This window comes from Oncorhynchus masou, chromosome 11, assembly GCF_036934945.1.
Source record: "Oncorhynchus masou masou isolate Uvic2021 chromosome 11, UVic_Omas_1.1, whole genome shotgun sequence".
NCBI lineage: Eukaryota > Metazoa > Chordata > Actinopteri > Salmoniformes > Salmonidae > Oncorhynchus > Oncorhynchus masou.
Genome location: NC_088222.1, coordinates 42585112 through 42873469, shown reverse-complemented (window position 1 = coordinate 42873469; position 288358 = coordinate 42585112). Strand labels below are relative to the sequence as shown.

General features: G+C 42.7%; 2 protein-coding genes and 1 long non-coding RNA gene across 4 annotated transcripts in view; all 3 read left to right on the top strand.

Moving 5' to 3' along the window:
• The first annotated feature begins 3201 nt into the window (after positions 1-3201).
• Positions 3202-22144, top strand: LOC135547981 (uncharacterized). 2 transcript variants are annotated; one of them, XR_010456754.1, is made up of 4 exons: positions 3202-3452; positions 4092-4895; positions 21516-21605; positions 21886-22144. It is a non-coding gene; the product is annotated as an uncharacterized LOC135547981 (long non-coding RNA). The 2 variants fall into 2 exon arrangements; XR_010456753.1 differs by lacking the exon at positions 3202-3452 and having other exon boundaries at positions 3654-4895.
• A 51245-nt stretch (positions 22145-73389) lies between these two features.
• On the top strand, positions 73390-257097 carry LOC135548721 (protein turtle homolog B-like). Its single transcript, XM_064978584.1, has 21 exons — positions 73390-73659; positions 124779-124970; positions 137097-137243; positions 167831-167982; positions 182666-182783; positions 190506-190647; positions 196664-196809; positions 209471-209613; positions 210695-210835; positions 210991-211110; positions 212048-212198; positions 216824-216935; positions 227616-227791; positions 228160-228386; positions 233233-233317; positions 239359-239523; positions 239678-239723; positions 243990-244076; positions 248770-250422; positions 253678-253808; positions 254636-257097. Exons 1-21 carry the CDS (start codon positions 73596-73598, stop codon positions 254848-254850), a joined length of 4413 nt encoding a protein of 1470 aa, XP_064834656.1. The 5' UTR covers positions 73390-73595; the 3' UTR covers positions 254851-257097.
• A 14542-nt stretch (positions 257098-271639) lies between these two features.
• The window catches only part of LOC135548718 (rho GTPase-activating protein 32-like), a 226397-nt gene continuing 209678 nt past the window's right edge, over positions 271640-288358 (top strand). The window contains 1 exon segment of the mRNA XM_064978581.1: positions 271640-272108. The gene's annotated coding sequence lies outside the window, so the exon portion shown is untranslated.

Sequence of the window (288358 nt, the reverse complement as noted above, 5' to 3'; positions counted from 1 at the left end):
GAGAGAGGCCTGTCATTTTCATCATAGGTACACTTCAACTATGACAGACAAAATGAGAAAACAAAATCCAGAAAATCACATTGTAGGATTTTTAATGAATATATTTGCAAATTATGATGGACAAACACTCAAACTGGACAGTTTTATCTCAATATCATCATTCAAAGACTCAATCATGGACACTCTTACTGACAGTTGTTTCTGCTTTGCGTGATGTATTGTTGTCTCTACCTTCTTGCCCTCTGTGCTGTTGTCTGTTCCCAATCATGTTTGTACCATGTTTTGTGCTGCTACCATGTTGTGCTGGGTTGTCAGTGTTGCTGCCATGCTATCTTAGGTCTCGCTATATGTAGTCGAGTTGTTTCTCTTGTCGTGATGTGTGTTTTGTCCTATATTTATATATTTTTATTTTTAATCGCAGCCCCCGTCCCGCAGGAGGCCTTTTGCCTTTTGGCAGGCCGTCATTGTAAATAAGAATTTGTTATTAACTGACTTGCCTAGTTAAATAAAGGTTAAATAAAAATCAAATCAAATAAAAGCTGTAGTTTCACGACACAGGATGCAGATAGTACAGTTCTCAGATCATTTATTATAAACACGGGCCAGGCAAAGGGCAGGTCGAGGACAGACAGAGGTTTGTGATCAGGTTAGAGTCAGGCAGGTCCCGGATGTCAGGCAGGCTCGGAGTCAGGACAGGCAAAGGTTCATAAAGGCAAAGGTTTATTCCTCCTCCCCTAAACTTTACAATTGGCACCATGCATTCGGGAAGTTAGCGTTCTCCTGGCATCCACTAAACCCGGATTTGTGCATCGGACTGCCAGATGGTGAAGAACGTGTTTCACTCCAGCCAACGCTTGGCATTGCGCATAGTTATCTTCGGCTTGTGTGCTGCTGCTCGGCCATGGAAACACATTTCAATAAGCTCCCAATGAATAGTTATTGTGCTGACATTGCTTCCAGAGGCAGTTTGGAACTTGGTAGGGAGTGTTGCAACCGAGGACAGACAATTTTTACTCTGTGAGCTTGTGTGGCCTACAACTTCGCAGCTGAGCTGTTGTTGCTCCTTGATGTTTCCACTTCACAATAACAGCACTTACAGTTGACCGGGACTACTCTATCAGGGCAGAATTGACGCGCCACGTTGAAAAGTCACTAAGCTTTTCAGATAGACGAACATTGCCAGTAGAATGGCCTGTGGAAATTGCATGGCTGTGTGTTCGATTTTATAAACCTGTCAGCAACAGGTGTGGCTGAAATAGCCAAATCCACTTAGTGTGGTGTCCACATACTTTTGTATATATAGTGTATTTACAGTTACAGAAGTTTACGTACACTTTGGTTGGAGTCATTAAAACTGTTTTTTCAACCAATCCACACATTTCTTGTTAACAAACTATAGTTTTGGCAAGTCATTTTTCCAACAATTGTTTACAGACAGATTATTTTACGTAGAATTCACTGTATCACAATTTCAGTGGGTCAGACGTTTACATACACTAAGTTGACTGTGCCTTTAAACAGCTTGGAAAATTCCAGAAAATGATGTCATGGCTTTAGAAGCTTCTGATAGGCTAATTGACATCATTTGAGTCAATTGGAGGTGTACCTGTGGATGCATTTGAAGGCCGACCTTCAAACTCAGTGCCTCTTTGCTTGACATCATAGAACAATCTAAAGAAATCAGTCATGACCTCAGAAAAAACATTGGAGACCTCCACAAGTCTGGTCCATCCTTGGGAGGAATTTCCAAACGCCTGAAGGTACCACGTTCATCTGTACAAACAATAGTACGCAAGTATAAACACCATGGGATCACACAGCCGTCATACCGCTCAGGAAGGAGACGCGTTCTGTCTCCTAGAGATGAACGTACTTTGGTGCGAAAAGTGCAAATCAATCCCAGAACAACAGCAAAGGTTCTTGTGAAGATGCTGGAAACGGAAACAAAAGTATCTATATCCACAGTAAAGCAAGTCCTATATCGACATAACCTGAAAGGCCGCTCAGCAAGGAAGGAGCAACTGCTCCAAAACCGCCATAAAAAAGATCGACTACAGTTTCCAACTGCACATGGGGACAATGATCGTACTTTTTGGAGAAATGTCCTCTGGTCTGATGAAACAAAAATAGAACTGTTTGGCCATAATGACCATTGTCATGTTTGGATTTAAAAGGGGGAGGCTTGCAAGCTGAAGAACACCATCCCAACCGTAAAGCATGGTGGTGGCAGTATCATATTGTGGGGGTGCTTTGCTGCAGGAGGACTGGTGCAGACTGGTGCACTTCACACAATAGATGGCATCATGATGCAGGAAAATTATGTGGATATATTGAAGCAACATCTCAAGACATCAGTCAGGAAGTTAAAGCTTGGTCTCAAATGGGTCTTCCAAATGGACAATGACCCCAAGCATTCTTCCAAAGTTGTGACAAAATGGCTTAAGGACAACAAAGTCAAGGTATTGAAGTAGCCATCACAAAGACCTGACCTCAATCCCATAGAAAATGTGTTGGCAAAACTGAAACAGTGTGTGTGAGCAAGGAGGCCTACATACCTGACTCCGTTTACACCATCTTCGTCAGGAGGAATGGGTCAAAATTCACCCAACTTATTGTGGGAAGCTTGTGGAAGGCTACATTTGACCCAAGTTAAACAATTGAAAGGGAATTTTAACTTGGATTAAATGTCAGGAATTGTGAAAACTGAGTTTAAATGTGTTTGGCTAAGGTCTATGTAAACTTCCAACTTCAACTGTATACACCACATAAAAGCTTCTCAACCCATTTATAAGAAAATTCATCCTATATAAAGGGTGATATGGGCATTACATTCTTTCACATGTCCAGTCCTCTTAAATGATGTATGTACAAGTGACAACGATGCGGTGTACAGACCAGATCTAGTATGCAGGGTAGATTTGGACATAAAGTATGGACATGATAGATTGGAGACTATATCATTTGATCCGGTTCTCATGCAATATTTCATCAATTTTTTATATTCTAACTCTTTATATCAGTATGTAAAAATGAATTCAGAACCTAATAGGCCTAACATAGGTCATATTTCCTCTAAAATCTCAAAATAAATCAAAAAGAGGCTTGAGATGATATTGTTGGATAAAGCTGTTATCAAAGTTATGCTCCGCCCTGTATGACCTTCACCTATACTTCATAAACAGTGTCAGAGGATGTGTTTGGGACCACCTGTGTAGACGTACCCTTCATATACAGAACTGTGTGTAAGTCCTCTCCCCCACTCCGCTTGCTGTGGAGTCAGCAAACACGTAGAGTGAGAGGGAGGCAGAGTTTGAGTAGGGAGCTTCCCGCACAATGCAGTCACGAGCACGCTGGAAACCATGGCAACGCCGGGGAACAAACATCAGCCATTCTTCATTCTCCATGTGACGCAGCCGTACATTGACGGCGGGGCTGACCACCGTGTGCCGTAGGTAGGTGGGTGGGCAGGGCTGCCGACTGATTCACCGTTGTGGGCTTCACGATGAGTCCTTTATTCCTACACCTCCTCTGTACACAACAAGGGGGTTGAGGGAGTATGGAGGAGGGGTATAGTGACTCACTCCCTGTGGGTGGATGATAGTCCCGAGCACATTACAGTAGGAGGCTGTCTGTTTTATTATATTTCATGTAGGAACAGATGGATGCAGTGGGTGGCTCACTATAAGACGTCAGGTAGAGTAGAGTACAGTTCACAATGTAGTGTGTGGGTGGGTGGTGGGTACAACATGACGGGTTAAGGGAAGGCTCGTGCTGTAAGAGGTTTTGAAAGACAATGTCTGGCGTCGTTGTTATTCGGTGTGACTCTGATGAAAAAGGTCATTAGTCTTCATCACTCATGGTCACAGCCCACTCATCAAAATATCATCCTTTGAGTCAAGGTACGTTTCTAGCAGGCTGCTATTTCAAATGGAGGAATACAAAATGTATTCATGCCCATGTGTTTCTCTGCACTAATAATGTTAACTTTTTTTTCTTAAGTAAACAACAAATTTACCTATTCGTTAATAGATGATGTACTGTATGTATTTATGTATTTCATAATGTAAACCTATAGTATTTATCTCCTACAGGATGAAAGCCTTTACAAGATCATTCCACAGGCTCAAGATAGAAGTAATACCCAGACATGTACAACTTTTGCCAGGGAAAGAGAGCTGCAATTGGGACTTACACCATGGCTACTACACATGTATATTGTGTTACAGTATTCCCCTTCAAGAAAGAAGCCGACACTGCACCTCAAACTCGTACAAGTGCATGCTCCCCAACTTGTTGTGGAATGATCCCTCCACTGCCACCAGTGTAGCAGGAGAGAAAAAGCTGCAACAGGAACTCGAGGCAATAGTCCAATAGACTGTTCCACAAAATTCCAGGCCTCTGGGCAGAGGCAGTACAACTAATACATACTTTGTGTTACACAAGCAACTGAAAATTAAGAAAAAGAGCAAACCTGGCATGACAGAGCTCACCCTCCTTGTTAGTTTGTCTGCCCCCCAGGGCTCCATGTTCTACCACATGCCACCCTCCCAGAATATCAGAATCTGTCCCTCCTCTGAGTCCAGCGCGTTGGGGTATCCTGGAGTGTGCGTGAGTGGGCCCTCCAGCATAGGTCAAGACCATGGGCTGGGGGTGGAGGAGGCCGGTACACTCACCCAAATGACTCATGGGTATGGTGAATGGCAGTGCCTCTGCCTCCCTCTACCAACCCCACTTTCTCCCCAGTTTTGTCCTTCAGAACTCATGCTGGCTGTGGTAACCGTGTGCCGAGGGCAAGACGAGGAGGAGTAGGTAAATCAATGCTCACCTGACATTCGCTTCACTGTGGAAAATGTATAGTATCCATGTAGAGTGGCATTACCTGGAATGGAAGAGAGGTATGAATAAGAGCATCTTCTAAATACCTAAAAATGCAAATGTGTGAGGAGAAAAAAGATTAAGGAGGTGGTTTGTTGTCTAAATGAGAATTTAAAAAAAAAAATACTATGCAATATGCATAGAAGTTGGATATAAATGGATGTGCCTCACAATTATAAAATGTAAACACAGACAAGCTAGCAAAAAAAGTGTGAAAACAGTTCCTAGCTAACTGTAAACAACTTTGACTAGACAACCATTTTGTCTAACTGTGAGGTGAAGCGATTCACTTTTTTAATAAGCAGCAGCACCACCAGTCTTCGCTAGCAAATGTGATGCTAAACTGCAAGTTGTCTCCAGTAATGTTTACCTTTTGACATTTTATGACGTTGATTGTCACTCAAATGATACAATTCTCATCCAAATGTTAATCCTACCGGAATCAATGTGAAGAATTATCCCCACACCTCCAATATGTAGCTATGGTACATTCCGCTGCTAGATTATCTTCTAAAGATATTAGAATTGTTCTGCCCTCCATTATCGTAGCTGTTCCTTTAAGATCAGCTGGCAAAGGAATGAATAGTTGTAATGCAACACAAACCATGTCTGAACAGAAGTGGAAGTCATAAATTATTGCACCCTGTTTGCTTAATAACCCATTCAGACATGTTTGAGATGGATTTATTTAGATTTATTCCACCCCAACTATGCTATTTACCCAGTGTTCCAAAAAATAAATGACATGCTTCCCCCGAGACTGACACAGCACATGGTGGCTAATAGAATATGGCATTACCATAATCACTCCAAGACAGCATTACTGTACAGCACAATGCAACAACAAAAACAATTTGGCGTTCACCATCTCCCTGGTGAGTTTTCAGGCATTCAAATTAAGTGTGAAAGTTGAGTTGCATTGATCTCTGCTGTCCAAATGAAAGTTGAGTTGCATTGATCTCTGCTGTTCAAATGAAAGTTGAGTTGCATTGATCTCTGCTGTTCAAATGAAAGTTGAGTTGCATTGATCTCTGCTGTCCAAATGAAAGTTGAGTTGCATTGATCTTTGCTGTTCAAATGAAAGTTGAGTTGAATTGATCTCTGCTGTCCAAATGAAAGTTGAGTTGCATTGATCTCTGCTGTTCAAATGAAAGTTGAGTTGCATTGATCTCTGCTGTCCAAATGAAAGCAACTTTGTGTCATGTTTGCCATTTTGCCTTGTGTCCATCCAATCCAAACCACCGTAAATAAATATTTGGACATTGACCAAGTTATTATTATTTTAGCTGTCTAACACAACTTGCAGACGTTAAGCTTTAAATTAAGCTTTAAATTGTTAAGCTTTAAATTGAAGGTATTTACATCCAAATCTGGTGAACGCTGTAGGAATTACAGCACTTTTTATATGTGGTCCCATCCTTTTAAGGGACCAATTGAACAATTGGTTGCTCAGCTGTTCCATCGCCAGGTGTGTGTTATCCCCTCATTAGTTCATTTACAAGTAAGCAGATAAAAGGTCTAGAGTTGATTTCAAGTGTGGCATTTGCATTCGGAATCTGTTGCTGTTAGCCCTCAATATGAAGCCCAAAGAGCTGTCACTGCCAGTGAAGAAAGCCATCATTAGGCTGAAAAATTGAAACAAACCCATCAGAGAGGTGGCAAAAACATTAGGTGTGGCAAAATCAACTATTTGGTACATTCTTAAAAAGAAAGCACGAACTGGTGAGCTTAGAAACACCAAAACGCCTAGAAGACCACAGAAAACAACTGTGGTGGATGACAGAAGAATTCTTTCCCTGGTGAAGAAAAACCCCTTCACAACAGTTGGCCAGATCAAGAACACCCTCCAGGAGGTAGGTGTGTCTGTGTCAAAGTCAACATTCAAGATAATATTTTACCAGAGTAAATGCAGAGGGTTTACCACAAGATGTAAACCATTGGTACGCCTCAAAAACAGGAAGACCAGATTAGAGTTTGCCAAACATCTAAAAAAAAGCCTGTCCAGTTCTGGAACAACATCCTGTGGACAGATGAGACAACGATCAACTTGTACCAGAATGAAGAGAAGAGTATGGAGAAGGGAAGGAACTGCTCATGATCCGAAGCATACAACCTCATCTGTGAATCATGGTGGCGGTAGTGTTATGGCGTGGGCGTTTATGGCTGCCAATGGAACTGTTTCCCTTGTATTTATTGATGTGACTGCTGACAAAAGCAGCAGGATTAATTCTTAAGTGTTTAGGGCTATATTATCTTCTCAGATTCAGCCAAATGCTTCAAAACTTATTGGATGGCGCTTCACAGTGCAGATGGACAATGACCTGAAGAATCCTGCAAAAGCAACCCTGTACTTTTTTAAGGCAAATAAGTGGAATGTTATGCAATGTTCAAGTCAATCACCTGACCTGAATCCAATTGAGCATGCATTTCACTTGCTAAAAGCAAAACTGAAGGCAAACTCCCCAAGAACAAGCAGGAACTGAAGACAGTTGCAGTAAAGGCCTGGCAGAACATCACCAGGGAAGCAACCCAGCATCCAGTGATGTCTATGGGTTCCAGACTTCAGGCATTCATCGACTGCAAAGGATTTACAACCAAGTATTTGAACTCCCAATTTAATTTATGATTGTTAGTTTGACCAGTTACTTTTGATCCCCTAAAATTGGGGGGACCACATATAAAAAGTGCAGTAAATCCTACACCGTTCACCCGATTTGGATGTAAATGCCCTCAAATTAAAGCTGAAAGTCTTTCAACTCATCAAAGATGGTTTCCTTTCAAATCCATTGTGGTGGCGTAGAGCCAAAATAATAATAACTTGGTCAATGTCCAAATATTTCTGGACTTGCCTGTACTGTATGTATGATATGACATGCCTTCTGGCTGAAACACAAACCTAATGATTCCCTCCTGGTATCCATTCATGTTTCATTGACCATTAAGAACAATCATCCAAAATGTTAAAAATGTATGGATTGTACTCGATAAAAGTGACAGGGCGATATTATGGTCTAAAAACAGCCTGGGTGGGAAACCAGAATGGCCGTAATGTAGAGATTTTAACATGGGGCATAATCTCCTTTAAAACAGTGGAATCCCTTATTGAGGGTGTGTCTATATTTAGGGAGAAATTAGATATATTCTCTCTTAGCAAGGTCAGACTGTACACTGGCTTTCACTTAAAAAAGGAGATAATTTGGTACAGTAGGCCTAATTGAGCAGTTTGTGTGATCTGACCTATGGTCATATCATTCTTGTCAGTGTTTAATGCTCTAAGTTGGAATATGTGAACTGTAATTGAATACTTCATTGGTTGACCTGTGTAGCCAACACTAATGTAACAATCCGTTTTTATTTTGTAATTTTATTTTCATATGCAAACATTGGTGATAGGCTACACTTAATGAAATGCCTTATCTTCTTACTGGAAAAAACAATTGTGGCCCACTTCTGGCTAGTGATGCCTCCCACATTCCCTGACACTGGAGATGGTCCCAAATCGCCAGTCCCCATACTTTTCTCTTGTCTGCATTTTTATTTTCCTTCAGCTCCCATCCCCTTATGGTAATACATATGGACAGGTCTATGATTAGATTTGAAACTCTTAGCTCCAGCACCCCTACCCCTCTCCTCTTTGGTCAACCTGTTCTCAGAGCATTTAGTATTATTCTTTACGTAAATCCGAGACACTCCATTTAGTATGATATGTTACGTTTCGGATTTAAGTTTTATGTTTATGTTACGTCTAGTCTGTGAGACCAAGCTGCTGTGGTACATTTCTCAAATTCTCCCAATATAACGACATGGGAGCTGCGTCCTGTGCTGTGCCCTCCGATGCTTCCATTCCAGAGAATGACAGTGTAATATTTGCACCTGGTTTGCCTTCAAGGAGGCGCCGATGGCCTCGTTGATATTCTGAGTCTTGCCTCGGATCAGCGAAGGATCAAAGGAGATTGAGCGGCCCAACTTGAGGAAGTGACAGGCAGGAAGCGGGCTCTGCTGGGATAATGAAGATGACTGCTCTCCTTGAGTGTCTGTCCTACCCTTTACTGCCCCCGGGGAAATACGGTAACCATTTTTGTATCCCCCCCCCCCCCCCATAGTGCAGTGGTGTGTTCTGGTGTGTCCAGTTTTTCAGAGAGCTCCTATTGGAGCAGACGATGTCGACCCTCGTCCCCTGAGAAGGCCCTGAACCATGTTTGATGATGTCATGTATTACAGTTGGAGCATAGGTATCACATATAATAATTTGGTTTATATTTGTCCTATTTCACACATGTACGAGAGACGCTCAGAGAGTGGGGTCACAGCCAGGGTCTGACATTATGAACAGCGACCCTGGAGCAATTCGGGTTGAGTGCCTTGCTCAAGGGCACATCGTGGATTTGAACACTGACCACTAAGCTACCTGCCACCGCTCCTAATATCATCAAGAGTTAGCTGATGTACATCTTTACCCCTTCAAACAACCTTAAAAAGGACTGCGGAGTAGGGTGTATTTCAGTGCAGTTGGCGTTATGCATGTATTAACATCCTTTAAAATTTGGAGAGGTATCCGTCAATGTCACTATCTCAAGACTAATTGTCTTGGGAGCTTTGCACCTCCGAGTGACTTTGCAAAATTGCTTTGTTCACAAAGGATCTCTTATCATACATTTCACAACACATTGTTCTTTACAAGATGAAGACTCAGGCCAGCGTAAAGGCATGGCTACAACATTGCTGTAATGTTCAAGGTGGAATCAGTGTGATAGTCTCGTGGATATTGGGGATAGAATATTCCTACTGTTGAAGGTAGATACTTAATGCCTGCTGCACCAATCTAGGTATTTGCATTTGATAATTGCATTACTGAATAATTTATTGGACAGTCACTGTGTGATCCACGGCGTTTCGACACATTCCCGGTGTCATTACGGTGTGCACAGTTTGTAACAGGTTGAGGCTACAGACACACAGAGATGAAGTGTCTGAAAAAGAAGGATTGAGATAGTGGCTTTGATGATGGACAACCATGACCATTGTCCTTTTTAAACACGCACCATATGTCCGGCTTTTGCATTGGCAGCTCATCCGAATAGAGTTCACTCGAGTTCAGCTTTTTACAGACAATGATGAATGGGTCATCCAATTTCATACTGTACGTCTTCATTTGGGTCTGTGTGGCCGTGGTCTTTCAAAACCTAGCTGACATACTGACATACAGGATCATCCTCCATCCAGACGTTTCAACCGATAAGGTGGTTGAACTCCAGTAAGGGTACATCTGTATTCTTCCGCGTCCACAGAGAGAGCTCTGATAATATCAGTTAGGATCTATTAATGGAGAGTCCCAAAGTGCCCATATTTCATTTAGGATAAGTCACATTAGTCTTGTGGTTTGAAGATAGTGTGACTGTTTTCAGGCGATCCAGTAGTATCATCAGTCTCATCCTTATTTGTGGAGTAGTGCATTGTCGGATTCTGAAACAAAACAAACGCACATTTTTGTGGATTCACTTTCGGCTCAAGAAATTGAGGCCGATTTTCAACCTGTTCGGCTCTTTCAAGTTTGATTAACTCACACAATCTGAGAATTAATTAGCTCGCTCAATCAAAGCCATCTCCCTCTTGACATTCTTTGTTAGCACTTAAAAGACAATCGTATACTGGAGAGGGTACCCACCTCAGAACCACAACCACAAACCACTGGGCCCTATCCTACTTTGGTGATAGATTAACCTGACTGGGTGACAGTGCATAGCTACTCTAGTTTACCTTCCATTGAGATTGATGGTGTGCTGTAATAAACCGCTCCTCCACTAAAATACATAATTCCCACCCCGTAAAGGAAATGGCTTCTTCACAGCCACTCTTAGCGTTGCCATGAGAGATGAGAGGACCCAGTGGCTCTTGAATGGAGATAGAGCACGTCAATTAGTCCCCAGGTAATTACTGAAGGAGATAGCAGCGCAAGGCCACAGATCATTCACACACACACTCTAACACGCACGCACACACGCAAGCACACACACACTCACACACGCACACAATGCAACAATCCCGCTGCTGTCAAACGGTGTGTGGGGAGTTTGTGAGTAATAGAGTTTGTGGGAGTGTGGAGAGAATGTGAGTCAGCGTGTTGTGTGAATGGGTATTAGTGTTTGCATGAGGAATGCATGTGTAGCGATCGTCTGTTGAAGAAGGTGTGGTCCAACGTGCAGCGTGGTATGTGTTCATACTTGTATTTCAACTGAACACGAAATAAAAAACATCACAATGAACGAAAACCGAAACAGTCCTGTCAGGTGCAGAAGCACAAAACAGAAAATAACTACCCACCAAACCCCTGTGTGGAAAGCTACCTAAGTATGGTTCCCAATCAGAGACAACGATAGACAGTATGTGTAAATGGGTGTCATAATAATGAATGGTCTTTCTCAATACATGGCCTCTCTCAATTCATGGTCTCACTGTCTTATCAATGACTTGTGAACTTTCGAACCACTCATCTGTTGGTCTTCGCTTTAGTTTCAGCCCATGTTGCCCTTCATGCCTCACAATCCTCCTTGGTCTATACAGGATTGCTTTGCTCAAACTCATGGTGCATATACCCACTGCTCCATTGCTTCTACTGTACAGCACAATACAGTCGTGTGCGATGAAGATTGTGAGTGATCCTACCAAGAGATGAGGACTGGTCAGACTTTGACAGGGAGGAAAGAAGAGATCAGCTGCACATCCCTAACATCATTGCCTCATACCTGTTCAGAAGCCTCACTGTCAGAAGCAGCACCTTGAATTTGGGTGACAACACCGAATCATTACGATTAGCAGCTTTAAGATGAATGAAATTCAGCCTCTCTGCGATCCCGATCAGCATTTTGGCGTAGCCTCATGGTAGCAGCTGTCAACAAGGCCCGCTCATCTCTTCTCCTGCCACCTTTGTTTTGTTTCATAGAAAAAGGAGGTAGAGCTTCAAGGCGTATGGACAGGTGGCAGAAACATGTGAAGTCCAGCCGCCGATATTGATCTGTGGCTGGACGACTGTCCTTGAAGATTGCTTGTCAAGCAGATTAGACGGTGTGGTAAATCCAGTTTAGTGTTTGTCTGTGGTAAAAATCCTCATTGTAACACTCCAAAACCAGACTTCCTAGCTAGAAATAGCGTGCAAGGAGTTTTACTATAATTTCGGCAATGCATGACCAGGCGAACCAAGTCTCGGGCCCTGCAAAGGAACATTTTAAAGGCCACACCACTTGTCATCGTAGAGAAAATGTAGCAGTTTTCAAGCTAATCTCCTGCAATTCTTACATGCCTCTCTTTTTGGGGAAAAAGGGATGGGCTTGGAAAAATGTAACCACTTTCAAATTCATAGACTGCGATTTGCATGCAAGGACTGATCATCCGTGGCATCAACATTATCGTTTTGACAATGTTTTAAGGCTATATAGTGTTTGTTTACACTGTTTACAAACATTGGAGTAAAACAAATGTATATTTAGGATTCTGATGGGTACCCCAGTAGAACTAAGCAAATTTTATGACACCCTCGAAACTTATTCCACTGATTTATATTTGAGACCCCCTGCAGTACCTCCGCGGACCCCACTTTGAGAACTCCTGGACAAGAGGACAGCCTCCTTAGTCCGTAGCACATATGGACAAGAGCACAGTGTGGACTGACAGGCTAATGTTAGCCCGCTGTGTCTCAGGATCATCTTTTAAGCACTGTTGGTTTTTCTGCATAATGAAGCAGAGCGTCGCAACTGCCCGACGTTGTGGATCATGTGGAGTCAGTCTGTCAACACTCCATCTCTCACCAAACCCTTTTGCCCTCCTCTAACATTGGCCATCTGGCCCAGGGGCCATTTGTCCACTTTAGTGTGTCCACTGCCAGACTGTGGACCTTCATTAACCAACTTTTGATATTAGTTGCTGGAAATGAATGTACTTTTCTGTGCTTTTAGGCAACTATCAGAGATGACATATGTTTCCTGACTCTGACTGTCCTGGCTATACATAGACATATTGTGTGATCATCATGACCATAGGGTTTGCTTACGTGCCATAACCAAAACCCTCTCTTGGCTCTTCACTGAGCATGTCAACAATTCCGTGCATTGAGCATTTTTCAAAAGACACAACTTCCCACTTGTACGACCAGAATCACTTGAAGCCTGGCTGTGTATCACCTGCTTGTATTAGCTTGGGAAGTGCTATTAAGAATTATGATCATGTTATTAACCTACAGATACCCTGCATAAGAATATCATAACTACCCTGACATTGCCACCATAAGCTCTGGGCTTGGGACCAACGTCATTACAGGCATTACCTGTTGAAACAAGGACATGCACTCCATTCGCCCTGCTTGTGTAGAAATGCATTACCTTAGTCTGAGTAGATACAGCAGACATTATATTTACAGTGCAAACAGAATTCCCATTTAAGCCATATCATATACTATCAACTATTGGGACAGGGAGAAGCTGCCGTCCACTTTTGCGTACAATATCTTGTACTGCTAAATCTGCTAAATCCTCTTCCAGGCCTTTAGCCTGTGACGAGACAGACACTGACATATTTCTCCTCCCCTGATTACGCATCGACACTTAAGTAACTGATTCCATGCCAAGCCACTGCCAGCGATTAAGCCATAGTTCTGCCTGTCATCAGGAAGGACCAAGTTGGTTGGCTGTCTTATAACCTTGTCATGGTGGTCATCTGACTTGAGATCAGCCAAGATGATGAATGGCACCATTAGAGAATTATTCTTTTTAAACCATCAATCACATTAGAAAGTATAATGCAAGAGTACGGTGACACAACTTCCATTAGCACACTTCCTAATGTGGACACTGTATGAGAGTGAATATTCCTTTTGTGCTGATAGAAAGACTATAATTCAATACCAAATCTTTTAAACTGTTTCATGTCTTGAGATGTCTTCTGTTAAAGCTTAACGATGAGCTTAATTAACTGTATCAGTTATTTTTATGTTTTAAAGTCACTTTGTAAATCTGTATGATTTGTTGTATTCTACTTATACAGTATAATAGGATATCCTTCCTTTCAACTGTCAGTCATTTCTGTTGAAGGGACACAGTGGTAATGCTCACATTTAATAATAAGTAATTTTAAATTCTCTACTCCTCTTCACTCTGAGACAGCTCACTGTCACCAAAACATATCACGAGCAGTGTGTGTGCAAGACATATATGTATTCAAAAATAGAGCTGCTCACAGACTGTGCAAAACGAATGCACCGGAGTTGTCCAGAAATATCTAATTGTGATGACAAAATATATTCAAAAGTATGTAGACACCCCTTCAATTGAGTGAATTTGGCTATTTCAGCCACACTCATTGCTGACAGGTGTATAAAATCGAGCACACAGCTATGCAATCTCCATAGACAAACATTGGCAGTAGAATGGCATTACTGAAGAGCTCAATGACTTTCAATGTGGCACCGTCATAGGATGCCACCGTTCCAACAAGTCAGTTCGTCAGATTTCTCCCCTGCTAAAGCTGCCCTGGTCAACTGTAAGGGCTGTTATTGTGAAGTGGAAACGTCTAGAAGCAACAATGGCTCAGTCCTGAAGTGGTAGGCCACACAAGCTCACAGAACGGGACCGTCTGTCCTTAGTTGCAGCTCTCCCTACCAAGTTCCAAACTGCCTCTGGAAGCAACATCAGCACAAGAACTGTTCGTAGGGAGCTTCATGAAATGTGTTTCTATGGCCAAGCAGCTGCACACAAGCCTAAGATCACCATGCGCAATGTCAAGCGTCAGCTGGAGTGGTGTAAAGCTTGCTGCCATTGGACTCTGGAGAAGTGGAATCACATTCTCAGGAGTGATGAATCACGCTTTACCATCTGGCAGCCCGACGGACAAATCTGGGTTTGGTGGATGCCAGGAGAACGCTAACTGCCAGAATGCATAGTGCCAACTGTAATGTTTGGTGGAGGAGGAATAATGGTCTAGGGCTATTTTTCATGGTTTGGACTAGGCCCCTTAGTTCCAGTGCAGGGAAATCTTAACGCTACAGCATACAATGACATTATTGATGATTCTGTGCTTCCTACTTTGTGGCAACAGTTTGGGGAAGACTATTTCCTGTTTCAGCATGACAATGCCCCTAGGCACAAAGCGAGGTCCATACATCAATGGTTTGTCGAGATCGGTGTGGAAGAACTTGAATGGCCTGCACAGGGACCTGACCTCAACCCCATCGAACACCTTTGGGATGAATTAGAACTCCGACTGCGAGCCAGGCCTAATCGCCCGACATCAGTGCCCGACCTCACTAATGCTCTTGTGGCTGAATGGAAGCAAGTCCCCGCAGTAATGTTCCAACATCTAGTGGAAAGTCTTCCCAGGAGAGTGGAGGCTGTTATAGCAGCAAAGGGGAGACCAACTCCATATTAATGGCCATGATTTTTAAATGAGATGTTCGATGAGTAGGTGTCCACATACTCTTGGTCATGTAGTGTATGTTGCCATTTAATCTTTTCCAAACTATTTTGACTGTTCATAACTTATAGTTCAGTAGTGTTTTGTAAAATCCTAAATATACTCCATGAAGTTGTGTTATCGAGGATTTTGAAAGGACAGCCTTTAAAAATAGAACACAAAGTATTTTTTTGCCCAGTAAATAATTTCTGCTTTGTTTGTTACATTGCTTTTATCTTCCGACCCAATATCCATCCCCTTGTTCACCAGCCCCAGTCCCTCCACTCCTGTTACTATCATCACTGCGACCCTTTGGCTGTTTTGCACAGAAGTTCCCTCTCAACAAAAGGGATTTCTTAAATTAGTCAATGAAAATCTCTGGTCTGCTGCGATATCCCTCGCTATCCCTCCGATGCAAACGAGATGGCCACTCCAGCTTTCCCCACGGTAGCAATTAAGCCTAAGCACTGCCATAAAACATTCATCGTGGACGCAAAGCATTCTGGGCCCTGATTTATAGGGCTGCTCTCCATTGAGAAAATGTGAATATTTTTGTCCTGGAAGTCCCCAGCTAAGATCCTAATAGAAGGCACTCTAGGGCTCTTAGCACAATGTTGACTATGACAGAGCTCCATCTCGTATATATTGTAAAATACTGGATGTATGTCCAGGGGTTTGGCATAATATATACAGTATATAAATAATGATGTTGTTGGGTACAGAGTGATGTGTGGCTCCATTGTGCTGTGTAGGTTTTCTTTTATATTTTATTGAACCTTTATTTAACTAGTCAGTTAAGAACAAGTTCTTAGTTACAATGACTGCCTACACTGGCCAAACCTGGACGATGCTGGGCCAATTATGCACCGCCCTATGGGACTTCCAATCACAGCCAGATGTGATACAGCCTGGATTCAAACCAGGGACTGTAGTGATGCCTCTTGCACTAAGATGCAGTGCCTTAGACCGCTGCGCCACTCGGGGGCCCTGGGGGTGGTGTGCCAAGGGGTGGTGTGGGGTGTGGGTTGGGGAGGAGGGGGGTTAGGGGATGATGTGCATATAAGCACATACAATATGTATTTCTGTGGTGTACACAGTGTTCACGTATGTGCATACAAGAACACTGTGTACGCTACAGACAAACAAACTGATACTGCATTCATTCATACACATTATATGTTACCACTGGTTTATTATATTACCATGCTAACAGAATATATATGGCACAGCGATTGTAGTGATTGATTTTTATATCAAATGTCATATATTGCAATATGCAACCCTCTCACGGACCACTGACGATCGCATTTAACATTTCTGCGATATGTTACGGGTCGCCCACTGTCTTTGCCTTACTCAATTTATCTGGAAGTTGGAGAATATAGTGGAATCCAATTATGTTTTCTGGGCAGTGTATTTATTGAGGAACCTTGAACACATGCTAACTACATGTCCGATTCGGTCCTTATCGGGAGTTTGCATGTGAAATCCCATAAATCCATGAAGTGTTAGCCGAAGGGGTCTGTCATGAATCACTTTGTTGTGGACCCCCAAGGGTGGACACACACACAGCCCCTGACAGTGGAAGACAACTTAAACTGGCTGACTGGCATTCTGAGTCTGTCTGTAAGCTGCTTTGCAGTACAGGTATGCTTAGCTTGGACCTGCTAACATGGAGTTCATTCATGAATCCCCTTATCTTTGGTGTAAAGCATTGAGGCTTACACAAATCCATATCTTTCTAAGGTTTTCAGTACTTCCCCCCAGACAAAATAGCCCCTACATTGAACTAAGCCACATTTAATTATGCTGCAAAGTGCACTTTGGGCTTTACAATAGCTCAACCAAATGGTGGCTTTAGTACCTATGAGTGAAAAGTTTTGTCAGGGCCAAATAAAACACATACTACATTAAACTGTAATTATGCGCTGGAGACATTGTGATAGTGCCCTCCAATGGTAATCACTCACGGAGAGCCAATGATAAACAGGCAGACAGCGTTATCAACATTGCTGGTATCACAAGGCAGACCAACAATGGGAGAAAATGGAAGGAGTGAAGGAGAGTACTAAACAAGGGATAGGTAAAGGAGGGAGGGAGAGGTGGGATGATTTCTATGCACAGGTGTTCTTAGCTCCTACTTCTGAATTCCAAATCGACCCCTAAACCCTACCCCATAGGCACTCCTGTAGATTTGAATAGGTTTTATACAATGTGTAAATTGCTTGCCTTTGCCTTATATGGGCTGGGTGCAATTTTGTGCCGTGTTGCTTCCATCTATCCGATTGTTTTAGATGTTCCAAGATGAGTAACTGGGAGTTGGAGTAAATTTGCAATTCTGCATATCGATATCAAAGATAGATGTAGATAGAAGCTGTTAGTAATAATCCAAAGCGTTTTACTTTTCATCATTATAGGGGAATTCCAACCAAATCCCTCTAATACTGATAAACCAAAGACACCCCATAGGGTGTGCATACCTTGGTCCTAACCAAGTAACACACTTGGTTCAGAAAATTGAGATCATTGAATCATTCAGCTTATGATCCCAGCCCTTGATGAGGTGAATCAGGTGTGTTAGTTAGTTAGCTATTTATATTAGTCCCCAGGACTGAAAAACTCTATCCTCACTATCCTCAGGGCTGAGGGTTCAGCGGGTCCAGCAGAATTGAGATGTGCTGATAGTGCATCAGTAGCGGGGTGCTTGAGATTCACAGCAGCACTCGTCTGCCTCAGACACTGCCCCAAATGGCCAGCTGGGCTACGGCAGCAGACTCACGTGTGATGAGAGAACTGTAATTACAATACCAAGGGCAGGGTGCGTCGTCACTCTCTCTGCTGGTGACCACTTTTGTCAACTCAGCACAACTGGAGGGTGGAAAATAAGAGAGGGAGAGAGAGGGCTCAGTCTGTAGGCTACTGTACAGGAGCAGTCTGGTGGTGCATATATTCCATCTCACTCTCCTTGCCGAAATGACTTGAAGTGGTGAGAGTACTCACTACACACATATTGCTACCACCCTCTCCTCCTCAAACACTGATATTGTCCCCACGTGTTGATATGTGAAAAGGTAAGGTTAGAAGAAAGGTTCATAAAAAAAGTGTGGTCAGGTGTATTTGTGGGCTTAATTTTGCACTTCAATGCAGTGTTAGACTACCATACGGTTCCTGTAGGACTTGACACAGTACTGCACAGGGAAGATGAATTGATTGGCTAATTGCATCATTCCAGATGCCTTTGTTGCAAACTTGCAAGGATTATGACAAACGTTTTACCTATTGAATTTGTCAGTGTTTTGAAATGTGGCGCCCAAAACCTTACAAAATCAAACAAATGTTGGTGTCTGTCAAAAAAACATTTATTTGGTCTCAAACATTCCTCAAAATATCTTGTTTGGTTCCTGATAATAGTATTTTGACAACAGAGTTTACACTTAAATGTTTTGTTTGTTACAAGTAAGTAAGACAGACAGACCAACAAGGACAGGTTCTGTAACCTACTGTTAGTAGTGCTGCACTAGATTTAGAGTGTGTGAAGTCCCTTTCTCTAGTACTGCAATAAGAATACCTGCCTCTCCCTATGGTATTTCATCCTTGAGCTACAGTTTGGTTTGCTTTAACATGGTGGCACATCACACAAAACATCAAGTTCTGACTCTACAGGGTTACTAAAGTCACATGGCATCCAAAGCAATGTTTTTGTTTTGTTAGCAAACAACACTGTTGAGTGCCTAACTTCTCACCCGGAATATAAGGGAAAGAACAACCTTACTCGCATAACTTAATTCTTGCATTTTTAACAACATAGATAGATGTCTAATATTAGTTGTAGATTCAGCTCACACATAGTCAATTGTGTATATTAGGTAAAAAATGAAATATTTTGTTTCATCAACATACAGTGCCTTGCAAAAGTATTCGGCCCCCTTGAACTTTGCGACCTTTTGCCACATTTCAGGCTTCAACCATAAAGATATAAAACTGTATTTTTTTGTGAAGAATCAACAACAAGTGGGACACAATCATGAAGTGGATTTGTTTGATTTGTTAAAAAAGTTTGAAATATCCAATAAATGTCGTTGCACTTCATGATTGTGTCCCACTTGTTGTTGATTCTTCACAAAAAAATACAGTTTTATATCTTTATGGTTGAAGCCTGAAATGTGGCAAAAGGTCGCAAAGTTCAAGGGGGCCGAATACTTTCGCAAGGCACTGTATCATATCAGGAGACATTTAAATAAAATATAATCTGCTTCAATTCTGGGCAACTGTGACTCCAATGCAGCATGTCAGAGAGGACTATATATCCCACAAGTTCCTGCCTCAAAACAGGAATCACCAGGTGTGAACATTTAACAATCATCCTCATGCTCTGCTGCGGTCCTGTAACGGGTTTCTTCTACCTCCTTCTCTGACGAAGAGGTGGAATAAGGATCGGACCAAAATGCAGCGTGATTCGTTCGATACATCTTTAATGATGAAAAAACACGAACAATACAAAACAACAAACGTCAAAAACCGAAACAGCCCTGACTGGTGTAACAAACACAGAGACAGGAACAATCACCCACAAACACACAGTGAAACCCAGGCTACCTAAATATGGTTCCCAATCAGAGACAACGATAATCACCTGACTCTGATTGAGAACCGCCTCAGGCAGCCATAGACTAATCTATACACCCCACACAACCCCAAGACGAAACACACTACAAATAAACCCATGTCACACCCTGGCCTGACCCAATACATGAAGATAACATAATAAATATAGACCAGGGCGTGACAGGTCCACCCTGGGGAAATTGTTGAAAGAGCAAAACCTTTCTGGATCAAGAACAAGATAGTGAGAATTGTTATTTAGTAGTTGAAGCATAAATAATTCTAATTACTTAGGTTTTGCAACTAACAAACAGAGATTATGTTTTTCCGAAATATCCAAATGATGCATACTTAAGTGATAATGCCAGAGAAGCCAGTGTTATGAGGATATATTGGCATGGGTGTTGTTAGGCCCGAGACAAAGTTGAGGGCCGTCAAACCGTGCCAATATATCCTCCAAACACCGGCTTTGAGGGCATTATCACGTTTGTACAATGAGTTACCAACATCTTCATATAATGATTGACATATTTTAATTTAAAAAAAACATTATTTTGATGAATTAATTCATACTATTTCATCCTTCCACAAGATATAGTAAATCTAGGTTTGCTACCCAAGCCAGAGACACGACCCAGTCGTTCATACTTTTTGCTCTGTATCTATGGATGCGATCCAGTCGTCCATTTTAAATGTTCCATTGCCATATTGGCTGGTAATATTCTTATCCCTTGCTTGTTAGCTAGCCAACTACGGCTAACTTAGAGTCACATCTAACAGTGCAGCCAGAATAACTACGAAGTAGTTTCATTTGCATTTGTTTAAGCTGTTTTCTAGTGACATTTATTTGGATACATCCATAACAATGCTCTAATAATGTGCGATTTCACCTGGCATAGAACATGTGCTCTCGTTAGCACACTGTTGTTCAGGGGAGCTAGCCAACACAGCTAACACAATCAGTTCAAACTGAAGCTGGAAAGACTTCAAACTCGCTGCACTTAGTTTCGTTTGACCTGTTTTCTATTGATAGTTCTTTGTATATATCCATAAAAATGATGCTGATTCCTTATTTCGACTGGCTGAGAAAAGCTGCCTGCCTGTGTGTCTCATCCCGACTCCCAACACATTCATTACTATGGGACAGCTGGAGATCGAATTTGAATATTGAAACAATGTTGCAGATGTCGGAGAGACAAACAGCAAGGTTCATACAAATCTCTGCTGTTGAAAACTAAATGTTAGTTTAAAAGAAATGAGACAAGTCTAGATGCTTTTTATAGTGGAGATACAGTTTATAAATTGCCTGGCTGGTCTGATGAGGCAGTGGATTGAGCAGTCAGATGGAACAGAGTCAATAGGCATTTGGTAGTATGACAAGCTAAAGAAAATGTAAACGTTTATGAAATGTTTGTTTACTTTATGAAAAAAATAATATTAATGGACCAACAGATCTCAAAATTGATAGGTAGATGCAAAAATGTAATTTCAGCCTGTGGTGCCTGGCCTTAAAGTAACAAATCTAAGTCTCAGTGTCACTCTATTACCGTGGATTTACCCTTATTGAGACTCACACCACCGCTCTCTCTCGACGTTCACAGCTGCTGAGGAGGTGGGCAGCTGACATCCTTTCTCATGTTCCATTAGCAAGACAGTTACACCATCAGTCACCGTCACAGAATGAGTAACAGGTAAGAGTGGAGTTCGGGCAACTTATTTTCATTAGTGTCCTTAACAGTTGCATTCCATGATGTCCGTGAGCGAATAATTGCCAGTGTCATCCATCATCATTGACAGATGGCTGATATCAGAGAGCAATGTGACATTGGGAGTTTTACGTTTAAAGACTGTATTCATATCAAGCAGCACCCTTTTTGATGTAATTTATCTTTTAAACTGTATTTTAACCTTTTATTATAACCTCTTGTCATGTGAAGGTGTGCAGTATACCAATTTCATGTCCGTTTACAGGAAAATAACCACTTCAGGTCAGTTTTATTGTCATGGCCGTTGAAAGAAGAGGACCAAGGTGCAGCGTGGTGAGCGTACCTATTCCTTTTATTATTATGATGCCGACAAAAACAATAAACAATCCAAAAACCAACCGTGAAGCTAAAGGCTATAGTGCCAACAAACAAAGACAACTTCCCACAAAGAAAGGGGGGAAAAGGGCTACCTAAGTATGGTTCCCAATCAGAGACAACGATAGACAGCTGTCCCTGATTGAGAACCATACCCGGCCAAAACATAGAAATACAAAATCAAAGAAAAACAAAACATGGAATGCCCACCCCAAATCGCACCCTGACCAAACCAAATAGAGACATTAAAAGGCTCTCTAAGGTCAGGGCGTGACATTTATTCTATTCACTGTAACAGCCAATCTGAAAACAGGCGGCTCATTTGCACTGTACTGTACGTAGCCTGTGTTATAGCCGACTTCAAATGTAGCCTATGCCTCCAAAACAGTAAGACCAGTTAACTATGTCCAAAGCCAGAGGCAACAGAAGTGAACACCTTTCCCCTGGTTGTGGTTCCTCCTGGTTCATAAATGGCAGTGGATTTGTCCTAAGAACAGATATAGCCCTTGGTTCACCCCAGACTTGACTGCCCTTGACCAGCACAAAAACATCCTGTAGCGCACTGCATTAGCATCAAATCGCCCCCGCAATATGCAACTTTTCAGGGAAGTCAGGAACCAATATACACAGACAGTTAGGAAAGCTAAGGCTAGCTTGTTCAAACAGAAATTTGCATCCTGTAGCACTAATTCCAAAAGGTTTAGGGACAATGTAAAGTCCATTGAGAATAAGAGCACCTCCTCCAAGCTTCCCACTGCACTGAGGCTAGGAAACACTGTCGCCAATCTGGACCCTCTCTTTCTAAAATTATCCGCCGAAATTATTGCAACTCCTATTACTAGCCTGTTTAACCTCTCTTTCGTATCGTCTGAGATCCATATAGATTGGAAAGCTGCCACAGTCATCCCCCTCTTCAATGGGGGATATACTCTAAACCCAAACTGTTATATACCGACAGTAGTAGTCGGAAGTTTAAATACACTTTGGTTGGAGTCATTAAAACTCGTTGTTCAACCACTCCACCAATTTGCCAGTTATGGCAAGTGGGTTAGGACATCTACTTTGTGCATGACACAAGTAATTTTCCCAACAACTGTTTACAGACAGATTATTTCACCTAGAATTTACTGTATCACAATTCCGGGGAGTCAGAAGTTTACATACACTAAGTTGACTGTGCCTTTAAACAGCTAGAAAAATTCCAGGAAATTATGTTATGGCTTTAAAAGCTTCTGATAGGATTATTTGACATAATTTGAGTCAATTGGGGGTGTACCTGTGGATGTATTTCAAGACCTACCTTCAAACTCAGTGCCTCTTTGCTTGACAGCATGGGAACATCTAAAGAATTCATCCAAAACCTCAGAAAAAAATGGTAGACCTCCAATTTTGTGAGCCCTATAGGCCCTGGTCAAAAGTAGTTCACCATAATGGGAATGGGGTGCCATTTGGGACAAAACCAGTGTAGGAGATGCCTGAGAAGATTGACTTAACCCCTGATGCATTTATGAAGACAGAGGGGTATAGTACGAAGGAAGGTAGATCTACTAAGTGTTTTCTAAAGCTAGCCAGCTTCAGTTAGCTTCACATTCCAGCTCCGGCTTTATCCGTACTATGACGGTGGATATTGATTTTTCGTCTGCTGTGCAGGCTTGAAACTGCACATTCATGTTGCACATGGCTATTCTATTGCCGAAATCTTAACTGAGAAAATGCTGAAAGATCCATCCATGGGTGAGTCAGTGACACATTTTTTGCCAAAATCAAAATGAAAGAAAAATTTCATTTCACAAGTGTCGTGTTTATTTTTATTACTTATCCGTTAATGGAGTCTTTGGTATGCTTATCAATGCACAGTCACCTTTTCTTTCCATTCATTCACAAGTCATACAAACTTTTACTGTGTGTGAAGTTTTAAATGCATTCTGTCATTGGTAAATGTGTAATGTGATAAGTATTTTAACGTTGCTATTTTTTTACACAAAAAAATGGATTAATAAAATATTTATTCAGTCGTCTTCCTCAAATGAAGCGGATGAGGACCAATCTTTGCAAGAGGGTTGGATTTTCACTTCATTCAGGATAAATGGAGTTAGCCCAAAGTTAGCCTGCAGGTTAGTTCTGAAGGATTTGTTGCAATAGAAATGTACCTGGCAAAAAGGTGAGCCAATTTTGTGGTACTGGTTATCCCGAGTTGAACTCAGAGTTGACCAAGGTTACCTCGGTAACTTCTGAAACCTGATTCGTAGTATAGGGTCAATATAAGGTCATTTCCTGTGTTCACGGTAACACAAAGCGGTATCCAACCGAATGGACCACCATCGTGACGCCACAAGGGAGCTGCCAGATGACGGTGGGTGCAGTGCCAGAGTTGGCGGTACCTCTTCTAGTGGGACGGGATTGTCCTCTGTGCCCCCATAGGGCCACGAGTTGAGGAAGAAGGTACGAGCCGTCCGAAGAAGAGAGCGGGGGCGACCAACAGCCTGAACCTCCTGGGGAACCCCTGGCTCCTCCTCCAGGGATTCCCCAGGGGGTTTGGATTCCGGTGCCCCCTCCGACTCCGGATCCGTAGACCCATGCTGGTTAACCGGTTGCTTCCGCTGGTGGCCAGTTGAGGGGACAATTCGGGACAGCCCAGTGGAGGATCCGAACTTGAAAGCCGCCGCAGCCTAAGTGATAGCGGTGGATGGACAGCTACTTCCAGGGGTGAGTGACTGGCGATACCCCCATTTCCAAATCAAGAATAACCTTTTGTATCAGGTGTCACGCCAACAGGGGGAACTTCGAGAGGTATTGTTGCTGCCCTGACGATACGTGGGAACTGTTCTTCAGCTGGCCCACACCCACCTGTTGGGTACGCACCTGGGAATGGAGAAGACCCGGGAACAGATCGCCGCTCAGTTCCACTGGCCCGGGATGAGGAGGGCCGTGGAAGACTACTGTCGCAGCTGCCCGGAGTGTCAACTCAAAGCCCACTTCCAAAGTTCATTGGTCCCCCTACCGATTATCGGGGTGCCCTTTGAACACATTTCCATGGACATAGTGGGACCCCTGGTAATAACAGCACAAGGACACCGGTACATCCTGGTGATAGTAGATTATGCCACCCGGTATCCCGAGGCCATTCCCCTATGGGCAGCGGTATCCAAGGGAATCGCCCGGGAGTTGTTCCAGCTCTTTAGCCGGGTGGGCATCCTTGAACGAGATCTTGACAGACCAAGGTACGGAGATCTTGACAGACCAAGGTACGGGTATGTTCCGCCTCATGAAAGATGTTGTGTGCCCTCCTGCAGATCATGCAGATCCAGACATCCGTTTTCACCCGCAGACGGATGGGCTCGTCAAGCACTTTAATAAAACGCTCAAGCAGATGCTGCGGAAGGTCATTGAGCAGGACTGGAAGAACTGGGACCAGCTACTACCCCACCTAATGTTCTCAGTCTGAGAAGTACCCCAATCCTCCACTGGGTTTTCCCCATTCACCCCTCTACGCGAGGAGGCCACGTGACCTACTGGACCTCACAAAGGAGGTGTGGGAAGCCCAACTGTCCCCATTACGCAGCGTGATAGAGCACGTGGAGACGATGAGGGAGCAGATGACAGCCATATGGCCCGTCGTGAGGAAACATATGGAGAAGGCCCAACGCACCCAAGCCCAGGTCTACAATTGGGGAGCCCAGCCCCGAAAATTCCAGGTGGGAGACAGGGTGCTGGTCTTAATCCACACGGCCGAAAGTAAGTTCCTGGCAACATGGCACGGACTATACGAGGTGGTCGAGAAGATGGGACCTGTCAATTACCACGTACGGCAACGGGGAGACGGAAACCTCAACAGATTTACCACTTGAACCTGTTGAAGAAGTGGCACGAGAGGACAGCCTTGGCCGTGTTATGGTCGGGACCCAGGACGCCAACGGGACCAGTAGTGGTCCCGAGCTATGAAGACCTAGACCCGGCCCAGAAGCAAGAGCTCAGGGAGTGTCACGCCCTGGTCTAAGTATTTTGTGTTTTCTTCATTTATTTGGTCAGGCCAGGGTGTGGCATGGGTTTTTATATGTGGTGTGTTTTGTCTTGGGTTTTTTTTTCATAGGTATTGGGATTGTAGCTTAGTGGGGTGTTCTAGATAAGTCTATGGCTGTCTGAAGTGGTTCTCAATCAGAGGCAGGTGTTTATCGTTGTCTCTGATTGGGAACCATATTTAGGCAGCCATATTCTTTGAGTGTTTCGTGGGTGATTGTCCTTTTGTCCTTATGTCTGTTGTGTATTAGTGTATTAGGCTGTTTCGGTTTTCGTTACGTTCATTGTTTTTGTAGTGTTTGTATTTTGATTTGTGTTTCTTCAGTTCATTAAACATGGATCGCAATCTACACGCCGCATTTTGGTCCGACTCTCCGTCACACATAGAAAACCGTAACAGGGAGCTTGTAGATCGGAACACGGCAGTGTTCTCCGAGAAACGGTAAGAAAGAGGCCATATTGGATTCCAGAGGCCTGAAGGAAGGCTGTGAAGCAGGAAGTGGAGGCTATGCTGATAGGGGGTGGGGGTCATTGAAGAGTCCCACAGTGCATGGTGCAGCCCCATCGTGTTGGCGTTTTTGACACCAGACGGGTTGTATCAGTACCGGGTGCTCCCGACTGGCAGGATACTATTGCCGATTTATCCCCAACTTTGCGGCTATAGCTTCCCCCCTCACCAATCTAACCAGGGCCCGCCTCCCGAAAGCAAAGCATGGAAACGCAGATGCCCTATCGAGAAGAGAGACGTACGTCGCACTGACGACAGTCCCCTCCCCGACAGAGCTATGGGGGGTGTGGCATACAGCAGGTCAGCCACCAGGGGGAGACTCGTCGAGGCCTGGTGACAGACGGAGTATACATCATGAGGCGTTGGCTCCATCTGCTGGACGTGCCAGGTCTCGACGGGCTCTCCGACCAGGACTAATTGGGGCTGATTGGGGAGTTGGTGAGTAATCAAGGGCTGATTGCTCACCAGCTGTACAAGCCCCATAAAGCTGCTAGAAGGGCAGCACACAGGAGAGGACTGGGGAAGTAAGGGGACTTCCGTGTAGTTGGAGATGGGGGCGCGAGCAAAGACGTTTGAGTTTGTGTGCCAAACAGGATACAGCAAGACCCGGAGCCCAGAAGACGGTATCCCGGAGAGGGTCTCATGGGGAGACCTATCCTTTTCTTTTGATTTATTATTTAATAAACACCCTTGAAACCGAGCTAATCATACTCTGTCCGTGTCTGATCTGTGTAAACGTCTTGACCAAACCCCCTGGTCTGCCACAATATATATATATATATATTTTACCTTTATTTAACAAGGCAAGTCAGTTAAGAACAAAATCTTATTTTCAATGACGGCCTAGGAACTGCCTTGTTCAGGGGCAGAATGACAGATTTTTACCTTGTCAGCTCAGTGATTCGATCTTGCAACTTTTCAGTTACAAGTCCAACGCTCTAACCACTAGGCTACCGACCGCCACAGATTGCTTTGTAGGTGACATTTTTTCCTGTAGTCCTTTCGTCATTATATGCAGTAACACTTTATTTGGTTAGTCCATGTTAACTTATATTCTTTAAGTCGTGAATAGTGTTATTCTCTTGTCCTTTCCTTCATGATCGCTGATCAGAAGGGTATACTTTTACCTATGTTCCTTTCCTTGAATGACCAATCAACAGATATGGAAGTTAAAGGACAGGCTTCCATCCTTCTACTGTATCTCCATAGCTTATTGTGTAAAGTCTTGGACGTGGACACATCACGGTCCTGTCAGTAACACATAGGCCTACTGGTACACAACTCAGTCTGTCGACAGTACGTCAACGCCACACGGCCAGCTGCGACCTTTTGCTTGTTACTCATCCACCTCCAACCACCCAATCAACAGTGTGGGATCCCACCTTCTGGCTCAAACTGGCACCAAATATCAACCGTATCAACTGACATGTATCAGCACCCATGCGTTATTAAATACTACTGGATGATTTGAAATGGGAACCAAGTGCACAGTGTCCATATTAGGACAGCCTCGGGTTAACATAACGTATATAATCATCGAAGCACCATTTTAAGATTTAAAGAGAGCAATCTCCAAAATAAAGAAATGGCATGAGCGTCTCAGGTGGACGACAGTGGATTTGTCACTGACAGAAAACCAGATATTTTGACTCCTGGTGAAGAAACTTAGCTTTGGTATATAAAATACTTTACAATCGCAGTCCATTCTGGGCCACAGTATTCTCATTAGGCAACTGCGTCATGCAAGAATGATTGTCGGAATTCAGTGTCTCAGCCATCCTCAAATTAAACACAAGCTTTACCTTTGCCATGGTTTAGAAATGTCACCACTGAAACGAGACAGACCCAGATCTCTAATCTCAATAAGTTTACTCTGTTTCTCTGCGAGAGAAAACAAAAATCAACATGCAAACGAGCGGCTTGCCTGACGACAGAAGAACCGCGGCTAACACATTGAACAAACTCATTTAAAACTAATCTATTCATGTACTATGAATGCACAAATGTGCAAATTGCAGAAAGAAACAAGTTGTTGCGTACGCCTGGGGGAGGTAATCATTTCAATATCTTCAAATAACAACTGCAAGTGGGACAAAGAGGGCCACATGAAGCCTGTTTTGTTCCAAGTTAGGCCTGTGTCTGAAGAGATGGATTAAATTGGCACTGGCTATAGTCAACGTTGTGTGCTGCTCCTCTGTGATAACATGGAGTTATAGAGGAAAGACACATGTTGATAGATATTACCGTCCACTGTTGGTTTGTAAGGAAAGGATGGGGTATGAATAACACTGCAATTCCATCCAAAGAGCTCAACTCTGATGCTAGTGTATGTACTGTATTAGAAATGAAGGCTGTACTTCAAACAGTCTCTCTAAATTGCACTCAGTGGAGTCTAACAAACTACAGGAAATGTCCTCTTTTGGGTTGGCCCTAATAAGCTATGAGTCAATGAGTTTGTGTAAAACTTGAGATTTTGGCGAGTTTCAGTTCCAAAACTCAGTAACCAGGTAACTCAATATTTTATCTGAGTTTTGTTTTTCTATTAGTTTATACATTCTATCCAGTCCTCCTACTTTTCCAATGGGTTTGACACTTTGATGCTTGTTTTGAAGTTCCAAGGGTGTCTTATTCACGTTCTACTGTAAATAGGGAGCTTGGCTGATCCCTTTTAAGGAGCCTAGTTGGCTGTGTTTAGACTCCTCAAAGTCCTCTTTGGCACTCTCTCCATTGCAGAGGCCAAAAGACGGAAACAGCAGTGCTGGAATTAATCAGCAGTGGGAAAATGCTGCCACTTGACCAAGGCTGAACATTATTTCTAGTACAACTAACTGGCAACCTCATTTGGAATGGCTGGAAGTTCTCTTTCCATGCTCTGTGAATTGTCCATCCAAGAGGATTTTATGCTTGATGGTGAAGTAAATTGAGCCAGTAGCTAAGTAGTTATGTTTCCCATTTTGAGGCCCAATGACAGTGTAAGAGGTTTTCTCCAAACAGCCCCAAGTCCAGTGTGTCTTCCTGTGAGGGGACAACTACCATGTTTATTCTACTCCCTTCCATACTGAATCATGGTTTGTCACAGAGAGCTCTCCAAGGACATTGCACGTCATTACAAAACCACTCGAGAACCCGACACACTCTAGTTAAAAAGAAATTGAAGACAGGTAATCCTATGCTCAGGGGCATAGCACTGCATGGCCATTTCCAAAGAGCAGGGCCGTTGGGGAATGAATGTGTCAGCGTTATTCAAGATAAGCAACAAGGAAATGGCAATATTACATGCTTCTTCACCTGCAAGAATATACTGTAGATATTATGGTGTGAGCGGAGAAACGGCTTGACAGGGCAGAGCCTGGACCGATTGCTATGAGTAAATCCTAAAGGTGAGCGGAGAAAGTCCATCTTGGGAAAAATACCATCTAATGCCACTGCTAGCACAATGGCCGCCGATGGCAAATCCCCTTGAAATGGGCTGAGAAAAGGTATCTTATCACCACAGAGACAGACATGGACCAATGACACAAGGGGAAGGAGGGGGAATTATGTCCAGAAAATGTATTATTTATAAACTGAAAATCCACAGGAGAGGTCTCAGACCGTCTCAGACACATTGTACTGTATATATATACTGTATATTTTTTTGTGGACTGATGGCCTGCATCAGACGGGCAGTCTGAGGGGAGGGAGGTAGCAGCGGTGGGGCTGACTCTCACCTGACTAACCATCCCACCGCTCTCCCTCCATTGAGAAATGGGACACCGGCTGCATTCCAAACACTTAAAAGACACACCCTATCCCCTCACCCCTCAAATTAAATTAACTTCTGATGACGTATCATGACGTCTGACGAGTATACACTTGCAGGGCAAGGGGCAAGGGAGGAAGGAACGATTTCTAAAGGGACCTCCCTTGCCCGGATATTCATCACTCGTTCATCCCGCGATGATTGTGTTTTCAGCCACCGGTGCTTTATATGCGCTACAGTCAATTATGACTGCATGTCTACTTACATAAACTATATAATTAATAATATACGCTTACTGTATGATAGCTAGCAAATGAATTCGCTAACTGACGTTAGCCTGCCTAGCTGGAACTTCTGAAGAAGGAAAATGTTTCATTTCTACAATTTCCAAAAGCTAACCAAACAAAAACATCATTACTTTTACGAGATGTGTCTGTGCCGTCATGTACATTAGTAGCACCATTTCTTACCTTTTTACATTAGTTTTTACTTACACTTGTATGTTGACTTATCCATATTGACATGGTTTTAAGTTTCGGACGACTTTTCTTAGCGGATGTACAATCATCGCTTTCAGACCCCGAAGTGAACATAATTGTACACTCGCAAACTCGATCAAAAACGAGGGCTGAGGGGCTTATATTGCGAACTTCCCTTGTTTGGCTAATCGTTCGGACCGACATCCAAGATGGTGACGGGGATTCCCCCAAGGGTCAAGGGCATAAGGTGAGGGTAAATAGACAAGGTTGTGTCTTTTATGAGTTTGAAAACGCAGCCACCGTCTTCCAGCTGATGGTGAAACTCAAATCACACGGCATTATTTCTGCCTCATGCACCAATTTATATTGTTACTCTTATGATCAGAGAAAGTGAAATATTCCTTGATATTAAAAAAGACACGCCGCTAATAATAACAAGCTTATCGGAACACTTTGCTATACTCATTCATTGCAGGTTCAGTGCTGGTTGAAGGGGGAACGCGCATTTTATGGCTTATAAAAGTGCTGAACAAATTGTTGACAGTGCTGAATAACAACTTAAACATGAACTTACTCATAAAAACAGCAGCTATTTGCTGTATTCGTTGACTTGCTCTCTAGCCGTGGTTTTCAAAAAAATTGAAATCTCACAGTATCAACTTTGATGTGTGTTTGAGGCTTCTTTTCACAGTCTACAGCTCGAGGAAACTGTGCAAACACTGTGATCTGAACAATCTGATTGGCCAGCGGTAGGCCTATAGGTGCACTTGATTTGCTCTCTGGGCCTTCCGGGTATGCAGAGTTCTACCTTCAGATACATGAAATGGTTCAAAATGGGAACACTTTGCCTTCCCGGCACTAAGGCTACTGAACCAAGTGCACCTACAGCCAACAGCACAAAATAAAAAATAAAAATAGGAACGTTAGGCTTTATCGTTTTTTATTGAAATGTATGATGATCGACTAGGAATGCCTTGGAGATTGACCAGTAGATCAATATCGACAGGTTGGTGAACACTTCTATTGTCATTCACAGCCGATACAGATACTGTACCTATCAACATTTTGTCTAGTGGTACATGTTAGTCGTTATCCCTTCGTATGGTGTCCCATATAAGACAGTCCCCTGACATGTTTGAAGAATACACAGGGTATCAACCACAGGGTATCAAGTATTTTAGTCAGGGGACTCCATGACAAACCTTCTCTCCTGTCCTCCATCTGTAGAAAATCAAGGTAGAGTTGATACACACAGCACTGCTTACATTATCAATAGTTGTTAGATGAATTCCAAGAGAGACAAGTGATAGAATTTTGATCTATGAACAGATCAAATGTGACCAACATGAAGTGGGACTGGTGGCTGGCCACGTACTGCCTCTGCCTTCTGCTCCTGATTGTAGGGGGTCCACAATGCTGCTGAACAACAAATCCACCAGGTTTTGTAAGTATTCTGTGAATTGTAAGTATCCTGTGAACAAAAATATAAACGTAACATGTAAAATGTTGGTTCCTTGTTTCATGAGATGAAATAACAGATCACGGAATTGTTCCATACGCACAACAAAGCTTATTTCTCTCATAATTTGTCCACAGGTTTGTTTAAATCCCTGTTATTGAGCATTTATCCTTTGCCAGTATAATCCATCCACCTGACAGGTGTGGCACATCAAGAAGCTGATTAAAGAGCATGATCATTACATAGGTGCACATTGTGCTAGAAACAATAAAAGGCCACTCTAAAATGTGCAGTTTTGTCACACAACACAATCTTACAGAAGTGTTGTGTCTCAAGTTTTGAGGGAGCGTGCAATTGGTACGCCAGGGCCTGAGTTATCAAGAGCAAGTGCCAAGTAACCCAAACAACATGCCTGTTCTCATAAAAGTAGCTGACTAACAAACTTGCAAATCAGCAATAGTTATCAATGTGTCATTTCAATTTTTTCCGAGTTGAAATTAATTGGCTAGCTAGTTAACGTTAGCTCGCAGAGATTTTCTTAGCGAGCCAGTTTGAGTTAAAACATTATCGATAGCAAGCTGGGTAACGTTACATTCTATCAAACCTTCTCGTCAGGTGCAACGTTAGCGATACAAATCTTCATCTCTATGACATTCCATCTCATTACACATTAGGCAGAGGATACAGTATGTATTTATCTAGTTGCATCACAGTATCATAGTATCATAGCTAGCTAACTAGCTAGCTACTCAACACACACCAGTCACAGCCATCATGTCGTATGTTTATTGTATGTAATCCATTCCTTGCCATCGTGCACAATATTGTTGAAGCCCATTTTCACTCCTATGCCGAGCAAGTTTGCGTGCGTTGCAGACTTGACAACATGTTCACAACACATGACACCCGGGGGCAGACCACATCTTTTTCTCTGGGCATTCGTACATCATTGGCAAAGTGGGCATGTAAGTAATCCATACCCAGCCCATCCATACCCAACCCATCCATACCCAACCCATCCATACCCAACCCATCCATACCCATCGTGACACACACATACTCACTCGTTTTGGACGAGACTGACGTTATGACAGACATTATTCTATTAAACTGAGCAAAAATATACACACAACATGTAAAGTGTTGGTCCCATGTTCATGAGCTGAAATAAAAGATCCCAGAAATGTTGCAGTTTGGCGTCGTAACCGTCTTCAGTGGACAAATGCTCACCTTCGATGGCCACTGGCATGCTGGAGAAGTGTGATCTTCACAGATGAATCCTGGTTTCAACAGTACCGGGCAGAGTACCCCATGGTGGCAATGGGATTGTGATATGGGCAGGCATAAGCTACGGACAACGAACAAAGTTGCCTTTTATCGATGCCTATTTGAATGCACAGAGATACCGTGACGAGATCCTGAGGCCCATTGTCGTGCCTTTCATCCAGCAACATCACCTCATGTTTTAGCATGATAATGCACAGCCCCATGTTGCAATGATCTGTACACAATTCCTGGATGCTGAAAATGTACCTAGCCTGCATAATAACCAGGCCTGTCACCCATTGAGCATGTTTGGGATGCTCAGGATCGACGTGTATTACAGCGTGTTCCAGTTCCTGCTAATATCAAGCAACTTCGCACAGCCATTGAAAATGATTGGGACAACATTCCACAGGCCACAATCAACAGCCTGATCAAATCTTATATGAAGGAGATGAGTCTCGCTGTATGAGGCAAATGGTGGTCACACTGATCCACACCCCTAATTTTTTTTTAAGGTATTTGTGACCAACATATGCATATCTGTATTCCCAGTCATGTGAAATCCATAGATGAAGGCTTAATGAATATATTTAAATTGACTGATTTCCTTATATGAACTGTACAAACTCAGTATAATCTTTGAAATTGTTACATGTTGAGTTTATATTTTTGTTCAGTGTAGCACTTCGTAGTCACAAATTCATGTTTCTGACTCATATCAATGCCACATGGGGTGTTTATGACCAGAGAAGTTGGCTCTAGGAGGCAGTTCCCCATTGAAGGGTTCAGTTTCTCATGTATTCAATCAGTATAGAAAGTTGTAAAAGTGTCACTTATCTGATATGTAGCTGGCTTATGTGCTTTGGCAGTAAGGCCAATTCACTTTGCCTGTAAATTCAGCTTATTCTTGCACTGAAGTCCCTTGAATTCAGCCCCACTATAGGCATATTCACTCTGACCATTCCTTTGTGATGAAATCATTTGAAAGGCAATGCAGTATTTCATACATCCTCTGCTGGCACAGCCAAGCAATTACACTGCTGTAGTGATGGAGGGGAAAATACATTGGGGAATAGGAATATATACAGAGCATAGAGTGCCTTCGGAAAGTGTTCAGACCCCTTGACTTTTTCCACATTTTGTTATGTTACAGCCTTAACTCTAAAATTGATTAAATTGATTTTCTTTCTCAGCAATCTACACACAATACCTCATAATGACAAAGAGAAAACAGGTTTATAGATTATTTTTTGTTTGTTGCATTATTTACCATAAATTAGTGTGGAAGTACCCGGTCTGTCCACTAAATGACACTGTTCCTGTTACTGCTGCTACGCCGTTTTACACAGAGACACACATACACAGACACAGCCACAAGGCAGTGCACAGACATTTCAGGGGGCAGGTGCAAAGAATATATATACAAAATAAAGAGTACCCACCATTTTTGAACATAGGCCTATTTATTTCTGCAACAACACACTCATCACTGATTGTGATCTTCGATGCTCTTAAATAATAGTTTCATAATATAATATTCGGAATCTTCTAACTCATTACACAGAGCCTTCGGAAAGTATTCAGACCCCTTGACTTTTTCCCCACCAGGTTTGCCTCCGACTGGTGCTTTGGGCCTCATCAAGCAATACTTTAGAAAGACCAGAGTGAACACTTTGTCTGAGATTGCTGGTGTTGTGAAAGACAACACTGTGACAGGGGTCAACATCCCACAGCTGGTTGGACTGGAGGATGTTACGGGGCAGGTGGAAAGCTGGCAGCAACACCTGACTCCGTATTTCAGGCTGCTGCCACAGTTCAAGCAGTACCAGCACTTCAGGAGAAAATCATTTTCATTGCATTGTATGAGGGTATTCTGCTTATCTAAACTTGGGAGATGAATTGATGTTGTGCAGGGTTGTAAATGTCTTAATTGTTTGGGTTATTTCCTGTTTTACAGCGTCGATGCTCTTGAGCCTGGTTGTTGCCGCCAGGAAGCGTTCGGACTCAGTCGGGACCAAGTTTCAGCTGCTGCCCATCGCTGACATCCTTCATCCCATAGATGGTCTGCTGGTACAACAAGCACCACCTGGACTGAACACAGCTAGACAGAATTATGTTTTTGAGAAGATCAGGGAGTTTTGCGACGAAGAGGCTACGGACATCACATGCCCTGCACCAAAATCAAGGGCAGGACAGAAACAGTCTCTCCTAATATAGATTCCCTTGTTCATGCGTGCTTCAGACAGACCAGTCATCAGCACTGTCAGCAGTGCCTTTATTCAAATGACTCTCTTCTAAACACACACGCCACACATTGCTGCTACTTTTTTTTTATCCTGCTGCTCAGCTACTTTACCCCTGATTGTATGCGTATAACTACCTCATCTATCACTGACAGTGTTATTGATGTTGTTCTTGTACATGCTGTATATTATTTTATTTATAATTGACACTATCTATTTCTGATATTGCTACTATGCAAGTAATTATTTGGCGGTACCATTTTCACCTTCTGTAGAGACCCATCCACTAGGCAATATGTGAATGGTGGTCTTTCACATGACCCATCAATTTAGACAAGTGTGTCTGTTTAAGCGTCGTATTATTTATGACATATTTTTATCTGGACACTTTTTGTTTAGCTGGAATTTTTCCTTATTGTAGGCTACTACTTTTACCACTTTTAGTCTTAATCTTTACTACACTGCTCACTGTTTAGCACATGACCTCACATGTGAATCCTTAAAGAGATGGGTGGGGCTGGCTTAAGAGGGTATGAACAATGCTGAAATAGTGTAGACAAAGGAGAGCTCTCCAGTTGGTACCAAAACATTCAAAGGCGATTATCTTAAAAGTGAGTTTACAAGTTTGTCAACTTTCAAAGCAGAATTACTTTCCCATTGTTCCTTAAATGCAGTGTATGATATATCATTTTGTAGCTCTGAGTCTCTACTTTTATCCAATGTAAAAAATACAATTTCTAATTTTGGTACATAAGACCGATTTGAGCCGGTCGGTCACATTTTGTTACGTTAAAGCCTCATTCTAAAATTGATTAAATACAAAAAATTCCTCGGCAATCTACACACAATACCCCAGAATGACAAAGAGAACAAAAGTTTAGAAATGTCTGCACATTTATTAAACAGAAAAAACTAAAATACCTTATTTGCATAAGTATTCAGACACTTTGCTATGATAATCAAAATTGACACAGTGGCCTCCATCATTCTGAAATGGAACCACCAAGACTCTTCCTAGAGCTGGCCGCCCAGCCAAACTGAGCAATCGGGGGAGAAGGACCTTGGTCAGGGAGGTGACCAAGAATCCGATGGTAACTCTGACAGAGCTCTAGAGTTCCTCTGTGGAGATGGGAGAATCTTCCAGAAGGACAGCCATCTCTGCAGCACTCCACCAATCAGGACTTTATGGTAGTGGCCAGATGGAAGCCACTCCTCAGTAAAAGGCAGCCCGCTTGGAGTTTGCCAAAAGGCACATAAAGACTATCAGACCATAAACAAGATTCTCTGGTCTGATGAAACCAAGATTCAACTCTTTGGCCTGAATGCCAAGCGTCACGTCTGGAGGAAAACTGGCAAAATCTCTACAGTGGAGCATGGTGGTGGCAGCGTCATGCTGTGAGGATGTTTTTCAGCGACAGGGACTGGGAGACTAGTCAGGATCTAGGCAAAGATGAACGGAGCAAAGTACAGAGAGATCCTTGATGAAACCTGCTCCAGAGCGCTCAGGACTTCAGACTGGGGTAAAGGTATACCTTCCAACAGGATAACAACCCTAAGCACACAGCCAAGACCGCGCATGAGAGGCTTCGGGACAAGTCTCTGAATGTCCTTGAGTAGCCTAGCCAGAGCCCGGACTTGAACCCAATCGAACATCTCTGGAGAGACCTGAAAAGAGCTTGAGAGGATCTGCAGAGAAGAATGGAAGAAACTCCCCAAATACAAGTGTGCCAAGCTTGCAGCATCATACCCAAGAACACTTAATGCTGTAATCGCTGCCAAAGGTGCTTTAACAAAGTATTGAGTAAAAGGGCTGAATTCTTACGTAAATGTGATATTGACGTTTAAGTTTAATAAATTAGCCAACATTTCTACAAACCTGTTTTTGCTTTGTCATTATTTGGTATTGTGTGTAGATTAATGAGGGGAAAAAATCTATTTAATACATTTCAGAATAAGGCTGTAACGTAACATTTTTGGGAAAACGTCAAGGGGTCTGAATACACTGTATAGGTGGCATATGTACAGTGAAGAGAGAGTAGAGGACATGGTTGGATATCTGTTAACCTGTGCATATAGCATGGAGGCAGTTGAGACTCAACATAGACCTATAACAGTTTGAGGTTGCCATACATTTGTATATCCTCTCATGAGCTCCTCAAGCCAGAATGTTGAATACAATTGAATTTCAACTTACTCTACCACTTTTCTGTGCAGTTTGTCCAGTTGAATCTGAGAATAAATATCCACAGGAAAGTATTGTTAAACCGACTTCGCATGCATTCCATGTATGTATCCCCGTCTTGTGTGTGTGTGTGTGTGTGTGTTTCAGGTGATGAGAAAACAAATCATGATAGTGACACATAGAGAACCGCGTTTTGCAGAGGTTAAATCAGCTGACACCCGGTAAAGTCAGTTTAAATGGAATTTGGGGTTTTTGTCAATACAAATGAAAGTGATCATGTTGTCCAAGGGGCAATGCAGGCTTACCTCGACGTACCTATGTTATGAGCAGGTGTAACATCAAAATCATATGCATTTTATGCATTCTTTAGTTACCCCTTACGGTTACTGCGCCAATGTTTAAAAAGTATGTTGACTAGTATGGCCTTATTACAAGACATCCCTCTCTGTCAATCTCATTGACAGCTCTATTTTAAAAGTGTATTGGGGGTTGAAAACTTGAGCATTAAATACATTGTTGATACTGACACACATATTTCTAGCTGAGTGGAGAGATTTCCAATCTTCCGTGCAGATATTGGCTTTCCTCCTGTTCAAACAGGTTAGAGAGAGATATTATAAACAATTAAGAATGTGTTGCTTTCTGCACAGCAGGAGACATCACTTTGTCATCCACTTGGATAAAATGATCTAATAAAGTCCAACGACAGCTTTATATTAGGTTTATCCCTCCACCCCAAAATAGAAAGCTTAAATCCTCTTTCGGCATGTTTCAACAGCTTTTTATGATCACTGATATTTGCCAAGTGATAGATCACGACCCAGGCTTACTCATGCTAACCTCCCTACCCATGATTCCCCAGATTACTGCTTTCTAATACTCTGCAGTAAACATCAAGAAGCCCTTTAACTCTGGTGGGGGAGGTTGGGGAGGCCGTTTTTTTTTCCAGTTGTCCTTTTTGGGGAAGTGCTTGAAGCCAAAAAAGCCAGAGGCAGCCACTCTACACTGTTGTTTTGGCTTCTCTGGGCATGATGAATGAGGTAGAGATGTATTTGTTAGACTGATTCTTTGAGGGAATTACCACTGACAATAGAGTCCACCTTATTGCAATATTCATGATACTATATCCCATCCAGAGGCATCTCAACATAGTCAGAAATATTATGAGTAGCCTACAATGTTATAAATAAATAGACCTACTCTCTATAGACGGGTTGGTTGTGCGCAACTATAGGGAAAAACAGACTGGGTTGGCTAAGATTGTTGGCAACATGTAAACTATGTTTTGTCTCCAAATGTTTATTTGAAACATAAATAGATTTGCACAATGAACACTTGTCTCTCAAATACATTGTTACATTTTGTTGGATAGCTAGGTAGAACATTTTTTTTGCCTTATTAGCATATTGTGTTGGAAGTTGGATGGGGAGTGACAGTGAAGCGCAAACTTCACGTCTTTCCAAAGATTTTAAATGGGATTCAAGTCCGGCCTTTGGCTGGGCCACTCAAGGACCTTCACATTTTTGTTCTGAAGCCACGTTTGCACTGTAAAGTAGGTTTCATCAAGGATCTCTCTGTACTTTGCTCCATTCATTTTTCCCTCGATCCTGACTAGTCTCCCAGTCCCTCCATCTGAAAAACAGCATGATGCTGCCACCACCATGCTTCACCATAGGGATGGTGCCAGGTCTCCTCCAGACGTGACGCTTGGCATTCAGGCCAAAGAGTTCAATCTTGGTTTCATCAAGCCAGAGGATCTTACATTTACATTTACATTTAAGTCATTTAGCAGACGCTCTTATCCAGAGCGACTTACAAATTGGTGAATTCACCTTCTGACATCCAGTGGAACAGCCACTTTACAATAGTGCATCTAAATCATTTAAGGGGGGGGGGTGAGAAGGATTACTTTATCCTATCCTAGGTATTCCTTGAAGAGGTGGGGTTTCAGGTGTCTCCGGAAGGTGGTGATTGACTCCGCTGTCCTGGCGTCGTGAGGGAGTTTGTTCCACCATTGGGGGCCAGAGCAGCGAACAGTTTTGACTGGGCTGAGCGGGAACTGTACTTCCTCAGTGGTAGGGAGGCGAGAAGGCCAGAGGTGGATGAACGCAGTGCCCTTGTTTGGGTGTAGGGCCTGATCAGAGCCTGGAGGTACTGCGGTGCCGTTCCCCTCACAGCTCCGTAGGCAAGCACCATGGTCTTGTAGCGGATGCGAGCTTCAACTGGAAGCCAGTGGAGAGAGCGGAGGAGCGGGGTGACGTGAGAGAACTTGGGAAGGTTGAACACCAGACGGGCTGCGGCGTTCTGGATGAGTTGTAGGGTTTAATGGCACAGGCAGGAGCCCAGCCAACAGCGAGTTGCAGTAATCCAGACGGGAGATGACAAGTGCCTGGATTAGGACCTGCGCCGCTTCCTGTGTGAGGCAGGGTCGTACTCTGCGGATGTTGTAGAGCATGAACCTACAGGAACGGGCCACCTCCTTGATGTTAGTTGAGAACGACAGGGTGTTGTCAAGGATCACGCCAAGGTTCTTAGCGCTCTGGGAGGAGGACACAATGGAGTTGTCAACCGTGATGGCGAGATCATGGAACGGGCATTCCTTCCCCGGGAGGAAGAGCAGCTCCGTCTTGCCGAGGTTCAGCTTGAGGTGGTGATCCGTCATCCACACTGATATGTCTGCCAGACATGCAGAGATGCGATTCGCCACCTGGTCATCAGAAGGGGGAAAGGAGAAGATTAATTGTGTGTCGTCTGCATAGCAATGATAGGAGAGACCATGTGAGGTTATGACAGAGCCAAGTGACTTGGTGTATAGCGAGAATAGGAGAGGGCCTAGAACAGAGCCCTGGGGGACGCCAGTGGTGAGAGCGCGTGGCGAGGAGACAGATTCTCGCCACGCCACCTGGTAGGAGGGACCTGTCAGGTAGGACGCAATCCAAGCGTGGGCCGCGCCGGAGATGCCCAACTCGGAGAGTGTGGAGAGGAGGATCTGATGGTTCACAGTATCGAAGGCAGCCGATAGGTCTAGAAGGATGAGAGCAGAGGAGAGAGAGTTAGCTTTAACAGTGCGGAGCGCCTCCGTGATACAGAGAAGAGCAGTCTCAGTTGAATGACTAGTCTTGAAACCTGACTGATTAGGATCAAGAAGGTCATTCTGAGAGAGATAGCGGGAGAGCTGGCCAAGGACGGCATGTTCAAGAGTTTTGGAGAGAAAAGAAAGAAGGGATACTGGTCTGTAGTTGTTGACATCGGAGGGATCGAGTGTAGGTTTTTTCAGAAGGGGTGCAACTCTCGCTCTCTTGAAGACGGAAGGGACGTAGCCAGCGGTCAGGGATGAGTTGATGAGCGAGGTGAGGTAAGGGAGAAGGTCTCCGGAAATGGTCTGGAGAAGAGAGGAGGGGATAGGGTCAGCGGGCAGGTTGTTGGGCGGCCGGCCGTCACAAGAAGCGAGATTTCATCTGGAGAGAGAGGGGAGAAAGAGGTCAGAGCACAGGGTAGGGCAGTGTGAGCAGAACCAGCGGTGTCGTTTGACTTAGCAAACGAGGATCGGATGTCGTCGACCTTCTTTTCAAAATGGTTGACGAAGTCATCTGCAGAGAGGGAGGAGGGGGGGGAGGAGGATTCAGGAGGGAGGAGAAGGTGGCAAAGAGCTTCCTAGGGTTAGAGGCAGATGCTTGGAATTTAGAGTGGTAGAAAGTGACTTTAGCAGCAGAGACAGAGGAGGAAAATGTAGAGAGGAGGGAGTGAAAGGATGCCAGGTCCGCAGGGAGGCGAGTTTTCCTCCATTTCCGCTCGGCTGTTCTTGTTTCGGATGGTCTGAGAGTCCTTTGCCTTTTTGCAAACTCCAAGTAGGTTGTCATGTGCCCTTTACTGAGGAGAGGCTTCCGTTGGCCACTCTACGATAAAGGCCTGATTGGTGGAGTGCTGCAGAAATGGTTGTCCTTCTGGAAAGTTCTCCCATCTCCACAGAGGAACTCTGGAGCTCTGTCAGTGACCAAGGCCCTTCTCCCCCGATTGCTCAGTTTGGCCGGCAGCCAGCTCTAGGAGGAGTCTTGGTTATTCCAAACTTCTTCCATTTAAGAATGATGGAGGCCGCTGTGTTCTTGGGGAACTTCAATGCTGCAGACATTTTTTGGTACACTTCCCCAGATCTGTGCCTCAACACAATCCTGTCTCGGAGCTCTAAGGACAATTCCTTTGACCTCATTGCTTGGTTTTTGCTCTGACATGCACAGTCAACTCTGTGACCTTATATAGACAGGTGTGTGCCTTTCCAAATCATGTCCAATCAATTACATTTACCACAGGTGGACTCCATTCAAGTTGTAGAAACATCTCAAGGACTATCAATTTAAACAGGATGCACCTGAGCTCAATTTCAAGTCCCATAACAAAGTGTCTGAATACTTATGCAAATATGATATTTCCGTTTTTTACACCTGTTTTCACTTTCTCATTTGGGGGTAATGTGTGTAGATTGATGAGGGTAAAAAAATGTAATACATTTTCAAATAAGGCTGTGACAAAACAAAACGAGGAAAAAGGGAAGGCGTCTGAATACTTTCTGAATGCGTTGTACATATGACTAGTAATAATGTGACAGTAAACAGCAGCTGCAGCAAATGTGATGAGTCAAAGTTAGTGCAAAAAGGGTCAATGCAAATAGTCTGGGTTACTATTTGGTTAACTATTTAACTTACTATTTAGCAGTCTTATGGCTTGGGGGTAGAAGCTGTTCAGGGTCCTGTTGGTTCCATACTTGATGCATTGGTACCGCGTGCCGTGTGATAACAGAGAGAACAGTCTATAGATAGGTTTTTCTTCAAATTGGTGACAGATTTTTATGCAAATGTTTTAATATATGGGTAATATCTGTGCATTTTCCTACCAGAGGTGAGTTTACATTAAATTGACTTGTTGTGGATAAATGGCTGTGCGTGATGACGTAGTGCACATAGAAAGTCCTAGTGCGGTTATTCCCATCTGCTGAATTCCCATCTGCTGAATAAAAAATAGTTACAGAAAAAATAATTAGTTCAAGTTAAATGGGTTTCCATTGTATTTTCAACTATCATGATGGTTTTCTCACAAAATAAATTGCGTTATACACCTGCTCTTTCCATGACATAGACTGGCCTGTCATGTCTTGTTATGTCTGTTCCTGTCCTTTCTCTTCACTCTGTCTCTCTCTGCTGGTCTTTTTAGGTTACCTTCTCTGTCTCTCATTCTTCAGCTGTTCTACATCTCCCCTAACTAGCTCATTCACTCTTTCCCCACCTGTTCTCTCTTCCCCCTCTGATTAGGTCTCTATTTCTCTCTCTGTTCCTGCTACTTTCAGTGTCTGATTCTTGTTTGTGTTTTTGATGCCAGAAGCAAGCTGTCGTCCCGTTTGCTTCCACCTTGTCCTATCCTGTCGGAGTCTGCCTGGCAGGTGCATCCTGCATTATACTAACGTTCTTTTTGTTCCATTGACTACGTTGGAAGAGGATTTATGCCATTCCTGTTTTTCATTAAAGAACTCTGTTTTCTGTTAAAACCGCTTTTGGGTCTTCACTCAAGTACATAACAGAAGAATCAGACCAAGAATGGACCCAGCGGCTCCGGACCCTTTTCACTCCGCCGTCGAGATCAAGGGAGCGATGCTAGGCAGACACGAGGAGGAATTGTCTGCTGCTCGACATGCCGTTGAGACCCTGGCCGTCCAAGTCTCCGACCTCACAAGACAGGTTCACCAACTCCACCTCGATCCACCGCCCACTTCCAGGGTTTCCGAGTCTCCGGAGCCCAGGATCAACAACCCGCCGTGTTACTCTGGGGAGCCCACTGAGTGCCGCTCATTCCTCACTCAGTGTGATGTGGTGTTCTCTCTCCAGCCCAACACTTACTCCAGGAGCGCAGCCCGCATCGCCTACGTCATTTCTCTCCTTACCGGACGGGCGCGTGAGTGGGGCACGGCAATCTGGGAGGCGAGGGCTGAGTGTATTAACCAGTATCAGGACTTTAAGGAGGAGATGATACGGGTTTTTGACCGTTCTGTTTTTGGGGAGGAGGCTTCCAGGGCCCTGTCTTCCCTATGTCAGGGGAATCGATCCATAACGGATTATTCTATTGAGTTTCGCACTCTCGCTGCCTCTAGTGACTGGAACGAGCCGGCTTTGCTCGCTCGTTTTCTGGAGGGTCTCCTCGTCGAGGTTAAGGATGAGATCCTCTCCCGGGAGGTTCCTTCCAGTCTGGACTCCTTAATAGCTCTCGCTATTCGCATAGAGCGACGGTTTGATCTTCGTCGCCGAGCTCGTGGAAAGGAGCTCGCGTTCTCCGTTGCTCCCCTCTCCACATCACTGCCACCTGCCGCATCACTGCCACCCTCCTCCGCCGGCTCGGATGCTGAGCCTATGCAGCTGGGGGTATCCGCATCTCGGCCAAGGAGAAGGAACGGAGAATCACCAATCGCCTCTGTCTCTACTGCGGCTCCGCTGGTCATTTTGTCACCTCATGTCCAGTAAAAGCCAGAGCTCATCAGTAAGAGGAGGGCTACTGGTGAGCGCAACTACTCAGGCCTCTCCTTCTGGATCACGCACTACCTTTCCGGTCCATCTCCGCTGGCCCGGTTCATCTGCTTCCTGCAGTGCCTTGATAGACTCTGGGGCGGAGGGCTGTTTTATGGACGAGACCTGGGCTCGGGAACATGACATTCCTCTCAGACAGTTAGGGAGCCCACGGCCTTGTTCGCTTTAGATGGTAGTTCTCTCCCCAAGATTCAGCGTGAGACGCTGCCTTTAACCCTCACTGTCTCTGGTAATCATAGCGAAACCATTTCTTTTCTAATTTTTCGTTCACCTTTTACACCTGTTGTTTTGGGTCATCCCTGGCTAGTGCGCCATAACCCTTCTATTAATTGGTCTAGTAATACTATCCTATCCTGGAATGTTTCTTGTCATGTGACCTGTTTAATGTCTGCTATCCCTCCTGTTTCCTCTGTCTCTTCTTCACAGGAGGAGCCTGGCGATTTGACAGGGGTGCCGGAGGAGTATCACGATCTGCGCACGGTGTTCAGTCGTTCCAAGGCCACTTCTCTCCCTCCACACCGGTCGTATGACTGTAGTATTGATCTCCTTCCGGGAACTACTCCCCCGGGGTAGATTATACTCTCTGTCGGCTCCCGAACGTAAGGCTCTCGAGGATTATTTGTCGGTTTCGCTCGACGCCGGTACCATAGTCTCCTCCTCCTCTCCCGCCGGAGCGGGGTTTTTTTTTTGTTCAGAAGAAGGACGGGTCCCTGCGCCCATGCGTGGATTATCGAGGGCTGAATGACATAACAGTTAAGAATCGTTATCCGCTTCCTCTTATGTCTTCAGCCTTCGAGATCCTGCAGGGAGCCAGGTTTTTCACCAAATTGGACCTTCGTAACGCCTACCATCTCGTGCGCATCAGGGAGGGGACGAGTGGAAGACGGCGTTTAACACTCCGTTAGGGCACTTTGAATACCGGGTTCTTCCTTTCGGCCTCGTTAACGCTCCAGCTGTCTTTCAGGCACTAGTTAACGACGTCCTGAGAGACATGCTGAACATTTTTGTTTTCGTTTACATGGACGATATCCTGATTTTTTCACCGTCTCTCTCGATTCATGTTCAGCACGTGCGACGCGTCCTCCAGCGCCTTTTGGAGAACTGTCTTTATGTGAAGGCTGAGAAGTGCACTTTTCATGCCGCCTCTGTCCCTTTTCTCGGTTCCGTTATTTCCGCTGAGGGCATTAAGATGGATCCCGCTAAGGTCCAGGCTGTCATTGATTGGCCCGTTCCTAAGTCACGCGTCGAGCTGCAGCGCTTTCTGGGCTTCGCTAATTTCTATCGTCGTTTCATCCGTAATTTCGGTCAGGTGGCAGCTCCCCTCACAGCCCTTACTTCTGTTAAGACGTGCTTTAAGTGGTCCGTTTCCGCCCAGGGAGCTTTTGATCTTCTTAAGAATCGTTTTACATCCGCACCTATTCTTGTTACACCTGACATCTCTAGTCAGTTTGTTGTTGAGGTTGACGCGTCAGAGGTGGGCGTGGGAGCCATTCTTTCTCAGCGCTCTCTCTCTGACGGCAAGGTCCATCCTTGCGCGTTTTTCTCTCATCGCTTATCGCCGTCAGAACGTAACTATGATGTTGGTAATTGCGAACTGCTCGCCATCCGCTTAGCCCTAGGCGAATGGCGACAGTGGTTGGAGGGGGCGACCGTTCCTTTTGTCGTTTGGACTGACCATAGGAACCTTGAGTACATCCGTTCAGCCAAACGACTTAATGCGCGTCAGGCTCGTTGGGCTCTGTTTTTGCTCGTTTCGAGTTTGTTATTTCTTATCGTCCGGGCTCAAAAAACACCAAGCCTGATGCTTTATCTCGTCTCTTCAGTTCTTCTGAGGTCTCCACCGACCCCGAGGGGATTCTCCTGACGGGCGTGTTGTCGGGTTGACTGTCTGGGGAATTGAGAGGCAGGTAAAGCAAGCACTCGCTCACACTCCGTCGCCGCGAGCTTGTCCTAGGAACCTTCTGTTCGTTCCCGTTCCTACTCGTCCGGCCGTTCTTCAGTGGGCCCACTCTGCCAAGTTAGCCGGCCACCCCGGCGTTCGGGGTACGCTCGCTTCCATTCGCCAGCGTTTCTGGTGGCCCACTCGGGAACGTGACGCGCGTCGATTTGTCGCCGCTTGTTCGGTCTGCGCGCAGACTAAATCTGGGAACTCTCCTCCTGCCGGCCGTCTCAGACCGCTTCCCATTCCCTCTCGACCGTGGTCTCACATCGCTTTAGATTTTATCACCGGACTGCCTTCATCAGCGGGGAAGACAGTTATTCTTACGGTTGTCGATAGATTCTCTAAGGCGGCTCATTTCATTCCTCTCGCTAAGCTCCCTTCTGCTAAGGAGACGGCTCAGATCATTATCGAGAATGTTTTCCGAATTCATGGCCTTCCGTCTGACGTCGTTTCCGACAGAGGCCCGCAGTTCACGTCTCAATTTTGGAGGGAGTTTTGCCGTTTGATTGGGGCTTCCGTCAGTCTCTCGTCCGGCTTTCATCCCCAGTCTAACGGTCAAGCCGAACGGGCCAATCAGACTGTTGGTCGCATTTTACGCAGTCTTTCTTTTCGTAACCCTGCGTCTTGGTCAGAACAGCTCCCTGGGCAGAGTACGCCCACAACTCGCTTCCCTCGTCTGCTACCGGTCTATCTCCTTTTCAGAGTAGCCTCGGGTACCAGCCTCCGCTGTTCTCATCTCAGCTTGCCGAGTCCTGCGTCCCCTCCGCTCAGGCTTTTGTCCAGCGTTGCGAGCGCACCTGGAAGGGGGTCAGGTCGGCACTTTGCCGTAATAGGGCGCAGACTGTGAGGGCCGCTAATAGCGTAGGACCAAGAGTCCTAGATATTGTTGCGGTCAGAGAGTATGGCTCTCCACTCAGAACCTTCCCCTTAAGACAGCTTCTCGCAAGTTGGCCCCGCGGTTCATTGGTCCGTTCCGTATTTCTCAGGTCATTAATCCTGTCGCAGTGCGACTTCTTCTCCGCGCTATCTTCGTCGCGTTCACCCGGTCTTCCATGTCTCCTGTGTTAAGCCCGTTCTTCGCGCCCCGCTCGTCCCTCCCCCCATCCTTGTCGAGGGCGCACCCATCTACAGGGTTCGTAAGATTTTGGACATGCGCCCTCGGGGCCGTGGTCATCAGTACCTAGTGGATTGGGAGGGGTACGGTCCTGAGGAGAGGAGTTGGGTTCCCTCTCGGGACGTGCTGGACCGTTCGCTGATCGATGATTTCCTCCGTTGCCGCCAGGTTTCCTCCTCGAGTGCGCCAGGAGGCGCTCGGTGAGTGGGGGGGGTACTGTCATGTCTTGTTATGTCTGTTCCTGTCCTTTCTCTTCACTCTGTCTCTCTCTGCTGGTCTTTTTAGGTTACCTTCTCTGTCTCTCATTCTTCAGCTGTTCTACATCTCCCCTAACTAGCTCATTCACTCTTTCCCCACCTGTTCTCTCTTCCCCCTCTGATTAGGTCTCTATTTCTCTCTCTGTTCCTGCTACTTTCAGTGTCTGATTCTTGTTTGTGTTTTTGATGCCAGAAGCAAGCTGTCGTCCCGTTTGCTTCCACCTTGTCCTATCCTGTCGGAGTCTGCCTGGCAGGTGCATCCTGCATTATACTAACGTTCTTTTTGTTCCATTGACTACGTTGGAAGAGGATTTATGCCATTCCTGTTTTTCATTAAAGAACTCTGTTTTCTGTTAAAACCGCTTTTGGGTCTTCACTCAAGTACATAACATGGCCAGGTGAATCCAGGTGAAAGCTACGATCCCTTATTGATGTCACTTTTTAAATCCACGTTTGAGTGTGTCAAGAACTGCAAAGCTGCTGGTGTTTTCACTCTTAGCAGTTTCCCGTGTGTATCAAGAATGGTCCACCACCCGAAGGACATCCAGCCAACTTGACGCAACTGTGGGAAGCATTGGAGTCAACATGGGCCAGCATCCCTGTGTAATGCTTTTGACACCTTGTAGAGTCCATGCTCCGACGAATTGAGGCTGTTCTGAAGGCAAAAGGGAATACAACTCAATATGTTTTGTTATTTCAGTGTTTAGCGGGTGTGCCCATTCTGGTATTGGCACATGCACTCTAGCTAACAGCTCGCATATACAGTGTGGGTATAGACTACATTAGAATATTATGGACAAAAGCAAGATTATTTTATTTGTCAAATGGCAGCCAAGCATCGACGATCATGTCACCAGAATAAGACCCTCAAAATGTATTGGAAAGGAGCATCAAGCTCATCACCTTGCACTTTCACCACCCTGTGAAGTTCATCCTAACTTATTCAATCTGAAGCCTAATTGACGAGTCCTAGTTAGAGGACCACACAACATGTCATCACGTAACTCCAAGTTTACGTCAATATGATGGTTATTATACCAATATTTGCGCATAAAAGCATTTCCACTGACATTTCTTTCATAACTAATTTTACAGAAACCTAAAGATCCCACCTTATCTTGCATAATTAGTTTTGACGACATTTAGAACGTTTACAGACACATTTTCTCTTTCCATCTGGATGGAAAAATGATGGAAACCTGGTTGGTGACATTATTGTGACATCATTATTGCTAGCTATCTGACCGTTCAGAATCATAACACCACACATCCTCCTGCCTCATCGATGCACACACATCATTTTTGTGATGTTGTCAGCCAACCCAAAATACCCCACGTTAATATATGTAGCGTAAGAAACAAGGTTCATTAAATTAATAACTTGCTAGTAACAGATGGCATTCATATTCTGACTATGTCTGAAACTCCCTTAGATAATACCTTTGATGATACAGTGGTAGCAATACAAGGTTATAACATTTACAGACAAGACAGAAATGCCAATGGTGGAGGTGTTGCTGTTTATATTCGGAACCACATTCCTGTGAAGCTTAGAGAGGATCTCATGCTCAATGCAGTTGAAGTAATATGGCTACAGGTTCATCTGCCTCACCTTAAGCTCATTCTGGTGGGAAGCTGCTATATACCACCAAGTGCTAACAGTCAGTATCTGGATAACATATTTGAAATACTTGATAATGCATGTGATATCAACAGAAAGGTATATTTTCTGGGTGATTAAAATAATGACTAGCTTTCTTCAAGCTGTCCACTCAAGAAAAAGTTTCAAACTGTAGTGCTAGCAACCAGTGCCTGCAACCTGGTTCAGGTTATCAGTCGACCTACCAGGGAAGTTAAAACCAGCACAGGAATTAAATCATCAGCATGTATTGTTCACATCTTTACTAATGCTGCAGAAATTTGCTTGAAAGCAGTATCCAGATCCATTGGATGTAGTGATCACAATATAGTAGCCATACAGACACTGCACTTGGCACCTTTATAAAATTGCTTATCCCAGTTACTAATAAGCATGCACCCATTAAGAAAATTACTGAACCAACTGTTAAATCCCCGTGGATTGATGAGGTATTGAAAAATGGTATGGTTGAGAAGGATGAGGCAAAAGGAATGGAAAATAAGTTTGGCTGCACAACCAATTGGCAAATGTACTGCACATTGAGAAATCATGTGACTAAACTGAATAAAAAAGAAGAAGAAACTACACTATGAAACAAAGATAAATGACAAAGAGAGACAGTAAAAACCTTTGGAGCACCTTCAATTAAAATTTGGGTTAAAAAGGGAAACTCAGCTCCGTCATTCTTCATTGAATCATAAAAAACGTATGTGTTATGGCTTTATACACCCTGCTATATTGTGGATAAAGAGTTACCTGTCTAACAGAACACAGAGGGTGTTCTTTAATGGAAGCCTCTCCAACATATTCCATGTTGAATCAGGAATTCCCAGGGCAGCTGTCTATGCCCCTTACATTTTTCAATCTTTACTAACAACATGCCACTGGATTTGAGTAAAACCACTGTGTCTATGTATGCGGATGACTCAACACTAAACACATCAGCTACTACAGCTACTCAACACTTAACAAAGTGCTGCAGTTAGTTTCAGAATGGGTGGCAAGGAATAAGTTAGTCCTAAATATAAAAAATAAAAACATTGTATTTCGGACAAATCATTAACTAAACCCTAAACCTCAACTAAATCTTGTAATAAATAATGTGGACATTGAGAAAGGTGACTAAACTGCTTGGAGTAACCCTGGATTGTAGACTGTCATGGTCAAAACATCTAAGATGGGGAGATGTCTGTCCATAATAAAGCGCTGCTCTACCTTCTTAACAACACTATCAACAAGGCAGGTGCTACAGGCCCTAGTTTTGTTGTACCTGGACTACTGTTCAGTGGTGTGGTTAGGTGCCACAAAGAGGAACAAAGAGGAACTTTGGCTCAAAGTAGGGCAGCACGGCTGACCCTTGGATATACACAGAGAGCGAACATTAATAAAATGCATGTCTATCTCTCCTGACCTAAAGTGGAAGAGAGATTGACTTCATCACTACTTGTATTTGTGAGAGGTATTGACATGTTGAATGCACTGAGCTGTCTGTTTGAACTACTGGCACACAGCTCACCCATGCATACGCCACAAGATATGCTACCAGAGGTCTCTTCACAGTCCCCAAATCCAGAACAGACTATGGGAAGCGCACAGTACTACATAGATCCATGAATACATGGAACTCTATTCCACATCAAGAAACTGATCAAGAAACTTTTATTTAAAAAACAGATCAAATACACCTTTTGGAACAGCAGGCAACAAAAACATAGGCACAGACACATGCATACACACAAACTATAACATACGCACTATACACACACGTAAACATGGATTTTGCATTGTAGATATGTGGTAGTGGAGAAGGGGCATGAGGGCACACACTTAGTGTGTTGTGAAATCTGTTGTGAATGTATTGTAATGTTTTTAAAATTGTGTAACTGCCTTAATTTTGCCAGATTTTACATGTTTAGCAGATGGCAGTTAAATGTGCATACACCGCCACACCGTATTCAAATTACCACAAAATTAATGTCCATGTCAATGGACAATAAAGTATATTGTATCGTATTACACTTCAAATCTATCGTGGCCTCTATTCATTGGATTTATTTAGTTAACGCTGCTCCCATTGATTTTCCAACAGCCCTGCTAAAGAGCTCTCCGCTGGTGTTAAAAGAGATGAGGGGAGTGTTCACATTTCTATTTCATAGGCCTTTTTCTCCTTGGTGTGAGGTCACACGAGAGATGTTATCATGTTCTGCCCCAGATTCTGCGCTTTAGGCTCTCATGAGGTAATCGCACTGCTTTATGCTTGCCAACCCCCTTCCTCTCTCTCACTTTCTGTCTCTGTCCTCTCCCTCCCCCTCTCTCCCTCTCTCCCTCTGACTTTTCTTCCCCCTCTCTCGCTTGCTCTATATTGCAGCCTCCCACGCACGTGTGCTATGTATCTCAGCCCCCCCCTCTACTCTCTTTGTCCCGTCTCTTTCTCTCCTCTCTCTGCCCCCTCTCTGTTCCCCCTCTCTCTTTCTCTGTGTCTGACTTTTCATCCCCTTCAATGTGTCTACAGGCCCCTCTCTCTCACTTCCCCTCTTTTATGTTTCTGTGGCTCAGCATTTTTTGCGTTTAAAGATCCCTTCCTAAATAAACTCCAATTAGTGGTGCCTCCTCCAATAGATATATATAGGCCAGTGAGCTGGGAACCACCCATTAATCTTGGACTGGTGACAGCTCACTTCGTCCTGCAGCTGATTCGTAAAGTGCTCAAGCCAGGGGTGGGAGGTGTAAGTTTGGGTGGGGTGGGAAGTGTGTGTGTGTCGGTTATGGGTGGGAGTGTCAACAGTGAGACTAACGCTGCACTTCTCTAGCACGATGTCCACAAAAACAGGGGGGGACTACCTGGACTTGTCCAATAAGAAACGCACATTTTCGTTTCCTTTTGCAAAACGCTTTTAATCATTTTACATTGCTTGTCCTAATGAACATGACCCTGGTCTACTCTCCATCATGACCACTGATCTGAAAGCACCTGATGACTGACAGCTCTATGGTTATAACCTATCTGCTTCTTTCATTTAACAGTGGATTTGATATCAGTGGATTCAATGCAAGGATAGCAGGATTGTCCAGAGGAATCATTTTACATTGGGTAACAAGCTAGCTAAGAATTTGTAGGGTAAATAACAGCTTGCTTTTCCCATAAGGGACAGACTGCCGAGATATACTTTTCCAAAGGCTTCTGCCACGCAGTGTATTATTTCCATGTGAGCAGGTAAAGGAAGCCTGTGCAGAAGTGACATTGACATCCCTCCCTGTGCACTTTATCTTCTTTGAGCCATCATCTCCAGTGCCTTCAGAAAGTATTCACACCCCTTGACTTTTTACACATTGTTGTTACAGCCTGAATTTAAAATTGATCAAATTTAGATTGTTTGTCACTAGCCTACACACAATACCCCATAACGTCAAAGGGGAATTATGTTTTTATAAAATGTTATAAATTATTAAAAAATAAAAGCTGAAATGTCTTGAGTCAAGTATTCAACCCCTTTGTTTTGGCAAGCCTAAATAAGTTCAAGAGTAAAACTTTGCTTAACAAGTCACGTAAGTTGCATGGACTCTGTGTGCAGTAATAGGTTTTCCAATGCTTCGCAAAGAAGGCACCTATTGGTAGATGGGCATGGTGAAGTTATTAATTACACTTTGGATGGTGTATCAATACACCCAGTCACTACAAAGATACAGGCATCCTTCATAACTCAGTTGCTGGAGAGGAAGGAAACCGCTCAGGGATTTCACCATGAGGCCAATTGTGACGTTAAAACAGTTAGAGTTTCACCTTAAGGTCTACACCTGTTGTATTCGGTGCATGTGACCAATAAAATTGTATTTGATAAGAATACAAAGCGTTATGTTTGGGGCAAATCCAACACTACACAGAGTACTACTCTTCATATATTCAAACATAGTGGAGGCTGCATCATGTTATGGCTATACTTGTAATTGTTAAGGACTGGTGAGTTTTTCAGGATAAAAAAGAAATGGAATGGAGCTAAGCATAGGCAAAATCCTAGAGGATAACCTGCTTCAGTCTGCTTTCCACCAGACACTGACATATCCACCTTTCAGCAGGACAATTACCTGAAACACAAGGCCAAATATACATCGGAGTTGCTTACCAAGACGACATTGAATGGTCCTGAGTGGCCTAGTTACTGTTTTGAATAAGTCAAGGGGTATGAATACTTTCTAAAGGCACTGTATATGGTTTGTATACTCTATGTATACTCACATACAGCTTTCTCACTCTCTCTCTCTCACACACACACGAGAGACACTCATGGCTGTTAAGCAGTTTATACTCTGTCACGATACGTGTTCCCACGCACACACACACACACACACACACACACACACACACACACACACACACACACACACACACACACACACACACACACACGCACCCAAGCAAGCATATGCGAACAGTCATGCAATACCCACTCGACAACCCTCTATTCCAGTCATCTGCTTGTACAGTAATGGCTTGGCCCACATTCTGTTGTCAGGAACTAATAGTCCTCTTTTCCCTTGTCATTGTGACTTAACACAACATGATGCAGTGATGCTTGGGAAACCTCCAGCCCACATAAAACAAACCTGGGTCAAAATACTATTCACCCCATTTCACAAGAACCAAACATTTTTACAGAATCCTTTGGGACGGTTTCCCAGACACATGGTCTAGTCCAGGACTAGGCTTAATCTCTGTCCGGGAAACCGGCCCACTGTGTCTTTCTTGTTCACTATCTGTAGCTGGCTTCTGTGCTTTAGCCAACTCCTGTGACTTTTGTGGCTAAAGCACACACGGTTCTTGGACCAGTGGTGTCGTAATAGCGCTGCCTTGGATGGTCTTTGGGGCATAATCTCTGCTCTGTCAGGTTGAGGGAGAGTGATGAGACAAGGTTGTTGTTTTTATGTCTGGACTGATGAATATAGATTTTTGTAATATCTAGACTAAGTTTCTGCTGTTCCAACCTGGTCTTTTAGCATTTCGTATTATTCTGTAAGTAAATCCGAGACACTCCATTCAGTATGATATGTTAGGTTTCATATGGTACGTATTAATTTGTGGATGTCCACCATCCATTTCGTACGATATGTTACAAATTACAATTAATATTATATGTTACGAATACGCAAAACGTACAATATCGCAAAATGTATATGTTACGAGTAAGTAACCACCTGTCTTATGTAACCATACCAAACGTAACATATATTACTAATTTGACTGTGATGGATTTACATTTACTATGTTACGTCTAGTCTATGAGACCAGGCTGGCTGTTCTATATTGTGGACTACTTTTGACTGGGCCCAAAGGGCTCTGTTCCAAAGGAGTGCACTATATAGGGGATAGAGTGCCATTTGGTATGCCGACACTGTTGTCAAAACAGACAGCAGTGTCTGTCAGAAGGGATAGGAGGCCTTTTTGACAGAACTCTGGGTTCTGTGATCACCAAGTACACGGACACTAAGATGGACACACTGTAGATCCGTTCCTTTTGTTCATCCATACATTTGCATTTGTAGGAATTCAAGCATCATTTCAAAGAGTCAGGCACGCATAGTGAGTGGACATGCATACGCAAACCGTACACGCTAGGTTTGAATATTTTCCCGGTATTTTACAAATGTCCCATCCTGATAATTAATCACTTTTCTCCCAGGTAACACAAAAGCATTATAAAGCATATAAATGTGTCCGGATGTGACGTGGAGCTTTGATCAGCATGATAATTCAAACCTGATGCTACCTGAGCCTGATGAGCCACATATTAAATACATTTTATAAGCCCTACATTAACAACATTTACTGAGACCAAGCCCAAAAAAGCCCAAATGATTGTGCCGTTATCCAATACATACATGATATAGGTTACTGCGCATTATGCACAACAGAAAAACAGAAAAGTCCATTGATAGCTACATGCTCTCTTGGGTAAATGAATGAAACTAGCTCTGGTCAGCTAATTGTTTTGAGTATGAACTGTATTACTGTACTGTATTGTATTATACTCGTTCAAACCATGATAAAGCAGAAGAGAACATGTGATTCTGATGTAGAATGTGCGGCCTGCAAAGTTACAAGTATAGGCTAGCGAATTTGATTTCAATTTTGAAATATAACACGGCTTATTGGTATAGTCTATTTAGTAGGCTGACGCATTTATCCTTTTCATAATATTTCCCCAAATGTTATTAGCCTACCTCCTCTTTCTCCTCTTGTTGCCTCATTCCTTCCAAGCTTTCAACAGTTAAATAAAATATGTTTCATTGTCCTTATCTATTAGCTAAATATAAGGCTAAATATTAGGCTAATAAGGCTAATACTGCATTGCATTTATTTTCTGAAAGAGGTAGGCGAGGACATATATACACAAGAAATAAAGGGAACACTAAAATAACACATCCTAGATCTGAATGAATGAAATATTTTTATTAAATACTTTTTCTTTACACAGTTGAATGTGCTGACAACAAAATCACACAAAAAAATATCAATGGAAATCAAATGTATCAACCCATGGAGGTCTGGATTTGGAGTCACACTCAAAATTAAAGTGGAAAACCACATTTCAGGCTGATCCAACTTTGATGTAATGTCCTTAAAACAAGTCAAAATGAGGCTCAGTAGTGTGTGTTGCCTCCACGTCCCTGTATGACCTCCCTACAACGCCTGGGCATGCTCCTGATGAGGTGGCGGATGGTCTCCTGAGGGAACTCCTCCCAGACCTGGACTAAAGCATCCACCAGCTCCTGGACAGTCCGTGGTGCAACGTGGCGTTGGTGGATGGAGCGAGACATGATGTCCCAGATGTGCTCAATTGGATTCAGGTCTGGGGAACGGGCGGGCCAGTCCATAGCATCAATGCCTTCCTCTTGCAGGAACTTCTGACACACTCTAGCCACATGAGGTCTAGCATTGTCTTGCATTAGGAGGAACCCAGGGCCAACTGCACCAGCATATGGTCTCACAAGGGGTCTGAGGATCTCATCTCGGTACCTAATGGCAGTCAGGCTACCTCTGGCGAGCACATGGAGGGCTGTGCGGCCCCCCAAAGGAATGCCACCCCACACCATGACTGACCCACCACCAAACCGGTCATGCTGGAGGATGTTGCAGGCAGCAGAACGTTCTCCACGGCATCTCCAGACTCTGTCAAGTCTGTCACGTGCTCAGTGTGAACCTGCTTTCATCTGTGAAGAGCACAGGGCACCAGTGGCGAATTTGCCAATCTTGGTGTTCTCTGGCAAATGCCAAACGTCCTGCACGGTGTTGGGCTGTAAGCACAACCCCCACCTGTGGACGTCGGGCCCTCATACCACCCTCATGGAGTCTGTTTCTGACCTTTTGAGCAGACACAGGCACATTTGTGGCCTGCAGGAGGTCATTTTGCAGGGCTCTGGCAGTGCTCCTCTTGCTCCTCCTTGCACAAAAGGCGGAGGTAGCGGTCCTGCTGCTGGGTTGTTGCCCTCCTACGGCCTCCTCCACGTCTCCTGATGTACTGGCCTGTCTTCCTGGTAGCGCCTCCATGCTCTGGACACTACGCTGACAGACACAGCAAACCTTCTTGCCACAGCTCGCATTGATGTGCCATCCTGGATGAGCTGCACTATCTGAGCCACTTGTGTGGTTTGTAGACTCTGTCTCATGCTACCACTAGAGTGAAAGCACCGCCAGCATTCAAAAGTGACCAAAACATCATCCAGGAAGCATAAGAACTGAAAGTGGTCTGTGGTCACCCCCTGCAGAACCACTCCTTTATTGAGGGTGTCTTTCTAATTGCTTATAATTTCCACCTGTTGTCTATTCCATTTGCACAACAGCATGTGAAATATATTGTCAAGCAGTGTTGCTTCCTAAGTGGACAGTTTGATTTCACAGAAGTGTGATTGACTTGGAGTTACATTGTGTTGTTTAAGCGTTCCCTTTATTTTTTTGAGCAGTGTGTGTATATGTATATACATACGCACACACACACACACATTAGGCTATATATCAATCTAGAACAGGAGTATCTATTTTGGATGCAAGTTGAAGGGAATTAATGGAGAGAGAAAGGCTGTGAGAGAGTGCTCGCATGTGCACCGATTTAAAGAAATGATATTCAAGTGATAGGCTGTTTTAAAACTCTGCAGCTGCAATTAAAAACCGAGGTGACCCCAAAAGGCCAGATGGAGATGGGTAAATTTGACACTTATTCATTTTTTATATTACTGTAGCATAGGCTGTGCTGCAGCAAATGTCTGTCACAAGAAAAAAAAGTTACCATGATGAGATGATACATTGTGAACCGCGCTCCATACTGAGATGGGCTGTCTGTCCCCACCCTGAGCAGAAGTACACCGGGAACATTTGCATTATGGACAAATTACATAGATAAGAGAAAAATAGACAAATCACCTTGAATGCTGTGGCCTTGAATGGCTGTGTCTTATTTGCTGGTGTGTTGAGTCAATTGAGTGATATCAGCAGTGTTCTGAGTGACAGCTTGTGGATTGGGAAGTGGCGTGGATCCATTTTACAGCTTTGGGCCTTTGATTGACACTATTGATTGTGTGCATTGACAAATCAATCAATTGATTGTGTGTGGTTGCACCATTGACTGAATATAGTTTGTGTCTTGTCATTTAAGTCACATAAGGAGTCATTGCACTATGAATGAGACTAAAGTGATTAATTGCCCTTCACCTTGGCTCAGCATGGCTCAGGGTATAAAGTAGTTCAAAATGTGCAAATGATTATAAGATCCAGGATGTTATTGATCTTGGCCATTGGTAGCACTTTATAACTCTGCAATATTATCAGATGCCATAATCAACGAATACTAGTTAATTACAACAGAGTTCAGCTTGTGAGTTAGCTGACCTTCTAGCTATGAACTAGCTTGCCAACTGCTGAATTTGACCATATCAGTGTTAGTAGTCCATTTGACCTATGCTGACACGGTTATGATATAACATGTGTTTTCTCTGTAAGCTTATGACCGCATAAATAAGGCACTTTGACAAACGATTCAAACCAAGTGAACAGCCTTTTTTAATATGGTAGGTGGAGGATAGAGAGAAGTTCCCCTTTGGCATGGTGCCTGTCTGAAAGCCCAGTGGCTTAGATGTCTGGAGCTCAGTGAGACTGAAGGAGAGTGATAGATGGAGAAAGAGGCCAATGTTTGGTTCTTGTATTTGTTGCTCTTTCACTCCAACTTTATTTAGTTCTGTCTTTGTTTCTTGTTCTCTTTAAAAAAATATTTTCTTAAACTATTCAGTTGTTCTCCTCTCTCCTCACATCTCTCTCTCTCTCTCTCTCCCTCAGTGTCTCCTCTGTCTGAAACAATGCAGCACGAGACGCATCAGTCAGCCAAGAAACAGCCAAGACTAGGAACTAACCGACACGTCAAAACATGGCATGTCAAATGTTGACAGAGAAATAAGAGCTTTAAATGTAGCTTTGCACCCCAAAGTGCTCCAAGACCCTTTTGGCTCACTTCAGAGCCCAGTAGACAGACAGATAGTCATGGAGCACTGCTGAAAAACAGGACTCTCAAAGTCTCCCAACAGACATAGCCGTGTACTGTACCAAATTCCTAAATGGAGTGGCTTGGATTGTCGATTGTTGACATGTGTACTAAACCAGACTATGTGGATGTCCCAATCAATTCAGATTTGAATTAGTTGAACTGGTGAACTGAACTGATGAACTGAGTTGCACTTGTCCAATGTGCACTTATCAGGAGTGGAGTCGTTGTGCTCAAGGCACTGAATTCCCAATGTTTCCCAACAGAGTGTACTAATCCAAAAGCGTCATTGGTGGGGAGGTGGCACACACACTCACACTCACCACCCCCACACCTCTCAACCCAGGCAACCCAGAGGGGGTAGGAGTGTGAGCCTGGCCCACTCTCTATTTGACCTATTTAACTCACTCCCCCACTAAAACAATCCAGTGCCACACAATGAGTGTTTCATGCCAGTCTATCCCTGGGTACAAAGAAAAGCTGTGCCAGGCAACTGCAGAGCAAAGTCAGCCATCAGCTATGCAATTATTTGTACAGCCCCAGACTGAATGAAGGGGGATTACTCAGGCTTGGCTTGTTCGTTTGAAAAGTTTCTAAAATGTGCCCTTTGTGTTTTTGGACGGAGCAAGAGATACCGGTTGAAAAGTCACAAGGCGTGACGGTACAGCAACTGACATCCTGAGATTTTCGGATTTATGACAATAAATCTTTAAAGGGTTACATGTATTTTTACATTTTACCCCCTTTTTCTCCCCAATTCTGTGATTATGATCTTGTGTCATCGCTGCAACTCCCCAATGGGCTCGGAAGAGGAAACGGTCAAGTCATGCGTCCTCCGGAACATGACCCGCCAAGCTGCACTTCTTAACACCCGCTCGCTGACCCAGAAGTCAGCTGCACCAATGTGTCAGAGGAAACATCTTTCAACTGACGACCAAAGTCAGCCTGCAGGCGCAAGGGTTACATTTTTGCAATTAAAAAGGTTAGGTGACAGGAAATAATCTCCCCAAATGTCTCCCCTAAAAAGACGTCTTTACGTCCTTGCAAAACGTCCTTACACAACAGCTGTATACAACTAGTATATAACCAGACCACTGTGTCATAAAATAAGTCATAATGGCATCATTGCAACCAGTTTTTCCCACTTTTGCAAGGGAATAAACTTTGTTCATCGCAAACACTGCATTGAGCCTTCTTGGAATACATGTGTTTCTTGTGAGCTCCCTGCTGTGAGAAGTGGCTAGAGGAAGCAGTTTTACCATACGGCTAGAAGCAAACATTCAAAAAAAAGATCAATGTTCTTTCCCCTCCAGCAGAATTCCTCCTGCATTTTGTCAATGCGCTCCTAAAATGGTGCCAACACAGCACTCTCAAATTCCACAGCTCCTGTCTTCTCACAACGGTTTCCCCAGTAGTCCTAAATGCAAGACATTGAACTTGTGATTTTGCTGAAAGAGGTAGGTGAGGGTAAAAACATTTGAAAGCACAACTGTAATATGGCTTGGCTGTGATGCCTGTGTGGATGTTGTTTAATTAAGCAATAAGGCACAAGAGGCAGTGCTGTATCATGAAGAGCGGAGGGCCAGTCAACCCATTTGCCTGTGACTGTATTCCTGACACAAGTGCTGTTCAGAGTACAAACAATGGCACCGAGTGTAATGACTAGTTCAATAAGAGAAAGTCCTGCATCAATTACATGTTGTGTATTTAAGCCTCTGTTTCCCCTCATGTCTTTGTCTGTGATTGTTTGTTGTATGTTTTGTGTAAGTCATGTTCTGGTGTGCGACGAGTTTTGTACCCTTTTATATTGGTTTTCTGAGTTTTTTAGCATTTATTAAACTGCTCGGTTTATACCGAGTTCAATCTCCTGCGTCTGACTTCCCTGCCACCAGCACGCAGCCATTACAGAATCACTGACCCATTTATGGAGTCAGCAGGACAAGGTACCCCGGCCATAGAGGTGGAGGAGCGCGTCCAGGAGGATGCAGCAATACTTCACCATCTTGGTATCGCCATGGACCGCGTTGTCCAGAAAATGGACCACTGGGAGAGACAGGGAGTTCTTCCAGCGCCTCCAACAGCACAACCAGGGTCTCTTCTGAGCACCCCTTTTCCACCTGGTTCCAGTGGGATTCGTCTCTCCCTGCCCCAGGAGTACGATGGAGAGGCTGGGGCTGCCAGGGGTTCCTACTTCAACTGGAGCTATACCTGGCCACCGTCAACCCGGCTCCATCTGGCCGTGAGAGGATGTCCGCTCTCGTGTCATGCCTCACCGGGGAAAAAAAGCACTGGAGTGGGCCAACGCTGTGTGGAGAGAGGGAGATGCGGCGTTGGACCAGTTTGAGGAGTTCACCCGCCGTTTCCAGGCAATCTTCGACCACCCGCCCGAGGGTAGAGCGGCGGGTGAACGCATCTACCATCTGAGGCAGGAGACGAGGAGCGCCCAGGAGTTCGCACTGGAGTTTAGGACCCTGGCTGCCGGCGCGGCATAGAACAACAGAGCCCTGATCGACCATTAACACTGCAGTCTGCGCGAGGACGTCCGTTGGGAGCTGGCCTGCAGAGACATCACCCTCACGTTTGATTAGCTGGTGGACATGTCCATCCGGCTGGACAACCTGCTGGCTACTCGCGGACGTTCAGATCGGGGTCTGGTGGTTCCATCCTCTCGCACCCCCTCTCCGATACACATGGAGCTGGGTGAGGCGGTGCGCAGGGAGACTGGAGGGGGTTACCACTCGTGCACCATCGGTGGCTGCAGAGGTCACACTGCCGGTCGGTGCCGGGTTGGTTCCTCTAAGAATCGAGGCTGCAGGCAGGGCGCTCTGGCGTCACCCCAGGTGAGCCAGCACCATTCTTACCCAGAGCCCTCTGTTGCACAACTATTTGTGTTTGTCACTTTTCCCCACATTCCCAGCATAAGGCGCTCGTCGATTCAGGCGCGGCTGGGAATTTCATTAATAGAGCGTTAGCCCATAGTTTAGGGATGCCCATTGTTCCTGTGGATGTGCCTACCCCGTTCACGCCTTAGATAGTCGACCATTAGGGTCAGGGTTGATTAGGGAGGTCACCGCTCCTTTGGGCATGGTGACTCGGGGGCATCACACAGAGAGAATTAGTCTTTTCCTTATTGACTCTCCTGTGTTTCCCGTGGTGCTGGGCCTACCCTGGTTAGCTTGTCATAACCCCACTGTTTCTTGACCACAGAGGGCTCTCACGGGGTGGTCGTGAGAGTGCTCAGGTAGGTGTTTAGGGGTTTCCATTGGTGCTACTACGGTGGAGAGTCCAGACCAGGTCTCCACCGTGTGCATTCCCCCTGAATATGCTGATTTGGCTCTCGCCTTCTCCAAAAAGAAGGCGACTCAATTACCACCTCGTCGACGGGGCGATTGTGCGATAGATCTCCTGGTGGATGCTGCACTTCCCAGGAGTCATGTGTATCCCCTCTCACAGGCGGAGACGGAGGCTATGGAAACATATGTCTCTGAATCCCTGCGTCAGGGGTACATTCGGTCCCCCACTTCACCAACCTCCTCGAGTTTCATTGTTGTGAAGAAGAAGGAGGGTGGTCTGCGCTCGTGTATTGACTATCGGGGTCTGAATCAGATCACTGTGAGGAATAGTTACACGCTACCGCTCATAGGCACAGCAATAGAGTCAATGCACGGGGCGCACTTCTTCACTAAACTAGATCTCAGGAGCACTTACAACCTGGCGCGTATCCGAGAGGGAGACGAGTGGAAGACTGCTTTTAGTACCACCTCAGGGCATGGTATGAGTACCTCGTCATTCCGTACAGGATGATGAATGCGCAATCAGTCTTCCAAGCTTTTGTAGATGAGATTTTCAGGGTGTGGTGGTGTATATTGATGACACTTTGATATAGTCTTCTACACGCGCCAATCATGTGTCCCTGGTACGCAGGGTGCTTGGTTGCCTGTTGGAGCATGACCTGTACGTCAAGGCTGAGAAGTGCTTGTTCTTTCAACAGTTTGTCTCCTTCCTAGGGTATCGCATTTCCACCTCAGGGGTGGAGATGGACAGTGACCACATTTCAGCCATGCGTAATTGGCCGACTCCCACCACGGTAAAGAAGGTGCAGCGATTCTTAGGGTTTGCCAACTACTACTGGAGGTTTATCCGGGGTTTTGGTCAGGTAGCGGCTCCCATTACCTCACTGCTGAAGGGGGACCCGGTGCGCTTGCAGTGGTCAGTTGAGGCGGACAGGGCTTTTAGTCACCTGAGGGCTCTGTTTACCTCGGCTCCAGTGTTGGCCCATCCGGATCCCTCTTTGGCGTTCATAGTGGGAGTGAACATGTCCGAGGCTGGGATAGGAGCTGTACTCTCTCAGCGCTCGGGTACACAACCGAAGTTCCGCCCCTGTGCCTTCTTGTCGAAGGAGCCTAGCCCGGCAGAGCGAAACTATGATGTGGGGGACCGGGAGCTGTTGGCTGTCATCAAGGCGTTGAAGGCGTGAAGACATTGGCTTGAGGGGGCTAGACACCCTTTTCTCATCTGGACTGACCACCGCAATCTGGAGTACATCCGGGCGGCGAGGAGACTGAACCCTCGACAGACACATTGTCCCGGCTGTATGACACAGGAGCGGCCCATGGATCCCACTCCCATACTCCCTGCCTCTTGCCTGGTGGCGCGGGTAGTGGGGGAACTGGATGCGGACATTGAGTTGGCGTCACGTGCAGAGCCCGCTCCCCTCCAGTGCCCAGCTGGGCGTCTGTACGTTCCGTCTGCTGTCTGCGACCAGCTGATCTATTGGGCCCACACCTCACCCTCTGCTCATCCTGGGATTGGTCAGACAGTGCGCTGTCTTAGTGGGAAGTACTGGTGGCCCACTTTGGCTAAGGATATGAGGGTTTATGTTTCCTCCTGCTTGGTGTGCGCCCAGTGTAAGGCTCCTAGGCACCTGCCCAGAGGTTCCTGCCCTACCCGTTCCACAACGGCCGTGGTCGCACCTGTCGGTAGATTTCCTGACCGATCTTCCTCCTTCACAATGTAACACCACGATCCTGGTCGTTGTAGATAGTTTTTCTAAGTCCTGTCATCTCCTTCCTTTGCCCGGTCTCCCTACGGCCCTACAGACTACGGAGGCCCTGTTTACACATGCCTTCCAGCACTACGGGATGCCTGAGGATATCGTGTCTGATCGGAGTCCCCAGTTCACGTCAAGGGTCTGGAGGCCGTTCATGGAACGTCTGGGGGTCTCGGTCAGCCTTATCTCAGGTTTTCACCACGAGAGTAACGGGCAGGTGGAGAGAGTTAACCAGGATGTGGGTAGGTTTCTGAGGTCTTATTGCCAGGACCGGCCGGGGGAGTGGGCAGCGTTCGTGCCCTGAGCAGAGATGGCCCAGAACTCACTCCGCCACTCCTCCACTGGCCGCTCTCCCTTCCAGTGTGTAATGGGGTATCAGCCGGTTCTGGCTCCTTGGCATCAAAAGTCAGACCGAGGCTCCTGCGGTGGATGACTGGTTCCGGCACGTGGAGGAAACATGGGACGCCGCCCATGTCCATCTTCAGCGCGCCGTGCTGCGCCAGAAAGTTGGCGCAGACCGTCACCGCAGTGAGGCCCCGGTGTTCGAACTGGGGGACCGTGTCTGGTTCTCTGTCACGACTTCCGTCGAAGTTGGTCGCTCTCCTTGTTCTGCCGGTGTTAGTCGGTCGACGTCACCGACCTTCTAGCCATCGCTGATCCATTTTTAATTGGTTTTGTCTTGTCTTCCATCACACCTGGTTTCAATCCCATCAATTACATGTTGTGTATTTAACCCTCTGTTTCTCCTTATGTCTTTGTCAGTGATTGGTTGTTGTGTGTTTTGTGCAAATCATGTTCTGGTGTGTGACGGGTTTTGTACCCTTTTATATTATTTTTGTATATATTGGTTTTCGGAGTTTTTTAGCATTTATTAAACTGCTCCATTTATAACAAGTTCACACTCCTGTGCCTGACTTCCCTGCCACCAGCACGCACCCTTTACAGGCACAGGTCGGCCCTAACGGATCCCTTAGTGTGGATAAGTGACAGAGTCGTGCAAGAGACTCATTCGCTGTCCTTTTGAAATATGAAAACAGAACTTCGATCTATTGTACACGAAGAGACAAACGTTTTTCACATCTCCTCCTCCATAATTTTTTAATTGGCTCATTACCCATGGGGGCTTCGTAGATCTGTATTTGCAATGTATGTACTTATTAAAACCTTTACTTATTATATCGTAATGCTAACATGAAGGTCATCGTTTTAAGGTTTATGTTTGGAGATCTCATTTTACCAACATGGAACTTAGAGAAAATACTATGACGAAATGCCAAAGCAGTATGAATATGTTTAAGCTCCAACAGACATATAATGTTATGCAGGGTGAATATATCCAATACCTTGAAATCTCAGTGATGTATTTAATTTTTTTCAAATACAAACCTTTGTATAAATTGACCTGAAAAAGGTCTCCCATCTCAAGGGCAAAGTACTATACGTTTCTCTTCCCATGTGCGTGAAACTGTAGATTGGGGTTGAGGTGAGCAATCTGGATTGTCTGCTGGCTCTCTCCTCCTGGCCAGCCCAAAACCCAGGAGAGCAGAGGATCCAGCTGGCAAGAGGCCGTGGCGAGGTACCCCCACTCCCCTATGTCCCACTGCGGTGAGAGCACAGACTGAACAGCAGCTAACCCACACACACACAAGCACACACACAGACAGATACACAGATTCCAGGTCACACAAACACACACACACACACACAGACACACACACAGAGATTCCAGGTCACACACAAACACAACTATGGCATGGTGACACATGCCTATGACAAACACTGGGATTCATTTCCACTGAGCCTCCCTATGTGGAGAGCAAACATAAGACATGGCCTGATTTCTCATCCCCTGAACCTAGAGCCATATACAGTATATGGCTCATGGCTGACGCTTGAGTTTATGAGCAAGTACAAAACCTGGTCTGTGGATCCTGGACATTATTTATAATAAAGGGTTACATGGAGAAAATCGGACCTCTCTGAAATGAAAAAGGATGATCCTTCCTTTAGCAAAATATTTTGTTCTTAAACCCTCTTTGTACGCTTAAAAAAAGCAAGTGACCCTCCCCTATACCCAAAAGAATAATAAAACATAAAGTGGATAGCAGAGAACATGTTTACACTCACTTCTTCGACAGACCAGAGCCTTAGATATGCAGTTTTAGAAACTGTTCTTCGTCCTATAAGCATTACATGGCAACAAAGGAATGTTGATAGCATACAGGGCTGCGGGACAGAAGGTTGTGGGTTTGCAGACCACCTTGGACACATCAATATACTATATAGCCTAATAAGCAACTAATTATAAAACAGTGAGAAATATTGACATTTCATCAATTACAAATTACATGACCCTCCCTGGACTAGATAACAACAACAAAAAAACATTAAACCCTCCCCTTGAATAACATTTAAAAAGCATGACCCTCAACCATTTTCCTCCAGGTCCCCATAATGTACATTTCAATCCATCCCAAATGATGGGAGAGTATTGGTCCACACATTTGTTGTCTCCCATGTTCTGTCTCGTACGTTTACACACAAGGCTAAGCAGTCAGGCTGTAGTTACAGTCCAATTGAAAACAATGGCTCAGCTCACAGCCAAGCACTTGTAAGGAACACAATCTCCAAAGTATGACCGCTGAACTAGTGTCTGTTGAAGCGGCTCATATGTTTTGGGTCTTTTTGGCATTCCATTTTCAACACGCTTGGCTACGGCTGAATAGACTTGGATGTGAAGTTAGGACTTGAGCTGTGTTGTCCTGATGAATCGTGTCATTGTTTCAGGCTCTGTGTCTGGAGTTCTTGTTAACCATAATGTGCTGGGGGTTTGGGCTCACAGAGATTAAATTAAGGGCTGTAATATTACTGCTCTTACCTACAGGGTTGTCAGGGGAACGAGATTGTAGAGCGCCACTCAAAAAGAAAATGCTTTTTGCAAGTATTCTCCTCACTTCAACCTCATGCAGATACAATACAGAGACTTAGGCATGAGTGGAATAGCGAGAGTTGTGTTTTCATGGACTCCTCTATGTTTTTCAGGCTGTGTAACTGTACATCCTGAAGTAAAACCACCCCCAAAACAATGCTTTTTAACCTTGGCTATTGCAATACAATATTGCAATACCCCTAATGAACTGTTGGAATTGACCATCTCTCACTTTGGCAAATGCCAACCATGACCTGTGCATATGTATTATGACTATTCATATTATTATCTATGTCATCTATTTTTATAGCATATAATGATGATAAATAATGAGTATGACTGTTACTGGAGGTGGGATGCAAAAACATCAAGGGAACAGTTGAAGGCAAACTCATGACTAAAAAAAAATGTAAATTGAGGACGAGTTACAGATGTAGAATCTTAATTTGAACCCACTGTTGCAGGAGCACTTTCCTGCAATACAGGACTTTTTAAACAATTGTACAATGGTGCCAGAGGGGATGGCTGATGTTTTACGGGCTCTTAACCAACTGTGTAATTTTGTTAGTTTTTTCGCATTGTTTGTAACTTATTTTGTACATAATGTTGCTGCTACCGTCTCTTATAACCGAAAAGAGCTTCTGGACATTAGAACAGTGATTACTCACCTCGAACTGGACAAAGATTTCTTCTTTAATGAATCTGACGCAAAATATATACTGCTTTCCCGAGCAGGCACAAATCCCAGTCATTTACGCGAAGAAAAGTCAGAGATACCGGGGGGGTGCCTTCTTGGCGAGTGGGTAAACCACCACTACCCTCTGTCCTATCAGCCAACTTGCAATCACTGGAAAATAAACTGGATGATCTACGATCAAGACTATCCTACCAACGGGACATTAAAAACTGTAATATCTTATGTTTCACGAGTCATGGCTGAATGACGACACATAATATACAGAAAATAGAGCTGGCTGGGTTTTCCATGCATCAGCAGGGGGGTGGCAGCGTAGCCTAGTGGATAGACTGTTGGACTTGTAACCGGAAGGTTGCAAGCTCAAACCCCCGAGCTGACAAGGTACAAATCTGTCGCTCTGCCCCTGAACAGGCAGTTAACCCACTGTTCCTAGGCCGTCATTGAAAATAAGAATTTGTTCTGAACTGACTTGCCTGGTTAAATAAAGGTAAAATAAAATTTAAAAAAAGAGCAACTACATCTGGTAAGATGAGGGGCTGGTGTGTATTTGTCAATACAGCAGGTGCACAATGTCTAAAAAGTCTCAAGGCATTGCTCACATGAGGTAGAGTAACTCACGATAAACTGTAGACCTGTCAATCTGACACTATCGATCTGTATTATTCGTAGCTGTCTATTTACCACCACAAACCGATGCTGGCACTAGGAACGCACTCAAAGAGCTGCATAAAGCCATAAGCAAACAAGAAAATGCTTATCCAGAAGGGGTACTCCTAGTGGCCAGGGACTTTAATGCTGGCAAACTTAAATCTGTTTACCTAATTTTTTACCAGCATGTTACATGTGCAACCAGAGTGGGAAAAAACGAGTCCATATTTACTTCACACACAGAGACGCATTCCATTTGGCAAATCTGACCATAATTCCATCCTCCTGATTCCTGCTTACAAGCAAAAACTAAAGCAAGAAGTATCCGTGTCTCGCTTAATATGGAAGTGTTCAGATGACACGGATGCTACGCTACAGTCCTGTTTTGCTAGCACAGACTGGAATATGTTCCGGGATTCATCCAATGGCATTGAGGAGTATACCACCTCAGTCACTAATCCGGATGCTTATGTCCTCCAACAAACTATCAAACAGGCAAAGCATCAATACAGGACTAAGATTGAATCCTACTACACTGGCTTGTGGCAGGGCTTGCAAACTATTACAGACTACAAAGGGAAACCCAGCCGCGAGCTGTACAATGATGCGAGCCAACAAGACGAGCTAAATCCCTTTCATGCTTGCTTCAAGGCAAGCAACACTGAAGCATGCATGAGAGCACCAGCTGTTCCAGACGACTGTGTGATCACACTCTCTGTTGCCAATGTGAGCAAGACTTTTAAACAGGTCAACATTCATAAGGCTGCGGAGCCAAATGGATTACCAGGACGTGTACTCAGAGTATGCCCGACCCAACTGGCAAGTGTCTTCACTGACATTTTCAACTTCTCTCTGACCGAGTCTGTAATACCTACATGTTTCAAGCAGACCACCATAGTCCCTGTGCCCAAGAACACTAAGGTAACCTGCCTAAATGACTACCGACCCATTGCACTCACGTCAGTAGCCATGAAGTGCTTTGAAAGGCTGGTCATGGCTCACATCAACACCATCATCCCGGAAACCCTGGACCCACTCCAATTTGCATACCACCCCACCAGATCGACAGATGATGCAATCTCAATAGCACTCCACACTGCCCTTTCCCACCTGGACAAAATGAACACCTATGTGAGAATTCTGTTCATTGACTACAGCTCAGCATTTAACACCATATTGCCCATAAAGCTCATCACTAAGCGAATGACCCTGGAACTTAACACCTCCCTCTGCAACTGGATCTTGGACTTCCTGACGGGCCGCCCCCAGGTGGTAAAGGTAGGCACCAACACATCTGCCATGATGAACCTCAACACTGGGGCCCCTCAGGGGTGTGTGCTTATTCCCCTCCTGTAGTCCCTGTCCCCCCACAACTGAGTGGCCAAGCACGACTCCAACACCATCGTTATGTTTGCCTGACGACACAACAGTGGTAGGCCTGATCACCAACAACGATGAGACAGCCTATAGGGAGGTGGTCAGAGACCTGGCAGTGTGGTGCCAAGACAACAGCCTCACTCTCAATGTGAGCAAGACAAAGGAGCTGATTGTGGACTACAGGAAAAGATTAACCAAACAGGCCCCCATTAACATCGACGGGGCTGTACTGGACTGGGTCGAGAGTTTCAAGTTCCTTGGTGTCCACATCACCAACAAACTATCATGGTCCAAACACACCCGGCCAGTCGTGAAGCGGGCACGACAACACCTTTTCCCCCTTAGGAGACTGAAAAGATTTGGCATGGATCCTCAAATCCTCAAGAAGTTATATAGCTGCACCATCGAGAGCATACTGACTGGTTGCATCACCACCTGGTAAGGCAACTGCTCGGCATTCGGCCTTAAGGTGCTGTAGAGGGTAGTGTGTGCGGCCCAGTACATCACAGGACCTATATACAAGGCGGTGTCAGAGGAAGGCCCAAAAAATTCTCAGTCACCCAAGTCATGTTCTCTCTGCTACCGCATAGCATCCCAGAGCGCCAAATCTAGGTCCAAACGGCTCCATAACAGCTTCTACCCCAAAGCTATAAGACTGCTGAACAATAAATCAAATGGCCACCAGGAATATTTACATAGACACCCCCCCCCCCCCCTTTGTTTTTACACTGCTGCTACTCACCGTTTATTATCTATGCATAGTCACTTTACCCCTACTTATATGTATAAATTACTTTGAATAACCTGTACCCCTATACATTGACTCCGTATCGGTACCCCCTAAACTTAAGTTTACTTAGTCAATATTTTCTTAACTCTATTTCTTGAACTGCATTGATGGTTAAGGGCTTGTAAGTAAATACATTTTAATTTGATTAATTTGTAGTGTATTTGAGGTTTTAAAAGGCTTAATTTTCCCTTACGAAACATCTATCAACCCCTACAACAATGTCTATTAATTATAATCCGCATAATAATTCACATTTCCTGTTGTTGCAGGATTATTTTCCTGATGTGGCAAACTGGCTCAAATTAAGATCTGTCATCTGCAGACATAGCTCATTAGGCTACCAGCAGAGTATGAATCATTCCTTTAAAAGTTATGTCTTTGTATCTTGAGCTTGTTAAATTGCTTTATACTGTATAATCAATCACGGTGCGAAAATACATTTAACATTATGACATGTTTACATTTGTAACAGTACTCTGCTTGCTTTGTGTACAGTCAATCATCGACACGAACTCCAACGTGTAGCACCAGTCATGGAGATTTATTCCGATAGGAACAGCACAAAATTGCACGTCATGCAATGCACGCCTCACCATCCAACTCTGCACTCACGCACTGTACAAAATATATGAACCCCTCCCACCAGACAGAGTAAGTTGCTAGCTAGTACTGGCGGGAATTCTTTACAACAAAATGCACAACAAATATTCTCCAAAAAACGCTGCATCTTATGTGTGATGTTCGAATAACATTTACAAACAAATTCATATAAATTGTACATTTAAATCATCACTTGGGAGTATAAAAATCACTTTTGACAGACAGTGCTTTGCAACCAACAACTTACCGCTGGTTTGGTGCTTGTTCACTGGGACGTTTCTAACTGAAACATCCTTCCTCGTAAGCAAGCTACACAAACCAGCCAATAAGATGGCATGCTGAGTAGGTGAAGGCAAGACAAAACTAAAACCAAAAACCCATTGGCTTAACAATAAAGTGGCAAGGGGAATCACCATTATAACACATTGATTAGGCAACATATTTGAAAGGGCTGTAGTTGTATAGGCCAATACAAATGTGTTATATACTGTTATGCATTCAACTTTATTTGCAGAGTGCATTTTGATAACAAATAACTTTTGGGCCCAGCTCGTAGAAATAAACATTGAAGATGAGAGCTACAGTGCATTTTAAGTGTCACCTGAGTGCTGCCCAGCTGTAAAATGTCAAATAGAGGCTGGCATATGGAGCGTCAGAAAGCATTGGCAGTCCACCACTACTTCCATTAAAAACATTGGCTGAAATGGATTGCATAGCAAACCATTCCCACTGTAGGCCTCGTAGCTGTGGAAGAAAGATGCCACAATTACCACTGAAGTAATGTGTATTTAGGGATGATTTTGATTTGTTGTTTCCATAGAACTCCTTAGCAAATCATACACAAGAACCTTTCCTACTTATTGTTTTAAAAATTGTTAAATCCCAATTGTTTTTAAATGGTCTATTTTGTAGTTAAAATCCATCCATTGAACTAAACAAATATCCTTTACATGCTCTTATGATGGTATTTAAAACCTCATGAGTTAAAAAATAACAATTACTTCAGATTAGTTGGCACGTGCTAACGTTTCAAAGTGTGTTCTGCGTGTAGGCTACGTTAATGCCTTGTTCACACTGCAGGCCTTAATGCTCAAATCTGTTAGTAAACAACACGCTAATTAGCTACCACATGTTCTTGTCAAACTGTCAACAGAGTAGCTAGCAAGCAACACTTGAGGGCAAATAAATCAGATTTGACCATTCAGACACAAGTCACATAGCCAGGAATCAGATTTGTATCTGACTTTAAACCAACTACTAAGGTGGTTTGAAATGTGGCTTGAAATATCCTATTCCATGTGCTTTTTGGCTGTTCAGACTGCAGGGAAAAGAACAGATTCTAATCGGATATGCAAATAGGATTTGAGTCACTTCAAACTGCCAATGTGAACATGACTTAAAAGACTCCTGAAATATGCTGTCCACTTTGTTAACACATTAGGCTAGGTATGCATTCATAAAGCCTTTCTAACTGCCTACATAGGACATTAACCAATCGTATTGTACACACTATAGTGCCTATACATAACACTATCAAAAGCTCATCAAATACATGTTGTTATTACACCGATGGTTAATAACTTATTACAAAAGCTAATACTATGCCTGGTGGGATACATATTAATAGATATAAATAACTATCATCTTGTCAACGATGTATGGTTGGGCGCAATGACAATTCGAACAATGGAAAAGAGAACTATCCTCAGAAAACATAAACCTACGAGATCAACTATAGAGACTCTTCTTCACGGTCGTGTGGGCAGCCAGCATCGCCGGGCGTCGGTTTATTCTTTACACTAACATTAAGGCTAGATCCGGATGTTGCATTTCGTTTGATGGCAATATTACATGTGTCGGTCCATGTTGGAAATAATCAATATTCCTGAACACCAAGTATCATTAGAAACTATTTTAATTTATGGCTCGTTCAATAACGGATCACCGGTAGGTTAAATATTATAAAGTACCCTATGCAGGATCGCTCACGTACACGGGTGTATGCGCTCGCGCTCAGGTTGCACCTGCAAGATGGCTCAAAGTGTTTTTGCATAAAGTCCTGTGAAGCTAGAATACATATTTGATTATCCTAATTTGTGACTGCAATTAGGGTTTGAGATGGGTCCTTGTAACGAAGATGTCATTGCGGCTCCGATGCAACTTCACGCTCCAACTCACCTTGAAACAGGGCTTGTCTGGTTGTGCCTCCAAAGCGACAGTGGAGAAACCAATCCACGCCCCAAAGCCTCCTACACTCACCAATGAAAAGAGTGCGGAGGCGGATCTAAAATCTAAATTGTCATGCCTGGTTTCATGTTGGATTTACCATCTGACGTCGTCTGCTCTCCTCTCACTGGTGCAGGTGCTCTGTCTCAGCGAGAGAGGATGCGAAGGAGAGCAGGGGAGGGATAAAGCGAAGGGCGCCGGTGAAAAAGTGTGCAGGGCATGATTTAAAGGATATCAACCGCAGCAGATAGCGCGTTTATCGACCCGGGGACTCAGCAATGAAAGGTTTATTGAAAGGGGCACTTTGAGATATGATGAGGTTTCTTTCTGGTTGGCAATAGTACTATGATTTGGTATGTGGCCACTTTGATAGCAAGTGTATTCAGCACCCGAGGAACGGCAGCTCAAGGTGAGTTGAAGTGCAATATTTTATATTGCTTCCTGCTCAAGTTTTATTGTGGCTATGTTTACTAGGCTATATGGCTTTCGGATCATTGCTTGTTTGCCTGTTCACAAATGTCTAACAAAAGTAGGCAACATTTAGTTTATTCAATTTGGTTTATTCAATTGTGTTTGAATTGCTTGCACCTGTTTCAAAGTGTAATGATAAGACGAGCACAAATTCGGAGGAAAAGTAATAAAAATGCATTTTATTATGAAGAATATCCACCCCATGCCCTGTATCGACATTGGAATAAGGGGTGGATAATAAGACATTAAGAGCACTAATCCTGATTTACTACTGTATCTAATAATACGGGTTGGGAATGGATTGTCATGCTGCTATAAACTAATTTGAATAACCTTTAGGTAGCTGCAGAGGCGCGTGCCAAACACCATCCTGATTCTCAGTAGTGCTGTTAGCTATATTCCTGACTCGACAATAGCTTTTTGTATGTTTAAAAACGCAACTCAAATTCTTAGTGGTTTTGTAAATGGTTCGTTTGTGTTATACCTTAAGCACTTGTCGTAGAGTTTTCTTTTGACACTCTACTTTCTTGATCACGAAACGCAGGCCTACTTATATGTTTGTGCCTCCAACTATGGTTATACATAGTGTCATGCAATACAGGTGAGGTGATCAACTGATACGTTTTCATCCCAATTCACCCGTCTCATATTATGGATTCAGTTTGCCCCGTACTTCCATCTATGTCCACTGGAGGGAGTTTATTTTAATTTTATAGTATCACTGCTGCAACATATGCATAAGAATGGTCAAACATGCTCAGTTAAGTTTATACTGCATATATCCAATGATAGTGTATTTGGATTGATAATCAAGGGGTTAAGTTTACATTGATAGTTAGTTTTTTTGCTGCTATGTGCAGAATAGTTGCATGTAGCCTACAGTATATACTACAGTGTAGTACAAAAATGCTTATTTTTCCACATTCTGTTGTGTTACAGCCTGAATTTAAAATGGTTTAAATATAGATTCATTTTTACGAATGGAAAAAAATGAAAAGCTGAAATGTCTTGAGTAAATAAGTATTCAATCCCTTTGTTATGGCAAGCCTACATGCGTTCAGGTGTAAGAATTTGCTAAACAAGTCACATAAGTTTCATGGACTCACTCTGTGTGCAATAATACTGTTTTTGAGTGACATCCTCATCTCTGTACCCCACACATACAATTATCTGTAAGGTCCCTCATTTGAGCAGTGAATTTCAAACATGAATTCAACCACAAAGACCAGCGAGGTTTTCCAATGCCTCAGAAAGAAGGGCTCTTATTGGTAGACGGGTAAAAAAGCAGACATTGAACATCCCTTTGAGCATGTTGATGTTATTAATTACACTTTAGATGGTGTATCAATACACCCAGTTACTACAAAGATACATGTGTCCTTCCTAACTCATTTGCCAGAGAGGAAGGTAACCGCTCAGAGATTTCACCATGAGGCCAACAGTGACTTTAAAACAGTTAGAGTGTAATGGCTGTGGTAGGAGGTAACTGAGGATGGATCAACAACATTGTAGTTACTCCACAATACTAACCTAATTGACAGAGTGAAAAGAAGGAAGCCTGTACAGAATAACAATATTCCCAAACATGCATCCTGTTTGCAACCAGGCACTAAAGTGATACTGCAAAAATGTGACAAAGTGTTACTGATGTGAAATGGCTAGCTAGTTAGCGGTGGTGCGCGCTAATAGCACTTCAATCGGGTGACAACACTCACTCTGAGACCTGAAGTAGTTGTTCACCTTGATCTGCAAGGTGCCGTGGCTTTTGTGGCGCGATGGGTGACGATGCTTCATGGGTGTCAGTTGTTGTGTGCAGAGGGTCCCTGGTTTGAGCACGGGTCGGGGCGAGGGGACGGAAGTAAAACTGTTACATTGATGTTGTTGACCCGGATCACTGGTTAGCTATACTGTTACAAAAACAATTAACATTTTGTCCTGAATATCAAATAAAATTGTATTTGTCACATGCGCCGAATACACTGAAATGCTTACTTACAAGCCCTTAGCCAACAATGCATTTTAAGAAAAATAAGTGTTAAGTAAAAAATAGATAAGTTAAACATAACATAGTTAAAGAGCATCAGTAAAATAACAGCTTGGCTATATAAAGGGGGTACCGTTACAGAGTCAATGTGCGGGGACACAGGTTAGTTGAGGTAATATGTACATGTAGGTAGAGTTATTAAAGTGACTATGCATAGATGATAACCAGAGAGTAGCAGCAGCGTTCTGGGGTGGGGGGGGGGAATAATTAGCTGTTCAGGAGTCTTATGGCTTGGGGGTAGAAGCTGTTCAGAAGCCTTTTTGACCTAGACTTGGTGCTCCGGTACCGCTTGCCATGCGGTAGCAGAGAGAACAGTCTATGACTTGGGTGGCTGGAGTCTTTGACAATTCTTAGGGCCTTCCTCTGACAACACCTTGTATAGAGGTCCTGGATGGTAGGAAGCTTGGAGTTGAACATGGCTATGCAGTCATGGGTGAACAGGGAGTAAAGGAGGGGACAGAGCACGCACCCCTGAGGGGCCCCCTTGTGTTGAGGATCAGCGTGGCAGATGTTGTTACCTACCCTTACTACCTGGGGGCGGGCCATCAGGAAGTCTAGGATCCAGTTGCAGAGGCAGGTGTTTAGTCCCTGGGTCCGTAGCTTAGTGATGAGCTCATCTCATAAGTATACACTATTTTATACCATCTATTGCATCTTGCCTATGCCGCTCGGTATTCTATTCCTTTACTTAGATTTGTGTATTTGGTAGTTGTTGTGGAAATGTTAGATTGTTAGAATTACTTGTTAGATATTGCTGCACTGTCGGAACTAGAAGCACAAGCATTTCGCTACACTCGCAATAGCGTCTGCTAACCATGTGTATGTGACCAATAATATTTGATTTCATTTGAGCTTTGAGGGCACTATGGTGTTGAAAGCTGAGCTGTAGTCAATGAATAGCATTCTCACATAGGTGTTCCTTTTGTCCGGGTGGGAAAGGGCAGTGTGAAGTGCAATAGAGATTGCATTATATGTTTGAAACATGTTGTTATTGCAGACTCCGTCAGGGACAGGTTGAAAATGTCAGTGAAGACACTTGCCATTTGGTCAGCGCATGCTCGGAGAACACGTCCTGGTAATCCATCTGGCCCTGAGGGCTTGTGAATGTTGAACGAGCTGCAACAAACACTCACATTGGAGAGTTTTATCTCAATCTCTTCATTTGAAGACTCAATCATGAACACTTTTACTGACAGTTGTGACTGTTTTGCGTGATGTATTGTTGTCTCTGCCTTCTTGCCCTTTGTGCTGTTGTCTGTGCCTAATAATGTTTGTACCATGTTTTCTGCAGCTACCATTTTGTTGTCATGTTGTGTTGCTGCCAATGCAATGTTGTCTTAGGTCTCTCTGTATGTAGTGTTGGGTTTTGTCCAACATTTATATTTTATTTTAATCCCAGCCCCTGTCCCCGCAGGAGGCCTTTTGCCTTTGGTAGGCTGTCATTGTAAATAATAATTTGTTCCTAACTGACTTGCCTAGTTAAATAAAGGTAAAAACAATTATTTTTTGACCTGTTTAAAAGGTCTTACTTACATCGGCTACGGAGAGCGTGATCACACAGTCATCCAGAACAGCTGATGCTCTCATGCATGCTTCAGTGTTGCTTGTGTCAAAGCGAGCTTAGAAGTAATTTAGCTCGTCTGGAAGGCTCATGTGACTGGGCAGCTCGCAGCTGTGTTTCCCTTTGTAGTCTGTGATAGTTTGCAAGCCCTGCCACATCCGAAGAGTGTCGGAGCGCCCTGCTCCTTGAAAGTGGCAGCGCTACCCTTTAGCTCAGTACAGATGTTGCCTGTATCCCATGGGTTCTGGTTGGGGTATGTGCGTACAGTCATTGTGGGGATGATGTCATTGATGCACTTATTGATAAAGCCAGTGACTGATGTGGTGTACTCCTCAATGCCATCGGAAGAATCCCGGAACATATTCCAGTCTGTGCTAGCAAAACAGTCCTGTAGCTTAGCATGGTGCTTCCTGCTTTAGTTTTGCTTGTAAGCAGGAATCAGGAGGATAGAATTTTGGTCAGATTTGCCAAGTGGGGGGTGAGGGAGAGCTTTGTAAGCCTCTGTGTGTGGAGTATAGGTGGTCCAGTTTTTTTCTATCTGGTTGCACATTTAACATGCTGGTGGAAATTAGGTAAAACAGTTTCCCTGCATTAAATTCCCCGGCCACTAGGAGCGCCGCCTGAGGGGGAGCGTTTTCCTGTTTGCTTATGGCCTTATACAGAGTGCAGACTTAGTGCCAGCATCGGTTTGTGTTAGTAAATAGACAGCTTTGAAAAATGTAGATGTAACCTCTCTTGGTAAATAGTGTGGTCTACAGCTTATCATGAGATACTCCACCTCAGGCGAGCAAGACCTCAAGACTTCCTTAATATTAGATTTCGTGCACCAGTTGTTGTTTACAAATATACACAGACCGCCACCCCTTGTCTTACCGGAGGCAGCTGTTCTAACTTGCCGATGCAGCATAAAACCTGGCAGCTGTATTTTATCCATGTTGTCGTTCAGTCACGACTCTGTGAAACAAGATATTACAAAATAATGTCCCGTTGGTAGGATATTCATGATCGTAGCTCGTCTATTTTGTTATCCAATGATTGTACGTTCGCTAATAGGACTGATGGTAGATGCAGATCACCCACTCGCCGTCGGATCCTTACAAGGCACCCCGACATCCGTCCCCGATATCTCCGTCTCTTTCTCCTGCGAATGACGGGGATGTTGGCCTTGTCGGGTGTTTGTGGTAAATCCTTCGCTTCTGACTCGGTAAAGAAAAAATCTTTGTCCAGTACGAGGTGAGTAATCACTATCCTGATATTCAGAAGCTCTTTTCGGTCATAAGAGATCGTGAAATGAAACACACACAATAGCACAATTGGTTAAGAGCCCATAAAATGGCAGCCATCTCCTCTGGCACCATTCAATCAATACACTTCAATATGAAGTGTATTGGATTTGCCCCAAACATAACAACACATTACTGAGTACCATTCTCCATATTTTCAAGCATAGTGGAGGCTGCATCATGTTATGGGTATGCTTGTAATCGTTAGGGACTGGGGAGTTTTTCAGGATAAAAAAGAAACGGAATGGAGTTAAGCATAGGCAAAATCCTAGAGGAAAACCTGGTTTGGCTGTTTAGCAATGATCAACAGCCAATTTGACAGAGCTTGAAGAATTTAAAAAATAATAATGTGCAAACATTGTAGAATCCAGGTGTGCAAAGCTCTTAGCAACTTACCCAGATAGACTCACAGCTGTGATTGATGTCAAAGGTGATACTAACCTGTATTGACTCAGGGGTGTGAATGCTTATGTAAATGAGATATTTCTGTATTTTATTTTCAATAAATTTGCTAACATTTCTAAAAACATTTTCACTTTGTCAGTATGGGGTATTGTGTGTAAATTTGTGAGAAACAACAATTATTTAACCAATTTAGAATTCAGGCTGTAACACACCAAAATGTGCAATAAGTCAAGGGGTATGAATACTTTCCAAAGGCACTGTATATTCTCCTCAAAGCATGTAGTCCCATTTAGCCAGGAGGGCAGCAGACTGTTGTTATTGCTAAGGAGATGAGGACAGTACAGTGAGTGATGCTGGTGTCATATGCCTCTGGGTGACTGAGAACTGACTGTCGCCTTGCTCTGCCGCTCATGTGCTCCTCTGCATATGTTCCCCATCTCCGACGTTACGGACGGACATCACAAAGCTCTAGAGCCTATATACACACACCCACAGAGACTGCGCTGTACTCTGTTCTCTTGCCCGAATGCTGCTGTCTCAAGCTGTCAGCTGGCAAGCGCCTCGACTCTGGCCAGTGATAACCCTGGACACGAGCCAGAGTGCTCTCTGTTCTTCTCTCGGTCTCTCTCTCTCTCTCTCTTTGCTCTCCGTCTAATCTTTCTCTCTCTCTCTCCCCATCTTAACTCTCATCTTCTGTTTTTGTCTGCTCCTCTTTCTGTGTGTACATCCTCTTTATACCCTCCATCTCTCCCCAACCTTTTGTCTCAGGTCCTTTCTCTAATGTCTTGCTCGCCACACAAACTCAACACCCCCACCACCATTTAAGTTGGCCCTTAGCAATATAGGATGGCAGAGTGGGGGGCATGGGAGCATGGAGAGCGACATTAATGGAGGCCTGGAGGGGTGCGCGGCAACCGTCTGCTCCCATCCACACTCCACTTGTTATGTCCCCTCCCAGGGGAATAGTGCGTCTTTAAACATGATATGAGCATATGCCCACTAACAGGAAGGCGCTCTCCCCCTGTTAAACTGATTATGACTAAGCTGTGCGTTAAATGCCACTCTGGTGCCTGACCGTAATGCACATGGCACGGGTACAGAGTGCGCAGGTTGTGTTGAGGCAAGGGGTGGGTTTTAGCATCATTGCCCCCCCAGGATAGTTTGTCAGGACTGTGTGCGTGTCTGTGCATGTATGTGCGAGTGCATGAGTAGGCTATATGTTTTGCGTGTGTGTGTGTGTGTGTGTGTGTGTGGACCATGGAGGGAAAATAATGAAAACACCAAGGAAAATATTTAGTTAAAGGCATAGAGATTTCAATAATACTTTTTCTGCCTCAAAAAATTCTGTGTTATACATATTACAAAAGAGCAGGTTGGCGACTGTTTGATGACCACACAAAAACCTGCAGAGTAGTTACTAGCTAACCACAGATAGGAATGCTGAGACAGCCAATTCAAAGCAATCGATTTCATTGTCAAGGTTCCAAGTATTTGTGGTGTGTGCGAGAGAGAGAGCGTGAATTCTTGTATAATTAACTAAAATACATATTAGTCCAGCAGTATAGCTTCTTCCTCATTAGTATATGATATGGCAGCACAGCTCCTCACTTTGTAATATGTTGGACGGGCTAGGCTATCTTGTCTGGCCTCAATTCCATTTCTAAGCTCTCAGCACTTCAAAGACGTCTTCCTGTCTGCAATGTACTTCCTGCAGAATGCTCTCTCTAGACCTCAGACTGGTATCATTGCCAGGAGTGTGTGTGTGTGTACATGTCAGAGAGCGAGGATCCTTACTGGATATGAGGGTGGAAAATTGGGGAGGAAATGTGGCTCAGAAGTGTCCCTGTTCCCTCAGATAAAGTATTCCTCTAATACCTTCCTTCAACTGCCCTGGCTTTGAGGTCGCACTTAACAGGAGCGCTCAAAGAGTGAGATCTTGACCAGTATTTGAACCTGCATAGGTTCATAGGTTATTCAAACCTTTTATTAGTCATTTTTGCATGTGGTTCTTTATTATGCTATCTAATGGATGTATTTTCTAGTAGTTAACCAGTACACTGTTAGGAAAAAAAGGTGCAATCTAGAACCTAAAAGGGTTCTTCTGTTGCCCCCATAGGATAACCCTTTTTGGTTCCAGGTTGAACCTTTTTGGTGCCAGGTTGAACCTTTCCACAGTGTTCAATATGGACCCAAAAAGGGTTCTGCCTTGAACCAAAAATGGTGCTCCTATGGGGACAGCCAAATAACCCTTTTGTATGAGAAAGAAGTCCGTTTTGGAGAGACGTGGGTCACTGCTTATTAAGATATTCTTGATATTGTTCTTAAATAAAATGCACTAAAGCTTTAGTTTGAATCTTTCCCCTGCTTCATGGTGTGCTCGTCGGCATGGTAATTCTCTCGCCCGGGGCAAATGGCACGCTCCATAAGTCACCAACCTTCATACGTCAATCAGCTGGTATTTGGACTCGGAAGGATTGACTCAGGGGTCCATCTTTCACCAGGGCTCTGATGCGAGAGAACGCTGGTGAAAGATGCTCCAGATATACATGGATGGGGGCCTTGTGGAACATCTTCAATTATGCATTCTACTCCACAAAGCTTTAGTTTAGAAGTAAGGTCAGTGTGTTACTATTTCAGTCTTGTCAACACGGACAAATACCCAGTTCATGTTGGCAACATAGTAAATAGCTGTTTTATTCATGTTGCAGGAGTTGATACCACCCACTTTTTACCTGTCTGTTTCCTCTCGCCATGTCTGCTTAGATGTCTGGCCATTTTGAGTAGAGAATTACTAATTGATCGATCTAGTAGCAAGAGGTGATTGTTAGCATGTAATTATTGGAGGGGCAAACTCCCCCAATTTGTTTTAGATGCAGGCCACCAAAGGCACAACACTAAACAATACATGAATTGCACTATAACAGTGACAAACAGTGCCCACAAACTGTTAGGGCATACATAAAGCTGTCCCAACAGCAGTCCCAACACCTTACTACTGCTACACCTGACTATCAGTGGAGCCTTGTCAGGCAGCGAAATAGTTAATTCAGCCTCATTTACAGCTCTAGAAAGAGGCCAGAGTTCCCGACTTGGAATTCAGAGTTGGATGACCGTTCAATAAGTATTTTCCCAGTCGGAGCTAGTTTTTTTCCATAGTTCCCAGTTGTCTTGAAAGTGGCAGAAATCATGCTGGATTGACAGCATGGCCAATGTTGAATGTTTATCCTTTTAAGCTTGGAAAAGAGACCCTTAAACCCAGACTTGGGACAACACACCCGCTCCACTGAATAGCAGGCTAGTGATTGCTTTGCAATGCTTGTAGTTAAATCAAATTTTATCTGTCACATACGCCGAAAACAACAGACCTTACAGTAGACCTTACAGTGAAATGCTTACTTACAAGCCCATAACCAACAATGCTTTAAATAAGTGTTTATTAAAAAATTGAAAATAAAAGTAACATAATTCAACAGCAGCAGTAAAATAACAAGTTACGGTATATAGGCAACAACACGTCTGCCACACTGATCCTCAACACTGAGTCCCTCAGGTGTGTGTACTTAGTCCCCTCATGCACTCCCTGTTCACCCACGACTGCGTGGCCAAACACGACATCAACACCATCATTAAGTTTGCTGATGACACAACAGTGGTAGACCTGATCACCGACAACGATGAGACAGCCTATAGGGAGGACGTCAGAGAACTGTCAGTGTGGTGCCAGGACAACAACCTCTCCTTCAATGTGAGCAAGACTAAGGAGCTGATCGTGGACTACAGGAAAGGGGGCCAAACAGGCCCCCATTATCATCAATGGGGCGGTAGTGGAGTGGGTCGAGAGTTTCAAGTTCCTTGGTGTCCACTTCATCAACGAACTATCATGGTCCAAACACACCAACACAGTCGTGAAGAGGGCACGACAAAACATTTTCCTCCTCAGGATACTGAAAAGATTTGGCATTGGTCCCCAGATCCTCAAGAAGATTTATACAGCTGCACCATTGAGAGCATCCTGACCGGTTGCATCACCGCCTGGTATGGATACTGCTCGGCATCTGACCATAAGGCGCTACAGAGGGTAGTGCGTACGGCCCAGTACATCACTGGTGCCAAGCTTCCTGCCATCCAGGACCTATATAATAGGCGGTGTCAGAGGAAAGCCCATAAAATTGTCAGACACTCCAGTCACCCTAGTCATTGACGGTTTTCTCTGCTACCGCACGGCAAGCGGTACCGGAGCACCAAGTCTAGGACCAAAAGGCTCCTTAACATCTTCTACCCCCAAGCCATAAGACTGCTGACCCACCCCCTCCATTTGTTTTGTATACTCGCTGTTTATTATCTATGCATAGTCACTTCACCCCTACCTACATGTACAAATTACCTAAACTAACCTGTGCCCCTGCACGCTGACTCGGTACCGGTACCCCCTGTGTATAGCCTTTTTATTGTTACTTTTACACATTTTCTTTGGTAATTTTTTTCTTAACTCTTCTTGAACTGCACTGTTGGTTAAGAGCTTGTAAGCATTTCACAGTAAGGTCTACACTTGTTGTATTCAACACATGTGACAAAGTTTAATTTGATATACAGGGGGCACCGGTAGAGTCATTGTGGCACTATGGTGTTGAACGCTGAGCTGTTGTCAATGAATAGCATTCTCACATAGGTGTTCATTTTGTCCAGGTGGGAAAGGTCAGTATGAAGTGCAATAGAGATTGCATCATCTGTGGATCTGTTGGGGCGGTATGTAAATTGGAGTGTATCGAGGGTTTCTGCAATAATGGTGTTGATGTGAGTCATGACCAGCCTTTCAAAGCGCTTCATGGCTACAGACATGAGTGCTACGGGTCGGTAGTCATTTAGGCAGGTTAACTTAGTGTTCTTTGGAACAAGGACTATGGTGGTCTGCTTGAAACATGTTGGTATTACAGACTCCGTCAGGGACAGGTTGAAAATGTCAGTGAAGACACTTGCCAGTGGCGGTTCTAGCTTGTATGGCTCCCTGGGCAACCCCCCCCCATCCCCACCCCATTTAAAACTTTATAAATATAAAAATATATAGAAAAATAAAACTCTGAAATTTCAAAAAGAACTGACAAATGGAAACAAATTGTAGTATATAAATAGAAATAAAAGAGAATCAAATTATTACAATATTAGCCTATTGCTAACAAAAAACACAAATAAAAATAAATTGCACAAATCCTATATCACACAACTACACAAATAGAATAACGCACGTAAAGAAGAGAACCTGATTTATTACACTATTGCACTTCAAACAAGAAACACAAACTAAATTGCACAACTTATTGCATTACTAATTGTAAGAAGTCACAGAACTATTTGATTCCCCTGCTCCCCCTACCTCGGGCTTCCAGTTGTGGAGACCTGAGGTCAACCTACCCACGCCCCCCTCCCCATCTTGTCCTTCTGAGTGAGATACCTTCCCAGACAGTAGCCTGTCCAGCTCACAAACTAGAATCAGGGCGCCCACTCCGACAAGTTTAACTGACCCACAGTCCCACACGGTGACATATCATTCCCGTGATGTGTAAATGAGCAATAGAAAACTTATTGTGCAAATGTCACCATTCTGAATCGTTTGTTTTATACTGTAAAAAAAAAAATTGTGCGGGTGTCTCGTGCCACCCCCGGCAAGATGTCGCCCATGGCGGCTGCCCATATCGCCTATGCCTAAATCTGTCACTGCTCGGAGTACACATCCTGGTAATCAGTCTGGCCCTGTGGCTTTGTGAATGTTGACCTGTTTAAATGTCTTACTCACATAGGCTACGGAAAGCGTGATCACACAGTTGTCCGGAAAAGCTGGTGCTCTCATGCATGTTTCAGTGTTATTTGTCTCGAAGCGAGCTTAGAAGTAATTTAGCTCATCTGGTAGATTCGTGTCACTGGGCAGCTCATGGTTGTGCTTCCCTTTAGTCTGTAATAATTTGCAAGCCCTGCCACTTCCGACAAGCGTCGGAGCCGGTGTAGTGCGATTCGATCTTAGTCCTGTGTTGATGCTTTGCTTGTTTGATGGTTCGTCGGATGGCATAGCAGGATTTCTTATAAGCTTTCGGGTTAGAGTCCCGCTCCTTGAAAGAGGCAACTCTACCCTTTAGCTCAGTGCAGATGTTGCCTGTAATCCATGGCTTCTGTTTGGGGTGTGTACGTACGGTCACTGTGGGGACGACGTCACAGATGCACTTATTGATGAAGCCAGTGACTGATGTGGTGTACTCCTCAATGCCACCGGAAGAATCCTGAAACATATTCCAGTCTCCTAGCAAAATAGTCCTGTAGCTTAGCATCTGCTTTATCTGACCACTTCCTTATTGACCGAGTTACTGGTGTTTCCTGATTTAGTTTTTGCTTGTAAGCAGGATTAAGGAAGATAGAATTATGGTCAGATTTGCCAAATGGAGGGCGAGAGAGCTTTGTACGCTTCTCTGTGTGTGGAGACGCGTACAAAGGTCTTTTTTTATTATTATTTTTTTACTTCTGGTTGCACATTTAACATGCTGATAGAAATGAGGTAAAACTGATTTAAGTTTCCCTGCATTAAAGTCCCCGACCACTAGGTCCGCCGCCTCTGGATGAGTGTTTTCCTGTTTGCTTATGGCCGTATACAGCTCATTGAGTGCGGTCTTAGTGCCAGCATCGGTCTGTGGTGGTATATAGACGGCTACGGAAAATATAGATGTAAATGGTGTGGTCTACAGCTTATCATGAGAAACTCTACCACAGGCAAATATGCATAGGCCGGCGCCCCTTGTCTTACCAGAGGCCGCTGTTCTTTCCTGCGGAAAAAGCTTAAAACCCACCAGCTGTATGTTAATCATGTCATCATTCAGCTACGACTCGGTGAAACATAAGATATTACAGTTTTTAATGTCCCGTTGGTAGAATATATGTGCTCGGTAGTTAGTCTATTTTATTATCGATTGATTGTATGTTGGCTAATAGGACCGATGGTAAAGGATTATCCTCTCGGTGACCGATCCTAACAAGGCACCCGCACACCGTTGTCCATGATACCTCCGACTTTTCCTCCTGCGAATGACGGGGATGAGGGCCTTGTCGGGTGTCTGGACTAAATCCTTCCCATCTGACTCGTTGAAGAATAATTCCTTCAGTACGGGGTGTGTAATCACCCCGTAATTATATTATCTATAATTTCTCTTCATATGAAGGATTGAAAAGGATTTGCCAGTAGATTGTTGACTTGATTCATGACGATGAATGCTAGCTAAGATTTTGAAATTATGATGTTGACATGATCAGTCCAATCAAAACTACGGTAGATATAACGTGATTTTACGTCATTTTATCTGTGGCCAATGACATTCAGCACTTCTAATTGAACTCTGTGGCAGCACCCAAGGGGGTTGAATTTTCGAACTCTCCCCGTACATTTTGCAGTGAAGTAGTTTTTCCATGAGTGACAACTTAAGAACATTACCAACCCTTACATGTTGACCAAACCGGAAGTGCACACGTTCATTTTGTTCACCCACACCAGAAGCAAATCAGGACACGCAGGTTGAAATATCAAAACAAACTCTGAACCAAATATATTCATTTGGGGACAGGTGAAAAATTAAATAAACCTGTATGACCATTTAAATAGCTAGCTTGCTGTTGCTAGCTAATTTGTCCTGGTATATAAACATTGGGTTGTTATTTTCCCTGAAATGCACAAGGTCCTCAACTCGGACAATTAATCTACAGGTAAACCGAATACATTTGTCATCATCTCTCCTTTTTCCTTAAAGGCTTCTTTTTCTTCTTTGGACTTTATATGGCAGTTGGCAACGAACTTTACAGCATAACTACAATCTACTGGAGTGTGGACCTAAGTTCATCTTTCAATCACCCACGTGGGTACAGTATATGCTCCTTTACAACTAATGAGGAGATGGGAGAGGCCGGACTTGCAGCGCGCTGAGCGTCACTAATGGAATCAATTTTTATTTTAGCGCCTGGCCGCACAGGAGCAGTGTGGGTGCAATGATCGAATAACATGTATGTGTACATTTATTTTGCAACGTGAGTGGTGTGGTCAGCATGTTACACTCTGTATTTTCCACTGGCTGCCCTACCACCACAGAAAGCACTGAGATAGGCTGAAACACCTGCATTTTGGAGCGGTCTTACTCAAGAAAGCAAATAATAGACCATATTTGTACGTGGCCTTATGAACTAAATTATTTGTTTACAGTGTTTGCAAACTGATATGTGACACGCAGACAGACAGGAGTGCCAGGACAACTTGCCAAAATGCCTGAAGGTCAAGCAAGTGTCTTGTGTATTAAAGGACAAAGCTGTGGAATTCAATGAAACAGACGCCTCACAAGTCCTCAACTGGCAGCTTCATTAAATAGTACCCACAAAACACCCGTTTCAATGTCAACAGTGAAAAGGGGATTCTGGGATGCTGGCCTAGGCAGAGTTGCAAAGAAAAAGCCATATCTTTTGGTGTATTTATCTCACTGATCATCCCTAAAGCCAACACCTAATTTGGCCGCCTTTCGTTCCAGTTCTCTGCTGCCTGTGACTGGAACGAATTGCAAAAATCGCTGAAGTTGGAGACTTTTATCTCCCTCACCAACTTTAAACATCTGCTATCTGAGCAGCTAACTTATTGCTGCAGCTGTACATAGTCTATTGGTAAATAGCCCACCCAATTTACCTACCTCATCCCCATACTGTTTATATTTATTTACTTTTCTGCTCTTTTGCACACCAGTATCTCTACCTGTACATGACCATCTGATAATTTATCACTCCAGTGTTAATCTGCAAAATTGTAATTATTCACCTACATCCTCATGCCTTTTGCACACAATGTATATAGACTTTTTTTTCTACTGTGTTATTGACTTGTTAATTGTTTACTCCATGTGTAACTGTGTTGTCTGTTCACACTGCTATGCTTTATCTTGGCCAGGTCGCAGTTGTAAATGAGAACTTGTTCTCAACTAGCCTACCTGGTTAAATAAAGGTGAAATAAAAATATACAAAAATTACTCGACTGGCCAATTAAAAGAAAACATTAAGATGGGCAAAAGAACACAGACACGGTCTGAATCGCCATGTCTCCAGCTCGCCTAGCTACTCACTGGACCCTATGATCACTTGGCTACACATTCCTCCCCCTAATGTCAATATGCCTTTTGCAATGTGTCTGTTGCTGTTTTGGTTGGTGATTGTCTTATGTCACTGGAGAGCCTCCAACCCTGCTCAATATGCCTTAGCTAGCCCTTTTGTTCCACTCCCCACACATGTGGTGACCTCACCTGGCTTAAATGGTGCCTTTTGAGACAAAACCTCTCATCATTACTCAATGCCTATGTTTACCTCCACTGTATTCACATCCTGCCATATCCTTGTCTGTACATTATGCCTTGAATCTATTCTTCCGCGCCCAGAAATCTGCTCCTTTACTCTCTGTTCCGAATGCACGAGATGACCAGTTCTTATAGCCTTTAGCCATACCCTTATCCTACTCCTCATCTGTTCCTCTGGTGATGTAGAGATTAACTTAGGCCCTGCAGCCCCTAGCTCCACTCCCGTTCCACAGGCTCTCTCATTTGTTGACTTCTGTAACCGTAAAAGCCTTGGTTTCATGCATTGTCAACATTAGAAGCCTCCTGTCTAAGTGTATTTTATTCACTGCTTTAGCACATTCCACCAACCCGGATGTCCTAGCCGTGTCTGAATCGTGGCTTAGGAAGGCCACTAAAAATCCTGAAATTTCCATCCCTAACAATAACATTTTCCGACAAGATAGAACTGCCAAAGGGGGCGGAATTGCAGAGAGAGCCTGTAGAGTTCTGTCATACTTTACAGGTCTGTGCCCAAACAATTCGAGCTTCTACTTTTACAAATCCACCTTTCCAGAAACAAGTCTCTCACCGTTTCCGCTTGTTATAGACCCCCTTCAGCCCCCAGCTGTGCCCTGGATGCCCCCATCTATCTTAAGAGTTTGTACTGTTAGTTGACCTAAACTGGGACATGCTTAACACCACGGCCGTCATACAATCTAAGCTAGATGCCCTCATTGTCCTGTTGAAAAACAAATGATAGTCCCACGAAGCGCAAACCAGATGCGATGGCGTATCACTGCAGAATGCTGTGATAGCCATGCTGGTTGCTGGCTACAGACAGCGTCACCAGCACAGCACCCCCACACCTCCTTTTCCATGCTTCACGGTCGTAACTACACATGTGGAGAGCATCCGTTCACCTACTCTGCATTTCACAAAGACACGGCAGTTGGAACTAAAAATCGCACATTTGGACTCATCAGACCAAAGGACAGATTTCCAACGGTCTAATGTACATTGCTTGTGGTTCTTGGCTCAAGCAAGTCTCTTCTTCTTATTGGTGTCCTTTAGTAGTGGTTTCTTTGCAGCAGTTCGACCATGAAGGCCTGACTCACTCAGTCTCCTCTGAACATTTGATGTTGAGATGTGTCTGTTACTTGAGCTCTGTGAAGCATTTATTTGGGCTGCAATTTCTGAGGCTGGTAACTCTAATGAACTTATCCTCTGCAGCAGAGGTAACTCTGGGTCTTCCTTTCCTGTGGCGGTCCTCATGAGAGACAGTTTCATCATAGAGCTTGATGCTTTTTGCGACTGCACTTGAAGAAACTTTCCGTTATTGAAATTTTGCACATTGACTGACCTTCATGTCTTAAAGTAAAGATGGACTGTCGTTTCTCTCTGCTTATTTGAGCTATTCTTGCCCTATTTGGTAAAATACCATCTTCTGTATACCACCCCTTTCTTGTCAGAACACAACTTATTGGCTCAAACGCATTATGGAAAGAAATTCCACAAATTAACTTTTAACAAGGCACACATGTTAATTGAAATGCATTCTTCATGAAGCTGGTTGAGTGAATGCAAAGTGTGCAAAGCTGTCATCAAGGCAATGGGCAGCTACTTTGAAGAATCTCAAATATATTTTAATTTGTTTAACACTTTTATATAGTACCAGTCAAAAGTTTGGACTCACCTACTCATCCAAGAGACTTTATTTATTTTTACTGTTTTATACATCGTAGAAAATAGTGAAGACATCAAAACTATGAAATAACACACATGGAATCATGTAGTAACCAAAAAAGTGTTAAACAAGTCAAAATATATTTGAGATTCTTCAAAGTAGCCACCCTTTGCATTTGCCCACTGAAGTCAGTTACGATGCCGAACCTCAGTCAGGTTAAGACTGTTGAGGACAACGAGCACACAGATGAGCTTCCTTGAAGGTTTCTGACAGTTTGTGCAGAAATTCGTCAGTTGTCCACCAACTGTGGGTTTGTACATTCCTGTAGTATGCATGCCAATTGCACACTCCCTCAACTTGAGACATCAGTGGCATATTGTTGTGACAAAATGGCACCTTTTAGAGTGGCCTTTTATTGTCCCCAGCACAAGGTGCACATGTGTAAGGGTCATACTATTTAATCAGCTTCTTGATATGCCACACCTGTCAGGTGGATGGATTATCTTGGCAAAGGAGAAATGCTTACTAACAGGGATGCACACAATTTGAGAGAAATACATTTTTGTGCTTATGAAACATTTTTGGGATCCTTTATTTAATTTCGTGAAACATGGGCCTGACACTTTACATGTTCCAATTATATTTTTGTTTAGTATAGTTACCACCACAACCGAAGCCAGGAGTAAACGAAGCACACAGGCCAATTAGGTAGAGAACAGTAGCGTGAAATTCCAAACACGGCCCTTCATCACGGGCATGGAGGATAAGATGTCTTAATCTCCTTATTCAGCGTGTGGACAGCTGCCACAGAGTTGGCCCAAGCTGCCAAATACCCCCAGGCCTGGGGTACTGGTGGTGCCTGGCTGCACATACAGTGCCGTGAAAAAGTGTTTGTCTCCTTTCTGATTTTCGCATGTTATTTTACATTGAATGTTATCAGATCTTCAACCAAAACCTAATATTAGTTAATGGGAACAAATAACAAACATTGGATATTTATTTAATTGTTTTAATAAGCAACATTATGCAACACCCAATGTCCCTGTGAAAAGTAATTTCCCTCTTACACATTAACTGGTTGTGTCACCTTTCGCTGCAATGACTGCAACCAACTACTTCCTGTAGTTGTTGATCAGTCTCTCACATCACTGTGGAGGCATTTTGGCCCACACTTCTATGCAGAAGTGATTTAACTCAGTGACATTAGTTGGTGTTCGAGCATGAACTGCTTGTTTCAGGTCCTGACACAACATCTCAAATCAGGTTTAGGTCTGGACTTTGATTAGTTCATTCCTCAAACAGCGATGTTGGAAACTGATCAACAACTACAGGAAGTGTTTGGTTACAGTCATTGCAGCGAAAGGTGGTGCAAACAGTTAGTGTTACAAAACTTTGTTTCTAAAAAAAATCTAAATGGTTGTAATATTTGTTTAATCAGGTTCCCTTTATCTAATATTAGTTTTTGGTTGAAGATCTGATAACATTCAGTGTCAAAAATGGAGAAAGGGGGCAAATACTTTTTTACAGCACTGTACATACTCCCAAAAACAGGTAGTGTGTGGAAATGCATGTACAGTATGATGGCGAGTAATACATGGTTCTGGATAGAGGTGAGGCCGCTGCCAAAGAGGTGTAGATTACAGGCAGTTATTGGCCCGCTATGCTTGGGGCCCTGTATTTCTATCTGTGGCGCATATGCCAGCCTCCACAAAATGCAGCTGGAGGCTTAAAGTTGAGGCTTTCCATCGCCATGGATGCATATGAACCCTCACACATATGCTCTAAAAACACACACTTCACGAAGGCGTATGCAATACAAAACTAATCTACAACAGTCACTCCTCCACACACAAAAGCATGTACCCACTTCCGCATATACCAACACTCATGCACACATTTTTGTATGCACACGTCATAAAAACATATGCACACGCCAACAGAAACACATTGGGACAAGTGCACACACAGTCAACACATTCTTGCAATCACTGGACTGTGTCCTCCTGTATTATTCATCATATACGGCAGATCGTAGACAATGAACTTGGCTGAGGGACAGACGGACAGAATATAAAGAACTAGGCTTATCAGTTACTGGCCAGACATTTCAGCTATATTACATCCAGCTCCATTACCTAGACTATTTGCTTGTATTGAATACTTTAGTCTTAATCAGCAGATGTGGTTTTGACACTAAATGCGTCCAATTCATCCCAGCTGTTCCTGCCAGGTACTATTAATCATTTCCACCTATCTTTTTGAGTGGGTTATAGTACTGATCCGAGGCATATTGTGATTAATTTAACACATTAGATTCATTCCAACATTAAAGGGATATTTTTGGATTTTGAAAGATCTACCTCCCCAGAGTCAGATGAACTTGTGGATCCCATTGTTATGTACAGTGGGGCAAACAAGTATTTAGTCAGCCACCAATTGTGCAGGTTCTCCCACTTAAAAATATGAGAGAGGCCTGTAATTTTCATCAGAGATACACTTCAACTATGACAGACAAAATGAGAAGAACAAAAATCCAGAAAAATCACATTGTAGGATTTTTAAAATTAATTTATTAAGTATTTGGTCACTTACAAACAAGCAAGATTTCTGGCTCTCACAGACCTGTAACTTCTTTAAGAGGCTTCTCTGTCCTCCACTCGTTACCTGTATTAATGGCACCTGTTTGAACTTGTTATCAGTATAAAAGACACCTGTCCACAACCTCAAACAGTCACACTCCAAACTCCACTATGGCCAAGACCAAAGAGCTGTCAATGGACACCAGAAACAAAATTGTAGACCTGCACCAGGCTGGGAAGACTGAATCTGCAATAGGTAAGCAGCTTGGTTTGAAGAAATCAACTGTGGGAGCAATTATTAGGAAATGGAAGACATACAAGACCACTAATAATCTCCCTTGATCTGGGGCTCCACGCAAGATCTCACCCCGTGGGGTCAAAATGATCACAAGAACAAAAATCCCAGAACCACACGGGGGGACCTAGTGAATAACCTGCAGAGAGCTGGGACCAAAGTAACAAAGCCTACCATCAGTAACACACTATGCCGCCAGGGACACAAATCCTGCAGTGGCAGACGTGTCCCCCTGCTTAAGCCAGTACATGTCCAGGCCCGTCTGAAGTTTGGATGATCCAGAAGAAGATTCTCCCAATGTCATATGGTCAGATGAAACCAAAATATAACTTTTTGGTAAAAACTCAACTCGTCGTGTTTGGAGGACAAAGAATGCTGAGTTGCATCCAAAGAACACCACACCTACTGTGAAGTATGGGGGTGGAAACATCATGCTTTGGGGCTGTTTTTCTGCCAAGGGACAAGGACGACTGATCCGTGTAAAGGAAAGAATGAATGGGGCCATGTATCGTGAGATTGAGTGAAAACCTCTTTCCATCAGCAAGGGCATTGAAGATGAAACGTGGCTGGGTCTTTCAGCATGACAATGATCCCAAACACACCGCCCGGGCAATGAAGGAGTGGCTTCGTAAGAAGCATTTCAAGTTCCTGGAGTGGCCTAGCCAGTCTCCAGACCTCAGCCCCATAGAAAGTCTTTGGAGGGAATTGAAAGTCCGTGTTGCCCAGCAACAGCCCCAAAACATCACTGTTTTGGGGCTGCATGGAGGAATAGGCCAAAATACCAGCTACAGTGTGTGAAAACCTTGTGAAGACTCACAGAAAATGTTTGACCTCTGTCAATGCCAACAAAGGGTATATAACAGAGTTGAGAAACTTTTGTTATTGACCAAATACTTATTTTCCACCAGAATTTGCAAATAAATTCATTAAAAATCCTACAATGTGATTTTCTGGATTTTTTTCCTCATTTTGTCTATCATAGTTGAAGTGTACCTATGATGAACATTACAGGCCTCATCTTTTTAAGTGGGAGAACTTGCACAATTGGTGGCTGACTAAATACTTCTTTGCCCCACTGTATCTGTGTCCAGTCTGAAGGAAGTTAGAGGTAGTTTTTTTAAGACAATGCTAACTAGCGTTAGCCAATGGCTGGAAGTCAACAGATACCATAGACATCTAGTCATTGCACTAAGCACTAGATATCAACTACCTTCAAACTCAAAACTTGTACCCACGATTTCATCTGACTCTGGGGAAGTAGATAAAGGGCATTGCCAAAATTCCTAAATATCCTTTTATCAGGCCTATAAACTGTTATTTATGCCATAAAACACATTGCAGTACAGTGATAAAACTCAAGATGTGGGCTACGTTGATCTCTGCCGGAGAACATCTCAACATTTTAACCCATGCACTTCTCTGACACTCAGTTTCTGGTACTGGGTAGGCAAATGCTATTCACTTGGGTCTATGGCGCCAACAGAGACAATGAATCAATGATCACCTTTGTGAAATCGACAAGTCAGTCAGAGGAGCGGTACCTTACCAACCCGAGGGCCTGGAGAGTAATCGCATGGTTCAAATGAGTTCAAACAAATCATTACAGCATAGGCAGGATGGCCAACCACCAGCGGGCATGGCGTTTTAACCGCATCAAGCTTGTGTCCGTCAAGACAGGGCAGTTCAGCAGGAGTGGGGAGCCATCCTCACGCCATCGACAGCCAAGCTGGGAACTGAAAAGCTAGAAAAGATGTTTAGTTCAAACAGCGATTACAAAGTGATTACAAGCTTGGACAGCTCGAAGCTGACTGAGCTGTGACAAGAGGACATGCAAACATATGAGGGCACAATTGCGCCTCTAAACAACACCCTTACAGTCGACTGCGAGTTGGGTAATAGGCCGGAAGCAACCGTGGCTCAGAGTGCGATCCCTCCGCATGTATCTGTGGGCCATGCAACAGGCCGGTTGATGCGTATTAGGACAAGTATAACGTGAACACGCCAATCAATGGCTACAAACTATCAGCTCAGAGTGGCTGCAGCAGAGTAGGAAGCAGACATGTTGTTTGTACACAGGCCAAGAGACTACCCGCACACTACCGTGTCTCCCTCCACACTCAAAAACGCCAGCAAAGGGCTGGGCAATATGGCCAAATTATCATATCACAATATTTTTCACATTTTGGACGGTAGGACTGTATTTAACGGTATAAAAGTTCTAAATATGCTTTATGAGTAGTTCGTGACCCTAAGGTGGAAACACACATTTTAATTGATTTTAAAAATGGGGCTTTCACCATTCTGAATGTTTTATTTTTTTTATTTCACCTTTATTTAACCAGGTAGGCTAGTTGAGAACAAGTTCTCATTTGCAACTGCGACCTGGCCAAGATAAAGCATAGCAGTGTGAACAGACAACACAGAGTTACACATGGAGTAAACAATTAACAAGTCAATAACACAGTAGAAAAAAAGAGTCTTAATACATTGTGTGCAAAAGGCATGAGGATGTAGGTGAATAATTACAATTTTGCAGATTAACACTGGAGTGATAAATTATCAGATGGTCATGTACAGGTAGAGATACTGGTGTGCAAAAGAGCAGAGAAGTAAATAAATATAAACAGTATGGGGATGAGGTAGGTAAATTGGGTGGGCTATTTACCAATAGACTATGTACAGCTGCAGCAATAAGTTAGCTGCTCAGATAGCAGATGTTTAAAGTTGGTGAGGGAGATAAAAGTCTCCAACTTCATCGATTTTTGCAATTCGTTCCAGTCACAGGCAGCAGAGAACTGGAACGAAAGGCGGCCAAATTAGGTGTTGGCTTTAGGGATGATCAGTGAGATACACCTGCTGGAGCGTGTGCTACGGGTGGGTGTTGCCATCGTGACCAGTGAACTGAGATAAGGCGGAGCTTTACCTAGCATGGACTTGTAGATGACCTGGAACCAGTGGGTCTGGCAACGAATATGTAGCGAGGGCCAGCCGACTAGAGCATACAAGTCGCAGTGGTGGGTGGTATAAGGTGCTTTAGTGACAAAACGGATGGCACTGTGATAAACTGCATCCAGTTTGCTGAGTAGAGTGTTGGAAGCTATTTTGTAGATGACGTCGCCGAAGTCGAGGATCGGTAGGATAGTCAGTTTTACTAGGGTAAGTTTGGCGGCGTGAGTGAAGGAGGCTTTGTTGCGGAATAGAAAGCAGACTCTAGATTTGATTTTCGATTGGAGATGTTTGATATGAGTCTGGAAGGAGAGTTTACAGTCTAGCCAGACACCTAGGTGCTTATAGATGTCCACATATTCAAGGTCGGAACCATCCAGGGTGGTGATACTAGTCAGGCGTGCGGGTGCAGGCAGCGAACGGTTGAAAAGCATGCATTTGGTTTTACTAGCGCTTAAGAGCAGTTGGGGGCCACGGAAGGAGTGTTGTATGGCATTGAAGCTTGTTTGGAGGTTAGATAGCACAGTGTCCAAGGACGGGCCGGAAGTATATAGAATGGTGTCGTCTGCGTAGAGGTGGATCAGGGAATCGCCTGCAGCAGGAGCAACATCATTGATATATACAGAGAAAAGAGTCGGCCCGAGAATTTAACCCTGTGGCACCCCCATAGAGACTACCAGAGGACCGGACAGCATGCCATCCGATTTGACACACTGCAGTCTGTCTGCAAAGTAGTTGGTGAACCAGCCAAGGCAGTCATCAGAAAAACCAAGGCTAATGAGTCTGCCGATAAGAATATGGTGATTGACAGAGTCAAAAGCCTTGGCAAGGTCGATGAAGACGGCTGCACAGTACTGTCTTTTATCGATGGCTGTTATGATATCGTTTAGTACCTTGAGTGTGGCTGAGGTGCACCCGTGACCGGCTCGGAAACCAGATTGCACAGCGGAGAAGGTACGGTGTGATTCGAGATGGTTAGTGACCTGTTTGTTGACTTGGCTTTCGAAGACCTTAGATAGGCAGGGCAGGATGGATATAGGTCTGTAACAGTTTGGGTCCAGGGTGTCCCCCCCTTTGAAGAGGGGGATGACTGCGGCAGCTTTCCAATCCTTGGAGATCTCAGACGATATACTGTTCAATCCAACTTAATTTTCAGCATTTTCATAAATTTCTGCGTTTCCACAATGTGCCTCAGAGCTACATTACATGGGCAAAATATCTAGGCCCAGGTAATTGGTGAACTGTTGGAATCATGGAAATAGAATGATTCATATAATTTTATAGTTAGAATATAGTGGCCATTTTTAAAAAAAAAATCAGTTATTTTACCAGGTAAGTTGACTGAGAACACATTCTCAGGCATCACCTGGAATATATTGAGTATGCACAGGTGCACAGGAATAATTCAACTTTAAACTTATTGTGGCAGTAGGCAGATTACGCAATAGTCATTTAAACACCTTTCTCTGCTTATCTTAATCGGCGTCAGGTCAAAATCGAACTAAGCATACGCCGATTAAAACACCTGATTTTTCTGAGAAGTCTTTAGAATTATTGGGACATGTAAGCACCTTAAAACGGCGTTCCAGCGGTGTATTTGATTTGCACATGTACTACCACCAGCCGAGGGGGTCTCCTTCTTTTCAGCACGCGAAGTGAGTTTCGGAACAACTGAATGTATGCATCTTCAAAGTAGTTTTCACATACAAACTTTTTATGTCCGAAGTAAGAATCAGATATATGCTTACCAAAAATAACATGGTCACTGTGGAAGAATGTTTATTTTGATTGGAGATTTTCAGCATTCATCAAGGAGCCATCAGGTAGCCTGATTTCAGATGTGTCAATGTAAAAAGGATTATTAGGGAAATCGTTCTTGCAAAGCATGTAAATGTTTAAATCATTTTACATTAATCTGACAGAGCTGTTGCCAGAGATTTTAATGTTAATTTCTCTACCATAAGACGCCTCCAACGTCATTTTAGAGAATTTGGCAGTACGTCTAACCGGCCTCACTAATCGCAGACCATGTGTAACTATGCCAGCCCAGTACCTCCACACCTGGCTTCTTCAGCCAATCAGAATGAGTTTTTCCTCACAAAAGGGCTGTATTACAGACAGAAATACAGTTTCATCAGCTGTGAGGCCACTCGGACAGCTGATTAAACTGTATTTCTGTCTGTAATACAGCCCTTTTGTGAGGAAAAACTCATTCTGATTACCTGGGCTAGGCTCCCAAGTCTATGCCCTCCCAGGGCCACCCATAGCTGCGCTCCTGCCCAGTCATGTGAAATCCATAGATTCATTTTATATATTTCACCTTTATTTAACCAGGTAGGCAAGTTGAGAACAAGTTCTCATTTACAATTGCGACCTGGCCAAGATAAAGCAAAGCAGTTCGTCACACACAACAACAGAGTTACACATGGAGTAAAACAAACGTACAGTCAATAATACAGTAGAAAAACAAGTCTATACAATGTGAGCAAATGAGGTGAGAAGGGAGGTAAAGGCAAAAAAAAAGGCCATGGTGGCGAAGTAAATACAATATAGCAAGTAAAACACTGGAGTGGTAGATTTGCAGTGGAAGAATGTGCAAAGTAGAATAGAAATAGAAATAGAAATAATGGGGCCGAATGAATTTATTTCAGTTGACTGATTTTCCTTTATATGAACTGTAATTTTTGGGAGAACAAAACTTCCAAGGCAATCCTATTTCAGAAACAACTTGCAATGTGCTGGCTGTGCACAAACTCGTGCCAATATGATGCTGTTGGAGGGAGCTGTGTTGCACATTACAATTTTGGATTTACAGTAGGACCTGTCTCTCCTCAAACAGAAAGAAATCAGGGGCTAGAGGGCTTTGGTGTTCTGCCATTGATGACCTGTTCAATTTAAATTTCACCTGAGAACTAACTATTGATCAGTCCCTCCAGGATTTAGCAATCTGCATTTTTTTTTAATTAAGTCGTTTTAAACTATTTTATTCAGCTAAATCAACAGTTCCCGCATATTATGCGATTGGCTTGAAAATGTGTCCTATCACTGCATTAGCCCCACATAAAACAGTCAAATCATAATATAACTGTCCGATCAATACAAAAAGAGAGCTCTCAATTTTAACCAATCACCACACTTTTACAGAATAAAATGGTTCAATCAAGAACGTGTCAAGAAACGTTTCCCCAGTCATCGCAAATTGCCATGCAAAATATTGCGGCAGACAATTCAAGCGTTTTGGGCCGCAACCATCACAACAAAATGCTGCGGAATCCTGGAAGGAATGAAACTGATGTCGGATAACTACGGTATCTGATGGACCAGTCAGTAACGTCCCACAGAACACTGGTCCCGGGTGGTGCAACAGTCAAATGTACTGCACCGCAGTGCTGTAGCCCACAAACGGCCGTGACCAGCAGCCCAATAGGACGGTACACAATTGGCCCAGTGCCATCCGGGGTAGGGGAGGGTTTGGCCAGTGGGGCTTTCATTGGCTCATCGTCCTTTAACAACTACTTGTGGCAGGGCCGGGCGCCTGCAAGCTGACTCCGGTTGTCAGTCGAACAGTGTTCCCTTTGACACATTGGTGCGGCTGACATCCGGGTTAAGCGAGCAGTGTGATAAGAAATATGTAGCTAGGCAGGTCATGTTTTGGAGGGCGCATGACTCGACCTTTGCCTTTCCCGAGCCCATTGAGGAGTTTCAGAGATGAGCCAAAGGACGTATTTCGGGGAGAAAAATAGTGTAAACATTTTTTGGTGGCCATACCACCCTGAACACGCCTGGTTAGTACTGGGACGGGAGACTGCCTGGGAATACCAGGTGCCGTAAGCTAAAAAAGATAGGACACAGTTACTGGCCCATGTACAGGAGTGTTTAGAAACACTGTCATAATTATAAAAATACAATATTTTGTATTTATTTTCCAGTTTTATTGATAGGGATAGCCTAGAAAGAAATTAACTGGGAGAAAGAGGGAACATAGTGTAAAGACCAAAGGGCGGGGATCATATAAGCCTCAACCAACCTCAGGCATGACGCTGTCATGATTTTAGATGTTTGTCATTCAACACTCCAGATTGTGACTCCAGACTGTGAATCTCCTCAATGCTGAACTTTGTCAGTAGGAAGCAGACAGTTTGTTCCCCGATACACTGTGTCCTCCTTTAAAAGGTTGTAATATGCTGAAGGTTTCTGTCTCAAGCACATTTTTTGCTCAGAGGAAGCACTTTGCCCGGGTTGTCAGTGTTCTTGTTCCCATCAGACCCCTGGCCAGACACAAGGAGAGAACACTGCAACGCTGCTTGCTCTGTCATCACTCTGTGAGCCCAGCCACTGTCAGTCACTCACACAGACAGAAAGGCAGGCAGCAAAGGGCCTATGAACTGCCTTGCACTCACTCACACGCACTCCAATAAATGCTTGAATCCATTTGCAATGCACAGACTTTGGAGTGTGTGTGTGAGCCCTGAGTGTATCTGCATGTTTGCACTGTAAAGTGTCTGTGCTCGTGTGTAGCTTGCACAGTGCATTTTGGTACTGTGTCTTCCCATACGCAGAGCGTGTTCTTGCACAGAGTGCTGTGCCTCCCCCTCTGCACCTAACCCCCTTCTGGCGGGCCCACTTCCTCCCCCGTCTCATCTTACAGCCGGCCACTGATGCAGTGCAGTCAGCTTCCTCCGCGCCGGCTCCTCCAGCCCCATTAAACATTCATGGGACCCAGGCCATGTGATACTGTGGCCCATCCCAGCTGCACCGCACTCAGCCTGAGAAATTATCTCCCCTCCCTCCCATCATCAAAGTACCGGAACCAATCCACCCGTAGACACAATCTGGATTGAAAAGACGGTTCTGTGTTCCAGAAAGAGACACAATTTGACGGGCCATCGTAGAATTTGGCCCACAGGTGGTTTTTATTTAGCCCATCAAGTTTTCTGAGCCAGAAAAATCAGCTTCAATTGATTTACATTTTGGAAATGTTTTCCCACGCATAATAGAGAGACACGTGATCGTATACAAATGTAAGCAAGGTTTGAAATTGTTTTAGTCAGTGCCTCCCGGGTGGAGCAGAGGTTAAGGGCGCTCCGGGTTAGGGAGGGCTTGGTCGGTAGGGATGTCCTTGTCTCATCGCGCACCAGCAACTCCTGTGGCGGGCTGGGCGCAGTGCGCGCTAACCAAGGTTGCCAGGTGTACCCTCTGACACATTGGTGTGGCTGGCTTCCGGGTTGGATGCGCGCTGTGTTAAGAAGCAGTACGGCTGGTTGTGTATCGGAGGACGCATGACTTTAAACCTTTGTCTCTCCCAAGCCCGTGTGGGAGTTGTAGCGATGAGACAAGATAGTAGCTACTACAACAATTGGATACCATGAAATTGGGGAGAAAAAGGGGTAAAAAAAAAAAGATATAATTATTGACTAAAACAATCAATTTGTAATTATGTTCCAGCACCCCGATCATCTGCTCAAGAAAAAAACGACTCGCGGCTGAATCTACACTGAACAAAAATATATACGCAACATGTAAAGTGTTGGTCCCATGTTTCATGAGCTGAAATAAAACACCCCAGGAATGTTCCATACCTTCTAAAAGCTTATTTCTCTCCAAATTTGGTTTACATCCCTGTTAGTGAGCATTTCTTCTTTGCCAAGATAATCCATCCACCTGACAGGTGTGGCATATCAAGAAGCTGACTAAACAGCATGATCATTACACAGGGGAACCTTGTGCTGGGGACAATAAAAGGCCACTCTAAAATGTGCAGTTTTGTCACACAACACAATGCTACAGATGTCTCAAGTTTTGAGGAAGTGTGCAATTGGCATGCTGACTGCAGGAATGTCCACCAGAGCTGTTGCCAGACAATTTCATGTTAATTTCCCTACCATAAGCCACCTTCAACGTCGTTTTAGAGAATTTGGCAGTATGTCCAACTGGCCTCACAACTGCAAAGCACTTGTATGGAGCAGTTTGCTGATGTCAACGTTGTGAACACGGTGCCCCATGGTGGCGGTGGGGTTATAGTATGGGCGACGGATAACAAACACAGTTGCATTTTATCTATGGCAATTTGAATGCACAGAGATACCGTGATGAGATCCTGCAGCCCATTGTCATGCCATTCATCCGCCGCCATCACCTCATGTTTCATCATGATAATGAACGGCCCCATGCCGCAAGGATCTGTACACATTTCCTGGAAGCTGAAAATGTCCCAGTTATAGTTCTTCCATGTCCTGCATACTCAACAGATGCATATCTGTATTCCAAGTCATGTAAAATCCATAGATTAGGGCCTCATTTCTTTATTTCAATTGACTGATATCCTTAGATGAATTGTAAAATCTTTGAATGTTGCGTTTTATATTTTTGTTCAGTATATTTGTTGATCCCTGTTCTACAGTTTAGAAGCAGTAGTACAGCAGCACTTAGATTGATTCACCTTGCAGTGCATTGGTGAATTAATGCGTGCACTATTCATCCATCCGTGCTATAGGCTCAGTAGTTGAATGCAGAGCCTCCTCTGGTCCACGTGCTGAATGAGAGTGAGAGTACGCAATAACATCATCAGTCGTTCCCAGCCCCAACACCGGCCGTGACGCACTCCAGACGCTCCCGTCACTCCCAGATGGCCACCGCTGATGGATCAGCCCCTCACATCCTGTCCATCCCTCCTCTTTTTTCTCCCCCTCCCTCCCTTGTCTTTCTTTGCTTCCTCTGTCCAGTTCAATCTCTTCTCGACTTCACCATCTCTGCTCTCTGTATTGAAAGCACTACTACTGTCGTCTTTTCAGGTCCCTAACCTCTTTGGCACAGCGCTTAACTGGACATAACTGCACACACCATAGCTTTTGGACACTTCGAGCACACACACACACACACACACACACACACACATTTGGAAGTGCAGGATGGCTTTTGGATACATGAGCTACTCTATCACACTGAGATAAGTCCCAGAGCACCAACAGGAGCAGACCTCTCATTCTGTTTACACGGACCCTCAACAAGCTCACAGCCAGGGTCAGAGCCAGAGGAGTATGTGCATGTTGGGCTTGATTTTATGGATGCCATTGGACATGGCCAGTTACCGTTTTATTTCAGAGTTACTTTACTTTACCAAAATCCAGGGCAACCTTTTCACGGTAAGGTCTATTCACGGTCTTTTCACGGTAAGGTCTACACCTGTTCTATTCGGCGCGTGTGACAAATAAAATGTATTTCATTTGCTCCGGCCTTGAGTATAAGATTGTAAGGCAACATTTAGAATGATGGGCTGTCTGGTTTGTGGTGCTGATTTCGATTGTTTTAATTGGGATGCTATCCTCAGTACTGGTATCAGTTTGCCTTAATTGTTTTGATTACACTGAACCAAAAAGATCCTACGCCATATGCTCTTATGGAGATCAGAGAGATTTTGATTGGTAGAGGCAATTTGGTGGAACTTCCACTTACCCTATCAGAGAGCAAGGTGGAGTTATTACCATATTGATTGCACCTGTCAAATCCTCTCAGATCACAGGTGCATAGGGCCCCGGCTTAGGGGTGTATTTGGGATTGGGCCAAAGAGTTCCACGCCGAGTCAGAGACATCCCTTCCCCTAGCAGTAGAAGGTAAACTTAGTGGCGGCGAGCAGAAGAAAACACTGTGCCACTGAAGGTATGGGCACACCAGTACGTGCTGCTACAAGATGGCTGAAGCCAGCTCCATATCACTGAGCAGCCGCAATGGCCTAAAGGCTAAACAACAGCCGTTTGAAATAAAGATATGGAGAGAGCAAGAGAGATAATCCTTTGCCATGTTATTTAGGACTGGGAATTGCAAGGGATAACCAGATATGTATGTGCTGATACACTATGTATTGGGATTCTCAACATTCTCCATGTATTGCGATTCGATACTGCGATTGTATTGCCTTTTAACGTTCCAAACATATTGCACACTATACACTGAATGTACGAACACCATTCCAATTGCAACCCCTTTTGCCTCAGAACAGCTTCGATTTGTCAGAGCATGGACTCTACAAGGTATCAAAAGTGTTCCACGGAGATGCTTGCCTATGTTGACTCCAATGCTTCCCACAGTTGTGTCAAGTTGGCTGGATGTCCTTTGGGTGGTGGACCATTTATTGATACACATGGAAAACTGTTGTGTGTGTGTGTGTGAACACAGCAGTGTTGCCGTTCTAGACACAACCCGGTGCGCTTGGCACCGACTACCATACCCCGTTCAAAGGCACTCAAATATTTTGTCTTGCCCACTCACCCTTTGAATGGCACACACACAATCCATGTCTCAATCGTCTAGAGGTTTTAAAATCCTTCTTTAACATGTCTCCTCTCCTTCATCTACACTGATTGAAGTGGATTTAACAGGTGACATCAATAAGGGATCATGGCTTTCAACTAGATTCAGCTGGTCAGTCTGTCATGGAAAGAGCAGGTGCTCCTAATGTTTTGTACACTCAGTATACGTCTGCTGCAGAGTGACGAGAAAATATGTTTTGATCAGTCATGCAAATTAAAGTTTTTTTTTTTTATATAAGTACAGAAATATCATCCAAAATTATACCACAATATGTAACTGTCTTGATTTTCTCTCCTATCACTAATGTTAATGTAGTCCAGCCAATGCGCTTAAAGGCTATTTTAACTTCCTGGATGATTATTATATTTTGATAAACTCATGGTTAGACTGGGTGAATCAGGGTTGAACAGTAAAAAGGTGGAACTGAGGCGAACGAGGGAATAACTGTCAGTTATAAAAAGGGAGATCTATTACCTGGAAAGGAAACTGCAACTTTCGGACATATGGACTTTACTGAGAGCTTGGGTTTTTGAATCACTGCTATTTTGGATTATACAGCAGTGCTCTATCTACCAAAACCAAAGAGTGTATTACTGATGTGAAATGACACACATTCTTCACAAGTTGCTAGTACCTGATATTACATATTGTGCCACCTTGTTGCTCTAGTACTGCAGTTGGTCTGCTATATGACCGTATGAAGTGGCAGACCATCAGTAATACTTTAGATTCAAATAACACCGATAGAGGAGAGTTCGGTAAAGAAAAGGAGAGGGTTGGGGGGGTAATAGTTATGACTGGGTTCTACTTTTATTCCAGACTACCAGTAACACACCAGACTCATGATGTTCTTTTCTCTCCAGAACCCTCCTCTATCCTCTATCATTGTTTCTGTCTGTTCATCTCTGGGCGGTGTTGTCTGACCTCAGGCGTGCTGATTATGTGGTCCATGTATCTGCAGGGCCTACTGCTATTGCTGCCGAGCTAAAGTTAGAAAAGTTGTTGCCATGGGCCACGTGGGGGGAGGATTAAAAACTAGCTTCTCTTCCTCCAAGCAAAAGTTACAGACGAAGAGGATTGGACGCTCAACATTTTGAGAGCAATAATGTATTTGTGTTTTTCGTCTGACATAGATCCAATCATGTTTTATAATCTCATTTAGGAGAGCGTGTTTTATCTCTGCCGTTGTGAGGTTTGCAATCCCCTCCTCCCTTGACGCTGGCCGAGAGTGCATGCTGATGAGGCACACTTTTAGCTGTTTATGACTGGGAAGTAGGCCCGGCGTGTGCGTATCGACTGAGTTTTGACTTGAAGTGAAAGAGAGAAAGCCAGCAAGGAAGAGTCTGAAATGAACAGAGAGGGTTAGAGAACAAAATCACTCTTCAACCGGGCTGTCCATTTGGCTTCCACTGTTTCCAGACTGCCTCTCTTCCCTCGTCTCGTTCCGCCCACTGACATGACCTTCACAGAGGCGCAACAGGTACTCCATTATGGCCCAATCAACAGCCGTGACCAGCCAAGCTCATGTCCTTGAGTGGGAGACCCCTTTCGCTACCGTTACGGAGACCGCTGGCCGGTGGTGCCCCTGTTGGAGCACGGGCAGCATGATTAATATGACCAGTGTGTCCCTGCTGCCCGCTCTTGCAATGCCATGTCTTGATATACTGTCTATAGATTCTGGGCTGAACAAATACTAGTAATTTCTGAAGAGAAGGGTTGCACTTGGGTTGCCATACAGATTTATATTTTCCCTCTCCCCCTTACAGTAGAAACGCTCAGCCAGCCAATTTTGTGGTTGACCACCTAAATTTCTCAAATGGCCTGTTAGAAGGGGATTGCTGTTAAATTACAGGTTTTTGATGGTGATGTATTAGCATGGCAACCACAATTTTATGTGGTGCCCCTCTCTCTATATTGACAGTCATATGCACTTCCATGGTTAACAGTGACAGTGCAATGTTTGAAATTCCTTTTCATGTTTGTCTAAGAAAAATGATTTCCTCACTAAACTCATCTGCTAATCAGTTGTCCATTGGACATGAAAAACATGCGTACCCTTCAAAATAGTTGCACAGTAATGTTGGCCTCGTCTCTAAATTTGTTGATGACTTCATGCACAAGGCCTTGCATTACTCTTTAGTACAGTGAACTCAAGGGACTCATGTCCATTGGTTTCCAATTGCTCCGACATCAATTCAGCATCTGTTACCTCCATTCGCACAGGCCTGGTCCTTTTAATTAAGTACAGTGCAATTCACTCGTACAAGAACCACATCTGTCCCGGATGAGCTTATAGCAACTGATTGATTCTGAAAAGCAAATGACATTGCAAGAGTACTAAGAATGTTGCTGTTCTGTTCTGGATTTCTTAACTGCTAACAGCAGTTGACTCTTATCTATGATTACAGAAGGAACTGTAATTGAATTAGAGAAAGGATACACTGGGAACAGGCTCCTCTTTCTGAAAACGACTTTTCTCTTATGTAATGCAGTGTAAACCCCCTCTACTGTACATCTTTTGCATTTTTGGCACGAACATCAGGACATGTCTTTTTTGTCTCGATTGAATATCAGTTACAAGACAACAATTAAAAAGAAAATTAGACCCAGCACAAAAGCTATAAGTGAAATCCAATATTTTTGTTTCTCTCTAACATCATTCGTGAATCGAACCATTACGGCATGTGCAACGGCGCTCTACAGTACGAGTCAATAAGATTGTGGCCTGTGAAGCTGCATCTTAATCATAATACACAGTCCCCCATCTGGAGCCGAGACAGAGGCACACAACAGCTGGAGGGAAGACCGTGATGGCATTGAGATATGAAAATGTGGCTATCCAGAGCGTATAGCGATATACAGGGAATGTTTTCTTTCATCATTTCTCCATATTTTCTGTGAAGTGTACTTGCTTCAAGTTAAATGTTTTTGTCACGTGCACAAGTACAGTGAAATGTGTTTCTTGCTTGCTCTTTCCCAACAATGCAGTAATCAATATCAGTAGAACGATATCAACAATAAATAAAGTGAGGTAGAACAAAAACACATGATTCCATATGTGTTTTTTCATAGTTTTGATGTCTTCATTATTATTCTGTAATGTAGAAAATAGTAAAAATACAGAAAAACCCTTGAATGAGGTAAGTGTTCGAAAACATTTGATCGGTAGTGTATATACAGGTTCAGTTCCAGGGCCAATAACATATTTACATTGTTCAGGAATACTGGACTGATAGGGTTAGGTATTTATAGATGTAAGGTGACTACGCATCAGGATATATGATTAACAGAGTAGAATCAGTGTACAGTATTTTTTTCACCTTTATTTAACCAGGTAGGCAAGTTGAGAACAAGTTCTCATTTACAATTGCGACCTGGCCAAGATAAAGCAAAGCAGTTCGACACATACAACGACACAGAGTTACACATGGAGTAAAACAAACATACAGTCAATAATACAGTATCAACAAGTCTATATACGATGTGAGCAAATGAGGTGAGATAAGGGAGGTAAAGGCAAAAAAAGGCCATGGTGGGAAAGTAAATACAATATAGCAAGTAAAACACTGGAATGGTAGATTTGGAAGAATGTGCAAAGTAGAAATAAAAATAACGGGGTGCAAAGGAGCAAAATAAATCAATAAAATTAAATACAGTAGGGAAAGAGGTAGTTGTTTGGGCTAAAATATAAGTGGGCTATGTACAGGTGCAGTAATCTGTGAGCAGCTCTGACAGTTGGTGCTTAAAGCTAGTGCGGGAGATAAGTGTTTCCAGTTTCAGAGATTTTTGTAGTTCGTTCCAGTCATTGGCAGCAGAGAACTGGAAGGAGAGGCGGCCAAAGAAAGAATTGGTTTTGGGGGTGACTAGAGAGATATACCTGCTGGAGCGTGTGCTACATGTGGGAGATGCTATGGTGACCAGCGAGCTGAGATAAGGGGGGACTTTACCTAGCAGGGTCTTGTAGATGTCATGGAGCCAGTGGGTTTGGCGACGAGTATGAAGCGAGGGCCAGCCAACGAGAGCGTACAGGTCGCAATGGTGGGTAGTATATGGGGCTTTGGTGACAAAACGGATTGCACTGTGATAGACTGCATCCAATTTGTTGAGTAGGGTATTGGAGGCTATTTTGTAAATGACGTCGCCAAAGTCGAGGATTGGTATATGATGATCGTATGTGAATATGTGAAGGACTGTTGCCGTGACTGTATTACCTCCACACTGGCAGTCAACCAGCCTGTTTTTCCCATACTCCTGTTGCTATTCTCCTTTTGTTTTTCTAGTCCTCTCGGTTTTGACCCTTACCTGTTTCTGGACTCTGTACCTGCCTGCCTGCCACTCTGTACCTCCTGGACTCTGATCTGGTTTTGACCTTTATTAAACTAATGATTGTGCCGTTATACAACACATAACCTACCACATATTATGTACGGCAGAAAAACAACAAATAACTGATTTAAGATGTCTTTGGTACATAATTGGTCTAGCGGATACTCCAGAATTAAATTCTAGTAAACGCCTTTTGAGTGTGGACTGTACCATTATTCATACTGAGTGGACTGGTTACATTATACTACACTCCAAACATTATATCCATGAGTCTGGGAGAGAATGTTTAAGCCTAGGCAATGCTGTTGGTTCTTTGATTGTGCAGGGCGGCTAAGCCTCCAATTATAGTGAATTTGATTTTGAATAGCCGAGTAATAGGACATTTAAAAAAAGATATATATTTTCATAATTAATAGGCTGACCCTTTTTTATCTTTAGCTACAGAATATCTCACCACTGTGTGTTTCCATCTCTTTCTTCTTCATTCCTTTCTCCAGTGTGCAGAGAGAAGGGCTGTCAACAGTTTCATTAAATATGTTTGGTTGTCAAAACATGGTACTATCGATGTTCCCGAACAGATTTCACTTGGTTTCCCAAATTAAACCGGAACAGATTTGGAGAGCCCATGGCATGCAGAGTTTGGTCGGAATATCACCTGTCGCTATCCAAGTGCATACGGATGGCATGTTCCCCCCCCCCCCCTGCTCCTGTTCCTGCCCATTTGATAATGGGCCATTCTAAATCAACTAATTTGACATATTAGTAAAGACCAGATTAAATTGAGAATAATGAAAATAGGATCACTTGATGAGAGAACAGCTGTCCAGCCTGAGGCAAGGAACAAAGCGCAAGCTTTGTTTGGGACTTTCTCAAATCATCAATCGCTTAAAGTCGCATCATAAACCTCATACATGTTTTGATTTCTAAGACGTTCTAAGGTTTGTACCATTCCCAAATAACTCTAAACCTAGCGTATAGGACCTGTTTCAAATGATTTTATTCAGCTAAATTCAATTATATTCTTCTTATTATAAAATCATATAAGACAATGGAATGTAGGTGTTCCAAAGGCGTGCATCAGCGGCTTGTATGTGTGGAGGCCTGGAGATGCTACACTTATTTATGTTAATTAACGGTCAATTACCGTGAGACCGGCAATCTTTTGCATGACAATAACCGTCTGACAAAAGTTAATGATCGCCACAGCCCGTGTGTGTGTGTGTGTGCAAAATAAGTGTGTGTGTGTGCACAGAGTCAGTGCAAAAATAAAATAGAAGGGTCAATGCAGATACTCCATGTAGCCATTTTGTTAGCTATTTAGCAGTCCTATGGAATGGGGATAGAAGCTGTTCAGGAGGCCGTTGGTGTCAAACTTGATGCTCCTGGGGAACAATCTATGGGTTGGATAGCTGGAGTCTAACAATTTTCTGGGCCTTCCTTTTACACCTCCTGTTATAGAGGTTCTGGATGGCAGGGAGCTCAGCCCCGGTGATGCACTGAGCTGTCCGCATCACCCTCTGTAGCGACATGCGATCGAGAGTGGCGCAGTTGCCATAGCAAACAGTGATGCAGCCTGTCAAGATGCTCTCAATGTTGCAGCTGTATTACTTTTTGAGAATTTGCATGGCAATGCCAAAGTTGTTCAACCTCCTTGCGGGGAAGAGGACACCGAGGTACTTGAAGCTCTCGGCCCGCTCTACTGCAGTCCTGTAAATGTGGATGGCGCCGTTCTCGCCCCCATGTTTCATGTAGTCCACGATCAGCTGCTTGGTCTTACTGATGTTGAAGGAGAGGTAGTTGTTCTGGCACCACACTGCCAGGTCACTGACCTGTAGGCTTTCTCATTGTCACCACTGATCAGGCCTGTTGTGTTGTCAGCAAACATGATTATGGTACTGAGTGGCCACGAGTGGTCCTGAGTGGCCACGCAGTCGTGGGTGAACAGAGAGTATAGGAGGGGACTAAGCACACACCCCTGTGGGGCTCATGTGTTGAGGGTCAGAGTGGCGGAGGTGATGTTGCCTAATGTCAACACCTGGGGTTGGCCCGTCAGGAAGTCCAGGATCTAGTTGCAGAGGGAGACTATCAGTTCCAGGGTCCCAAGCTTGGTGACAAGCTTGGAGGGGACTATGGTGTTGAACGCTGAGCTATAGTCAATTAACAGCATTCTCACATTGGTATATCTCTTATCTAGGTGGGTGAGGGTAGTTTGCGTCGCCTATGAATCTGTTGGGGCGGTATGCAAATTGGAGTGGGTCTAGGGCAGGGGACTGCAACATTTTCTAGCATAAAAGCTACTTTTAAAAATTGAAATATGTTGTGAGCTACTCGTTTGTTTATAGCTTTCAAAGAGGCACATTCTTCTCTTGTCTCCCGTTCAACTCTCAGGTCCTTAGTGCACTACTTTATCTTGTTCACTATGTTTTCTGTCAAATTACTATATACCTATAAGCGGGCCGAAAAAAGCAGATTTTTTTTCCTCCCAAATTCTGTTTTATATTTTTCCAAATTATGTTATATTTTTCCTGGATTTAGATTTATTTAGTTTTTTACTCTCCAAATTGCAGTTGTTCCCAGAGAAACAACGAAATTGGATGTTCTGTAGATTTTTAAGTTTAATTGCCCTTTAATTGTGCATCTGAGGAAGCGAGTGAGGAATGTGCAGTCTGTGCCAGTCTAGTGATTGGTTCTATACAGATGCTGCTCATTTAATGACAAAGTTTGCAAATAATAGATACAAATGATATACTTACTCATGATATACTTCTGCCAAGTAAGCCTACTTTGCAGTTAACATTTAATTGAGAAGGTTTTGGGGAAAGTATTTGTCAACTTGTCAATTTGTTATCTCATCAACTGGCTAAAGTTAACACAAACTGAGTGATAGAAAAACACACGCAAACATATTGCTGGAAATTAATTGGCCGATATTATGTTAGGTTTGGCTTTTTAAGCCCAATAGTGGCTTATATACAGCACTCACAATAACAGCTGAAAAGTCTCCCAGGCTTTAGAAGAGTCGGCATTTGACCATCAGGTATTCCAAGATGGATAGGTTGAGACTTCCACCGCGCGTGCTACAGTCAGCACACCATTTGCTGTTGATGGAGGCATACCCCTCCACCGCTCGATTTCACTGAATCCAATGTCCTGTCTCTGTATTTTGGCAGCAATGGGCAAACTCCTTTTCCTAGGCTTACCTTTGCCATTTTTTTATGCCATACATTTGACTAGTCAGTAGAGAGGAAATAATAATCCTTTGCGTTCCTCTTCTTGTTTGTGTGTGCGGAAATCCTCTGGGCTCTCTCTCCATTGAGGGTCATGGCATGTAAGCCTTTGGTCCCATGGAGAGGTCCCAGTGATGATGCCCTTCAGAACACAATGTCCACACAGTATTAGTTACACGTACTACTCCAGGCCTGGAGAGGAAGCACCAAATTAAGTCATTTCCTCTCATTACTTTGAGTGCTAGGTCTTTAGTGTTTGTTGTTAGCATGTAATGATCAAGAAAAGCAGCATTTTGCCTTTGTAAGAGTTAAGTAAATGTAACCCAGGATGTCAGTCCTCGACATGCCAAGGGGAATACGATACGACCGTTAACCAAAATGCACTTCGTAATTGCACTCTTAGTCATTGTTATAGAGCAGTATGCAGTTAGGTCAACATTTATCTCAAGCCTTGTGTTCCAAGCCTAATACTTCAGTGAGACAGTAGATCTGTTCATTATATTTGAAGCCATTTCTTTGTTGTTAGTTACAGTTTAGAATTCATGTTTGTCCTCAGATTTTGGTCCAGATTAGGCTAACATTTTGTTGTTGAATGCTAAAATGCTAAGCTAGCTTCTTCAGAAAATAGAGTACTCTAGTCAACTGAAATCTGGTACATTTTCAAGGATTTTCCAAAGCATGCGATTGATTGCATCTGTTCTCTTTCAGTCCGAAAAGTGTGCATGCTTAATCAAATAAAGTGGATTAAGTCCCCCGCATAATAAAGCGGCTTTAAGTGGTAGACACAGACGCTAACTGGGCCTACCAGTCGCTATCCTGTGCCAAAAATCACAGGTCCATTTGAATGTAGAGACAGAAGCCTAACAATAACCGTCACAAGCCTAGTACTCCCACAGACATATTTCCAGACATAACATTCAGTATTTTACCTCTGCATGATTGAATTGAATGTAGTAGATAGTATCACTGTTTTTGGTGAAGCAAGAGATTCCTCACCACCTATTTTCGGACGTTTGTGGATTACGTTTTTCATTAAACCTCAAATACCAACAAACCATCTGGATTAGCTGTACTCACCCTAAACCCTCTGCTGTGTTGTCTTTGAAGAGAGCATATGCAGATATAGTTTCTGTTTGGCCATGGAGTTGCACTGACTGTGCTGGTTCTCCAACATTTTTCAGAAGTGTCCACTTGCACACTCATCATGGATTTAAAAGCACAGGAATTGTGCAAGCATTTTTGTAAAAAGCCATGCAAGAAAGTTTGAGTGCACACTTCGGGAGAATGGTGGAGAATCGGGACTTAGCCACTGTCCTGTGAGTATCCAACGTTAGTGGAGTAGAGGCCTGCTGATCCACCCTCCACCATCTGCCCTTAATTCTGGCCAGACACCAGGGGGTAAGAGGCTCAAAATCAGACCCAGTTTCTTTGACCTCTTCAAAGACATTCCATGGTGGGATCTTAAATGGAAGCTGGCAACCAGTTCAAATACTACTTTCTCCAAAATCTCTGCATGCAAGTTCCCTTTTGCCTCATGAATACAGTTGACTCCTGACAAGTGTATTTTCGATACAGTGCCTACAGAGAGTATTCACACCATTATATTTTTTCCACATTTTGTTGTTACAGCCTCAATTTAAAATGGATTATATTAAGATTTTTTGGTCACTGGCTTACACACAATACCCTATAAATGGAAGTATGTTTTTCAAATATTTTACAAATGAATTTAAAAATGAAATGCTGAGATGGCAATCTCCTCTTTGCTAAGGCAAGCCTAAAACAGTTCAGGAGTAAACATTTGCTTAACAAGGTACATAAGTTAGACTGATAATAGCAATAATAATAGTGTTACATTTTTTTTATAGGTCTAAGCCTACCTCATCGCTCTACCCCACACATACAACACATACAATTATCTGCAATGTCCCTCAGATTCAACCACAATGACCAGGGAGGTTTTCCAATCCCCTGGAAAGAAGAACACCTATTGGTAGTTTAGTAAAACAAACCAAAAAATCAGACATTGGATATCGCTTTGAGCATGATGAAGTTATTAATTACACTTTAGATGGTGTATCAATAAACCCAGTCACTACAAAGATACAGGCGTCCTTCCTAACTCAGTTGCCAGAGAGGATGGAAAGCGCTTAGGGATTTCACCGTGAGGCCAGTGGTGACTTTAACAGTTACAGAGTTTAATGGCTGAGATAGGCGATGACTGAGGATGGATCAACTAAATGCATTCAACTGAAATATGTCTTCCGCATTTAACCCAACCCCTCTGAATCAGAGAGGTGCAGGGAGCTGCCATAATCAACATCCACTTCTTCAGCTCCCGGGGAACAGTGGGTAAACTGCCTTGCTCAGAATAACAGATTTTTACCTTGTCAGCTCAGGGATTTCATCCAGCAACATTTCAGTTACTGGCCCAATGCTCTAACCACTAGGCTACTAACCTAATTGACAGAGTGAAAAGAAGGAAGCATGAACAAAAATATAAACACAACATGTTTTGGTCCCATGTTTCATGAGCTGAAATAAAATATCCCAGAAATGTTCCATACACACAAAAAGCTTAATTCTCTTAAATTTTGTGCACACATTTTTTTATATCTCTGTTAGTGAGCATTTCTCCTTTGCTAAGACAATCCATCCACCTGACAGATTTGGCATACCAAGAAGCTGATGAAACAGCATGATCATTACACAGGTGCACCTCGTGCTGGGGGCAATAAAAGGCCACTCTAAAATGTGCAGTTTTGTCACACAATGCCACAGATGTGTTGAGGGAGCGTGCAATTGCCATGCTGGCTGCAGGAATGTCCACCAGAGCTGTTGTCAGACAATTGAATGTTAATTTCCCTACCATAAGTTGCCTCTCACGTCGTTTTAGAGAATTTGGCAGTACGTCCAACCGGCCTCATAACCGCAGACCACGTGTATGGCATCGTGTGGGCGAGTGGTTTGCTGATGTCAATGTTGTGAGCAGAGTGCCCCATGGTGGCGGTGGGGTTATGGTAAGGGCAGTCATAAGCTACGGACAATGAACACAATATTATCTATGGCAATTTTAATGCACAGAGATATCCATAGGGACCATTGTCGTGCCATTCATCCGCCGCTGTCACCTCATGTTTCAGCATAATGCATGGGCCAATGTTGCAAGGATCTGTACACAATTCCTGGAAGCTGTAAATGTCCCAGTTCTTCCATGACCTGCGAACTCACCAGACATGTCACTGATTGAGCACGTTTGGGATGCTCTGGATTGGCAGGGTTTTCCAGTTTCTTCCAATATCAAGCAACTTTGCACAGCCATTGATGGGGAGTGGGATAACATTCCACAGGCCACAATCAATAGCCTGGTCAGCTTTCTGTGAAGGAGATATGTCATGCTGCATGAGGCAAATGGTGGTCACACTAGATACTGACTGGTTTTCTGATCCACGCCCTTAACTTTTTTTTTAAGGTACCTGTGACCAACAGATGCATATCTGTATTCACAGTCATGTGAAATCCATAGATTAGGGCCTCGTGAATTCATTTAAATTTACTGATTTCCTTATATGAACTGTAACTCAGTAAAATATTTGAAATTGTTCCATGTTGTGTTTATATTTTTGTTCAGTATAATATTGCAAAAAGAAATGTGGCAAAGCATTTCACTTTTTGTCCTCAATACAAAGTATTATGTTTGGGGCAAATCCAATACAACACATTACTGATGATCATTTTCATATTTTCAAGCATAGCAGTGGCTGCATTATGTTATGGGTATGCTTGTAATCATTAAGGACTGGGGAGTTTTTTAGGATAAAGAAGCATAATGGGGCAAAGCACAGGCAAAATGCTAGAGGAAAACCTGGTTCAGTCTGTTTTCTACTAGACACTGGGGGATTAATTCCCCTTTCATCAGGACAATAACCTGAGGGAAAAAGGAAACCGCACACTGCTCTTGATAGTATCACTGATCTTTAGTAAGCTTACGTATCGGCCTCACGGCCTTCGTCCAAGCTTTTGTGAGTTTTTTATTTATTTTTTTATTTATTTTTTTGAAAACCGAATGTAGACCTTGCTCCACCCACATACGTTCCACACATCGAAAGGGGTTGGAGGCTAAGGAAAAAAAAAAAAAAAGAGCTACCAAATATATAACAATATGCTTTTCATAAATATTAGAATAAAGTATGTAAATAAGACGCTCCACCGCCAATGTTATTTACAATATTAAATGTCGATGTGCTATGTAGGTAAAACCTCTCGTTCTCTCAAACAGAGAATCAGTGAACATAAAAGTTCAATCAGGAGAAAAGATAGGGATTATCCAGTAGCTGTACATTTCAATGACCTGAAGCATGACATTTTTACCTTTTTAGATTTTGTGGCATAGAGAAAGTTAAGATATCAGACAGGGGAGGTGATATTAACAATAAAACGTACCCAATGATTTATGAAAACTTGCTCGGTAGGTCGATGTCCTCATTGTGGTTTTACAGACGTGTTTAATACGTCTTATTTACACACTTTATTTGAATATTTATGAAATGCATATTGTTATATTTGGTAGCACTTATTTGTTTTTTCTTCACCTCCAAACCCTTTCGATGTGTGGAACGGATGTGGGTGGAGGTAGGTCTACATAAGGGTGCTAATTTTAAAATGATGAAGCCGTGAGGCCGATACGTAAGCTTGTTAAAGATCAGTGATACTATCAAGAGCAGTGTGCGGTTTCCTTTTTCCCTCATCTTGTCCAACTGTTACCATGTACCTGCAAAAAAAGATTGCTCAGATGTGCGAGTGCCCTATGAATTTTGAATCAGGACAATAACCTAAAACACATGGTCGAGTTACAGTTTTGACTTAAATTGGCTTGAAAATCTATGGCAAGACTTTGAAACGGATGTCGAGCAATGATCAACAGCCACCAGCGATTTCATACTCACAGCTGTAAATCGCTGCCAAAGGTGCTCTACAAAGTATTGACTCGGGTGTGAATGCTTATGTAATTTAGATATTTATGTATTTCATTTACAATCAATTTGCTAACATTTATAAAAACATGTTTTCAACGATGATTTGGTATTGTGCATGCCGTCTCAACTGTCCCAAGCCTTAACATTCATCTGCAGTTTATGGTATACTATTCACTGCCTGCAATTCCCAAAGCTTGATTGTGATAAATAGCACTGTATGCAAATTCGAGTGGGGAGTAAGATTACTATTTTACTGTCAAACCTTTTCAACATACTGTTTATTTCAATTAAATTCTCCTTGTTGCAGTGTTTTCTGACCCTTTCCTGAACAATTAACAACCCCTTTGTCTGACCTTAGTCCAATAACAGTTTGTTTTACTCAGTATCAACAGTGACCAAGGTCCTCTGAGAATTGTAGGCCATCATGAATCAACAGGGCAACTGCAGGCCACCATGAATCAACAGGGCAACTGCAAAGTCATGCACACCATATAAAAGCATTATAGTGGAATGAGATGGCAGGGGCGAAGTGGAGGGAAGAGGGCCAAGGAGATAGCATTAACAGAGCTGTCAGAAGCAATATCCATCATAAAGGATGCCCCTGCAGAAGTTGTGAACTGGTTAAGGTGAAGCAATCAAGCCGCACAAACGAGCAGCCGCTCATTGGGCGCTAAAATGCTAATCAACGCTGAGTGGCTGAGTTGTGCACTGGTTCCTCCTCTCCTTTGTAATTTGAGGTCCATCAACGCTAACATGCTACTCTGCGATTATTACTATGGTTATTTATAGGCGCTTATGTGAGATACGATCTGTCCACATTCGAAGAGCAAAGGAGCACTGAAAAATAGTGTTCATTTTTATTAGCGAAGTTGTTAGGGCAGAGATAATGAGCATCAATACCATCAATACCACCCTAGTCAAAGAACAGTCTATGACTAGGGTGGCTGGAATCTTTGACAATTTTTAGGGCCTTCCTCTGACACCGCCTGGTATAGAGGTCCTGGATGGCAGGAAGCTTGGCCCCAGTGATGTACTGGGCCATTCGCACTACCCTCTGTAGTGCCTTGCGGTCGGAGGCCGAGCAGTTGCCATATCAGGCAGTGATGCAACCAGTGATGGTGCAGCTGTAAAACCTGTTGAGAATCTGAGGACCCATGCCAAATCTTTTTAGTTTCCTGAGGGGGAATAGGTTTTGTCTTGCCCTCTTCACGACTGTCATGGTGTGCTTGGACCTTGTTAGTTATGCGGACACCAAGGAACTTGAAGCTCTCAACCTGCTCCACTATAGCCCCGTTGATGCATGCTCTGTCCACTTTTTCAACTTCTTTGTCTTGGTCACTTTGAGGGAGAGGTTGTTGTCCTTGCACCACACGGCCAGGTCTCTGACCTACTCGCTATAGGCTGTCTCGTTGTTGTCGGTGATCAGGCCTACCACTGTTGGGTCATCTGAAAATTGAATGATGGTGTTGGAGTTGTGCCTGGCCATGCAGTCATGAGTGAACAGGGAGTACAGGAGGGGCTGAGCACGCACCCCTGAGGGACCCCTGTGTTGAGGATCAGCGTGGCGGATGTGTTGTTACCTAACCTAACCACCTGGGGGTGGCCCGTCAGGAAGTCCAGGATCCAGTTGCAGAGGGAGGTGTTTAGTCCCTGGGTCTTTAGGTTATTGATGAGCTTTGAGGGCACAATAGTGTTAAACGCTGCGCTGTAGTCAATGAATAGCATTCTCACATAGGTGTTCCTTTTGTCCAGGTGGGAAAGGGCTGTGTGGAGTGCACCAGAGACTGCATCATCTGTGGATCTAGGGTTTCTGGGATGATGGTGTTGATGTGAGCCATGACCAGCCTTTCAAAGCACTTCATGACTATAGATGTGAGTGCTACGGTGCTAGGCTGATTACCTTAGTGTTCTTGGGCACAGGCACTATGGTGGTCTGCTTAAAACATGTTGGTATTACAGACTCGGACAGGGAGAGGTTGAAATTGTCAGTGAAGACACTTGCTAGTTGGTCAGCGCATACTTGCAGTACACGTCCTGGTAATCCGCCTGGCCCTGCGGCCTTGTGAATGTTGACCTGTCTAAAGGTCTTACTCACATGGGGTGGGGAGAGCGTGATCACACAGTCTTCCGGGTACAGCTGGTGCTCTCATGCATGTTTCAGTGTTACTTGCCTCGAAGCGAGCATAGAAGTAGTTTAGCTCATCTGGTAGGCTTGTGTCACTGGGCAGCTCTCGGCTGTGCTTCCCTTTGTAGTCTGTAATGGTTGCGGGCCCTGGCACATCCGACGAACGTAAGACCCGGTGTAGTACGACCCGATCTTAGTCCTGTATTGACACTTTGCCTGTTTGATGGTTCGTCTGAAAGCATAGCGGGATTTCTTATAAGCTTCCGGGTTAGAGTCCCGCTCCTTGAAAGCGGCAGCTCTAGCTTTTAGCTCAGTGCGGATGCTGCCTGAAATCCATGGCTTCTGGTTGGGGTATGTACGTACGGTTGCTGTGGGGACGACGTCATCAATGCACTTATTGATGAAGCCAATGACAGATGTGGTGTACTCCTCAATGCCATTCAAGGATTCCCGGAACATATTCCAGGCTGTGCTAGCGAAGCAGTCCTGTAGTTTAGCATCTGCTTCATCTGACCACATTTTTTATTGATCTAGTCACTGGTGCTTCCTGCTTAAATTTTAGCTTGTAAGCAGGAATGAGGAGGATGGAATTATGGTCAGATTTGCCAAATGGAGGGTGAGGTAGAGCTTTGTATGCATCTCTGCTTGTAGAGTATAGGTGGTCCAGAGTTCTTTTCCCTCTGGTTGCACATTTAACATGATGATAGAAATTTTTTAGGAGCGCCACCTCTGGGTGAGCGTTTTCTTGTTTGCTTATTGCTTACTTGGCCCTGTAAATGTATCTCACAGGTATCATAACTCACTGTGACGTTACAAGCAGCACATTACCATTTTCTTTAGCTATGTAGACTTGGATAGACAAATGCATAGCATGATAATATGGATATGACTACACTACAGCATTAATGGTGGAGGGATTAGATGCTCTCTGTGCATCCCAGCAGGGTCTCCTTTGAATTGAAAATGAGTGAGTGATTCTCGTTGGAGGGCATGTGAGCCGAAGTAGATCAAATCCTGCCCTTCCCGCTAAGCTTCATTAGTTTCTCAAGCCAACATAATATTTGGGTTTTTGATCGTGATCTTGTAAAAGCCAATTTATGCTTGATCCGAAAATGTGTTCAGAGGCTTCGTATGGAGGGTGTGACGTAATTGCGTTGCCTACGGAGGCATGCAGAGGCCAAATCGAGCTCCGTACCGCATCGCCATGCACCTCACAAATGTTGTAACAATGCGGAGGGCTCCGTATAACATGATTGTCATGGTAGGTGGGGGCAGTAGGTCCTGTATAAACAAACTCACTTTCTTGACAACTTCCTTCACAATAGCTCTGCTCCACTAAGCGCAAGAAGTCTGCATCTTAGTAAATGCTGTACGGAATGACCAGGCAGAGCCTTCAATTTGACAGACAGATGAGGCGCCAAGGTGAAGCAATTGCAAAAAAAAAAGTTTTAAAAGCGATGCAATTGCGTATTAAATTGCCCGGTGTCCTTCCCATTTGATGAACTGGACAAGTTGAACACCGCAAACGGACTGTTTCACGTCTGATTCCCTTTCATGGCGCCTCCCGCTGGATTCCTTGACCCCGCAAGTGATAATCGACAGTCGGGCACAATGAATCCAGTGTGCGTGGTTTTGCACATTTTCCCCTTTGAGCTAAAACTGCTTCGTGCTGTATTTGATATTCAAGTGCTCGGCCTGTAAAAAGTAGTTCTTTATTGGCTGGCATGACTCCTCTGGCAGTTTTGGGTTCGGTAATAAAGAAGCCATATTTAATAAGTTTTACTACCCTTTGGGGTATTCTAGATGAATATATTTTGACTGTGCTCCATCATCAAATTAGTTGAACATTTTTATGTTAATACATACTTAATTTTCTTTCTTTTTGAAACATCCAAACGAAAGGCTTTTCTGTAGATTGTAGAATTTACATTTCAGCTCAACTTCTCTGCCATCTACGATTTATTTCTGCTTCCTGAAATGAATCATTCTTTAGATTCAGTGAAATCTAGCTAATGGACTTTAGAATTCAACTATGGTACCGCTCAGTGAGTTGGGAAAGTCTTGCATAACAGGGTCAGGATTAAAGGGATGGGCACGGGTGTTTGCTCCATCAGCTTGTTAACCTGAAAATAACCAGACAAACATCAGTCCGAGAGCACATTCAATGCAGTAGCAACACTTCAAATGACTTACTTCTTGTAACAGGGCAATCCTGACCCTGTTACACTTGCTGCATATTTAATATATACTTCTAATCTCTCGAGGAGTGTGATTGAGGGTGCTTAAAACTTCAGGCACAGTTCAGTAACAGTTAAGAAGCTGAGCATGTGAGTTGAGTGGTTGGAAATCCCGCTCATCGCTCATGGAGTGTTCCGGTGTGCCATTCGTTCTGCAATCACAGGGAAAAAAACCTCTCACTGCAAATTCTCTCCATTAATTAAAATCGCAATTTAACCAACACCCATCTATTTTTGTGACTACCTGGACCTACCAATTTGGTTTTTAAGTATTGAAGCAAAACAATATGGATTTGAATGAAAAGTATTTGAATAAACATGAAAATGTGAATGTAAGAAGCAAACATCATTTCAAATAGGCTACATCTCATATTAAACAGCATATAAACACTCTAAGTAGGTCAGAGTATATTATTTATATTATTTCAAGGCTATAGCCTAAAACAAAATACATTGTGAAGCATTTGCAAATGCGACACAATAAGCTGGTAGGGACAAAGTGCTCAGCATTTAAAAAATGTCATTGTATTTAAATCATTATTGTTTATAAATTGCGCATATGCTGTGACTTAGAATTAAATACACATTAAACAAAACATTATTTGTTCGTGACTTTTGAATTCATTTTTTAGAATTCTTACTGCTTACTGAGGTATAGCCTACAGCAGGGGTGTGCCCTGAGCTCGTGAAGTGGGCGCTACTGGAGCGAAATTGGAGTGGGCGAGAAGGCCGACACTCCAGCCTTTGGGAATCTCGCTCCACGCTCCAGTCAAATTGGGCACACTCCGCTCACATGCTCTGTTCAGAAGTGAATGGTGTGCTGGATAAATAGTTGAGATAATGACATAATGTACTCAAAAAAATGGTTAGATGCTGATAAAGAACATTTGGGTTGGCTCATTGACTTCAAACAGAGACCCCGTTGAGTGACGGCTGTCCAAATGTCGACCTTACAGCCGAGAGTGATAGACCGTTGGAGTAACAAAAATGAGTGGCTTGTCAGTTAGATTAATAATTTTAGTGGTACATGATGCCCCAGTATTCCTTGAATTTGTCTGCTAAAGTCACTGATGATGTGCATGATTTTTTGCAGCTTTGAATGGATGATTGCAGGACTGTCTCATCTGTTCTCTCCGATCAGGTGAATATTCTTGAAGACAAGACCGCACCATGCTCAAACATTAGAGCCCCCCCTCTATATGCGGTCTGTGAACATCTTTGGAAGGATATGCAGTACTCTCCCCTCCTGCAGCTCAGAGATTAAAGCATTTAATCATTCCACTGTGTCATTCTTTGTAAAATCCTGGAGATTTTGCTTACGGAGGAGATGATTACCTCTCGTTTTCCTCCCTCTCTCCCTCTCTCTAATCAGTATAAACAGTGAAGTCATACCTTCCAGGGACCTGTTTTCGCTCTCTGGTGATGTCACCAGCAGCCAATCAACACATAGCGCTGGGCTAGGTAGAGGAGGCAGGGAGAGTCTCTTTCTAGGCCCTGGGTATATGTGTGGGGACACACTACTGGGAGCAGTGCTTTCCCTCAGCCCCCATTATTATCTGCCTCTGTTGCCGCCAAGAAATGAAGAATACACACACAGATCCATATAGCAAACCACTGTAAATATGACTGTTGTCATGTTAATAGTGTTCAATGTAAGTGCCTGATTTCTCTGTACTGTAGTACAGGGGTTTGAACATCCTCCGACTGCCCAAAATGAAGCTGTTTTGCTTTCAATGTAGAATTAGACAAATGCAACATAATTATATGATAACCATCCTCTGTTGAGTGCGAAGTGAGGTAATTAAGCCAATTAAGCTATTATTTCATGTTGACCTTCAGCCAAGGTGACTGTTGAAGCATTTCATGAGTATGAATAGGGGCTTAATATGCACTTGAAAAGCTTGTGCAGTTTTCCTTTGCTTCACACCCATGCAAATGAGCCTCTTGCTGTAAACGTGAGTTAAGTAATTGTCTCGTATATCTTTTGAGCACATATTCCTGTACCGAGTGGCCGAGTTACAATTTTGACTTAAATCTGTTTGAAAATCTATGGCATGACTTGAAAATGGTGATCTAGCATTGATCTACAACCAATTTGACAGAGCTTTAAGAATTTAAAAAATAAATAATGTACAAATATTGTACAATCCAGGTGTGCAAAGCTCTGAAAGACTAACACAACAAAGTGGAATAAGTCAAGTGGGATGAATACTTTCTGAAGGCACTGTATATACAATATATCTGGTGTTTGGATTGATTTGCCAAGAATTTCTCTTCTCAACAAGTGTCCTTCACTTAGTTTTCCTGGTTGCTGCCATTCTTTCACCCTACTGTTTGCATGCAGTAGTGCAGAATGTGATGTGTGAAGGTTTACAAGCATCACTGTCTCTGCTGCTCCCTGACGGAGATGGAAGAGGAAGTGAGACACTCCACATTTTTTTCAACGCTGAAAGGCCTGACTGAGTGAACCATCTTCATTTATCCACAATCTTTCTCTTTGATTTGTCCTAGTCACAGAGGTTCTTGCTAGGCCCCTGACTATAGGCGTACCTACTCTAGCCAGGCAGTTCATTTCCTCCCTCAAAGTAGCGGAAATTAAGAGTTGGTGAGACATTGGTCATTAAGTTACAATAACTGATCAATGATCAAGTATCAGGGCAAAAGACAAACCAGCATACAACGGCTGGAGGGCACCATGGACGTAGCACATTAATTACTATAGCAGTACACTGGCAGTGGGTCATCCTCATAAAGACCAACCCAATAATCGCAAGCATCCCTATGGGCCACAGGGGGGTGAGCAGAGCACCATTTAATTAGCTGTATTGACTGGTAAAATAAAAGCACACTTCTCTTCCGGTTGTAAAGCCAACCCAATGCGTGAATTAGTAGAGGATCAATGCTCTGGTAGAACGGATAGCCCTGTGGTCAACATGTGGACACAAAGCTTCATCGTAGTAAAACCAACAACATCACGTCCTTAGTCTGTGTTTGCAGAATGATGTATTGTCAATAAGGCAGTTGAGATATGTTCCATCCAAGTCTAGGACATGTAAGGAAAGTGCAGTAAATAAACGTACAGACTGTCTGACTCGTAGTAAAGCCTCATGTCACGGCAGCTAGGGAATATAGTGTCAAGACAAAGTGCACTGTTTTTGTTTGCTTTCCACTCAGAGTTATGACCTTTTCTTTCATTCCTCGTACTACTGGTCTTGGCTCAGGATGGAATTTGTTGTCGCCAATTTGAATAATGACACCCGTAGTTCATGATTCTTTGTCATCAAAAACAGGCTGCTCTATGTGAGAGAAAAGTAAACCAGGGCGGTGGAAGTGGAAGAGGCTACTAAAAAGGATGATATTCCAACTGAAAAGAAGCCATGGTTGAATATGGTTCCGTAATCCTTACACTGTTTTTTAGGTTGGGTCCTAAAGAAGAAGATGTTGAAGAAGAAGATGTACCACTGTGTATATCATGTTTTGTTTTGTGATTATTGTACTTCATTAACATTTTTCAAGAAGGCTTTCTAATCTTACATTTCTCTGTGGAAAACAAACAACATGTTTGTGGTTGATGCTGGCGCTCTAAGACACAATGTAGATGATATGCTAATGAAAGATGACTCTCTTGCTTCTAGGTTGCTTTCGGTTGGTTATTTCACCACAATTAAGTAACGTCCCTAGCTGTTTCCTAGATACTCACAATTCACTCCCCCTCTCCATTTCCCAGGTGCCCACGGCGTGCGAGAGGAGCCCCAGTTTGTGACGGTGCGCGCTGGAGAGAATGTCATCCTGGGATGCGATGTGGCCTACCCGCTGAATGGCCAGCCCTACGTGGTGGAGTGGTTCAAGTTTGGCGTGCCCATCCCCTTCTTCATTAACTTCCGCTTCTACCCGCCTCATGTGGGCCCGGAGTATGCCGGTAATAGGACACCTCTCCCTCTTTATTACCCCAACCATGGATGTGAAAGTCGTTTTGGCGTTGACAAAACAAATGTAATTTTGTACACCTACAGTTGAAGTCGGAAGTTTACATACACTTAGGTTGGAGTCATTAAAACTAGATTTTCAACGACTCCACAAATGTCTGGTCAACAAACTATAGTTTTGGCAAGTTGGTTAGGACATCTACTTTGTGCATGACACAGTAATTTTTCCAACAATTGTTTACAGACAGATTATTTCACTTATAATTCACTGTATCACAATTTCAGTGGGTCAGACGTTTACATACACTAAGTTGACTGTGCATTTTAAACAGCTTGGAAAATTCCAGAAAATGATGTCATGGCTTTAGAAGCTTATGATAGGCTAATTGACATCATTTGAGTCATTTGGAGGTGTACCTATGGATGTATTTCAAGGCCTACCTTCAAACTCTGTGCCTCTTTGCTTGACATCATTGTAAAATTAAAAGAAATCAGCCAAGACCTCAGAAAAAAAAATTGTAGACCTCCACAAGTCTGGTTCATCATTGGGAGCAATTTCAAAAGTCCTGAAGGTACCACGTTCATCTGTACAAACAATAGGACACAAGTATAAACACCATGGGACCACGCAGCCGTCATACCCCTCAGGAAGGAGATGCGTTCTGTCTCCCAGAGATGAACATACTTTGGTGCGAAAAGTGCAAATCAATCCCAGAACAAAAGCAAAGGACCTTGTGAAAGTGTTGGAGGACAGGTTCAAAAGTATCTATATCCACAGTAAAACCAGTCCTACAGTGCCTTTCGAAAGTATTCGGCCCCCTTGAACTTTGCGACCTTTTGCCACATTTCAGGCTTCAAACATAAAGATATAAAACTGTATTTTTTTGTGAAGAATCAACAAGTGGGACACAATCATGAAGTGGAACGACATTTATTGGATATTTCAAACTTTTTTAACAAATCAAATACTGAAAAATTGGGCGTGCAAAATTATTCAGCCCCTTTACTTTCAGTGCAGCAAACTCTCTCCAGAAGTTCAGTGAGGATCTCTGAATGATCCAACCTAAATGACTAATGATGATAAATACAATCCACCTGTGTGTAATCAAGTCTCCGTATAAATGCACCCGCATTGTGATAGTCTCAGAGGTCCGTTAAAAGCACAGAGAGCATCATGAAGAAGTTTAAAGCCGGATTTGGATACAAAAAGATTTCCCAAGCTTTAAACATCCCAAGGAGCACTGTGCAAGCGATAATATTGAAATGGAAGGAGTATCAGACCACTGCAAATCTACCAAGACCTGGCTGTCCCTCTAAACTTTCAGCTCATACAAGGAGAAGACTGATCAGAGATGCAGCCAAGAGGCCCATGATCACTCTGGATGAACTGCAGAGATCTACAGCTGAGGTGGGAGACTCTGTCCATAGGACAACAATCAGTCGTATTTTGCACAAATCTGGCCTTTATGGAAGAGTGGCAAGAAGAAAGCCATTTCTTAAAGATATCCATAAAAAGTGTCATTTAAAGTTTGCCACAAGCCACCTGGGAGACACACCAAACATGTGGAAGAAGGTGCTCTAGTCAGATGAATCCAAAATTGAACTTTTTGGCAACAATGCAAAACGTTATGTTTGGCGTAAAAGCAACACAGCTCATCACCTTGAACACACCATCCCCACTGTCAAACATGGTGGTGGCAGCATCATGGTTTGGGCCTGCTTTTCTTCAGCAGGGGCAGGGAAGATGGTTAAAATTGATGGGAAGATGGATGGAGCCAAATACAGGACCATTCTGGAAGAAAACCTGATGGAGTCAGCAAAAGACCTAAGACTGGGACGGAGATTTGTCTTCCTACAAGACAATGATCCAAAACATAAAGCAAAATCTACAATGGAATGGTTCAAAAATAAACATATCCAGGTGTTAGAATGGCCAAGTCAAAGTCCAGACCTGAATCCAATCGAGAATCTGTGGAAAGAACTGTAAACTGCTGTTCACAAATGCTCTCCATCCAACCTCACTGAGCTCGAGCTGTTTTGCAAGGAGGAATGGGAAACAATTTCAGTCTCGCGATGTGCAAAACTGATAGAGACGTACCCCAAGCGACTTACAGCTGTAATCGCAGCAAAAGGTGGTGCTACAAAGTATTAACTTAAGGGGGCTGAATAATTTTGCACGCCCAATTTTTCAGTTTTTGATTTGTTAAAAAAGTTTGAAATATCCAATAAATGTCGTTCCACTTCATGATTGTGTCCCACTTGTTGTTGATTCTTCACAAAAAAATACAGTTTTATATCTTTATGTTTGAAGCCTGAAATGTGGCAAAAGGTCGCAAAGTTCAAGGGGGCCAAATACTTTCGCAAGGCACTGTATATCGACATAACCTGAAAGGCCGCTCAGCAAGGAAGGAGCCACTGCTCCAAATCCGCCATAAAAAAGCCAGACTATGGTTTGCAACTGCACTTGGGGACAAAGGATCATGCTTTTTGGAGAAATGTCCTCTGGTCTAAAGGCAATGCTACCAAATACTAATTGATTGTATGTAAACGTCTGACCCACTGAGAATGTGATGAAAGAAATAAAAGCTGAAATAAGTAATTCTCTCTACTATTATTCTGACATTTCACACTCTTAAAATAAAGTGGCGATCCTAACTTACCTAAGACAGGGAATTTTTATTCTGATTAACTGTCAGGAATTGTGAAAACTGAGTTTAAATGTATTTGGCTAAGGTGTATGTAAACTTCCGACTTCAACTGCATGTAGCCTCTTTACTTACAGTAGTAATTGCCTAAAATCTTTTCTCTCAATTTGTGCCCAAGGCTGGTCTAACTGGTTCCGCCTCCACCTGCAACACCTGCACTATTCAGACACGCTGACTTTTATTTTACCATAAAGGCCTATTCTAAAAATGTATTAAATACATGTTTTTCCTTATCAATCCACATGCAATACCCCAAAATGACGAAGCTAAAAAATTTTGGGGAAATGTTTGCAGATTTATAAAAAATATAAAACATATATACCTTTTTTACATAAGTATTCAGAGCCTTTGCTATTAGACTTGAAATTTAGCTCAGGTGCATCTTGTTTCCATTGATCAACCTTGTTTGTACTACTTGATTGGAGTCCACCTGTGATAAATTAAATCGATTGGACTTGATTTGGAAAGGCACACACCTGTCTGTATAGGGTCCCACAGTTGACAGTGCATGTCAGAGCAAAAACCCAGCCATGAGGTCAAAGGAATTGTCCGAGGGGTCCGAGATAAGGTTGTGTCGAGGCACAGATCTGGGGAAGGGTACCAAAAATATCTGCATCATTGAAGGTCCCCAAGAACACAGTGACCTTTTTTTATTTTATTTAACCTTTATTTCACTAGGCAAGTCAGTTAAGAACAAATTATTATTTACAATGACATCTTACTGGGGAACTGTGGGTTAACTGCCTTGTTCAGGACCATAACTACAGACTTTTACCTTGTCAACTCAGGGTTTCGATCCAGCAACCTTCCGGTTACTGGCCCAAAACTCTAACCACTAGGCTACCTGCCACGCCATTCTTAAATGGAAGAGGTTTGGAACCACCAATACTCTTCTTAGAGATGGCTGGCCAAACTGAGCAATTGGGGGAGAAGGGCCTTGCTTAGGGAGATGACTAAGAACCCAATGGTCACTCTGACTGAGCTCCAGAGTTCCTCTGTGGAAATGGGAGAACCTTCCACGAATCAGATCTTTATGGAAGAGTTGTCAGACAGAAGCCAATCACCAGTAAAAGGCACATGACAGCCTGCTTGGAGTTTTCCAAAAGGCACGTAGAGGACTCTGACCATGAGGAACAAGATTCTCTGGTCTGATGAAACCAAGATTGAACTCTTTGGCCTGAATGCCAAGCACCACGTCTGGAGGATACCTGGCACCCTCCCTACCGTGAAGCATGGTGGTAGCAGCATATTGCTGTGGGGATGTTTTTCAGCGGCATGTACTGGGAGACTAGTTGGGATTGAGGGAAAGATGAACAGAGTAAAGTACAGAGACATCCTTGATGAAAAACTGCTCCAGAGCGCTCACGACCTCGGACTGGGTCGAAGGTTCACCTTCCAACAGGACAACGACCCTAAGCACACAGCCAAGCTAACGCAGGAGAGGCTGCGGGACAAGTCTCTGAATGTCCTTGAGTGGCCCAGCCAGAGCCCGGACTTGAACCCAGTTGAACATCTCTGGGGATAACTGAAAATTGCTGTGCAGCGATGCTCCCCATCCAACCTGACAGCGCTTGAGAAAATGGGGGAAAACTCCACAAATACAGGTGTGCCAAGCTTGTAGCGTTATACCCAAGAAGACTCAAAGCTCTAATCGCTGCCAAAGGTGCTTCAACAAAGTGCTGAGTAAAGGGTCTGAATACTTGTGTAAATGTGATCTTTCAGGTTTTGTTTGTTGCCAATTGTTTTTTTTTTAACTGCTTTTGCTTTGTCATTATGAGGTATTGTGTGTAAATTGATGAGGGGGAAAACAATTTAATCCAGTTTAGAATAAGGCTGTAAAATGTGGAAAAGGTGAAGGGGTCTGAATACTTTCCAAATGCACTGTAGATCTCGGCCCCACCGCTACTCTGCATTTCCCTCCCTTCCTCCCATATCATTCATATGTCAATACAAATTGACATGTGAAGTTGGGAGACCAATGTTCTTTCAGATTCACAAGGTCAAGTGTGTGTAAGGAGGGAGCACGTTTGGGATTTTCACTGCAGTCCAGGGGAGGTTGTCTCCCCCTCCCATAACACCCACAGTGGGAAACAAATGTTTGGTAAGAAATATGCCTTCAGGTGCGAGAAGTGCGATACTGCTTGTGAAACACTTAACTGGCTGCCACAGGAGGTTCAACTGTGCGACCAAGCACACTAACAGTATAATGAATGGGAATTAAATATGTTCAAATTCCTGTTGATAAAATGGATTGATGTATCATGATGGTAAAGAGATAAGGGTGTCTTCCTTTTTAAAACTGGACAATAAACAACACTAGGTGACCTCTTTAACTATAAAAAAAGTATCCTGCAATGATCACAGTACATCTTCACAGTGGATCAGAAAACAATCCGCTTCCCTTTGAGTTACAATCCTGTAGAAATGACATCGCTCCCATTCGATGCATTATACTGTTAATATGCCATATATAATTAGCGCACTATAATCCCTATTTGGTCAATAGATTAGCTGCAGTCTGCATCAGATAAACACGTTCCTGTTTAAGCGTCTTTACAATGCAGAGCCGGACTCCCACAGCAAAAGCTTTCGGATTTTGAGTTGGAGGCAGTTGCTATGAATGTCCTCTTTTCTAATGTATTATAAACAGATGATTAGGACCGATAATCCAGCGACGTAGCAGAATGGGGAATACTGTGGCCGAATAGCTAACTGAGCAGCCAAGTAGTTAGTCACTTGTGTGTGGTGTCTGTGAATCGAGACTCTTTATAATGACAGGGAACAAGAGCAGAGGAAAGGAATACATTATCATGAGAAACAAGCGAGAAACGTGTTCCCTCAAAGGCGATTTTGATTTGTCTGAATCATGTATATAAGAAAAATATTCTGTTTTGACTCATTTTATTTATTTGTATTAAGTCATTGAAACTCATCAATAGCCTTCAGACAATCACTGGCCTTTGGGAAAAGAACTGACAATCTCTCAGAATAGCGGTGCTGACTTGAATTAGCTGTGGACAATCAGTTGTGGGAGAATACCCACCCAGGTGTTATGCCATTGCACTTCAAACAGAAGCTGAAGTTGAAAGGCAACCTCCAGACCAAAGGTGCGTATCAGTAGAGGTGACGGGTCAAAAGTGCTTTGGTCTTTTTTCCCCCTTCGAAATCTGGAACATTACAGCATCGATACGGAGCGGAGACAGAAAGAGGATGTGCTCATTTTACTGAGCATGTCAGTTTAACAAAAATAACAAATAAAAAAAATGTATCAGATGTTGCCAGGGGCAGGATATGCAATTTTTATGGTCGGTCCTGACAGTGAACGTTAATTAGAGAGCGGCTGAGGATTTCTACCTCTGGCCAAAGTCAGAGCAGTTCTGTCGGTTAGGTTACATCAGCATCTACTGTACAACCGGGTACACCACACTCTGGAGACACAGCATGGATCATATGTATTGCTCCTTATTTTATTAGGTTGAAGCTGCAAACTAAATCCCCGTTTTAGAGAATCATAATCAACAAAAGTATTATTTGTTTCAAGTTTTATCAAGTTTAACGTTGTATTTGTCACATGCACAAGTACAGTGAAATGCTTAACTTGCAAGCCCTGCCGAACAGTGTATTATTCAATATAAAAAAGACATGTATTGTATTTTTTGTTACACAAGAAATAAGGCATGCAGGCAGGGATTAGGAGAAAGTGACTGGTATCATGATAAATATAATAACAGTAAACAGTATGGCAGCAGCATAAGTGTTGTGTGGATGTGTGTATTGTGGTGAGTTTGTGTGTGCAACAGTGTAAGTGTAGGCGTGATAGTTGGATATACATGTAGACAGGGCTGAAAGTTGACTGGTAGCAGGAATATATAAATACTTATGGTAATATACTAATAAACAGGAGTAATAATGTAGCAGGATAAATGGATGGATACTAATGGTAATGGGAATCAATAATCATTTTAGCAGCAGCGTAGGTGTGAGGGGGAGCAGTAGTTGTTAGTCATTTAACAGTCTTATGGCCAGGGGATAGAAGCTTTTTAAGAGTCTGTTGGTCTGAGCCTTGATCCACCGGTACTGCCTGCCAGATGGGAGCATGGAGAACAGTCCATGTCTCGGGTGGCTGAAGTCTTTGGCAATTTTTTTTATGCCTTTCTCAGACACATGCACGTCCTGGATGGCTGGCAGCTCACCCCCAGTGAAGCCCTGAGCCGTCCCCACCACCCTCTGTAGGACATTCTGGTCGAGGGCTGTGCAGTTGCCATACCAGACGATGATACAACCAGTCAGGATGCTCTCGATGGTGCAGCTGTAAAAGTTCCAAAGGATCTGAGGGGCGGTGCCAAGTTGTTTCAGCCTTCTTCACGGCTCTGCTGGCGTGAGAAGACCTGGTTAAGTCCTCAGTGATGTGGACACCGAAGAAGTTGAAGCTCTTGACCCTCTCCCCTGTGTCCCTGTCAAATGTGGTTGTGATTAAAAGCATTTTACTCGATCAAAGATTCCAATCATATGGACAGTGTTTTACTGCGCCAAGGGACAAAGAATTGAAGGTGGTAGAACCATTTTCAATCTTCTAAAATAGCTTCCAGCCTTTATCTCTAGATGGTAGGTGTCTTTTTTGTTTTGAATACCTTTCAAGGGATATATGCTGCTCCTTGAAAATCTTCCCTGGTGCTGTTTTTAGACTGCTCCTCGTACCCTGGTACAAATTACATTTGACAGTCCTCACTACCGCCAATTTCTCCCTGCTGCGCTACAGTAGCTACAGAACAGGGGCCTTTTTCAATTTGTGCTACTGCGAAGCTCTAGTCGTCGCTCGCTAACTGACAGCCACCTCCCACAGTGAGGATGGAACAGCGCCAGAACAGATTGATGGTCAGTGTCAAGGCTAGGGTTCAATACCATTTCTTATTCACACAGTGGCCTGAGTTGTGCCCGTTGTAGATTGGACTGGTGCTTTTTTTTGCCACAGTGAGCACTGAGGGGGCACTGCTTCCTCTGGTTGAGAGACTGCCCTCTGCCTGTCGTGCCAACAGAGTGTGGCTTTGTTTCGGGGTCGTGTCATAGCCACCCCAAAGCCAATGAAAAGGGTGTGTGTACTGGCAGCATGGCATTTCCACTTTGTCCAAGAGTGGAATATTAATCACTGGTGTTTGGCTTGTCCCATTAGGAGCTACAGAGTCTGTTTGTCACATGCCGTACTCTGGGCCTAAATGAGACCTCAATTCAAACACCATCGACTTGGGTCATGTCTGCATTTGACTGTCTTCATAAACAATGTGATACGCTGCCTGCCTTTGACTGCAAATGGAGTAAGATTGCTTCTGAAAGGAATTTTGTCGTTGCTGATGGTGAATGTAGCAGAAAAAAACGGATCCCCAAAATAACCCAACATATGGAATGTTCCGACCTTCATCCCCTTGCAATTCCTGAGAACTTTGCTGTCGAAGATTACACATGGTAACCTTCGAAAAACATTGACCCCGGTCTACCAGAATATCAATGGGAACCCCAAACTGATGACTTTCCTTACACTTGCCCTAATACCAAGCCAAACCTCATAGTACTGATATATCTCCCTAGACTCTCTGTTTCTGTAAAAACACACATTTTTGGATCAGGCATCTTTTGCTGAATCCAAAAGATTGTGTTACTCTTGTTTCAACCAAAAAGAGCCACAGTAACGGTTACATTTACTGTAGAAAAGAACCAAAGCAGTCCACCGAGCAGAGGGCTGTACTTACCTATACTTACTCTTCCAGCATGTCCCCCAAACTTGTTACTATCTTTAACCTAAATGTCTGTGTAGTTTCCCCTCTGTCCCCCCCCCCCCTTTATCACCCAGATAAAAAAACAGCTGAATTTTAAAGCTCTCCTTCCTTTCTAATGGCCCGGCAGGCTGTGGCCCAGTTCTCCTTCTGCAGTATCGATCTCCAGCACTGAACAAATATTTGCTACTTTGCTCAGAGGAGAGAGCCAACCCAGCAACCACAGCCACGCTTCCTTATCTACTAGAAGAATCTCCAAGTTAGGCCAATAAAAAGAGAGTGGCATCCGTATTGCCCCTCTTCCGTCAAAGTTCTTTAGCAGAGAGGCCTCCCAAGTGGCGCAGCGGTTTAAGGCACATCATCAAAGTGCTAGAGGCGTCACTACAGATCCAAGTTTGATCCTGGGTTGTCGCAGCCATTAGGTGGCGCACAATTGACCCAGCGTCGTCCGGGTTAATGGAGGGTTTGGCCAGCCGGGATGTCCATGTCCCATCGCACTCTAGCGACTCCTGTGGTGAGCCGGGCGCATGCACGCTGACACGGCCGCCAGTTGGATGATGTTTCCTCCGACACATTGGTGCGGCTGGCTTCCGGGTTAAGTGAGCAGTGTGTCAAGAAGCAGTGCAGCTCGGCAGGGTCGTGTTTCTGAGGATGCATGGCTCTCAACCTTCGACTCTCCCGAATCCGTACAGCAGTTGCAGCGATGGGACAAGGCTGTAACTACCAATTGAATATCACAAAATTGGGGAGAAAAAGGGGTAAAAAGTTTAAATGTCTGTCAAAAAAGTTATTTAGCAGAACATGTTAGGAGTCATTGGAGCTAGTGTGAATCATAGATGTCTCCTTTCACGATATCACCCCGTATGACAATCACTAGGTGTGTCACACTGCCATGCACTGACAGATGTGATGTAATGAGAGGAGAGAAGCGGGTAAGGGGGTGTAACAGCTGGACTTGTCATCATTAGCTCAGAGAAGAGGGCCCACTTGAGTGGTATTCCAGACCTGAGGCTTCATGATGCGGCCCAACTTGTACACACACACACAGTTAAATAAAGATAAACCGATATATACATTTAGACATATGGTAGATACAGATATAAACATGTGCATGTACAGACACTGACAATCAGACCTGAGGAAAGACACACATGCTATTATGATGACAAAAACTGATGGATAGACACTGCATACTTGCACACAGTCTAGGAAAAAAGTCAGTGGTTCTATTAATAATTATTTCCTATTCACCCTGTTTCTCACTTTACTTCACTTGATATAACCTGGTGTGTTGCATACAGGGGATATAGTCGGCCCAAATGAATGTCACTCAAACACATTGACTCTGGGGGCCGCGTGGTGAGCTGTGGAGCGCTTTGATAATGTTGCTGTTGTGGGCCGTTGTGCCCTCAAAGCCCTTTGTTTTGCCCATATCGTCGGCCGCCATCTGTCATCAGCGGTCGCTAGATTGCCGAGAGCAAATCATAAATCCCCCTCCCTTTCCCTGCTTGACCCGTAAAGAGTGAAAGCTGCTGTGACACTCTGGGCTGCTACTCAACTCCCGTAGTCTTAAGGCTTGGACCCACAAAGGATACTGACTGCCAAGAGGTACTTTGCATCTCTGCCTAGAGTGTCGGCAGTCAACTTTTTGTTGTTCACATAGCACAGATTGCCCACTGATCAGCCTCATTTAAAATACTCCAGACCACAAGGTGGCAGTAGCTTTAAGCTATTGATTTGTTTGGCTTGTACCTGCTGTAGATAGTGCAGCTTGCTAGCTAGCTAGAATTAGCTAATGTTGTTTCTAGCGAACTAGAATGTGTACCAAGCCCTTGTTGATTCTAGCCAGATGGCCACAACTACACTACAGTATGCGGACACTTTCTTGTCGAACACTTTTTTTTTTTCTCCAAAATCCTGTGCATTTAATATGGAGTTGGTCCCGCTTTTGTTGCTATAACAGTTTCCACTCTTCTGGGAAGGCTTTCCACTAGATGTTGGGACATTGCTGAGGGGACTTGCGTTTTCCTTGTCACTCTTGTCAGCTCCAACCAGGTTTGTCGGTACCAGGTTGGTACACAGCATGTGCATCTTTTGTTCTAGCAAGAGAAGGAATGGCCTTCGACTCAGGGCCGATGCCAGAACCAATCCGTTGGATGGGCATTTGATTTCCATAGAGGGGCACGTTTCTTACACGTTTGGTTTTTTAATGCGTTTTATATAGTAAGCACAGTAAGTATATAGTAAGCATAGTAAACTGTAAAAAAAAAAAAGAATGTATTACCTTTTTAATGTGGCATTAACACAACCAATCATGAAGTTTTCATCTGATTGTCAAACAAATATCAAGATGTAGGCTACCTTCTTATGTTCGTCCCCAAAAATCTTTCATCCAAACAAACTGTGCCCTCGCTGACTTTCCTTTAATTCGCAAGTGGCTGAAACACACCGGAGAAAGCATCCGAGTGAGCGAAACAGCACCCCTCTGCCTTACTATATGTGTCACGTGTATTTGATGCTGTCTGGCCAAAAATGCTTCCTCTTATTGGACAGACCGCATCAGATACATGGGCGACATATACTGAGACAGGGGTGCTGTTTAGCTCGCTCTGATGTTTTATCTGAGATTGACGTGTCTTTCTGTCAGCGGGCGTCTCGGTCAAGTAAGTTAGCAATATTGAAATATTTTTGTTGGATGGGTAAGGAGGTACGGTAGTGCGGGCCAGGCCCCCTAAGGCTGACACAAAATGCTTGCCCTGCTCCTACTTTGCTAAGTACTAATTGGCAGTCAGATTTTTCGAGTGTCTGTCCCCTTAGTGTTATGATGGATTCAGATGCGGCAGAGTCTCGTGGCTATGTGCTCTGTTTCAATGGGTCTGGTAGGGTGTTGGGGTTCAGGACCGCACCCTGCTTGCGCGACCCAAAATTAAACAAGTCCATCTAACGGCATTCCTTCCGCTTTTATAGACCAAAACGGGAACTTGTTCTCAACTAGCCTACCTGGTTAAATAAAGGTGAATTTTTTTTTTTAATTATACCGGGTCACTTCTTTTTATCTGGCATGCAAACCTAATTGCTATCCAGCAGGCAAACTTCACTTGGGAGAATACTAAAACCATTTAATCTTGCCAATCTTGGACCCCTGGGAGCTATGCCTTATGCTAGCTGGCTGAATAATGAGGGGCTTTTATTATTATTCAAGTTATTTCACCAAAGGCTATTTACTCACTTCACTTCTGTTCAAACTTCTCATGTAAATCGGGGTTAGTTCCTGTGCTAAAATGGCTGTTATTATTACATATCATGTCCATGTACGCTTGCTACTGTAACTACATAGGGTGTTCTCGGACTGGCATTGAACAGTTTGTGGCTACTGTCATCATATCAGAGATGCCTGTCCAGTCCATCCAGTCGTGTACTTTTTTCACAAAAATGCTTCAGTGAGTAAGAGATGCCCTACTGGCTCATAGACTGGGCTGCGCCGAGTTAATTGATTACTCATCCTTGCGCTAGGAAAAAAATATATATGTATTTTTATGCCAAGCCCAGTGGCCCAGTAAAAAAAGTATACTGTATACTAAGCTATGTTTCCTGGTTTGACCCCTCTTATTAATCTCTACCTCCTTCCTTCCCGTCCTTCCCCCAGGCAGAGCCAGTCTGCACGGCAAATCTTCTCTGCGGATTGAGAAGGTGCGTTCAGACGACCAGGGCTGGTATGAGTGTAAGGTCCTGATGCTGGAGCAGCAGTACCACACCTTTCACAACGGCAGCTGGGTGCACCTCACAGTCAACGGTGAGTTAGGTGGATGACACAAACACACACACACACACACTTGCATGCACACACGCCAACACACACATGCACACACACTCTTTCTCGCTCCATCATTCACTCGTACACACACGTACACATACTCTATCACTCTCTCATACACGCACATGCAACCCCCCCCCCCCCCCACATGCAGACACCTGTTGCTGTGGCAACAGACACCACAGACAGACACACGGCCTCCCCCGGTCCCTGGTCACAGCACATTAGCTCAGTGTCATCAGTGCTGTATGACTTACCCGGAGCTCTGGAGAGGAGCCAGTCATTTAGGCCCCGGGCCCCTCTGCTTTGCCACTGTCACGCCTCTGCTAGACGAACCAAAATGGATTCACTGCAGCAGCTGTTGGACTGGCTGGACACCCCAGCCCTGACTGCTTTGGTTGGGATGAATATCGTATAATGAGACTGTAGTTATCAACATAGCAAGTCAGTTTGGCTTCGTCAATGGGTCTTTGATGCAGCTGATTCTGTTTTTTTGGAGAGAATGGTTTCATTCGGTACAATGGATTCAGTCATGGGCTGTTTTGTCTACAGAGTAGATTTACTCTCTTGTGTCTTGTGGTGGATGTTTTGTGTGGGACAGGCTTGGGTTGTATACTTATTCCAAGTATTATTTGAGAAAGTTGAGGGGCACTTGAGTTAGTTTGCCTGGCCTGCAGAGTTGCACTTTTTGGACTCCATTGCTTCAAGTCCACCTCAAGTACATGTAATATTTGCAATATGTTTTCGACTTGGTAATATGTCTGACATGTGACAGCTGTAGGAGTCCTACGTAGTCGTACATGGTAGCTGGGTTGCTGAGATAAGTAAAAACATTGTTTTCCACTACCAGAATGCACGTTGAGGATTTGTGTGCTCAATAAAGTGTGTGTGTGTGTGTGCGCTGTGTGAAACAAAAAATATACTCAGTTCAATCACGCCTCCTCTGTGTGCTGGAAGAATGCTATTTTTAACTGATCCAGGAAACCAGTTTTGATAGAACAGAGCCCTTGACTATTGTTGCTGTCCTTGAATTCTGTGTTTGTCTAAAGCAAAACTTACCTGAGCATAAACTCCTCTTGACCCTGATCAGTAAGATTAGTTTGAAGATCGAATCAATGGATTAAATGTGGACACTGCCCTAGTGTGTTTGTCTGGGCATGTACTGTATGTGTATACACGTGCCTGTGCCTGTTTGCAATGACGGCATGCCTATTTGTGTACTCGGAGGCCCCTCTTAAATCTGTCTGCTTAGCACAGACATAGTGGATTCTTGCCAGGTCAGTGTACCAGCTGAGGCCCCTTTTGACTAGGCACTGATAGCAGGGGCTCCGTTTAGCCCTGGCAGCAGGTTTAGAGCGCCTCACCTTATTAAGAGTGAGAAGGTGTCGATTGGTTAAGCCGACGTCACACCTCTGCAACTTTATGCTGACGCTAACCCACGCTGGTGAAGTTCATGTGAAATCTGGTAGTTGGTCCAACTCGTTGGCTAACCTGTCAGTGGATAATGTATATCACTTTCAAGTGCATTTTCCATTTCTTGAAGTGCCATTAGCGTTTCATTAGATACCACGTGTTTCATATGCAAAATCCTCAAAGAAGATACGGTATGAAAAACTAACAAACCCAAAGGAGTCGTGTTGTCGAGCAGCATTGTCGAGTTCCACGTTTGATGTCACTGGGACTAGACAGAGATGTCAATCTTCAAGTAGGTAAATGGAATCAACTCCAAGCCCTTCAATCGGCACCATGGCGACGGCCCTGTGTTCTAGAATTTTTTTATGACATGCCACTCAAAGAACTCATTACCATCCCTTCCAACATTGTGACTGCCTGCCTGCCTCCTGCCTGCCTGCTTCCTGCCTGCCTCTTGCCTTCAAATAACACAGCAAAATGCCTTATGTAATGCCATGAATATATTTATGGCGCCTCGTGCTGCCAGAACTCTCTCAGGTTTTGGGCCAGGCGCATAATGATGATGGATAAAACAGCAACCTTTGCTTGTTGTGCCATGGTCGTCTCGGTTGTCAGGACGCTATTTGGGGAACGTTGTTAATTAGCAGTTAGCTTCAGTAGCGTTGAGGGAGTGAGTTACAATTGGTTGGGCAATGGTTGAGTCTGTTGTGATGCTGATGTAGACACTGCTGTTCAAGTTCCTGTGATATTCCTCGCCCCTCCCGCACCCTGTCAACCAAGGTGTGAGCCACGTGACATATGAGGGAAGGGGAGAGTGGTTGGTGGGAATGATGTCATGGCTAGCTTCTCTGTGTAGAGTTTAGGATTTTAGGATCCAGATAAGCTGATCCTAGAACTGCGCTTGCTGTGCGCATACATGGGGGACATGGGGTGACTTGAAGGACATAGGCTTCACTTCAGTCACATTGGGTCTGATACAGTATGTGCATAACCCTACAGTGCTGCTCAGTGATCTGAAGCTTCACCGGTGCCTATCTTTCTCTGACAGTGCAGCCTCCTGTGCCCTTTAGGTGATTCTCTCTGGTTCAGATCCCCAAGGCTTGGTCCCTACACCCCCTAAAATAGCTCTCATCCCTCCATCCCTCCTTTGCAGCAGAGATCTGCAGTGCATATAAGCTGCACAGCTTCTCTATATCCTGTCTCTCTCCATCGCACCATCGCTCCATTGCTCGCTCTCTCACGTGCTCTCTCACTCTATCGCTCTCTCACTCTATTTCTCTCTCTGTTGTGTTCACTTTATCTCTAGTTCTCTCTCACACAGCACTCTAGAAAAAAGGAAAAGGGATGAAATGTTTTTTTTTTTTTTTTTTTTAATGTCTCTACTCGTGCTCTGAAAACAGATTTACACATGACCCCTAGCCACTGTTTATCCCTATAGGATTAAATAAACAACCCAGACTGGAGGAGCAATGGCCCAATAATCTGCATAATGTTCCTTGCAACTTTGATGCAAAGAATGAAGACTGAGGAATCCAAAATGATGACGATAACCTACTTTATCTCAGTAGCACTCGTCTTATACTAGAGGAGACGTATTCACTTTGGTACAAGCGACACGTGAGGAGCTTTTACAATGAAAAGGGACCAACTGCACAAAAACACATTACTTTTCAAATGTGTAGAACAACTTGAAAGGAAGGATGAAAAGAAAGAGGAGGAATGAAAAGTAACAGGTATTGGAGTGGGCTTGGAGCAGTGCTGCCACATCAGAACATGATGCCTCGCACAGAGTGGGAGGTTTTTCAGTACTGTCATGCTTCAAAGTGGAAGGGACCATTACTCACAACAACCCACTTGCATCAGTTCCCCAGGCACACTCGACAAACTACCCCTCTCATCCAAACAAATGGTTCCTTCCTTCCTCCTCTGCAGCTTAATTATAAAAGCATTACAGCAGCACACTTCGAGATTGTACCACCCTCTAACTACCTCTTAAAGGGGTAGTTCACCCAAAATCAAACTTTGTCCAATTTTTCTATTGTATTTGGTTAACTACCCTTTCAATTAAGAGAACTGGGAATAGATCTGAGAGCGTACACTTCTTTATTTGCTTCTCGGACAAATAGAGGAATTCTGTGCCTCCGCATTAGACTAGAAGTTCAGTCATGCATATGTGTCAAAGGAACAGTGAAATATTTCATGTCTGTGCTGTACGATGAATGAAAAATATTTCCGGGTTTGATCTCATAGAGCTAACTTGCCAAGCTTCTTCCCCTTTTCTTTGGTTGCACCCCTTCCATACTAGGAAATAAGGAACTGGCTGTTCTGGGAGGACATCCTTCATGGATAGCTCCTCTAGTAGTTATTTTTATGCTTCGAGCAAACATTGAGAACCAACAGTGGAATTCTAGTGCATCAAAACAGTTTTTCCTACTATATTCTACACTTGTTTCTCGGTTACCTATTATAGCCTATCCATATTGTTGTAGAGCTTTTTTCAATTATGTTTGTGATGGTCCTTGATTCTTCCTGAGCAGACTTTTATCAGCCAGAGTCCACTTGAGAGTGCTCTCTTTCACCACAAGGCTATTTGAATCCAGAGGTGTCATGCCCATAGGGGGGGGGGGTCGCACGTGATTTTTTTGTCTTAAGAAAGTAAATGAAACAATTATTTTATGAAGTTGACTTTAGGTAACCCAGATAGGTTCTCAATCGCCCAACCTTATAACTAGCTACCAAGAACCCATTTCAGGCTAGAGTAGCAATCAAATTAGATTAGCTAGCTTGTCTAACTATCTCAACTGGCATGCCTGCTGGCAAGGTTGGTAGACCTTAGAAAAGCAATCAAATTAGATTAGCTAGCTTGTCTAACTATCTCAACTGGCATCTGCTGGCAAGGTTGGTAGACTGAAAAGCAATCAAATTAGATTATAGCTTGTCTAACTATCTCAACTGGCATGCCTGCTGGCAAGGTTGGTAGACCTTAGAAAAGCAATCAAATTAGATTAGCTAGCTTGTCTAACTATCTCAACTGGCATGCCTGCTGGCAAGGTTGGTAGACCTTAGAAAAGCAATCAAATTAGATTAGCTAGCTTGTCTAACTATCTCAACTGGCATGCCCGCTGGCAAGGTTGGTAGACCTTAGAAAAGCAATCAAATTAGATTAGCTAGCTTGTCTAACTATCTCAACTGGCATGCCTGGCTGGCTTAGAAAAGGTTGCTTGTCTAACTATCTCAACTGGCATGCCTGCTGGCAAGGTTGGTAGACCTTAGAAAAGCAATCAAATTAGATTAGCTAGCTTGTCTAACTATCTCAACTGGCATGCCTGCTGGCAAGGTTGGTAGACCTTAGAAAAGCAATCAAATTAGATTAGCTAGCTTGTCTAACTATCTCAACTGGCATGCCTGCTGGCAAGGTTGGTAGACCTTAGAAAAGCAATCAATAACTAAATGTACTGAATAAGACTCACGTTCCTTTCAATATTTTAGCAGAGATGAAGAAAAGCATATTTCATTTCTTTAAAAAAAAAAGAACCACCAGTCAGGATACAGACAGCTTTTACGTATAATTAGGCATAATGATTATGACTTGAGATTGCAGAAAAAACGTTCAGGTGTTTGAAAAATAAAAAAAAATCTACAACTTAAGGGGAGCCCGTCCGGACCAGCCCACAGCCATCTTCATCTACTTTGTGCCCCCTCAGAACTTGAGGGTGCATGACGCCGGTGTTTGAATCCCTCTTAATTGTGCATTTGTGGTTTTCAATGCGATACAGTCATTTAGAGCATTGAGTTATTGAGTACCACAATCAAAACACATTTTATACGTCACATGCTTTGTAAAGTGTGGACTAACAGTGATTTGCTTACTTAGCAGTTAGATGCAATAGCGTTGAGGGAGTGAGTTACAATTGGTTGTCGACTTTACACACACCTAATCTTACCAACAATGCAGAGAGAGAGAAAATAGAGAAATAATAGAAAAGTAATAACATTTAATAATAAATATATGGGGTACCAATACCGAGTGTTCCTAGACGTTTCCACTTCATAATAACAGCACTTGAATTGACCGGGCCAGCTCCAGCAGGGCAGAAATTTGACGAACTGACTTGTTGGAAAGGTGGCATCCTATGACGGTGCCACGTTGAAAGTCACTGAGCTCTTCAGTAAGGCCATTCTACTGTCAATGTTTGTCTGTGGAGATTGCATGGCGGTGTACTTGATTTTATACACCTGTCAGCAACGGGTATGGCTGAAATTGCTGTATCCACTCATTTGAAGGGGTGTCTACATACTTTTGTATACAGTTGACGTTTGAAGTTGACATACACTTTAGCCAAAAACATTTAAACTCAGTTTTTCAAAATTGCTGACATTTAATCTGAGTAAACATTCCCTGTCTTGGGTCAGTTAGAATCAACACTTTATTTTAAGAATGTGAAATGTCAAAATAACAGTAGAGAGAATGATTTATTTCAGCTGTTATTTCTTTCATCACATTTCCAGTGCATCAGAAGTTTACATACACTCAATTATCATTTGGTAGCATTGCCTTTAAATTGTTTAACTTGGGTCAAACGTTTCAGGTTGCCTTCCACAAGCTTCCCACAATAAGTTGGGTGAATTTTGGCCCATTCCTCCTGACAGAGCTGGTGTAACTGAGTCAGGTTTGTAGGCCTCCTTGCTCACACACACTTTTACAGTTCTGCCCACAAATTTGCAATGGGATTGAGGTCAGGGCTTTGTGATGGCCACTCCAATACCTTGACTTTGTTGTCCTTAAGCCATTGTGCCACAACTTTGGAAGTCTGCTCGGGGTCATTGTCAATTTGGAAGGCCCATTTGTGACCAAGCTTTAACTTCCTGACTGATGTCTTGAGATGTTGCTTCAATATATCCACATAATTTTCCTACCTCATGACGCCATCTATTTTGTGAAGTGCACCAGTCTCTCCTGCAGCAAAGCACCCTCACAACATGATGCGTCACCCCCGTGCTTCACGCATGGGATGGTGTTCTTCGGCTTGCAAGCATCCCCCTTTTTCCTCCAAACATAAAAATGGTCATTATGGCCAAACAGTTCTATTTTTGTTTCATCAGACCAGAGGATATTTCTCCAAAAAGTACGATCATTGTCCCCATGTGCAGTTGCAAACAGTAGTCTGGCTTTTTTATGGCGGTTTAGGAGCAATGGCTTCTTACTTGCTGAGTGGCCTTTCAGGTTATGTCGATATAGGACTCGTTTTACTGTGGATATAGATATTTGTGTACCTGTTTCTTCCAGCATCTTCACAAGGTCCTTTGCTGTTATTCTGGGATTGATTTGCACTTTTCGCACCAAAGTACATTCATCTCTAGGAGACAGAACGCGTCTCCTTCCTGAGCGGTATGACGGCTGTGTGGTCCCATGGTGTTTATACTTGCGTACTATTGTTTGTACAGATGAATGTGGTACCTTCAGGCGTTTGAAAATTGCTCCCAAGGATGAACCAGACTTGTGGAGGTCTACAATTCTTTTTCTGGGGTCTTGGCTGATTTCTTTTGATTTTCCCATGATGCCAAGCAAGGTGGCACTGAGTTGTCAGGTAGGCCTTGAAATACATCCACAGGTACACCTCCGATTGACTGCATTTATGTCAATTAGACCATCAGAAGCTTCTAAAACCATGACATCATTTTTTTTACATTTTCCAAGCTGGCACAGTCAACTTATTGTGTGTACACTTCTGACTCACTGGAATTGTGATACAGTGAATTATAAGTGAAATCATCTGTTTGTAAACAATTGTTGGAAAAATGACATTTGTCATGCACAAAGTAGATGTCCTAACTGACTTGCCAAAACTATAGTTTGTTAACAAGACATCTGTGGAGTGGTTGAAAAACGAGTTTTAATGACTCCAACCTGTGTATGTAAACTTCCCACTTCAACTGTACATAATAATGCACAAGCACTGAAAGGACTTGGAATTCCAGGAATTTCCAGTGTATGTTAATCATTTCTAATAGGAACCTTTACATGTTGTCTTTCTCTCTTTCGCTGTTAGCAGCTGCCCACTGTTATTCCTTTACAATACGCCAACGCTTGACAGAGTGGCAGTGTGGAATAATCTAGAGTCTTCTGTGTCTGAAGTGAACGTACAAGTTGGCAGTATCCAGATAGACGGAACGCCACTTGTCGCCTAACCATGTCTACTTCACACACACCTAATCTGATAAATAGCATTTTTCCTCACTATTTAGTTCAGTCACACTGCCTCAATTGCTGGCTACAAATATAAAGGACGCGTCCCATGTCAGCCGAGGTAAAAGGTTGTTGTCAAGTGAACAGTTTCCGCAGACCCAATTCTCACTTTTCTCCCCAGACCCTGTGTCAAAGAGATCCAGATCACAGTTAAATGATTTGCCCAGGACTGTAAGCCAGGACTAAAGTGCTTGTCAGGGAAACCGCTAGATTTGATGCTGCTGTTGTGATGTGGCTGTCGTCTAGATACTAGACACAGATAGAAAGTAGAAGAGACAATTTTCTAGCCTGGTCTCAGATCTGTTTTTGCTCTTGCCAACTCCTTATCACTCAATGACACACAGCAGACATGACAATTCCATAAGGATTTGTCAAGAAAGCAGAAACAGACAGGCAGCCAGGCAAACCATTTCCATCAAATAACAGACACAACTCTATGAGCGAAGTGCAATGGGGGTAAAATGCCACAGGACAGGTGAATGATATCCACTGATATATGTTTTAAGGGCAGCATCATACTTATTGTCAAGTCATGTTTGGCGTAGAACCAGAACTACCAAAGACATAATTAAACATGGTTCAGACATTTTGGATGACACAATAGGATGACACTCAAACATGAATCGTAGCATTATTTCTCCCTGAACACTCTAGCCTTACTATGTGATGTCATTGTCAGGGCAGAGAGGTGCTCAATGAATGGTAGGCAGCTGAGGGCATATGAGAGACGGTGTTGTTGGGGTGTCAGTGTTGGTTCATTCTGCTATCGATGACAGGTAAAATGAAGAACCTTTTTTAGCACATCATGGGGAGGCTGTGAAGTTCTTGGGGATGACATAACTGTTTTAAGATGGTGCATTTCAAGGCTTGCTATAAGCACTTATTAGAGCTCATATGTAAGGCGTACCGACATTCCTAATGTATTGGATGCAGTTGTTTCAGAGTGTTGCCCTAAAGGTAAGTGTGTGTTTTCAGATGGACACAGTGTGCCATAGTATAGCAGCAGTGAGCGGTGGTGCATGCAGCCCAGGAGCTGTCCATGGCTCTAACCAACTCTCGCTCTGCTGGTGTTGGTGCTGGAAAAACAGGGACTTCAGTAGCACAGACTTCATCATTAGCCAGCAGCTGAAGGGTAGCTAAAAGCACAACCCGATTGGTTGGGGAGACTCTGCAACACAACCCTATTGCAGTGTTTCCCCAGGATTTTCTTCAGAAGTGGTGGCAAAGTGACCTTGGGTGCGTGGTAGTGGGCGTGGCCAATGGCACTGTCCTCGACCTAAGATTTTAGAGACCCTCCTCTTGGCCGCAGAGTCAAAACGTTGCTGTTTTAAAGATCATTTCCTGCTGCAATTCTACATGTTTTGCCATGGGTCAGAGAGAAAATGTGCAGTTTTAAAGGAAATGTTCTGCAATTCTATTAATTTTGCCATGTATTATACTGTGTTCTTATGCTATCTGAGTTACTCAAACATTATAACAAAATCAATAGGGACTCGGTGCCATGCCATTTTTTGAATTAAAAAAAAGCATAATTATAATGTTGTAAACATTTTAATTCAATCATATTTTTTGGAGTGGTGGCCTGCCACTGCTAAATGAATATAGGGGAATCACTGCTATAGGTTGGAGAGACTTTTAAGCAGTGGTAAGCATGAGAATAGATTAAATGGAAGGACTATGGTGTGCTTGTGTGTTAGTATGGAGGGGGGGGTAGAGCCCACAAGATCCATCTCTAATGCAGTGACTTATTGATCATTCAAACTAAGGCTGAGGGTGACAGTGAAGTATTCATACCCCATGACCTGTTCCACATTTTGTTGTTAGCCTAAATTCAAAATTGATTTAAATATATTTAATGCCCATTTACAGTGCCTTCAGGAAAGTATTCAGATCCCTTGAAATTGTTTTTCCCTTATCAATCTACACACAATACCCCATAATGACAAAGCAAAAATAGTTTTTTAGAAATGTTTGCTAATTTATCTCAAATTTAAAAAAAATATATTGCATTTACATTAAGTATTCAGGCCCTTTACTCAGTACTTTGAATACTGAGAATCTTGTTTCCTATGGTCTGAGAGTCCTTTAGATGCCTTTTGGCAAACTCCAAGCAGGCTGTGATGTGCCATAAAGGCCTGATGGTGGAGTGCTGCAGAGATGGTTGTCCTTCTGGAAGGTTCTCCCATCTCCACAGAGGAACTCTGGAGCTCTGTCAGAGAGACCATTGGGTTCTTGGTCACCTCCCTGACCAAGGCCCTTCTCCCCCAATTGTCCAGCTCTAAGAATGATGGAGGCCACTGTGTTCTTTGGGACCTTCAATGCTGCATAAATATTTTGGGACCCTTCCCTAGATCTGTGCTTCGACACAATCCTGTCTTGGAGCTCTACAGACAATTCCTTTGACCTGATGGCTTGGTTTTTCTTTCATGCACTGTCAACTGGGGACCTTATATACAGTGGGGCAAAAAAGTATTTAGTCAGCCACCAATTGTGCAAGTTCTCCCACTTAAAGATGAGAGGCCTGTAATTTTCATCATAGGTGCACTTCAACTATGACAGACAAAATGAGAATGTAGGATTTTTTATGAATTTATTTGCAAATTATGGTGGAAAATAAGTATTTTCCACACCCCCGCCATGCCCACCACCTGAGCCCAATTTTGATTTTGAAAAAACCCTGCTTGCTATTCAACACATGGAGCAGACAAGCAGCAGTTGATGAGGTTAATCTGCTGTTCTGTTGCTCTCTGTCTGGTTCAGTCTAAAGTTTGTGTGTACACTGCAGTACCGTACTCAATATCTTTCTGCAATGTAGTGCCTACAAATACAGTATTTTATATTCCTTTGAATTAATCAATCTTAACCACCTTTGGGAAGTTGGTACAATTCTAAGCAAATAATGTTTATGACACACTACAAATGAAACCTTTTTAATTAATTCACCTGTTTCTTTGGTAGCCCATGTCGACCCATTGACCCACAATGGGGCGGCAGGGTAGCCTAGTGGTTAGAGCATTGGACTAGTAACCGGAAGGTTGCGAGTTCAAACCCCCGAGCTGACAAGGTACAAATCTGTCGTTCTGCCCCTGAACAGGCAGTTAACCCATTGTTCCCAGGCCGTCATTGAAAATAAGAATGTGTTCTTAACTTACTTGCCTGGTTAAATAAAGGTAAAAAATAAAAATAAAAAAAATAATAAATTAGCCCCACAATGGTTCTTGGTGCTGATGGTAACCGATTGACATGACTGGGACAAAGCTTTTGTAAGCAGATAAGTTATGTAATAAGGTGGTTATAGATGTGTAGACTATGAAGAAAGAGGAATTGAAAATTAGAGAAAGCTCAGAGTCATTTACTCTCCCCTCTATAAGCCAGTGTGTGTGTGTCTCTCTCTCTCTAAGGTAGGGACGCTGGGGGTCTGTTTTTGCAGGAGACGGGCCAATTGTCTCAGAGGATGATCTGTCCCGATCCCCATCATCAAGTCCCGGGGCAAAGATGATTTTATTACTGAGAGAAAATTGGGAGAAAAGCACTCCAAAGCGATCTTTTTGTTTTTCTGTAATTAGCTGCGGTGGCATATCAGCACATTGGTTTGTTCACGTTTAAATGTGCTTCTCCCTCTCTCTCTCTCTTTCTCTCATTTCGGCTCATTTTTGTAGGAACTTCCCGGCTTGTCTCACTGACAAAGCTTTGGTAGATAAAGGCTGAAACTTTCCTGGTCTCTTCATACCGTTGTCTCGTAATGCTTGCTGTCCGAATGCATTGAAACATACACCAGACAGTTCAACAATGCGTATTGTCCTACACTGTGAGTGTGCATTTCAGACATAGAATAGAATACATATCTGCAAGGTCAAATATATGAAAGTAGTATGATACTATTTACTGTATGATGCAGAAAGGCAGCCCTGGAGCACTACAAAAACAGCTGTGAGCCTTTCTGAGATTCATACAGTGCAATTTCACTAACTCAACCTTCCAGCCACTAGCAACCGCAGGAGCAAAACTACTCTTTCTAGCGACTAGATTTTCTAATGTTTATGGTATTGGTTCAACATTAAGTAAGCAAGTACATATCACAAGCTTGACATTAGGATTTTGTTTGTGTATTTACTTCACTGGAGGAGGTTGCCACGACAAGATACTTTATGTAATTTCTCAGGGAAAAGCCTGTCTTGAGATTTCAAAAAGCTCATCATTTATTCAAGGTCACATTTGCAACGAAAGGGGGTCTGAGTGACTTATGCTTCTTGTGATTTTGAAGTGGTCCCGTTGCTGCTTCATAGGATCTGTCGAGCTTTGAGTTTTGCCGTTGAGATGATCCCCAGATTATAAGATTAAATGCAAAATTCCTGTTTACCCGGTTTGACTATGTAAAGATACTTTCTAACATTTATCTAAAAAAAATACCTGGATTGTAGAATATTTGCCCTTTATTCTCGTTTAAATTCTTCAAACTCTGTCGAGCTGGTTGGTGGTAATTGCTAGACAGGAGTCTTCAAGTCTTGCCATAGATTTTCAAGACAATTTAAGTCAAAACTGTAACTAGACCACTCGGGAACATTCGAGTGTTTATTTTTTTACATTTTATTTAACTAGGCAAGTCAGTTAAGAACAAATTCTTATTTACAATGACGATCTACCCCGGATTTGCCCCAAACATAACGCTTTGTATTCAAGACCAAAAGGTCATTTCTTTGCCACTTTTTTTGTAGCATTACTTTAGTGCCTTATTGCAAACAGGATGCATGTTTTGGGATATTTTTATTCTATGCAGGCTTCCTTCTTTTCACTCTGTCATTACAGTTACTACAATGTTGTTGATCCATCCTCAGTTTTCTCCTATCACAGCCATTAAACTCTGTTTTAAAATCACATATGTCATCATGGTAAAATCCCTGAGTGTTTTCCTTCCTCTCCGGCAACTGTGTTAGGAAGTAAACCTGTATCTTTGTAGTGACTGGGTGTATTGATACACCATCCAAAGTGTAATAAATAACTTTACCATGCTCAAAGGGATGTTCAATGTCTGCTTTTTTTGTGTCCTTTGCAAGGCATTGGACAACCTCTGGTCTTTATGGTTGAATCTGTGTTTGAAATTCACTGCTTGATTGAGGGACATTACAGATAATGGTATTTGTGGGGTACAGAGATGAGGTAGTCATTAAAACATCCTGTCAAATACTATTATTGCACACCGAGTGAGTCCATGAAACATATTATGTGCCTTTTTAAGAATGTTTTTACTCCTGAACTTATTTAGGCTTTCTATAACAAAGGGGTTAAATAGTTATTGACTCAAGACATTTCAACTTTTCATTTTGTATTTGTTAAATGTTATTTTTTTATCCACTTTGGCATTATGGGGTTGTGTGTGTCGGCTAGTGACACAAAATCACAATTTAATCCATTTTAAATTCAAGCTGTGTAACACAACAAAATGTGGAAAATGTCAATGGGTGTGAATACTTTCTAAATTATGCATTATATTCAGATAGAGAGAGCTAACCCTAGTTCATCAGGGACATAAGACCAGTTATCCTTATGTCTGGCACAAGCTTGATTTTGGGTTTATGGGTCAACAATGTCATCGTCACCCAGCTTATGTTTTTTATTTTCTTGAATATGACTTCAAACATTATAATTTGCCCTTGTTTAAATTGTGAATAATAGTGGATACATCAAAACTATAAAGAAACACATATGGAATCATGTAATAACCAAAAAAGTGTTAAACAAATCTAAATATATTTTATATTTGACATTTTTCAAATAGCCACCCTTTGCCTGGATGATAGCTTTGCACACTCTTGGCATTTTCTCAACCAGCTTCATGAGGTAGTCACCTGGAATGCATTTCAATTCACAGGTGTGCCTTGTTAAAAGTTGATTTCTTCATGTGTTTGAGCCAATCAGTTGTGTTGTGACAAGGTAGGGGGGAATACAGAAGATAGTTCTATTTGGTAAAAGTCCATGTTATGGAAAGAACAGGTCAAATAAGCGAAGAGAAACGACAGTCCATCATTACAGAAATGAAGGTCAGTCAATACGGAAAATATCAAGAACTTTGAAAGTTTCTTCAAGTGTAGTCACAAAAAGCATCAAGCGAAATGATGAAACTGGCTCTCATGAGGACCACCACAGGAATGGAAGACCCAGAGTTAACTCTGCTGCAGAGGATAAGTTCATTAGAGTTACCAGCCTCAGAAATTGCAGCCCAAATAAATGCTTTACAGAGTTCAAGTAACAGACACATCTCAACATCAACTGTTCAGAGGAGACTGCATGAATCAGGCCTTTATGGTCGAATTGCTGCAAAGAAACCACTACTAAAGGACACCAATAAGAAGAAGAACCTTGTTTGGGCCAAGAAACAAAAGCAATGGATATTAGACCGGTTGAAATTTGTCCTTTGGTCTGGAGTCCAAATTGGAGATTTTTAGTTCCAACCGCCGTGTCTTTGTGAGACGCGGTGTGGGTGAATGCATGTGCATTTCCCACTGTTTAGCATGGAGGAGGTGTGATGGTGTGGGGGTGATTTGCTGGTGACACTGTCTGTGATTTATTTAGAATTCAAGGCACACTTAACCAGCATGGCTACCACAGCATTCTGCAGCGATTCGCCATCCAATCTAGTTTAGGCTTAGTGGGACTATCATTTGTTTTTCAACAGGACAATAACCCAACACACCTCCAGGCTGTGTAAGGGCTATTTTACCAAGAAGGAGTGTGATGGAGTGCTGCATCAGATGACCTGGCCTCCACAATCCCCCGACCTCAAACCAAATTGAAATGGTTTGGGATGAGTCGGACCAACGAGTTAAGGAAAAGCAGCTCACAAGTGCTCATTATATGTGGGAACTCCTTCAAGACTGTTGGAAAAGCATTCCAGGTGAAGCTGGTTGAGGGAATGCCAGGAGTGTGCAAAGGGTGGCTACTTTGAAGAATCTCAAATATAAAATAGATTTGGTTTTGTTTAACACTTTTTGATTCCATATGTGTTATTTCATAGTTTTGACGTCTTCACTATTATTCTACAATGTAGAAAATAGTCAAATGAAGAAAAACCCTTGAATGAGTCGGTGTTATAAAACTTTTGACCGGTAGTGTAAATATATTTGTTGATTCGGACACTGTTTTGTCCTTATACGTGTACCTTTATGCATGAATCAATCTTGTCTTCTCTTTATGATTCGGGTCCACAGTCCGCACACAGTTTCTGAGTTTTGTGTGAGCAAGTCCCTCAAATAAATCGTTTGCACACACTTTTCAAGGGTCTTGTTTCGTGTGCACCTGCCACTGTTGTTGTAAAAATCCCTCTGAAGCGATTGCATGGCATGGTCTCTGCGAAAAAGTCCACCCCATACCTATCAAACCATAATGACAAACCACATCCATACTCTTTCTGCCGTCTGCCCCGCGGACATGCAAAAAGTACAATACTAACTTGATTTCATCCTTAGACATGTCCCACGTACTGTTTCCTTTTCTGTGTGCATGAGCAACAGTACAATCTCTGATGTGCTGCAACGTCTGCATTTTACATAAACTCGTCATAGAAACTGATAATGTGTTTATCTGATCGCCCATTCATCCATTGGCGACAGAATAGCATATTTTTGTTTTAAGTTCATTATGTTACAAGTTTTTTTCTTAGTTGCCAGAGCAATGCTGCCATGCGAGTGGACATGTGCTGAATGCATCTTGGAAAAAGTGCAGTTTATAAATAGAGCTGCACCTCTTGAATTTTGAGAGTTATTTGACAAAGGATATTTTTTTACCCTTATTTTACCAGATAAGTTGACTGAGAACACATTCACATTTACAGCAACAATCTGGGGAATAGCTTCAGTGGAGAGGAGGGGGGATAAATTAGCCAATTGTAAGCTGTAGTAGAAGCTGCAGAATATGCTTTTTCTGATACTCCAGTATATAGAAATAAAATGTGACTCTGAAGCAACTCCTCATTAAACTCCTCCATTTCCCCATTTCCCCAGATTACTGGTTCTGACCTCCTCCTCTCTTCACAATAAACAGGAATATTTGAAAAAGTGATTCTCCTTTCCCTGCATCTGTCAATTACAAGCTGTCCCCGTCTCTTCATGTACAATTTGACAATTTATAGGCCTAATATTGTCACAGATTGTCAATTTAATCTAGTCTCCAGGCTTACTTTTATGTGTGAAATTAGTTTTGGTGTAGGTGTAGTTTTGATGGGCCAGCTATGCAGGTTGACTGGCACAGTTGTTTTTTTTTTTCTACTCATCAACTTGGATAGAGTAAAGGATATGTTTTGTATTATTCTAAAGGCCTACTGTAGCATGTTTTTGTTTCCATTATAATACATTTGATTTGTAAAATAGTTAGAGTAAGTAAAACAGTCCCTTAACTGCTTCGTTTTACAAAGTAAAACGTAAAAGAGGAAAAAAACAGGTAAAAAGGCTCTACTTTTGTTTGTGATTTCAAATGTCTGACAAATGATCCGTGTAAAATACAAACATTTAGAAAAAACCAGGGAAGGAGCAGGACACAGCTTTTCTTTTTGCAGATTTTCTTTTAAATTGACAAAGTCAAACATCAGTGGCCGTTGGCGTATGGCGCTTCTATTGTTAACCGAAAGGAAACTCCACCAGGGCTCTACAGCAGCTTGACATCATGAGCCAGGAACTAGCTGGACTGGACCAAGATAGGCTAGCTAGCCTATCTTGATGTTTGTATTGCTATGTACACTGGATAGGTGCAGTGAAATGGGTTGTTTTACAGGGTCACCCATATTTGTTCAGATTCAGATCAACTTTATTTTCCCACCAGGGAGAAATTAATTTGGTCATGTGCTTAAAAACACAGTACATAAAACATGGAAGCACAGAAACTACACAATATAATTCATTCAAAGTGCTATAGCTACACATTTAAAGTGAAAGTGTAATATGTTGTATACTCGAGGGACCAACAGAATTTCTATTACACAGCCTTATTGCTGTTGGAATAAAAGAGTCCCCATATCTCTATGTTTTGATTTTCTTTTGAAGAAGTCTATTTCCCCTCCTGCTGTGACTGAGTCTTGAGTAAAGGAGATGAGTACTGTCATGTAAAATGCTTTCAAGTTTTAGGAGGATAAGTTTTGTGTACATCAGTTGAATCAGTTGGTGTCTGATTTCTTGATCTATACCAATTATCCTTCCAACCGTCTTAATCAAGCGCTGAATCTTGACTGGGTTTTGCACTTGCGTGTTTCCACACACTCTTTCAGACCAAAGGAAAAGACACTCTGCAGGACAGATTTGTAAGATATGGCGGTCGAAAAAAAACAAACATTTGCGTAAATGTTTTTCTCTGTTGCAATTTCTTTCCCTTTGCAAAGGTACAGTCATTGAATTTCAGTTTGTTTATTTCGATTCCTAGGTATTATGTGGTCACTCTATCGACTGATTCCCAATTGATCTTCCTAGCGGGTGATGGATTTTTGTTCCTTCTGAAATCAATTTCCATTTTGTTTGTTTTCTTAATGTTTATTTCAAGAAAGTTATCTGCGCACCACTGGACGAATTCCGCAGTTTCTCTGTCAAAACCTTGAAAAGAGGCTTGGTCCGAGTGGAGGAAATCCACAACAGAGGTGTCATCTGCATACTTAAAGAATTTATGGGCTGAGCCAGAGGCTTGACAATCTTTTGTGTACAGTGTGTACAGTACCAGTGAAAGTACGCAACCTTGAGGGGCTCCGTGTTCACCATTCTAGATGTAGGGATGGCAGAGTTAAACTTCACTTGTTGAGTACAGTTCACAAGGAAACTATTAATCCACTTGATCAGTAGAGAGTTGACACCCATATTCACCAGCGTATCCACCAGCAGGTGGGATTGGAGGGTGTTAGACGCACTACTGAAGTCAATGACTACAATTTTCACTAGGTTATTTGCCTTTCCTAAATGTTTGGAGATATTGTTCAACATGATCAGTAATGCATCATCAACACTCCTGGAGGCACGGTGGGTGAATTGGATAGGATGCAATTGGGATGAGAGATCAGAGAATTTGTTTTTGAATCATTTTTTGAAAACATTGAATAGGTACAGATGTCAAGGCTACAGGGCATAAATCGTTATTTTCTTTTGGCCTGTTGTTTGTATGTACTGGGACAATCAGCGACTTCTTCCATAAGTAGAATTATCCCACTTCTCAGTGCAGCTGGAACATTCATTCAAACAGCACTTTCGTGCGTTTTCCCAGCAGCTCTTCCTTGTGCATCAAGCATTGCGCTGTTTATGACTTCAAACCTATCAACTCCCGAGATGAGGCTGGTGTGACCGAAGTGAAATGGCTGGCGAGTTAGCGCGCGCTAATAGCGTTTCAAACTTCACTCACTCTGAGCCTTTGGGTGGTTGTTTCCCTTGCTCTGCATGAGTAACACTGCTTCGATGTGGTGGAAGTTGTCATTGTGTTGCTGGTTCGAGCTCAGGGAGGAGCGAGGAGAGGGACGGAAGCTATACTGTTACACTGGCAATACTAAAGTGCCTATAAGAACATCCAATAGTCAAAGGTTAATGAAATACAAATGGTATTGAGGGAAATAGTCCTGTAATAACTACAACCTAAAACTTCTTACCTGGGAATATTGAAGACTCATGTCAAAAGGAACCACCAGCTTTCATATGTTCTCATGTTCTGAGCAAAGAACTGAAACGTTAGCTTTCTTACATAGCACATATTGCACTTTTACGTTCTTCTCCAACACTTTGTGTTTGCATTATTTAAACCAAATTGAACATGTTTCATTATCTACTTGAGGCTAAATAGATTTTATTGATGTATTATATTAAGTTAAAATAAGTGTTAATTCAGTATTGTTGTAATTGTCATTATTACAAATACATGTATTTTATTTATTTTTAAATTGGCTGATTAATCGGTATCGGCTTTTTTGGTCCTCCAATAATCAGTATCGGTATCGGCATGGAAAATCATAATCGGTCGACCTCTAATCTGAATATCAACAGCTGGTATGCTGTCTATACTGTCCAAGGCCACTTTCTGCTGCGACGTAAAATCACAGTCATATTTACAATAGAAAATGTTCAAATCATTTGCAAAAGCAAGGTCATTTTCAACGGTCATACATTTCCTACTGTTCTTGTCTTTGTATGCTGCCTTGCACTACTTGATTTTGCTTTTGAGTCCTCTGAAATTTTACTGCCACCTGATTTAAACACTTGTTTTTTTTTCTGGTTGAGGAGTTCTTTTAATTCCCGAGTTACCCACGGTTTATTGTTGGGGAAGATGTTGACTTTCTTTTTGGGAAAACGGATGTACTCAGGAACAGTATCTGCTGCCTGTTCCAGGCTCCCTGGAGCAAATTAGGGTTTAATGCCTTGCTCAAGGACACATCAACATATTTTTCACCTCATTGGCTATTGGCCCAACGCTCTAGCCGCTAGGCTACCTGCCACCCATAGGCTATGCTATCTCAAGACAGGCTAGCTAGGCTAACTTTAAATGGGTTATTAAGACGAGTAAGTCAAAGTGATAGTGGGCTGGTATGTCAGCTGCTCAACTGTCATAGCTTTGACTGTGCAGGGTTTATGCACTGGAATGTGTTTGCCTCAATTCTGCCACAGTTAGCTGTGCTATATTTTACCTGGCAGGGTCAGTTAGATTCTCCAGGACAGGACACAACATAATTGGGGATTGAAACGTGTGTGTGTGTGTGGGTGTGTGTGTGTGTGTGTGTGTGTGTGTGTGTGTGTGTGTGTGTGTGTGTGTGTGTGTGTGTGTGTGTGTGCTGTAGGACCAAGGGCTCTCTGCCATGCATTGACTCTCCACAGTATTCCTGCCAAATTAGATCTCACCGGTGTGTGTGTGTGTGAACATCTGCACACACTTTGCAGGGCTCACAGCTACAAAGGCTTGTTATAGCATGCCTCCTCTCATGCTGTTTATTAATCCAACCCTGCGACACAAGCTTGCAATTTTATCACTCCCTCACACACAGACACACACACACACCCTTTCTCTGTCACACTTATTCTTCCTCTCGCACAAATGGTGTCATTCCTCCCTGCTGCCATTGAAATTGCTGTGACAATCCTCATGCAGCATTGATATAGGGCAAGTGTGTGAAGCTGCTCTTTAAAACACATGCCTATTTTCATTAAAGTGTGTGTGTGTGTGTGTGTGTGTGTGTGTGTGTGTGTGTGTGTGTGTGTGTGTGTGTGTGTGTGTGTGTGTGTACCTAGTTTTCAAATGTACATTTTACATTTACATTTTAGTCATTTAGCAGACACTCTTATCCAGAGCGACTTACAGTAGTGAGTGCATATTTTTCATATGTAGCTTTAGAGAAGAAGAGGGAGAGCGAGAAAGCGAGTGATGGTAAAATGAGGTCAGAGCTCTTAGAAAGCGTCTTGCTGTGCTGGGATCAGGCCTTAACTCCCCTATCAGAAAGACTCCTAGCTCCCGGTGCAGTGTGGGGCCCCTAGAAGCTCTCGGTGCAGTGTAGGGCCCCTATGCCTAGCCAGGGCGTACTAACAAACACACACATACCAGGTTCCTTGGAACACATACCAGACTCCCTGAGCTCCAAGGACCTCCCTCCACAAAGGGGGCTTTGATTCCTACCCACTGCCTGGGCTCGTCAAGTGGGAAGATGAGCCAGTGATGTTCCCCTTACCTCCTGCAGCCATGCCAGGTGTTCCAAGTCTGAACACTGACAGAGAGAGTAGATGGTAAGGCCTGCTGTGGACCAGACTATAAAGCTCGCCGTTATCCTGCTACAGACCAGACCATAAAGCTAGCCTTTAGAGTCCCATGTAAAAACATTTTGGGGATCTAACTAATCAACTACTCATTCAATTTAGACTTAAATCAGGCTAGTTAGTACTGGGCTGGAACAAAAACCTGCATGCACCTTAGTCCTCCAGGACCCGGAGTTGCTCACTATAAAACCAGTTGTAGGTAAAGTGGTAAAGCCATGGTATTGTTCCAAATCCTCCGTATGCAGCAGGCTAGTGGAGATGCAGTGGATGGACAGATGCTGAGCGTTCTTAATTACCTGCTTTGATAGCGCAGGGCCAGGTGCTGTTAGTTGTATTAGAACATGAGGCACAAGTCCTGCAGGGACAGTGGGATCCAAATGATGTAATGGAATTGAGCTCTGTCTGAATAATAATGTAGCTAAAAGCTGTGATACTACAGCTACAGTACCTGTGATGTGGACTGCCTAAAGTTAGTCATTCACAGATGTGTAACTTGTCTAAAGCTGTGTTGTCATTGGCAAAATGGTATGATTACAACACAATATTGAGATATACAGTGGGGCAAAAAAGTTTTTAGTCAGCCACCAATTGTGCAAGTTCTCCCACTTAAAAATATGAGAGAGGCCTGTAATTTTCATCATAGGTACACTTCAACTATAGGATTTTTAATGAATTTATTTGCAAATTATGGTGGAAAATAAGTATTTGGTAACCTACAAACAAGTAGGAGGGAGTTGAAAGTCCGTGTTGCCCAGCAACAGCCCCAAAACATCACTGCTCTAGAGGAGATGTGCATGGAGGAATGGGCCATAGCAACAGCAGCCCCAAAAACATCACTGCTACAGGAGATGTGCATGGAGGAATGGGCCAAAATACCAGCAACCGTGTGTGAAAACCTTGTGAAGACTTACAGAAAACGTTTGACCTCTGTCATTGCCATCAAAGGGTATATAACAAAGTATTGAGAAACTTTTGTTATTGACCAAATACTTATTTTCCACCATAATCTGCAAATAAATTAATTAAAAATCATACAATGTGATTTTCTGTTTTTTTTTCTCATTTTGTCTGTCATAGTTGAAGTGTACCTATGATGAAAATTACAGGCCTCCTCTTTTTCAGTGGGAGAACTTGCACAATTGGTGGCTGACTAAATACTTTTTTGCCCCACTGTATGGGGCGGCAGGGTAGCCTAGTGGTTAGAGCGTTGGACTAGTAACAGATAGGTTGCAAGTTCAAATCCCCAAGCTGACAAGGTACAAATCTGTCATTCTTCCCATGAACATGCAGTTAACCCACTGTTCCAAGGCCGTCATTGAAAATAAGAATGTGTTCTTAACTGACTTGCCTAGTAAAATTAAGGTAAAAAAAGCTTGATTAAGACTCCATCTTCCCATGCTTTCTGTACTTTTGTTGACCCACATGGCATCCATTTTGGCTCTGATACCCGCAAACCTGAGAGTTACCTCATGGTACATCTAAAAGTGTGGTCACTGGGAGACACTGTCACAAGTGTTCCCGAGCAGTAGAGTCAAGGTCAGATGACGGTTTCAACAAATGCATTATGGAACTAAGGTTTTGACTATTGTCAGGCCCTGAAGAACACTACGTCCGATCCCATAGAGGTACACTGACAACTGTTTTTCCTCGAGCGCACTGGCCTCTCGTCTAATGAAGACTGCAATCTTTCTGTAGGAGAGTGCATTGCACTTTGACTGTTTGTCTGTAAATATTTAACTATATTGAGGCCCCAGATATTTCCTTCCCCGGTCCCGTTTTCATCGACTGTGCTTTTTAGGTATTTTTACTTAGCCAACATCAGAAAGACTTTCCTTTTTTGTGCAATATAAATCTTTCAAATACACAATGAACCTGGGCTTTTCAGAAATGTCAGTGGATGAAGCATTTCAACTTAAAATGTTGTACATGTTTTAGACTTTGGCCTGGAACTGATCTAATTTCAAGCATGAAATATTTTGAATAGAATTGTGTTGACCATTAAAATACACATTAAAGATGCTAATTCTAGTCATTGTAATGGAAATGGAGCTTTTCAGACAATGTTATGTGTCTCCATCCTCAGTTCGCCCTGTTATTGGGTATTAGAGAAACTCTGTGCCAAATCGTGCTCAATGCTTCAGTTGCTTGTCCAATTAACAATTTATGTTTGAAGCTGCAGCACAGGAAACTGAACCATCTCATCCAAAAAGTTGACTCAAGTTTGCCAAAAAGCATCTGGAAACTCCTGGATGATCATCAAGACTCTTGGAAGAATGGTTTATGGACAGATGATTCAAAAGTATAACTTTTTGCCTCCCAGTGCCACCAGAGACCCTGGGATCGAGCCCAGGCTCTGTCGCAGCCGGCTGCGACCGGGAGGTCCATGGGGCGACGCACAATTGGCCTAGCGTCGTCTGGGTTAGGGAGGGTTTGGCCGGTAGGGATATCCTTGTCTCACCGCGCACCAGCGACTCCTGTGGCGAGCCAGGCGTAATGCGCACTAACCAAGGTTGCCATGTGCACGGTGTTTCCTCCGACACATTGGTGCTTCCGGGTTGGATGCGCGCTGTGTTAAGCAGTGCGGCTTGGTTGGATTGTGTTTCGGAGGACGCATGGCTTTCGACCTTCGTCTCTCCTGAGCCCGTACGGGAGTTGTCGCGATGAGATAAGATAGTAACTACTAACAATTGGATGCCACAAAATTGGGGAGAGAAAGGGGGTAAAATGAAATTATTATTATTATTTTCTTTAAGTATAACTTTTTGGATAACATGGGTCCCATTTTGCCTGGCAAAATCCAAACACTGCATTCCACATTAAGAACGGTCAAGCATTGTGATGATGGTTTGGGGATGCTTTGCTGCCTCAGGACCCGGACGACATGCCTTAAAAGACGGAACCATGAATTCTGCTCTGTATCAGAGAATTCTACCGGAGAATGTCATGAAATTTGTCTGTGAGCTGGCTATAGCTGAAGCTGAAGACTCCCGAGTGGTGCATTGCTCTAACGCACTGCATCGCAATGCTTGAGGCGTCACTACAGACCCGGGTTCGATCCCAGGCTGTGTCACAGCCGGCCGTGATCAGGATACCCATGAGGTGATGCACCAAATTATCCATGAACCTACCAGGTACAACCTCAAATCCATAAACACGGGCACCCTCATAGATATCAAGCTAACTAACTTGCCCTCCAAATACACCTCTACTGTTTTCAACCAATATCTCAGCGATCACTGCCTCATTGCCTGCATCCGTTTTGGGTCTGCAGTCAAACGACCACCCCTCATCACGATCAAACGCTCACTAAAACACTTCAGTGAGCAGGTCTTTCTAATCGACCTGGCCCGCGTATCCTGGAAAGATATTGACCTCATCCCGTCAGTAGATGATGCCTGGTTATTCTTTAAAAGTGCCTTCCTCACCATCTTAAATAAGCATGCCCCATTCAAAAACAAATTGAACCAAAAAAAGATATAACCCTTGGTTCACTCCAGACCTGACTGCCCTTGACCAGCACAAAAACATCCTTTGGTGTACTGCATTAGCACCGAATAGCCCCCGTGATATGCAACTTTTCAGGGAAGTTAGGAACCAATATACACAGGCAATTAGGAAAGCATAAGTTTTTCAAACAGAAAATTGCATCATGTAGCACAAACTCAAAAAAGTTCTGGGACACTGAAATCCATGGAGAATAAGACCACCTCCTCCCAGCTGCCCGATGCACTGAGGTTAGGAAACACTGTCACCACCGATAAATCCACTATAATTGAGAATTTCAATAAGCATTCTTCTACGGCTGGTCTTGCTTTCCTCCTGGCTACCCCTACCCCGGTCAACTGCCCTGCACCCCCCTCAGCAACTCGCCCAAGCCTCCCCCATTTCTACTTCACCCAAATCTAGATATGTGATGTTCTTAAAGTGCTACAAAATCTGGACCCCAACAAATCAGCCGGGCTAGACAATCTGGAACCTCTCTTGCTAACAATTATCTGCTGAAATTATTGCAACCCCTATTACTAGCCTGTTGAAACTCTCTTTTGTATCGGCTGAGATTTCCAAAGATTGGCAAGCTGCTGCGATCATCCCCCTCTTCAAAGGTGGAGACACTCTAGATCCAAACTGCTACAGACCTACAGTGGGGAGAACAAGTATTTGATACACTGCCGATTTTGCAGGTTTTCCTACTTACAAAACATGTAGAGGTCTGTAATTTTATCATTGGTACACTTCAACTGTGAGAGACGGAATCGAAAACAAAAATCCAGGAAATCACATGGTATGATTTTTCAGTAATCATTTGCATTTTATTACATGACATAAGTATTTGAACACCTACCAACCAGTAAGAATTCCGGTTCTGAGACCTGTTAGCCCTCCTGTTCTCCACTCATTACCTGTATTAACTGCACCTGTTTGAACTCGTTACCTGTCTAAAAGACACCTGTCCACACACTCAATCAATCAGATTCCAACCTCTCCACAATGGCCAAGCCCAGAGAGCTGTGTAAGGACATCAGGGATGAAATTGTAGACCTGCACAAGGCTGGGATGGGCTACAGGACAATAGGCAAGCAGCTTGTTGAGAAGGCAACAACTGTTGGCGCAATTATTAGAAAATGGAAGAAGTTCAAGATGACGGTCAATCACCGTCGGTCTGGAGCTCCATGCAAGATCTCACCTCGTGGAGCATCAATGATCATGAGGAAGGTGAGGGATCAGCCCAGAACTACACGGCAGGACCTGGTCAATGACCTTAAGAGAGTTGGGAAAAGCAAACCATTTGTAACACACTACGCCGTCATGGATTAAAATCCTGCAGTGCATGCAAGGTCCCCCTGCTCAAGCCAGCGCATGTCCAGGCCAGTCTGGAGTTTGCCAATGACCACCTGGATGATCCAGAGGAGGAATGGGAGAAGGTCATGTGGTCTGATGAGACAAAAATAGAGCTTTTTGGTCTAAACTCCACTCACCGTGTTTGGAGGAAGAAGAAGGATGAGTACAACCCCAAGAACACCTTTCCAACCATGAAGCATGGAGATGGAAGCATCATTCTTTTGGGATGCTTTTCTGCAAAGGGGACAGGCCGACTGCACCGTATTGAGGGGAGGATGGATGGGGCCATGTATCGTGAGATCTTGGCCAACAAGCTCCTTCCCTCAGTAAGAGCATTGATGATTGGTCGTGGCTGGGTCTTCCAGCATGACAACGACCTGAAACACACAGCCAGGGAAACTAAGGAGTGGCTCTGTAAGAAGCATCTCAAGGTCCTGGAGTTGCCTAGCCCGTCTCCAGACCTGAACCCAATAGAAAATCTTTGGAGGGAGCTGAAAGTCTGTATTGCCCAGCGACAGCCCCAAAACCTGAAAGATCTGGAAAAGGTCTGTATGGAGGAGTGGGCCAAAATCCCTGCTGCAGTGTGTGCAAACCTGGTCAAGAACTATAGGAAACGTATGATCTCTGTAATTGCAGATAAAGGTTTCTCTACCAAATATTAAGTTCTGCTTTTCTGATGTATCAAATACTTATGTCATGCAATAAAATGCAAATGAATTACTTAAAAATCATACAATGTAATTTTCCAGATTTTTGTTTTAGATTCCGTCTCTCACAGTTGATGTGTACCTATGATAAAAATTACAGACCTCTACATGCTTTGTAAGTAGGAAACACTGCAGATTTTGCAGGTTATCAAATACTTGTTCTCCCCACTGTATATCTATCCTAACCTGCCTTTCTAAGGTCTTTGAAAGCCAAGTTAACAAACAGACGACCGACCATTTTGAATCCCACCGTACCTTCTCCGCTATGCAATCTGATTTCCGAGCTGGTCATGGGTGCACCTCAACCACGCTCAAGGTTCAAAATTATATCATTACTGCCATCGACAGGAGACATTACTGTGCAGCCGTATTCATCGACCTGGCCAAGGCTTTCGACTCTGTCAATCACCACATTCATATCGGCATACTCAACAGCCTTGGTTTCTCAAATGACTGCCTCGCCTGATTCACCAACTACTACTCAGAGTTCAGTGTGTCAAATCGGAGGGCCTGTTGTCCGGACCTCTGGCAGTCTCTTTGGGGGTGCCACAGGGTTCAATTCTCGGACCAACTTTCTTCTCTGTATACATAAATGATGTCGTTCTTGCTGCTGGTGATTCTCTGATCCACCTCTACGCAGACTAAACAATTCTGTATACTTCTGGCCCTTCTTTGGACACTGTGTTAACTAACCTCCAGACGAGCTTCAATGCCATACAATTTTCCTTCCGTGGCCGCCAACTGCTCTTAAATGCAAATAAAACTAAATTCATGCTCTTCAACCGATCACTGCCCTCCTGTCCAGCATCACTACTCTGGACGGTTCTGACAACTACAAATACCTAGGTGTCTGGCTAGACTGTAAACTCTCCTTCCAGACTCACGTTAAGCATCTCCAATCCAAAATTAAATCTAGAATAGGCGTCCTATTTCGCAACAAAGCATCCTTCACTCATGTTGCCAAACATACCCTCGTAAAACTAACCATCCTTCTGATCCTCGACTTTGTCGATGTCATTTACAAAATAGCCTCCAACACTCCACTCAACAAATTGGATGCAGTCACTGTCACGTTCTGACCTTTATTTCCTTTGTTTTGTCTTTACCACGCTGCATCTTTGTCCGATCCTTACTCCTCTTCAGACGAAGAGGAAATCTGCTGTTACAGTCACCAGCTGTCAGAGCAGCTCACAGATCACTGCACCTGTACATATCCCATCTGTAAATAGCCCATCCCAACTACCTCATCCCCATACTATATTTATTTATTTATCTTGCTCCTTTGCACCCCATTCTCTTTACTTGCCCATTCATCTTTTGCACATCTATCACTCCAGTGTTTAATTGGTATATTGTAATTACTTCACCACCATGGCCTATTTATTGCCTTCCCTCCCTTATCTTACCTCATTTGCACACACTGTATATATACGTTTTCTACTGTATTATTGACTTTATGTTTTATTTATTCCATGTGTAACTCTGTGTTTGTAACGGCGTTCTTCTTTTGTTGAAGGAGAGTCGGACCGAAATGCAGCGTGTAAGTTACTCATGTTTATTAGGAAGACAAACGAACAAACTATACACGAATAACTAATAAATACAAAAACAACAAACAGAACGTGAAACCTATTACAGCCTGACTGGTGCACACTACACAGAGACAGGAACAATCACCCACGAAATACAAGGCGAAAACCAGGCTACCTAAATACGGTTCCCAATCAGCGACAACGAGAATCACCTGACTCTGATTGAGAACCGCCTCAGGCAGCCAACCTATTTAACACACACACACCCCTAATCAGCTACAATTCCAGACACTACAAACCCCAATATGAAAATACAATACATAATAAACCCATGTCACACCCTGGTCTGACTAACTAATATACTAAAACACAAAATACTAAGACCAAGGCGTGACAGTGTTGTTGTATGTGTCAAACTGTTTTGCTTTATCTTGGCCAGGTTGCAGTTGTAAATGAGAACTTGTTCTCAACTAACCTACCTGGTTAAATAAATGTTAAATAAATAAATAACTATTGGCCCAGCATCGTCTAGGTTAGGGGAGGGATCTGATAACATCCATTATTAAAAATATGCAAAAAGAGATTAAATTACAAAGGGGGCAAATACTTTTTCACAGCACTGTAATTGATTTCCGAGGAGTTGACTCTCTCTTTCTCATTCTGTCTCTTTATTTATCTTTCTCTCTCTCTCTCTATCTCTCTCTCTCTCTCTCTCAGCAAATTAAGGCAGCTTGTACAATAGCTTGTACAATCACCTTGAGAGCAGCTAACCCATAAAACTAATGAAAACCTATGATAAAATGTTATATCCCAATACCATAGTAGTGACAAAAGCAGAATATACGCCCTGTAGCATGACCCACCTCCATAGTGACAATATTACCGTTATAACTAGGGCGTAACCGACTTCTCAGTCTGTAAATCATCACAAAAGAAATGAGCTGGTGGGAGATTTGGGTTTCGTCTTAGGCCACGGTTTTGGTCCTAAATCAGAAGCAAGGAGTAGGCCCTGGAGAAATGCAGAGAGGAGTAGAGAGAAGAGAGGAAAGAGGGAGATCAATTATTCACACTTAACACGGCCCAAAGGAGTGGAGGATGGGGAAGTGAGTGGAAGTGGCTAGCGGTAGCGGCTCATGTGCAGTACACTTAGAGGCTATAAATGCCTGGAGATGGTGTACACAGAGGATTCATTGATGATTGAATGAGTGGCTCTTTGGCACCTTGTAACTAAGCACAACTGCCGTAGATTCCAGCAGTACATGATGCTCCTTAAAGTGGAACTGACTGTGTTTTAACTACTTTACAGATATGAAACAAACAGAATAATATCAGTCAAAAATATCAAATTGCCCGTGTATGCTTCAAAACCAACTTTATAAAAAGGTTTATATTTTACTCATGGCGTACAGTAACGCATTGTTGGCAGAATAGATGGATGCAATTCAATGCATGATTCATATAATTCACCAATACATTTTTTGGTAGTCAAAAATATATTGATATCAAGTTGTAAACCACAGCTGGCATGGTACATTGTTTGCTGCCTCCACCACTTTGGGATGAAGTGTTTCAATTTCAATGACTGTATCTTAGGCAGGGAATGTCAACACAATCCAACTAGCAAGGGCAATGATCACAAGTCAGTCATAACATGGCTAATAGGCTAGCGCCCATGTGTCAAACATAGAGGCGAGTATAAATTAGTCAATAGTTGCTAGATGGTGCACAAGCGAGTATAAATGAGTCATCAGTAGAAATTTGCTTGTGCATCAGCAGTTTTTACTCTTGTTATGTCCGTCTCTGATAGTCTGTCAATTAGCCCATGTCAGCTAAATGTTTTTAGATTGCTAAGTTAGTTTAGCGGCCAGTTATGTAAACTATCTGTTAACTGTTATCATGGTCAAATTACCATTCATCGGGCCCCTATTGATTTTGTTAGTCGGTCTCACTCTTTCCACCCTATGGCAAAATGTGTAGAGTTGCAGCAAATTAGCTTTAAAACTGTAAAATTGTATTTTCACCCCATTGTATAGAATTGCACAAAATTAACTCTAAAATGAATTGCTGTCAAGAGGGGGGCCACACATTTTTTTGCTCGCAATGTGGGGAGATGGATGTGGGTACACAGACTTCAGATTTTCTTGTTGCTCACACCCTCATCAAAGTTGCCCATCCCTGGCCTAGAGTAACATAAACAAATAAAAATGCTATTATGTTCTTTTACCTTCATAAACACAACCAAATGATTATTCTTCAGATAGCATATATGAAATGTATTTATTAGACTGTTAGAATGTTGACCTGTCATTGGCTAGAAGGGGAGTTACATCGAGGCCAGCCGTGTGCTAATGGCGCCGTTCGACAACCATCTCTCGTGGATACTTCTAGGCTGAAAGGCCCGGTGGCTCAAGTGTTAAGTTCTCAAAATGACCTAGATAGAAACTTATATCAGTGGTAACATAATAACCACACAACACAAGATGTTTAATATAATGATCATTTTATATAAATGTGTGAATAACTATCTTACTAACATTTACAAATAATGGGAGTAATAATTAAATGGTGAGCAAACTGTTTTTAAACACCTTACACATGGTTTATTATTACTGAATGTTAATATAAAGTGATACCCTGGTTTGGCCATACTTTGGTATAAGCTTCAAGTTGAAGTAGTTTATTTGCTATTTGCAGATATTAAAGGTAATAAATGCATTGACATTCTTTGTTGGAGCTCTCTCACATACACGACAGCACATACATAGTAAAATGAACAGAAAACACATTACTTGTGTGTGGTAATGGATACATCGTCCAAGCAAACATTCACTTGACTATGCACCTTTCCCAGCCACACCTCGGGTTTTCTAGCTAAGACTTGTAGTAGTGGATCCCAGGATTAATTGATATTAAACAGAATAGGACAAACTTTGTCCACATAACAGCTTCACACAATGTTATACAGACATAAAAATGCAAAAATCGCACAGGCATTGGAACATAAGAGATATTGTTCCCTTTTGACATTTGACAAATACATTTTACTCACCATTTCTTTTCATCGTCCTTTTCACAGCTCCCCCCAATTTCACAGACACGCCACCGCAGTATGTTGAGGCCAAGGAAGGCGGCAGCATCACCCTAAGCTGTGTGGCGTCCGGCAACCCCAAACCTTCTGTCAGCTGGATCCGGGAGGGCGAGACTGTGGAGGACAGCGACAAGTACAAGGTAGACCCCCGCATCACCATTTCCTATGTTTGGTAATCACGCGATAATGTCCCAATGTAGTTATTCTAAGCACAGTGGGGATGGCCATGCTAGAAAGGACAACATTGGCTACATCATGCAAACTGTTGAGCAAGTCCCAGGAGCGGTGGGGATAATGTGTGGGGATAATGTTAGAAGAAAGATTACTGGTAAACATTTGACCTGCCCCATCTGTCTAGTCTATGGCTCTATTCATGGGATTGCATAGTCTGCTAGTTATCTGGAGACGTTCTATCGAATTCCATTTACTACTTTAAAGGGGAATTTCACCCTGGGGGACCCTGGGTTTGTTTTGATCATGTCCGAGGGATTCCCAGGTCAGTGAGATGTTTCACACATAATTGGCCACAAAAAGGGCAGGACTGGGCTTTGCGTGCCGAACGATACAGCCTATGGCAACTTACGGTGTATGGGGGGGGGGGGGGTCTGAAAATAAATGTAGTCCTGCTTTGAGGCATTCAGCAAAGCCGTCTTTTGTGTGTAGATATGGTTGTCCTTGTTTGATAGAGCCAACGGGCGTCTTTCAGTGATGTTCCTATCGGCGGATTCATTGCTAAATATACAAGGTGACACATTTTTTCCAGTCTCTGAAAGTCTACAAGGGCGGTGCTTCCTGCTCTGGCCCTGTCCCTTCCCCAAGATGGGCTTTTTTGAAAGGGAGGTGGATACAACACAAAATGCTCTTGGCAAAACTGAAAGAACTGATAGCTTCAAGTGATTCAACACGAATTCAACCATGGAGCCTTTTTTTAATGTTCTATTAGCTACATGGTGACATTCAACCATGCATGTTTCAGCCAGAATATAGCAAAGAGGATTCGAAACAAAGAGCTTGATTTAGCTCAGCTACAGCTGATGCCAGCACCAAGAGTAGGGTGTTAGGTTACGCAACAAACAATGGACACTAAGAGAATTCTACAAAAAACGCAGTAAACAAATCTGTTTTCACTCAATATCAATAATGTTTTTGCGAGAATACATTTTAAATCATTTGAAAACATTAATGTGGCAGTTGTTACCAATGTCAAAAAAAACTGTACGTTATGATATTTACGCGATATGAGCCCAAATGTAAAGCAAGTGCCGTGCTAAGAACATTCAAATCTATGGGACAGCCCTTTTTGTGAAAACCGCAAAATAGCTGTGTTCATATTTGCTCTTTGCGATGGGTATTCCTCAACCTATCAGAGTAAGATCAATGTGACATTGTATTGCCAAAAAGTATGGGGAAGTCCTGAGTGTGTTTCACGGTCATCGGAGGTCTTTTGTCTTAAATATAACGTCAAACGTTTTTCCTTCGCTTCTGTCATTCAGATGTTTTCCGAGACACCAGAAAACATAGCATGTTACAAAGTAGGGCTTCTTAGCTACGTTTTGATGTCTGGGTTGTCAGGGATTCATGTTTAATGACGATTGCTAGCTTGCTAGCTGTGTGGGAGTGCCTTACTCCGTTCGCTGAACCAGGTGAGGGCAGTGCTGCGCGGCATTTGCTGTATTGCGCCAGCAGCAAATTTTGTGATTGTGATGGTTTTATTCTTTCAAGTAAAAACTTCCAGAATTCAGTGGCTACAGCCCTACAATCAATAAAAACATAGCTAAATACCAGTGAATTGAACATGTGTCCCATCGATATTTCTGTGCAACTGGCTAACAGGCAGGTCACTCTCCTAGACTAATTATTTGCTGCAGTTTATATTCCCATCACCAGAGTAACTAAAAAATAACATTACAATGTAACCCATCTCACGTGTAGGCCGACCTTAGAAGTAATCTGTTGTTATAATGGGGGTTCTGTGCGTGAGTGTTGGTGGGGGTGCTGTGCATGAGTGTGTTGGCGGGGTGCTGTGCGTGAGTGTGTTGGCGGGGGTGCTGTGCGTGAGTGTGTTGGCGGGGGTTCTGTGCGTGAGTGTGTTGGCGGGGGTGCTGTGCGTGAGTGTGTGTGTTGGCGGGGGTTCTGCGCGTGAGTGTGTTGGTGGGGGTTCTGTGCATGAGTGTGTTGGTGGGGGTGCTGTGTGTGACTGTAGGGGTGCTTTGTGTGTGTGTGTGGGGGTGCTGTGTGTGAGTGTGTTGGTGGGCCTGCTGTGTAGGGGTGATGCGTGTGAGGGGTGCTCACTCTATTCATTCGTAGCAGTAGGATCCTGTCACAACCCGCCCATTTCTTGACAGATAGCTGAACCAGCCTATTGAGTTATTTCAAATGTCATCATGGCAACGGAATTGTTTAGTCAACTGAATTTATTTTTTTCCCGACCACAGAAAATGACTACCAATTCCATGATCGTGATCACAAATCATGACGTTACGTTGGACCCATTTGCATTGAATAGGTGCTATTTTATATTCTCAAACTAACAGCAGTGCCTATATGATGTTCTTCCATACAGGCGTGACATGCTGGAGTGATGCTTCTATGCAGATGGTGTTGATCAGTAGGCAAAAAAATACAAAAAACTCCAAAATGGAAGGCAAACAGATTGTTTGTCATCTGTAGCACCATAGACTCCACTGATCAGCCAAAACAAGCTCAATAACTCAATGCATGCACACACACACTCCTATTGAATATGCATTCACCTGTATTGTGAGTAGGCCTATGCCATCTTAATATATCCAGTTTTATCAAGAGATTTACCATTCAAATACAATTATTACCATTGTTATGTAATTAGATTGGTAAAAACAGTCAAATGTATTATTTGATTTTAAAGAAAGATGCATGAATGCATACATGATATTGAATATCGGCCTCCATGACCACCAAAAATCAGTATCGGCCCTAAAAAGTCCATATCGGTCGTTCTCTGAAGCAAAGTATCCAACATCTATTGCTTGCACACGTCCTGTTTCTTTCCATATCAGTGCAAATCAGCTGCCACTTTCCTCTACCGTGATCCGTTGCAAGAGAAGAGACAGCTTACTACCTTGTTTGTCCTCCTTCTCCCCTCAGGGCTACATAGCCATCATCCCTTTCCACTCATTCATCCTTTTTCCATTTCATCCTCCCTTCCACTCTTTAGCAATTTGGAATCTGTGCCATATTGCTTACACCCATCACCCATCCAATCCTTTGATGTACAGTACGACAAAGTGCCTAGGGCAGTGGTCACCACCCGGTCGATCGTGATCAAATGGTCATTCTCCAAGGCATTCCTAGTCAATCACCAAACACTTCTGTTAAAACAACAACGATAAAGCCTTGCGTCCTATGTTTTGGGGGTTTTACGCTGTTGGAGGTAGGTGCACTTGATTCAGCAGCCCTAGTGCCGGGAAGGCAAAGTGTTCCCATTTTGAACCATTTCATGTGTCAAAAAAAGTGTCAGCTCTAGCCTATCTCTGGGTGCACATGTTGCCTGTCATCCATGGCTTCTGGTTGGGATATGTATGTGAGTGAGAAACAGTCACTTAACCAACTGAGCCACGAATAGTCAGCAGAACCCAGAAGATGAGGCAGACACAGCAGTACTTAAGACGGTGTATTTAATAAAGTAAAAAGGAGAAGTCCTTCAATACAAAAATGGTAAATCCAAAAGGTGGTAGGAATAGCACAAAAAAGCCTTAAGAGATACTCAAAAACAAAAACAGAATTCCACAAGAGCATCCACCGGAATCGACAAGAATACACAGAACACTAGGGCTGGGTGCTAACATACAAACACAGAGCACAGAACTGAGGGAAACTAAGGGTTTAAATACAATCAGGGGAAACGAGGCACAGGTGCAAATAATAATGGGGAACAAGGGAAAAAACACAAGGTCAAAAAGCACAATGGGGGCATCTAGTGACCAAAACCCGGAACAACCCTGGCCAAATCCTGACATGTATGTACGGTCACTGTAGGGACGACATCGTTAATACACTTATTGATGAAGCCGGTGACTGAGGTGGTATACTCCTCAATGCCATTGGATGAATCCCGGAACATATTCCAGCCTGTGCTAGCAAAAATAGTCTTGTAGCGTAGCATCTGCATCATCTGACCAATATGAGCGCCGCTTATGGATGCTAATTTTCTTGTTTGCTCATGGCCTTATACAGCTCGTTGAGTGTGTTCTTAGTGCCAGCATCAGTTTGTGGTGGTAAATTGATGGCTACGAATAATACAGCTGAGAACTCTCTCTGTAGATAGTATGGTCTACAGCTTATCATGAGGTATTCTACCTCAGGCGAGCAGTACCTTGAGACTCTTTAATATTAGACATCGCACACCAGCAGTTATTGATAAATAGACACACACCCCTGCCTCTCGTCTTACCAGACGTAGCTGCTCTGTCCTGCCGATGCACAGAAAACCCAGCCAGCTCTATATTATCTGTGTCGTCGTTCAGCCACGTCTCGGTGAAACATAAGATGTTCCAGTTTTCAATGTTCTGTTGATAGGATAGTCTTGATCGTCCAGTTTGTTTTCCAATGATTGCACATCGGCCAATAATACGGAGGGTAGTGGTGGTTTACCTACTTCCTGGCAAATTCCTACAAGGCATCCCGCACTCCTCCCCCATTTTCTCCGTCTTTTCTTCACGTGGATGATGGGGATTTGAGACTTGTCTCGATAAAGCAGGATATCCTTCGAATCGGAAATCTTTGTTCAGTTCGAGGTGAGTAATCGCTGTTCTGATGTCCAGAAGCTTTTTTCGGTCAAAGGAGACAGTAGCAGCAACATTATGCACAAAATGAGTTACAAAACAAATAAAATAGCACAGTTGGTAAGGAGCCAGTAAAACGGCAGCCATCCCTTCCGGCGCCTTTATTAGTGAGACGAGAGAGAGACTCAACGAATACAGCAAAGAGCTACTGTTGTGTGTAAGTTCTTGTTTAAGTTGTTATACAGTGCTATCAACACTTTTATAAGCCATAAAATGCTCATTCTTTCTATTTCCCTCAGCACTACAACAAGCACTGCAGCAGTAATGAATGAGTAGGAATGTGTATCGATAGGCTTGTGTTGTTATAAATAGCAGCTTGGGTCTTTTTTTAATATCAAGGAATTTTTCACTTTCTGTGTTCATAGGAGTAACGACATGAATTAATGCGGTGCGACTCAAGTTTCACCATCAGCTGGAAGACAATGTCCTTTTTGGTTAGTCTGCTGCTCTTTCTCTCGCTGAGACTGACCATCAGATGCAGGCACTGTTAGCCCAGTAAAATAAAAAGCTAATTATTTCAATGTATGCTACCTCAGCTGTACCTCACAACTAATGCAGCAATGGATCTATTACTAGTGTGATCACATAGCCTACCTCAAAAATGTTTTTAAAATGGCCTGAACAACGATGCATTGGCAGGGCAATTTAAGCAAAGCCAATATGCGGTAATAATGTATTGTACCTACAGCTTACTGCACAAACCTAATTGCTACAGTACAGTTGTTAATTGGCTAATGTTGCATAGGCTTACGTTCTTAGTCATGTTAAAATGCAAGCCGCTCAGATATTTTTTTTTGACTCAGAAAGTGATCTTGACTCAAGAGTTCAAGAGTTTTCTCTGTTGACAATATCAACACTTCCCTTTACTGTGGCAAATATTGTGAATCAACATAATATTAGACACTTTCAGTGCAACATATCGAAAGAAAACTAACTATGCAAGAGATTTTGTTGTAGGCAGAACTCATCGGAGTAGGATTCTATTGCATTGACATGCACGAATCAGCCGTACTCTAAACAGACCAGTGCGGCATGAGCAGAGCTGCAGTAGGCATATACCAAATAGACCATTGCCATATATAGATCTTATTAGTCAAGTTATAAATAATTTGTTGTCAGCAATAGAGGAGTGATTGCCTCCTTCAATAGCAAAAAAAGTTTACATTTCGAGACATCTTTGAAAAGCGAGTCATGTAAAGAGCTTTATTTTGTCTTAAAGGGGAAGCATTGTATTTCGAGACGGGCTTGAATAATCTAAGTAGCCAATAGGCAGAGGGTAGCATAATTTGTCTGATTCACTGTAATAATGGTATGGGAATAATAATTGATTCAATTTTGTAAAGTGGTTTCTTGCATCAAACAACACAACAATATTTTCAGTGACCTCCTTGTCTGAGTGGATAAACAGGTTAATGTCAAGCTCTGCATGTTTTTGTCAAAAGTCTCATGGAATGTTGGCCTCATTGAACAGCACATTGACTACTACTGTAGGTTGAATGATAGAATAGCTATTTCCATGTTAGAATGTTATGGGATGCATTTTCCCCATTGTGTTTGATGGTAGACCACTCTGGTTAGTCTACATTAGGATCAAATAGCCACAGTAGACTACTTGGCCACTGTTAAAACAGCAACTTAAAGCAGATACAGTGTCTGTGTTCACAGTAAATGTGCGCTGGAAGTTGCACAGAATTTTCTGAACGTTCAAGTTTGCGCTCAGCAGACCTGAAATTTGCTCAGTGGCCAACATTTTTTGAGGGAACATTGCATAGGAGTAACAACATGAATTGGTGCATGAGGCAGAAATAATGCAGTGTGACTTGAGTTTCGCCGTCAGCTGGAAGACTGTCCTCTTTTCTTAGTGGAGAGAAGGAGGGCGTAGGGACTGGGAGTTGGATAAGAGGCTAGCCTCACCGCTGCTCCGTCCCTCCCCTCAGACTGACCATCAGCTGGAAGACTGTCCTCTTTTCTTAGTGGAGAGAAGGAGGGCGTAGGGACTGGGAGTTGGATGAGAGGCTAGCCTCACCGGTGCTCCGTCCCTCCCCTCAGACTGACCATCAGATGCAGGTCATCAGTCCAGTTTAAAAAATAAAGTAATACAACTAATTACCAGTGTGATCATATACCAATAAATGAAAATATATATATATATATATATATATATATATATATTTCAAAATGCAGGGCAATTCAAGCATAGACAATAGGCGGTGAAAATGTTTTGGGCCTCATTGCTGCATAACTGTTTTAATTGGTTAATGTTGCATTGGCTTTTTTAATTCATGTTTTTTTTAAATATGAGTGTTAAATCTCGACTTACACCCCTCAGTGTAATCGGTGCACACCTTAGAATGGGTTGACTGTAGTAAATCCTGTTGAAACATAATCTTCTGTAGTTAGATGCACTTTTCAGAAATTGCTCTGCCATTTCCTGGTTGCTAAAATTCTATTTGTTTGCTTTATTTCAGTTTACAGTGCATCCGGGAAGTCTTCAGACATTTTGTTACGTTTCAGCCTTATTCCAAAATGTATTAAATAAATACAAATCTTCAGCTATCTACACACAATACCCCAGAATGGCACAGTGAAAACAGGTTTTTAGAAATGTTTCAAATGTATTAAAAATAAAAACAGAAATACCTTATTTCCATAAGTATTCAGACCCTTTGCTATGAGACTCAAAAATTGAGCTCAGTTGCATTCCATTGATCATCCTTGAGATGTTTCTACAACTTGATTTGAGTCCACCTGTGGTAAATTCAATTATTAAACATGATTTGGAAAGGCACACACCTGTCTATATAAGGTCCCACAGTTAACCGGGAATGTCAGAGCAAAAACCAAGCCGTGAGGTCAAAGGATTTGTCCATAGAGCTCCGAGACAGGATTGTGTCGAGGCACAGATCTGGGGAAGGGTACCAAAAAATGTTTGCAGCATTGAAGGTCCCCAAGAACACAGTGGCCTCCGTCATTCTTAAATGGAAGAAGTTTGGAACCACCAAGACTCTTCCTAGAGCTGGCCGCCCGGCCTAACTGAGCGATCGGGGGAGCAGGGCCTTGGTCAGGGAGGTGACCAAGAACCTGATGGTCACTCTGACAGACCTCTAAAGTTCCTCTGTGGAGATGAGAGCACATTCCAGAAGGACAACTATCTCTGCAGCATTCCAACAATCAGGCCTTTATGGTAGAGTGGCCAGACCGGAAGCCACTCCTCAATAAAAGGCACATGACAGCCTGCTTGGACTTTGCCAAAAGACACCTAAAGGACTCAACAAACAATATTCTCTGGTCTGATGAAACCAAGATTGAACTCTTTGGCCTGAATGCTAAGCGCCACGTTTGGAGGAAACCTGGCACCATCTCTACGGTGAAGCATGGTGGTGGCAGCATCATCCTGTGGTAATGTTTTTCAGCGGCAGGGACTGGGGGACTAGTCAGGATCGAGGGAAAGATGAACGGAGCAAAGTATTGAGAGATACTTGATGAAGTGAGTGCTCAGGACTCTGGAGTGCTCAGGACGTCAGACTGGAGCAAAGGTTCACCTTCCAACAGGACAGCGACCCTTAGCACACAGCCGAGACAACGCATGGAGTGGCTTCGGGACAAGTCTCTGAATGTCCTTGAGTGGCCCAGCCAGAGTCTGGACTTGAACCCGATTGAACATCTCTGGAGAGACATGAAAATAGCTGTGCAGCAATGCTCTCCATCCAACCTGATAGAGCTTGAGAGGATCTGCAGGGAAGAATACAGGTGTGCCAAGCTTGTAGAGTCATACCCAAGAAGAGTCGATGCTGTAACAACTGCCAAAGGTGCTTCAACAAAGTACTGAGTAAAGGGTCTGAATACTTATGTAAATGTGATATCTGTTTTTTAGTTTTAATGAATTAGTAAACAATGTATTTTATTTTATCCCCAATTTCATGGTATTCTATTGGTAGTTACAGTCCTGTCCCATCACTGCAGCTCCCGTACGGACTCGGGAGAGGCAAAGGTATAGAGCCGTGCATCCTCCAAAACACAACCCAACCAGGCCGCACTGCTTCTTGACACAATGCCCACTTAACCCGGAAGCCAGCCGCACCAATTTATTGGCGGAAACACCATACTCCTGGCGATTGTGTCAGCAAGCATTGTGCCCGGCCCACCAAAGGAGTCGCTAGAGCATGTTAGGACAAGAACATCCTTGCCGGCCAAACCCTCCCCTAACCCGGACGACGCTGGGCCAATTGTGCACCTCCCTATGGGACTCCCAGTTACGGCGGGCTGCCTGGACTCGATCCGGGATCGAACCAGGATCTCTAGAGGCACAGCAGACCACTGCGCCACTCGGGAGGCCATTAGCAAACATTTCTAAAAACTTGTTTTTGCTTTGTCATTATGGGGCATTGTGGTGGAAAAAACTATTTCATCCATTTTAGAATAAAGCTGTAACATAACAAAATATTAAATAAGTCAAGAGGTCTAAATACTTTCCGAAAGCACTGTATGTGACAAAACAAGAAAGTATAGTGTAGATAATCTTAACTGTTGTGAAATATCTTTTCCATAACCAAAAATATTGTAATTTTAGCTGTTTCAAGCTGGTGTACAAAAACGAAAGTAAGACACAAAAACTAAACTTAAAAACAGGAAGCATAGGAATAGCGCAAATAGAACAGATCTCCTTTTCTTAGACTTGCTTTCAATGAGAATGACAGATCAATAACACACATTCCTATGTGAATTTGGTCAGGTCGCCCAAAACACTGCACATATTGCAGCTTTAAATTTGGAGCTAATTGCCACAATGTTTTCCTTCAAACACTATTTACTCCTGCAGTATGGGCTGTTCATCATCCAAATGGATAACACCTAGAGGCAGTCTTCTTCACTACATCTGATGAAGTCGTATATTCACTTCATATCATCACTTTAAACTCGTATTATTCATATCCTTTGAGCATGAAAAGAGACCAGTGTGTTTATAATATTAATAGATATGGATATTTCCATAGTCCCTGTAAGACATCTGTTGATGTCTCCATACTGTGGTGTTGCCTTGAAGACAAAGCACATCATAATATGCCGAAGTGACAAGCCACAGCTGTCAAGATGTCACATTTCAAATGCAGCATGTCGAACAGAGCTTTCATTGGCTCAATACATCAATTGGTAGCTTTCAGTATGTGATGTATGCAGAGGATGCAGCTCGACACTTCTGCTTGTGTACATGTTGTGTGTATGTGTGCTTGCTCCTGTGTGCGTCTGTGTGGATCAAAAAAGGGCAGGGGGCACGGTCGACCCTCTGGCTCTGCTGAATTCCAGAAAAAATATTTTGAGGCCCCCATTTTGGTGGTGTCGTAGGGCTGTCCCCGACAACAAAAACTTAGTCGACCGAAAGTCATGTTCTTTCGACCAATTGATTGGTCTAAATTTTTTCACGTCTATGTTTCCATATATAGACACACCCTTATGTGTTTAAATAAAATCAACTATATATGCATTACGCATCCAGTTTAATGAATTAAGACCGATGACTCAAGAGAGCACCAGAGATCTAGATCACCAGAAGTAAAAAATCTTATCCTGACCCAACTATTCTCCTCCCGCTTCTGCTGATTTTCGCATATTCTGCCATTACACTCCTGAAGATGCCGGTAATAGGCTACATGATGGTTCAGCAATGTCAATTTATTTTACCGATCTGCGTGACAGTTATAGTTTTCATATGTTCATTTTCGTGAAACGGTTTCATTTAATTTATAATAACTTATTCATATCTCAAAATCATTGTAATGTGGTTAATCAAAATTCAATTCAAAAGTAACTTATATTGCCATTGCCAACTATGTAAAAAATTGCCTACATAAAGCCAACAAATAGAAACATTGTAGCCTGCAGGTGGAAAATATCCTGATAAAAATAAATATCCCAGAAATCCCATTGGCTACACATGGCCTGTCTTTAACGGCCCTAAGCTCATGCTAGTGAATTTGCGACATTTATATAAAATATTCTGGGCAGTTTCCCGCGCCAGTGAGCTCGAGACACACAGCTGTAGGCTATTTGCGCAACAGATAAGAAGCAGTGATTGACTTGGGCAGGAGCTTACCGGACCTGAGTACCGACACCTCTAATGTTCTACTGCTTGAGCTCCTGTTCCTCTTATAGAAAATTTGCTCAAAATTATTGTGGAGTTCCTGCACCTAAATATAAACAGTAGCAGCACCCAAAATGAGTTCCGGAACATATTTCAGTCCAAGTAAAGCACTGATGAGAAGTAATCAGGTAGGCCAATTTTATGACGTTTCCACTGGATCAGAGCATGACATTTTCCCTTTCACGCTGAGTGGTTATCGAAAGGGAGAGAGCTAGTGCGTTAAACCAATCAGAAATACTATCAGATTCCCAAATGGGCACATTTATATGCCTACATTTAGGCGCAGGCCAGGTAGCCTATATGACTACTTCTATGTGTGTGCATCCTAACTCAACATTGACAGGAGCGCTGCAAACAGCAGACAATGACTAACTTGACTAAACTCATAAACATAATGAAATAAACAGTGGGTCCACTACGACAATGATAACATGAAGACTGGAATAATAATATTGAATGCATTAACAGAAATAACCGTAACCAAAGTAACAAACGTAGATTAGAAATTATGGGAATTAATGGTAAATGTACTTCTGGTTACATATGTAATGGGGAATTGACATACACTAACAATCAAATGCAAACAATTCACACAATGAAGTTCCCAGCTAGCAACGAGGAAGCGGCCCTCTTCCGGGGGCGGAACTGATTGAATCGGGTGTCGGGCTCAAAATGAATGACTACCCAGAATCGGCCCAAGTACATCGGACCGTTTCCATCTACTGGAATTCAGCCAACTTTGCCTGCATCTTACCAGAATCCCCCCAGAAGCGGGTGATGCAAATTTAAATAAATGTATATTAAATTAACCGATATAGTAATTTTAAATATTACTATTCTACATACAAATTATACCCATCCACAAAACAAATGTTGTCTCTGAGGAAACACCATACACCTGGTGATCGTGTCAGGGTGCATGCACCTATCCTGCCACAGGAGTCGCAACAGCACGATGGGACAAGGACATCCCAGCCGGCCAAACCCTCCCCTAAATCGGGACGACGCTGGGCCAATTGTACGTCGCCTCATGGGTCTCCCGGTCGCGGCCAGCACAGGTCTTGAACCAGCATCTGTAGAAACGCAGTTTGCACTCAAACCCTGCCCTCACTCGGACGACACTGGTCCAATTGTGCGTCGCCTCATGGGTCTCCCGGTCGCGGCCGGCACGCGTCTTGAATCTGCATCTGTAGAAACAGAGTTTGCTCTGTTCCATCCACAATGTTTTTAATGCTTATCAATTGCCTTCCACAAAGAAGCAAAATATTAAATACTACACAGGACTCTTAACGAATTTCATTTACATGTTAATTGTATTTTATGATCACAGAAACAATGAGGAAAATATGGGTAAATAAATAATGAAATGTCTATTATATAAAGCAGCCCGTGTAATCATCTGCCAGAGAGTAGACACAATCAGCCCGAGCCACAAGTAATACAGTGGGTTACTGGCACCCCTGACTGGCAATGCACAAACAATACTTTAAAAAAATATAAACAATATAATTATGGAGATAAACTCAAAATACCAACATGTGAGAAATACTGTACTTTATTCATGTTTCAATGGAACCAACCAAAATCATACAATTATTTAATACAAAATAAATGTAACCAAAATCAAGGTTTCATAATTATTGCCACTCCTCATTTAGTACCTAGTGCAACCACCTATGGCAAGGATAACAGCATGGAGTCTTTTCCTGTAATGTTTGACAAGGTTAAGGAACACATTTGGAGGGATTTTGGGCCATTCCTCTAGGCAGATCCTTTCAAGATCCTTCACATTCTTGGATTTACGCTTATGAACTGCCCTCTTCCACTCAGCCCACAGGTTTTCTGAGATGAGATGGCAGAACATTGATTTTGTTGTCACAGAACCATTTCTGTGTGGATCTTGAGGTATGTTTTGGGTCATTGTCATGTTGGAAAGTCCACCTACGGCCAAGTCCCAGCCTTCTGGCAGAGTGAACCAGATTGTCAGCCAAAATTGCCTGATACTTGGTGGAATTCATTATGCCATCAGTCTTAACCAGTGCCCCTGGACCTCTGGAATTAAAACAGCCCCAAAACATCAGTGACCCCCCCTCCATATTTCACCGTGGGTATGATGTTCCTCTCCTTGTATGCATCTCTGTTTCGACGTCAAACATGCCGATGCTGTATCTGACCAAAACGTTCAATTTTGGTCTCGTCTGACCAGAGCACCTTCTTCCAGTCATAATTTAAATGACATTTGGCAAACTCCAAGCGCTTGCATCTGTGTCTTGGGGTCAGAAAGGGCTTTCTTCTGGCAACCCTTCCAAAGAGCCTGTGGTTGTGGAGGTGACGTCTGATGGTGCTTTTTGAAACCTGGTAACCCTAAGACGCCACCAAGGCCTGCAATTCTTTCACAGTGATTCTTGGGGGTTTTGTTGCTTCTCTCACCATCTTCCTCCCTATCCTGGGGGGCAAAATGCACTTGCGTCCTCTACCCATGAGATTTTCAACTGTTCCATATCTTTTGAATTTTTGAATAATTGCCCTGACAGTGCTCAGTGGTATATTCAATCGTTTGTGGATCTTCTTGTAGTCATTACCAGATTTATGAAGGTCTGCGACCATCTGTCTCTTTTGAACTGCCAGTTCTTTTGTTTTCTTCAAGGTGTTGGATGACAGCAGGATACTGCATGTGTGTTACCTCATTTTTATACCCTAGTGAATCAGGAAGTGATGACATTGATTTTTAATTAAATCAATAAATTATTTTGGTTGGTTCCATTGAAACATTAATAAAGTACATGATTTCTCACATGTTGGTATTTTGAGTGTATCTCTATAATTATATTGTTTATATTTGTTTAAGCATTATTTGTGCTTTGCCAGTCAGGGGTGCCAGTAATTTTTGAGCCCACTGTATATACATTTGGGCCAAATAACTCACACCGGAATCGGCCCGAGCTCAATCCCCGCATCCTAGCCATAAGAAATACTGCCGAAGGCCACATGACGTGGGCCGAGTCTGACACTCAGCTGAGTGCCCCGACTCTCAGCCAGAATTGGCCCAGATCCACTGTGATAGCTGGGTTATGAAACAATGAATGTTTACAAATTGGTATTTTGTGTATTGGTCATCTGGGCGCATGGTCAATCAGTCGTCTGCATTGGCCATGCAGCATTTACGATGATATATTTTAAATAAAGTTGGGATTGTTAACGATAGGTCAAAATCCCTAACCGAAAAAACTGTTTTTTTCCCACTTACAAAATTTAAATCACAGTGCAGTTATCATAAAACTACCACTAACAGGTCTCGATCATCATTATCATGAAGGGAAAGACAATTTTTGTTGCTACTTTATTAACTGGAGTTGTAATGCACAAGGGAGAGAAGCAAAGCAGCAGCTCAGGCAGGGAGTAGGGGAGTGCCTGTGTGTCTGATGAGTGACAAGCACTGGAGTAAAGTACTTAAGATTTTTTGGGGGGTATCTGTACTTTACTATTCATATTTTGGATAACTTTTTACTTTTATGTCACTACATTCCTAAAGAAAATAATGTACTTTTTACTCCATACATTTTACCTGACACACAAAAGTACTAGTTACAAAGTACTTTTCGATTGCTTAGCAGGACAGGAAAATGGTCCAATTTAGCACTTATCAAGAGAACATCCCTGGTCAACAACAAGCTACACGCCCCACTCCTGTGACAAGCGAAAGCAGCAGTAGCATAAATTAAACAATTGTTTTTCTCTCTCCGCGGGAAGCACGATGTAGACCATCTGCATTGTAAATTCACATGGAACTTTATTAATTTTTCTTATTGTTTTAACAGAACTCCCCCCTCACTTTTTCTATGGTGTCCTCTCCCTCCCCAGGTGTCTGATGGGAGTCTGGCGGTGCTGTCGGTCAGCCGCAAGGACAGAGGGGCGTACACCTGCCGAGCCTACAGCATCCAGGGGGAGGTGGTTCACACCACACGCTTGCTTGTCCAAGGTAGCCCTGCCACAACTCAACATCTGTATTGAGTGCATGTGTATATGTGTGCAGCAGTAGAGTTGTGTGTCTTTTTGTTCGTTTTCTGCAGGGTGAATGTTTTAATAGGCAGGTGTACATACAGTTGAAGTCGGAAGTTTACGTACACTTAGGTTGGAGTCATTGAACACTCGTTGTTCAAACACACATTTCTTGTTAACAAACTACAGTTTTGGCAAGCCGGTTAGGACATCTACTTTGTGCATGACACAAGTAATTTTTTCAGCAATTGTTTACAGACAGATTATTTCACTTCTAATCCACTGTATCACAGTTCCAGTGAGGCACAAGTATACATGCACTAAGTTGACTGTGCCTTTAAACAGTTTGGAAAATTCCAGAAAAGTATGTCATGGCTATAGATGCTTTTGATACGCTAATTGACATCATAAGAGTCAATTGGAGGTGCACATGTGGATGTATTTCAAGGCCTACCTTCAAACTCAGTGCCTCTTTTCTTGACATCGTGGGAAAATCCAAATAAATTGTAGACCTCCAAGTCTGGTTCATCCTTGTGAGCAATTTCCAAATGCCTGAAGGTACCACGTTCATCTGTACAAACAATAGTACGCAAGTATAAACACCATGAGCCGTAATACCGCTCAGGAAGAGACGTGTTCTGTCTCCTAGAGATGAACGTACTTTGGTGTGAAAAGTGTAAATCAATCCCGAACAACAGCAAAGGACCTTGTGAAGATGCTGGAGGAAACAGGTATAAAAGTATCTATATCCACAGTAAAACGAGTCCTATATCGACAGAACCTGAAAGGCCACTCAGCAAGGAAGAAGCCACTGCTCCATAACCGTCATCAAAAAGCCAGACTATGGTTTGCAACTGCACATGGGGACAAAGATCATACTTTTTGGAGAAATGTCCTCTGGTCTGTTGAAACAAAAATAGAACTGTTTGACCATAATGACCATCGTTATGTTTGGAGGAAAAAGGGGGATTCTTGCAATCCCGAAGAACACCATCCTAACCGTGAAGCATGGGGGTAGCAGCATCAAGTTGTGGGGGTGCTTTGCTGCAGGAGGGACTGGTGCACAAAATAGATGGCATCATGAGGTAGGAAAATGATGTGGCTATATTGAGGCAACATCTCAAGACATCAGTCAGGAAGTTAAAACCTGTTCGCAAATGGGTCTTCCAAATGGACAATGACCCCAACCATACTTCCAAAGTTGTGGCAAAATGGCTTAAGAACAACAAAGTCAAGGTATTGGAGTGGCCATCACAAAGCCCTGACCTCAATTGCATAGAAAATTTGTGGGCAGAACTGAAAAAGCATGTGTGAGCAAGGAGGCCTACAAACCTGAATTTTTGGGCCAAAATTCACCCAACTTATTGTGGGAAGCTTGTGGAAGGCTACCCAAAATGTTTGACCCAGTTAAACAATTTAAAGACAATGCTACCAAATACTAATTGAGTGTATGTAAACTTCTGACCCACAGGGAATGTGATTAAATAAATAAAAGCTGAAATAAATCCTTCTCTCTACTATTATTCTGACATTTCACATTCCCCAAAATAAAGTGGTGATCCTAACTGACCTCTGATTAAATGTCAGGAATTGTGAAAAGTTTAAATGTATTTGGCTAAGGTGTATGTAAACTTCCAACATCAACTGTGTGTGTGTGTGTGCGCCTATGAGGTCTATGACTATAGAAAGTCTGGCCCCTTTGGTGTTGGTAGATCGAATGGAGCCAGGTAGGTGGAAGCAACAGGGTGGAAGCTCACCTTGACGTATTATTATTATTATTATGTTTTTTATTTTAACTTTATTTTACTAGGCAAGTCAGTTAAGAACAAATTCTTATTTTCAATGGCGGCCTAGGAACAGTGGGTTAACTGCCTGTTCAGGGGCAGAACGACAGATTTGTACCTTGTCAGCTCGGGGATTTGAACTTGCAACCTTTTGGTTACTAATCCAACGCTCTAACTACTAGGCTACCCTAGTCATCACTAAAGATGGAATACATTTTCCTTTCTGTCACGGCAAATACTGAGTGCAGACCCTCCTAATTTTTCTGTTCATGATAGATTGAGCCATCACCATATTGCCTTGCACTTATCCAATCCCTTCAGATCTATCAGGAAACACCACGGGAGTCGACGCTAGCTAGAGTATGGACTAGGAGTTGTTTGAGAGAGAGCGAGGATTGTTTTGATTTCCCGTTTTTAAGTATACGTTTTTTTCAAGATGATTGACGATAAAAGTACCATCTAGTCCATTGGGTATCTCACTGCACCCTCATATGCCATGTCTTGAAATAGGCAGACAGATGGATTCAAAATAAGTTTACATACTTCTGACAGACTTTAACTCCACCCATAACTTTTGGACTTCATAGCATTTCCACATGTATTATTGAGTAATTTATAGTTTTACACTTAAGCCATGACTTGCCCATTGTGAATTTTGTCTTAATAAATTGTATATATTAGTTTATGCTGGATTAAGTGTACATTTTCATTAACTGTCATTTTGTTAATGATGTTCCAACATTCCCTCCATCTTGTGCCAACATAATCAGTTATTTTTAAGTCTTGGTTCCAGTAGTTGATATTTTTTTCTAAGAGATTGTCAGTTGGATAGGCTTTCTTGCAGGTTTTGTATATCTTACCTATCATATGAACATCATTCTCTGTCTCACATAAGATTCCCTCAAGGTTGTTCTGATGTCCAAAATATTTCAAATCTAAATTTAGTGATATGTTTCTTTTAAGTTACATGTATTTGAAAATATCTACCTTGGTCAGTCTAAAATAGATTTTTAATTATGTAATGGACAGTGGTGTAAAGTGCTTAAGTAAAAAATACTTTAAAGTACTACTTAAGTCGTTTTGGGGGGTATCTGTACTTTACAGTACTATTCATAAAAAAGTACTTGTTATGCTTAGCAGGACAGGAGAATGGAAAATCACGCACTTATCAGGAGAACATCCCTGGTCAAACCTACTGCCTCTGCTCTGCCGGACTCACTAAGCACACAATGCTTCATTTGTGAAGGATGTCTGAGTGTTGGAGTGTGCCCCTGGATATCTGTAAATTAAAAAAAGACATACTTTGCAATTACAATTTACTTTTGGTACTTAAGTATATTTAAAACCAAACACTTTTAGACTTTTACTCAAGTAGTATTTTACTGGGTGACTTTCACTTTTACTTGAGTCATTTTCTATTTAAGTTATCTTTACTTTTACTCAAGTATGACAATTGGATACTTTTTTCCACTGGTCATGGAAATACATTTATTTCCTGGTGCCAAGTCATTTACGGTTTCCTTGCCTTTAGTTTTCCATGTGACCAATTTATCGGTGGATTCAGAAAATCTATCCAAAGATTGTTCCCTATGGTTTTTAGGGAGTGATATTAGTTCTTGTAGAATATGTTTAATTTTGTTCCATATCGTTATAGTGTTCTTAACTATGAAGTTGTTAATGTTCTTAGCTTTGACAACCATTGTTTCCATTTGGACCTTAGTCGGTTTCTCTGTTGGTGCATGTTTAAAAAGTGGTGGCTTTTGATTGGCAGATGACGCTGGGGGTAAGGATTATGGTAATTCAGTGTCCCTGTTGGTAAGCCACTGAATCCGATCGTCACTAGATCAACTAAGTAAATCTGCAGTGGGCAATATTTCCAGCCGTGCCAATGCTACACACGCGCTCACACGGACATATACACACTGGGTTTCCAGATAAGAAATCTCCTACTGTTAGAGGCTCAGGCCCTGGGCTCTGGATCAGAACTACCGTACTGCCAGTCAATATCACCAAGCTGGCTAAAGGAGAGGGATGGACTCTGTGGGTGGGTGGGTGTGTTTGTGTGGCTTCTGTTATGCGATCAGCTCAAAATTGTGTGTGCGCATCTGCTAAATGATTAAAATGCGTGTGTGTTTGTGTGTGCACGTTATGACGTGTTTACGAGGATTTCCCACCATTGGTGCAGAAAGATTTAAATGGATCTGATATGACTGATGAAGTGTCATAGACTGAAAAAGAGCAAGATGGCCCATCTTTCCTTCTCGCCACTATTGCACCAAAGCTCACTTAAACCACTTCCCAACCGCTTACACATGTTAACATACATGCATCCTTACCTGTAGGTACGTTCCCCATTTATTCCTCATAATGACATAGAGCACATCTCTCTCCCTATACTTAGTCATGTCCATGAAACATTATCCTATTATTTTCCCAGACATCAAAGTTCCCGGAACGTTTCTATGACACATTATCATGCCTGATTCACAGACAAAAGCGTTCCCAGAATGTTCCTGTTGGGCTAACAGTGGAGCGGCAGTCTCCTCCTCTCATTGCAGGGGATGGCAGGCAACTGTTAAGCACATTAGGCTGTGGAGAAGAACTGGAGGGACATGAAAAGAATAGGAAATGAAGACTGAGGCATACATTTATCTGCACTTATGCAATCCACACAGACCCAGACTTGTACTTTTTTAAAACTTTGTGTCGTTGTGCATTTAAAAAAAAAATGTTTTTCTTCTGGACTGGCACTGTAATCGTGATGGGTGGTGTCGCTTCCGTCTCATCTGTTTTGTCTATTTACATGTTTTTGTAATGTTTTTTTTTCATATTTCATGGATGAAATGCATGGAGACTATCCGAATGGATGATGTAACTAATTGGAGGGGCCGCAATGTTTGCTCGCTCTACAGACAGCTATATTTGTCCCCTAATACAGGACTAGTAAAGGCCCAGTGCACTACTTTTAGGAAAAACAAATTATTTCCAATTTTTTTTGTTTTATTATATATATTTTTTTAATTAAGATTTTCAGGAGGTACTGCAGAACCCTCAGCACCCCTACTATGCTGGTATCCATGGAGACCAAGGTTGCAACTGCCAGCCAGCCGAATGGATAGCCTAGCAGCTAGTTTGCCCTCTTGATAGAAGTAGCTGATGGGCAATGACAACAACTACCAGCTGCCAAGAGGGCATAACAACAAAAGGTCCATATTCGGTGGGGTAGGAAGCAAGAATGTATTTGTCACATGCACCGAATCTTACAGTAAAATGCTTACTTACAAGCCAGCCCTTAACCAACAATGCAGTTTTAAGAAAATACCAACAAAAAAGTAAGAGATAAGAATAACAAATAATTAAAAGCAGCAGTAAATAACAATAGCAGGGCTATGGGTACCGGTACAGTCAATGCACGGGGGCACCGGTGTCTAGGTAATTGAAGTAATATGTATATGTAGGTAGAGTTATTAAAGTGACTGCATAGATGATAACAGAGAGTAGCAGCAGCATAGAAGGGGGGGGGGGGCAATGCAAGTAGTCTGGGTTGCCATTTGATTAGCTGTTCAGGAGTCTTAAGGCTTGAGGGGAGAAGCTGTTTAGAAGCCTCTCGGACAATGTTTATTTATTTTTTATTGTTGAACCACACCAGACAAATTCCCTCACGGGAAAAATAAAGACAGGTGGTCAGTCAACCCTACCGGGAGAGCTACTGTGGGTAAGTAATAGATATTGTGGTTTCACAATATAATAAAACTGCGAGAGCATTCTTTAGTGTGCAGGTATTGTTCATTAGTTTAGTTTTGATACTGTAGGTCTGGATGTGCGTACACTGCTTTAGCGCTACTGTGTGTACAGGCTTTTGCTCCAGCATTGCTCTAAAACCTCTGATTCTGTTGGTCAGCTGCTCCTCGGGACCTTAATTAGCTGAATCATGTGTCTCAACATGATCTCTGCTCCACCTGCCTTAATGAACTCCTTGCGTGGTGGTGGAGGTGTGTGAGACTCTGTGTATCACCACTGTGTGTGTGTTCACTGTGTGTGTACTTTCCTCATGGCCCCTGCACCATGGGCAGGGTAATCCTTCCTCATCTACAGCCTGTGTGCCATTATGATGTGACGTGGTCAGGTCGGAAGTTGTGATATCTGTGGAAAGCCTCTTTCTGTCTCTCTCTCTCTCTCTCTCTCTCTCTCACTCACACTGACCCACTCCCCCTGTTGTCATCTTATGTCATAACGTGCCCCAGTTTAACAGAGATTGCGATAGCATTAGCTAGTGTTGCACAGTATACCAAAGCTTCTGTACTTTTTCGATAATAGTACATGAAAAACGGTTTGTTTCTAAGATTTTTGTTACTGTCTGAACTTCTGTCCAATATGTCTCACGTTTTATACTGATTGAGGATCAAGTCCGTCTATCTACTCAACCGATGGCCCCTTTATTCGCTGAGCGCAACGTGCATACTTCGTGCCTGCTTCACTCATTGCTCGAGCTTGCTCCCCACTCCTGGTGCACAGATGTTAACACATTGGAATAATGCAACACGACATGGAGAATGGTTGAAACGGTTAATTACTCTTCACAAAACAATGTCCATACAGGCTAGAACACTTTACAATGTAAGATGATACCGATAGCGTCCAGCTTTGTAAGCATACTTTCCTTGCTAGCAAACAGCTGAATGTCAATACACAAAATCGTCACCACTTAATTCTCCCTCGAACTGACGGTGTATGCATGTGCCTCGTTAATTACTGGGTCTTAAAGAGACAGCGCACACTTCTATTAAGGAAGAGATTGCTACTTATCTGCAAATGTTGTTAATCAGTATAATAAAATAAGTCCCAAATGGAAGGGAAAGAGATTTTTTGTAATCTGTAGCCAGTTGTATAATTTATTTATTACCACCCTGCATACCACTGCTGGCTTGCTACTGAAGTTAAGCAGGGTTGGTCCTTGTCAGTCCCTGGATGGGAGACCAGATGCTGCTGGAAGTGGTGTTGGAGAGCCAGTAGGAGGCACTCTTTCGTCTGGTCTAAAAATATCCCAATGCTCCAGGGCAGTGATTGGGACACTGCCCTGTGTAGGGTGCCGTCTTTCGGATTGGACGTTAAACGGGTGTCCTGACTCTGAGGTCATTAAAATATCCCATGGCACTTATCGTAAGAGTAGAGGTGTTAACCCCGGTGTCCTGCTAAATTCCCAATCTGGCCCTCAAAGCGTCACGGTCACCTAATAATACCCAGTTTACAATTGGCTCATTCATCCCCCTCCTCTCCCCTGTAACTATTCCCCAGGTCGTTGCTGTAAATGAGAACGTGTTCTCAGTCAACTTACCTGGTAAAATAACGGATAAATAAAAAATAAAAATACATGGCTGTCTCTGAAAAATGGATGATATTGACCTCAAAAGATGCTCAACGTTTGAACAGAGCAGTAGCTTAGTTTATCTGTCTGAATCAAGTGCCATTCTGTGACTTTAGCAAATACGTTGTGTTTACTTTTGCCGTGGTCTTGCTTTGGTATCGAGTATCGTGATGGTATCATGATACTAAACCTGGTTTCGGTATTGAAGTCGAAATTCTGCTATCTGGACAACACGAGCTAGCATGTCACCTTATTTCTGCTGAATAAGAATTTGGCCATTATGTTAATTGGAAAACTTTGAAATGTGTTTATAATTTAAATTTGAAAGTGAATTTACCTACCAATTTACCTACCTTCCAAGGTTTTCATTCAAGCTTGCGTTGTGTTTTCCACCTCACACTTTTGCATGTACTTCCGATGTAGTCTACTTATATTCTGTCAATTCTTTACTCATATCTTCTCCTATTAAAATCAAATCAAGTCAATGCGTTTGAGTACATGCAAATAAAGTGAATGTAAGTAATTGCCTTTTTTGTGCTTTCTGTTCTCCCAGGGCCACCGTTCATTGTGTCCCCTCCCCAGAACCTGACGGTGAACATATCCCAAGACGCCAAGCTGGACTGCCTAGCTGAGGCCTACCCCGGCAACCTGACATACACCTGGTTCTGGGAGGATGACAACGTCTTCTTCAAGAAGTAAAGTTATGATCGGGTTCATTACTGTTCCATCCCCCATCCCCCACCCCCCACCACCCCACACACTGTACAACTGCTGGCCACATTGAATAAGCTCCCAGGCAGCATTTGGCTCGTGTGGCTGTAGTTTGAGACCCCTGCTATACATAGTCTGAGTTTCATGATGCATTGTTGCTATGAAATGTGTTATCATAATATATTCTGTACCATCCCGCCACTTTCATAATTGTTTGTAATGTGGACTATTTTGGGGCATTTTTTCTAGTGTAGAATATATTGAGGAGATTATTTCAGAGATATAATGTGTGTGTGTGCTTGTGTGCATGCACGCATCCATGCATGTGTTTAGCGTGCATGTGTGAACCTCAGGGCACAGGGTCTTGAACAAGAGCCTGTAATCTGATTGGGCCCATCACTGTCTGACCATATTCAAGTGATGTGTGTGTTTTTACATTTTTTACCTTTATTTTACCAGGAAGGGCTCATTGATATTTGAAGTCTCTTTTACAAGAGCGTCCTGGCCAAGATAGGCAGCACCTAGTCTTTACACAATTACAGACAGACAACATGAAAAACTACAGGTAATCTAGTAAAAAACGACAGAATTCACAAGAGTATAACAAAATCATAAAACAGCAAATTGAAAACATTCACAGGTCAGGGAATCAGCCTCAAAATCCTTCATCAATGATTTAAAAACATAAATCGGGACAAGTTCTTCCAGTGTGTGTTTCACTAAAAAGGTCTTCTAGGATAGGCACATCTCCTGCTACAGGCCATGACATCTTCATTGTCTATCACAAAGTGCTTCAGACAAAGAAAATGTAGTTGACAGTTTATTTTAAACATGTTCCATAGCGAGCACAACAAGAAACACCAGCAACCATTCATGGACTGAGTTCAAAACTCTATAAGGATATGTCAAAATGTGTTGTTGTCATGTCAATGTGGACATCCTCTAATACGCTAGCTTACATTTATGGGTTCATGTATACATTAATGTGTTTGGTCATCTATGTCCTACTTGTGCATGCACGCAATAACATTTGAGAGACATTGAAGTACTCCGAAATAAAATCCTGCCCCAACTCACATACACAATAAATATGGAATGCGCAACGCATTCAAGTTCTCTCATTTGAGACCCTGACACAGAGAAGGTGATATGAGTTCTTGGGTGACCCGCGTTATTGTGATTTTCTTCCTCCTCACATGAAGTGATGATGCTGTGGCATAACACCAGCAGTGCCTGAAATAGTGTCTAACAGAGAAGTTTAAATGCAAGGGAAGCTAGCCATCAATACTTGATAATGCTGTTTCCCCTACATGGCCCTTGCTCGATGTGTCTTCTCTCTAGGACAGAAAGCTAGAAGTAGTAGTCTTCAATAGCGCATACACTGGAACACTTTCATTCAGTTTCTTCAGATCCACCCACTATACTTAGGGGATGGGCCCAGACGCTTTGAAAAAATATATCCACAGGGAAAAGCGCACACAGAATATAAAAGGTATATGCTTAGAATTTAGAATTTTCATTTATTTAGAGCCAGCACATAAACACCCAATGTTTCGACTAGGTAATTTGTTTTGCCCCACATCAGAGATCAATTCCTAGGTGGGGTGTCCCCTTACAGCCTAAGCTCTGGTACCTCCTGATGTAGTAGGTAGGGAATGAGGATGGGGGGGTGTTAGGGAGAAGAGAGGTGTTGAAAAATATTGAAAGAGAGGCAGGTAAAGAGGTACATGCACAGTGTAACTTATGTAATCAAAGCATGGAACGGGGGGAGAATGTCAGAGGGAAACTAGTTAGACTGAAGTGGAGGGAGGTCGGGAAGGAGTAGAGATGGGACGAGAAACCGAAAATGACTGACACTAGCATTCCCTTCCTCTTACCAAAGCATTTTGCTTACCTCTGTCATTTTCGGTGATTTTGCTATACAATGTTCCTGTAGATTGTGGGCTGCTGACTCTCACTCTCTCTTCCCAATGGACACGTGGAGGAGGGAGAGCTGCATTCTGAGAAGCACAAGCATATGACCGTTGCTCAAAATGCTATTGCGGGAAAAATACTTTTTTTTTTTTTTTTTTTTTTTTTTTAAAGCAACTACTGTTGTTTTAGTGACAGAGAGGAGAGTCAAAGCTTTCTGTGAGTATGTCATGTATTTCTCATGTTCAATGCACCACTTTACAACCGGAGTAGGCTGTGGGATAGTATGGTTTTGAGCCGAGCGGAGCGCACCATTTGCAGTGAATAGGCCTACAGTATATCAAGTAGCCTAGGCCTAGTGTTGGAAGGTTTTTGTCGGACATTAGCCTACATTTACTGATTAATCCATTTGCCTACATGGCTATCTAACGACACTATCCTATTTAGAGTTAGCAACATAGCTTAGTGTTTTGAGTTCTCACTTCCTCAGGTGGTGAATAATATAACCTATAGACCATGATGAGCAAAGATGTGTGCAAATTCTCTGAAGAGCCAAAATGAAATCTGTTCATTCTGCATCTATTTTGACAGGTTGCCTACCAAAATATCAATCAAGCATTTCCTGGATATGTTTGATGAAATAGCTTACTTTTTGAATCGTAGGCTACCATCTCAGTTGTTTTACTTGGCACTGGAAAAAGATTGTCTAGGGCCCTGCCCGAAAATGTAAAGTAACTTTCAGCTCAAGCACCTCGCGGAAAAAAGGTATTTCATGTAATTTAGCGCTGATTTATCGTTATCGCAGAAGAATAGGTAAATTTATCTGTCTATATCACCCAGCTCTAGGAAGGAGGTAGAGCGACACGAGAGAAGGAAGATAGAGAATATAAGAGAGTCAGTCATGGAAGGTGGAAGAGGATTGGGCGGCGTCACCATAATTTAGACAGAAATACAGTGAGCAGATAAAGATAGAGATAGAAAAAGGTAGAACAACATACTGGCTCTACGTACTCTCACACACACACACACACACACATACACATACACAGTGCCTTCAGAAAGTAGTCACACCCCTTTTAGAGTTGGCTTACACACAATACCCCATAATATTGTTTTTAGACATTTTTACAAATGAATGAAAAGCTGAAATGTCTTGACTCAATAATAATTCAAACCCTTTGTTATTGCAAGCCTAAATAAGTTCAGGAATAAACATTTGCTTAACATGTCCTATAATAACTAGCATGCAATAATAGTGTTTAACACGATTTGTTCATGAATACTTCATCTCTGGACCCCACAAATATAATTATCTGTAAGGTCCCTCAGTCGAGCAGTGAATTACAAACACAGATTCAACCACAAAGTCCCGGGAGGTTTTCCAACGCCTCGCAAAGAAGAGCACCTATTGGTAGATGGGTAAAAAAAGAAGCAGACATTGAACATCCCTTTGAGCATTGAGAAGTTATTAATTACTCTTTGGATTGTGTATCAATACACCCAGTCACTACAAAGATACATGTGTCCTTCCTAACTCAGTTGCCGGAAAGGAAGGAAACCGCTCACCGATTTCACCATGAGGCCAATGGTGAATTAAAAAAGTTACGGAGTTTAATGCCTGTGATAGGAGAAAACGGAGGATGGAACAACAACATTGTAGTTACTCCACAATACTAACCTAAATGACAGAATAACAAATATTCCAAAACATGAATCCTGTTTGCAACAAGGCACTAAAGAAATACTGTGAAAAATGTGGCAAAGCAATTCACTTTGTCCTAAATACAAAGTGTTATGTTTGGGGCAAATTAAACACAACACACTATATCCATATTTTCAAGCATAGTGGTGGCTGTATCATGTTATTGGTATGCTTGTAATCGTCAAGGATTTTTTTTAAACGTAATAGCGCTAAGCACATTCAAAGTCCTAGAGAAAAACCTGGTTGTCTGCTTTCCATCAGACACTGGGAATGATGAATTCACCTTTCAGCAGGACAATAACCTAAAACACAAATATACATTGGAGTTGCTTACCAATAGGACATTGAATGTTCCTAGTTCCAGTTTTGAAATAAAATCGGCTTGAAAATCTATGGCAAGACTTGAAAATGGCTGTCCAGCAATGATTAACAACCATCTTGACAGAGCTTGAAAATGTAAAACAAATCAAGGTGTGCAAAGCTCTTAGAGACTTACCCAGAAAAACTCACAGCTGTAATCCCTGCCAACAATGATTATAACGTATTGAATCGGGTGTGATTTGCAAAAGTGTCTAAAAACATGTTTTCACTTTCATTGTGGGATATTGTGTGTAGATAAGTGAGATTTCTTTGTAATCCATTTTGAGTTCAGGCTGTAACACAACAAAATGTGGACTACGTCAATGGTTATGAATCGTTTCTGAAGGAACTGTACGTTTATGCCACACACGCATCACAACTGCTGCTACCAGACTCTTATTTGCTATTGCTAATACTGCACAATTTAAACACATGTCCCCCCCAATCCCACCTTCCCTGATACATGTGTAAATATTGGAATATATATTGTGCCTTCCTGTATTCTACTGATGCTAAAATGTTTATTCAATTCTATTTACTTTATATTTTCGTATTTCGTATCTTTTATCATTTCTTATTGTTGTTGCATTGTCGAGAAGGAACCTGCAAGTAAGCATTTAGTTGGACAGTTTATACCATGTGTATCCTGTACATATGATACGCCTAATAACACTTGAAACTTGATAGAAGACCCCCCTAACCACCACCACCTCTTGTCCCTAGAGACAGGAATATCTAGTGACACAGTGCTTGTGTCATTCCACGCTCCACTAGCTGTGATTATGGGCCACCCACCGAGCCCCCAGCCATCCTACGTGCACTCATGCGTGGCCTGTACACTCTATAGAACAAAATAGGATCTTATGGGCTTTTTCAACCCGCCCAGAGAAGGAACTTCCTAAGTGGAAGGGAGATGGGGAGCAAGGAGAGACAATGAAAGAGCCCTCATTTGGCTATAAGGAGACGGTTTCTCTGTTATTGTAGGACAGGGAAGTTGAGAAAATGGTATTAATGCTAATGATATTTGAAAATTATTCAACACTCTATGCCACCTGAGCATTGTCCTGAAGAAGCATTGTGAGTGAAGCCACATAATTTCAGCCTCACTATTCTGTGTTATTTTTCATAGTCACACGTCTGTCTTAGTCATTAGCCAGGTTTCCAGCCAACCATTTCATGCTAATGAATTACCAGATGGCTGCCGCTTGAAAAGATTCACGACAGGCCTGATGGAAACCAGGAATTATTGGTAAAAAAAATTATAGACAAAACAAAATACGCAAAAGGGTGGATAATTATTTTGTCTTTGAAATTGATTATGCGACAATTTTGGTGGAAACGCCTTTATGTACAAATATTGATATAATTACCATCATATCGAAGTAAACGTGGAGTAGCGCGATGACACGTTACGTTGTAGGACTACCATCATGACTTGGAAAAGCATTGAGTTTATGGGTAGATTAAATAAGTTATGATGAACTTCAAATTGTGGTTAAGTGCATGATGATCATTCAAATTTCCGGAATGCTGGTGACATGATGATTGGTGCTTGGCTGCCAATTATCAGGTAAAATGATCTTGCTCTTATTCATATCTCATCAAATAACCTACCCTGTCCACTTTACCAGCGAACTCTTGTCTAGAGAGAAATCGTTTTTATGACAAATCCATCGGTAGAGTTGAAAATGCAATACAAACACATTGATCTTCTGTTTTTTGTATTAAGTACATGGGAATTAAGCGCAAAAGTGTTGTTTATGTGCACCAGTCATCACCTTTTTATCCGTAACAAGTCAGTTTGATGGAAACACACCTCTGGTAGGAAAATGTGCATATTGTTGTTATGCATATTTTAGAACAGTCAGGTCGCCAATTGGATGGAAACCTAGCTATTTGGGCATATCTTAACTTCCACTTAAATGGAATTTTCATCTAGTTGCCGTTAATGCATAATAAAGTGACAATTATACTTGTGGAAGTGGTTATAGGCTCTATATTGATGCTCTTCCCTCCCTTCTCTGCAGTGGCCTGAGGGACAGAGTCAGTATTCTGGTGGACGGCTCACTCATCATCGGCGGTGTGAAGCCTGAAGATGCTGGGAGATTCACCTGTAGCCCCAGCAACAGCCTGGGCCAGCCCCCGTCCGCCTGGGCCCAGGTCACAGTGCAATGTGAGTGTCTGGCCCTATCCTCTACAGTTAACCCCTACCCCTTATGTACTTGTGTGCATTAGAACACACAGAGCTACTGGGTGTACACTACAGCAAGATTCATCCTAACGAACATACCTAATTCTGCTCATCAGCCATACAAAGGACATTGGCTGATCCTAGATCTGTACCTATAAGAGCAACTTGAACCTGCAGCTGTGCTGTCGAGCGGTCCCACTGCAACTGAGTACACTCAGTCCTGCTGATGCTGTCTCTACCTAATCTACTTAATGAGTGTTATACTTTACCTACCCACCCTAATGAGCCGCAGCGAGAGCTTGGGATTATAAAATATAAAAGTTTCCTGCATTTTTACACAATCCAATATGCCGTCTCGAATTTAGAACAAAAAGTAAGCAACAATGTCCAAAGTCATCAAGCTCGGTAAGAGATCATTATTAAATATGTTAAGTGATTGATAAGACTGAAGTAGATCAAAGGTAATTCAATAATAAATATTGTTGCACCTTTAACCAATAGCCTAACAAAATAACAACTCTTGAAAAAACACAAAGACTTTTGATTGTTGATTAAGACGTCCTCTATATCAAATTTCAGTCTGACCGACCATCCAGCTCGAGCCGCCTGCATGTCCGACCCTCAGCATTCTAGTCAATAACTCAACTCTCTCCGGACACAATTTCCTTCCCAGTTTACATATTTAAGTTTTTTTTTCATTCACAAGGGAAAGGTTTGGAAACACAAAACAAAAGAAAAACCACATACACCTCAAATATACATTAACAAACAGAAACAGCAAATCCTCCTTATAATTAATATCATAGGACTAATAGTACTGTAGAGCACTTTTACTTTCACACAATAAAGCTGCCCCGTCCTGTCCTTAGGGGTCCACCGCCCTGCAGCAGAGCCCTGTTAGGTTCTTCTTTCTCAGAGTAAATAACTCACAGACACTAGAGAAGCTTAACCAAGTTTAATTCTTCCCAAAGGGTCGTTACAGCTGTAATTCAGACAACAACAAAAAATATTCACACAAGCACTGATATTTAACCCTTTTTCCTAGGCTGAGTCTCCTCCTCCACAACTGAACATCCAATGCATATCTGTTGCTAGACAGAACCTAAGTGATATCTGTTCTTCCTCACTTCATCTAACCGGACTTCTACCCCAAAGTGCTCACTCCTCCCCAACTCAAGGCTGTCATGGTTATTGATACAAGACTGTTTCCTCTCCTCCCAGAGTATCCCTGATGGCTAACAATAACATATCCTGACAATGTAAATGTTATACATTACCCAGTCTCCCTCAGTGGCATTTTTAGTTTCCAAGATCTCCACCCAACACATTCCAAAGCCATCTGTCTTTCCACAGAAAACCATTAACTTCTGACATAAAACCCAGTCTTTTTCACTCCTTATATTCTATGCTTTTGATCTATCATGTATTTAATATGTCAATGGTCAAAGTTTAGCCTGAATCCGACAGTCCCTCCTCTTGAACAATAGCGTCCTAATGTTCAATTTATATGAACTTGGAAATTACTTCTAAATGGACAAACGATGATAATAAAACATGAATTTGAAAAAAACTAACAAATGGTTATAAATGAACAAACAACGATGACAAAACATTCAACGTGAGGTTTACAAACTCAGAGACGTACGGCCTCTTGTACTACAATCACATCATACACCATTTTATTTCCATCTCTCATCACATAACAAAATGCCATTCCAGCTGAATCTGCTGTCTTCTTCCATGTCAGATGGAAGACTTTTTGTTTCTCCACACTCTCTCCTTCTGGTTCCTAAGAGAGTGATAGCATAAGACTTGGAGAGCAACAAAAAGACACAAAACATAACAGTGATTAACAATGTGATAAGCTATGCATAATTATATATGCATGACAACCCAAAGTTTGAAAACATGACAATTCCCACTCTGTGTTAGCCTGACTATGTCTTCAGGATACTTTTCTGTTGAGGTTGGCAAAAAGGAATGCTCTAAAAAAGCTTCCTCGTGCTTCCACCCAGTCTTCCCCGTCAGACTACAGGATCCAAGAGGTGTTCCCAAGCCGTGTCATTCTCACTTTACTCCCCATTGTCTTTCTCCATAGCCACCGGATATATAGTTGAAGTTGGACGTTTACATACACCTTAGCCAAATACATTTAAACTCAGTTTTCACAATTCCTGACGTTTAATCCTAGTAAAAACGTCCATGTCTTAGGTCAGTTAGGATCACCACTTTATTTTAAGAATGTGAAATGTCAAAATAATAGTAGAGAGAATGATTGATTTATTTCAGCTTTTATTTCTTTCATCACATTCCCAGTGGATCAGAAGTTTACATGCACTCAATTAGTATTTGGTAGCATTGCCTTTAAATTGTTTGACTTGGGTCAAACGTTTCAGGTAGCCTTCCACAAGCTTCCCACAATAAGTTGGGTGAATTTTGGCCCATTCCTCCTGACAGAGCTGGTGTAACTAAGTCAGGTTTGTAGGCCTCCTTGCTCGCACACGCTTTTTAAGTTTTGCCCACAAATTTACTATGGGATTGATGGCCACTCCAATACCTTGACTTTGTTGTCCTTACAACTTTGGAAGTATGCTTGGGGTCATTGTCCATTTGGAAGACCCATTTGCGACCAAGCTTTAACTTCCCGACTGATGTCTTGAGATGTTGCTTCAATATATCCACATAATTTTCCTACCTCATGATGCCATCTATTTTGTGAAGTGCACCAGTCCCTCCTGCAGCAAAGCACCCCCACAACATGATGCTGCCACCCCCTGGCTTCATGGTTTGGATGGTGTACTTCGGCTTGCAAGACTCCCCCTTTTTCCTCCAAACATAACGATGGTCATTATGACCAAACAGTTCTATTTTTTTTTCAACAGACCAGAGGACATTTCTCCAAAAAGTATGATCTTTGTCCCCATGTGCAGTTGCAAACCATAGTCTGGCTTTTTTATGGCAGTTTAAGAGCAGTGGCTTCTTCCTTGCTGTGCGGCCTTTCAGGTTATGTCCATGTAGGACTCGTCTTACTGTGGATATAGATACTTTTGTACCTGTTTCCTCCAGCATCTTCACAAGGTCCTTTGCTGTTGTTCTGGGATTGATTTGCACTTTTCGCACCAAAGTACGTTCATCTCTAGGAGAGAGAACATGTCTCCTTCCTGAGAGGTATGACGGCTGTGTGGTCCCATGGTGTTTATACTTGCGTACTATTGTTTGTATAGATGAACTTGGTACCTTCAGGCGTATGGAAATTGCTCCCAATGATGATCCAGACTTGTGGAGGTCTACAATTTATTTTGATTTTCCCATTATGTCAAGCAAAGAGGCACTGAGTTTGAAGGTAGGCCTTGAAATACATCTACAGGTACATCTCCAATTGACTCAAATGATGTCAATTAGCCTATCAGAGGCTTCTAAAGCCATGACAAAATTTTCTGGAATTTTCCAAGCTGTTTAAAGGCACTGTCAGCTTAGTGTATGTAAACGTCTGACCCACTGGAATTGTAATACAATTCATTATATGTGAAATAATCTGTCTGTAAACAATTGTTGAAAAAATTACTTGTGTCATGCACAAAGTGGATGTCCTTACCGACTTGCCAAAACTGTAGTCTGTTATTAACAAGAAACTGGTGGAGGGGTTGAAGAATGAGTTTTAACGACTCCAACCTAAGAGTATGTAAACTTCCAACTTCAACTGTACATCAGCCATTTTCTGCTCTGCTTGCTTTTACAAGGAGCGCAACTCATACACACTGACCTAACGCCCCCCCGTCTACTATTCCCAGTTTAAGTTATGCCGCTGGCTGACACCATTCAAGCCATTAAGGGTTTGGAACTTTAAGTCCAATTATCTCAGAATCATCTTTTTGCAGATAGAACCTTATAGTCAGTCCCAAGCTCTCAACAAGCCAAAGACAATTTTCCATCTTGCTGTATGTACATTTGATGTAAGCTAATGCCTTTTGAATCTGAATACAGGAGATATGGCACTATATCTGGCCATGGTATATGATAAGTTAGATTGAAACCCTCTCTCTCTATCCACTGCACTGTGTAATTGATTGGAGGTTACATTGGACTCCAAGCCAATTCCAGACCTCCCAAGCTCGGCCAAGCGGGCATATTAGCTCCAACCCTGATCCATCCAACCACTACACACACTCTGTGTCTCTTAACCCCAACACATGCACACCAATGCTGGAAACCATGCGGTTTAGAATTGAAACGGTGACCTTGAAATCACTCTTCTTCCAGGTCACTCGAGTCACTTTCACATTCAGCAATATTCTCCTAGCATGATACGCTCTATTTAGTTTTCAGTCACACTGGCATTGATTAATCAATATTATTCACAGCCCGCCTTTCATTTATGAGTCGTGACTTTCAAGTACGCCAGCCTCGTCGTTCCCCTGAGGTAAATCAGCCATATTGTATTCCAAATGAATGGAGGCAGGGATGAGCGTTGAGCACCAGTAATATCCATCCACCGGCGAGAAATGTGGCCCCGCGTCTGCGGGTAGTGATGACTCGTTTGGGTAGCCAAGGCAACCGACATTTTGCATTCCCCCACTCTCTCCTCCTCTACGGCTCCAAATTGGATATTTATTTTCTCATGCGCCTGAGGAAGGGCAGGAGGGGCAGGCAGCACCAGTCAGGAGGGAGGGTAGCGAGCATTACATCATCGCTTTCAGAGACCAGACACTTTTTTGACACAGGCTGCGGAGAGAGAGAGGGAGCTTTTTTCTCTCAAGTAGCGACCGATTTCCCAAAGCAAGTCACTGCCCGAGCCAGAATGCAGAGAGGCAGAGACATTTCTAGCTAGCCAATGCTGTTCTATTTTTAGAATTTGAATGTTATTCTTGTCTTCTGCCTGCCACTGAGGTCTTTTGACAGCTAACGGACTGCTGAGCGATTGACAATTAGGGCTGCGTAGTAGGTGTATAGTGTGATTATAGTAGGTGCATAGTGTGATTATAGTAGGTGCATAGTGTGATTATAGTAGGTGCATAGTGTGATTATAGTAGGTGCATAGTGTGATTATAGTAGGTGCATAGTGTGATTATAGTAGGTGCATAGTGTGACATTCTGTTTTCTGGGGGCGTGGTGATGTACAGCCGCTAGTGAAAGTCTACACACCCCTTTCTCAGGTTTATTGTTTTGCTGCCTTAAAATTACATCTAAAAAGGGATTAAACCATTTTAAAAAACAACGATGTCTAGATTGCATATGTCTTCACACCCCAGAGTACACTTTTGGTGGAAGTACCTTTGACAGCCATTACAGCTGTGAATTTTTTTAAACAAGATTCTATCAACTTTGCACAACTCTTAGGGCTACAAATATGCATTGTTTTTGTCAAAATTTACATTACATTTAAGTCATTTGGCAGACGCTCTTATCCAGAGCGACTTAAAATTCCTCAAGCTCAATAAACTTGTTTGGGAATCATTGATAGACAGTAGTATTCATCCTTTGTTTCTGATTTTCAAGCATATTGTAACGGCGTTCTTCGTTTGTCGAAAGAAAGTCGGACCGAAATGCAGCGTGTTGGTTACTCATGTTCTTTAATGGAACAAATGACGATACACGAAATAACTTATAAATACAAAAACGAACGTGAAACCTATTACAGCCTATCTGGTGAACACTACACAGAGACAGGAACAATCACCCACGAAATACAAAGTGAAACCCAGGCTACCTAAATACGGTTCCCAATCAGAGACAACGAGAATCACCTGACACTGATTGAGAACCGCCTCAGGCAGCCAAACCTAGGCAACACACACCCCTAATCAGCCACAAACCCAATAACTAAAAAACCCCACTAAGAAATACAACAAACATAAACCCATGTCACACCCTGGCCTGACCAACTAATTAACTAAAACACAAAATACTAAGACCAAGGCGTGACAGAACCCCCCCCCCCCCTAAGGTGCGGACTCCCGGACGCACCTCAAAACCATAGGGAGGGTCCGGGTGGGCGTCTGTCCATGGTGGCGGTTCCGGCTCGGGACGTGGACCCCACTCCATAAATGTCATAGTTCCTCCCCTTCGCGTCCTGGGATGATCCACCCTCACCGCCGACCGTGGCCGAATAGTCCTCACCCAGAACCCCACTGAACTGAGGAGCAGCTCGTGACTGAGGGGCAGCTCGGGACTGAGGGGCAGCTCGGGACTGAGGGGCAGCTCGGGACTGAGGGGCAGCTCGGGACTGAGGGGCAGCTCGGGACTGAGAGGAAGCCCAGTACCGAGATGAAGCTCAGCCAGGCAGTTGAATCCGGCAGATCCTGGCTGACTGGCGGATCTGGAAGAGTCTGGTTGACTGGCAGATCTGGAAGAGTCTGGCTGAATGGCAGATCTGGAAGAGTCTGGCTGACTGGCAGATCTGGAAGAGTCTTGCTGACTGGCAGATCTGGAAGAGTCTGGCTGACTGGCAGATCTGGAAGGGTCTGGCTGACTGGCAGATCTGGAAGGGTCTGGCTGACTGGCAGATCTGGAAGGGTCTGGCTGACTGGCAGATCTGGAAGAGTCTGGCTGACTGGCATTTCTGGAAGAGTCTGGCTGACTGGCAGATCTGGAAGAGTCTGGCTGACTGGCAGATCTGGAAGAGTCTGGCTGACTGGCAGATCTGGAAGAGTCTGGCTGACTGGCAGATCTGGAAGAGTCTGGCTGACTGGCAGGTCTGGAAGAGTCTGGCTGACTGGCAGGTCTGGAAGAGTCTGGCTGACTGGCAGGTCTGGAAGAGTCTGGCTGACTGGCAGGTCTGGAAGAGTCTGGCAGGTCTGGAAGAGTCTGGCTGACTGGCAGGTCTGGAAGAGTCTGGCAGGTCTGGAAGAGTCTGGCTGACTGGCAGGTCTGGAAGAGTCTGGTAGGTCTGGAAGAGTCTGGCTGACTGGCAGGTCTGGAAGAGTCTGGCAGGTCTGGAAGAGTCTGGCTGACTGGCAGATCTGGAAGAGTCTGGCTGACTGGCAGATCTGGAAGAGTCTGGCTGACTGGCAGATCTGGAAGAGTCTGGCTGACTGGCTGACTGGCAGGTCTGGAAGAGTCTGGCAGGTCTGGAAGAGTCTGGCTGACTGGCAGGTCTGGAAGAGTCTGGCAGGTCTGGAAGAGTCTGGCTGACTGGCAGGTCTGGAAGAGTCTGGCAGGTCTGGAAGAGTCTGGCTGACTGGCAGATCTGGAAGAGTCTGGCTGACTGGCAGATCTGGAAGAGTCTGGCTGACTGGCAGATCTGGAAGACTCTGGCTGACTGGCAGATCTGGAAGAGTCTGGCTGACTGGCAGATCTGGAAGAGTCTGGCTGACTGGCAGATCTGGAAGAGTCTGGCTGACTGGCAGATCCTGGCAGACTGACGGCTCTGGCTGCTCCATGCTGACTGGCGGCTCTGGCTGCTCCATGCTGACTGGCGGCTCTGGCTGCTCCATGCTGACTGGCGGCTCTGGCTGCTCCATGCAGATTGACGGCTCTGGCGGCTTCTTGCAGACTGGCAACTCCATGCAGACTGGCAGCTCCTTGCAGACTGGCAGCTCTAGCTGCTCCATGCAGACTGGCAGCTCCTTGCAGACTGGCAGCTCCTTGCAGACTGGCAGCTCTAGCTGCTCCATGCAGACTGGCAGCTCCTTGCAGACTGGCAGCTCTAGCTGCTCCATGCAGACTAGCAGCTCAGGCTGCTCCGAACAGGCAGGAGGCTCCGGCAGCGCTGTAGAGGAGGAACGCTCTAAAAACGCTGAACAGATTTTTGGGGCTGATTTTCTGGTTTCGCTCTGCGCCGCCGTGTCACTCTTTTCGACTCCATTATCCTATAGCCCTCTTCGCACTGCTCCAGCGAATCCCAGGCGGGCTCTGGCACTCTCTCTGGGTCGGCCGCCCACCTGTCTATTTCTTCCCACGTCGTATACTCCAATCCTCTGCTGTCCATAACGTCCTCCCTTCGCTGCTCCAGCTGCCTGTTAACACGCTGCTCGGCCCGTGTGTGGTGGGTGATTCTGTAACGCCGTTCTTCGTTTGTCGAAAGAAAGTCGGACCGAAATGCAGCGTGTTGGTTACTCATGTTCTTAAATGGAACAAATGACGATACACGAAATAACTTATAAATACAAAAAAAAAAAAAAACGGATCGTGAAACCTATTACAGCCTATCTGGTGAACACTACACAGAGACAGGAACAATCACCCACGAAATACAAAGTGAAACCCAGGCTACCTAAATACGGTTCCCAATCAGAGACAACGAGAATCACCTGACTCTGATTGAGAACCGCCTCAGGCAGCCAAACCTATGCAACACACACCCCTAATCAGCCACAATCCCAATAACTAAAAACCCCCACTAAGAAATACAACAAACATAAACCCATGTCACACCCTGGCCTGACCAACTAATTAACTAAAACACAAAATACTAAGACCAAGGCGTGACACATATTTAATTCCGGACTGAGACTGGACCATTCAGGAACACTTAACACCTCTTGGAAAGTCATTCTGGTGTGTCTTTGGCATTGAAATTGATGATATTGTCCTGCAGAAAAAGGCTTAGGTTTTCAGAAGAATGAAGACTTTCATATTCATTTTTATCCTAACAAACTCCCCATTCCCTGCTGATGACAAGCATACCCATAACATAATGCTGCCACCACAATACTTGAAAATATAAAAAATTAAAAGGAAGTCTGTATTAAAAGAAATCCACTCCAAATCAACCATTCTGTTTGCAGCAAGGCCGTTAAGTAATACCTCAAGACAACACTTCAAAAAATTAAGATACAGTGCATTCAGAAAGTATTAAGTATTTCAGCTTTACTCTAAAATGTATTCAATACATTTTTTCCTTCATCAATCTACACACAATACCCCATAATGACAAAGCAAAAACAGGTTTTTATACATTTTTACAAATAAAAAACAGAAATAGTATTCTCAGACCCTTTGCTATGAGACTTGAAATTGAGCTCAGGTGCATCCTGTTTCCATTGACCATCCTTGAGATGTTTCTACAACTTGATTGGAGTCCACCTGTGGTAAGTTCAATTGATTGGAAATGATTTGGAAAGGCACACACCTGTCTATATAAGGTCCCACAGTTGACAGTGCATGTCAGAGCAAAAAACAATCCATGAGGTCGAAGGATTTGTCCGTAGAGCTCAGAGAAAAGACTGTGTCGAGGCACAGATCTGGGGAAGGGTCCCAAAAATGTTTGCCGCATCAAAGGTCCTCAAGAACACAGTGACCTGCATCATTCTTGAATGGAAGAAGTTTGGAACCACCAAGACTCTTCTTAGAGTTGGTCGCCCGGCCAAACTGATAAATCGGGGGAGAAGAACCTTAGGGCCACTCCTCAATAAAAGGCACATGACATGCTGCTTGGAGTTTGCCAAAAGGACTCACAGACCATGAAAAACAAAATTCTCTGGTCTGTTGAAACCAAGATTGAGCTCTTTGGCCTGAATGCCAAGCGTCACGTCTGGAGGAAACCTGGCACCATCCATACGGTGAAGCATGATTGTGGGAGAATCATGCTGTGGGGTGTTTTTCCGCAGCAGGGAGACGAGTCAGGATTGAGGGAAAGATGAATGGAGCAACGTGCACAGAGATTCTCTATGAAAACCTGTTTCAGAGCGCTCAGGACCTCAGACTTGGGTGAAGGTTCACCTGCCAACAGGACAACGACCCTAAGCACAAAGCCAAGACAACACAGGAGTGGCTTCGGGACAAGTCTCTGAATGTCCTTGAGTGGCCCTGCCAGAGCTCGGACTTGAACCCGATCGAACATGTCTGAAGACACCTGCAAATAGCTGTGCAGCGATGCTCCCTATCCAACCTGAGAGCTTGAGAGGATCTGCAGAGACAAATGGGAAAAACTCCCCAAATACAGGTGTGCCAAGCTTGTGAAGTCATACCCATGAAGACTCGAGGTTGTAATCTGAATACATATGGTCTGAGTACATATGTAAATGTGATATTTCCACAAAAACCTGTTTTTGCTTTGTCATTATGGGTTATTGTGTGTAGATTGATGAGGGGGAAAAAACTACTTTATCAATTTTAGAATAAGGCTGTAACCTAATAACATGTGGAAAAAGTCAAGGTGTCTGAATACTTTCCGAATGCACTGTATACTGCATAGGCACTGCATTGTCTGAGGTACCAACACTGTTTCCCTCTGTCTCTTCCTCCTCTCTCCGTCTATTCCTATCATCTCATCATCTTATGCCTTTCTGAAGCCAAATTGTCAACTCCATCTCTTTCTCTCTCTCTCCTTCCATTGTGCATGTTCTCACTCATCCCCCTCCCTCTTCCTTTCTCTTCTTCCATCTCTCTCAGGTGTATCCCCCCATCACTGTGCCCTCTCTGGGTTGGTTGGGCTGCAGGCTACCATGCTTCCATACCTGCCCCAGGAGAGCAGCCACACACACACTCAAACCCTTATATGCCACCACACGCACACACACTCAAACACACACAAAATTAGATCGGCGCGACCGTGACCGGTTGTTTCTGTACTGTGTGCGTGTGTGACAGGCGCTGCAAAAGTGAGGGAAAGGGAGCGCAAAAGAGGGAGGAGGGGGAGAGGTGACATCATTCTCTGTGGAAACCCTTTCCTCTGCAGTGACGTCAGCTACAGACGGTCGGTGGGCTAGGCAGCGTGGGCGATAGCGGCCCCACTAGTCCACTGATTGCAGTGCAGCACTACGCCAAGATTTCAGTGAGAGAGGGAGAGAGAGAGAGAGAAAAAACACCTCTGCCCAAGCCAGTACAACTTTTCCTGTTTCAATTTCAGTCCCCTTCTCTTCTTCCCTTTCACTGGTGAACTGCGCATAATAATCAGCTTTGGTACATGTGGTAAAGCGAGACCAGACATAAAATAAAGATGTGTGGATATGTGCATGTTAGAGAAAGTGTGTATGCGAGCTATAGTGAGCCTGGCACTACCCCACGTCCTCTCTCCCCTTTTATAAATAGACTGTGGCACTTCGCCAAAGATTAAGATGTTGAGAGGGATTTTTTTCCAAACCACTCCTTTCCAAGCAGCACCGGCCTCTTGCAGCCATTATCACCTGGCTCTGACTAGATAACTAAGTCTGAATCTGTCCTTTATTATTCACATCAGACATGACACACTGAGACCTGTCTGGTTAAAAGGTAAGACAACACAGAGGAAATTAATGGGGAGTGCAGACAAGTTTGTTGGTTTGTGCCATTGTGGTGTAATGTAAGGTCTAGTGGCAAATCTGTCATCTCTACCACATAGTGACACTGAACAAGATACCATGGACACTCTCACAGAATACACTACTGAGCCAAATCAAGTTGGACTGAGCTGACCTGCTTACACATCCACCAATTTGTGAAAATATGTGGCAAAAAATATGCAAGCCAGCACAGTTTTCTTCGGGTTGGCAAGACATCGTGCAAACACCTCTTTGAAACAACCTACTTTGACCTTACTTCGCTAAGCAGCCCTACTGTTCTAATGCTTCCGAGCTTGTTCAAAGTTATAGGCTAGGGCATTGACTTTAGTGTCTTTCCTCTTTCCTCTCGTCTATCCGTGCTGCCAGATAAAGTTATATCAGCCGTGACTCCACTCAGCCACGGACGCCTCTGTCTGAATACTGAAGAGGTCATCCTGCTCTATACTCATTTTAATCCACACAATGCCATTCTATATGTTTGTCTAGGATTCTCCTTGCTTGGAACATGAATTGACATACTCAAAACAGATTTCTCCGTTTACTTGTCAGTGTTTACCCATCCACTCCAAACAAACACACAACCTCCACAGCGACTGCTCTCAGACCAGCTGCTACCGAAGCACAGTTTATCATGTAACGGCAGCCCGTGCTCATAAAACCTGTTATTTCCCCTGTCTCCTGCTGCAGTACTGGTCCCATAATCACTACCAATGTTACTCCACCATAAAGATATTTATCTCGTGGCCTGGGCGATCTAGCTAGCGGTTAGTGCCGCTGTCTACACCTTGTACAAACCTTTTTCCATAATAGACCAGATTAATCCAGGTGAAAGCTATGATCCCTTATTGATGTCACCTGTTAAATCCACTTCAATCAGTGTAGATGAAGGGGAGGAGACACGTTACAGAACGATTTTTAAGCCTCGAGACAATTGAGACATGGATTGTGTGTGGCACACAGAGGGTGAATGAGCAAGACAAAAGATTTAAGTGTCTTTGAACAGGGTTTGGTAGTAGGTGCCAGGTGCACCGGTTTGTGTCAAGAACTGCAATGCTGCTGGGTTTTCCACACTCAACAGTTTCCTGCGTGTAACAAGAATGGTCCACCACCCAAAGGACATCCAGCCATCTTGACACAACTGTGGGAAGCATTGGAGTCAACATGGGCCATCATCCCTGGGGAAATGCTTTGGACACCTTGTAGAGTCCATGCCCTGACGAATTGAGGCTGTTCTGAGGGCAAAAGCAGGTGCAGCTCAATATTAGGAAGGTTTTCCTAATGTGTTGTACGCTCAGTGTATATTTGCCCATGTTGGTTTGGTTTCGAATCCAGCCCACTGCCTTTGTGACAAACTCTCTACCTTTCCCACCATCTGTCCTTTGTCCAATAAATAAAGAAATAAATACAATACAAATTAACTGTATGTCTCTCTCTCGCCCCAGACCCTGCCCGTGTCAAAGACATGCCACCTGCCATCTATGTGGCCATTGGCCTGCCAGGCTTCATCCGTTGCCCTGTAGACGCCAACCCGCCTGTCACGCTGGTCAAGTGGACAAAAGATGGCAACCCCCTCCGGATAGAGAAGGTGAATCAAGGGTTATATTCATTAGAACACACTGTAGCAAAATGCTTTGCAATGGAAAACAAAAATGTGCATTTTATTATTGGACACGATCAGGAAGCCCCTCCCAGTTTAAGTCCCTTTTCTTATGCCTAATGAATATGACCCATAACATTCAGAGATAAATGTATTGTGTAAAACCGATATGATTGATTAGGGAATGGTATCAGTTCTATTTGTTCTATTTCTATTGGCACTGTTCAGAACGTTTGACATCACTAAAACCCGTTTGACATCACTGAATCCAAAATCTCTCATGGACAGACGCACGTAACATAAGATGGTATCGTAGCGTCTGTCAACAGATTGTGGGATGCGACGTGTAACGAGGAACTTTGTTCTGCGCTCAGATTTTTCGTCAATGATCATTTGGACAAATCACGATTTTGCATCTTTTGAATTTCGGAAGAGGAGGGGACATTTAGCCCATAGACTTGCCCGAAACTTCCGTTTAGGGGGGTGGAGGCATTACTAGTCTTATTTTCTTATACATCTTCCCCCAGAACTGAATTCTTAGTGGAGTAGGGTGAAGTTGCCCCATCTAGACATTGATCTAAAGTTAGTTTTGTGTTTTTCCCCCCTAATGGTTAAGTTTAGGGCTAAGGGGTAGGCTGATCGTAGATCTGTGCCTAGAAGGGCAACTTCTACCTGAGTTTGGATGACAGACTGTGAAATCTCCTCAGGCTTGGAACTGCGACAAAGGTGATGAACTAAGCTCTTCACATGTGCATTAAAGAGGACGTCCTAGTGGTTAAGTTTCCTAGTTTAAGGCTTCTATGGGTGGATCAATTGTTGTGTATATCCCAGACAAAATCTAGCTGTTCTTTCTGTTTCCTCCCCCTACTTTTTGCCCTTGCTTTCAGTCCCTTTTGATTCAGAACTTTTAACTAGTGAGAACATTTGGGGACTGATCGCACCTCTCACTTCCTTGAAGCCACAGTCTCCTCTGCTCTATGCAGGATAACGGGATAGTGCTGTGCCAGTGGTGCACCCAGCCATACAAACATTGCAATGTCATAGCGTTAGCCCCTCTTTGTTCCCACAGTACCCTGGTTGGAGCCAAATGGAGGACGGGAGCATCCGTGTGGCCGAGGTGACGGAGGACTCTCTGGGCACCTACACCTGCATGCCTTACAATGCCCTAGGCTCTGAGGGATGGTCCGCTCCCACTCCTCTGGTGCTAAAGGTAAGCAGGCTGATACTAACAGTAATTAGCATAGCGTGCTAGCTAGTATATCAATCATTATGCATTTTCTATGCTTCGAGTTAGCCTAACGGCTACACCCATCTCGGTCTGTTACTCTAATCTCACCCCCATTGGGGAACACTCTCTCTGGGCAGGATCCCCCTAAGTTCTCGATTGTTCCCGGAGGGGAATACAGGCAGGAGGCTGGGAGAGAGCTGGTCATCCCCTGTGCGGCTGAGAGAGAATTTCCCTATCCCAATATCACATGGCGGAAGGTAAGTGAAGCGACCCTCCCACCATCCAAAAGACTCATACTGTGGCCTGGTCTGACAGTCTTTACTTTATAATAGGACAGAGCTACGGCTCCTCTTCTCCATCCTTTCACTCTAAAGTTATGGGTATCAGGTAGAACGTTGCTGTACACTCACACAGTCTATTTGACCAAGCTACTCGCTGCTAGTAAATCCCCAAATGATGTAATGTTAAGTGATAACGGGTGGTTATTACTACCATTTAATTTCTAAACCAGACACCGCCAAATGTGGTTCGATGGTGATTGTTGATATTGGAGTCATCTTTTCCATCTTTGCCACAAGGAATGAGATGAGGTTGCAATCAAACTGGCTCCTAGAAATCACAAGGTTTTAATTGCATTTTAATGGTGGCGTTATCAGTTGAAACAATCAAGGCAAACACATTAGCGTTAGCCTTCAATTGTCTCTTGATTATGGAGCTTCTTAATCTCTCCCAATGAAAACAATGTGATTTGCAGTTGTTTGTCTCCCTTTACCGTCGCCGTGACGCCGATGCTGAAATGTTTTGTTATATGAGTAGCGGAGGAAGGACAATCACTTCCAACAGCCACAGTGACTGAGGAAGCACAAGTTTTAGTGTTAGTCTTTCTGTTTTTCCTGTCTGTCCGTCTACTAATCTACCTGTCTGTGTGTGTGTGTGTCTGTCTGTCTGCCTTCCTTTTTGTCTATCTTCCTTGTTGTCTACCTGTCTCTGTCTGTCTGCCTTCTTTTTGTCTACCAGTTTGTCTATCTGTCCTGTTCTCGGTCTCTGTCTCTGTCTGTCTCTGTCTATCTACTAATCTACTGTCTGTCTGGAGGCTGTGTGGGTGGGTGATAATTACCTTCCTTGCCAGAACCAGTACAGTATGTGCTGTTCTGTGAGATGTAACTCCTCTCTCTTCCCCTCTCTCTTTTTAAGGTAGGGAAGCCCAGTAAAAGCAAGCACAACGTCCTTCCCACCGGCAGCTTACAGTTCAAGTCCCTGGGCAAGGAAGACCACGGGGAGTGGGAGTGTGTCGCCACCAACGTTGCCACGAGCATCACTGCCAGCACACACCTCCAAGTTTTTGGTACAAGCCACTCCGCCATACACATGCACAGGAAGAGGCATGAACACTCTTGCACACACACATCGAACACACACAGGAACAGGTACATACACACACGCAAAGGAACATGTAATCAAATACAAGTAATAGGAAGCTGAGTAGTACTGGGTTGTATTCATTATGCGACAAACGGAGGAAAGCCGACTGAAAGAGAGAGGGACAACCTGGTCTTGTCCAATCAGAAAAGTGAATTTTCATGATCTGTTGCAAAATGTTTTAAAATGTTTTCCGTTGCATACCTTAATGAATAGGACCCTTGTGTGATCTAAGGATAGTGAAGAGAGGCGGGGCTGTGCAGAGCAGCATCAACAGCTTGACAGTTTGCCAAAGCTCAACACGTCAGCCAAAGCACCTGGGGGACATGTGCAATGAGCATTTTGCAAGGTCAATGAAGTCGCGCCTACATTCGCAAATCACAGATGAGCGAACTGGGCTGGGCTCGCAGCATTGGGGAGGGAGACACAGAGACTGTTTCCACAGCTGAAAGCTCTACTGTCGTGGCCAAATGTTTTGAGAATTATACATATATTAATTTCCACAAAGTTTGCTGCTTCAGTGTCTAGATATTTTTGTCAGATGTTACTATGGAATACTGAAGTATAATTACAAGCATTTCAAAGGCTTTTATTGACAATTACATGAAGTTGATGCAAAGAGTCAATATTTGCAGTGTTGACCCTTATTTTTCAAGACTTCTGCAATCCGCCCTGGCATGCTGTCAATTAACTTCTGGCCCATTCTTGCATACTCAATGCTTGGGGTTTTTGTTTGTCTACCCACCTCTTGAGGATTGACCACAAGTTCACAATGGGATTAAGGTCTGGGGAGTTTCCTGGCCATGGGCCCAAAATATCGATGTTTTGTTCCCGAGCCACTTAGTTATCACTTTTACCTTACGGCAAGGTGCTACATCATGCTGGAAAATGCATTGTTCGTCACCAAACTGTTCCTGGATGGTTGGGAGAAGTTGCTCTCGGAAGATGTGTTGGTACTATTCTTTTTTCATAGATGTGTTCTTAGGCAACATTTTGAGTGAGCCCACTCCCTTGGCTGAGAAGCAACCCCACACATGAATGGTCTCAGGATGCTTTACTGTTGGCAGGACACAGGACTGATGGTAGCGCTCACCTTGTCTTCTCTGGACAAGCTTTTTTCCAGATGCCCCAAACAATCGGAAAGGGAATTCATCAGAGAAAATTACTTTACCCCAGTCCTCAACAGTCCAATCCCTGTACCTTTTGCAGATTATCAATCGGTCCCTGATGTATTTCCTGGAGAGAAGTGGCTTCTTTGCTGCCCTTCTTGCCACCAGACCATCCTCCAAAAGTCTTCGCCTCACTGTGCGTGCAGATGCACTCACACTTGCCTGCTGCCATTCCTAAGCAAGCTCTATACTGGTGGTGCCCCGATCCCGCAGCTGAATCAACATTAGGAGATAGTCCTGGCACTTGCTGGACTTTCTTGGGCACCCTGAAGCCTTCTTGAAAACAATTGAACCGCTCTCCTTGAAGTTCTTGATGATCTGATAAATGGTTGATTTAGGTGCAATCTTATTGGCAGCAACAGCCTTGCCTGTGATGCCCTTTTTGTGCAAAGCAATGATGACGGCACGTGTTTCCTTGCAGGTAACCATGGTTGACATAGGAAGAACAATGATTCCAAGCACCACCCTCCTTTTGAAGCTTCCAGTCTGTTATTCAAACTCAATCAGCATGACAGAGTGATCTCCAGCCTAGTCCTCGTCAACACTCACACCTGTGTTAATGAGAGAATCACTGACATGATGTCAGCTGGTCCTTTTGTGGCAGGGCTGAAATGCAGTGGAAATGTTTTTGGGGGATTCAGTTCATTTGCATGGCAAGGAGGGACTTTTCGATTAATTGCAATTCATCTGATCACTCTTCATAACATTCTGGAGTAAATGCAAATTGCCATCATACAAACGGAGGCAGTATACTTTGTGAAAATTAATATTTGTGTCATTCCCAAAACTTTTGGCCACGACTGTCTAGTTTGTTTGATAAATAAGGACAACCGATAGATAAATTGTCACTTGTTGTGTATAGGTCGTCCAGTTCCGATTATGCTTTTTTGTAGTAGTGTTAGTGTCCATAGCTACAGCTGGCTATGGACAACGATCACTTAGTCTTCAGTTAGCTGTCTGCTGATATTGCCTGTATGGAGGTCTTTGTGCGTGAGGGCAAGATTCACAGACGGGGGTATTCGGAACACTGTTAAACTGTGTCTTTGGTGTCTGGCATTCAACAGTCAAAGGAACAATTTGCAGGCGTTCCATTTGCCAATGGATTTCTCTCTTACAGCCAATTCGATGATTGTGTTAATGTATACTGAACAAAAATATAAATGCAACATGCAATAATTTCAATGGTTTTACTGAGTTACAGTTCATATAAGGAAATCGGTCAATTGAAATAAATAAATTAAGGCCTTAATCTATGGATTTCACAAGACTGGGCGGGGACGCAGCCACCCACTGAGGAGCCAGGTCCAGCCAATCACAATTTGTTTTTCCCCACAAAAGGCCTTTATTACAGACAGAAATACTCCTCAGTTTCATCAGCTGTCCGGGTGGCTGGTCTCAGACAATCCCACAGGTGAAGAAGCCGGATGTGGATGTCCTGGATTGGCGTGGTTACACGTGGTCTGCGGTTGTGAGGCCAGTTGGACATACTACCAAATTCTCTAAAATGACGTTGGAAGGGGCTTATTGTAGAGAATTGAACATTAAATTATCTTGCAACAGCTCTGGTGGACGTTCCTGCGGTCAGCATGCCAATTGCACGCTCCCTCAAAACTTGAAACATCTGTGGTATTGTGTTGTGTGACAAAATTGCACATTTTAGAGTGGCCTTTTATTGTTCCAAGTTTAATCAGCTTCTTGATATGCCACACCTGTCAGGTGGATGGATTATCTTGGCAAAGGAGAAATGCTCACTAACAGAGATGTAAACAAGTTTGTGCACAAAATTTAAGAGAAATAAGCTTTTTGTGCACATGGAAAATTTGACATTTGACATTTTTGTTCAGTATATTTGGTAGGGGAGACTGTAATTGGCCAGAGATTTCTCAAATCATCTACTAGAGATCTTCTACGACTATGTCAACTAATTAAGATATTATATGACAACTGTATATTTAAGGCTTAGGCGTCCCGCTGCCGGGACACCTGTCGACAACATCAGGTGAAATTGGAGGGCACGCAATTCAAATAAATAATCCTAATTTAAAACATTTATGAACATACAAGATTCTTATATTGTTTAAAAGCTTACATTCTTGTTAATCTAACTGCTTTGTCTGAATTACAATAGGCTTTATAGCGAAAGCATACCACGCGATTGTTTGAAGACGGCGCCCCACATCAACATATTTTTCAACCATCACAGGCTTCATAAAATCACAAATAGCGATTAAATAAATCACTTACTTTTGAAAATCTTCCTCTGTTTGAAATCCCAAGGGTCCCAGCTACAACATCAATGGTCGTTTTGTTAGATAAAATTCTTCTTTATATCCCAAAGGTCTGTTTGGTTGGCGCCTTCGATATCAGTAATCCACTCGTTCAACATGCAGACAAAGGAGTCCAAAAAGCTACCACTAAACTTTGTTCAAACAAGTAAAACTATGTTTCTATTGTAAATAAACTATAATATTTCATACGGAAAGGAGTATGTTCAATAGAAAAGTAAAATTAGCAGGTGCGCCTTCATCGCGCGCCTGCTTCATTGCTGATTTTCCACTGGGACTCTTTGTACCAAAACTCCAACTTATTACTCGTTTTGGACGAAACAAGCCTGAAACCTTAAACAAAGACTGTTGACACCTAGTGGAATCCATAGAAATGGCAATCTGGGAGCTAGAATAGCATAGGACCCATGGCTTTTCATTATAAGAGCCTGGGACCTCAAAAAAATAAGATTCAGGTTGGCTTTTCTTTGGATTTTCTCCTACCATATCAATTGTGTTATAGTCTCATACATTATTTTAACATTTCTACAAACTTCAATGTGTTTTCTATCCAATGCTACCAATTATATGCATATCCTGGCTTCTGGGCCTGAGTAACAGGCGGTTTACTTTGGGCATGTCAGTCAGGTAGAAATTCAAGAAAATAGACCCTAGCTCTAAGATATTGTCTCTCTATCAAATGCTACAGTAAAATCTTCATCAGAGAAACGTTCTCACCCCGAGTCACCTATATGTAGTAGTAAAGAAGTTGGCCACTCTCACACACACATACAGTGTGGCTCTGATTCAGGTCTAGTCTAGCTGGCTCAGAGGCCTAAGCTTGTTCTTTAGACACCATGCCAAGACTTACTGTGACCCATAATCTTAATGCACATAGATGCACAGATTGAAGATCTCTAATGAAACTCAGGCCTACCACCTTAGTATAGTCCTAACACAACCACACAATGCCTACACATATGAGCAAGAGCTGACTTCCAACGTGTGTGTGTGTGTGTGATTTAAGTACGTGTGTGGTTTATGCTTCATGCTTTACTCCCTCTTTCACTCCCACCCTCCTCACTATCCCCACTCCCCACATGACTCCCCCTCCCCAGGCACAAGCCCCCACGCCCCGGCCAACGTCCACGCAGCGGTCTCCACCACCTGGGTCAACATGTCGTGGGAGGCAGGCTACGACGGTGGCTTCGAGCAGACATTCTCAGTCTGGTATGGCTATGTGTGAGTCATCCCAGCATGCTTTGCTTCCTGCTTCTTCCCTTCTTCAAGCGTTTTTCCCTCTGAGGCTACATCCCGATTCTTCAGCATTCTCCCTTCAGTTGATGCTTCTACACCAATCCAGTGTTTTGAAATAAATGACAAGGAGGAGTGTACACGTGCATACTTCTTGAATAGGGCGGAGAATGGGGATGCAGCCCAACTGTTTTTTTGGAAACCTAAGCCCCTCTCTGCCCCCTTCTGTGCTCTTATTCCTAGGGGAGGCTGCTGCACTTTGGCTGGGGAGGAGGGCGCTTGGATGGGGTAGTGGAGTAGAAGTTGCCACTTGACACTGGTCTGATTTCAGTCTCAAGTTTTAAGGTTAGGGTTTGGGGAGGGGTGGGCTGTTCCTCAATTCAAATCAAAGTTTATTGGTCACGTTCACAGATTTGCAGATGTTGTTGCAAGTGCTGCGAAATGCTTATGTTTCTAGCTCCAACAATGCAGCAATATCTAGCAATACAATAACAATACACACATAATCCAGAAGTTAAAAAAAGAACAGGAAATTACGACATTTCAGAACGCGCAATGTCAAAGTCTGGAATATAAAAATATATTAATATAGAGTTGAAATCGGAGGTTTAACATACACTTAGGTTGGAGTCATTCAAACTTGTTTTTCAACCACTCCACAAATGTTTTGTTAACAAACTATAGTTTTAGCAAGTTGGTTATGACATCTACTTTGTGCATGGCACAAGTCATTTTTCCAACAATTGTTCACTTATCATTCACTGTATCACAATTCCAGTGGGTCAGAAGTTTACATACACTAAGTTGACTGTGCCTTTAATCAGCTTGGAAAATTCCAGAAAATTATGTCATGGCTTTAGAAGCTTCTGATAGTCTAATTGACATCATTTGAGTCAATTGGAGGTGTACTTGTGGATGTATTTCAAGGCCTACCTTCAAACTCAGTGCTTTGCTTGAAATTATGGGAAAATTAAAAGAAATCAGCTAAGACCTCAGAAAACAAATGGTAGACTTGCACACGTCTGGTTCATCCTTGGGAGCAATTTCCTGTACAAACAATAGTGCGCAAGTATAAACACCATGGGACCACACAGCCGTCATACCGCTCAGGAAGGAGACGCGTCTCCTAGAGATGAACGTACTTAGGTGCGAAAATTGCAAATCAATCCCAGAACAACAGCAAAGGACCTTGTGAAGTTGTTGGAAAAACCGGTACAAAAGTATCTATATCCACAGTAAAACGAGTCCTATATGGACATAATCTAAAAGGCCGCACAGCAAGGAAGAAGCTACTGCTCTTAAACCGCCATAAAAAAGCCAGACTACGGTTTGCAACTTCACATGGGGACAATGATCATACTTTTTGGAGAAATGTCCTCTGGTCTGATGAGACAAAAACTGTTTGGCCATAATGACCATCGTTATGTTTGGAGGAAAAAGGGGGAGGCTTGCAAGCCGAAGATCACCATCCCAACCGTGAAGCACTGGGGTGGCAGCATCATGTTATGCTTTGCTGCAGGAGGGACTGGTGCACTTCACAAAATAGATGGCATCATGAGGTAGGAAAATGATTTGGATATATTGAAGCAACATCTCAAGACATCAGTCAGGAAGTTAAAGCTTGGTCACAAATGGGCCTTCCAAAGTGACAATGACCCCAAGCATACTTCCAAAGTTGTGACAAATGCTTAAGGACAACCAAGTCAAGGTATTGGAGTGGCCATCACAAAGCCCTGACCTCAATCCCATAGCAAATTTGTGGGTAGAACTGAAAAAGCGTGTGCGAGCAAGGAGGCCTACAAACCTGACTCAGTTACACCAGCTCTGTCAGGAGGAATGGGCCAAAATTCACCCAACTTATTGTGGGAAGCTTGCTACCCGAAAAGTTTGACCCAAGTTAAACAATTTAAAGGCAATGCTACCAAATACTAATTGAGTGTATGTAAACTTCTGACCCACTGGGAATGTGATGAAAGAAATAAAAGCTGAAATAAATAATTCTCTCAACTATTATTGACATTTCACATTCTTCAAATAAGGTGGTGATCCTAACTGACCTAAGACAGGGAACTTGTACTAGGATTAAATGTCAGGAATTGTGAAAACTGAGTTAATGTATTTGGCTAAGGTGTGAGTAAACTTCCGACTTCAACTGTATATGGTGAATTGACAGTGTGGAAAGTAAATGAATCAAAGGTGTGTACAGCAGTAGTTATATAGAATGAGCCGTGACTAGAATACAGTTTATTCATATACAGTGGTTAAAACAGTATGTAAACATTATTAGACATGGCCTTTAAAAAGGTCAACTGTTACCCAGAGGGATGGGGAGGGGTGGGGATAAAACGATGGTAGGAGAGAGGGGGATAGTCATCCCAAATTCTTGGAGGATTCAGTCAGCTGCATAAAATACATTGAATGCGCTGCCTATATAACTCTAATATGGTTGGATTGAGAAGCACAAGATGGCCTCATTCAAAATATTTAAGACACCAAGTTACCAATATTTTCTTTTGGCTATCAGGAAAATGCCCTGTAGCAGCACACCATTGTTCATAACGAGGCAAAAAGGCCTGGGAAACCATTTTAATGATAGTTTTACTTATTACCAACCATTTTTGCCCATTGACTCCTCACTTAGTCTTCTTCATCATGCTTATAACATCTACCAAGACATGCTCAATTCCTAACATCAATACAAAAGTGTACATGATCCCATAGGATCTCACTTGTATTCATAAAGCGCAATGTAAGAGTGGGCAGGCAGAATGGTCAAAACCGGGAAAACTAGAAACAGACAGGAGCAAGGGGAAAAATGCTGGTAGGCTTGACGAACAAAACGAACTGGCAACAGACAAATAGAGAACACAGGTATAAATACACAGAGGATAATGAGGGGAGAGGGAGACACCTGGTGGGGGGTGGAAACGAGCTCAAAGACAGGTGAAACAGATCAGGGTGTGACACACTCTGAGATGCTTTGTGAATACAGACCCTAAAGCATCATCCACTGAGCTCCTTATAGACCACCAGCACATCACTCACAATCTAGACCAGACCTGTCACTGCTCGTCAGCCCACTCCCAAACAGACACACAGCCAATGGGCTCGCCCCTTAACAACCCCAGATAAAAACCAACGAGAAAAACTGTATGAGACTGTAACAATCCCTAAACGGGCTAGTTGTTATTACAAAGTGAATATAAATCACCTTATTAAGAACGAGGAGAACAATTAGCGAGGAGAGCACAGCACAATTAGTCTGCTCTTTAAGCACTCCGGGCCTCTAAAAAAAGTAATGATATATAATGTGCTTTAAAAGCTGCGTCCTGCCCACCCCCTATGCCCCCTTATGCCACACCAACAGGAGCGTCATTAGACAACTTGGGTTTGCTTCGGAGTCTCCACAGCACCCTTTCTCGCCCACTTCCAAAGGCACTTACCATATCAAGTAGATTTTATTCATAGAATGCTGTACTACTGAAGTGGTTAGTTACTAAGTTAATTCATATGCCTGTGCTTCACACTATTTTGCGGTATTATCAATCAAATCATCATCATACTTTTTGAACATTTTCTTTTCAGTTTGAGATGACTGATTCCTTTGGAGGTGCTGTCTTTTAGTTCCTATATTATCACCAGGCAAGGTGTGTGATCAGATCTATTTATAACACACTGGAATTACTGCCACAGATCTCTGTGGCATCCTCTGGCCCCCATCGTCATCAACAACACAACTAAATCGGTTCAGTACGCTGCAGTATGTGTCGTTCACGAGTTTGCTGATCATGCACAGAAGTCCACACATCCTTCTGCTCTTTCAATGGATGTGTCCCAAATGACACCCTATTGGCTATATGGTGGGGCGGCAGGGTAGCCTGGTGGTTAGAGCGTTGGACTAGTAACCGAAAGGTTCATGTTCAAATCGCCGAGCTGACAAGGTACAAATCTGTCGTTCTGCCCCTGAACAGGCAGTTAACCCACTGTTCCTAGGCCGTCATTGAAAATAAGAATTTGTTCTTAACTGACTTGCCTAGTTAAATAAAGGTAAAATAAAATATAATGCACTACATAGGGAAAAGGGCACATTTTTTGGGGGGGGACCCTGTCCTGTAAGAGGATATGCTTAAGAAAACATGTTACAGGAATGTAATGTTGGGTTAGAGATCATCTCTAAAAGCAGCTCTGGGGGTTTCTATTTTGCCAAGCAAGAGTGAACAGAGCTTCTGCCCAACACTGTCCAGCCAACTGTCCCCCTTTACCCTCTCTCTCTCATTCTCACTCTCTCTCGCCTAGTGCGTATACCTCCACCTAGTTGCTTTCCCTAACACTGATGCAACGCTGGCAAGTAGCAACCTTCCACTTCTAGTATTCCTGCCAAATATCTCTATTTTATGGCCCCTGCTGCTCTTAGCTCTATAGAAAGCCTGCTGGGTCACTGTTTGTTTATTTGTTTTTATTTGTTTGATTATGTTTCAGGTGTGAAGGACTGATATTCTACTGAAACTTGGATCGTGAAAATTTTGGCGACAAATGTGCCACAAACTCAGTAAACACCAGCCTCATATAACATTGGTTATTCTAACTCTGTCAGGTGTTGAGGCTGTTGTAACAGGTCATAAGCTTCATTCATAACCCTATGTATTCTGTATGTAGGCCCACAGGCCCAGACCACTAATTCTAACCCCATGTCAGAACATTAGGCGGTTTTGGCAGGTTGGAAGCCCCATTGACAGCCCTATGTTTTGGATGCAGTCATTGACTCTAACCATCATGTCAGATCTCTTTAGTTGGACTACTTTAACACCTTAAGTCAGGTCACTATGGTGTTATAAGAGGTAGTAAGCTACTCTCCAGAGTATAAAAGCATGGCGTGTGAGACTGACAGGTCACTGTGTGATGCAGAGCGTGCAGGTGTTGTCACGGTTACCACGGTGACTCGACAGGCAGCTGATGTTGGACCGCATCCCAAATTACGGCACCCTATTCCCTTTATAGTGAACTTTTTTTGACCAGGTCCTGCACCCTATTCCCTAAGTGCACTACTTTTGACCAGAGCCATATGTCTTTGAGCATTAGGCAGGGAGAGGCTGGTTTTTGGAGGACAGTGTCAGTATGCAGGGAGCACGGACCAAAAAGCTCCCTGCTGCCGGGCCGGGAGATCAACAATTCTCATTACAAGGTCCTCGAGCAAACATGATGGTCAGGCCTCCACCGTGATGCACACACACATAGTCGCAGACAGACAGCCAAAGCGCACACACACACACACACTCTCAAAAGCTTTAATAAGCATTGACATACTCATCAACGTGTAAAACACGTTCATCTGCTCACACAAGACAGCCGTACACACATTTCCACACACTTGCGTGGACTGACACGTACACACGGTCTGGCACACGTGTGATTGACCTGTTATCGAACTAGTGTTAAGTTCCGCTCACCCACCTAAGATGACAGCGTTAACTCGCTGCGCTAAAGGTTAGCCTCAGTCAACAAATAATATCACACACAATATCACACAGGTTTCATCTCTTTAGTATGTCATTATCAGCACTCAAGTCATTGTTCTTGGAAGACTGCTATATATCAAATAAAAACAACTATTTCCCCAGAGACCACTCTCAAGTGCTGTTCAATTAAAAGCCCCTTAAGTTGACTTATGGAAATTGTTACAGGATGTATAAGAATTGGTTAAAACTCAAATGTATGAAATATTCATAGTACCCTAAGTAGAGGTGCCCCACTTCTTGAAATCCCAAATAAAAATCCCAAATCCAGACTAAAATACTCTGCATGGTCAATCCGCTGTCTGCAGTGGCCTTAAAAGCAAAAGGTCAAAACCAGTTCAGAGTCCAGGAGGTACAGAGTGGCAGACAGGCTCAAGGTCAAGGCAGGCAGAATGGTCAGGCAGGTGGGTACAGAGTCCAGAAACAGGCAAGGGTCAAAACCGGGAGGACTAGAAAAAAGAGAATAACAAAGGCAGGAGTACGTGGAAAAACGCTGGTTGACTTGGAACATACAAGACTAACTGGCACAGAGAGACAGGAAACACAGGGGTAAATACACTGGGGAAAACAAGTGACACCTGGAGGGGGTGGAGACAATAACAAGGACAGGTGAAACAGATCAGGGTGTGACAGATGGAACCTCCACCAAACAGCACCCCGTGACCACATTACGAACGCACCGATAGGCTAGCCACCATATCCTATTGCAATGACACCCACCATCTGATTTACTCACTGACAGCCAGTACATTATGGACACACTGACAATTAAAATATTGTGCTATATAGCTACATTTAAACTGAGAAGATCATATGCACCAAAAGTGAATATACGGTAATATATTCACTGACAAGCATAACAGCCAACCTAGCACAATGAACCCATTGACGGTGAAGTAATATACACACCCTCATAGTGAATGCATCATAATATACACACCCTCATGGTGAATGCATCATAATATACACACCCTCGTAGTGAACGCATCATAATACACACACCCTCATAGTGAATGCATCATAATACACACACCCTCATAGTGAATGCATCATAATACACACACCCTCATAGTGAATGCATCATAATACACACACCCTCATAGTGAATGCATCATAATACACACACCCTCATAGTGAATGCATCAATATACACACCCTCATAGTGAATGAATCATAATACACACACCCTCATAGTGAATGAATCATAATATACACACCCTCATGGTGAATGAATCATAATACACACACCCTCATAGTGAATGCATCATAATAAACACACCCTCATGGTGAATGCATCATAATATACACACCCTCGTAGTGAACACATCATAATACACACACCCTCATAGTGAACACATCATAATACTAGTAACACACCCTCATGGTGAACCCACTGTTCCCAGGCCGTCATTGAAAATAAGAATCATAAATACACACACCATCGCTCATAGTGAATGCATCATAATACACACACCCTCATGGTGAATGAATCATAATACACACACCCTCATAGTGAATGCATCATAATATACACACCCTCATAGTGAATGCATCATAACACACACGCCCTCATAGTGAATGCATCATAATATACACACCGTCATAGTGAACGCATTATAATATACACACCGTCATAGTGAACGCATTATAATATACACACCCTCATAGTGAACGCATTATAATATACACACTCTGACAGCTGCCATGTCACTTAACATACATACGCACAATGGCGAAGACGAGAGAGTCACTAGATGTCAACGCTACAATGATTTGCCGGGATTGGGAACGGTGGAAAAACCGTCTGCGCTTGGCGTGTGCTGTAAATGACCGGGAGGCTTGTTGACAGACAGTCAGCACACAGTAGTCACGTTGTGATTTTTCCCAGTCCCTATCACGTACACCATCACGCAGCTATTCATGCGTGTCTGTCATATCACAAGGCCAGGGGCATCATTGACGCCATTATAATATAAGAGTGTTATCATTCTGACCCATTTCTTAAACCCATGACTTGCCATTGTTATCTATTAACATAAAGGATTGATGCCATGCATAAAAATTAACCCTTGGTGAAGCATTCGCTTCGAAATGTTGTGTTGATAAGCATGGCCCATCTTCGGCTTCCCTCTGCTTACCACCATCAAATCACTAATACTGAAGTACACACTCTGTAAATGAAAGCGCTGTAACATAAAATGATCTTACTGAAATGTGTAAATGTAAATGCATCATAATATAACATGTAAATGACATCATAATACTGGACTGCAATGGTGTTCATGAAATGTACAGAAATCCTGTTAATGAGATAATGAGGCAGACATCACACACCCTCATAGTGAATGCATCATAATATACACACCCTCATAGTGAATGCATCATGTTACAGAAACCAGACATTTATCACACTGACCCTCATAGTGAATGCATCATAATATACGGAACACCAGACATTTATAGTGAACGCATTATAATATACACACCAGACATTTATAGTGAACGACATTATAATGACCAGACATTTACACACCCTCATAGTGAACGACATTTTATAATATACATTTATCACTCTGACAGCTGCCATGTCACTTAACATTTACATGTTACAGAACTGACCAGACATTTAATGTTACAGAACTGACCAGACATTTATCATGTTACAGAAGAGAGTCACTAGATATCATGTTACGAACTGCACAATGATTTGCCAGACATTTATCATGGATTGGACATTTATCATGTTGGACCAAAATCATGTTCTGCGACATTTATCGTGTGCTGTAAATGACCAGGAGGACATTTATCTTGTTGACAGACAGTCAGCACACAGTAGTCACGTTGTGACATTTTCCCAGTCCCATTTATCATGTTACAGTACACCATCACGCAGCTATTCATGCAGACATTTGTCTGTCAGGGAAGACATTTATCTTGCCTGCGACATTTATCATGTTACAAGGCACAGACATTTATCATGTTACAGAACTATATGAAGATTATGTTACAGAACTGACCAGACATTTTAGGTTGATATACATAGTGTATAGTGTTATCATTCTGACCCATTTACATTGCGATAAACCCATGTTACAGTGACCCATTTATCATGTTACAGGACTCAGACATTTATTGTTACAGAATCATTTATCATTACAGAACTGACCAGACATTTATCATGTTACAGAACTGACCAGAATTTATCATGTTGAATGACCATGACATTTATCATGTTACAGGATGCAGACATCATGTTACAGAACTGACCAGACATTTATCATGTTACAGAACTGACCAGACATTTATCATGTTAAAATGACCAGACATTTATCATGTTACAGAACTGACCAGACATTTGTTACAGAACTGACCAGACATTTATCATGTTACAGAACTGACCAGACATTTATCATGTTGTGACCAGTTGTTACAGAACTGACCAGACATTTATCATGTTGGACCAGACATTTATCTTCATGGCATGACCAGACATTTATCCAGAACTGACCAGACATTTATCATGTTACAGAACTGACCAGACATTTATCATGTTACAGAACTGACCAGACATTTATCATGTTACAGAACTGACCAGACATTTATCATGTTACAGAACTGACCAGACATTTATCATGTTGTGACCAACATTTATCATGTTACAGAACTGACCAGACATTTATCATGTTACAGAAATTACAGACATTTATCATGTTAGAACTGACCAACATTTATCATGTTACAGAACTGACCAACATTTATCATGTTACAGAACTGACCAGACATTTATCATGTTACGGTGACCAGACATTTATCATGTTACAGAACTGATCAGACATTTATCATGTTACAGAACTGACCAGACATTTATCATGCAACTGACCAGACATTTATCATGTTACAGAACTGACCAGACATTTATCATGTTACAGAACTGACCAGACATTTATCATGTTACAGAACTGACCAGACATTTATCATGTTACAGAATGAAACCAGACATTTATCATGTTACAGAACTGACCAGACATTTATCATGTTACAGAACTGACCAGACATTTATCATGTTACAGAACTGACCAGACATTTATCATGTTACAGAACTGACCAGACATTTATCATGTTACAGAACTGACCAGACATTTATCATGTTACAGAACTGACCAGACATTTATCATGTTACAGAACTGACCAGACATTTATCATGTTGACATTTTACAGACATTTAGAACTGACCAGACATTTATCATGTTACAGAACTGACCAGACATTTATCATGTTACAGAACTGACCAGACATTTATCATGTTACAGAACTGACCAGACATTTATCATGTTACAGAACTGACCAGACATTTATCATGTTACAGAACTGACCAGACATTTATCATGTTACAGAACTGACCAGACATTTATCATGTTACAGAACTGACCAGACATTTATCATGTTACAGAACTGACCAGACATTTATCATGTTACAGAACTGACCAGACATTTATCATGTTACAGAACTGACCAGACATTTATCATGTTACAGAACTGACCAGACATTTATCATGTTACAGAACTGACCAGACATTTATCATGTTACAGAACTGACCAGACATTTATCATGTTACAGAACTGACCAGACATTTATCATGTTACAGAACTGACCAGACATTTATCATGTTACAGAACTGACCAGACATTTATCATGTTACAGAACTGACCAGACATTTATCATGACCAGACATTTATCATGTTAGAACTGACCAGACATTTATCATGTTACAGAACTGACCAGACATTTATCATGTTACAGAACTGACCAGGACATGTTACAGAACTGACCAGACATTTATCATGTTACAGAACTGACCAGACATTTATCATGTTACAGACCTGACAGGACAGAAATATTGTTACAGAACTGACAGGACAGAAATCATGTTACAGAACTGACTGGACAGAAATCATGTTACAGAACTGACCAGACATTTATCATGTTACAGAACTGACAGGACTGAAATGTCCGTTCCTAAAAAGACTGGGTGCATTGACTAAAAATCTAGGTCCTCCACTTCTATTTCTGTGTATTTTTCTCATCCCCCTCTCCCATGCCCATTCTCCTCTCTCCTTCCTTGTGTGCTCCTCTTACTCGCAGGGTGAAGAGGGAACAGCTGGGCCCACACGACTGGTTGTCTATGCCCGTGCCCGCTGGCCAGACGTGGCTGGTAGTGCCCGGCCTGGAGCCCCAGACAGCCTACCAGTTCAGTGTCCTTGCGCAGAACAAGTTGGGCACGGGCCCCTTCAGCGAGGTTGTCACTGTGAACACACTGGGTGGGTATTACGGTATTCACCTCTGACTTATGACCTATTGGACTGGGGAAGAGAGCCAAGCGTAAGGGACCTTACCTGGCGGACACATGACACAACTGTGTGGTGTGATTCCAAGATGCATTGAGAATGAATTGAATGATGTGTGGTTTTGTTGTTAATAGTGATGTAGGTACGTACTGGTGTTGGTTGCAGCAGATGTAGTAATAATGTTTTGTGGTTTTAAAAGTTGACTAGACTTTTGAAATAACTAACAATTGCAGTTGTGGGCCACTACTACTGCATTTAAATACAGCTCTCTAACCCCTCATCTCTTTCCATCTCTCTCTCTCTCTCTCTCTCTCTTGCCCTTTTTCTCTCTCTCTGTCCAGTATTTCCTATAAGTACCCCTGAACCATTGGTGCTGCTTACCCCACCGCGGTGCCTCACAGCCAATCGGACGCAGCAGGGTGTCCTGCTCATGTGGATTCCGCCGGCCAACCACACTGCTCCGATCGAGCGCTACGTCATGGAGTTCCGCCTGGGGGAGAGGTGGGACGTCCTTGATGACGCCATCACCGCCGGAGAGACCGAGCTGTTAGCCAGAGACCTCATTCAGGTAACTAGCCTAATGTATATACACTGCTTCATACGGAGACCGAGCTGCTAGCCAGAGACCTCATTCATTTAGCTTACTGTATATACACTGTTTTATGCAGAATGGCAGATGGCCAGTTATCCGCAGGGCTGGTGTGGGCGCACGCTTTGGTTCCAGCCAAGCTCATTAACACACCTATGGTTATGACTATGATGATTGGGGATGGGAGTCAGTTGTAGAAAGAAGTATGTTCTTCAAAGAAAACCACTATTTAACATTATATTACAACAATAAGTGTATCTTCCTTGTCAGACCCGAGTCTGTCTGATATCTCAATGAAGTCATAAAAAGTTTTAGGATGCATCTCCAATGGTAGGTGCCCTATTTCCTATTTGTGGTCCACTACTTTTGACCAGTGGCCCATAAGGCACTGATCAAAAGTTATGCACTATATAGGGAATAGGGTACCATTTGGGACATATCCTGAGTCTTATGTAAGCACACCATCTAGGGAGAGTTATATGTTAAAGTATAGACATTTATTTTCCCACCAACATTGAAAAAAAAATCCATATTCTTTTGTTGTATGTCGGATTGCGCTCCTGGCGTGAAGTGTTTACTCTCAATTCTAACCATCAGTAACAGGATGCATCCCAAATTGCACCCTATTTCCTTTATAGTGCACTACTTTTGTCCAGGTCCAAAGTAGTATACTTTATACCATATCAGCACTATAAATATAATAGGCTGCCATTTGGGATGTAGACACATTCTATGCAGGTACATTATTCTAGCTTGACTCCCAACACCCACTCACACTTCTCTATCATGTTTCACATTTAGCAGTACAATTCACATTTAGCAGCACGATGTAGTACAATTCTGAAGCTGGCTTTTTACTCCAGCTATTGAGGTAATTGGACCACAAGGGACTGTGTATTTGGGGCTCTGTCTCCCTCTTCTTCAGTAACATACTGTTAGATGTGACACGTTTTCATGTCCACTTTGACAGGTCCATTTCCTTGTGGTTTTCGTCCTAAAACAAACAAACTTTGGTTTCTTTTTTGTGAACAATAGTTTTTATTGACTGTAAGAAGTCTTACATGAATGACAGTATACAACTTTAAACAGATGTTGTACACACACACACACACACACACAAAAGCATGTATCTATATTTATTGCATGAAATGTATCCGCTATCATTTCCTATGATCAGCAATAACATTTGAACATCAGATCGTCAGTTACTAACTATCAACGGGACTATCATTACTGCAATATTCTCGGACGAGATATACCCTCATGGCTATCCATGGCTATCCATGGCTATCCAACTCAACAGATTGTCTATTTACCGAGCGGACAGGACATCTGATTCAGGGAACTCCAGAGGGGGAGGAGTTTGTCTCTTCATCAACAGCAAACGGTGTGCAGACTCTGAAGTCTCTACCTAATTGTTTACCCATCTTGGATTACCTGATGGTCAAATGCAGACCCTTCTACTGCCAGAGTGAGTTTTCAGCTGTTATTGTGAGTGCTGTATATATTCCACCTCAGGGCAACAACAAGCTGCCACTTGACAAACTGTACGAGGCTATAAATAAGCAGGAAACCATGCAGCAGGAGGCTGCTTTTCTTGTTGCCAGTGATTTTAATTTCTGCATCACCAAGACACACAGTGGTGGAGTGCAGTTTTTTTGTTATGCAATGGAGCACCATCATTTCTCAGTTTGTAGCCTACTGACAGATCTAGCGTATTGAATATCGTTGTACAATAGGCCTATGCATGAAATGCATCATCCAATTGCAACGTCTGCCTAATGCCCACACGTTGTCTCAAGAAACTGCTATATTTTGAATATCCTCAAGCACCAAGTTAGGCATACTTAATCTCTTCAATAGGCCGTCATCACTGTCAACCGTGAATGATAATTCTATACGTTTTACCTGTGAAAGGTCAAACTGTATTTGCAAGCCAATCATTTGATCTCAATCAGTTTCATGAGGATATGCATTTAGATCTTCTTGAATGAGAATTAAAGCAGATGGTGTTAAAAAATAAAGAATAGCCTTGTAGGCTTATTTTGTTCCAATCAAAACATGTGTCCTGCCTGGTGGCGCGCGCTGAGTTTTAGCCACATGAGGTTTTTGACTATTCAGCTTCAGATAAGAAATGACTGAGATGTATTTATTGTCCTGCTTGTATTCTATTCTTTTCAGTTCCGTTATGTAAAATACCAACTAATCATTATGTGATCTTGCAAGACAGACTTTGATTCCGCTCTGATCTAACTTTACTAAACATGCACAATTGTAAGAAGTGATCATCTTCTATTTGTAGTATTTTTGGTTATTTATTTATTATTTCACCTTTATTTAACCAGGTAGGCTAGTTGAGAACAAGTTCTCATTTGCAACTGCGACCTGGCCAAGATAAAGCATAGCAGTGTGAACAGACAACACAGAGTTACACATGGAGTAAACAATTAACAAGTCAATAATTAGAAAAAAAAGAGAGTCTATATACATTGTGTGCAAAAGGCATGAGGAGGTAGGCGAATAATTACAATTTTGCAGATTAACACTGGAGTGATAAATGATCAGATGGTCATGTACAGGTAGAGATATTGGTGTGCAAAAGAGCAGAGAAGTACATAAATAAAAACAGTATGGGGATGAGTTAGGTAAAAATGGGTGGGCTATTTACCGATAGACTAGATCGGTTAGCTGCTCAGATAGCAGATGTTTAAAGTTGGTGAGGGAGATAAAAGTCTCCAACTTCAACGATTTTTGCAATTTGTTCCAGTCACAGGCAGCAGGCAGTAATAATACAATAGTTGAACAGTTTTGAACAAATACATTTCTTCCAAAATGAAGGAAAAGCAAGACTGACTTAGCTAGAAAATGCAGCTAGTTTAGCCTACTCAAAACACCCTACTCAAACAGAAGGATGCTAGGCTATGACTATCCAACACAACACTGGAACTCTTCCAATACAAGGTATGCTTCTGGTTTTACTCATTTATTGCCACCGAGCCCTGCCTGTGTAAGTGCTAAACTGCTTACTGTCTGTACACTGTAACATTACTGCATGATTGAAGCGAGTTTACTAACGCGAAGACAGGGAGGAAACCACCTTTTATCTACCAATAGGCTGCTATAGCGTACATGTTTATTTAGTTTGTCATTCTATCGTTTTCATGAAATTTTTGTCGTAATTAAAAATATTGTATTTAGAATTTATCAGAATATATTTAGATGCATCACTGACATTGTCCCCACAATGAAGGTTTGCTGCTTCCCCAATCAAAAGACCCGGATTAACATGACGTGTACACTAAGCTTAAGAAGGACAGAGCTACTGCTCACATGGCTATCACAGCCAACCAAGAGGCTACGGCTGAGGACGCGAACACGTAAAATAAGTCCCGCTATGACCACTGTAGAGCCATCAAAAAGGTAAAAGGACAATATCGGAAACAAGGTGGAATCCTATTACAACTGTAGCAGAGGCTACAGTACTATAAGGACTACAAGTACAATAAGGACTACAAGGAGTCCCTAGCCATGATCTGCCCAATGATACCTCTCTACCAGTCGAACTCCATGCACATTTGTTTTTATGCACACTTTGACGAAAACAACACAGAGCCCTGCTTGAGGGCCCCCGCTGATTCGGATGATCTCTCTGGGTGATGTGAGTAAAGGTAAATACTTGTAAGGCCGCAGGGCCAGACATTATTCCGGGGCGTGTCCTCAGGGCTTGTGCAGACCAGCTGGCAGGGGTCTTCACAGACATTTTGAGCCTCTCCTTGTCTCAATCCCCACATTTCAAAGTTACTACCATCATTCTTATTCCCAAAAACTCAAAGGCCTTCTGCCATCCTAGCACTTGCATCTGTAATAATGAAGTGCTTTGAAAGGCTGGTCATGGCTAGGATTGCTGAATTATGTGACAGGGAGTTTTTTTATGGAAAATAAAAAACATATCTTGATTAGATAAGTTTTAAAAACCCCTGAGTTTGAATGTTAAAATAATATTTGTTAGAGATTACAGCTGTGAGTCTTTCTTGGTAAGTCTCTAAGTACTTTGCACACCTGGATTGTACAATATTTGCCCATTTATTCTTTAAAGAATTCTTCAAGCTCTGTCAAATTGGTTGTTGATCTTTGCTAGACAGTCATTTTCAAGTCTTGCCATAGATTTTCAAGCCAATTTTAAATCAAAAGTGTGACTAGGCCACTGGAACATTCAATGTCCTTTTGGTAATAACTGTGTATATTTGGCCTTGCGTTTTAGGTAATTGTTCTGCTGAAAGGTGCATTTATCTTTCAGTGTCTGGTGGAAAGCAGACTGAACCTCTAGGATATTGTGCTAAGCTCTGTTCTGTTTCTTTCATTTCAAAAAAATAACTCCTTAGTTCTTGCCGATGTCAAGCGTACTCATAACATGATGCAGCCACGACCATGCTTGAAAATATGAAGTGGTACTCAGTGATGTCTTATGTTGAATCTTCCCAGAACATAACACTTTGTATTCAGGACAAAAATTGAATTTCTTTGCCACATTTTTTTGCAGTATCACTTTAGTACCTTATTGCAAACAGGATGCATGTTTTGGAATATTTTTATTCTGTACAGGCTTCCTTTTTACTCTGTAATTTAGTGCTTTTGGAAAGTATTCAGAAGCCTCCACTTTTGTTGGGTTACACACTTATTCTAAAATGTTTTCAATCTACACACAATACCCCATAATGACAGGTGTTAATGACAGGTGACACTTATGGATACAGATAGCACCTTTGTTCCCACACGGCAATGCTGCCCATGACCGCTGATGCGTGTGTGTGACTCTCTGTCTTAGGAGGCATGGTATGAGTTCCGGGTCATGGCGGTCATGGAGGAGCTGGTCAGCGAGCCCAGTAACACAGTTGGAGTATCCAGTACAGGTGAGTGAACAACACACCTCTGCATACACATACAAGTCTATGGACACGCCTTCATCACACAGAACATGTCTAAAATGAGAGAGACACAGGCATGGGATGGGGCAAGTTGCAGACTAAAATGTTGATATGGCAGACTTGTAAAGCTTTAAAACAAAACAAAGCAAATCGGAAATAATTTTAAGGGTCTATGTTTAAAAAATACGTAAATACTTAAATATAAAAGAGTATTGCCCAATGCAGGCATACTTCTAGTCTGGTCCCAGAACTGTTTATACTCTCTTGCCAACCCTTATGTGTCAACACAGCACAAACACATCTGGGACCAGAGATTGGGACTGTGAGCAACTGTGAAGGCATCACCAGAGCAGCAAAGAAATCACAAGAGCAGCAAAAGATTCACGAGAGCTTACTTCCTAATATTGGAAGTACTTTACCGCCCCCTCCTGGTGAAGTAGTTGCACTACAGCATCAGATTGTTTTAAACAATATTTGGAAAGTCATTTAAAAAAGATTTAAAAATCACCTTTATTTAACCAGGTAGGCTGGTTGAGAACAAGTTCTCATTTACAACTGCGACCTGGCCAAGATAAAGCAAAGCAGTGCAATACAAACAACACAGAGTTACACATGGAATTAACAAACGTACAGTCAATAATACAATAGAAAAAGTCTATATACAGTGTGTGCAAATGAGGTAGGATAAGGGAGGCAAGGCAATAAATTGGCCATAGTGGTGAAATAATTACAATATAGCAATTAAACACTGGAGTGATAGATGTGCAGAAGATGAGTGTGCAAGTAGAGATGGTGATGAGGAAGTTGGATGGCCTATTTACAGATGTGCTATGTACAGGTGCAGCGATCTGTGAGCTGCTCTGACAGCTGGTGCTTAAAGTTAGAGAGGGAGATATGAGTCTCCAGCTTCAGTGATTTTTGCAGTTCGTTCCAGTAATTGGCAGCAGAGAACTGGAAGGAAAGGCAGCCGAAAGAGGAATTGGCTTTGGGGGTGACCAGTGAAATATACCTACTGGAGCGCGTACTACAGGTGGGTGCTGCTATGGTGAAAAGTGAGCTGAGATAAGGCGGGGCTTTACCTAGCAGAGACTTATAGATGAGCTGGTGCCAGTGGGTTTGGCAACGAATATGAATCGAGGGCCAGCCAACGAGAACATACAGGTCGCAGTGCTGACAAAACGGATGGCACTGTGATAGACTGCATCCAATATGCCAAGTAGAGTGTTTGAGGCTATTTTGTAAATTACATCGCTGAAGTCAAGGATCGGTAGGATAGTAAGTTTTACAAAGGTATGTTTGGCAGCATGAGTGAAGGATGCTTTGTTGCGAAATAGGAAGCCCGATTCTAGATTGAATTTTGGATTGGAGATGCTTAATGTGAGTCTGGAAGGAGAGTTTACAGTCTAACCAGACACCTAGGTATTTGTAGTTGTCCACACATTCTAAGTCAGAACCGTCCAGAGTAGTGATAATGGACGGGTGGGCAGGTGCGGGCAGCGATCGGTTAAAGAACATGCATTTAGTTTTACTTGCATTTAAGAGCAGTTGGAGGCCACGGAAGGAGAGTTGTGTGGCATTGAAACTCATCTGGAGGTTAGTTAAGACCGTGTCCAAAGAAGGGCCAGAAGTATACAGAACGGTGTAGTCTGCATAGAGGTGGATCAGGAGAATCACCAGCAGCAAGAGCGACATCATTGATGTACACATAGAAAAGAGTCGGCCCGAGGATTGAACCCTGTGGCACCCCCATAGAGACTGCCAGAGGTCCGGACAACAGGCCCTCCGATTTGACACACTGAATTCTGTAGTTGGTGAACCAGGCGAGGCAGTCATTTGAGAAATCAAGGCTGTTGAGTCTGTCGATAAGAATGTGATGATTGACAGAGTCGAAAGCCTTGTCCAGGTCGATGAAAACAGCTGCACACTATTGTATCTTATCGATGGCAGTTATGATATTGTTTAGGACCTTGTGTGGCTGAGATGCACCCATGACCAGCTCGGAAACCGGATTGCATAGCGGAGAAGGTACGGTGTTATTCGAAATGGTCGGTGACCTGTTTGCTAACTTGGCTTTCAAAGACCTTAGAAAGGCAGGGTAGGATAGATATAGGTCTGTTGCAGTTGGGTCTAGAGCACATATGTCAGAGTCAAGGCCCGCGGGCCACATCCGGCCCGCGAGAAGGTTTTTTACGGCCCCTGGGATGATCTTGATTTATTATTAAAACCGGCCCGCAGACCGCAGCAAGCCGGCAGCCCGCAGATCTTTTACACGCACCAATACTACATTTCCCACAATGCAACGGTGACGCACCGAGCAGTAGGCTGCTTCATTTCAATATTTATTGGCACAGCAGTCGTCAGCATCACAGTAAAATTAACTTTCAGATACCCATCAAAAATGGCAAAACGGAAGGTGGACACTGAGAACCGGGGTTTCAAACAAGGTGGGAGTCGGAGTATATGTTCACGGAGGTAGCTGGAAAACCTGTGTGTCTTCTGTGTGGAGAAAGTGTGGCGGTACTGAAAGAGTATAATCTGAGACGACATTATGAAACGAAACACGCGGACAAAAACAAGAATATGGACATGGAACAAAGGCTACAAAAGGCAGAGGAATTAAAACGAGGCCTCAAATCTCGACAGGCTCTGTTCAAAAAAGCCAAATCACAAGGCCAGGCTGCTGTCAAGGCCAGTTTTATTTTGGCAGAAGAGATCGCTAAATCAGCCCGGCCATTTACGGAGGGGATTTCATCAAAAACTGCATGATTAAAGTTTGTGACGAAGTTTGCCCAGAAAAAAGGCAACTCTTTTTAAATGTGAGTCTGAGCAGAAACACCATTGCCGAGAGAGTAGACCAGTTGTCCATCAATCTAAAAGAGCAGCTTGTGAAAAAGGGAAAATATTTCATTGCATATTCCTTGGCTGTGGATGAGAGCACCGACATTTCTGACATTGCCCAGTTGTCAATTTTCATCCGCGGAGTGGACTCCAGCCTAAGCGTGACAGAGGAGTTTTTGGCTTTACGTCCTATGCATGGCACAACTACGGGGCATGATTTGTATGAAGAGGTGTCAAGATGTGTAAATGAGATGGAGCTGCCTTGGGAAAAACTCGTGGGTTTGACAACCGACGGAGCACCTGCGATGTGTGGACACAGGAGCGGACTGGTGGCGAAGATACGGGAAAAGATGCAAGAGGAAAACGCGACAGGTGAGCTGACAGCTTATCATTGTATCATACACCAGGAAGCGTTGTGCGGTAAAGCCTTGAAAATGGAGCATGTAATGAGCATCATCACGCGCACAGTTAACTTTATCAGAGCCAAAGGTTTGAATCACCGCCAGTTCAAGGCATTTCTGACGGAGTTAGAAACGGAGCATGGTGATTTGCCTTATCACACAGAGGTGCGATGGCTAAGCCAGGGAAAGGTGCTTCAAAGATGTTTCGAGCTTCGTGAGGAGATTTGTCTGTTCTTGGACAGCAAAGGGAAAGACACAACACAACTCCGAGACGAAATGTTTCTGTGTGAAATGGCTTTTCTGTGTGACATTACGAGTCATCTGAATGCAATGAACTTGCAGCTGCAGGGTCGGGATCATGTCATCTCTGATATGTACAGTACAGTGAAGGCATTTAAAACCAAACTGACTCTGTGGGAGACGCAGATGCGGAAAGAAAATTTGAGCCACTTTCCCAGCTGCCAGACCATGAAAGAGAAGCTCTCTACCAGTGCGTTCCCGAGCGCACAGTTGGCTGATAAAATAGGTATGCTTGCCGCTGACTTTCGACGCCGATTTGCTGACTTTGAAGCACAAAAAAGCAGGTTGGAACTGCTCGGTAACCCATTTGCTGTTGACGTGGAAAGCTCACCACCAAACCTCCAAATGGAGTTGATTGACCTCCAATGCAATGATGCACTGAGGGCAAAATATGCGGCAGTGGGTGCTGCGGAGTTCGCCCGTTTCCTCCCGACACAATGCCCCAGCTGCGCATCCAGGCTGCTCAAACGTTGTCTATGTTTGGCAGCACATACCTGTGTGAACAACTTTTTCTTTGATGAACCTGAACAAAACATCACACAGAAGTCGACTTACTGCTGAACACCTCCACTCAATTCTGAGGATTTCCTCAGCTCAGAGCCTTACCCCGAACATTGATGAACTTGTGGAAAAGATGGGACACCACCAAGTATCACCCTCAACCTCAAACAAGTGAACATTACTGTGCAATCACATATTTAGAGTTTTTACTCAGTTCAAGTTTAAAAGTTAAAGTTTAATATTTGTTTTCACTGCATGTTACTTCTCCTTAAACAAAGTGTTGTTTTTGATTAATAGATTTTTGCACTTTATTTTATTGTATTTCAATCCAATTATATTTTAAAAATATTTCAGTTGAGTGGATGATAGAAAATTGCTATTATTGTTTTTTTCTTTGAAGTAAATTTAGCCCACTTTTGCTAAAATAGAAAATATAGGCTACTGATGGTGCCTTGAATACCGGTTTCTTTCATTTAATGTTCATGTTATGGGGATTTTTATATAAAGGAAATTTGTCTTTTGTGTCTGTTGAAAATTAAAGATTACTGACAGAGCCATAAGAAAATATTGCTTTATTTATCTGATCATATTGGAATATATTTGTTAGGTTTTCAGTAGGTTCAATTAGGTTCACTAGACTATATGCGTCATTTAAAAATTTTTCAATGAACATTCGAACAGTCCGGCCCTCGGCTTGTAGCTAAATTTTTTATTTGGCCCTCCGTCCATTTGACTTTGACACCCCTGGTCTAGAGTGTCTCCCCCTTTGAAGAGGGGGATGACCGCGGCAGCTTTCCAATCTTTGGGGATCTCAGACGATACGAAAGAGTGGTTGAACAGGCTAGTAATAGGGGTTGCAACAATTTTGACGGATACATTTAGAAAGAGAGGGTCCAGATTGTCTAGCCTGGCTGATTTGTAGGGGTCCAGATTTTGTAGCTCTTTCAGAACATCAGCTATCTGGATTTAGGTGAAGGAGAAGCGGGGGGGACTTGAGTAGGGATGAGCTGTTGACCTGGGTAGGGATAGCCAGGTGGAAAGCATGGCCAGCCGTAGTCAAATGCTCAATTCTCAATTATCATGGATTTATCGGTGGTGACAGTGTTTCCTAGCCTCAGTGCAGTGGGCAGCTGGGGGAGGTGCTCTTATTCTCCATCGACTTTAGTGTCCCAGAACTTTTTGGAGTTACAGGATGCAAATTTCTGTTTGAAAAAGATAGGAAAGCAAAGGCTAACTGCCTGTGTATATTGGTTCCTAGTCATGCTGAAGGATGTTATTTCAAATACAATGATATAGTAAAAAAAACTACAATTCTCCCCATGATAAAATGAGGAGGGTGGGAACATATCCTCTATCGAGTCCTCTCGAGTCTGTGTTCACGAAAGGAAAGTAGATAAGGAAAGGAGATGAGGAAAGGAATTGACTCATGAGTTTTGGAATGTATTCCCTTGACTCAGTCAGGTCCTATGGGGAGCTGCATCAATCCAGCAGAGTTTCCAAATCCATTTCCATTAAGTGTGTTTGGGTGTATCGATCGCTATAAGGCCATAAATGATGAATCGCAGAATCAGGTGAATTGGACAGCCAGTTGCTGTGGTGATTGGCAGCGGCCTGCCAGGGACACACACATACGCAAACACAAAACACACACAGTTAGTGTGATGACTGGCAGTAGCCTGCCAGATTCGACCTGCCCTGTAGATGTCAGGCCCTCCCTTTTGTAATCAGCTACAAGCCTAGTTCAAAGGCTATGTAGAGTTACTTGAGTAATTTCCACATAATGTAATGTTTTTTGCTCACAATAAATGCAGGTTTAAAGGCTAGCCTGGAAGTATTTGTTTTCAATATACCTATATACCTATTATTGTGTGTTGATGTCAGTCACAGTATTGTTTTGAGTCAAACACATCTGTCCAAGCCTACAGTCTACTGGCAGACAAGTCCCCCCCCCATAACTCTCTCACTCGCTCCCCTCCTCTGTCTCAGACTTCTTCCCGCCCCCGGAGATGGTAGATGAGGGGGGACTGACGCGGCCGGTGGTGGCTGGCATCGTGGCCACTGTCTGTTTTCTGGCGGCCGCCGTTCTCTTCAGCACACTGGCAGCCTGCTTCGTCAACAAACAGCGCCGACGCAAGCTCAAGAGGAGGAGAGGTGAGACACATGCAGTATAGACACACACAAGGATTCACAGACAGACACACATGGACATGATTTGATAGCTCTCTATCGACATCTCATTGAACTGACATTGATGGCATTGATACATTAATGATGTCTTATTCTGTGTCCCCCACCTCTTTTTCAGACCCCCCTCTCTCGATAACACACTGCAGAAAAAGCATGGAAACTCCGTAAGTAACCCAAGCCAACAATGCTTTCATTTTTCCCCCTCCTTTGCTGCAAATGATGCAAATCAAGGCTAGGGTGCACTGCATCACAATGTAAGGCTTCTTACACACACCCATCAAATAGAGAAAGCCTATTGGAAGGACCACCAATCACTGGCCAACGATTGGCCAAATATTGATGGACAGGGAGCTGTCACTGTTTAACTAGCTATTACCCATAGTTCATCTCAGCAATCAGTCTTTAACGGTCTAATTTTGAACCAACACATTCTCAATTCTAATCTGAGATAGTTATCGTGTACGGTAAACTTTCTATATATTGAAAAATAAAACTGATATTCTAACAAAATTGACCAAATTAAAAATAAATGTGGCAGACCCTGGAGAAAACATATTTGTCTACCTGTTTTCTATAATGTAATTTTAATAGACTAGTAACTAGTAGAGCTGAGCTTGTACACATGCGTGCGTATGTCACGGCCCAGAAACTTAAATCCATCATTATTGACCTTGTTTTCCTAATTACAGTTGTTTCCCTAACTACAGTTGGATTGAAACATCAATACTCCAGGGTCACAGAAAGGTTGTCACGACCATGTTCACAAACATTGACTCCCAAGTCTTTGTGTGCGACCGAAATGACACCCTATTCCCGATATATGGCATTACTTTTAACCAGAGTCATATGGGGGCTCTGGTCAAAAGTAGTGCACTATAAAGGGAATGTGATGCCATTTGAGACATAGGCCAAGTCTTTTAGTAGCAAAACAAAACAACCCTACATGGAGACATCAATAAAAAAATCCCTCACATGAAATGCAGAACATTTGATCATTATTTGAGGGTGGCGCTTCAGATATCTGACAGAATATTGGATTGGAGAAATGTTTCTTGCTCAGTTCTCTCAAGGTCTTATTTGGCTCATGTGGCCTCATTAAAATAGCATCTTAATTGCATAGATTCTCTTTCTTACACTCATTCCTTCTCTGGGCTTAGAGGACTGAACAAGAATACACCATAGAGCTCCATTCCAATCTGTTTTGCTCCAATCTATATCTGCTTTGCTCCAATCTATATCTGTTTTGCTCCAATCTATATCTGTTTTGCTCCACTCACTGTTTTTACAGAGCATGTTTTGTTGATCTCCTGGTGTTTCGGTACAAACATTGCAACGCGATGGACAACCACATTTTAGGGGAAGATAATTATTTTTGTCTGTAAAGTTATGTTGTTTTGAGTGTCATTTGAGAGGTAAAAACATAAACAAAGGAAGGTATCCGATTTGTCACCATAGCCTGTTATTTTTGCAAAAGTTTCCACTTGATTCGGATGTCTGTCTTTAGCCCTCGTCTAGGGGCTCCTTTTGACCCTTTTCTCACTAAAGTGCCAACCCGGACGGTACTGTCCTGGCGTGGATGTTTTTCTTTCACTTTGTCCCATCCAGCACAGTTTCAGCAACTATGGTGGATGGGTAACCAAGCAAGCCCAGTAAAGCATGGCTCGGGTTGACATGGCTCGGGTTGGCATGGCTCGGCTCAGTAGTCGTGTGAAAAGGGCAATAGGGTATCAAGTCCAACGTTTTAGGAACACCAAACCAGTTTTAGGCTATTTTGTATAATCCACCCGAGATGATGTGCAATGATAAATCAGACCACTAGGGAGGACACAAGAGCTAGCATGGTATAGCAAAACCATATCTGTAGTCCATGGAGAAAATATGACCTCCTGTGAAAGCTATGATCAGAGACCAGCTCCAGATACTGAAAGGGGTTAAATCCCTCTCTCACTCTCTCTCTGTGTTAGAATTGGTGTAGGATGAAATTGCCCGTAGATCTTGGGTCAGTTTAGCATTTACCCCACCAATGGTTAAAATTAGGATTGGGGAATGGGAAGTTGATGCTAGATTTGTACCAACAGGAAACTTCACAGCGTAACGTAAGTATTCAGCCAGGACTATGTTCTGTTCTGTCCCCTATCTCCTCTATGCTCACTTTGTCGATGACTATAGGTTAGCGGAGGCTGTGGCTGAAAGGCTGCGGTTGAAAAGTGGCTCACTGGCAAAGTACGGCTGGTACATGTGAGTTTCTATGGCAATAAGCCCCCGGGGCGAGGGTCTTGATATTTTTTAGCCTGATGAGCGGCATCGGTGGCGAAACGCGCCGCATCATGTGTACAGGTGCACATTTACCGTGTGGTGAATGTTGCGTTTACACATGGAGCTAACCCCTCCTCCTCTCCCCCTTTCCCATGATGCAGTATTAAAGGCACAACTACGGCAAGGATGATTTCGACCTGTCGCGTGTTGACTTGTCTTCTCAGTAGACAAAGAATATCCGCAGGATACTTTTTTCATTATTTCTCTTTTCTACCCTGATGTTGTTCTTTGATCTTTGTCGAGAATACTTTTTTTGGGCGCTAGCAGGAACATGAGCTGTAAACAAATCCAATTAAGGTTTACCATGGTAAAAAAAAAACATGCATGCTGTGAATGATGTTTCCTAGCTGGCTATTTTCATTTGGACCCAGGGGCTTCCCTCATGCTTCTTTCCACCTGGCTTTACTACCCATGCTTCTGTGGCAGGCACTAACTTTACTCTGCTCAGCAGTTTACCATGGTACACTAAAACGGTTTACTTATCAATGTTATCATGGAGAGATTTTTCTACTTTTCCCCACACTTCAAAAGAACAACGGACCAAACTGCTGACTGAGCCTAATTCATTTATTTTTTTATTTTTTTAATCTCTTGTTCTTGAATGAATTATTATTTAATTATAACCCCTCTTTTATGTCTGTTTTCTTCTCCCAGTTCTAATAACTGCAACCTTTGATGACTTTTGGATATGGCTTTTGATGATTTACACACCGTGTCAAGCAGCAGCACCCTCTTGTATTGGATGATCCTATTAGTTTTTTGCAATATGCAGTACTCATCATCAACAACATTGCATACTTTCCAACCACTTGTCAATAAAGTGAAAGTGAAGGAGTTTGCATTGACTGACTATGGATATGCACTTGAACGTTATCCTCCAAATCTCTTTTGTCACTGTTGAACCATGTAAGAGTTGAACATAGTCACAGCAAATAGAGCACAGAAGTACAAAAACATCCAAGCTTAATGCATTGTTTTCAGTGTGGTATTTTTTTATCCAATACCCCATTTTACATGGAGGCCAAGCTGTCATTATTGGTGTCTGTAAATGTTGACCCAAGCCAATTGCACTCCAGCTCACTACATATCACGTTAGAGTAATAGAACGTACTTCAATGACAGAGCCTCCCAACGGTGTTGCTCTAAAAGTGATGTTAACCTCTTCTGACTAAGAATAGAGCATAGGTGCTAAGACATGCAACTAAGAAATTGCCGTTATGTTTTTGGTACCACTTCATCGTATGTGTCTGTCCTACAGTTAAATCAATTACTAAACTAACTCCTACTACTAACTAGTAAATTGTGTCAGCAGTTACATGTACACCCCATGCTGATGTTAACGTAACAGCTGTATCCTTTCCACTTGCTCTTAATCAGTTAAATATACTATTTTGCTTACTCCATCCCACCAATATGAACTATTAACTGCCGATAGGTTTAGGGTTGAAAGTACAAAAGGGGAATGTCTCCCAGAAGTCATAGGAACAAAGGTGTGCATGTGCTGCTACCAAAGTCAGACAGAGGGTATGGATACCCCCGTTCCCTCTGAAATGCATGACTTCCACAGTACTCAGTATTTCTTCCTGTCATGTGTGGGTTTCTAATTGTACGCTGTATGACTGTGCCTAATAAATGGAGAACTTGTCAGACGTGCACCGGCCAAATCTCTTCTTGTATCTCTCGCTCCTTCCCTGTCTTCTCTTTTCCCCTCTGTTTGTTTCTGGCTCTTGCTCTATATTTTTCTCTGTCTTGCTTACACCCTTTTGCTTCCTACTTATGTTTCTCTGACTCAGCTTCTCGCCATCGTTCTCCTTCCTTTTCTTAGTATCTTCCTCATGCCCCTGTTTCTCTGACTCTCTCGTTCTCCCCTTTTCTCTGTCTTTGTATCTCTCTCCATCTTTCTCTCCCCACCCAACCTTTTATTTTGGACTCTCTCACACCCTCTGTCCCTCCCTGTTTCTCTTTCTCTCTTTCCCTCCTCTTTCTTTCTCTCTCTCTCTCTGTGTTTGGACATGTGGAAGCTCTGGAGCCTCATTGACTGCATTCCTCCTCCTCCCTCTTCTCCCCTCTTTCTCTTCCTTCTCTTCCCGTCTCTGTTGTTTTTTCCACCGCAGGACTCCTCTTAGCCCCTTGCCCGGCATAGAGCCCTACTGCGAGGGGCAAGACGCCAGCAGCTACCGGCCCCCGCCCTCCAGCCCTCAGTGAGTGTGGCTACCTGCACCTTGTTCAGCCCGCCCCTCAGTCAGTATGCTGCTGGCTGGCTTGGCCGCATGCTTCCTGTGCTGGGCACGGTCACACGCCGGTTCGAGCAATTGGGGCCCTAAGCACCCTCGCGGTCCACTCACAGGAGATGCAAAATGATTGAAAAGTTACAGCTGTAAAAAAGATATGCACTAAGCAACCTATCTGGGGTCATAGTGTTTTATAGTCTCCAGAGATGTCATAGTCTTAGTTGTCCAGCTGGGGGTGATGTGTGTACAGCATTGTCGGGTACAACGTGCCCTTCTTTGAGAAACCTGTTAAGCTGAATTTAAATACATTCAAATTGGGATGAAAGCCCTAGATCCCGATATCTCAGATTTTTTCCTGAAATTGATCAAATAGCAATTTGAACCAGTATGGTATCCCCTGAGGCGTGCACAAACGTAGCGCAATATTAGCCGTGACTGACGAGGATTTTCAGATTCACGGGGAAAAAGGCATCTGACTCGCGATCAGACTGCTCCAAACTCTAATTGACATATAAGCCACGGTATGTGGTGTACCTACAATCAATATAAATAATTAATTAATAAAAGTGCCTGATTCAACATTGCACTGGAGGCAATGTATTCAGTTCTCCAGAGATGGTAAAAATTGCCCCCGATGTTGACCGCCTTGCTGTACATGTAAGATGAAACCACTCCAGTGTTGCGAATGATCCAAAATCCCATTTTGCCTAAAAATTGATTCGACGGCCAACCTCGTCCCATTAAAGGTTTCTACTGGGCGTACATACCCAGAATCCTCCTCTCTCCTCCCATCTTGTGGGGTTCTTTGGTCGGGCTGCTGCTGCTTCTTCTCACGCCCCACCCCCTAACTGCCCACCTGTACCATGCACCGGGAATAGCCCATGCTCCGGCCCGACCTGTTTGACCTGTTTAAAACCTAGCACAGGTGGAACAATGGCATTTTAAGTCTGGGATTTATTTGGAAGTCACCGTATGGCATGGCTATACAAAAGGAACAGGTCTGGTGTACAACAACTGGAAAGCAATTGATTTGGTTTGTTGATAACATCGGCGAGATCGATATTCAAGAGAAGCTGACGGTTATTCACGAATTATGACAATGTGTTATTACTGTCCCATTATCTGTAACCTTCTTTCAACTGTCAAAAGTGCAAATTACTCCCAGAGTTATTTGATGTCTGGGCTATCCGGCTCCAAAACCACAGTTTTAACACATAATTCAAAGAACTCTGTGGCAGTTACCAAGACCCACCCACACCGTTTACAAACAAATGCAAGGACAGCACTTTTGACTGGGAATGAATGTTAGATTAGTCACAGATTGTGACTTTAAACATAGCAAATATGTTTCCATAACCATTCAGTACCGGTAACAATTTACTTAAACCGTGCAGGTGTAATGCATTAGGCTGTTATAATGCATCATAGGACTTATTTCATAGCTAGACATATTATAAGCGTATTATAAGACAAAGGTTCATACATGCTTATAACAAACATGCATGTTTTCAGTAAAGTGTTACCAAAGTACAAAAATTATTATTTTTACAGCATAGATTTGAGACTTCTGGAAATGTTCATGTGGCTGTCAGCAGTACGTAGTCACACAATACGTAGTGGTTATACGCTGAGTGTACAAAACATTAAGAACAGCTTCCTAATATTGATTTGCATCCCCCCTTTTGTCCTCAGAACAGCCTCGATTTGTCGGGGGATTGACTCTACAAGGTGTCAAAAGCATTCTACAGAGATGCTGGCCCATGTTGACTCCAATGCTTCCCACGGTTGTGTCAAGTTGGCTAGATGTCCTTCGGGTAATGGACCATTCTTGAGACACACGGGAAACTGTTGAGTGTGTAAAACCCAGCAGCATTGCAGTTCTTGACACAAACCGGTGCATTTGGCACCTACTACCATAACCTGTTCAAAGGGACTTAAATAGTTTGCCTTGCCCATTCACCCTCTGAATGGCGCACATACACAATCCATTGTCTCAGTTGTCTCAAGGCTTAGAAATCCATCTTTAACCTGCCTCCTCCCCTTCATATACACTGATTGAAGTGGATTTAACAAGATACATCAATAAAGGATCATATCTTTCACCTGGTCATTCTATGTCATGGACAGAGCAGGTGTTCATAATGTTTTTTTACACTTAGCGTATGTCAGTTCTAACATAAATACTTAATCCCAGGTCATTTCGCTGTGGTCTCACTAGTTTGTCTCATCTTCAGGCAAGCACGTTTTTTCACTGTTCCTTTGTTGTCATTAACAATGACTATTTTTTGAGGCAGAACGGACAACATACTGTAGAAATCTCCCTCAGGTTGGTATGTCACAAAAAGTCTTAGCTGAATGTACCTTGTGTCCTTCCAGATTGTTTGCAGCCAAGCAGCCACTGAATCTCTTTGTGACGACCCCACCCCTGCACACCTGATTTTCTCCTGGCAGTTACGTTGTCACATCCTAGTAGAAATGCTGGCCCTCTTTTCTATGCTTTGCTGTTTTACTCTCAGCTATTCTGTTAGATTCCTTGAAAAGTCGAGTATTTAATTGTTAAGTTTAGTAGCGTATGTGTAATAGTAAGCATACAGCGATGGTGCTCATGGTACTGTAGACAAGCTCATGGCACAGTACAGAACATACAGTGACATACTTGAGGTGTAATGTTTTATCCCTAAGCCCCTGTCATTTTACAGCATGGTATTCAAACCAGAGATGATCGAGAGAACCCTCATGAGGTTGTCACTTTTACATGCATGTATTGCCCTCATCTGCTTTACTGCTCAAATTCATTCTATAACCAGTGTGAATACATCTTTGTCTCATAATAAATTGAGCGGTGAAAATCTTACCATGAACAATGGCACATTCGGCAGATGCCAAATACTCTATTCAAAAGTGATTTTTATAGAAACAAATGAACAAGCCAGCGTACAGTATAACATTTTATAGCTGTGACGAGTTCTATCAAGACTGAAATATGTGTATAGATAACATTGCCTCTGATAGCTATTTTCTATGTATTGAACTTGTTGATGTAGTTTTAGATGTTATGAACCACATGAGTAGTAGATATTGAATATTTAGCTGGAAGTGTCTTGAATGTGGGTGTGCACTGTGTCCAGTGGAGGCAGATGTGTTTGCCTATGTCACGCACTATACTTGAAGAGCCTGCACCACGACTGACGGTGCCTTCTGCAGCTTTCCATACGTAGCAGAGAGCGAGAACGTCATTGTTTTTCAATACGGGTCATCGACTGTCAGTTGCCTTGGAAACTCAGCCCCTCCATTGCCACCGCAGCCATTACAAGCACAGCTAAGCCTTAGTGAAATACTAAAAAGCCTCAGCCTTGCATTGTATTTTGGTACTCAGAATAAAGTATTATTAAAACGTCCTGATTTTGCTCTCTTCTTTTCTGGAAAATGCTTGTTATTCCTCATTTCTTGGTGTAAACATAAATACTCTCTTGACTAAATGGTATTTCACCTTTCTTCCAAATGAATAAAACCCATACTAATAAAATACATATAGTCTGATTTCTACAATGATGCCCTTAGAATTGACTGTTTTCTAAGTTGATATTCTGAAAATGTTGCCTTACCATGCAAAGCACAATTTGAAATTCAGATAACATGTAAATATAGCCACCACAAATACATACAGTTCGAATGAGGCTCGAGAGTTTGTGGTCCAGGGAACTAGGAGTAATGACAAGACTTTTTTGGAAAAAATGATGGAAAAGGGGACGGATGCCCACGGCTAAAGATGGTCACCTGAATCCTAAGGATGGCAGTGTCTTGGCAATGGGAATGTGTGGATGGGGTGAGGAGGGCATGTTAGTCATTGCCTCTGGTTGGCTCTATCATAGGTTTATGAAAAGTCAATGGAAATGTCAGGTGGTACTGAAAACACATTAAGCATTGTTATTCCACTGAAATACACTTTAATGTTGTGACTGACTTCACATCAATTACACTACCATGACTGGGAAAAATATACTGCACAATGGAAATGTATTACTCAATCCGACATGATTTGTGATCAGCACAGTCTCCTCATGAGCTGTTTAAGTGATGCAGTTGAGCAAATGGAATGTTAACAGACAACATAGGTCTGTTAACCATGTACACCAAGGAGACTTTACTCAGGGTATCATCTGACTCCCTACCAAGACCATGCACCTACAGTATAACTAAATAGTGTCTGCATATCAAGTAATGTATGACGTTGCGTAGGAGAGCAGTCCAAAACCCTAAAGTTGCTGCTGCACATGGTCCCTCCATATCCATCTTCTATTCATAACAAAATGATAAACATCCAATCCCTGTTTTGTCAGATCAAATCATTGGTGCATGGTAGCAGTGCCTGAAATCCCCAATTGAACTTCAGGCTCAAACTAAACTTGTAACTGCACATAATCTGATATTTATTTTGTTACCTACAGCATGGCTCTTTGAAAAGCCTTTTTTTGTGGATGAATGGCTTGTCATCTCTTACTGGAGACTTTGTTTAATATATTTGATCGTAATTTTCATCTAAAATGATGCCTGACAGTAAAAGCATCGACTGATGGGCTTAGTTTGGGTGTTTGCCGAGTCAAGTTGAAGGAGGTCGTTGAGCAGACATTGACTAGCCTTCTGTCTTTCCATTGTTTCTCAGGTCCTCCTCTGGTAAGGTGAGTCCGGAGAGTATGCGTTCCATGGAACCACCATCGGAGGGTTCAGAGGACGGCCATGGCATGAGCATGAAGAAAATCCCTCAGAGTCCTGCGAAGAAGGATGAACTCTCCCTGTACAAGAAAACCAAGCGAGCAATAACAAGCAAAAAGTACAGTGTCTCCAAGTACGAAGCGGAGGCAACCACACCCATCGAGCTGATCAGCCGAGGCCCCGACGGACGCTTCGTCATGGACCCCAGCGACATGGAGATGATGTCTATCAAGCCCAGGCGAATCGAGGGCTTCCCCTTTGTTGAAGAATCGGACCTCTATCCCGAATTCCGCCAGTCGGACGAGGAGAACGACGATCCCGGGCCCATGCCCCCTGTCATGGCAACCCTTCGACCTCACCAGATCTCCCCAATCTCCAGCCAGGAGTCTTACCTGCAACCACCGGCCTACAGCCCCCGCTTCCAGAGGCCCATGGAAGGTATGACCATCATGGAGAGCAGTCGGCTCCAGGCCACGGGGCAGATCCGAGGCTCCCTGCACCACAGAGCCTTCTCCCATGGCCACGGTCACTTCTACGGTTACCTTAGCAGCCCTGGGGAACCCGAGCCTCCACCCCCTTTCTACATGCCTGACACCAGCCCTCTGAGCTCTGTCATGTCATCACCCCCTTACCACACCGAAGGGCCCTTTGGTCACCCCCGCATCCCTGAGGAGATGGGGGAAGGAGATATTCTACACTATGGCGTCTCAAGCTTCCCTCTTCCCCTGACGCTCACCTCTTCCTCTCGCTCCCCGGAGATCTGGCACAGACCCGATTTCCCCTTTGCGAGTCTGGAAGGGCCCCACTTCATTTTTCCACCCCACCACCCTTTGCATCTCCACCGGGAACCCTTCTTTCCTCCTCCCCATGTTCTTCCCCCTGCTTTCCAGCCCTCCTCCCTCCAGGTGCCCTCATACCCTGGTGTCCTGCAGCTTGAGGCCCCAAAGAGCCGTCCAGGCAAGTCTCCCAGCACGTTCAAGCCTCGGGGCCTTCCAGCCAAGCGTTTAGCTATGCAAGAGGCGCAGAGTCTAGGGCAGCTAAGACACACAAGCCACGGTATGGGTGTGCCAGTTTTGCCTTACCTCGACCCAGCAGCCCACATGGGTGGCCCTAGCACATTCAGTAGCTTGGACACCCGGTGGTTCGAGCCCACCCCCCGGCTCAGTCCCAGGCAGGTTCGTAGGATGGAGCCTAGCATCATGGTTCTCCAACCTTCCCGCCTCTCGCCCCTCACCCAGAATCCCCTTAGTTCCCACGAGGGCTCCCCAGAGATTGTAGTGCGACCCCGTCCCCGTCCCAGCATTGTCCAGCCCTCCATACCTCCAGAGATGTCTGAGATTACCCTGCTTCCCCCCTCTTCAGCCAGCTTCTCCTGGAGGTCCTCTCCCTTGTCCTCTCCCGCCCATGGCCAAGGTAGCAGAAGGGCAAGTCCCAGCTACCGCTCCCACATGGCCTTTGCCACCTCCGCTACAAGCTACCCGTCCCAGTCCCCATCACCCCCTGTGGAAAGCAGCAACATGTTTGGGCAGATGCCATCCCAGAGGAGAACTGAGGAGGAGGTCCTTCCGTGTGAGCCCTCTCCACCCCAGTTGTCAGCTTCAGGGTAGGTGCACTAGGCCTTCAGGGAGGGATTTACTTATCTGCGCCAGTATACATTTATTTAAATTGTTAGGTTGCTTTGTGTTCTGAACACAGTGACATTGAGGACCATTATGGTTCTACTAAATGCACTTGTCAGGACAATTAGGATAATTAGGGTCAAATTGGGGTTGGACTTTATATCAATGTAAACATTTTTTAAGTAAAGATCGATTGATTCTTGTTTTTAGACTTGAGATATGATTTCATCAAGGGATCAAATTCTTAATGACAAATTGACCAGGGGACTCTTACATGGCATTTTGCTGTATAGATTTATTTGATGGGCTTAGGAGTTCTGTCATTCTCAAATTGATTAACGCTGCTTTTCATATCAGAAATCAACTTTCAAATATCCATCCATGGAATCTGTGAAGCAAGTACTGTACCAAACTTGTCTTTTAACAAATCACAATTTGCACATTTTCCTCTAAATTTGGACTCGGTGGAACAACTACTTTGTGACCTGAGAAGATGATAAATGTTTTGCTTCACAGATTACCTTACAGACCTTTCAGGGCTAAAGTAAGTCTTTGGAGAAAATGCCATTATTATCTAAACCATTTCAAATGCATTGCGCAGTTTGTTTGATACAAGCCCCATAAAAGCCTGGAATAAGAGAGACATCCACACAGGATCCCTGGTTTTCCATGTGTTTCATGCTTTACCCTGCTTTCACCCAACAGGAGGAATCCCATATGTGCATCCCAATTGACTCTCAGACAAAACAAATGCCATTGCTGTGTATAACTCTTAGGCCTTTTAGGACTCCTTATTTATAATGCAGAGGGTGCTTTTAGGAGAGTCCATCTCAGCAGGCACAGGGGGGCCCATCTTCATCCTTAGTAACCTGACTGCATGAACCGCCTCTTCCCTGAAACTTTCACCCCAACCCCACCCCCACCCCTCCATTGCCCCCAGGACACCCCCAGGTCTGACTGCCAGGGAGGCTTGTTGGGCGAAGTGTGTTGCAGGGATCTGTCCGCTTTCATGTGTTGCAATGTCTCCATCATTATTGATTAGGGGCAGTTGGTCGTTCTTGATGGCTCCTGGAGTCTTACCTGCTTTGTTTTTTATTGATCTCAGCTATCTGGGCAGCGTTGTTGTGACCAGGTCCTCTACACCACAATAGGTAAGGGTTGGATCCATGTCTGAAAGGGGGGGGGGCAGCAGGTGGGGCTTTGAATCACCTCGTCCTTTAAAGGGGAATACGAGTCATTGGGTCTTGCTTTGTTAAGTTTGTTACTCCAGTCAAGTTCATCTCCGTTTTTTATTTTTTCCTTTTTTTCAAAGTAGCTATGCATTTTGAGTTCTGCAGTATTCAATAATGTATGCATTCTGACATAAGTATGCATATGTCACCTTTTATGATAATTGATTTGGAGATTAGACACGTATCCCTGACACAACTTCATGCTTGAGAGATGTATGCTAACAACACTTGTCATTTTTCGACGAGGCTTGTTTTGATTTACTACCATGACAGCTGACATGTACACAACAAAAGCTGCAAGAAAGTCCTTGCACAGGCAGGCCCCAGACAAAATGTTTCTGTTCTTTTGGCTATAGAAGCATTATGATCTACTGTATGATGGTGTTACCTTGGCAGCTTAGCTGCACTTCTCCTTTTTTTTGTTCCTTCTTTTGTGTCTTCAGTAAGAATGAGTAGTAGATATCAGAGGAAAACAATATTTATCTGACAAATATGATAACAATTGTAACAGCCCTTTTCTAAGCCGACCCAAGTGTATATTATAAGATGTCCAGGCTGTACACACTGAGAAAAAAGGGTTCCATTTGGCTCCAGGTAGAACCGTTTTTGGTTTCAGATAGAACCCTTTTGGGATCCATGTAGAACCCTCTGTGGAAAGGGTTCTTCATGGAATCCAAAATGGTTCTACCTGGAACTAAAATGGTTATATCTGGAACCAAATAGGGTTCTTCATAGGGTTCCCCTATGGGGACAGCCAAATAACCCTTTTAGGTTCGAGATAGCAACTTTTTTCTAAGAGTGTAGTAGTATAACTCTCTCGTCTGGTCTTATGGCAAATGGGCACTCTGTTAGGTCCTCTTTAACATATACATTCTTGGCATTCCTCTCAAGCAGGAGACATATTATCCTTTCTTACTCAGGGTGTTTTTGTATGATAACACCAAATGAAAATATTTTGGACCTATACTCTTAGGAAATATTTTATGTGATTAGCCGTTTGAACTCCCTTCGCTCCAGTCAGTATGAAACAAAGCACGCAAATAACCTAATTACACGTGTAAGTTTGGACTACAGAACAGTTCTCACTACCAAGTGAAGCAAGTGTCCTTCCAAAACTGTTGATGCACTTCTTTGATATTGTGGGGAAAGTAGAATTTTTAGGTCCACACCACAGCCCTATGAAATGCTTTTCACAGTATTCCCCTTTAAAGCCCTGTTCCATGTGCAAACTGCCATGCATGCCATCGCTAAATATTGCTATTCATTATTTTATTTTTAAGAACAAGTATCTGATTAAACTCTTGTTACATTTGTTGTCCGAGTGCTTAGTTTTGGTTTTGGCTTACCTTTCGTTATGTGACTGTTCCCAAGTAGCCATTTCCCCTCCCGCCATCTCTCCCCCTGTCAGCATGGTGAAGCCCATTGTAGACAGTATCCATGTCTATGAATACATATTGATGATGCTTTGTCGCTCAGCTGTTGATTTCCCTCCTCCACTAACAGCCTTCCATTTCTCTCTGCAGCCACAGCTGGAGGACAGCCCCTTTGTGATGCTATTTGTTTTCCGTGCCTTGTGAGAACCTGTTGTGTTTGTGCAGAATCTGTGGGCTGCCGTTTTAAAGTGCCTCAGTATCTGGATAGGAAGACTGCAGACAAAAGAGATGGCTGAGAATACTCATTCATGTTCTACAAATTGCAATATTCTTTTCAAATTTGCACCTGTTATTTTCAGATTCAACAAATCATAGGACCGATTGTGTAAAATACAGCAACACTGTAGATTCAAGTCACACAAACATTCCTCTTAATTTTGTTTGACCAAACTATTAGCTTTGGTTCAGTCAAAAATCTCAGGCGTGTCACATTGCTCCAAACTTTAGGTAATGTGAAGCTGGCTTCAGAAGGTTTGGTTCTTGAACTTTTAGAGCCTCATGTAGAAGGAAAGGCCCACTTGGCAGAAGTTCCTCAGGGTTACATGTGTTCTCCCTCCCTTTTTTTTTTGTTCAGAAGTCGTCGAGGTGCGCCGAGTGCCCCTGCGGGGTCTGAGAGGTTTGATGCACTGAGATACCATCGTATTAAAAAGGCCAAGAAGACGATGGTGGTCAACAACAACAACTCCAAGTCCAGAAGAAAAACAGGTGAGGCCTGTGACATTGTGGATGTACGGTCCCGATGTAAGACGCTGGTTGATTGACATGTACATTTTGAGGCATACCACACATTTGACAGATATTGTGTCTGGCAGACTCAAATTTGTTTTCAATTGCCATCTATGTTTTGAGAGACTTCGTCACAACAGGATTATCAAGGACTTCCTCTTTCACAGGCGTCAATCAGATTACATATATGCATCATACTATGCTATCTACTCAGCGGCACGTCACCATGGTGTGATAAGGTAGTATGGTGTGATACTTTTCTCATCTCTATTACTCTGCCGTAGTGGTGGGAACACCAAGGTAGTTCCCTAATGAGTTCTGCAATTCTCCAGAAACTTAACTTTGACACCAACTTTCTCCATAATCATGACAGAAATTATAGTAATACTTACACCGGTATCAAATGACTGTAGATGATCAGTTAACAGCATTTATCTTTTAAATCATACAATTCAATGTCTCACTTATTCATGTTGCATTTCCAACTTATGAACTTAGTTGAACCCTCCTAAGATAAGTATCCACTTTCCAAGGTTATTGTGCACAAATAACCATACATGGTGGTATGGTATGGGCAGTGGTACAGTGTAAAGTATTTACCCTGGATTGGAACTGAGCTCATTTTCTAACTCAACCACCCTGTCTTCTGACCCATTGTTTCCTGTGTGTTTTGCATTCCTTACCTTCCCGCCCAATGTCTGTCCAATAGCAACCAGGACCCTTATTCTCTACCTCTGCCCTCTTATCCTGACCTCAGGCTCTCTCACCTCTGACCTGCCTGTTGCTATCCCCCTCCCATCCTCCAGGTGTCTCCACCTCTCAGACCCAGCAGGACTACACCTCTCAGGTACTCCAGCCCGAAGAAGTTCTCTACCTCCGCAAGAAGAAGAAACGGCCCATCAGACAGGACCCGTATGCCCGCTTCTCCGCTCTGCTGTTCCGCCGCCCGCCCCAGGAGGACCAGAAGGCCATTTTGGCCAGCATGGACAACATGGACCCAGACCATGTCACTTTCCTCTGAGCCTGTGGGGGAGTCAGGTCACACTCTTCCCCAACATGCCACAAAACCCCACCTGGAAAATGACCCCTCAGTCTAAAAGTTTGCTCATTCCCCAGCATCAATCAATGGTTTACATTTTTTTTTAAAGAAATTAGAATGGTAAAACGGTGGCTACCCAATGTCCTCAAAAGTTTTACTCCAGTGCAAAACATTTAATTTGAGGAAAGCAATATTGTGTGCTTCAACATTTATTAATTTCAAACACATTTTCTAAACATTTAGAAAAGGACCCATCTGTCTGAGGTTTTCATTTTCTATCTCATCTTTATACTACAGTATTACTTTGTTGTTTGCAGAAGAGGCTTAGCTCATGGCCTCAGTGTCAAAACAGCCCATGAAGCCTAGTTAGGTCTCAGTTTACAGCACCTTGCTCACCCTCACCTGCCTCACTCTGCCAGCCCTCTATCACTTCCCAGAGACTCATCCCATCCACACAAGGTTCTCAATTACGTCCTACAAAATATACCTCAGAGCACAGGACATGGCACCACAATGACAAGGCTCAGCTAGCTGAACACAACTGTACTGGCGAATGTTTTTATTATTCTTATGACTTATTTAAGCATTTTATTTGTTCAAATTTGACACAATTTGAATCATTCTGAATGTAAAAATCGAATTGGTCACAATATACATACCATTGTATGTTTGGGTTGATGTAGGTCTACTTACAGTTGTAGAATGATATCATGCTCATCAAAAACCTACATCTGGTCTCTGGTCTTTTGACACACCATAAATGAGGTGTTCATAATGACTATTAGAGAAATGGAGCATGTTATGCTTTACATACAGTGTATGATATATTGTGGACGTACAGTTGCCGCCATCAATCATTCTCTTGGAATCATTTAGAAGTTGATTGTACATTTTAGTTATTCTGTATAAACTTCAATTTCATTATCACTTAGCCCCATAAAGGAATGGTCATTAATTCCCCTTGTGGGGAAGATCTGTCGTAAACTAAGCACATAGGCTCATAGATCTATTTTGAATAGGGCGAGGGGAAGGGATTAAGTTGGGATTAGGCTCCATTTAAACAAAAGTGTACTGTACTGTATGCCACTCAAGGCATGCAACCACACACATGCAACCTCACACATTCTATACAACACATGCTACTGCCCTAGTTACTATTCAGGTTGGACTTTGGGTCTGTCACATTGTCTGGGAAAGGGTTTTGCACTGGAGCAAAATCTTGGCTTTTACTGCTCTTTATTTGATACCATCTTCACTTCTACTAGCACACTTTGTAGCCTTGTGTAGTAGTTCTGAGGGCTCCATCTCCTATTTAAAAAGTACTATAGTAAAGCCAAAAATACTACAACTTCCTTAATCAATAAAAACAACGTGTACTGTACTGAGAGGAGGATAGGATTTTGTGCCATAGTATACTATAGTATTTTTTTCATTCATATGGGAGGGCCTGACTCAATGAACAAAAGGCTTATGATGGCCTTTATAGGGCTTCTTCTGGTTGCCTGCTTCGTTTTTTTTCTTCTTTTTTTTCTATTTGTTTATGAAAGTAACTGCCTTTGTTGGCCATTTCCTGTATTTGTAGCCTTGGCATTTTTTCTCTTCGTGTGCTTGTATTAATGTTGTCTATTCCCCTATAGAAAGATCAATGGAGGGGCTTCTTGTGGCATACCAGGGCTACGCAGAGCTGCTAAAGTTTTTATTTTTTATTTTTCTGTCATTGAAGGGTGCTTCTTTTTTATAAATCGACATGTTTCATTATCATATAGATATAGACATATTAAAGCTGAACTCATTCAAGCTGAACCATGTGAGTCATGACAATGGGGGGTGATCTGGTGATGGTCAGAGAAGGAGAGGGGTGTTAGGAATGGTTTCACCCATACACGTAGGAACACAGGTGCTACTGTGCACTTGAGACCTATTCATATATTTTGGTTCAACCGTTTGGTTCACTGTTGGTTTGAAATGTCTCTGATTATGGAAAGCTAGCACTTAGATTTGGGTATATTAACAAATCTCCAGCAAGCCGATACTTTCCAGCAAAGTCTCTCATTGGGTATCTTATTGATACTGTACAATAAAGGCACTTAAGAGTTGCAACTTCAGGTGCTAACAAGGTCATTGAATCTGAAAGTGGTATTGCTACTTTCAGAGGAATGACAGCTATACCACCAATCTGAAATGATACTGTAATTGATCATACTTGATGTTTTAAGGTTGGTGCAGTATAACCATTAAAACAACATGCTCTGTACATACGCCTTTCAACATCCATCTTGGTGCTTTTTAAGCAGGATGTGTAGATTGAGTCTGAATCATGGATGATAATGCTCATGTTTAATTTATGTTTTGATGTGTTGAACTTTTATACTTTGTCTGCGTATGTATTTTACAGCATAAACATATTACATATTGTGGAGGGCGAGATGCCAAGTCGTGTACCTTAGACATTTAAATGAAGACAAAAACTTAGCTAAAGAGGAAAGTCTCAAAGTTATACTGTGGTTTTATGGAGCCAGGTTAGTGTGTTCGGTTGGACTTTTTTTTGTGTCAAATGGCCACCATTTCTTGATTTTTGTTTGACACTACAGGACTTGGCTGGTGTATTACCAATTTGTGGCTAAACTGAACCCGAGAATTACCTGTGGTGCAGACAGCAGGATCAGGATATTGTAATAATCAGTTAATCCCCAACATTGCACCTGTAAACACAATGACACTGTTGTCAGTATAGGATGATACTTTCAATAATTAGCATACTATTCTCTTCTGAGTCTGGTGATCTTGAAATCGTCCTTAATTTCTGTTGATCCAACGGGATTTATCGAAGCTGTAAAGCTTTAATCAATTCAACTGTTTGAAAGGTAGATATTTCAACACAAATTGTACACGTGAAGTCAACATCAAGGTGGTTTGTTATGGCAGTAGCATTCAGAAATATGTCAAATGTTTTACAAGAAAATATGTAGCTGCTTATTATGTCATGGCCATTTATTTTCAAACCCTCCGTCAAAAGAATTATATCAAAATGAAGATCCAAAATGCAAGGAACATGTTCTATAATATGAAATATATTTAACTATATTGTACATACAATTATAGCATATATTGCCCAATGTATTATGAAATTATATATTTTAAATAAGTTGGACCACATATGCAGGCAGTTACATAATATTTTGGATTTCATAAATGAAAATCGTATTTATGTAGAACACTTTTTCCACAAGGGTGACTACTTGCGCCAAAGCAATTGTCAGTGGTTCAGATAAGGAACAATTAATGCCATTGTCGAGGTAACTGGACAACTATTGTCCAGTTCTAGGAAGAATATATCATATTTAATGCTACATGCAATGTTTGTTTTAAGATGCTTTTGTTGTGAAAATGGTCAAGCTATTATTTAATGTAATACTTTCAAAGGGAATATTGTTATAGTTTAATTCATATTCTGGCTATGAATCTTATTATTATCACAATTTGACAAGTTTGTTAGGTCTAGTTGGGCTGTGTGATTTTGATACTGGACGCTTATGGCAGATTTGATCACCCATTGACTGCATTTCTAGCTTGCAGTGTCACAGTACTGTCATCAGTATCAGAGAACTACTCCGGGCAAGTCATTAATTCTGGTGAAATAACAGTGTTGATATTGGTGCTGAATTTAGTGGCTGGTGAGGGCCGAGGGACATGTGAATAATTAGGACTCAGAGTAAAAACAAAACATTTTGTTCCATGCAAGAAAATAGGACACTCTGTAGGCTCTTTGTTAGCCTGTGCCAGGTTCAATGGAAATCTTTGAAAACGTAAGCCTCTTTCATAAACCCATTTGACTTTGCCTCACTTAAATGTGAGTAAACTTAAGTTAAAAGACACACTGCCGTTCAAATGTTTGGGGTCATTTTGTTTTGTCCATTTAAAATAACATCAAATTGATCAGAAATAATGTAGACATTGTTAATGTTGTAAATGACTATTGTAGCTGGAAACTAAATGGAATATCTACATAGGCGTACAGAGGCCCATTATCAGCAACCATCACTCCTGTATTCCAATGGCACGTTGTGTTAGCTTATCCAAGTTTATCATTTAAAAGGCTAATTGATCCTTAGAAAACCCTTTTTAAATTATGTTAGCACAGTTGAAAATGGTTGTTCTGATTAAAGGAGCATTAAAACTGGCCTTCTTTAGACTAGTTGAGTATCTGGAGCATCAGCATTTGTGGGTTCGATTACAGGCTCAAAATGGCCAGAAACAAATAACTTTCTTCTGAAACTCACCAGTCTATTCTTGTTCTGAGAAATGAAGGCTATTCCATCTCGTACAACACTGTGTACTACTCCCTTCACAGAACAGCACAAACTGGCTCTAATAAGAATAGAAAGAGGAGTGAGATGCCCCAGTGCACAACTGAGCAAGAGGACAAGTATATTAGAGTGTCTAGTTTGAGAAACTAACGCCTCACAAGTCCTCAACTGGCAGCTTCATTAAATAGTACCCCTAAATCACCAGTCTCAACGTCAACAGTGAAGAGGCGACTCCGGGAGGCTGGCCGAAGCAGAGTTCCCCTGTCCAGTGTCTGTGTTCTTTTGCCCATCTTAATCTTTTATTTTTATTGGCCAGTCTGAGATAAGGCCAGCATCCTGGAGTCCACTCTTCACTGTTGACTTTGACACTGGTGTTTTGCGGGTACTATTTAATGAAGCTGCCAGTTGAGGACTTGTGAGGCGTAATAGCCTTCATTTCTCAGAACAAGAATAGACTGACAAGTTCAGAAGAAAGTTCTTTGTTTCTGGCCATTTTAAGCCTGTAATCGAACCCACAAATCCTGATGCTCCAGATATCCATCTAGTCTTAAGAAGGTTATATTGCTTCTTTAATCAGAACAACAGTTTTCAGCTGTTTCAGCAAACATAATTGCAAAAGGGTTTTCTATTGATCAATTAGCATTTTAAAATGATAAACTTGGATTAGCTAATACAACATGTCCTTGGAACACAGGCGTGATGGTTTCTGATAGTGGGCCTCAGTACGCCAATGTAGAAATTCCATAACAAAAATCAGCCATTTCCAACTACAATAGACATTTACAAAATTAACAATGTGTTTCTGATCAATTTGATGTTATTTTAATGGACAAAAAAATGTGCTTTTCTTTCAAAAATAAGGACATTTCTAAGTGACCCCAAACTTCTGAACGGTAGTGTATATTATTGAAAATTAGCTTTGTTTCTGAGAGAAACCAAGTCCCATTTAAAATGGAACAATTCTATCACTGAATTTAACCATCATCCCAGTCAAAAACTTTGTCAGCCAAAAGAAACCTATTGAATGACCATGGTCATTTTAGACATTTGCCTATATTGAAACATGAACCACAGCAAATATATTGATACATTGTTGCATTATTTACACAGTAACTCTACAATACATTGTGGCCCTTAAAGTACCAGCAGAATAATGTAGAAATCATACAAAAATGCAAACTGGCCTTTTGCAGATATTTGTAGAATATCCCCCTAAAGCTAGCAATAGCTCTGTGTGTCATATTCTGTTGTTTCTGTACATGTGTCTGCTATGTTAGTCGCTGACTAAACTCAACTCAATGGTGAGGGAAGTTTCTGAGGACAAACATGGGTATAAGGCAAGCGTTTCAGTATTGACTTTGGGCAAATCAATGTAATCAGAGCTGATTTCCACAAATCCTGGGCTCCGCTCAACTCCGTTGGAGTCAAAAACTTCCTTCGCCAAGTAGTTGAGTTTAGTCAGCTACTATGTTAGCTGAATGTAGAGAAGATGGTAGAAACCTCTGCAAAGTTAATAAAGAGGACACAACTGAAGTGTTGAATAACATTAGTGTTTTTGCTTTCAGCGAGCACACAAAAAAAATCACCAACATTCAAAACATTTAAAATGTTTCAATATTGATCATAATTATCCAGATAGGGCGAGTAACCCCATTTCTTTTTTTCACAATGTAGTCATTTAATCATTAATGGCTTTCACAAGAGATTTCCAGAGTCAAATTCTTTTGATGTTTAAAATTAAGAATATACTGTAAAGCATGAGGGAAGTGGAGCAGTAGAATGTCCCTCTTGAAAATACAAATATATACAATTTAATGTGCAATGTATATGGATTAACATGTACATAGTGTATAGCAGAGAGATCATTGCATGGTGAAGTGTGTCACGGTTTTCTATAGGTGAAGGAGAGTCAGACCAAAATGCGGCGTGGCTATTGCGATCCATGTTTAATGAAAACTGAAGAAACACGAATCAATACAAAAACAATAAACGTAACTAAAACCGAAACAGCCTATACTGGTGCAAACTAACACACGACAGACAAAAGGACAGGAAAAGGAACAATCACCCACGAAACACTCAAAGAATATGGCTGCCTAAATATGGTTCCCAATCAGAGACAACGATAAACACCTGCCTCTGAGAACCACTTCAGACAGCCATAGATTCACCTAGAACACCCCACTAAGCTACCATCCCAATACATGTGAAAAAAACCCAAGACAAAACACTCCACATACAAAAACCCATGTCACACCCTGGCCTGACCAAATAGATAAAGAAAACACAAAATACTAAGACCAGGGCGTGACAAAGTGTCTGATTGCTGCTGTGAAAAGAGAAAGAATGCATATACGATACTGAAAAAATATATATAATATAATGTATATGTATATGTATGTATGTGTGTGTAAGAGAAGAGAGGATGTGTAAAAACAAACACTCATTTAGAGGTCATTATAATCAATATTTTTGGGAATATTATACATTTGCCCATATGCTGAGTCACTGGATATAAGACAGCTTTTGATATTGAGTATGGAATTCTGTCGCAGGAAAGGGATCTTGATATCACAAAACTGACAAACCTGAACATTTGAATGAAGTAATAGCTTTTTGCTAACATTAAGATGCAATCAAAGCACATACATTGATCCACCCCTCCCACAGTTGGGATTTGAAGTAGGGCCTGCTATTGTATATCACAATGGATAGGGGCACTTCCCATTCAAGGGAATGTGGACCAATGATTGGTTGTCTTAGGCGAAAATATGATGCTTGCCTAATATTTTTGCTTTAATAATGAGTTCAGTTGCTGCCTAATCATGCCACGGACTAAAGCAGTGGAATGTATTGTACCATTTATAATGCTGAAATAAGTTATTTAAGTCCAAGTAAAGTCTAAATATTTTAAGAATAATATATAGATATAGTTTTTGAAATTTCAAGACAATGCACTGAATATCACATGTAATAACCAAGCTCTGTGTGTTGTGTGTGAATACACTCCGATTTGACTATCATAATAATATAATATATTACATTTAGCAGACACATTTATTCAAAGCGACTTAGTCATGTCAAAAACAAAAAACCGTGTGGTCCCGGGAATCGAACCCACTATCCTGGCATTGCAAGCTCCATGCGCTACCAACTGAGCTACAGTGTATTATTTCACCCACTTAATCATGTGTAACTGGGATTGTCCTTATATTTGGGGCATTTGTGTACATGACTTTAGTCACAAAGGAGATATACAAGCTGTTATATGATATTGAGGAGCACATCCGAACTGTACAGTTGAAAATTGTACAGTTATTAATGACATGATACTGTCTGTCATTAGCAATAGCTATTTTTGTGGTGTGTCTGGGCCATTCTCAGAGGTCGTCTGATATCGGTCATATTGGGTTAGTAAAATAACTCTGGTAACACTTTACTTGACACCCAGCGTTATAACACGGTCATAATTTCATAATATGTCATAACCCATATATTTACACCTGTTGTGACACATATTTCATTATTTTATGGCTGGTTATGACACCTACATAAGTGTCATAACCCACATGTATTCAAATGTGTTTTTCCCTGCCAACAAGTTTCCTTTTATTTGAAAGTTTGTTAAGTCCTTTGTTGTTATTGTAATTCATTCTTAGCAGTCATGTTTTTGTTTTTTTCATCTTTTAAATAACTTGCAGAAAATGCCCTTTATGACACTGTCAAGAAGCATTATGGCCCTCCTGTGTCACTTTACTTGGAATAAGAACATACACTTTACGACACTGTAAAAAGCATTATGACCGTCATAAGCCAGATAGGTCTATCACGTACATGCCCTTATGTCAGTCATCAGTCAAAAAGAGGGTGTCTTGTCCTGCTGAAATCTGCCCCTGCATTCATCCCAGTCATCAGCAAAACAGAGCATTGGGGTAGGTCCATGTCTGACATCAATTTGTGCGCAATTATAATAATTTAATATCTTCAATTTCAGAAAATTGAATATAACATAAACATACTGTTGGCATGTTGGCTATGGTGTAATGGAGTGTTTTGTCTTGTGTGGTAGGTTTTGTGGGTTTTGACACTCTTATCTAGGTGTCATAACCAGCCATAAAATAATGCAATACTGTCACAACAGGTGACAAGTTAATGTCAGCTGTTATGACATGATTATGACTGTGTCATAACGTGTTATGACGCTGGGTGTCAAGTAAAGCGTTACCATCACTATGTAACAGGAACTGTCATCATAATTGTTTGCTCTATGGAAGAGGATTTGTTCGGTCCTTATTTCTTATAGTACTGGCTTGGTTGGTTTGGACTTAGATATGAGCGCAATTGTGGTTTGCTGTCCCCAAGGATTGATGTTACTACTTGATAGCAAAACAGATACCATTAGAGAGCATTGTAAAGCTATGTCTTTTGATACTTGTTGTATGCCTAATTCATTAAATAAGTCTGAAGAGTAAGAACATCTGGTGCTAAAACACAAGTTTTCAAGGACTGTGTTATTTGAGTAATTATTTTTGTCATTTTACTTAATCTGGTAAAGCACACTTTGTTGTTGTTTTGAATATATATTGCTGGTGCTCTTCCATACTCCAATCTCTGAGTTCCACACTACATTTTGTAAAACCAAAACATAGCCGCATAACAAAATGCCAAACCGTTATGCCTCCCCAAGAAAATGACAGTATGAGGAATTTGAAGACACTGCACAGTACTGTACACAGTCAAGTCGAGGCCTAACAAGATATACGGTATATGATTATACAATTATACCCTGTGGGTTACTAGTAAACAAGTAAACACAAATGTGCTAATGTGCTAATACTCAAAAGACTACAGCAGATGAAAGAGAAAGCATACACTTTTGTCACACAGTATAAATGATGTTTAAAAAAGTATACCTTGTCATATTTTTTGTATATGAGAATATGATGCACACCGAGTATATGGCTGAGTGAGTAGGAACTGAGTAGTGTACGGTCTGTTTCAGTGGGACATTGTAACATGAAGCAGACCAATAGATCTCTGTGAGTGACTGAATTCTTCTAAAATCTACAAATTAGTTCAATATTTAATGTTATAAATTAAAACCAATATAGAATACAAATATATTAAATATAGTATGTACCAAAGTGGATGGTCAAATCTACATTTGGGGTTAATTGTTTTCACTGTGTATTATTTTGTTGTTTTATTTTTTTATACCCATTTGTTTATTTTTTAGCAAAACAGAATCATACAAGTAGAGAATATTTATATTCCACTGACTCATAAATGCCTTTGAGACAAACAATTTCAGTTCTGTGCAAAATAAATATCAAAAAAATTGTGCAAGTGTCATCAGTTTATTACAGACTACGATAAAGATACAGAGTTTTGCATCTTGAAGCATAACTGGAAAGCACCAGAATGAATTATTCACGTAATTTTACCCGCAATGAATCTTTCCTGTCAAGTTGATCTTGGGATATGCTAACATGGCTAGCTTGGCCAATGGGGATCATGTAGGACTATGTGGCTCTACAATAGGTCCATCATTATACCAGTCAGTTCCAAAGACTACCACAGATCCTCAGCTCCAAATGTTGCTGCTGGTCTGCTTATTAAGAACCCTGTATGTTGTCTTAGACTCAATTGGCTTTTGGAAAGAGGGAGAGTACAATGGTTTTCATGCAGATGCTCCTTTGCATTCTGTATAGCAGCAGAGTACAAACTGTGTAATCTATATTCATCTAGTCAACAGACTGTGCAAGTAAGGTATTTTACAGTGCATGTGTACATATTTTCAATGCTGCGTTGAAAAACATTTTTTGTTTTGTTTCCAACGTAGCCACATTGTTTATTGTGTAATGTACATTTGTCTGCCTCGAACTCTCAATAGTTGCAAAGGTTTGATTTGTAAAGTTGCAGCAGACTATAAACATGCTATGGAATTTGGAGACCGTACATGACAGTAACATTTTCTAGAGATCCAAAAGTGGAGCATATTGACATTGCGATTATATCAGGACAACAACTGAAGCTATTATCAATGCATTCTGTGGTGCTTTAAGTGGTGAGTTAACTACTTGCTTCACTCACATTGTGAGCACCCTGCTTATTTACCAACAAATGATGTTGTAGTCTATTGTAGAACCGTCCTGAAATGGTATATTGTGGTTAGACCTTTGGGCAGTAAACAAACCCTTCTTGGTGTTGTACGGGAATTATATTTGATATGGTATTTGACATACAAAGATAGCAATTTCATTGAAAGTTTAGTAAGGTATCAAATGAGGTAAACCTTTAGAAGTAGGGCCATTGTTAGAAAAATTACTTTGCGTCATAGTTATTTGGCAAAGATTCATTGTTTTTGTGTGTGCGTATACTGTATGTAATGGATATTACTGTGTCAGAAGAATTTGTGTTGATGCATCAGGGAATAATCCGATGAGATGAATTTACATCCTCAGCGTCCATTTTATGAGAAGGCAAATTGATGTGGCATAAATTTGAAACACATTTCATTACTATGACCCCATGGTGTTCTTGGTACAGAGTACATGGGTGTTAATGCCGGACAACATTAGACATCGATTGCTCTGTTTTATATGTTAAAGTATTGGTCGTCATTATGAGTGGTTTTACATGTTTGTACAACACTGCTTGACAAGTCAGTTGACAAGCACTCAACGGCAGTAATGTTAACCCTTTTGGTGTAGCCTCTGTGTATGATTTAAGTTCACGCCATCCATCCGTCTTCTCACAACATTATGCCTCACTAAATGCAATACGAATGTTCAAAGGACTGTTCAGATGTACTTTGCTAAATATTGTTCCATCCTCATTTGGTCTTCCTTATAGCTCTCTGGATTTTTGGGTAATGTTCAATTCTATCTCTAATAGGATTGTGTTATCGGGCTTCTTAAAAAAGCCGGAGACAACTCAGTACCTTAGAATGCCTCATTGTGGATATCTTCACATAGAGATGTTATGTTACTATCAAATGTTCACCTTCATCTGGCCATTTGAGTGCATTGTGTACTCACAATCATCATGCTGTACACTTTTTTTTACATCTGCCAGCACACACAACAACCAGAATGTATTGTCATCATCATTCTAAAGCTTTCCATAAACTGGCACAAAGAAACACTATTTATAATGTACTGGTATGTTTGGTGTTGAAATTTGCAGTAGGTTTACTGACCACTTTTTTTTTTCTTATTGTCTTGTGTTTTATAAAACCATTTTAAAGTGATTTCTAAGCAAATGGATCAATGTCATTTAATGCACCTGTCCATTCAGAAAATATTTTATAGACCATTTTTATATTTATTTTCAAAGTGACTAAAATCAAACCATTTCAAACTTTTTTTCTTTGCTTTTCTACATAAATCATTTACAAATACAAGAGGCACCACCCAGGGGGTTAATTGTTCACCATCTTCTGGTATTATTGTTGTATGAGAAGGAAGAAAAACATGTATATGGTGCTGAAAGACTTATGTGTTATGCTGTTTTTCAGATTTTCCCACCATTTCACCCGTGCTCTCTGGGCAGACCAATGCCTCCCCCAGGAATTTATGTGAAGCCTTAGAAAGGGTATTCTACTGACACATGCCGTCACAAATGACAACTTTGTCATCCTGCTTCACTGACTTTTACATGAATTGTGATGAATCAATCAGTTGTGTTCAGAAATGCACAGAGTGAAAGAAGTCATTCTTTTGGTGTGAAACTATGATTCAGTCACTAATGAACGAGACGACAAAAAATGGAGACACTAACAGCCCATGCAGCATTACAGAGGATGCTTATGTACTGTAAAGGGGAAATGTGACCATGCAAACAAACATGTTTCCTGTTATCTGTGGTTGATAGTGGAGCAGTATGGCGAGGAGTCTCGTCCAATCTCACGCCAACCTCTTGCCCTTTATCCCCACCTGGCACGTGTAGATATCAAATGATTGGATAGGTGCAAGCAGGCGCAGAGCTTGGGTTTCGCCACAGGGGGTGGGGTTTAAAACATTAGAGAGGAACACTAACCCTAACCCTATAAAGACGTGTATCAATTTAACCTTTTTTTATTATTATTTATTTTTTGCTGATATGAAGGATAAGGTCCTTATGCTTCCAAAACCATACCGCAAGCGATGCGTGTTACTGTTCAGACCGAGCGTCAGGGCTTGTAACAAAACTCCCCCATACAGATGACGCCTTCGTCCAATGACTCTTACAGTATGTGTAATGTAATGGAACTTATGGTCATGATTAAGGGCTACAGTGCAACCTAATCATTCGATACAGAATAGCCTACTTTTCTAAAAACAAGTTTTTAGTTTCCTAATGTTAAGACCTGCCTCAATACAAACAATGGATTATTTATGTGATGGTATACAGTGGCTTCGGAAAGTATTCAGACCCCTTGACTTTTTCAAAATTTTCAGAAAGAACACAGTGGCCTCCATTATTCTTAAATAGAAGACGTTTGGAACCACCAAGACTCTTCCTAGAGCTGGTCGCCCGGACAAACTGTGCAATCGGGGGAGAAGAGCCTTGGTAGCGGAGGTGACCATGTAACCAATGGTCACTCTGCCGGAGCTCCAGAATTCATCTGTGGAGATGGGAGAACCTTCCAGATGTACAACCATCTCTGCAACACTCCACCAATCAAGCCTTTATTGTAGAGTGAGCCACTCCTCAGTAAAAGGCACATGAAAGCCTGCTTGGAGTTTGTGAAAAGGGACCTAAAGACTCAGACCACAAGAAACAATATTCTCTGGTCTGATGAAACCAAGATTGAACTCTTTGGCCTGAATACCAAGTGTCACGTCTGGAGGAAATCTGGCACCATCCCTACGGTGAAGCATGGTGGTGGCAGCATCATGCTGTGGTGATGTTTTTCAGTGGTAGGGACTGGGAGACTAGGACAACGACCCTAAGCACAAAGCCAAGATAACGCAGGAGGGGCTTCGGGACAAGTCTCTGAATGTCCTTGAGTGGCCCAGCGAGTGGCCCAGAAAGAGCTTGGACTTGAACCCGATTGAACATCTCTGGACCTGAAAACAGCTGTGCAGTGACGCTTCCCGTCCAACCTGACAGAGTTTGAGAGGATCTGCAGAGATGAATGGGAGAAATTCCTCAAATACAGGTGTGCCAAGCTTGTAGCGTCATACCCAAGAAGACTCGAGACTGTTATCGCTGCCAAAGGTGCTTCAAAAAAGTCCTGAGTAAAGGGTCTGAATTCTTATGTAAACCTGTTTTTTCTTTGTCATTATGGGGTAGTGTGTGTAAATTGATGGGGGGGAAACTATTTAATCAATTTTAAAATAAGGTTGTAATGTAACATAATGTGGAAAAAGTAAAGGGGTCTGAATACTTTCTGAAGGTACTGTATTTTACATGAATGTATTAGCTGTTTAAATTGTCGACAAAAGGCATCATTTGGCTGTTCCTTGTGTAGGTCTATCTCAAGTCCCGGCAGGGTGTTAACTAAATTAAAAGTACTAAATAACTTAAAACATTTTTTTATGAATAATAATTTTGAAGATCCTGGTTCCTTCGGCAGCCGGCAGGCTGAGGCCAGGGTGGCCCTCAAGGGGGAATAGCAACAGACAAAGCTGTGCATAGATTTATAAAATAAGCAACACCTGTTCGGACCAATTCCAGAATTTAATGAAATCATAATATATATAAATGTAGCCTTGTTTTATAGTGTTAAATGTTTTTTCTTTGGTACATCATCGTTGAAATTATTATTTAAAGATTTTTAAGGTGGGCCCTCTAGGTGCCACACCCTTGGCTCCGCTTCTGGCAAAATGTCCAACTAGCCCATCAGAGAACAAGGTGGAGCTGTTACCATATTGCTCTAGCTATCTGATGCTTTCAGACTTACACAGGTGCCAGGTGGTAGGGCCAAGGGCTCAATTTGGGATTGGCGTCCGTTTTCAGTCCGTTGAATCGCCAGAGATGCTCATGAGAAATAGCAAATCATGTCTACTGAGATGTTTGCCCTGCTGTCCAAGGTACTGTAGCGTTGTATTGGATAATAGTACCAACTATAGGCCCCTTTCCTTCTCACCTACATACATACACATTTCATGATGGCTCTGCTGAACTTATTGAGTTGACATTTTCAGAATGCTAAAGTCTCATGTAACCTTTACTCTGCTTCAGATATGTTTTGTATTTTGATATAATAAAACTTGTCAAAAAAATTGCATTTTGTTTATGTCATTTGTACAATAGCTCGCCTCTTATTTACCCCAGGCACCAAAATGCTACTGTACTGCCTTTGGGGACACAGACGAAGCCAAGACTTTCCTGAGCCAATTTGGTGTGGTGGCCAAAACAATGTGTGGCACTCTATCTAAACAGGCTGCAATCAAGGATTGATTGACGTTTAGGTAGAGTGCCAGACTGCGTTTACTCATTACCACGCGGCAGATATAGGCCTAGTAGAAGGCTCATCTACTGTCAATGGAAAGCATCGAAGTCCATATAGGCAAGCGGGGACATCATGCATCCCAAAAATCTGTTGGGGGCACAAAGTACTTGAGGATGGCTAGGCCCCCCTGTCTGGAAGTTGGAGAATTGTGCATTTTTCAAACACCCCAAACAGCTTTTCATCTGGAGGCATAATCATTATGATTAATTCTGTGTACAATGTCAATTTTTCTGCATATCTAAGCATACCTCTTGAGCTGTCTAGCCTCCTGACTGAATGATAGTTCTGTTTTTAAAGAATCTAAATATGCTTTTCCGCATCTCTGCTAAAATATGGGTAAAAGATTGAAAGGAATGTGAGTCTTATTCAGTACATTTAGTTATTTATTGCTTTTCTAAAATCTATCAACCTTGCAGCAGGCATACCAGCTAAGATAGTTAGACAAGATAACTACTCTAACTTGATTGATAGCCTGCAATTGCTTCTTGGTAGCTAGTTATGAGGTCGGGAGATCGGAAACCTATCTGGGCTAGCTAAATCCAACTTTATAAAATTGCTAGGTGGCTAACAATATTACAGAGAAACAACAACCATTTAAAAATATATACTGTACCAGTCAAAAGTTTGCATACACCTACTCATTCAATGTTTTTTCTTTATTTTTGACTATTTTCTACATTGTAGAATAATAGTGAAGACATCAACGCTATGAAATAACACATATGGAATCATGTAGTAACCAAAAAAGTGTAAAACAAATCAAAATATATTGTAGATGTTAGATTCTTCAATGTAGCCAGCCACCCTTTGCCTTGATGACAAGTTTGCACACGCTTGGCATTTTCTCAACCAGCTTCATGAGATAGTCACCTGGAATACATTTCAATTAACAAGTGTGCCGTGTTAAGTTAATTTGTGGAGTTTCTTTCCTTCTTAATGCGTTTGAGCCAATCAGATGTGTTGTGACAAGGTAGGGGTGGTAGACAGAAGATAGCACTATTTGGTAGAAGACCAAGTCCATATTATAGTAAGAACAGCTCAAATAAGCAAAGAGAAACGGCAGTCCATCATTACTTTAAGACATGAAGGTCAGTCAATCATGAAAATATAAAATACTTTGAATGTTTCTTAAAGTGCAGTCGCAAAAAGCATCAAGCGTTATGATGAAACTGTCTCTCATGAGGACCCCCACAGGAAAGGAAGACCCAGAGTTACCTCTGCTGCAGAGGATAAGTTCATTAGAGTTACCAGCCTCAGATTGCAGCCAAAATGTAGAAAACAGTCAAATAAAGAAACCCCATTGAATGAGTAGATGTGTCCACATTTTTGACAGGTACTGTATATTATTATCATTATTTATTTTTTAACAGGACAAATCTTAGTGGGCATGTGCCCCTATGCCTTCCATGGGCAATATATCTCTGTGGGCAAGCCTCTTCAGTCATTTTGAAGCAAACTATGAAAGGAGACTTTCCTCTCACAGTCATACCTGCCATTTTTCTGACTTTTTATGGTTTATGTTTCAGCTCAATTCAAGTAAATGTAGGCTATTCTCCAAGGCAACATCTACAGTAACTACCAGTGTAAATTATGGTAATCTAGATGATGCCATTTAGACAAGCTCCAGAGGATGGCAGAGTTGTCTGGTAAAAATACACTACAAAGATGATAGTTTCAGAGCTGGGTTTCCAACCTAATTAGTGTATATAGTGCATAATAAAGAATGCATAAAATGTAGCCAACCAGATTTTCCCAACATATTATGAAGGAGTATCCTTGAGGATTAAATATGTTTCATTTAAACAAACGTCTTCAGTTCATACAATAATTAGCCTACAACTTGCAGCCTAGTAAAATATGAAGTGGCTTTTTTTCTCATTTAGTGTATTAGTGTTTTAAAAAATTGCAATCTGATTGATGCGCAATGTCCTGTGACCGAGCATGCTGGTCGACACAGGCTCATTCCACGAGAGCGCGCACACGGTCACGAACCTCTGCGCGTTCTCAATCACGATTCACTCCGCAGCAGATTCGTGGCGTAACAAATCGTTAAGCGAGAGGCTCCAGTTTGATAGCAAGTTTAGCTATAAAACTGCCCTTACAATAGCTGTAAAGGGAATATCAGTCAACGTTTTCTCAATGAATGGACTGTGAAGTACCATCACATTTGAAGTAAGTTTAGATTTACTTACAAAACACGATAACAGCTGGTTGAACATTGCCCACGAGTCGTGTCCAGCGGGAGTTTTTGAACACACGGACAGCGAGGTTGAGGCGATTTGGTTTATGGAACGTGCCAGTTCAGGAAAAAAATGTAGCTAGCTAACTTAACGTTAGCTATTAGGCTATACACATATCGCGTGTCCTTTTGTTTTAGCTCGGAAGGATCAAGCTGTGTTTATGCAGCTGGCGTGGAAGACACCGGCAGGAGGAGAAAACAGTGGTGAAAAGCGACAGTGATAACCCGAAAAACATCTCACCACCAGACACCGGTAAACAGACATTTCTCTCACATCAGTTAAAGGCTATCTGTGTGGTTCCGTAGTCTGATAGGTAACATTACGTGCATCCAAACTAGCAATACAAAAAAGCATACACATGCGCTAACACATCATAACATGCATGTACGGTCTAGTCAACCGCTGGCTATGGGGCTAATACTATGCCGCTCAACATAACGACTTGCCCAGCGTTTCCCAAACTCGGTACTGTGGTTAACGATTAACTAATTGAATCAGCCCTACACGGGGTAGTGCTTGGACAAAACCATGGCTGTGTTTTGGAAACGCTGGTCTAGTCTATCCAGCAATGGCATTACGCTACAGCCTAGCTAACTAACCAAGAATATACGCTATTAGGATGCTAACTAGTAGGGGGGTTTGATTGATAATGGCTAGCTAACGTTACCTGCTTTGCTGGAGCCTAAATTAACAGAGATATTTACAAAAATGATAAAACAGCGAGGTAACTGATTTGATAATGCAATACAATTGATCCTAGCTATCGTACAGCATAATTGGTAGGGATTTGAAGTCATTCTCAGGAAAACAGATAAACTATAGCCTAATCCAGTCCTAATCTTTAGGTGCGGCAGGTAGTCTAGTGGTGAGTGTTGGACTAGTAACCGAAAGGCTGGATCGAATCCCCGAGCTGACAAGATAAAAACCTGTCGTTCTGCCCTTGAACAAGGCAGTTAAACCCACTGTTACTAGGCCGTCATTGTAAATAAGAATTTGTTCTTAACCTACTTAAAAGGTTAAATAAAAAACTGCTCAAGCCACATCACTAGCTGTTCACAAGACCAGAAAGACTATCTAACTGGAATATTCATAAAAATTATAGTCGATTTAGCTTGGTCCATAGTCTAGGCTTAGAGTAGACATAGTTGAATATACAATTATTTCTTACTGCACATCTCTTGCTATCCGTCAAGTCATCCGTCTAGTTTACATTTGACACAAAGATGTAAAACAATTGTCAAGTTATTCAATAACAAAATCATGGCGATCTAACAGGATACCAACATCAGTCTAAGAAGCTGTCACCAATACCCTTGCTCTCAACTCTCAAGCAAGGCCAGTCTCACCCATTTAGTCATTTCATGTTCACATCAGAATGATTTTTCTGGAATTTCCCACTGACGGATAACATTGTCTGTTTTGTCTATATGCAAAGTTGCATTAATCATCCAAAACACCTCTGCTAATTCGAGGTAATGAATATAAAGTACACTTTTTGCTCATGATCAACCTTTGATTCATATGGTGGTGTATATTCCATTATTACCACTGCATACCTATTTTGATATTACTACAGGCTTCCATCTATAGCCTACAGCTTCAGCTAGTCCATGGCACCAATCTGTCTAACCCTAAAAGCATGTCAGCCTTTAAAGCACTTGAGAGTGGCACATCAATGTTTTACAGAGTAAAACTTTATTGGTTCAGGATGTAATGAAAAGCTTCAGGCTCTCCAACGTGTGCCTTTATTGACAGAATTTTAAGCAGACAAGTGCATGAGAAATGGTAAGAGAATCCTTGCATTTCTATGATTAACATGTGCACAAAAACAGTCTGAGTATAATGGGCCTCATTAAGATTGTTACATGATGCACTAAAGTCTCCAAGGCTTCCCTAACCTTTGACCCTAACTAACAAGGAGTTCCTAACTCTTGAAAGAACAGATCATGTGATCACTCCCAAGGGACACTACCAAGTGACATGACTGGCTCTAGTCAGTCTTTGTTGGATTTTCCAGTGCCACATCATCTAGGCATATATCAGCCATCTTGGCTAAGAAAATACCGGCCCGGAATTTCCATTCCAGCTGTGCATTCCTACAAACGAGCACAGTTGGATAGTTCCTGTCTTCCCCTCCCTCCAACTATGGACACTTCTTAGCAGGGGTTATCTGTGACCATGTTTCATCGAGGAGACAATTGAGGCAACGTTTATCACAGCTGTTATGTACTAAATTATCTTTTGATGTGCCCGTTTCTAATACAGGAGTCTGGCTGCTGTAAACTGCGGACCCAGTGTGCAGGGCACTGACACAGTATTAGGTATGGAATTAGAAACTGTTCAATGTAGGGCTACATCCTAAAACAGCTGTGCAGTCTTGTGGAAACTATCAAATCTAATGTGGTCCTACAAATTGTTTTCAAATTGTTTATAGCCCATAATTTACACTATGAAGGTAGAGATAAAATGAGTTACTTACAGTGCTTTAAAGTATTCACACCCCTTTACTTTTTCCACATTTTGTTGTCATAGCCTGATACCCCATAATGTAAAAGTGGAATTATGTTTTTAGAAATGTTTACAATCTCATAAAAAAATGTAAAGCTGAAATGTCTTGAGTCAATACGTATTCAACCATTTTGTTATGGCAAGCCTAAATAAATTCAAGAGTAAATATGTGCTTATGTCGCATGCAGTGCATTCGGAAGTATTCAGACCCTTGACTTGGTCCACATTTTGTTACCTTACAGCCTTATTCTAAAATTGATGAGGACATTTTTTATTTAATCAATCTACACACAATACCCCATAATGACAAAGCACATTGTTGCAAATGTATTAAAAACAGAAATAGCTCATTTACATCAGAACTTTTGCTATGAGACTCGAAATTGAGCTCAGGTGCATCCTTTTTCCATTGATTATCCTTGATATTTACAATCCAACTGGATTGTAGTCCACCTGTGGTAAATTCAATCTATTGGACTTGATTTGGAAAGGCACACACCTGTCTATATAAGGTCCCACAGTTGACAGTGCATGTCAGAGCAAAAAACAATCCATAAGGTCGAATGATTGGCCGTAGAGCTCCGAGATAGGATTGTGTCGACACAGATCTGGGGAAGGGTAACAAAACATGTCTGCAGCATTGAAGGTCCCGAAGGACACAGTGGCCTCCATCATTCTTAAATTGAAGAAGTTTGGATCCACCAAGACACTTCCTAGAGCTGGCTCCCCACCCAAACTGAGCAATCGGGTGAGAAGGGCCTTGGTCAGGTACATGACCAAGATCCCGATGGTCACTCTGACAGAGCTCCAGAGTTCCTCTTTGGAGATGGGAGAACCTTACATTACATTACATTTAAGAAGTACAACCATCTCTGCAGCACTCTGCCAATCAGGCCTTTTATGCTACTGTGGCCAGGCGGAAGCCACTCTTCGGGTAAAGGCACATGACTGTCCACTTGGAGTTTGCCAAAAGGCACCTAAAGGATTCAAACCATGAGAAACAAGATTCTTTGGTCTGATGAAACCAAGATTGAACTCTATGGCCTGAATGCCAAGCGTCATGTCTGGAGGAAACCTGGCACCATCCCTAAGGTGAAGCGTGGTGGCAGCATCATACTTTGGGGATATTTTTCAGCGGCAGGAACTGGGAGACTAGTCAGGATTGAGGGAAAGATGAACGGAGCAAAGTACAGAGATCCTTGATGAACACCTGCTCCAGAGCGTTCAGGGCCTCAGACTTGTCCTTCTAACAGGACAACGACCCTAAGCACACAGCCAAGACAACGCAGGAGTGGCTTCTAGACAAGTTTATGAATGTCCTTGAGTCCGGACTTCAACCTGATCTACCATCTCTGGAGAGACCTGAAAATGGCCCAGCAGCGACGCTCCCCATCCAACCTGACATAGCTTGAGAGGATCTGCAGAGAAATGGGAGGATCTCTCCAAATACAGGTGTGCCAAGCTTGTAGTGTCATACCCGAGAAGACTCAAGGCTGTTAATGCTGCCAAAGGTGCTTCAACAAAGTACTGAGTAAAGGGTCTGAACACTTACGTAAATAAGGTATTTCAGTTTATTAATACATTTGCAAAAGTAAAATAAGTTTTTTTTTTTGCTTTGTCATTAAGGGGTATTGTGTGTAGATTGATGAGGGGGAAAAACTATGTAATAAGTTTAGAATAAGGTTGTAACGGAATATGTGGAAAAGTTAAATAAAGGTATAAAAAAATAATATAATTTTCAATAGATTTGCACACATTTCTTAACATGTTTTCACTGTCATTATGGGGTATTGTGTGTTGAGGGTTAAGAAAAACATTGAAAAACATTCAATTTAATTCATTTTGAATTCAGGCTGTAATACAGGAACATGTGGAGTAAGTTAAGAGGTATGAATACTTTTGGAAGGCACTGTTTCTCACTACAAAAACAAGGGAGGCCATCTTTCCAATTCCTGTTTTCCACTCACTGAGTCACGCCAAATAGCTGCCACTGTGCCAATGACAAAGCAGAAACCTTAGTCACCATAGTCATTTTAGTGGGATATATGTATCCATTAGTGATGCGTGGTTTGACTCATAACCGTGGGGCGGGCGAGTTTAGGGTAGGGTTGGGCACGAGTACTCGAACAGTCGTCAAAACTCTTATCTTTAACCAGAGAACATTATTTTTCTCAAATACTGTAGTACTCCTTTTTTTTCGTCCTCCCTCCCCCTAAAATGTAAATGTTGTCTTGAAGACCTTAGTTTTCTTTGACTCTAGTGTTCCATTTGTACATTGTACAACATAAAAGCAACCATGCCAAGCATCTGTTTTTCCTGAATTCCCTTTCCCCACAATGTCGCACTCAGTCAATTGCGTTCTGACTGCTCCTTCTACACACACTTGCTGTGTGCACACAAACTAGTGTAAAATGTGTTAATCAATTTAGAAAATTCCATAACAGGCAGAATAAAGTATATTGAACATCTGTATATCAAAAAGAGATTTTGTTTTGTAACCCTGAAAAAACAATTTCAACTCTACAAATTGAGTCGCATATCAGATAATCACTTTTTGAGGTGAACTGTAACAGATGCGAGATGCAACTTTTTTTCATTTGGAAAAATATTCTGTTCGATTCCATTGTTATATTCATTACTAGGTGTGTCTTGACTGATAAGGGCTCAGGAAATAAGTGTCTTGTAATGTTTTTGTTGTTGAAGTTTGTGTGTGGACACCTACTCGTCGAATGTCTTATTCTATAATCATGTGCATTATAATGGAGTTGGTCCCCCATTTACTGCTATAACAGCCTCCGCTCTTCTGGGAAGGCTTTCCACTAGATGTTGGAACATTGCGTCGGACTTCCTTTCCGCCACAAGAGCGTTAGTGAGGTCGGGCGCTGATGCTGGGCGATTAGGCCTGGCTCGCAATCGGAGTTCCAATTCATCCCAGAGGTGATTGATGGGGTTGAGGTCAGGGCTCTGTGCAGGCCAGTCAAGTTCTTCCATACCGATCTCGACAAACAATTTCTGGTTGGACCACACTTTTTAGCGATGTCTGCGCGTTAACTTATAGCCTATACTGATACTTTTCCCCCCCAGTGTTCTCCTTTCTCTCGCTGTGACTGGATTGTGTCATCACAGAAAAATCTACTGTGGTTGGCGCATGCCTCTTGTGGAATGTGGGACTTGTAGTTTTTAAGCAATTAGCAGCGGGGGAACATTTTATTATGGTTGGTTGTAGTCTTTACTCACACACTGTGCTCGTAAATAATTTTTCTGGTTTGACATAACTATTTGTAGGGGCAAATGCTTTTGAAATACTCACAATGTAGAGCCCTGCTGATGTGACGCTTGACATTTAGGTCAAACAGTTCAATCTTGGTTCCATCTGACCATAGAATCTTGTTTCTCATGGTCTGAGAGTCGTTTAGGTGCCTTTTGGCAAACTCCATGTTCCTTTTATTGAGGATTGGCTTCCGTCTGGTCACTCTCGCATAAAGGCCTGATTGGCGGAGTGCTGCAGAGATGGTTGCCCTTCTGGAAGGTTCAGAGTCATCGTCGTGTTCTTTGTCACCTCCCTTACCAAGGCCCTTCTCCCCCGAGCCGCAGGAGTGGCTTCGATTGCTCAGTTTGGCCGTGCGGCCAGCTCTAAGAAGAGTCTTGATGGTTTCAAACTTCTTCCATTTAAGAATGATGGAGGCCCTTCAATCCTGCAGACATGTTTTGTTACTCTTCCCCAGATCTGTGCCTCCACACAGTCTCTGAGCTCTTTCCAAATCATGCCCAAGCAATTGAATTTACCACAGGTGGACAGCAAGTTGTAGAAAACTCTCAAGAATGATGAATGGAAACAGGATGCACATGAGCTCAATTTCGAGTCTCATAGCAGGTTCTGAAGACTTAAGTAGATAAGGTATTTCTGGCTTTTTTTCTGAACCTATTTTCACATTGTCATTATGGGATATTGTGAGGTAGGTTGATAAGGAAAAACATTTTTTACATCCGTTCTAGAAAAAGGCTGTAAATTGACAATGTCTGAATAAGGGTTCTGAATACTTTCTGAATGCACTATACATTCTCAATTTTAAAACAATACTAGTAGACAATGTATATGAGCCTAATTATTATACTATATTTTGTACATGCCTTGTGCTGACATGACATTTGTGGGTGCAATTTCAACCCTTGTTTCCGAGCTGGTGAAATGTCTGGAAGCAGTAGATTAGATCCTTAGCTGAAAACATACACACAACTACCAAGTTCAATGCCAGAAGGTCTGATTGACACTTGGAAATACAGTTAATTGCCTGCGTTGACTGTTCAATGAAACCAGTGGTAAGTGCACCGCAGACTTCTCATTATTATTATTGGCCAACAACTATGAATGTCAATGGTTAACCGTCAGTTCTCACGGAGTCTCAAGTCACTATGGCTATTTGTCCTTTTCCCATTACCAGAATCTGCCTCCCAGACTTGTGGCATCTTTGCCTCAATTACCCATTGCAAAGTGCTCTGTTTGACCTCCCCGATAGTTAGCTCTTGTGCGTAGCATTAGCCCCCTGGCCAATGGTCAGATCTTCAGTTGTAATAAGTACTCCAGTTAAGTCTGTTTCAAACATTTGCTTGGTGGATTAAGGACATCTTAGCAGACTTTGAACTAAGCTGTCACATTACTGGTTACAAATTATATCACTGGTGCACAATTAGCATATGATATTTGTTGATGGTTCCACAACTGGATCTACCACTACTCAAGTCGTTGCACTCTACCCGATGATGTGAAATCAAGTGTGTTACATGCTTTATTCAACATGCATATGAGTAGCAGACCCTGCAGCAAAGATTACCCTATTGTGCTGAGAGAGTGTGAAGAATCAAATCCTATGGGAAGAGTGTGATGAGTTGGTGGCAGCCTTTTGTACATTCGAATGCCTTAATTCCATGCAAAATACTTTGTTGAATACTTTATCGAGTTTACCTCCCAAATTGGAAACATTTGATGTGGTGTTGTGTAGTTTTGGTCATTTGAATGACCAAAAATGTATGAACTCTGTGTATTGTTATTTTGGAGATCGTCTAGGCATACAGTTGAAGTCGGAAGTTTACATACACCTTAGCCAAATACATTTAAACTTAGTTTTTCTAAATTTCTGACATTTAATCCTAGTAAAAGTCTTAGGTCAGTTAGGATCACCACTTTATTTTAAGAATGTGAAATGTCAGAATAATACAGTGATTTATTTCAGCTTTTATTTCTTTCATCACATTCCTAGTTGGTCAGAAGTTTACATACACTCAATTAGCATTTGGTAGCATTAGCTATTAAATTGTTTAACTAGGGTCATACGTTTCGTTTCGGGTAGCCTTCCAGAAGCTTCCCACAATAAGTTGGGTGAATTTTGGCCCATTTCTCCTGATAGAGCTGGTGTAACTGAGTCATGTTTGTAAGCCTCTTTGCTCGCACACGCTTTTTCAGTTCTGCCCACAAATTTTCTATAGGATTGAGGTCAGGGCTTTGTGATGACCACTCCAATACCTTGACTTTGTTGTCCTTAAGCTATTTTGTCACAACTTTGGAAGTATGTTTGGGGTCATTGTCAATTTGGAAGCCCCATTTGCAACCAAGCTTTAACATCCTGACTGATGTCTTGAGATGTTGCTTCAATATATCCACGTAATTTTCCTACCTCATGATGCCATCTATGTTGTGAAGTGTGCCAGTCCCTCCTGCAGCAAAGCACCCTGACAACATGATGCTGCCACTCCCATGCTTCACGTTTGGGGTGGTGTTCTTCTGCTTGCAAGACTCCCCCCTTTTCCTCCAAACATAACGATGGTCATTATGGCCAAACAGTTCTGTTTTTGTTTCATCAGACCAGAGGTCCTTTCTCAAAAAGTATGATCTTTGTCCCCATGTGCAGTTGCAAACCGCAGTCTGGCTTTTTTTATGGCGGTTTTGGAGCAGTGGCTTCTTCCTTGCTGAGCGGCCTTTCAGGTTATTTCGATATAGGACTCGTTTTATTGTGGAACATGTCTCCTTCCTGAGCAGTATGACGGCTGCATGGTTCCCAGAGTGTTTATACTTGTGTACTATTGTTTGTACAGATGAACGTGGTACCTTCAGGCGTTTTGGAAATTGCTCCCAAGGATGAACCAGACTCGTGGTGGTCTACAATTTGTTTTCTGAGGTTTTGGCGGATTTCTTTTGATTTTCCCATGATGTCAAGCAAAGAGGCACTGAGTTTGAAGGTAGGCCTTGAAATGCATCCACAGGTACACCTCCAATTGACTCAAATGATGTCAATTAGCCTATCAGAAGCTTCTAAAGCCATGACATAATTTTCTGGAATTTTCCAAGCTGTTTAAATGCACAGTCAACTGAGTGTATGTGAACTTCTGACCCACTGGAATTGTGATACAGTGAATTATAAGTGAAATAATCTGTCTGTTCACAATTGTTGGAAAAATTACTTGCCATGCACAAAGTAGATGTCCTAACCGACTTGCCAAAACTATAGTTTGTTAATAACAAGAAATTTGTGGAGTGGTTGAAAAACGAGTTTAGTGACACCAACCTAAGTGTATGTAAACTTCTGACTTAAGCTGTATATGATCAGAACACTTTTTTTTGAGATTAGTCTTATTTACGTTTTTACTGCAAGATATGAATTGCCACAATGTTCTAAATAAAGTAAATAGGCCACATTGTTTTAAGATAATTTAAAAAAAAAGTTAAATATAGAAAGGTTTCAGTCTTATCTTTGATTTTATATAGCTTACATTTATTTAAAATTGTCATAGGGTCGGGCCCTATAAACTCACCTGTTTAATACTTTGGCTGATCTCTTTTTCCATTTCAGGGTTTCACATCCTGTGTTCTATTTTTTTTAAATAGAAAAACATCAACATTAGTTCTTAAGTCCACAACAATGCTTAAACCACATCAGTAGACCAGTTTGAGGTCTGGGAAAAATCTGAGAAGTCGATTTTTGGGTGCAGTTACCTTTTCAATTCAAGTGACCACATTGCATGGGGCTTTTGTTTAGCTGTGTTTGTGTAGTGTACGTGATGGTAGAGTTTGCAAAACAAATACCCGTTGGATTGATGACTTTGTAGTTAACATTTCATTGTGAGTTTTTTCGGAATGCCTTTCCATCTGGAGTCACAGTGGTAAACCGTACACACGCAGAAGAGGGTGTTCTCGTTGTCTATTCAGAAAGTTGCTGGAAATACGAATCACATATGCATTCTGTTCATGTCTTATGATAAAGTTTTGCAAATTAATACATTGTTAATACATTTTTTTAATTTTGTTGAATTCTGTTTTAATGCCTGGATTCCATGAGGGCCCTCATTTATTGTATTTGGACCAGAGTGAGGCTCTCCACTAATTATTGTTCTTGCAGTGATGATTCTTCATTGAATGTTTTCGTAATTTATCTGCAGATAATCGGCGAAATGTCTAGGCCTATACAAATTAGGGGGCCAAATGGACAGCTCTCTCAAGATTTGGTATGCTACATTGACTGAGGAGACGAGTCGCTCACTTTAATGTCACTGTCTGGCAAGCCCCGACATCCTAGGAAAGGAAACCTGGGAAATCCTTTGTTTTACTTGTCCCGATGCGATACCATGGACACACAACCACATTGAGTGATTTATGAATGGCAAAGGGATATATGAGATCGAATTTATTCAATCATTTCGACTCATCGTAGCCACTTAATTTGCACGGAACAAAAAAATAAACCATGTTTTCCATATGCACAAAAAGCTTATTTACATACCTGTTTGTGAGCATTTCTCCTTTGCTAAGATAATCCATCCACCTGACAGGTTTGGCATATCAAGAAACCGATGAAACAGCATGATCATTACGCAAGTGCACCTTGTGCTGGGGACAATAAAAGGCCACTTTAAAATGTACAGTTTTGTTACAACATAATGCTGCAGATGTCTCAAGTTGAGGGAGCGTGCAATTAGCATGCTGACTGCAGGAATGTCCACCAGTGCTTTTGCCATATCATTTAATGTTAATTTCTCTACCATCAGCCACATGTTTTAGAGAATTAGGCAATACGTCCAACCGGCCTGACAACCACAGCGTCGTGTTGTTGAGCGGTTTACTGATGTCGACGTTGTGAACAGGGTGCCTCATGGTGACGTGGATGGGTTATGGTATGGGCAGGCCTAAGCTACAGACAACCAACACAATTGACTTTTTATAGATGGCAATTTGAATGCACAGAGATGCCGTGGCAATGTCTTGAGGCCCATTGTCGTGCCATTCATCCGCCGTCATCACATGCCATGTCGCAACGATCTGTACACAATTCCTGGAAGCTGAAAATGTCCCAGTTCCATGGCCTGCATACTCACCAGACATGTCACCCATTAAGCAAGTTTGGGATGCTCTGTATTGTCGTGTTTGACAGCGTGTTCCAGTGTACGTGGAAATTCACGATCATCATGCTCTTTCCATCCTCTAAAGAAATGTGACAAACCAACCAAGGTGCACACAAATTGTACCTTAATCGCTCGCTTTGTGACTGACAGGCACCTATCCTATCAATAGTTTGCTAGAATATGCATGTTAATTATAGTGGGAGAGGGCTCAATGGAATAGTGACTTAACTTTCAAGTGGAAAGTTGTCTAGTTAATATGAAGTGGAAAGAGTTGCAGGCTATAATTTGGCTGTAACCGGCTGATTAGCCTTCCCACTAGCAGATATCAGTGTAGTTGATTGAGGAATCATGGAGTGATTATCTAACCAATCTAGGCCTGATGCAAATATGAATGTGAAACGCAATGTTAAAGATTATGTTACTCATTCTGAAAATATACAGGATTTGACTTACTTTCATACTGAGGTTATGGGTTAGGTTGGACAAATCTTACTTCTTACCCCTTCATATAGTTCAGGTTTCTCTAACAACCAGTAGGCCTACGCAAACTAAGCTTTGTGGAAATGACAATACTTTAGATGGGAATGGATGAGCATTGCACGCTTGAAATTCAACATGCTATAGTCTAAGCTCATCACATTTTGTGAGAAAAGATACAAGTGGGTGATTTTACACATTGCTCTACTTTTAGTAGCAGCATGTCATTGACAGCTGCAGTCCTGTAGACCTAGAAAAAGCTCAGCTGGTACTAATCCTAGGAACTGAACACATTTCCATGACATGCATTGAAGATGCCATGTTTGTGTTGCGGATGAATGCTCCTCATTTAAAAGTGCTGCTAGCATTAGATAACACTAACTATGTTGGCCTATGAGAACAGGCCATTCAGCTCATCCAACCTTCCCATATACCTATCTCTAAGTGACCGTTCCTAATGAACATGGAAACAAATGTGATTTCAGGTTCAGGGCGATATCAGGAAGTTATTGTTATAGGACAGTCATTGTGGTGTCTGTCATGGTGTCTGTTACTCATCAGTTAGGGTGTGCAGAAGGTCTGCTGGCTCCTCATTAGCTGTCTCTCCAGGCAGGGTTGCCAGGTCTAGAAAAAATGTGTAGCCCAAAGACCACTGAAACTGCTCACAAGGCCTGAAAACGAGCTCCCCAAAAAATTGCAGCAAGAGTTAACGTATATTAATCCAATAAACCCCTTTTTCCGTAACGTTATCGAGCAAATTAAGGTATATTGACCTAACTTGTAACGACCTATGAAAAATATTATCATTTGGTTTTCTATCAAAATAATAATTATTGCAGGCTAACGTGATGTAATAAGGACATTTTAATATGTTGCGCGAGAAAAGATAATTTGCCGTTAAACTTGGCAGATAAATCAACATCCATTAATGAAAAATTAACTAAATTAACTGTTATGATTGTAAATAAATTCCTTTTGCATATATCTATAGATAAATCTGTCAGGAGAGCGATGAAAGTTGGACAGAGGATCTCAATCTATGCAAGAAACACATGGAAAACCTCCAAAAATGAAGGTTAGGCTATTTTCTGGCAGTCAATTTGTGCCAGATGTTAAGACGACAAACCCTTATTAATGGCCTGTTTGCGAGATTGACTTGTCATTTCAATAGGCTCGGGCTGTCCCCGACATAAAAAAAGAACCCTATGTTTGAATTAAATCAACTATATGTAGGCTACTGAGCTTGTCAGATGTTTAAGCGCTGCGATTAAAAATGAAGATGCACAAATTACTAAAGAGGGAGCTAGAGATCAATATTGCCTAACTGGAAGAAAAACCTGTTGTCCCTTTTCATGCTGAGTGGTTATTGAAAGGGAGAGAGCCGTGAATAGTCTATGTTGAGGAGCTATTGTCATTCTCAATGGATGTAAAAACCGACTTTGTTTACTTGCTGTTTGAGGAAGAAAAAAATATACTTTGAGAAGCTCTGCAGTGATGGTGAGTGAAGACTATGAGAAATAGTATCAGATCTCCAAATTGGCACATTTATAAGCCTACGTTTGTGCAGGCCAGGTAGTCTAGGCCTAGTTCTATGCGTAATCAAGTGTGTGTCTTTACACAAGATTGACAGGAGTGATGGAAACAAAAGACAATGGAACTTGTAAATGGAATCAAAACTCAAAGCTAAGCCCAAACATTTTATATCCATGCTTATCTGCCAGGTGCGCATGTAAAAGTAGTCCCTCCAGATATCTTGGCTCAATTCTTTTTAGTTCCACCTGTGTTTTTGGGTCATCTGCCCTCTTGAGGCCTGGAGTTCTTTAAAGGAAGAGCTGCCATTGTGCTCAGGTTTTGAGTGTTCTATTTTCTGACGCAACACCTCCCACTTGACCTCCTGGTTCTTGAACAGGTCACACGAACCTCGGTGTTGGGTCAGAGTTTTGCCTCCAGCTTCCTGAAACGCCTTTCTGACAAGAATGGCGTCCTTTTGTTTGGCAGGTGTGACGAGGCCTATTGGGTCATACAGGCTAGCTACCTGGCTCAGCAGTTCTCTTCTCGTCAGTGGGTTTGGAGTTTTCCCTCTCACCTCTTCATCATGGAGATTTTGGCCGACTCATTTTCTTTTTCCCCTTTTGAGAAATTGATTGAAGTCATGAGGTACAGTTTATTCTCCTCAACAAGGTATCCAACTCCAAGGGCTCCTTCCCTCATTTGGTTTGGGAGAATGAGTGCTGTGCTTGACTGCGCTCCTTGTTCTCCTGGTACGATCTCCTGCCTCCCACTTTGATCTGACCGGACCCAGGGCTTGAGGAAGAAGCAGCCTGCCTGCCTTCAGGATCTCTTCAACGCTTCTGGTGTTCTGGTCCAGTTTTTCCAAGTCATTATGGGAAGTCAGGATGTCATCGACATAGGTATCCTCTTCAAGGATCCTACGTTCCTCCTCCAGGTGAGCAAACATGAGCAGTTTGGCTGTCTCTCTCATAGCCAATTGCGTAATGCACCCTGCTGGTCGATCGCCAATGTTGACTCTGGTGATCGCATACTCTTCAATCTCTTCCTCCTCAGTGTCTCTCCAGAGAAATCTGTGGAGGTCCATCTCCAGGTCTTCCAACCACACAGAATTGTACATTTTCTTAATGTCGCCAAGGGCAGCATGGACGCCTCTCCTGAACCTGAGTAGTACTGCTCGGATGGGATTGAGGACATCAGGCCCTTTCAGCAGAAGGTCATTCATGCTGACCCCTCTAAACTTCTGGCTGCTGTTCCATACCAGTCGCACACGTGTTGTGAGAGAGTGCGGGTTTGGCGCCACCAAGTGGCTGACATACCATACTGGCCCCTTCCAGCTGGCAATGAGCTCTTTGAGTTTCTTCGCTGTTCTTCTCTCCACCATTTCATGGACTTGAGCTGTGTATGCTATTCTCCACTCTGGCTCTTTTTTGAGTTGCTTTTCTGTTCGCAAGAAGGTGGCTTCCACCCCACTCCTGTTGTCAGGAAGGGAACTTGGATCTTGAATCTAGGGGTATTTTTTGTGCCAGTGGGGTTCATCACTGTGAGCATCTGCTTTGATGTAGGTGAGGCCTTTCCTTATGATCTCCAGCTCTCTTTCCTCACTCAGTCATTTCCTTGCTTCCTGGTTGACAGTTGATGCACCGGCATCCTCCACACTTTGGGTCGCAAGCTGCTCCAATGCTGTCCCATTTCCACCAATCCAAGATCTCTCTGCGAGCAACTGTGCCTTTGGTTTCAGCTGTTAACAGCTTAGCTATCTCTTGATACTTGACAGCGGTTGCTCTCATGGATCGAGCAAAGTGTGTTTCAGACCTGTGTGCGGCTATATCCACTTCTTCAAACAGATCTGGATGTGCTCCACCAACAGTCTTTCCTAGCGGGCCTTACCACAAGACAAGGTCTCCAATCACCTTCACTCTTTGCGCCGCAAGTCTTCCTTCATTGTGGCTTATCAGTAGCTCAATACTCTCCGGTCTACTCAGATCTCCTAGATTGACTTCTGGGAAGAACTTCTTGAGTTGCTCAGCTTTGACTCTGTGAATGTTGGCAATTTCATTCAAACCATAGCAGATAAGCTCATGAGCTCTTTCCGTGCCTATGGGCGTTTTGACCCTCATTCTGAAGAGATATCTTCTGGTTCTAACCTTCATGGCCATTCCTCCGACTCCATGAACGACTAAAGTGATGTTTTCACTTCGAAGATTTAATCTTCTGGCAGCTCTGTGATTGATGTAGTTTGTGTCCGATGCCAAGTCGATCAGGGTTCCATTTTTTTGTCCTGCATTGGCAGTTACCTTGAGCAGCATTAGAATAACTGACAATTCTTCTACTGCACTTGACTCAGTCACTCCCAGCTGATTCTTTTCGACAGTTTGTTTTCGCAGTTATGTTAGTGAAAGCTTTCTTGAATTTCTCTGCCATCTCTGGGGAGAGCTTAGATCCAAATTCCTCCTGCTCCTCTGTAAGCGTATACCTTCTCACATTGGATTGTCTTCTGTCTGAGTCACTCCTCTTGAAATCTTCCTTCCTTCAGAAGAAAGAAATTATGGTCTTTCACAGTCTCTTTTCCTGCCCAGGTAAGTGTCTTTGCATTCATCTTCTCCATGACAGACCAAGCACCTCTTGCAGGCCCCCAGTTTTTCTACAGCATCCAACTTTTCCACAGGCTTCAGTTCTTTGAAATGCTTGCAAAAGAAGATCTTTTCTCTATGCTTTTCATCTCCACAGACAACTCAGCCGCCTTTCCTTGTGGAACATGTGGATGCATATTTTCTTTCCACACAAGCATATTTCTTTTCTGGCTTTTCACTCACTCCCATCTGCTCTAATTTTTCAAGAATTTCCTCCTGTGTTTTCAGGAATTTAAGAAGGTCTCCAAGTGATTGTCCGGCGTGACATTATTTCTCGGGTTAACCATGAAGACAAGCCAATCTCGCTTGATGTTGTCAGGTAACTTGCTTTCTATGGATTTGATCACTAGAGGGTTGTTGATGGCTCCTGTGCCTCCAAGCTCTGTGAGATCATCCAGTGCCTTCTCTATAGTTTGGATCATGTCTAACTTTCCTTGGCTGATTTGCTCTTAAAGCAGGAATTTTCTCCAGATCCTCAATTATCTCCAAGGCAATTGTAGACACAAGTGTAAGGGGATAAAGAATATGTACATAAAGATATATGAATGAGTGATGGTACAGAGCGGCATAGGCAAGATGCAGTAGATGGTATTGAGTACAGTATATACATATGAGATGAGTATGTAAACAAAGTGGCATAGTTAGTGGCTAGTGATACATGTATTACATAAAGATGCAGTAGATGATAGAGGACAGTATATACGTATACATATGAGATTAATAATGTAGGGTATGTAAATGTTATATTAGGTAGCATTGTTTAAAGTGGCTTGTGATATATTTTACATCATTTCCCATCAATTCCCATTATTAAAGTGGCTGGAGTTGAGTCAGTGTGTTGGCAGCAGCCACTCAATGCTAGTGGTGGCTGTTTAAGTCTGATGGCCTTGAGATAGAAGCTGTTTTTCAGTCTCTCGGTCCCAGCTTTGATGCACCTGTACTGACCTCGCCTTCTGGATGATAGCGGGGTGAACAGGCAGTGGC

Excerpts from the sequence above, each read along its gene's own strand:
- LOC135548721 (XM_064978584.1), top strand. The coding sequence starts at position 73,596 with ATGATTTGGTATGTGGCCACTTTGATAGCAAGTGTATTCAGCACCCGA. Across the intron at positions 209,614-210,694 it reads ACCCCCTCCGGATAGAGAAG|TACCCTGGTTGGAGCCAAAT; the intron begins GTGAATCAAGGG and ends TTGTTCCCACAG. Across the intron at positions 239,724-243,989 it reads AGAAAAAGCATGGAAACTCC|GACTCCTCTTAGCCCCTTGC; the intron begins GTAAGTAACCCA and ends TTTCCACCGCAG.